This window comes from Lepidochelys kempii, chromosome 10 (genome assembly GCF_965140285.1).
Source record: "Lepidochelys kempii isolate rLepKem1 chromosome 10, rLepKem1.hap1, whole genome shotgun sequence".
NCBI lineage: Eukaryota > Metazoa > Chordata > Testudines > Cheloniidae > Lepidochelys > Lepidochelys kempii.
The window spans coordinates 51,931,093-52,187,168 of record NC_136389.1 but is presented as its reverse complement, the minus strand read 5'-3'; the positions used below and the strand labels follow the sequence as shown (position 1 = coordinate 52,187,168).

Below are 256,076 nucleotides of genomic sequence, written 5' to 3'. Positions count from 1 at the left end.
CTATTAAATGCAAAAACACTAAAACGTAAAACTTCTACTGTAACATGTTGTTGCTGCTTTATTTTTTTTCTATATCATAAATACTCTGGAAATAGTGATCTTTGCTTAATGGTTCTTAAAAGTAAGGGTTTTTTGGTTGTGGGGAGGGGGTTTATGAAAAACAAACTTACTGACCATTGCATTGGATCAGATAAAGATCTAATATAACATGCATATACCCAAGCATATTGCTAAGACTACCACAGCGCATACAGCACTAGTGATAGGAAACACCCCAATGTAAGTATTTGAAATGGGTATGAAAGCAAAATTCATGGCAAGAAATAAGTTTGAAAACACTTTTAGCAATCAAAGCGACTAGTGAGAACATTTTACCAGCGTACACATAGCAGTTGTAGACTTTCTATATCCAAAAAGAACATACTTACCTCACTGTGGAGGTAATTGCCTTTTTTTTTAAATAAAAAGCAAACACAATCATTCTTGCTTCTTGAAGGTAAATCAGAATCACTGGTTGATGTAATTTGCTGTATGGAAGCATTACAGGAGTTTACATCTCATTTAAGCTACTGCCAGCAGCCAGGATTAGACAGAATGACAAGATGGGTTATTCAGCTACTCTGGTTTGGCAATACTTAGTTATTCCAGGTTTTCTTAAAATCTCATGTGTGAAAAGGAATATCAATCACTCGTTTTAGCTTGTGCTTATATCTAGAAAGAATTGAGTGCCCTACTTGCCTCATTGGCATTTCTAACAGGCTGTGGGCAGTGTTTAGCCACCTAGAGCAATTTGAATGATACATCAAATCTGACTTGAGTTACTTTGCTCTTAAGTTTTCCTGTGTTTGTCATGAAATCTTAATATGGTTTAAAGTTGGTAGAATATGTAATAGTTATGTAGGGATCAACTAATTGACAGAAGCCACTCTGCACCTTTAAGAAAAACATACATACCAAGGATTTTTTTTAAATGAAGAGATGGACACTGAGAATTCATTTTCACTTTCTAAGAAGTGCAGTAAAACATCTCAAACTGATGCAAATACAGTATCAAGCATTATTTTTTATTGATTTGAAGCTGACATCATGCTCTTACCACAAAAGAATAGTTTAACTTGGGAAAGACAAAATTTCCAATGCCAGCCAAACGACGAGAAGATGTACTTTATGCAATTTTGAAAAAAAGTTCTGTTTACATATAAATCAAGACATTACTATAAAATTATTCTTCTTAAGATATAGATTTAAGAATGCAGTCTACATGGTTTACCATGTAAAGAAATAACTGAAATGTCAATTGTTAGTATTCCATGGTAAATTAGAAAGAGAAGCAGTCCTTTTAAAAACAAAAGCCAACCAATTTTTTTTCCTCGAGCTGGTTAATTGTTATGCATAATATCTTTTTAGAATTTACAATGCTAATTGATGGTCTTATAACAGAATAAAACCTATTTAATAGCAATTTACTAGCCTTAACAAGCATTATACCAACATACTTTATTTTCTAGATTAACCCTGTCACAGAATGGAACTAACTTTTTGAATTGAATTTTATTCATTTCCTTGTGACTTGATGCCATTCATAGCTCTCTAATAGTTTGCTGTCTAATAGGTATTTGTTCATATGCCATATCCCCTATGCAGAGAGAATGCTTTCTAGTTTTCCTATGGAAAAGTGTTTGCTTTATATATCCATCTAGCAGTTTTAACCCCATGTATCACAACAGTGGCAAAAAAAAAAAAAGCATCGGGGGTAACCATGTTAGTTTGTATCCACAAAAGCAAGGAGGAGTCTGGTGGCATCTTAAAAACTAACAGATTTATTTGGGCACAAACTTTCATGGGGAAAAAACCCCACCATGCATCTGAAGAAGTGGGTTTTTTACCCACGAAAGCTTATGCCCAAATAAATCTGTTTTTAAAAAAAAATTTTTCCCCCTATATTTAAGCATTAAGGTATTCCTGCAGCAGTTTCCATTTGCCTTTCATTTCTATAGCTGATATAGCAGTGGTGATTAGTCAGTTTATAATTAACAAAACGGTGTGCAGCAAGTCTTAAGTTCCGATTCTTGTGAGGAATGGCATCACCCATTCAAATACAGTAATAAAAAGCTCTAAAAATAGAGCTGAATTACCCATAGACTTCCAGAAAAATTGTGCACATTAAGACATTTTATTGGGGGAGAGGGGGAAAAAAAACCCCACCAGATAATTGCTGGTGTTTCTTACAAAGTAGAATAATTAACTTGTTAGATTAACCGACGTTTTTGAACAGATAAGGCTTCCAGGAGCATATAACGTGAGTCATGTTGGCAAAGGGAGCATTCAATGTTGCTTTCTTCTAAATGAGCAGCCTGTAAACAAATCACATAAAAGGATTCAAAATGGGATAGTCCTTAAATTGTTATAGGAGACAACCCTGAGAACATCCTATTGCCCTGGCTATTTCTGTAGCTGAGTTTACATAAATAATGGGTTTAATTTACTTTTCCTCTACAAGACATTCAAGTGAAAAATTAGCATTTCAGATCAGGCCTAATCTGATTATTATAATGACATAGCTACATTTTTACATCTCAATGTGCAGTGAGAGGGGCTTTATGCCTATGCCATTGAAAGCTTAACTTTGCATCTTTTTAAAGGCAGATCTCCTACTCCCTCCTCCAATGGCAAACACCCTAAATTGCAGTGATTTCTCTGGTAAAGGTGGGTTGTTCTGTAGTTTGGTCCGCCTGCAGCCTTATTCCAGGTACCCTGCGCTCCTGTAAACTCTTCTGTGAATGTACATATATGCAGCACTACTATTTTATGCCTATATAGCCATAGTTGTTGGCCTGTTTTACCACTGAAAAGTATAGCCCAGAAATCAACTTTAAATGCATACTTTTTTTCTGAAAAGAGATTAAATATAACCTCATGGGGTTTTTTATACCACCTTTCATATTTTAAGCATCTTGCTGCACTTAAATAGTAATGAGTTAAACACTGGTTCTACCCCAGTTATCTATGCAAACAGAGCAGCCATTATATACTCAACTATAGTTTGACAAAAACAAATTTTAATCACAGGGAATGTTAACCAAGGAATCTTGCTGATACTAGGGGAGAGGGCAAGCAGAGACTGTTTTAATCTGACAGCAGTACGCCATAGCATGACAGTGAACATGTGACCCAGGGACTTAAACCTGATAACCTTCAGGTTCAGAAGTAAATGAACCATACTATAAACTTTGGCCATATGCTTACTGTTAATCTGAAAGGAATTACAATTCAGAGTATAGGGAATCATTAAAGCCTATTCAGGGTATTTAACTGATGAATACTGATTTAGTTACACCGCCCTTATATAATGCAAAAAAGACCAGCTGCAGATACAGTTGCAATCCAGCTCCCAATTTACCAGAAATCAATACTTCTCAAACACACACTCACTTCTGAGGGATCTGAAGAATGTTCATTTTCAGTCTTTGTTTTTTAAGCCACAGAGAAAATGAAACCTTTAGCACTTTGCAAGTATATTAATGCACAGCCTTCAAAGGAATAAAACTGGCTTAATTATTAAACATACTCCCTTACCTTCTGTAAGCCTGGCCTTTCCTCCAGTAGGCTGGCACAACACAGTTGAGCACCCAACGCACAGAACCACTGTCTGAGCATGGCTGAACACTGTGGTGATCTTGTAGCATCCTAAAAGGGAATACTGGTAAACTTAAAGTGGTTAAATATTTAAAGAGACATAGCAAAGTCTGCATCTATTTAGTTTACAACCTTCCTCCAACAAAAAGTTGGCAACTGCAAGATACTAGACAATTACATTTAAAAGTTCGTGATATTAGCAGTTGGACATTGCCTACAACAATACAAGTTACTCTAGGATGACACACAACTGTTCTACTGAATCAAGTCTCTGAAGCCTTGTCTACACTATCTAGTTAATCTCTCACTATTATGACTCCATGTGGGCAGAATTAGATATGACTGATTAAAATATCAAGAACTAGCTTACATTTGTACTCCCATTATTGATACCACTAGTGCATTTGGAATAATGAAAGATTTACAAAAGTACAGCTAAGAGCATCTATTGTGTGTCACCTGAACAACAGGCTTAGCTTTTCTTTGCCAAAACCCCATCCATTTCACTCAAATTTTTAATATACTTTTGGGAGAAAAAATCTAAGAGCCTGAAGCATAAGAGAGCTCCTAAGTCAGTCCTCTGGCAAAAACAAAGTGAAACCCTGCTATTCTAATATAAAAAGCAAACAGAAGAGTTCTGAAAAAAAAATCAAACCCTCTTTATTGGAGCACAGAAAGTACACTCATTTTCCCTTTTATAGCAGATTTACGCAACAATTAGGAATGATATTTCATTGACCTTTCATTATCAGTCTTCACTGCACATAAGTTTCATTATTGTTATGCATAATGAAAGGGTAAAGCTCTTAAATATTTACCTGGACACTTTACATCCATAAAGTAGGAATTTGGACTCTGCACCAGACGTTTCTTTTTGTGCTTTCTTTTCTCCTCCTCTAGAGATGGATGTGCTATGTCTCTATCCAACTAGATTTAATAGCAACAAAGGGTAAGTCATGGTATTGGATGGTAAATACTGCTCAATCCAGTTATATTAGTTGGGTGGGAGATTTCCTGTTGAGTTTATGCTGCTATTTTGTTCTTAGTTAGTATATGTATATCAGTACACCAGTTCCAATGCTTTAAAACTAAAACCAACAGCATATGCAAGCATTTGTGTGTTAGAAACACCTGCAATACCACCACTACCTTTGGAGATGCTTCTTACTGTAATAGGTTTCAGAGTGGTAGCCGTGTTACTCTGTATCAGCAAAAAGAATGAGGTATATTTGTGGCACCTTAGAGACTAACAAATTTATTTGAGCATAAGCTTTTGGGGGCTAAAACCCACTTCATCAGATGCATGCAGTGGAAAATACAGTAGGAATATATATATATATATACACACACACAACATGAAAAATGGGTGTTGCCTTACACACTATAATGAGAGTGATCAATTAAGGTGAGCTATTATCAGCAGGAGAAAAAAACCTTTTGTAGTGATAATCAGGATGGCCCGTTTCCAACAGTTGACAAGAAGGTGAGAGTGACAGTAGGGGGGATAATAAACATGGGGAAATAGTTTTACTTCATGTAAAAAGAAAAGGATTACTTGTTGCACCTTAGAGACTAACCAATTTATTTGAGCATAAACTTTTGTGAGCTACAGCTCACTTCATCTGATGCATCAGACTAACATGGCTGCTACTCTGAAACCTTACTTTGTGTAACGACCCATCCACTCCCAGTCTTTATTCAAACCTAATTTAATGGTGTCCAATTTGCAAATTAATCCCAATTTAGCAGTCTCTCATTGGAGTCTGTTTTTGAAGTCTTTTTTTTTTTTTAAAGTCTTCAAAACCAGATTCCAAGGAGACTAGTCAATTGTTGGAAATGGGCCATCCTGATTATCACTACAAAAGGTTTTTTTCTCCTGCTGATAACTCACCTTAATAGATCACTCTCATTATAGTGTGTATGGCAACACCCATTTTTTTATGTCCTCTGTGTGTGTATCTATCATATCTATCGTCCTACTGTATTTTCCACTGTATGCATCCGATGAAGTGGGTTTTAGCCCATGAAAGCTTATGCTCAAATAAATTTATTAGTCTCTAAGGTGCCACAAGTACTCCTCATTCTTATGGTAATGTAATAGAACATGTACTATACTAGGACACACACTATTACATCGTTCTTTCCAATGCTATGTCTCTCACTATTGAACTAGCTGCATGAATCAATTATCACTCTTGACTAAAAAAAATCAGATGTGAGTAGTGGAATAAAGAAAACTGGCAATGATTTCTGGATAGTTTGTTTCAGAGAGGGATTTCCAGTTCTACAATCTATCTTGGTTTCAAAAATCAGCGTGAAAGCATCAGGCTGCCATCACTGGAAAGGATAAGTGGGTTGCTGGACTAGGCATTTGTACACAAATAAAACAGGAATGCCTGGAAAAAACAAAGCTGCTAAAACCATCCATAATGGAACTGATGATTAAAGAAAACTCCTAAAACCTAGGCCACTGAGCTAACTCAAGGTAGCTGGAGTGCAGCCAATAGGCCAGCGCCAGTACCATGTGATTGATTGTTCCTTGAATGTTTTTCAAAAGACAACCCCACAGCTGCCACCTGCTAATCTGATGGTTCAGAACAGATTAAACCAATTAAGCACCCAACCCTCCCAAAGTGCAAACAAGTGTCCTCCGTGTTATCCACAGCAGAAATGAAACAGGGGCCAGCGTGGTCTAGAGGGGTCTCAATCCGCCTGTCCTTGACTTGAATGACTAAACTTTGTCTTCACTAGAGCAGGATGAGATATAACACCCCTACCCCCGAACTGGACTCCTTCCTGGCAGAGATAGTCCACACACAAGATAAAGGGAGAGGAAGAGGGCAGGAAAAGGGATTTAGGAAGGTCCCACAGTGGGGCCCCTAGCACTCTCAGCCCCACTACAGGGAAGCGGGGAGGGGACGCGGCGGGCAGTCTCAGCAGCCAGGCCCCTGGCATCACAGACCCCAGGACGGGAGATTGGAGCACCTAGGCCCCAGGTGGCATCACAGACCCCAGTACAGGGCAGGACGGGAGAGCGGAGCAGCCAGGCCCGTGGCGCTCTCATTCCCCTTTGGCACAAGGCTGTTTTATTCTGAGAATCCAACGCGAGAAGCCAGTAACGGGCGTCCCGGCACGTGCGAAGGGCACTAGGCGCCCTCAGCCTCCCGTGAGCATGGGGCGCCCTGCTAAGGTCGCCGCCCCCCATGTCCTGGGTGTCAGTTACTCCGTCCCCCAGGGCCGTTAGTGTCACGTGGCTGCGCCAACTCCCCCGTGTCCCTCCCGCCCAGCGCAGTGCCAGGATAATCCCCCCCGCGTCACATCTATCCCGGTCACGAGGGGAGGGTTGCCCGCGCTGCGGGCCCCTGGAGCTGGGTCCCATCCACAGGGCTGGGGGAGGGCACATTCCCCTGGCCGCAGTCTGAGGCCCTTCACCCCACCCTTCAGGGGGCTGCTAAGGTGATTCACTCGCTGGGTCCCAACGCTGTAAACAAAACAACTCACAGGCATGTTGTCTCCCCAACCGGAAGTACCCTTCGAGTGAATGACCAGTGAACGGGGCGGGCCTGTCGGGCCAGGGCAACCAATCTGCGCTCATAGGCCGACTGCCGCTTCCGGGAGGCGGCGCGCAAGAAGCGTGGTGGTCTTTTCTCTATGGTCCTCGTGGCGCTCTCATCTTTCGTATGGTGGGGCTTGGGGAGTCTCTGCCCTGGCGAGTTACGGCTATCCGAGCGCTTTCAACTCGCTTCCCCCGCGTGAATCCTTCAGACTCCCCGGCCTTGCGCTTCGATGTGGAGACCGTTAGCCAGCCTGGATCCCGGCGGCCGGCAAGAACCTTGCTTGCAGCTTCCCACACAGACAGGACGGAGGTGGGCACAATCCGGCCGCTCTGCGGGGAGACCCCAGGGCCAGCGGCCTGATACGCAGCCCTGGTCCCTGCCGACCCACGCCAATGACGGGCTCCGAGGGTGGATGGCTAGCTACTGGGCACCCCTTCCTGACAGGGCCCCAAGGCCTGGCTGCCCCTGCGGAGACCACGGGGCCCTGCACCCAACGCTGAGGCTAGCGCTTCTGGGGTGACCAAGCGAGTCCCACAGAGACAGCAGGCGAGCCTCAGGCCTGGCTCTCTACAGTACAAAACATTGGTGATACAAAACATCTTTTCTACCAAGAAAACCTCCACCTTATTCTACAGGAAGTGCCCCAGGACCTTGTAGGGCAGTGGTTCTCAACCTTTCCAGACTGCTGTATCCCTTTCAGGAGTCCGTTTTGTTTTGCTTACCCCAAGTTTCACCGCATTTAAAAATGACTTGCTTACAAAATCAGACATAAAAATACAGAAGTGGCACAGCACACTAGTACTGAAAAATTGCTGACTTTCTCATGTTTGCCATATAATTATAAAATAAATCAATTGGAATATAAATATTCTACTTACATTTCAGTGTGATACTTGAGCCTGTGTTTCACTTGTGAGCCTTGTCTGAAGCCCATGCCGTGCCACCCAAGACTGAAGCATGGAACTTAGCTTTATGGGCCCCCCTGTGCATGGGGCCCCAGGCAGTTACCCTGCTTGCTACCCCCTAATGCTGGCCCTGCACTTGTGACCCCCTAAACCTGTCCTGTGATCCCCCTGATGGTCGCAACCCCCAGGATGAGAAACTGATCTAGAAGAATTGAGTATGCCCTGGAAGACCTCTGTGTACCCCCACGGGTATGCATACCCCTGGTTGAGAAACACTGCTGTAGTGTTTCAGGCCATTATATAGGCTTTCCACTTTTAATGGTTTCTTCTCTAGGGCACGTAAATTGAGTTACGACAGAATAACAGGTTTCAGAGTAACAGCCGTGTTAGTCTGTATTCGCAAAAAGAAAAGGAGGACTTGTGGCACCTTAGAGACTAACCAATTTATTAGAGCATAAGCTTTCGTGAGCTACAGCTCACTTCCTCAGATGCATATCGTGGAAACTGCAGCAGGCTTTATATATACACAGAGAATATGAAACAATACCTATTCCCACCCCACTGTCCTGCTGGTAATAGCTTATCTAAAGTGATTTCCAGCACGTATATATAAAGCCTGCTGCAGTTTCCACGATATGCATCTGAGGAAGTGAGCTGTAGCTCACGAAAGCTTATGCTCTAATAAATTGGTTAGTCTCTAAGGTGCCACAAGTCCTCCTTTTCTTTTTGACAGAATAACAGTAAGCTGACAGTGTCTCTCGATGATCTGATGTGTTGATGGTAGGGGCATTTTAAAAATTATATTTTTGTATAATTTTTAGATTAAAAAGAAAAGGAGTACTTTGGGCACCTCAGAGACTAACAAATTTATTTGAGCATAAGCTTTCATGAGAAGTGAGCTGTAGCTCACGAAAGCTTATGCTCAAATAAATTTGTTAGTCTCTATGGTGCCACATGTCCTCCTGCTAGAACACTCTAATGCCCTATGAAGATTTTTGAGTTAGAGTTTACATTAAAAATAGAGGTTTCTAGGGAAGGAGAGGCACAGAAGCATGATCCAAAAGCAGGATGTCAACACCACGGTTGAGTTCTGGCTCTCTATTTTGAGTTTATTTGGAGCTTCATTTTGTAGTGTTCGCTGCTTACTGTGTCAAAGTGTGAGTGCTTGCTACTGTCAGCTCGGTGCTCAGAATGTCTCCATAGATCCCCCTGTGCACCCACTTAAAAGCAAATACTACAGCTGCAATTCAAATGTTAAAATAATAAAATACAAGTTTATTTTGTTGCAGAATAAGAACAGGAAATTAAAGATGTTGAATATCAACTGTGTAAGAGGTAACTTTAAAGATTCCTGAAGATGGACTGGAAACATCAAGGCCCAGTTTAATAGTAGTTATGTTTAGAAAAAGATGACTGAAAACTTTTTGTTGTCTAACAGCTGAAGTTGAGCTTCTCTAAATGCATGCATCATAGTGTCCTTTTGCTGAACTATCCCTTTTTGCATAGAATACTTCTCCATTGCGGTTGCAAGGCAGAACTTGAGTATCCTGCTTACCCTCTGTTTCACTCGGTTCTGCTCCATTCATTGCCTTTTGGAGATGGGATATTTTTCTGGGGTTTGCTCTGTGGTGTGGTCAGAGTATATGGTGGATTTTGATTAGAAATTATCTTCTTGATGTACACAGATTACAATATTATTTTTCCTGGACTTGGTCTACACCAGTGATTCTCAACATTTTTTCATTTGTGGACCCTGGAAAAATTTCAAATGAAGGTGAGGACCCCTTTTGAAATCTATTGTCTGTATATATATATAGTTGAATTCTGTTCAGTTAGTTTTCAGTCTAATACTTTCACGAATCCCTTAGACATAGTGTTGCATGGAGCACAGGTTGAGAACCACTGGTCTACACTACAGAGTTATGTGGACGTAAGGCTTACATTGACCTAATTATGTCAGTGTCTACACTAGAATGCTACTTATGCCGAAGTAAGTGGCCTGCTACACTGATATCATAACTCCACCTCCAAGAGGCATAGTGCTTATGTCAGTGTAGTAAGGGTGACGCAGTGTCCGTGTAGACCAGGGATCTCAAACATGCTGCCCTGCCCCTGCACTGCTCTGGAAAGCGGCTGGGACTGGGTGGAGAGGGAGGCACAGGGGTCTATGTGTTGCCCTGGCCACTCCTCCAGGTACCTCCCCCGAAGCTCCCATTGGCCATGGTTCCTCGTTCCTGGCCAATGGGAGCTTTGGGGGAGGTACGTGGAGGAGCGGCCAGGGCAATACACAGACCCCTGTGCTCCCCCCGCTTTCAGGTCCCGGCCGCTTCCCGGAGCAGCGTGGGGGCAGGGCAGGCAGGCAGGCAGGGAGCCTGCCCTGACCCCGGTGTGCGGCGGGCCGGACCTGCTCCCCGAACCCCTTCTGCAGCAGAACCCCCTGCTGCACCCCACATCCCTCCTGCACCCTGACCCCCTTCCCTGAGCCCCCTGCCGCACCCCACACCCCTCTTGCACCCTGACCCCCTGCTGCACCCCATACTGTGACCCCCTTCCCTGAGCCTCCTGCCACACCCCACACACCTCCTGCACCCCAGCCCCCTGCCCAGAGCCCCCTGCCCTACCCTGCACCCCAAGCCCCTGCCCTGAGCTCCCTGCTGCACCTGCACCCTTCTGCACCCCCTGGGGGCAGGGAGGCGGCGGAGTTGGGCTGGGGATTTCAGGAAAGGGGTTGGAATGGGGGCAGGGAAGGGGTGGGAAGAGGGGGGCAGGGGCGGGGCCTCATGGAAAGGGTGGAGTGGGGGCGGGGTCAGGGCAGCAGGGGGTGGTCAGTGTCCTGGGCTCACAGCTGGATCCCCCAGCCTGGAGTGACAGCTGAGCTGTGAGCCCCCTGAGGGTCTCAAATTTGTGCAGCTGTCAGTGCCACACAAGGCCCCACTTCAGTTGGTGTAAACTCTCCTGGTGAGAACATGCACCACCAGCAGAAGGAGAGTAGTGTAGACACCAGCAGCTGATTAAATTACTGCTGTAGCTGTAGCAGGTTGGCCTAAATTAAATCAACCTAATTTTGTACTGTAGACAAACCCCTGGAAAGAGATACTTATTGACTGATCATGACTTCACAATAATAATTTAATTTCTAATGGCTTGTTTAGAAGAGGGAAATTTATACTGGTGTAAGTAGATTGATGTTACAGGCAGATTTCCACACTGTAGATCTAAGTTCAGTTAATACTTAAGTTCACTTAAATGGCATGTTTGATCTGGAGACTCTGTCGGCCTGGGGTCTTATCTGTATTACAAACTGAAGCAGTTTAAGAAAAATATATTTTTAGATTGGTTTTAAGTGGACTCTTAAATGAATTTTAACTTGTCATATTGATTTAGCTTCAATTGGCAAGGACATTTGAAGCAGTTTTAAAATTGAGTGTCCAGGCAAAGTTAGCATTTATTTAACTGAATTGATTTAATAGCACACGAAAGTTAGCACTGGTTTAACTAAATTGATTTAGTAGCACACACACATGCAACTTGTAGCATGTATAAGATTCAAAGTAATGCTTTTTCTTCTTGGGGTATGGGCAGATTGAAACGTGTGCATATTTAATTAACTTTGCATTGCATTATTAAATGAGTCCATGTAACACCTTCCTAGATAGAGTTCTCTTAATATGCATATGAAAAGAGTTCACACTGCCCATCATTTGTGTAATGAAGAGCACATCTCTGCTTAAAGACTAAAAAATTAAGAATACAGAAAAATCCACTTGCAGGTAACAGCAGGGCTTACAGAAGGCACTGTCACAAGGCCTAGAATGAATCCAGAAGCACCTAGATGCAATGCAGGACCTGCTACTACAACTGAGAAAAAGATGGCAGATTATTTTGAAGTAATAGATGTAACAGTTTCAGGTGATGGATACCAACTGGTTTTAACTCACAATAGCATCTTCCCAAACCAGTCATTCTTAAGTGGAGAATACTATTATATTTAGTTAGCAGACTCCAAAAGCTGGAGAACAAAGCTCACAATGATGTGCAGTTAGATGGTGTTCATAGATGGTTGAAGCAGTTCTGGGACCGGTGGATTCCACAAGTGCTTAAAATAACAGCATCTAGAAGGGTCTAAGAGCTACCCGTGTATTTCAAACCATTCTGCTGGTGTTTGAAATCTTATAGTCTCACAACAACGCATTAAAATCTCCCAGAACTTCTGACCCCTTTAGCAAAAGATCTTAAGTTTCTGAGTTTTGCCACTACTGAACAAGTTCTGCATTCAGTGGGCCTATCGGTTTTGTATTCAGTCAGGCTTTCCTTTGAACAAGGAGGAAAGAGATATTTGAAAATTCAGAAGTGATGGTATTTGCCAGCCAAGACAATAGAAATGGGAATGGAAGTTGAATTAGATGCTTTACTCTCATACGAATTTCAGATCATTCGAGTATGTGCAGACCAATTACAAATAATTTGTATTTTTTCCTCTGTACATAAAATCGTTTATTTAGATTTTATATTTGTGACATTTTATATGATATTAGTGAGCATAAAAGGACTATTTTGCTGTGCACGTCTTTAATGCCTTTCATCCAAGGATCCCCACCGGAGTTCTTTACAAACCATCTGTTCTTCATTAAATCTTACCATAGTTCTTTGAGGAAGGTAAGGGCTACATATGTATTACTTCACCCCCGATGAGTTGTTGCCATCTCTTGGGTGGGACTTAGCAGTTGTTTAACAGTACACAATACAAAAAGATGTGGGTTAACTTAAAACTATTATAATCAGGTGATATGACCAGGGGAATTTAGTTTAAAGTTGAAATTGACTAGGGTTAGTATATGATTTGGGGTTTAAGAAAGGCTGCATTACCATTCCTTCAACATACAAATCAACACTACAACAATCTTTTCTATTTTGTTCCTATGGAAGTGTAACCCTTTAGATAGCCCATAATATTAACTTTCTTCTACCTCCCACCCTCTTTAAAAACAAAACAAAACAAAAAAACCTGTAGTCCCTCATTAGTAGATAGAAATATATCTGTCAAACAGAAATAAAATTTTCTGTCATTGCTCACATTTGTCTAGCATATGATGCACAACTTTTTTTTTTAATGTAATGCTATAGCAAAGATTGGTTTGAAACAATGGAATTTTTATAGGGCAAACGTCACAGTAGTTGTTAAGGCCTAACAGCCTTGACACTGTCCTTTCAAACACAGTCAAAGAGCTTTGTGAGGTATACAGTTTGTACAGTAGCAGTTTTCACATACTAAACAAAGGCAGGAAAAAACGTAAATATCAGTGAGTTTTCATGTCTTGTTTTTAAGGTAATTTTTAAGTTGGTGGTTAAATAAACATCTGTCTTGCAAGTCTAGCAAACTGGCACTTTTCCCATTCAGAACTGAGTACAATATTGCAAAGCACCACTGTAATTAACGAGTGAAGTGATTTTCTTTATTTTTCTATAAAATTACTCCTGAATAGCAGATGGTGAACACAAACATGTTGCTCCAGAGACATATGAAAACCTATCTGTTCCATAAAAGCCTCTTCATTGCTGAACTAGGCTGATGTGGTAATCTTTAAAAAGGCCCGAATTAGGCTATGTAGCCACTCAGGCCTCAGAAAATAAAATAAATGGAAAATGTTTCAGTGATTAGTTTTTCATTAGTAGTTTCCCCTAATCTGATGGTTCATGCTGGTCTGAAATAATTAACCTATTCAGTTTTATTGCTTCAGTGCCAGATTAGGCTGTCATCATTTATAATCTTAAATCTTGTAATAAATAGCCCAACAGCCCATCTTAATAACACGCAAACAGCCAACTACCATTGATGTAGAAAGAAAAAAACTAAGCAACCATATTCCAGAATTTCAGTTTGAACAATGCTGAGCATTACGAGTGTGAAAAAAATCTTGTATTGCTCCATTGTCTTTGCTCTGCCGACGATATCCTGATCTCCCTGAGGTGTTCGTTAGCGGAACAGACTGAGATTTCTGCTCCATTTGTTGACATGATATCCAGTTGTGGAGGTCATATAATGTTAAATCATAATATAGTAAACCAAAGGTTAGTTCCAAGTTCTTGTTGAAACAGACTTCCAACTTGTAGAGAATTTGAAACCAGATTTGTCATTGGATTTGTGTTCATAGTTTTTAACTGTACATCTTGCTCCCATGTCAGGAATCTCACAATGCTTAGACCTTTATTTAAAAGAAAGGTTTGGAATCATGTTGATTGCATTTGTTTCTTCAAGACTTCTTCTTAATGTATTTCATTGTTTGGGGCAGCTCCTGATTACATTTTGTCCAAATGCAGCAGTCCATATTCTTCTAGCTGGCCAATTAATAGAATGCTTTGGCCCTGTTTTAAGATCTCTAGGTTGGTTCCCCCATCAAATTATGGTTTAATTTCAAAGAGTGATTACGATGTTTGATGCACGTGATGTATGTTGGCTATCTATGTATGACTGAACCCCATGCATCTCAAGTTCTTTACTTAGTTCAAAGTCAGCAGGTAACATAGCTTGTCCTAACGTACATCTGTGAGAAAGGACATTTGGCAACTATGGGCCAGGTCCTAGCCCCGCAATCCTGGTGCAGTTGGGACACTTTTCACACAGATTGGCCCTAGACTACCTGTTAGGGAGAGTTAGCCCCATCCTCTCCCCCACATTTCTGGAACCCCCCTTTTCCCCGCAAAGGGCTTGAGAATCTGTATACGATGAGGGGTCATGGTTGCACATCATCTCCACAATACCAGTCCTGCGGAAGGCCCACTCAGAGATTAGTACAGCTTAACTATTGAGCAGAATATCCTTTAAGAAAGGTACCAGGCACCACTGCTTTGTCAGCAGGGCCCCACTTGGAGCCATAGTTACAGGAAAGTGAGGGAGAGCTCATAGGGGATTGGAAACTGGGGAAGGGAAGGGAAACTGGGGTCTTTAAGGCCAGACTCTTCCCCTCCAGTTAAGGGGCAATCCTTAACTGAATAATTTGGAGCAAACCGCCCCAAGACCATTTCCTGTAGGTTTTCCTGTGGGAGAGAATAATCTGTCCCAATGATTTACAATTGTATAAAGAAGAGGAGTACTTGTGGCACCTTAGAGATTAACCAATTTATTTGAGCATAAGCTTTCGTGAGCTACAGCTCACTTCATCGGATGCATCTTATGCAAAAAGCTTATGCTCAAATAAATTGGTTAGTCTCTAGGGTGCCACAAGTACTCCTTTTCTTTTTGCGAATACAGACTAACAAGGCTGTTACTCCGAAACCTGTCATTACAGTTGTATAACTCCCTGTTTCTGTTTATAGGGCACACTTTGTTATAGCTTTTAAAACTAAATTAAAGCAGTAGTTCTTTCCTATAGCTGTCAGTTGTTTTTATAGTTTTGTTTATTTTGATACAACCCTGTGACATACTGTGAAGGATACTGTAGAAATGAATAATGATGCTGACTCACTCCAGAACATTACAGGTACCAAATGAAAGAAGAAAATACTGACATGTTAACAGTACTTAAAAGACTTTGGGGAAAAAACCTATAAGTTACAATCTTCTTATCTCACTTTACACAGATATATAACCATTTAAGGTGGCTAAGCGAAATATTTGCTGCCAAAATTAAATCAGCTTTCACCAGATCTCTTTTTGCACCTGCAAAATTTTATGTGCATATAACTGAAGTATTATGTCCTCATTTATTTGTAGGTATAGCTTCTATCACTTGAACATCTAAAATACCTGATTATCCCCACAAATTTAATTTAGATATTTAGTTTTCCAAGTAGCAGTAATTGTGGAGGCAAAATTGACCCCAGTACCTCACAGGATGAAGCCATATGATCACAGGTGGTAGACAATTATCCAAGTGTCATTAAACCCTGAGTTCATGTGTCTCCATGTACAAACCTCATATCCTGGGAAGTGTAATCAGAGCACTTACATAAAAAGAACAAAGGTTAGTATGTTGACAAGTCATCATGCTTACCAATAGTATCAGAGACATATCAGTATTGAAAGAACTGATAAACCCCATGTTTTTGGTGCGCATTTTTGATACTGCACATGTTGGCATCTCTATGGGATGCCTCAGCTCAGAAGTGAAACATCTACCCTGCATTTTCTGGGTTTCTAATTTTTTTTCTAAATTTTAATGTTTATGAAAGGTAATACACACCCAATACACTATGTGCCTGAAACCTTAGCATCACCTTAAAATTTTTTTTTGTGGAGGATTGTTATATACGGATAAAAAGAAACATCTAGTGCAGTACTTTTTAAAGTTTATATACAGGCAGTTGGTGAAACATTGCTATACACAAATATATCCACAGCTATTTAATAGAGTATTGTTATGCAGTGTAAGGTTTACAAGCAGCCAGTGTAATGTTTGTATTCATAGGAACTCTAGGTATATAGAGGATATTCAAGTGCTCAGGGATATTCTTTTTTCAGATACCAGAGTGTTATAAAAATAAAATTAGTTAATTGATGCAGAATTGTTAGGAGAGTCTGTGTGGGTGTAATTTTTCATGCCTAAACCAAATACACTTTATAAAAGGAAGCTATGGATTCTATAAATAAGCGTAGGTATCTAAATGTATTTACCCAAACCACAAGGTTTGCAGTTGGCTCACTTCTGCCACTGGATGCAAAGAAAGCCTTTCATATGATGAAATGGACACATCTGTTTGCAGTGCTCCATCACATGGTATTCAAAGATCCATTAGTTAAAAATAAGCTTGGTAGTAACTGAAAGTCACTACCACCTCACAGATGTTTTGTGTCAATGTTAAATGTATTGCTGATCTTTGTCCTGGGTCTAGTGCTACGGATTCATATCACTCGGAAAATCTTAGTAGGGAGATCAAGGGTTGAATGATCATGGAGACTGAACTCTCCATTTTTAGGTGGTTCCACGGAGACATTTGCAGCACAGGGCCACAACCACAATTATGCTACTACACCTATTCTGAAAAGAGAGGGATAGCTTCTGTCTTCACAGTTACCAAAGCACGAACGTTCACCAAGGCTAATGCCACTGACAGATAAAACAAACATTTGATGTGTTGGAAACAGTACGCTCAAGGGAAGGGCAGATGCGGCTGGAGCAGGGCATGTTCACCATTTCCCCTGATACCAGTAGAGCGGCCGGGCAGTGACAGCCTCTGAAATGAATCCTTCCGGGGGGGTGAAGAGGGAGAGAGTCCAGGTGTTTCAAGCTGATCCTTAGCCAGTGTCTTCTGGCAACTAGGTAACATTCATTAGAACTAATCAGTTAATGAGTTAGGCGATATTAAATTGCAGGACACTTTCCTCACCCCAGAGCCGCTCAGCTCAGCACACCCAGGCTCCTTGCACCACCGGGGCCTTGCCCCAGCACTCCTAACCGCAGGGCGCCTCATTGCAGCCCTGCCTCTCCTCCTCCTCCTCCTCCCCATAAATTGAGTGAGTTTTCGCACTCCACGGCCCTTTCCACCCCCAAGCTACTGCCCGGGCAGCCGCAGGCCTCCTACTCCAGCACAAGAACCACTGGCCCGCGCTCCGGAAATGAATCTTTGCTCAAGAGACTACATACCCCGTCAGCCCGCTGCGTACTTCCGGCGCGTAGTGATGAGCCTCGGGGCGTTGCCGGCGGTGATTGGATGCCGGCTTTGGCGCGTCAGTGTTGTGGGTGGGGAGTGGTGGTGGAGTTTCCCCCTCCCTCGCTCCCGGCAAGCCAGAGCCTTGGCTGCGCGAAGATGGCGAAGACCTACGACTATCTTTTCAAGCTGCTGTTGATCGGCGACTCGGGCGTGGGCAAGACCTGCCTGCTGTTCCGCTTCAGCGAGGACGCCTTCAACACCACCTTCATCTCCACCATCGGTGAGGGGCTAGGCGGGAACCGGAGCCACGGGCTGCCTCGGACCCCCCGATCACTTCCCTTGAGGGGCCGGGCCGGGGGAGCCGAGAGCGGAAAGGGGCACGGGCTGCCCAGGCATCCCTCGGTCACCTATCGCGAGGGGCTGGGCTGGGGAGAGGAGCCTTAGCGAGGAGAGCTGGGTCGGGGCTGCCTCCCCTCACCCAGCCGGGTTGGAGATGAGGCGCCTCCGTCCTCGTTGTCCTCTTCCTTCTGGTGAGGGGCTTCGCAGGGCGGCGGGGGAACCGGAGAGACCGGGGGAGGGGAGCTGGCTGCCCGAATGCCGCCTGCCCCCGGTACCGCTGTGGGGGCTGGGCAGAGAGAGTCTAGTGGGAAGGGAAGTGGCCTGGGCTTTCCCTCTTAGCGCTGGTTCCCCGCGGGGTCAGGCGGCTTCGTGGTGGCCCGGCTACACTGGTCGCCGTCGGGTTAGCTGTCATGGAGCGAGCGAGTGCCCGTGAGGTGGGTCTCCGCCTCGCTCGGAGCCAGTCAAGTGCCGGGGAAGCCGGGCCCTTCCGTGCTCAGGGGATCGGGGGAGAGATGCCAGCCTGGGGCACTTCCTCCTGCCCCGTGGAGCCTGCTGGTCAGGCCGCCCCTCTCCACGGCATCCCGCAAGCCCGCCTGGCTGCCCTCTGCCCGTCTGCGGGAGGTAAGAGGGAGTGAAACTTCTCCCCCTCCCGAGTCCCCTTTTCCTGGCTCCCAGCTGCTCAGCCGCCTCCTCGGAGCTGGCTGTAGGCTGCGGTTCGCACAATCTCTGGCGAAGTGCATTACCGCGCGCTGACTTGTTCATCTCCGGCTGCGGTTTCGAGACCGCTATATGCATTTCCCCCTTGTTTAGCAACTTGACAAGTCATTAGGGAGGTGCCCTTTGCTGAGCTCTCCGCCCAAACCTTGTAGCGGTGACTGGCAATCTGCTCAAAACATTGAACTTTGCCCGCTTTGTTGTTAAATCACTTTGTAAATAAGACCTAGGAGCCCCAGTCATTGATCAGGACTCTGTTGTGCTCGGTGCTGCACAAACACAGAACAAAAAGACCCCTTACCCCAAAGGAGTTAAATTCTGAGGACAAATTCTGGGCTCTCTAAGTGGAGTGGACAGTGGAGACCATAATGGATAAATATAAACTATCATATTTCAGTCTTGCAGGAAAACAAACAGCTACACCTTTTTTTTTTCCCCCTCAAAGCAGTTTCTCTGACACTTACATACCTAGCTCGTTCTTCAATCAGATCATCCAGATTTGAATGTAAAATGTTTTCATGTGACTTGAGAAATGGCTAACTGTTGGCAGTTGTATAAACTCCCTGGACCATCTTGCTCTCCCAGTAATGGAAATCACTTTAATAGGATAGGATGTTTTAGAAATGCTCTTTAAAATATTGACCCAAGACTGAACTGAAAACAAAATCCAGAACATGACACTCTTGGTTTGAAGGGGGGGGGTGGTTTTTCTAGGCTGTTCAGGAGCTGTCCTCCTAACTGTTTCCCTGTTGCTTGCGAAATTCTCTGTGATGTGCATATGCAAGTTATCAGGAAATGGAAGAAGACTCAAACTGCTTAAACTGGGTATTGCTCAAATTGTATTTTAAAAAAAACCTACTTGATTACAGGGAGTAAACAATTATAGTAATCTATAGGTTTCAGAGTAACAGCCGTGTTAGTCTGTATTCGCAAAAAGAAAAGGAGTACTTGTGGCACCTTAGAGACTAACCAATTTATTTGAGCATGAGCTTTTGTGAGCTACAGCATCCGATGAAGTGAGCTGTAGCTCACGAAAGCTCATGCTCAAATAAATTGGTTAGTCTCTAAGGTGCCACAAGTACTCCTTTTCTTTATAGTAATCTATAGTCACAGTTGAAGGCTAGTTGATTTTATTGATTATGGGTAATATTAATAATTGTCTTACTCTTTTTAGTTCCATAAGAGTGGAGTACATATGAATGTGTATATTGAGTGTCTGAGATTTCGAGTGGCTTTTCTTATGATTAAAGTTAGTATTTTTTATGTAATTTAAGAAAAATTCTCAAGGTAGTCTCTCTCTCTTTGCTTTTTTTAAAGCACAGATACTTTTGCAACAGTAGTGTCCCAAAAATTACTGAGATATGCATGACTTAACTGTTTAACATAATAGTCTGTTGTATTAGATATTTTCACATTGACTGTCAGTTTAAATTGAGCAAAGAGAATTTTTATAAGACCTTTGCTGTATTAGATATAAATGTGTTGTTACTGAAATATTAGGCTTATGTCCCAATCCTCCAAACGCTTAAATTCATGCTTAACTTTATTCATGTAAATAGTCTGATGCTACTTGCATTATGAAAGCAAAGATATGCATAATATCTTTACAACTGAAGACTAAATCTTTATGCACGTAGCTAGTGCTTGGCACCATGAAATCCATGCTCATCTGAAAGAATAAAACTTTTTATTTTCTGGAAACGTAAGTAAAGGTGACCTGGCATGGAGAAACAACGTTTATGCTCCTTGTATTTTGTGAGTAAAGAAGACCTGAAATGTCTTCTCTCTAATGATTCATGTTTTGTTACCCTGGAGACTTGATGGACTGCTGGTGTTATGAGATACTGGCTACAGAGGAAGTGAATTCTGACTAAGATAGGAAGTATCTAGTTTTAAGTAGCCTGAATGATATTTTTGTGTTAGGATTAATTAATCACCATTTGGGAGAAAAAATGTCTCTGTTAACTGAAAGGGTAGACTTAATCTTTTAAGGACTGAGAGCAGATAGTCCGCATCAGAGTTCCAAAAAGAAAAGGAGGACTTGTGGCACCTTAGAGACTAACCAATTTATTTGAGCAAAAGCTTTCGTGAGCTACACGTGTAGCTACAGCTCACGAAAGCTTTTGCTCAAATAAATTGGTTAGTCTCTAAGGTGCCACAAGTCCTCCTTTTCTTTTTGGAACTCTGATGCGGACTAACACGGCTGTTACTCTGAAACCTATCAGAGTTCCAAGAATTCTCCAGGGAAGACGAGACTTGATGCTATGACAGGTCTAGGGGTTGTTTTTTTTTTTTTTAAAGGTGGGGGGAAGGGAATTAAAACAAAGCACAAAGGTTAGATTTGTTTTAATTCTTTATAAGGAAGGGAAAAAATTCCTTGTTTCTTCTGCAGCCATTTTCAGAATGTAATAAGAGTTTGATTAGTGGCTTTTCTAAAGGCTTTTTTCCACTGTGTATTCAGTTGAATAAGAAGTTTGGGTCATAGAAATGTTTTTAAAAAGCAGCATACTCAGCTCCAAAAAAACAGTGCACAGGTTAGATACTGAATCTATTCCTGTGTTTATAGTTACAGAAAGAACTGGATAAAGTAAATTGAGCAGCATTCATATTCTGTCTCTCACAAGCTTTCCTGTTTATACTTCATGGTCTTCTGCTTAGTTCCTTAAAGCTTAAGTGCAATTTCATTGGTCTGCTTTGGATTTTAAAGATACTTTTTGTATATATATGACACTACTTTTCTCTATCTTGCCTAGGTCAGCTTAATGTGTTCCTTTTTTTTCCCTCACTCTTCCTTCCCTCCCTGTTTTTTATTTTGGGTTTTAAAAAGATGCTAACTTTAAGTCTCATCAATTTGACAAATTTACTGGTAGTTTTAAGATCTGCCCCGTTGATTGGGCTTTTACAATTGCATTTTCCTATTTTTGTAATTGTGTTTCCTCCCCTGTTGGTTTATGGAAGACTTCACAGATGGAAACTGAGTTACTATAGGGGAAACTGATTGTATCCGAAGTGCTGACAAATGCCCAAACAGAGACTGTACAAAATGGAGCATTCTCTAATCTCAGGTGTAGGTCATTGTTCTAAGACCTGGGTGTGTATGTGGTTTTTGCTTGCTTGCTTGCTTTAGTACACTGGTGGGCAACCTGTGGGCCGCATAGTTAGGCTGCCAAACTGTTTGTTTACGATTGCACAGCCACCCATAGCTCCCAGTGGCCACGGTTTGCCGTTCCCGGCCAATGGGAGCTGCGGGAAGCAGTGTGGGCTGGCCGCCGCTTCCCACAGCTCCCATTGTCCGGAACGGCGTACCACAGCTACTGGGAGCTGCGGGCAGCCATGCAAATGTAAACAAATGGTCTGGTGGCCCGCCAGCAGCCTACCATGAGGGGTCGCAGGTTGCCCACCACTGGTTTAGAACAACGTCTCGACCTTCTCCTTAAAGGGATGGTATCCTCTTAAAAGCTTGCTGTCTGATCTAACTAACAGAATCAGTTTTACAATGCTAAATAACACATCATACATGTAGTGCTGTCCATCCTGAAGGATCTTGATTGCTGTATATAATAAATTGAATTATTTCTCCCATGATTAAAATGCAGCTATCTCAAGGGTGGAAAAACACAATGCAGTATCCAAATGGGAGTAAATCGGGGGGGAAAAAAATCTAGCTACAGGAATTGAAGCTGTCAGAATACTGGCTTCATGTGACCTTCAGAAGAAGATATCTCCAACAACATGGTGATCCCCAGCATCATGTTGTGCATGGAATCTACCATAATTTGGAGCACCATCTAATACTACTTGGTGGCACCCTTAGGAGAAATGGGGTATGTCTACACTTTGATCTGGGGGTGTGAGTCCCAGCTCAAGGAGACATACTTAAAGGGCTGTCCTTACCCATATACAAAGCACGCAGCTGCGTAGGGCACGTGGAAATTTGAGTGTAGACATACTCTTTCTTAGTCTCTGTTCAGGTACTGACAAGCTGGAGCTGGCTTAATTTTTGAGATCTGACATGATATCTTTTCAATATGTGATGTCTTGCCTTTTTACTGTATGAATTAGCCTTATGCTAGACCCCATTTGTGTGGGAGTGGGTGGAAGAGGGGTTAGTGAGGTGTTTGTGTGTGGGTTTTTGGTTTTGACTGCATTGTGGTGGTCTTTAAATTTTCCTTTTCAGCCTCAGATCCATTCCTAGCTATGGAATTCTGCCTTTTCTGTGTCATAGCAGCTTAGGCCCATCTTGTGCTGTTGCAAGACATTTCTCTGGTTGCTTCTACTGTTTCCCAATCATGACCTCCATTGTCACTTAGCAGTTTCAGTCACCACAGCATTAGAAGTTATTCTGTCTGATTTTTTTTTTAATAGCTGAGAAGAAGGTGGGGAATGTGGTAATCTGTCAATTTCATTTCTACCAATTGCAGAATTAAATCACCACTGAAGTTATATGCTTGTGTCCTTGTGTGGGCCTTTCAAGACTGAAGGTGCTCTGTTGATGTTCTGAACCCTTGGTTTTATGGATTTCCCCTCCCCCCTGCCCACACTCTGGGCGGTGGGGGAAAGGAGAATATACCTCATGCTGAATACAGGTGTTTGCCTGGATGCTTGCAACTAGTCCCCCTGATTTCTGCCCCCCCCCCCTTTTTTCCTTCCCTCCGACTACAACTGTGTTCATGCTGTCTCTTTACTTAACTACCTTTTTGTCTTTCTCCGTCTTAGAAAGAGGTCCCTTTTCCTCAGTTACTCTAATAGTAAGCAGGGTTCCACTTTTCTGTCTTTACATCTTTCTGCAGGGGAAACTCACTGCTAACTTGGACTTGACACTACTGCTTCCTTGAGTGGAAACTCTTGCTTTCACACACAACTAAAAGGGAAGTAAAATTCAATCAAATAAATGGAGCCAGCTTGCTTAGCCCAACAACTCCTATATAAAGCAACTTAAATTCCTGTGAAAGCTGATAAGATAAATTATCCAAAATATAGAATATGTGTTTTGCTGGTCCTATCAATTACTGATTCTAAAGTCTGGGTCCTAAAGTGTACACAGTGCTATTACAGAATTTACTGTGCATAGTGTTGAATGACCGTCTAATAGTCTGCAATTATCTAGCTTGCTGTTTGAGTAGTGCTGTCTAGCAGAACTGGATCCATTTTATTTCAAAAAAGTCATCTAGAGTGTACTGTACCTGATAGTTAGAACAAATTGCCTCACTTTTTAGAGGTACCTTTTTCCTTGGCTTCATTCTTGAAAAACAGGGCCATCCAAAAAAAGTTAAGCACATGTATACTGACTTTAGCTTGTCAAATTAGTGTAATCCAAAGTATACTAAATATCCACTTCTCCCTTGAATGAAACTTCAGCCACAGTAATAGCCTTTAATAGAAACTACTTCAACACATTTTATTGTTAAATTATACCAGACTGAATATTCTGATACAAGTTAGTGAAGGAGAGTTATGTAAAGAGAGTGAATTGTCATAGGCCAAAAAGAGGGAGTGCTGAAGCTTTGATGAAGAGGAAAATTTCAGTTGGGCTATTGTTGATGTCAGGAGCTATAGATGGAAAGTTCATTGCTGATGAGATGGTGGTGGAAAGAAACAGCAGAGACAGTGATGGAAGAGTAGGGAAAGAATATTCAGAAGTGGGTTGGTGGCAAGAACTTGTAGCTCCTCTTTAAAATTAGTTTTCTTAAATGAAGGCGCCAGTGGAACTGTCTGAAGGGGGTGACAAGGTGGTGCTGCTTTGCATTAGTGGGCTATGTGTGCAGGAGTCTTGAGGAGTGAGACTTGAAGACAGGACAAGGTGTGAGGAAGTGGAGGCTTGCTTGAGAGAAATAAACAATATTACAGGGGTGGTGATAGGCAAATGTGCAGCAAGAGGAAGATTCAGGATGAAGCTGCAGACACAATTGTGAGGCCTGAGTCTGCAGGAAAGATGGCATTGTGTTGTTTAGGAGACTTCTCTTGGTCAAGAGAAGCAATCTTCTGGGTGCATTATAGGTGAATAAACATATTGAGGTACCTAGCTTTGAATGTTCCACAGTGTACATTAATCAATACAGGGGACATCTTAGGTTGCAACCCTTTTTTATTATTATTAAAATGACACTACTTACACTTTCTGTGCTCTACAATAAAAGCAAATCAATGTTGAGTGAAATTGCTTGGTTTGTATTAAAAATGATATTGCTGCTTTGTCTTTGCGTGTTACCCTGAAATAACATGACAGATGTCTAACTCTTTCATCCCCACTTTTAACTGGCAGATGGAGCTGTCATGGTTGTGTTGCCTGATTATTTGACCAACAGAGGGGCAGACTGAAGCAGTGTTGGTAGCCTGCTCTGAATAAACAATTTTTGTTTAAGACTAGATTAACACTTAATAAATTTAGGAACAAATATGAAACTTGTAGTTCGTTAGCATATGCTATCAGGAATGTATTGTAAGGCATTTAAAAAAGTGATTACTATTATCTAGGCTCCTTAATAGTCTTGCTCCTGTTTTAATAGGAGTTGAAAATAACAGTTCTGCAGTTTGTCACTTTAAGCTGTCTTTTTAGTGGTGGTATTTGTCTTGACCTGGCTTTCTTTTTTAAAAGTTGGCTGAAGTTCATAGTACGATTCACATGGCGAAGAACACATGCTGTGTTCAAAGTGAGGTATTGCTTGATTTTAATCTTTGAGATTGTAGTACAAATTAACATTGTTGATGTAAACATCTAAAATTTCCTGTTGAAGCCTCTAAGGACAAACTGTCACTTTTATCTTCAAAACGTTTCAGTGTTTGCAAAGATGAGTTCTCACTTGGGGCTAAATTGGGACTAACGCCATTATTTCTAAGAAGTTACATGAGTGTAAAGCTTCTGTGTGAATATAGAGTTGCGCATCATTCGTTTTAGTTTCTTGACTTTGAACTCAAAATCAAAAAACCAAAATCTTCACATTGGAAGAAGTTCTTTCTTGTCCTTGGAGGATGCAGTAAGGGACTTTGTGGTCCTGGTGTGTGTGTATGTGATTTTGTTTTTTCCCTAGAGCTTTCCAACGGATAACCCTGTTGCATAATGGCCTGTAGGAAGTTTTCATGAACAGCTGTCAAAGTCTATACAATCAGATCTCAATTAAAAAACACAAAACTCATAGTTATAAAGAGAGCTCCTTTGGTTCTCCCAAGTTGCAACAGCAGAATATAAAATGACTGGTATTAGTAGCTTTTTTGCTTGCTGATACATATTGAGCAAACAATGTTAGGGCCCATTAGGAAAGGGATAAATAAGACAGAAAATATCATAATACATTGTATGCCCAATCTTTAATACTTCGTGCAGCTCTGGTCACCCTATCACCAAAAAAGTATATTAGAATTGGAAAAAGTACAGAGACTGGCAACAGAAATGATTAGGGGTATGGAACAGCCATATGAGGAGAGATTTAAAAGACTGGGACTCTTTAGCTTAGAAAAGAGATCTATAAAATCGTGAATGTTATGGAGAAAATGAATAAGGAAGAGTTATTTATTCCTTCACATAACACAGCAACCAGGGGTCACCCAATGAAATTAGTAGGCAGCAGGCTTAAAACAAACGTAAGGAAGTACTCCTTCACACAGTGCAGTGTCAACGTGTCGAATTCATTGCCAGAGGATGTTGTGAAGGCTAAAAAGTATTTGGCTATTAGCCAAGAGGGTCAGGGATGCAATCCCATGCTTTGGGTGTTCGTAAATCTCTGACTGCTAAAAGATGGGACTGCATGACAGGGGACGGATGGATCTCTTCATAAATTCTCCTGTTCTGCTCATTCCTTCTGAAGCATCTGGCACTGGCCACTTCTCAGAAGATGGGGAAACTAGGCTAGATGGACCATTGCTCTGACTCAGTATGACAATTCTTATGTTCTTAACAACTGTTATTGGGAACCCATTGCTGTTGGCAACAGTGAAAATGATAAGGGTGAAGTCAATTTCCCTCTGTTGTGGCTTTCGCAAGTTCTGAGCAAGGTAAAGAGGCAGGATTCAATGTTCATTGGGGTTAGTTCCCAAAAATGAAAAGGAGTACTTGTGGCACCTTAGAGACTAACCAATTTATTTGAGCATAAGCTTTCGTGAGCTGAAATTGTGGAAAAGCAGCATCACTTGCCCCATAACCTCAGCCATGCGGAACATAATGCCATCCACAGCCTCAGAAACAACTCTGACATCATAATCAAAAAGGCTGACAAAGGAGGTGCTGTCGTCATCATGAATAGGTCGGAATATGAACAAGAGGCTGCTCGGCAGCTCTCCAACACGAGTTTCTACAAGTCATTACCCTATGATCCCACTGAGAGTTACCAAAAGCAACTACAGCATTTGCTCAAGAAACTTCCTGAAAAAGCACAAGATCAAATCCGCACAGACACACCCCTGGAACCCCGACCTGGGATATTCTATCTACTACCCAAGATCCATAAACCTGGAAATCCTGGGCGCCCCATCATCTCAGGCATTGGCACCCTGACAGCAGGATTGTCTGGCTATGTAGACTCCCTCCTCAGGCCCTATGCTACCAGCACTCCCAGCTACCTTCGAGACACCACTGACTTCCTGAGGAAACTTCAGTCCATCGGTGATCTTCCTGATAACACCATCCTGGCCACTGTGGATGTAGAAGCCCTCTACACCAACATTCCACACAAAGATGGACTACAAGCCATCAAGAACACTATCCCCGATAATGTCACGGCTAACCTGGTGGCTGAACTTTGTGACTTTGTCCTTACCCATAACTATTTCACATTTGGGGACAATGTATACCTTCAGATCAGCGGCACTGCTATGGGTACCCGCATGGCCCCACAGTATGCCAACATTTTTATGGCTGATTTAGAACAACGCTTCCTCAGCTCTCGTCCCCTAAAGCCCCTACTCTACTTGCGCTATATTGATGACATCTTCATCATCTGGACCCATGGAAAAGAAGCCCTTGAGGAATTCCACCATGATTTCAACAATTTCCATCCCACCACCAACCTCAGCCTGGTCCAGTCCACACAAGAGATCCACTTCCTGGACACTACAGTGCTAATAAACAATGGTCACATAAACACCACCCTATACCGGAAACCTACTGACCGCTATTCCTACCTGCATGCCTCCAGCTTTCACCCTGACCACACCACACGATCCATCGTCTACAGCCAAGCTCTGTGATACAACCGCATTTGCTCCAACCCCTCAGACAGAGACAAACACCTACAAGATCTCTGTCAAGCTTTCTTACAACTACAATACCCACCTGCAGAAGTAAAGAAACAGATTGATAGAGCCAGAAGTTACCTACTACAGGACAGGCCTAACAAAGAAAATAACAGAACGCCACTAGCCGTCACCTTCAGCCCCCAACTAAAACCCCTCCAACGCATTATTAAGGATCTACAACCTATCCTAAAGGATGACCCAGCACTCTCACAAATCTTGGGAGACAGGCCAGTCCTTGCCTACAGACAGCCCCGCAACCTGAAGCAAATACTCACCAACAACCACATACCACACAACAGAACCACTAACCCAGGAACTTATCCTTGCAACAAAGCCCGTTGCCAACTGTGCCCACATATCTATTCAGGGGACACCATCACAGGGCCTAATAACAGCCACGCTATCAGAGGCTCGTTCACCTGCACATCCACCAATGTGATATATGCCATCATGTGCCAGCAATGCCCCTCTGCCATGTACATTGGTCAAACTGGACAGTCTCTATGTAAAAGAATAAATGGACACAAATCAGATGTCAAGAATTATAACATTCATAAACCAGTCAGAGAACACTTCAATCTCTCTGGTCACGCAATCACAGACATGAAGGTCGCTGTCTTAAAACAAAAAAACTTCAAATCCAGATTCCAGCGAGAAACTGCTGAATTGGAATTCATTTGCAAATTGGATACTATTAATTTAGGCTTAAATAGAGACTGGGAGTGGCTAAGTCATTATGCAAGGTAGCCTGTGTCCTCTTGTTCTCCCCCCCCCCCCCCCCGATGTTCTGGTTTAACTTGGATTTAAACTTGGAGAGTGGTCAGTTTGGATGAGCTATTACCAGCAGGAGAGTGAGTTTGTGTGTGTATGGGGGTGGGGGGGATGTGAGAGAACCTGGATTTGTGCAGGAAATAGCCCAACTTGATTGTCATGCACATTGTGTAAAGAGTTGTCACTTTGGATGGGCTATCACCAGCAGGAGAGTGAATTTGTGTGGCGGGGTGGAGGGTGAGAAAACCTGGATTTGTGCTGGAAATGGCCCACCTGATGATCACTTTAGATAAGCTATTACCAGCAGGACAGTGGGGTGGGAGGAGGTATTGTTTCATATTCTCTGTGTGTATATATAAAGTCTGCTGCAGTTTCCACGGTATGCATCCGATGAAGTGAGCTGTAGCTCACGAAAGCTTATGCTCAAATAAATTGGTTAGTCTCTAAGGTGCCACAAGTACTCCTTTTCTTTTTGCGAATACAGACTAACACGGCTGTTACTCTGAAACTTCCCAAAAATGGAGGCCATGGGGGAGTGGTAAAGTAGCGGACATGCCTTGCACAAACCTCTTGCAAGAACTAAGTGTTTTGATTGGTGGTAGGGATTAGAAATGTTGTCTTCCTTTTAGCTGCCAAAAGGGGTTGGAAAGCTGTAAAATTCTCTCACTGATTACCTGAAGGCTACAAAAGGTAAGTGGTGAAGCTCTGGCTGCATAACTTAACTTCCATTGACTTCAGTAAAGCAGAATTGTACCTGTAGTCTTCAAGGTCAATCCTGATGTAATTCCCAACAGCTAGGTTGTATGGCTTTGCTTTTTTACATGAATGGTGTATCTGTACACCCTAATAGTACACTCTGATGAGCATAGGGCTAAGTTTAGATTTCCAGTGAAATGTTCAGTTCTTGGAGATGCAGTGAAAAAATGGAGGTACTCATTTAAAAGGCTTTTAGAGCTAATTAAATAGTGTATTTAATTGTAACACATTTTCAAACAGGCTTTTTCCTTTAAACTTTAAGAGATTTGGTAACATGGATATCTTTCATGCTTGCTTACGTACTTTGTCCTTGGGTTACAGCTGTCAAGTAAACTTTTAAAGTCCTACTGATGGTCATTCACATTTTGTGAAGATAAACTAGAACAATAGCTTGTTCAATGTGATACTGAAACATAAAAGGGATGTTTTCTCTGAACATCTTCACATATTAGCTGGCTCCAGATTGTGGATGTCTGTTTTATCCTTGTAATTTCATATCTGCTCCACCTTTTTTAAGTTTAATTCCTTAACATCTAGCGATTTTCTTGTGCCACCTGTGGTGTTCCAGGATCACTTTAATATCACAAGTCTAATTACAATATGTGATGAACCTTTGGCCTCTTTTCAGCATTTTGTCTTCTGAGGCTCCTAATTTTATTTGAGCCTGATTAAAAGCCCTCGTAAAGCTTTTAGTTATGTACTAATCATGGCTATGCACTGAACACTACGAGCCTCTAAATTCCTCTTTTCAGGAATCTACCAGTATGTTTTCTTATATGACAGTGTATGTTTTCATATATTTCTTAGACAAGAGGTTGACCTTTACAAATGTGGGATAAGGGAAAAATAAGATTTTCATGCCCTCAATTTGACATACTTTATAACATCAGCTAAGCCTATAGATAGTTTGGATGGTGGTTCTCTTTATATTGCCCTCATCTGCCTGCTTCAATGAGTTATTTAAAACTAAAACAAAAACCAAACCACCCAGAATCAGATATACCAGGATTGTTACCCTGAAACTAAAGTTTCCATGGAAATAGTCTCTAAACGTTCCCCTGCAGTGTTTGCAAACTCTGCAACTTAGTAGGAGAATGAGATCGAGAAGTGAAATTGTCTAGATAAAAATGAAACATTATGCTGTTTTCATCCTCCCAACTGAGTAAAAAATATAAATGTTGAAGAATTAATTTTAGATGGTAATAGTCAGAAACAGTGTGGGTAACATAGGCAAAGAAAACAGCTTTTCAAAATGTCTTTTAGCCTGTGGTTTTAAATGTCACTTTACTGCTGGGGGAAAAAGCAGAAGGGGGAATAGGAAGAGTGGACTGGGCTTCCAAGCAGTTCTGTTATCAAAAGGTGCTTCAGGGGAATTCTACTTGAGTACTTGCCAAAAAAAATAAAGGCTGCTATCTCTGCAGTGATCCTGACTTCAGCTGGCTTCGAGCTGGTGACTTTCGGGTCCAATATATGCCATTCTGATGCAGGAGGCTAGTTCTTGTTGTCATGCCCACAAGGATGTGGTTAGATCCTTGATTCAGAAAGCTTTGAAGTTCCTCTAAAGCGAAAGTTACTTTCTGCAGAACTAAACTTCAAGGCCAGAGTCCTATGTTCAACACAGAAAATTTCATATGCTGCATGCCATCCTGCTTACGCAATGGGCTTTTCTCAGAGTGGAATCTTCATACATTTTAATGAGGAGGTCACTTGCATGCATGATTCTATTTGAACAATACATTAACTGTTTGAAGGAAGCTGGCTGACTTTGGAATGTCTTATGAAAATTGCATGTTGAGTTTGTAGGGACGACTACTCTAAATGATTAAGTTATCAGTGCCATCTTAAAAGGATATTGAGCTAAAAACAATACATCCGAAACAAGCACTTATTTGTTGCTAATGCTTTCTTAAATTATTACAACATAAAAATGTCAGGCTAAGTTGACTTCACCGGTGACTGTTTGCTTACTGTGGTTTGCTCATGAAAATAGACAGCGAAAACAGACTAGCTGCTTTTCCTTTTATAATGCACTAGCATAATGTTGCAGTATCTTGGTTGCAGACAGTATGGGGAGTTGTTCAGAGGCCAGAAATCCTGTTTTTCATGTTTGTTAAACCGCCCTTACCCTAAAACATGCTTTAAAAAGTGTTACTGAAGGGGGACAGTGAACGTTGACTCATGTCGAACAAAGTTACAACCAAATGAAAGTTCCTACCGCCATTGTGTCTTGTAATTTAAAAGTTGGACTCAGCTTGCTTTCAGTGTCTTAAATTATTTAGTGCAAAGGTCAATCCAAGGTATGGTGTGTGAGCTCTGCTTTCTGCAAAAAGACCTTTTGGGGAGGTATCCCTGGCTGTGCTCCTTGCTTGGAAACTGAATTTGGTTCTGGGTGGCCCTCTCCTGTTCCTCATAGCAGAACACTTGGTACATGCATTCCTTTTGGCAGTGGTCCTGACAGGATCACTGAGGTAAATAAGCCGAACCATGAGACAGTCAACTGAACACTAGATGTGAGATCCTGGTATTCTGACCTGTTTATGCTGTAGGTCACTGATATGTAAAAGACTAACAGTTTCCAAGTATACTTTAGGGGAGAATCCTAGTTCTGTGCTGATGGTTAAAGATTTAACACAGAAAGTATGTCACTTCCCTTCACTGAAGATAGATTCTTTCCTTTTTCAAACCATAGTAGGATAGCTTCTCTTAGCCAAGGAGACAGGTGCCAGAGGAACCTACAGCTAGCTTTACTCCATTGTGAGCATTGGTCTGATCTGGTTAACAAGTCTCAAGTGCTTCGGAGTAGGAAATCTTTTCATATTCTACATACACATATTTGCATTCTTTGTCATCTTATCTAAATTGGCCTTAACTATATCTGTTTTATGTCTCCCCCTACTCCACCTTTAACCTTTTTCTCCATGAAGCTGAGGGTTTTATAGTATCTTGCAAGGTGAGATAAATGTGGCTGAATGGGAGGTAGGCTGTCCTCTGAAAAAATCTTCAACTGAGGGGATCAAGGCTCTTGAAATATCAGCTTCATTAGGCCTCTCTTGGGTTGGTTAGGTGGTAGTTGCTCCACGTACCATCACATGGGAAACCAGAATTTTTGTCCTGACTTTCTTGCTGCCCAAGCTAGAAGTTAGATGAACAGGAGGGAGTGCCTAGAGTTGCTCTTGGCTGACTAGTGCTGATTGTCATTAAAAGAGCATTTTGCTGAGACTTCCAGACTCTGGAAGTAACAACTGTTCTTTTAAAAGAAAACACAAGAGAAAACCCCACCAAAAACATGGGTCCCTAACTTTCAAAAGGCTGAATAACTGGTTGCATTTGTGTGTAAAATGTCTTGCAGATGTTTGGGAGTAAACCCAAATGTTAAAGTTCAAAATGATTAGACTTCGCTCTTTTGCATTCAGCACTGTATGACGCTAAGATGTTGCAAGTGCACTCTACCCTCACTGTTATAGTCTGACCCCGCCTCTCACGCTGTAACTTTCTTTCTTACATGCCACCTCTTTACTCAAAACCCTGTTATGAGGACCTAATATAAATGCAATTTTTGTGAGGTGCTATTTTTTTTTATTTTATAGGCTCAGTATATCTTGTGTCTGATAATGAGGCAGAGTAAGATGTTCCCTCAAACTTTCCTTTTAATACAACTTAGCTGATGTTTCTAGGAATTTATCAAAACTAGGGATAATATATATCTGCTTAAGAGAGTCTAAATTGGAGCAGGCACGTACTCTTTGCCTACAGATTTCTCCTTAAGGTGTTGGATCATATTAAAGAAGTTCTGTATTAAAATCACAAATGAGTTTGATTCCCCAGAGTTTAAATTCCAGGGTATTACTAATTAAGAGGTCTCTTGGTTTTTGGTACTCTTTCTCTCCCTCTATGTGTGAAACTTGCAAGCTGCTAATTGTGTTAGTACATTCTAAGACAGAGTCTGTTCTCAAAGCAATTCACAGAGAGAGAGACTCAAAGCAATACTCTAACAACAGAAACAGCACCCAGAGACTCCCCACCCTTTTGTTGTATTAACAATTGTGATTAAAATAGAGATAGAGGATGTATGTGGATGGATGCTTGGTGTGGATAATAACTGAATGATCAGGGAGGTGCCAGCCTAAGAATCCAGTGTCCATCGGCTGAAGAAGGCGTCAAGTGGAAATAACCAGAGGACCCCCCGGAGGGCAGACTGGAATCCACCCAACAGCCTCAAGAATGGGAGAACCAAAGAACAAGATAACATCTTGGAGCCGTCAGGAATGTGCTATCTGCTGATTGATTCAGCAACAGCATGATGAAGCAATTCCCATAGACTGGCATAGGAAGACATTCCTATAAAAATAGACTCTAAAAAGTGAGAACTTTGGGGTCTGATTCTGCAAACCAACTTCCAGGAGCATCAGATGAGCATCTGACAAGGCCCTGCTCCCTCCTCATGTCCAGGCCACCTGGACAGTGGCTTGGCATGAGCAACTCTAAGGCTGGTAACTATGATAACAACCTTGCAGAACCTGTGTGTGTGTGTGTGTTTGTATGAATGAATGTGTGACTAAATATGAGATTGAATGGAATGTTATAGCTATAACTAACTAACTGCTTACTATGATTCTTTCTGTATTCACAATAAATGTGGTATTTTGCCTTTTTCCCTTTAATAAGATCCTGCTGGTTTTTATTTTATTGGTACAACAAAGGCAATGAAGCAGACATCCTGAACTCTTTAGAAATGGTGTGAGGAATGCATGTGGCAAGTAATGAGTTCTTGACTATCTTGTTGTCCAGAGAGCAACACAGCTGGCTGACTGGTGCTTGGAATCTGATTGGAAGGTATTAAAACTTTTCAACTGTCTCCCAAAAGACTCATATATGCATATAATCATATGCAGATACATCTGCACACGATTAATACTCATGCACTTAGCGAGGCATGTAAATTAGAATCTGCTTAGGGTTCAGCATTGCTTGCTTGCAACTCTTCAAGGTATAATTAAAAGCAAATGTCACTGGCAGCAGTTTGTTGTGAGAGTCATGCTTTAGTAATATCTTGGAGTGTGCTATAGGCTTGCAGTCTTGCAGAACTCAAACCTACCCACTTAAGAATCAGCAAAAACATATTCACTGTATTGTGAACATACTTTAACTTTCAGAAGAATCTAAACTATATCGCTAGTATTACTGCCGAATAGCACTGATTTATGTGCACATCTAACAATTGCTTGCTGTCACCAAAAGGCAGAACCTGTAATGAGCATATATCCTCAGTGTTTTTCCGTCAGGAATTCTACAGCAATATTCTGTTTCCAATCCATTGGGAGCTTAAACGTGAGGGGTGGGAAGAGAGAACATAATTGATTATCTTTGAACAGCTGAGTTAGAAACCAGTTTGGATTTTGTCTTTAGTAGGCCTCTGCGGTTGATAGATCCTCAGTAGCCTTCTTCCCAGCTAATATTCATAGAGGTCTAGATTGGTAGATTTATGGTGTTCACATGCTACAGTATTGGGTGACCTTTTAAAAATAAATAAATAAATCCTAAATAAGTTAAGGTGGATATCTTTTTGCTTCTCCTTAAAGTAGGCCCAAAGCTTAGATCTGTCTTAAAAGTTGTTTAATTTTACATTGCCAGTATTGTACTACAAGTGGTGGAGTTCTTCAGCTGTAACTTGACACCATACAAAAGCTGGGTTTGAGTATGCATGAACTTTTTCTCATCCTGTGCTCTGGTTCTGAGCAGGCCCATACAACAAGCTAACGATCTTGGTCTCCTGAAGAGCTCTAAGACTTTTTTTTGTAAATTTTACTCTGCTTACAAGAGCCAAAGGAACACAAGACAGCTATGCTAGCTGCAGCATGTTTTTTTTTCCCCCAGTAAAAATATGCTGACTTTAAGTTTCAAATATTTGCACTTTAAGTGAAAATTTCCAATGTTGAATGGAAATGCAACTTACTAGAGCCCAAATTCTGTCTGAAGCCTTCATTTGTACCCTATACAAATAAAATGGAACTCCTTGGCATGGATCTAAGTGGTAAGGAAGCCTTGTATGTTCAGGAGATTGTACAGCTTCTTTTAAAAAAAAAAAAAAAATCACTCAAGGCTTGCTGCTTTCCAGTCAAATAGCAGTGGATATTTCTCCTCTTAATGGTTCTGATTTCCTGTTTCAGTAAGTCTTACGAACTTGCTAGTGTAGGTATCCCTTGTTTGCTGTTACTGCAGTTTCTCCGCCTGTCTGTGTTCCTCTGGGTGTCCCAAAAGTGACTGCTTGTCCTGTTTATTAAGAGGAGACAGCAAGCCTTATCTTCCTCTGCCATCTCAACCCTGTCCTAAAAAAACAAACAACAACAACAAAAACCACACTTGGGGGCAGGGCTATACAAAGACCAGAGTCACCTTAGAGGTGAAACTGTTAAGTTGGAGGCTGCTGTGTGGACTTGGATCATAGTCCCCAACACACCCCTTAAAGGGGAAGGCAGCTTTCTATTTTGAGACTCTGTTCCCCTCTTGTAATTTTCCTGTTTATTGCGGTCCATATTCTCTGGTAATAAGCACTAGAGTATTGCTGCCCTTCATACTGGGGAAGCTCCCACTGAAAAATCTCGGTTTTTCTGGTCTGTAGTCTTTCCATTGACATTTTCAGAAAAATGAGAGAATGGGCTGAGACCATATAACAAGAATACTAATAGAATTGTCAGACTGCCTATTTAAAAGGCCATGGTTGCATTTATATGTAAATACCATAGACAAAGATCTAATGGATTTTACTTGGGGAAGCAAAGATATGAAGTCCTTAACTAACTTCTAATGTTATCTGTGCATGGGATGTAGAAAACTATTTAATTCAGCACTAAACCTACACATTGTAAATCTGTGGCAATCCCAAAGGGAAGTTCTTAACTGAGTTTTCTAGCCTACCCATGATGTCCATCCTAAATGTTCCATGATATACCTATTATGTAACAGCAATATATTCCACCTGACTGGAACTGCTGTTTGCTGCAGCTGGAGTTCACAGGAGCATCCCATAAAAGCTGTACTCAGGGGCACTAGCAGTTCATGGCAAACAGCTAATAACTGGACTTGGTAGATATTTCACCTAACTTCACTTCCCTTTCCTTTCCACAACAGTGGCTGTGTGTGTTTATGCAGTTGAGGTCCTCATCCAAAAACAAATAAAATGCCATCCTCACATATGCTGTAGTTCAGATATGCTATTGGGTGTTACTGTCCAAGGCTTTTATTTCTCTTAAATGAAGAATGCTTTCATAGTCCTTTCTGACCAGGCAGCTAGTAGCTACCACTCTGTAAATAGCTATGTCCTATTCAGCCATTTACAATTTTGCTGTATACTAGGATTCTGAGCAAGCACTGTGCAGTAGTTGAGTCTTGAGTATTTAATTGGTAAATCAAAAACTGGTTCCTCACTGCTTCCATGCAGATGGTTGGCAGTTACATGGACACTGATTTCTGCAGCATCAACTTGCCAAGAAGTAAGTATTGGCTCTTTAAATTTCTTTAACACATTAGGTGCTAGGAGTTTATTGGGCATGTATCCCACTGCTAGAAGTGGGAAGCATTGTGACTGTACACTGTGTAGAGCAGGGGTGGGCAAACTTTTTGGCTCAAGGGCCACATCGGGGTGCAAAATAGTATGGAGGGCTGGGTAGGGAAAGCTATGCCTCTGCAAACAGCCTGGCCCCTACGCCCTGACTGCCCCCCTCAGAACCCCCGACCCATCCAACCCCCTTGCTCCTTGTCCCCTCACTTAATCCTCACTCTTCTCTGTTCCAAATCTGAAAGGCTTCTGCTTGTCCAGATGTGTTGGATTTTCTTCTAGTTAAGTTTTTGGCTGGCCTGTGAGGAAGGGAGCTTATTATTCCTGCAATAAATACCCTATTCTACAGGAAAAGTTGATATGCCTAGCTCTGATAGAGTTCTTCATCTGCCAGTCTCAAAGCTCTTTCCAAAGATCATTAACCCTATTTGACAGGAGAAAAACAGGCCTGGAGGCGAAGACTTGCCCTAGATCACCCAGCAGGCCAGTGGCATGTGTATATCCAAACATGGTTTTCCTTCAAGGCTGAGTAACATTACATACTGTATTTTAGAGCTGTGACAGTTATGTGCCCCTTTCAGTTGCAACAGTACTTTGTTTATCTCTGGTTACAGTTTAAAAAAGTGTAGGGAATCTTCCAGATTAGTGTTTTTTACTTCCAGTGGATGGAAACCTCTGCTTCTTAATGTGTGGTTAAGGAGTGTGGGGGGGCAGAAATCTGCTATGTTGCTGAAATTAAAATGGATTTTTACAAGTTGGTAGGTCAACCTATGAAATGTTAGAGTCTCAGCTATATGTTATGCCATAATCTGACTTCAGTAACCAAAGTGCTGCACATGCTTAGCCATGCAGTGTATACAGCAGGAAGTGGTAGCACATGTCACTAGATCTGTGCAAATGGGTGCAGCTCACCACTTCCTGTTACTGTAGTGAAGAACAAAGGAAATGTCCATTTCTAATTCACTTAAGCCTCTCAGAATGCTGCAGTCACTTATTTGATTTTTTTTTTGTACTTTTCATTGTAACTGTGAGGCTCATGGTTTTTCTCACTACCTGTTCCTTGTTTTTAGATTCTTAAAATTTTTCACTTTCAGCGCAGATGCATTTAACATGGTCTTTTTTTGGATTCTGTAGAGCTGTTTTGTGCCAAGAAATCCTGAGTTTTAGAGTAGGTCAGATTATGGTTGTATAAATTTTTTTTTCAGGGAAAATACTAACCAGAAGAGATTATCCAGTGTTCACCAGAGTGGATCGGGGCACACAATGTGCTTGGTTTGAGTGTGCAACATATGCCCATACCTCAGGAAACCTGGCCCTTCTGGGGCTTTATTTGAAACATCTTAAACTGCAGCTCTTGTTGGTATGGTCTTCGTTTCTTGTGCATTGTGAACTAATGATTTTAAACCACGCTAGTTTCAGAACCTTTTTTTTCTTTGCTTGACACTTGTTATAATTATCATTAAAACTTCAGGCCTAGAGATGATGAATCAGGAACTCTTAAAACCCTCTGACTTAAATTGCTATTGTCCATAATATTCTTTTTTTAGAAGAGAAGTGGATATTGCATTAGTGTTTTCAGTTTTAGTAAAAACGTTAAATTTAAATTCCAACACTTGTAAAGTGCTTTGCGATGGCAGCCAAGCTAATTCAGAAAGTTTCCAAATGTAGAAACTTGGAAATTTTTTTTAATCCATTCATATTTTTAACATGTTTTTTTCCCCTCCCCGATTGCTGTAAACACACACCTCTTCAATAAACAAGAGAATCTGATTATAGAAACTAGCAGGGTGCTGGACGCACAGTGCTATTAAATGTTATGTGAAAATATGTATTTTTTTTCTAATTTCAGTTATGGTAATCCTGGGCGTAACTTGAAAGGACATGAAAATCCGTAACAGAAGTGCCTTGCTAAATTGACATAAAAGTGAAGTTGATGAACTAATCTAATTTCTCAATAACTTTGAAACTTGTTAATGAATCATGAATAATTAAATTAATATCTGGAGTTGACTATAGCTAGAGTCATTACATTAAGTTAGAACAGTGTTATCAGTAAAAGTTCATGCAGTATCAAAATATTAATGTGGTGTTTGTAGTGACAACATACATTCTTACAAACTAGTGTTGCTTTAAATTTCATATCCTCACTTCATTGCATCTGATATTGAACAGCTGAAATTTGGTGGCATCTTCACAAAATCAAAATGTTTCCACCTCCTGAGTATGTAAGTCAAAGTTCAAGTGATTCACGCATTTGTATACTGATGTGTCATCTTCAAACTCAATTGCAATATAAAAAATCCTGGAACTTCCTATTTTTAGCTGTATATAAGCCCTTGATGCTAGAAACAGAATTTTCTTCACTAAATGTAGCTGTCCATTAAATGGCTATTGTCAAATGTATATTAGAGGAAAATCCATATGGATCATAGACCGTGATTAAATGTTGGGTAATTTATTTAGGAAAAGAAATGGGGCCATGATTTTCAAACTGGATTGGTAATCTAGGGGCTGTAGCAGACTTAAAAGGGTTCTGACTTATAAATAATGGGTGCTTGGTGTCAATGTAAGAGAGCTTGATTTTTTTCAGATACCAAGTTAGACATCCAAAAACCAAGATGCCCAAATCACTAATCCATTTGGAAATCATAGTCTTAACTCCTAGATCCGTTGTTTTTATGATCACATTCTCAGATTCTAATAGGTGATATTGAAAATTCTACCCATAATATATAAAGTTACTGCCAGTTTTAACCATAGTGTATGCAACTTACTTTATTTTCATAACTACAGAACTAACGTAGCATTTCCTTACTACATTTGTGAGGTTATGACTTAATCTAGAAAACAAGACTTGGGGTAAAATTTTGAAAAGTGAACCTTGAGTGCTTTTATATACTCCGTGTGTGTGTGTGTATTATATATCTCCATGATCTATTGCAGTAGGCATCATTTACGGACCAGCCTATACATCTGGTTTGCAGATAGAATCGTAGAATATCAGGGTTGGAAGGGGCCTCAGGAGGTCATCTAGTCCAACACCCTGCTCAAAGCAGTACCAATCCCCAATTAAATCATCCCAGCCAGGGATTTGTCACGCCTGACCTTAAAAACTTCTAAGGAAGGAGATTCTACCATCTCCCTAGGTAACGCATTCCAGTGTTTCACCACCCTCCTAGTGAAAAATTTTTTCCTAATATCCAACCTAAACCTCCCCCATTGCAACTAGAGACCATTACTCCTTGTCCTGTCATCTTCTACCACTGAGAATAGTCTAGATCCATCCTCTTTGGAACCACCTCTCAGGTAGTTGAAAGCAGCTATCCAATCCCCTCTCATTCTTCTCTTCTGCAGACTAAACAATCCCAGTTCCCTCAGCCTCTCCTCATAAGTCATTTGTTCCAGACTCCTAATAATTTTTGTTGCCCTTTGCTGGACTCTCTCCAATTTTTCCACATCCTTCTTGTAGTGTGGGGCCCAAAACTGGACACAATACTCCAGATAAGGCCTCACCAATGTCGAATAGAGGGGAACGATCACGTCCCTCCATCTGCTGGCTATGCCCCTACTTATACATCCCAAAATGCCATTGGCTTTCTTGGCAACAAGGGCACGCTGTTGATTCATATCCAGCTTCTCGTCCACTGTCAACCCTAGGTCCTTTTCCGCAGAACTGCTGCCTAGCCGTTTGGTCCCTAGTCTGTAGCGGTGCATTGGATTCTTCTGTCCTAAGTGCAGGACCCTTAGGACAGAAGACCCTGCACTTACCCTTGTTGAACCTCATCAGATTTCTTTTGGCCCAGTCCTCCAATTTGTCTAGGTCCCTCTGTATCCTATCCCTACCTGCCACCGTATCTACCACTCTTCCTAGTTTAGTATCATCCGCAAATTTGCTGAGGGTGCAATCCACACCATCCTCCAAATCATTTATGAAGATATTGAACAAAACCGGCCCCAGGACCGACCCTTGGGGCACTCCACTTGATACCGGCTGCCATCTAGACATGGAGCCATTGATCACTGCCCGTTGAGCCCAACAATCTAGCCAACTTTCTACCCACCTTCTAGTGCATTCATCCAGCCCATACTTCTTTAACTTGTTGACAAGAATACTGTGGGAGACCGTGTCAAAAGCTTTGCTAAAGTCAAGAAACAATACATCCACTGCTTTCCCTTCATCCACAGAACCAGTAATCTCATCATAGAAGGCGATTAGATTAGTCAGGCATGACCTTCCCTTGGTGAATCCATGCTGGCTGTTCCTGATCACTTTCCTCTCATGTAAGTGCTTCAGGATTGATTCCTTGAGGACCTGCTCATGATTTTTCCGGGGACTGAGGTGAGGCTGACTGGCCTGTAGTTCCCAGGATCCTCCTCCTTCCCTTTTCTAAAGATGGGCACTACATTAGCCTTTTTCCAGTCATCTGGGACTTCCCCCGGTCGCCATGAGTTTTCAAAGATAATGGCCAATGGCTCTGCAATCACAGCTGCCAACTCCTTTAGGACTCTCGGATGCAATGCATCCGGCCCCATAGACTTGTGCACGTCCAGCTTTTCTAAATAGTCCCTAATCGCTTCTTTCTCCACAGAGGGCTGGCCACCTACTCCGCATGCTGTGTTGCCCAGCGCAGCAGTCTGGGAGCTGACCTTGTTCGTGAAGACAGAGGCAAAAAAAAGCATTGAGTACATTAGCTTTTTCCACATCCTCTGTCACTAGGTTGCCTCCCTCATTCAGTAAGGGGCCCACACTTTCCTTGGCTTTCTTCTTGTTGCCAACATACCTGAAGAAACCCTTCTTGTTACTCTTAACATCTCTCGCTAGCTGCAGCTCCAGGTGCGGTTTGGCCCTCCTGATTTCATTCCTACATGCCCGAGCAACATTTTTATACTCTTCCCTGGTCATTTGTCCAAGCTTCCACTTCTTGTAAGCTTCTTTTTTATGTTTAAGATCTGCAAGGATTTCATTGTTAAGCCGAGCTGGTCGCCTGCCATATTTACTATTCTTTCGACACATCGGGATGGTTTGTCCCTGTAACCTCAATAGGGATTCTTTGAAATACAGCCAGCTCTCCTGGACTCCTTTCTCCCTCATTATTCCCCCAGGGGATCCTACCCATCAGTTCCCTGAGGGAGTCGAAGTCTGCTTTCCTGAAGTCCAGGGTCCGTATTCTGCTGCTTACCTTTCTTCCCTGTGTCAGGATCCTGAACTCGACCAACTCATGGTCACTGCCTCCCAGATTCCCATCCACTTTTGCTTCCCCTGCTAATTCTTCGCGGTTTGTGAGCAGCAGGTCAAGAAAAGCTCTCCCCCTAGTTGGCTCCTCCAGCACTTGCACCAGGAAATTGTCCCCTACGTTTTCCAAAAACTTCCTGGATTGTCTGTGCACCGCTGTAGTGCTCTCCCAGCAGATATCAGGATGTTTAAAGTCGCCCATGAGAACCAAGGCGTGCGATCTAGTAGCTTCTGCGAGTTGCCGGAAGAAAGCCTCATCCACCTCATCCCCCTGGTCCAGTGGTCTATAGCAGACTCCCGCCACTACATCACTCTTGTTGCTCACACTTCTAAACTTAATCCAGAGACACTCAGGTTTTTCTGCAGTTTCGTACCGGAGCTCTGAGCAGTCATACTGCTCCCTTACATACAGTGCTACTCCCCCACCTTTTCTGCCCTGCCTGTCCTTCCTGAACAGTTTATAACCATCCATGACAGTACTCCAGTCATGTGAGTTATCCCACCAAGTCTGTTATTCCAATCACGTCATAATTCCTTGTCTTCACCAGGACCTCCAGTTCTCCTTGCTTGTTTCCAAGGCTTTGTGCATTTGTATAACCTGCTGATCGCCCCTCATTCTCAGTATGAGGTAGGAGCCCTCCCCTCACAGACATTCCTGCCTGTGCTTCCTCCCGGTATCCTGCTTGCCCACTTACCTCAGGGCTTTGGTCTCCTTCCCCCGGTGAACCTAGTTTAAAGCCCTCCTCACTAGGTTAGCCAGCCTGCTCGCAAAGATGCTCTTCCATCTCTTCGTTAGGTGGAGCCCATCTCTGCCCAGCACTCCTCCTTCATGGAACAGCATCCCATGGTCAAAGAATCCAAAGCCTTCTCTCCGACACCACCTGCGTAGCCATTCGTTGACTTCCACGATTCGACGTTCCCTACCCCGGCCTTTTCCTTCCACGGGGAGGATGGACGAGAACACCACTTGCGCCTCAAACTCCTTTATCCTTTTTCCCAGAGCCACGTAGTCCACAGTGATCCGCTCAAGGTCATTCTTGGCAGTATCATTGGTGCCCACGTGGAGAAGCAGGAAGGGGTAGCGATCCGAGGACTTGATGCATCTCAGCAGTCTCTCCGTCACATCGTGAATCTTAGCCCCTGGCTAGCAGCAGACTTCTCTGTTTTCCCAGTCAGGGCGGCAGATAGATGACTCAGTCCCCCTGAGGAGAGAGTCCCCGACCACCACCACCCGCCTCCTTCTCTTGTGAGTGGTGGTCATGGAACCCACAACCTCAGGACATCGCATCTCATGCCTTCCAATCAGCGGAGTCTCCTTCTGCTTTCTCCCCCAGACGTATCATCTGGTCTACTCTCCGCAATGGTACCTGTGGCGAGAACATGAAAACAATTACTTACCTGTGTCTGCGTTGCTGTTACCCGGACATTCCCCCTTCTTCTGGAGGTCACATGTTGCCAAGCTTCTTCACTGGCTTCTTGGCTCCGCTGTGCAACCTGCTCTAAATCTTTAGAGCTTTGTGCCCTAAGAAGCATATCATGACTTTTGTCCAGGAAATCCTCAGATTCTCGTATGCAACACAGGGTCGATATCTGTTGCTCCAGACCTTCAATCTTCTCTTCCAATATGGATACTAGCTTGCACTTTGTACAGACAAAGTCGCTTCTGTCCTGTGGAAGAAAGACAAACATGGCATATCCAGTGCAGGTCACAATAGCTGAACACCCCCCCCCACACACACACACACACACATGACCTTCCTACTATGAGCTTCCTCAGAGAAACTGGCAAGATGTAAGCCTCACTGGGCTCACCCCAGGCAAACTCCTAGGCAAACTTCTGCTGTGTGCTGCTCTGCTGTTCCCCACTGCTCAGCTGGTTCGCGGAGCTCTGGCTATTTTTAAACAGCCAGGCTTCCCTGAAACAGACAGACACCCCCAATACCCGCCCCCTGCAGGCTACCACCCAATCAGGCACTCGCTCAGGGCTTTCAAACTGCCCTCCCAGCAAACACACACTCAGATACTCGCCAATCCCAGGCAACTCCTGCTGTGTGCTGCTCAGCTGGTCCGCCGCCGCTCAGCTAGTTCATGGAGCTCTGATAAGAGTAACGCTTTCCTTTGTTTGACTATAAAGTGCCTTACCCCTCTCCTGCAGCTTCTGATTTGAAAATTTGGGCTTATTTCATTCTAAAGTAGCCACTAATATTAGAAGGCCAGTTTAAGGTTTAAGGTAAGGCTGAATTTTTCAGACGTGTTGAGCACCCAGGACTCCCATGGACTTTGGTTAAACTTCAGGATAGTCAGAACTTTTGATAGTTGGGCCTTTCTCTCTAATTGGGCACCCAAAATTTGTGGCTACTTCTGAAAACTTTGGTCCTACAGTATAAATAAGTAGAGGGATGTTGGGGTGAGATCTTGAACTGGTATAAACTAGCATAGCGCCATTAACTTCAGTGTCTAGTTTTCTGTACAAATTCAGCAGAGTAATTTGAGAGTAACAACTTCAGAATCTTTACTGCTTTCCTACCATGACCCTTACTTTTATTTCAGAGCAATGAATAGAAAATTGAATATTTGTTTCCTTTTGTCATTAAACTTATATGTTTCTCTCTGCCAGGAATTGATTTTAAAATCAGAACAATAGAACTAGATGGAAAGAAAATTAAGCTACAAATATGGTAAGTATTACAAAGCAATGTAAATAAATTAAGTTTTCAGTCAGGCTCAATTACTCATGGGCAGTAGAGTGCAATAGCATAAACAGGGCAGACTTCGGCCTGGTCTACACTATGGTGGAGGATCGATCTAAGTTGCGCAACTTCAGCTACGTGAATAACATAGCTGAAGTCGATATACTTAAATCTACTCACCGCGGTGTCTTCACTGTGGTGAGTCAACAGCTGACGCTCCCCCATTGACTCCACCTATGCCTCTCGCTCCGGTGGAGTACAGGAGTTGATGGCAGAGTGCTCGGCGGTCGATTTATTGCGTCTAGACTAGACATGATAAATCGACCCCCGCTGGATCGATCGCTGCCCCTCGATCCTGCAGGTAATGTAGACAAGCCCTGAGTGATGGAGAAGCTGTAAAACTTGTGGTAAGCTCTCGTACAATAGCTATCTGCCACCTTGTTCTTAGAGAAAAGGTTCTCCTAACAGCACAATCCTAGACTAAGCAGTGAGAGCTGCTAGGTTTTTTTGTTTTTTATTTTTTTATTTTTTTTTGTTGTTTGTTTGTTTGTTTTTAAATCTAATTTGTGTTGGATGGATGTTTAATGTATTGGTGCCTGGAGTCAGACTGCATAATGGGAAATGGGGATTGTCAAAAGTTCTTGGGTCATGGGGGAAGGAAGGACTGGTGTCCTATCATCACAGGGATTGTCAGATGGATTCAGGCAGACCACTAAATGCTACAACGGTTTTTCCACTTAAAATATCAGGTGCTTGCTGATATATTTTAAGGGGGGGCTGGAATGAGCCCTTTCTGACACTTGGTTTAATGCAGTGATACTCAGACTGAGGCTTGTGAGTCACAAGGGGCTTTTTAATGTGTTGCCTGTGGCTCTTTGCAGCACATGATATTAAAACACTGTGATTTTAATTATTAACCAATCGGGATGCTTTTACGATGTTAACCAATTACATTATCAACTTGTATTAAATTACCTTATTTTCTGTGAGAATAATATGTATAAAAATATATAGTACTATAGAAAATTAAACAGTGAATTCATACTACTGTGTGTCTCTTGGGTAATGATGATGGCGAATTTGGCTCCTGAAACACTGATGTCTGAGTATCACTGATTTAACATTTCCATGTAATGAAAAGTCACCATCACTAGCTAAATCTTCTTTTATCTGTTGGTGTCCAAATGTTATCCATATCCATACAGTGTTGAGAAATTAGCCAGCAGACTTCCACAGACATCTGGAATTTAGCTGCCTCTGGTGCAGTTGACATTCATACACTTCCTGAGCTCACTGGTTAAAACTTGTCTTATCCTCACATGGCCAGTTTCCTTGAAGCAGCATCCAAGAAACTTTACTGACTGCTATCCTATGGTGGTTGGTCCTAATTCTTAATTATGCATGAAATTGTCCTATCCTGTATTTGTTTTTAATGACTTCTTGGGGCACACTTTTTTGTTTAATACAGGCTAAAATGTATAGAAACTGCCTCAGAAGAATTGCTTACACTTGTTCCTGTAAGCAGGGCCATGCAGTACTGAGTCTCAGTTGACTGATGCCGTGTCAGTTTCTTAACTGAAAATTTGATTTCTCTTTTTTACTATTTCCCAGGGTGGACTTGATTTTAAATCCAAATTGATTTAAATCACTACTCGTGAAGACTTGATTTAATCATGGATTTCTACATAAAAGTGCATTCTTGTTGGTTTTTATAACCTTAATACATATTCTTCACAACTCAGAGAGAGATGTAGGTTTCATTTTTAGAAGGTACACACTACACATTTTTAAAGTGATTTATTTTGAAAACATTTCAGATTAGTTTTACAGCTATATCAGAAAATGAATGATTGTTTGGTTATTGCGTTTACCAAAGGTATTTTAACAAAACAAGCATTTAAATTTGTTTTTAGTTAAAAACATTCAAGTTTTTTAAAATCAGGTTTGTTTTCGTTAAAATTGTTTAACTAAAAGAGTTTAAATGAAATATTAAAAAAAAAACCCCACAAAAATTAAATCGACTGTCAGCCAGGTCAACATGAGAAACTTAAAATATTGGCTTCTGCAGTTAACTCGGTCGTCTTCACCTTCATTTTCCTGTTTCTTCATAATCTGGAAAAGAAAAACAAGCTTTCCTGCTTTTTCAGGTCCCAAAGGATTTCTCAATTTGGAATGAATTAGTCCAAAGGAAGAAAATATTCTTTCTATACCAACGAAGAAACTACTGTGTTTAAAAGTGAGATTATCACTTCAACAGTTTCTGAATCCAAGTGCTTAAGTGACTTCCACCAGTTCACTGGTGTGACTTTCTTTAAAATATCATCAGCAAATATATATTTCTTGAATGGTTCACCCTTAGCTCTGAAGTTTGTTATAGTTGGCATTATGGAGGGATGATTGCTGGATGTCCATGTCATAGCCAACTCCTCTTCTTCAGCCATTATGGTTTGACCCTGGTACCGAGTATTGAGAATATCTGCAAGAAAATGAGCTGGAGATGGTGCTTGTCCCATTCGGTTTTTTTAAATGCTTGTAATTTAACTCTGTCATTGCATATTTTTCTTTTTAAGATCGCACTCGATTCCTTACAAATTTCTACTATGTCAGCAATAATACAGCTATTTCCCTGCATTTTGTTCAAGGCTACAGAAATAGGCTTCAGGGTACTCAGCATGTGTTCAACATTTCTCTTAAGCCCAATCTTGAGAACTTTGGCTGTGACAGTGCCATCTATTTTTTTCATGATTTTGTTCACAAACTGTCATTAGATTGGGCCCGTTCTTGATATAGTGCAGGAAACACTCCACTACCGAGTTCCATCGTACGTCATATAGGAGAGTTTGCTTGGTTCCTCCCATTTTTTTTCAGAGCAGCTGCTGCAAAGTGGTTGTTATGGAAGTATTTTGCAATTTCAACGACATTAGGCTTTATTTCTGGAACACTGAAGTCTTTGGCTAGGAGGTGCACCAAATGAGCATGGCAACTGTATGTTATTAGCTTGGGACTCTTCACTCTCTTCTAAATAATTTCTTCTCATCTTGGATTCATTTGCAGCATTGTCTGTGACCAAGCTGCATACTAAACTTTTTGAATTTTTTTTTTTCAGTTTGTTATAGCTTTTACTGCTGCTACTTGTAAGTATTCTGGTGTGTGTGCATTTCCTGACGTATCAATTGTTTCTGTAAGGTAGACATTCCCTTCTTCTGTTGTCCCACAAGCACACACAACAGGATCATTGTGGACATTGCTCCATCCATCAAGACTCAGGTTAACAATTTTACCCTCTGGAGCTTTTGCACACTGCTCAATTTCTCTTTCATACACTTTCTCCAGCAATTAGCCTGCATCATCAGCTCTGTTGGGTGGACTGTATCCTGGTCTTAATGACTGGACTGAACTAATGAAGTGTGGGGTCTCAGTCATATGGAAAGGAGAGTTTTTGTTGCATAAACAAACTGGGCAATTTTTTCATCAATTACCTCTTTTTCTAATCTGCTGGTTCTTATCACAAACTTATCTATGGCTGTTTCTGGATGATGGAGATTTTTTTTTTTTCTTTTTTCTGCAGGTGATATACTGTGGCTATGTGACATATATGATGTGACTGAAACACTATCATTGGCAGATAACTCTGAAACTATAGAAAATGATGGTGATCTTGAAGGTGGATAGTCTTCAGAATCCTGTATGTTGAGGATGGATTCTCCTAAACAAAATAAATCAATGCAGTTATTTAATTATTATTACCATACTTCTCATTTAGTATTACTCATTGCATTCCTTGACACTTAGTACTATTTTAAAATTGAAATTGTAAAAGGAAGATCAGCCTATTTCAGCTATTTTTTATCACAACTGCATCTAAAATGATAATACCATAGAGTAACAACTATATTTTTTGCTCAAACATGAGAATTTAAGAATAGACCAGAAGGAAAACAGGCAGTCCATAAGAAAGAAGTATGAAATAAAAGTTTACCAATCTGAAGATCCTGCAGGTTCAGACATGTTGCTTTCATCATCTTCAACGCAGCTTTCTCCTAAGAAGGAACACTTCTCATGATGTTGTTTCATTCGGGCAGCCAGGCCTTGCATTTCATTGTTGCACTTTTTGCATTTTGCATGCATGCCTGTCTTACCCGCAGGTAGAGGAACGTCATTAAAATATTCCTGAACTGGGTCTCTCTCACGGCCTGCTGCCATTATAGGTTTTCCTTTCTAGTGAGAGAATGGTAGGGTAGATCTCAAATCAATGAAGGCTACGCTCAGAAAGACATCAAGACTTCTGGAATGTGCTGCTCTAACAGTTTCACTTTTGTTTCTACTGCCTGTAGCTCCCTTCTCACATTATCTCCAGACTTCTTTTCCTTGTCCAGATCTATTCTGCCCCAACAATCTTCTATTCATCGAACTTTTTGAAACTTTGCACTTTTAGAGAGTGGTAAGGGACTGATTCTATGTGCACAAATTTGTAGAGGGACAATAGGGTTGAAGTCTGTTATTTCTCACCTCCGTCTGTCTGTGTTTGTAAATAAATAAATAAACATTTTTGCTGTTAACAAGCATGTTTTCTCTGGAGACACAAATCCACAGTTTGAGAACTGCAAAACTAAGCATCTCAGATGGTATCTTCTAGACCAGGGATCGGCAACCTTTGGCACATGGCCCATCAGGGAAAGCTGCTGGCGGGCCGGGACAGTTTGTTTACCTGCAGTGTCCGCAGGTTCGGCGGGCCGGGACGGTTTGTTTACCTGCAGCGTCCGCAGGTTTGGCCAATCGCCGCTCCCACTAGCGGCAGTTGGTCGTTCCAGGCAAATGGGGGCTGCGGGAAGTGGCAGCCAGCACATCCCTCGGTCCCCACGGTTTCCTGCAGCCCCCATTGGCCTGCAGTGTGCTGGCTGCCACTTCCCTCAGCCCCCATTAGCCTGGAACAGCAAACCGCGGCCAGTGGGAGCTGCGATTGGCCAAACCTGCCGACACTGCAGGTAAACAAACCGGCCCGACCCACTATGGATTTCTCTGATGGGCCCCATGCCAAAGGTTGCTGATCCCTGATCTAGACTGAGCACTGAATCCCATTGGGTAGTTAGAAAGATTAACCTAAATAATATATACAGAAGCCCCTGGACCTCCATAAAATTGAGTCCCTAATCTATGAACTATTGGAACTCATTTACAAAACTTTTCTTAAACATTACATGAATATATTGTCTCATACTATAGAATTAGAATTTATAATCCCTATTCCATGATGAGATACATTATAGCTCAGAGATAGTTTTAATTAAGATATCTTTAGATAGGTTTTTTCCTCAAAAAGCGTTTTATCAAAAAAATCCTATTTAAATTTTAAAAAATTCAATGATTTAAAATTTTTGTTTAAAAAAAATGATTTTTATCCACCCTGCTATTTCCCCTCATAAATATCAATCTCAGTATAATGGTTTGTTGCTCCTTTTTTGAGTGTAAAGGAGAAAGATATACTTATTTAACCCTTTTTAAAGGGTACTTTTCTTAATATCCAGGCGTATCAACACATTCATTACCTTTTTGGTTTTTTTGGATTCTGAAAGTAGTGAAAACAAGGTTTAAAAACAATAAACAAACAAGTGTCTGTTTTCACCAAATTCTAGGGATACGGCTGGTCAGGAGAGATTCCGCACAATCACAACAGCATACTACAGAGGAGCCATGGTGAGTGAGTGTTTGGAGTGTTATCTGTTCAGGTCTAACTAAAATCGTAATTAGTTTGCTTCCTTAGGTTTAAAGGGTTCAACCTGTCTTGCTAGAGAGAAATAATAACTCAAAGATAGGGGATAACAGATTATTTCAGGACCACTGCGGTTTTTGTGAAATCTTGTTCTCCAGTTTTCTGCCCCTCCATCTTGTATATAGTCACAATCTCTCTCTGGACACAAGGCTTAATTCACCAAGTTTTGTTTTTATGCAATCAACATTTTCCTTGTTTCAAGTGATAGCAGGATAGGTGATATGTCTGGTAATATTAAAAGTGAATTTGACTGAGTTGGTTTTCCTGCTGTGTGTCCCCTTCAGCAGCTCTAGAATGCTGCCGCTAGAATCAGACATGATCAAGTATATAAATTGTCTCTAGTGCAACTGCTACTGGTTCTAGTTAGTGAACTATTTGACTTTTAAATAGTTTCTTACATTTTGACACACCCTTATGTGACAGAGCTATTCACAACATACCATGACTGAGACATCCTAGGTCAGGCATTAATGCAGTTACAGTCTGGCTTTTTTTACTTTTACTGCCACCATGTTACAGGGAGATGCACGTGCATACACACAGCTATGGAAGAGCAGATTTGCCTTGACAACATTCAGTATCAGCCTTGCTATAAAACTCTACTCGTCTGTCAAGTAGAGCTACTTGCCCTGGGCAAGCAGCATCTTACAAAAGCTGTTCCTAGACCCTTTTAAGGGGTGGGGGTGTGGTGATGCATAGTGAACATTGAATACATGTTGTAAACATGGCTTACTTAAGACAAACAGGATATCAGATCTTGGTTAATTTATGGTGGTCACAATCTTTCTTTCTAGTAAGACCAACTGCTGGCTGCCTTTTTAGTTATAGAATTTACAAATTCTTGCTCACCATAGTTTAGCTAGTTTTAACTTAATATTTTAAGAGCATAATTATCCTATGTTTAAAAACAATAGGAGACAATTAATGGATATTTATTGGGTCAAGACCATTCAAAATTTATTCAAAGAGAGATCATATAAAGTCTTCAGAAAGGGCTGTTAATTATAAAGGTATATGTGGCTTACTGACTCTTTAGGCGTTTTAACTGCAAACAAGCAATATGTACATCAAATCTAAACTAATATTAAGATTAGATTGTTTTGTTTTTCCTCCACAGGGAATTATGCTGGTATATGACATCACAAATGAGAAGTCTTTTGACAACATTAAAAACTGGATAAGGAACATAGAAGAGGTAGGTGATTGGGGAAATAAGCTGCATCTGTTGATATTCCAAAGCTATCTCCAAAGCAATGACCAACATCTGAGCAATTTTATTTTCTTTCAGCGAAGGAGTATATATGTGTAGCCAAGTTAGAATGGATGTAAACCAAAGCAGTCGTCCTTGAGCACAGGGTGGCTTTCCGGTTTACCATGGGCTGGAAGAGGAAAGTTAGAGACTGTCATTCAAAAATGATCATGTAGAGCAAGGATTTCAAAACAGCTTGCTTCCAGTGGATGCCTTTAGCTTAACCTTTGCTTTGAAGTATGGCTAAGAGATGAGAAGGAGACCTGTTTTCAGTATCTCTTGGTGAAGTTGAGAAATGCCGAACACTATTCTGGTAGTGTTTAAGTGTAGATTTAACTGCTTGTGTACATTCAATACCCTGTTGTCCAAATTTTGCCTTTGTTCTTATGTTAAACTTCAGTTGTGTTTGTTTTCCCTCACCTTGTAAACTATTTGAATAGCAAATACATTGACCATACTTGAATCTGAAGGCAGTGCTAAAGGAATTGGGAATAGGAAGGCTTGAGCATTAGATCCAAGCAAAATAAGGCTTAATCTGGTGGTGACAGAATTTTATTCTACTTGCTCTCAGAAAAAGAAACCTGCTACCATTCTCTGGTTCATTTGACTATTGGACCTCGCAAAGAAGGGACTATCCCAAGGAGACTTCTGATACATCACATCAGACTGGTCATTGGTGACAAGGGTTAGAAAAGCCTTTTACTCAAGATCAGTGTGCTTCCATTCTTGACTAATCAGGCAATTTGTGACCACTTTGCAAGTCAGTAAACATCAGTCTTATTTTAATAACTTCATTCTGAAGTCAAGCAGGACATCTACATGCTGATGCCCTAGATGTTCAAAATTAAGAAAAATACTTTATTAAGCCTTTCAAAAAGCTTTTCTTCTCTCTTTCACCACTGATGCCCTTATTAGGGTTTTATTAATGAGTTCTTATTGTCTAATGTGTGGATCTGTTTCTGATAGGTGAAGATTTATCTTTAACTCTATGCTGCTTTAACAAGAGCTTATTTTTCCCTTCAGCATGCCTCTTCAGATGTGGAAAGAATGATTTTGGGTAATAAATGTGATATGAATGAAAAGAGACAAGTCTCAAAAGAAAAAGGAGAGAAGGTACATTTTTGGACTACTAAATTCTTTAATAAAGGCCTAATATTTTCTCTGATCTACTGTTCTTAATGATGCTTGTTACTCTACTTTTAGCACCACCAAACAAAATAATCAGTCTTTTTAATTCCTTTCTGCTTTTAGAACTGGGGCAGGCAAACTTTTTGGAGGGCCGGTTAGGGGAGGCTGTCTCCCCAAACAGCCAGGTGTGGCCTGGCCCCCACACCCTATCTGACCCCCCCCGCCCAGCTTCTCGCCCCCTGACGACCCCCCTGGGACTCCTGTTCCCTGACCGACCCTGGACCCCTGCCCCTGACTGCCCCCTGCCACCCCATCCAACCCCTGCTCTCATTCCTGACTCCCCCCCCCCCCCCCCAGGACCCCTGCCACCCCCATCCAACCCCCCCATCTCCTTCCGGACTGCCCCAGCCCCTATCCACACCCGCACCCCCGAACACCATCCTGAACTCCCCTTCCCTCTATTCAACCCCCATCCCTGCCCCCTTACTGTGCTGCCTGAAGCACCGGTGGTTGGCAGCGCTACAGCTGCACTGCCCGAGCACCAGGACAGGTAGCCATGCTGCCTGGCTGGAGCCAGCCACACCACCGGGTCAGGCCACGGCTCTGCAGCTGCGCTGCCCAGCAAGAGCTCACAGCCCCGCCACCCAGAGCATTGTGCCAGAGGTGCAGTGAGCTGAGGCTGTGGGGGAGGGGGAATGGCAGGGGAGAGGCCGGGGGCTAGCCTCCTGGGCCAGGAGCTCGGGGGCCGGGCAGGAGGGTCCCGTGGGCCGGATATGGCCCGCAGGCCATAGTTTGCCCACCTCTGCTTTAGAACCTTCTACACATCGTAGGATGTCAATCTTTTTTTAAGATGGTACTTAATATATGGAATCCAATTGAGCTTCAATACTCCTCTCCAGTGAGATGTTCTAAATGTTGGCCTTCCCTATGATAACACAATTCTTCCCTTTTGAGGGAACCTAAAAAGGGAGAATAATCAGGATGTCATTTGAGTGCATTGTGGTTGATCATACTCTGAATCACTGTTTTTTGCAATGGCGAATTACGAATATGTTAAAATAGCTGTATTAAGGGTAAAGTTAGTGGTTTTAACATTCTGGGACACTTTCTAAGGATCCTGAAGTAGGGCTGCACACATGGGTTGTATATACTATAATTTCAAGTATTAGGATACTGGCTAGCGGGTAACTGGTAGGATTATCTACACCTGCATATGAATGTCTTAGACTACTATTAAGACTTTTTTTCTTAATTAAACTTTTGGTATCCATAGGAAAAGTCCTATAGAACTTGAGTGATTTGCATACAATAATTTAAAAAAGCTACAGAATAGACAAGACTTACATCAGGATCTGCCTCTGGTAATATTCTGTGGTGGGGATACAATTCAGTGTAGCTACATCAGTTTACACCAGCAGAGGGTCTGGTCCACAGTTCAGAAAACCCTTAAGCTATTCTCTCAATTTCTGTAGGAACCATTCAAGCTTCTATAGCAATTGTTGATTTAGTCCTTCATTAAATGCTATACAACTCTTCAGGAAAAGCGTAATGTTAACATTTTTCCAGTGCAAAGAAAGTACATTTGGGATTATTATATCAACTTGGTTACACCCTTAGTGGAGCCACCGCTCCATTATTAGCTGACATAATGACTTGTCACTTTGCAAACTTAATTTATAAATACCAAAACTTTTAAAAACCTGTCTTCCAGTTAGCAATAGATTATGGAATCAAGTTTCTAGAGACAAGTGCAAAATCCAGCATAAATGTGGAAGAGGTAAGATTGGAATTACGTTTTTTGTTGTCTTAAAACTTAAATACTGTTACATAGTGTTGCTTGCAATGTGATTTCTAACTATTAACTTTTCGGACCTGATGCATAATGTGGTATTGACCACTTTGCTCTTATGTCTTCATGTGCTGTCAATTTTGCTTTATTTGAGTATGTCCTTGTAGCATCCAAAACACCAGATGTCTTCTGCTAATATTTCTACATTTGTAGATGGATGTTAATAGTGACTTTTTATTAATGTTGCAGATAGTATAGTGGTACACTTACTGGTAACTAAAAGGTGTCTAGATACTTAAATTGTGCCTGCTTTTGGAACAGACTTCTATGTTTATCCAGTGCCTAGCACAGTAGGGTTCTGGACTCGAGGTGCTACCACAGTACACTAGTATTTTCTCTTTCTAGAGATAGATTTCATATTGCTACTGGATACACGCTGTACATATTCAGTTTCTCCCTGTCATTCGCCAAGAGGACCAAATATATCTTGGCTAGCAGATGGTCTGCTCACTAAGTTGAAAGAGTAGCTCAGAGTAAGTCAGGCTGTCCATATAGCTTCACTTGCTATAATTTTTTCCTGCTTTTAAATTATGATTGCCATCTTATTGGACAACTATATATTTTGCTGCAAATAGAGTTATGAGTTGAACTCACTGAGTGGACCACATCATCACTGATTGCTCAGACCTTTACTGGAAGAGGATAAGGAAATGAAGCTTGAGACTGTCGATGCTGAATTGCCAGAGAATCCCACACAAACAGTGTTTATATATACCCACACAAAATAAGTTATCTTAAAATGACCTAAAAGAAGAAAATAGTAAGGACTCCAAGAGCAGTTACTTTGGTGCTTTCTTTAGGGAGGATTAAGCTATCAGTTCATTCAAGATGGCTTAAATGTACAGATCTTTTAATGACTAGACACCAGTCATGACCTATAGCAATCTTTTTTTTTTTTTTTTTAGAGTGTTCTTAAAAACTAATACTGGTTGAAGGTAAAAAAAATAGCATAAGAGGCAAAACAGCTGGTAAATGCTTTCTTCTGGAGGCCGCTGCGTTCTAAAAGCTTTCCAAAGAATATATAAAAAGGAGGGTACACTCTCTTGTTTTTGAGGCTTCAATAAGCATTAAGTTCACAATTATGAACTTGAAATTGTGGAAATTAACATGTGCATTTTTAAAAATAGCTCAACTGATATACGATACCACTAAAGTAATTTTGTAAATTGAGAAGTGTGTGGCACATTATATAGTTCATAGCTAGAATGGATTTCTGTTTTCATTGTCCTGCATCACGTATAGCATTTGACCTATTTAAGGTTATTTCTATACCAATGCTTTTCTGTTTGTAGTGGTCTTCAGAATTGTGAAAATGAATAATGTTAATATTAATAGTGGATAATAAGGAGTGGACTTTAGATAAAAGCATGTCCCTTATTCCAATTGTTCACTCACTCTGGTATTTTTTGCTGCTTAAGTGTCAGGAGCATCCTGCAATTTCATCATTATTCCTACCCTTCATAATTAAATGCAGGGGATACATTGGCACCAAGAGCCAGAGCTCCAAGCTAGCTGCCTGGCTAACTTGTAGAATTTTCATGTTTTCCTCTCCTCTTTATTATATAAAGACCTGTAATAGGCATGTCAGACTCAAATGTAATGTGTAAATCTTGAATCTTCTTTCCAACCACTTAACTTCTAGAGGTTAACACTTAATTCTGTTAATAAGTGAATCATGTATGGAACTCAGTTTGTGCTGTTGTCATTTTTTCTCCTTTGTAAATGCATGCTTTCCCGTCCTCAGCCCCCTGACACATACTCACTCCCATTCTTTCCCTTGAGAACTTTGTCTCCAGTTCTAAGCCTTCACCTGAAATTCCACTTTCCTTTTGGTCCCTGAGAATTGAGGATTTTAGTTGCCTTAAAAAATAAACTCTGGCCATCACTCAACTTGTATCCCTATCTGATTAGCCCAACTGTCAAACAGAGCATGGCACAAACAAGCCAAAGTGGTTTTTGGCTGTGGGAGTAGGTGGGTTGGCTGGGAACCTATGTGCAAAGCATTGGCAGGGACAAAAGGAAATGGAGCTTTTGAATTTTCTGTTACAAGCTAACTCTTGAGCTTTTCCACCTTGAATGGTGCTCCTGAAAGGCTAGATTCTAACCACAGCACACAACTTGATACACGTGCTGCATGTTTGAATTCGGACTCTGGCCCTAAGTCTTTGAAAAGCAGTCTAATGTACAGCAGTGAACTGCCTCAGTAGAAGGGCTGCTCAACAGCAGAAGATGGGGTGAAGGATGCTGACCTAAACACCAGATTATAAAGCATGACTATTGCCATATGAGAAAGTATCCATTGCACACTTAGTGCCTTTGATGTAATTTTTAATATTGCATATTTTGTAGACCATGGTTTACTAAACATGTAAGACCATTCAATTTGTCTCCATTTGTCCAAATTAGACCATTTGTCTCTAATGTTCCCTTCTCCTTGGTTTCAGGCATTCTTCACACTTGCACGGGATATAATGACAAAACTCAACAGAAAAATGGTTTGTACCTTTCGCTTCACAATACATGAACCTCTGTGCATGGTGCAGGCTGTTACAAGGACCGTGTTAAAACACTTCAGTTTTATACTTCTAGGAAAACCCACTGTTTTTACAGTAATCTAACCAGAAGCTTTGTGACTGGCAAAAGAATCAGTCTCTGCATAGACTTGCGATTTACAAGTGAAGGCAGGCAATGCTGCTCTTACTGTTCAGCACTTGTGATTAAATTCTCTACAAAACTATGTAGAGAACATCAAAGCTGCACAGAAACTTTCTGTAAATGAGAAATACCAGAGTTAAGGTTCCACTCTGCCCCCTTGTGTGCATTCATTATAGCAGTCTTTATTTTACTTTTACTTTTCACACTTTCGCTCAGACTAGGGGACTGTGCAAAATATACTGCATGTGCACAAGTTTCTACTATGGCGCTATTCTTACAAATAGTATTTCCCCTCTTCCCCCCTCCCCCTTTCAGGAAGTGTTAAATTTCCTTCTCATACTCAAAAGTAGCTGACCCTCTTTTGCTCACTTTCAAAAAAATAATAAACACCTTCAGGCAGATATCATGCCTGAAAACCTTTGTTAAAAGAAACTTTGCAAAGGTACATGCATTTCACAATGAGGTATTTAACATGGAAAATGTTTAACCTTAAAGTTTCAGCTATGGTTTGCTTTAATGACTCTTGAACACGAGAGGCTTGGGAATTGACCCTAAATTTACATATCAGTAAGATCCTCTTACTGTATGGGCCCTCTGTGCATGGGAGGGGCAGAATACATAGAACAATGATCAGTCATCATTACCTATTTCTAAAAAAGGACATTGGCACAAGCCTTCTAGGTAAACTACTTGATTTCAATTTTCAGTATTTTGTCACTTATCAGTGGACAATAATTTAGCTATGCCAGTGCTATTAATGTTATGCAAACCATTTTTGCAAACTTTGTTCCTCCAATATCTTTGCTTGTTAAACAACTTCAGAAGAACAAATAATGTTTTAGTGTGCTAAATTCTATGGATCCCAGAGCAGTCTACATCTTTCGTACAGATTATACATATGGGATCTCTTTCCCACCATTAAACAACCATTTCCTGCTAAGAGGTGCATAGTACTTGTTGAGTTTATATTTATAAATCTTAGAACACTAAGTGAACACTTAGATTTCAAAAGTCCTAAAACTGTACTGCAGGCTTCACATAAATCATAAAGATGGTCCTTGCCACACTAAACTGTCCTAGCAACTCAGCTGGCTATTCTTTCAGGCTGGGATTTTCATATGGGTGCATTATTAATGTGGTAATTTGAGTTTCCAAACTATCCAGCTCCCAAGAGATTAATTGTCAGTTACCCAATAAAACTGCCCCTCTGCTTACAAAAAACAGTTGATGCCAATATTTCACTTATGCTTTGGAGGCTGAGGAGTGAAGGAAAAGGGGGAGTGCTAAGGCTGCTTTTCTCCATTCATAACATAGTTTTGTTTTTGCAGAACGACAACAGTTCACCAGGGGCTGGTGGGCCGGTGAAAATAACTGAAAATCGATCGAAGAAGAGCAGCTTCTTTCGATGCACGCTACTTTGATGAACTTCTAATGATAGACTGCAGCACACTTAGAAAAACCTTTTCTGCTTCTTTGAAAGCACAGGGTCACAAAGCCTCAGAAATAATACCACCAAGCTGCTGCTGAGAGCTTCAATGAACGTTGACTGCGTTAAACAAAATATCAAGTGGATTTTGCTCACTAAGCCCATTGACCTGTCAGGCTCCTTTTTCTCAAATGTGGAAGCAATGAAGTGGAGACACAAATGCAGGACTTAATTTTCTTCATTACTTTCTGTTTTAATGCCTGTTGCAAAAGCTGCTACATTTCTTTTAACTTTGCACATCCATATTAGCCTTTTATTGCCTGTTACTGCACAATCTAACACTTGTATTTGCACAGTTTATTGTCCTGTAAGTAAGTTCTTTAACAGATTTGTGCATTCTTTTACAAATTTATTTTACAAATTTATTTTAAAAAGCCGGAAAGAATAGATTAAATCACATCTCCAGTAATCTTTGCTCTACACATGTGAACATGTCTGCTATATGGATGTGTTTAAGGTAATGGGGCTTATTAAAACAAATTGGCATATAAGAACTTGTATAGGTTTTTATTCAGTTTTTCTCACAAATGCACAAATCCGTTCATACAGAAGCTACTGCATCTTCTATTCTGAATGTAGGATATTTCTTTTCTATTGGTTTTTACCAAACTTAAGAGAATCTTTTTAGAGCAGAGTTGTCTTCTAAATAGACGTAGTTCTTATCTCATTTGTTGAATGCACTCTTAAAGCATGTGAATGACCCCCCAGTGGTCATTCATTTTTCACCTAGTTTTCTCCTATTAGCCCAACTCATCTTTTTTATTTTTATTCTGGTTTCTGATGACACTTGAGTTGAAATCTTCAACATAGCACAGGTGGGCATCCTAGCTATCACTTAACTGACTTGTGGTAGCTAAGCTGAATGAGGGTATTCAAAACTCCTGCATTCTGTTCTCCAATGTATGAAGAGTTAACTGCAGCTCCTACGGGTGACTTACAGCAAAGCTGAGGATATTCGTGTCACACCTCTAAACCTTGACCCTTGACGGCAAAGGCATGCACAGACTAGCTTCCTGTGTAGTCACTATAGTTAAGCCCCCCCATAAAAGAAAATGGCACACCACGGCTTATAATGCAATATTATGCAGCTGATACTGAATGTGTAAAGCCTTCAGTCTGCACAGGCAATTATAGAAGTTAATCATCAGAAACTGGAACAGTGATTTAGACTGCTAGAAGCCAAGTTGAAACTTAATTGCCTTTCTAACTCCTCTGAACACCTGCAAGCTAGTTTATGTATTTTATCACTTGCTTGTTTTTCACAGATCTTTCTCCATGAATGATTAAAACTGGTGCTTTAGTTTGTTGTGCCAAACTTTGACGATTGTTAGCTTTAACTACAAACTTAACAGAGTCCACCACTTTGGTTATAAGGTGCAAATGGATTGGCTTGTTGACAAACTGCTAACTTTTCTGACATGTCTGCTTTGTTAACTTTGTGGTAATAACCAATCCGCTGTTTATTATGTTAATGTTTCACTCTGCTTCAGTTTGGGATGTCTGATATTGAATTTGTCATCTTGGGGGTCTGTCTCAAATATTTTGAAACTAATTCAGTGGACCATCAGCAGTGAATCCAAAAAGGACTTTGATTAGTGTCCTGAACAGACTTGAGAAACTTCATCTGGTTCCTCCAAAGTTTAAGTGGCTTTCTACACATTCTCCCCACACCGCTACTTAATTGTAATTAAAGTGATCCTGGTAATTAGATTGTGAATCACAATCTCCTATTCTTACTGAACTAGAAGGCACAGCAAAAGTTTTGAGTTAGCAAAAATGTTCAAAACAAAAACAACCCTAGCTGCTCTGGCCTACACTTCAAATTTTTCTGGGACAGGCTAATGCAGTTAAGTTTTCTGTATGGTAACAACATGCTTTCTATACAGCAACTGTTATGACTTCAGTTATGAATGTTGTTAATTTTCAGTAATTTACCTCTGACTTATTTTGGTGTCGTAACACACAGATTTTTATCTCGGAGTTGTCTGCAAACCAAAACTGACATGTTCTGTGGTTGGTAACTTTTACGGAATGCTTTGCTTATGTTGCATTTCCTCTGTCTTCCTTCTGTTTGGTTCTGTGTACAAACAAGATTAGTCTCCATGAACTTCCTTTTGAAAGAGCCTGTAAGTGAGAGTCTATAAAGTGCTTCTTGACGCAGCAGCAAATTGGGGTATCTGCTCTGTTGTATTAAAAAGAAAAAATCCTTGCTATTTTCTTACATTTAGCTATGCTAAACTGTACATAAATTTGAGGTAAGACCATAGGAAATTCACTTTATGCATGATAAAATGATGCAGTAAATATTTCACTTTGCTTAATGTTCGTATAATGCTCATCTTTCTCTATTTGTAGAAGGAGTTAGTGACAGATAATTTTTTCTGTCCCCTGCTGAAACTGAAAAATTCCAGTTTCATGTGAAAACATTATGGTTTTATGGATAAGGTAAAACATTTGATTTTTTTTCAGCAGTATTAAGTGGTTGAGGGGCCGCACTTTATCAGTATATTAACTTTTGATAATGGTCAACATAGACCTCTTTACTCGTACAGTCTGTTGTCAGACATTGAAAAATGTGCTGTATTTGAGCATGTAAATCAGCTGATTATGTTTCACTGGGAACTTTTTCTAGCTATATTTTGCTTTAGGCAAGCAGACAAATAATAACTTATGTCTGAGCATCAGTTGCTGGATGCTTCAGGTTTTTCTAATACCAGTATGAATGTTTTGTGCAGTCTTTTTTGTTATAATTTACTCAAGACTATAATCTTAATTTTTGAAAGACTCTGACTATACCTCAGCTAACTAACATTCTAATATCCATTAAAACAAAGGTGATCCAACTATTATTCATTATACAAAGCAGAAAATGTGCAGCCTGCCTGGCTCTAAAGACCTCCATTAGTCTTTAAGGAAACGCAGGCATTTCTTTGGGTTTTATTAGGACTAGAACCTACTTGCTGTCAAGTGAGGGGTTTCCTCCCCACAACTCTTGCCTTCCCTCCCAGTTTGTGCAGTGTGTTCTGTTTTTTCTAAATGGTGAGAAAATAAAACCTGAAAATATATGGTCTCAATGCTTCTTTTGCTATAGCTTTCAATCCTGTGATCAGCAAACCATGCACATAAAATGCTTAGTTCTTGTTGAGTAGACATAGAATACTTGATTTAGGTTTAGTTATTAAATCTCTTGAAGTTTGTTTAATGTTAAAACTTCGAAACCACATATTAAATGTAATGCAATTTTACCTTTATTGAATGTGGGGGTTTCTACAGTACTAGTCAAGGTTTTTGAAAAGTGCAGTTTTATAAATGAGGTATTTCCTGTCACAAGTGCATTTCCTCTTTTAGTCTTTTGTTTGTCGAGTGAAATCAAGTCCATTATTTTCACAAGCCAAAAGTGGAGGGGGCGGGGTGTATTTTTGAAATACATTTTTTTTTCTGTGAACTCTTGATGGGTAACAATTTGGAAGATATACCAATAGCATGTAAAGTGCATAAATGTGTTGCTAATTTGTGGAAATGCATCGGTCATCTGATTACATAATCAAGTGAAATTTGCCAGGTAAAAGTTTAAGGACAAGCTGTTTGCACATATTGGCTCCTTCCCTCTACTGCACCCGAGCTGCTTGTGCCACATTACTCTACTCTTAATATACCTTGTACTTCAAAATGCCATGTAAAGGCAGGACTTCCCACTTTTTCTTTACCAGTGAATTTAAACATGTTAGTGCATTCCTATGGCCTTATAAACATATATTTTGCAAATGACACTTTTCCTTGGGATTACAATTATTTTAATGCAATATACAGTTACTAAATTCAGACTAAAAAGCATGGCCCTAAAGAAAATGCTTAATTTTCAAATAGAATTGTTCTACCATATGTGTGTTTAAGCACATTTTATCTCTGCTCCAAAGGCGTAATGTGAAAATCCTGCAGATAAAGTGGACTTGTCATGTTAACTTGTAAACTTAATCATTAATTGTGTACTGATACTGTGTTAAAAAAGAATGGTTTTATTATTCCATGTGAACTTTTTTTACAACAATGTGCATCTCAAATAAAATTACATAATGAAAAATATTCAGTTTCTTCTATGAAGTAACTCCGTGTAATCAATCTTATGCAAGTTGTATTTCCACTCTATTCTAACACATGATTACGTTGGGGAGGGTCCAATTTAATTCATGCCTGAGGTTTTGTTTAGCCTGCTTGCTTCTGAAATTGACTCTTTTTTGGAGTAGCTTCTTCAAGAACTTCTATCCCTATTCTAATTCCTTCTGCATCAGAACAAGGGGAAGTTTTAAGGTGATTACTAGGAGGGAACACTTGAGTAACTTAAAGATATGTGTTAGGGAGTGGGAATACTCTCCCAAAGCATATGTTGAAAGCAAGACTAGACAAACACTAGTAAATGTAAAGTGGGGTGCAATCCTGCATTACCAGAGAGACAAGTGGGGTGGGGAAGAAGTGGACAGTATTGGGCCATCTAGTCAATCTCTAACATTTGTGATTAAATAAGCTTATGTGAGGGGGAGAAAAGTCTTTCATTCTCCAGCAGACTTTGGCAATCTGAGGCACATACAATTGACTGACCCAGCAAATACTAGGACTACCCAGGCTAATTCAAATGCTGAAAGAGTATTAAGGTGTCTGACAAAAGTAATTGCTAACAATTATATTACTAGCAGTACTGAACTTGGCAATTAATACTGTTCACTTTGTCACATGTATCTAAGCAATGCACTTGTAATTTTAAACAGGGACTAGTTGGGAAAAGATTGAACAAACAAAAGACATCTTGTCTTAACACTTTTTTCTATAATATCAGTATCCTTTATTTTAAAAATATCTTCCCCAGAAGTCATCACCCTTACTTCTGGTCTCCAAACTTAAAACCTCTACTGAATTCAGATTCTGCCAATGGCATCATAACATACCTATTTATCTACCTTTTCTGCCTCCCAGTTGGATTCTCACTTGGACACAGTGCAAATACATATCACAACTACATCTTTACCATTGAATGCAACTAGTGCCTAACAGTTGCTTAAAATCTTCCTTCTACATGTCCTTTGACATAGCGTAACACAAGAAGATATCCAACTTCTTCATTCTGAGAACTACTTCGTAAGCGCTCCTGTCATGGACACCACCTTCCCATTGCTCATTCACGCTATTGCTTTTTGTGAATCACCTAAAGACCGGTTAGAGAACTGCACGCTTAGGGCCAGGTTTTTAGATGTGCTGATAACTTGCAGCTCTGGATTTGAATTGGTTTTTGATGCTCAGCACATCTGATAATTGAGCCTTTTGTCTCAAGTCTTGGAGATATAATAATTCATTTTCCCCCTACAACAGCATCTTATTTTGTATATATTCAGTTATTCTAGTCTCTTCCCTCCGTTTCCAATAGAAACTTTATCCTTTTAAAGAAAATGGTGCTTTTATTAAAATTTGTGTAATTCTCATCTTTATTTGGGTAAAATTTAGTTTCACTTTAGTGCCTCATCTGTCCCAAAAAAGATGACTTCTTCAAGTAGTGTCCCTATGGATGCTCCACTGTAGGTGTCTGCATCCCCATGCTGCTGATCAGAGACCTTTGGTAGCAGTTTGTCCTGCCTGTGCAGGCGCTGCTCCCTGCCTGCCATGAGGCTAGCCAGTGCACACAGACAATCCCTCCTTAGTTCCTTCTGAACCGCCCCAGGCTAGAGACAGAGTTCTTTTAGACTAGCTAATTTTAGCTTCCCTTGAAGCTTTTTCTTTGTTACTTCATTTGTATTTTTATTGGGCTGTGCCTGGGAAAAAGAAAGGGCTTGTCTTCCACCAACCCTGTTGTGGGTGACCCCCCACCCCGGACAAGGGTATGCTCTGCTTCAAAGTGTGTCTCAGTTGCAAGGAATCTATCCCATTGACTGATGGACACTCGCAGTGTGTTTGCTGCCTGGGGGAGTACATTCCATAAAAGTTTGGCTTGCATCAGCAACTGAAGCCCAGATCTAGGAAAGACAGAGCACTGAAACTCAAAATCCTACTCACAGAGTCAGGCCTTCAACTGCCGGAGTCCCAGCAGGAACTCTCACCACAACCCTCTACTTCAAAGGGAGGAGAGCCAGAAAGAAAAACCACTCACACAAGGCCTCTAATAAAAGATCTGTTAGTCCCTGTAGTGAGCCCTAATGGAGCCAAAATGTTGTCCGGCTCCATCAGTACCTACGGCACCTTTATTGAGCAAATGCCTGATTCTCACAAGGATCAATTCAAGGCCTTAGTCAACAAGGGACAACTGGTGGCTAAAACATCCCTTCAGTCCACACTAGATGCAGCTGACATGGTGGCATGCTTGATTTCCATGGCCGCAGAGATGAGATGGGCTTCATTTATCCAGCTTCCCTAAAGAGGTCCAAATTACAGTGGAAGACCTTCCTTTTGAAGGGACGAAGTTATTTGCTGAGAAGACTGACACATCCTTTCACACGTTGAAGGGCTGTAGGGAAACTCTTTGATCCCTCAAAGTCTATACTCCTGCCTACAAAAGAAAGTACAGCCCTCAGCCACCATTCAAGCCCCACTCATCACAATACACATCTCCCTTCTTGTCACAGAGATCTTTCGAGCCACAGAGGAAGAAGCCTAGGTTCCCCAGATGAAAGCAGTCAGGATCTCAGCCAACTTCCTCTCAGTCCTCCACCTCAAAATGGTTGTTTTTTGATGGGTTGGTCAGGTGCCTGTAGAACATTCTTCTTGCCGTCTTGTGCTGGAAAACCCCACCCATCCCTTCAGAGACAGTCTTACCCCATTCCGCAGCACCTGGAAATGGATAACCTCTGACAAGTGGGTGCTGGAGATCATCCAGGATGGATACATCATCCATTTCTCTTCCCTCCCTCCTCCCAAACACTCTTCCCTGTTCCTCTTCAGGGACCCTTCTTATGAAAGTCTGCTACGTCAGGAGGTAAACCATCTCCTCAGCGTAGGAGCCATAGAGCCTGTGCCCAGACATCTTAAGAGACAAAGGCTTCTACTCTCATTACTTTCTAATACCAAAGAAAAAAGAAGGTTGGAGACCCATACTGGACCTCGGAGTACTCAGCAGATATATCAAGGCGCACAAGTTCAGGATGGTCACCCTATCAATGATTATTCCAGCATTAGAGAAAGGAGATTGGTTTTCGGCCCTCGACCTTCAAAACCTCCAAATTTCCATCATACTGGGTCTCAGACATTGCTTCAGATTCACGCTAGACCAAGACCACTATCAGTACAGAGTACTCCCTTTTTGGCCTCTCATCAGCCACCAGGGTTCTCTCAGTAGTGGCAGCCCCCTTATGCTCTGAGGCCATCATGATTTAGCCTTACCTGGACGACTGCCTTCTTGGGGCATGTTCTTTCACCAAAGGCCATCAAGACACCCAGGCTAAACTGAATCTGGGTCAACAAATCAATGCACAAAAATTGACTAACACTGGAACAAAGACTAGAATTAATAGGAGCCAACCTCCGCTCCATCCAGGCGAAGGTGCTGTTCCCACATCACAGGTTCCTCAGCCTCTCCACGCTGTTGGAGACAACACAATCAGCCCCCAAATTTTGGCCAGACACTTGCTCCAGCTCTTGCAGCATATGGCCCCGGGCACATCAGTCACAGCTCGTGCCAGACTACACATGAGATGCCTCCAAGCCTGGTTGTTTAGTTTGCAGGCCAAACAGAGACAGCATAAACACATTATATTGCAGTCAAGCAATCCTTGGACTGGTGGAAAGATCAGTGAATCCATGTATGGGAATCCCATTTGTTCAGCCTCCCTCATTGTTACTCTTGCCACCAATGCATCCCTCATAGGATGGGGTGTGCATCTCAATGGTCTCCCAGTGAAGACAAATGTTTGCTATCCAAGACATGCCTTCACATCAACCTGCTCAAACTCAGAGCAGTCAAACGCATGTGTTCTTTTCCCACCCCACTGATCAGACATGCACACGAAAGTCATATCTGACAGTGTGGCCTGCACGTATTACATAAACCAGGGAGGCACCAGATCTCATTCCCTGTGCATGGAAGCACTAAAGTTATGGAACTGGTGCATTTCCCACACTACCTTAATATCAGCACCTACCTGCCAGGAGTATGCAACATGACAGTGGACAACCTCAACCCAAAGTTACCATTCGATCATGAATGGGATATAAATGTGATTTGTCCTACATGACATTCCAGCAATGGGGGACACTGACAGTAGACCTGTTTGCTACTTATCAGAACAAGAAATGTCCTCGGTACTGCTGCTCCAGACCAGGGATTGGACAACACTCCATGGGGGACACTCCTCCTCCTCTATGGGACAAGGGTCATCTTCACATTTCTTTCCCCCATTCCCTCTAATTCTTTAAGTCCTGTTGAAAGTGAAAAGAATGAAAAACAAACATCATCCTGATTTGCTCCTACCTGGCCCAGGCAGATGTGGTACCCTTACCTGTCACAGCTAACACTGTCCAGCGATAACTCTCCCAATCACTCAGTACCTGCTATCACAGAATGAGGGGTGCACTCTCCATTCCAACCTGCAAATTCTGCAACTCAAATATCTGGCTCCTTCATGTTTCCAACACATAAAGATATTATGCTTTGAAGTGGTACAGGAGGTGTTGTTACACAGTAGGAAAGGAGCTACTTGTACCTACCTACAAAAATGGAAGAGAGATCAAATCTGGTGTCCGCCCAAAGGCATCAACCTGAATGCAGCCACACTACCGATGCTCCTGAACTATCTGTTGACTGAGCTGCTCTATCAGCTCAGTAAAGGTTCACTTAGCAGCAATTTCAACCTTCCACCAGCAGGTAGGATACTCAATTATGTGGATTGAAGCCTTTCAAGATCCATTGTCTGTTAAGTGCTTCTTGATTGGGCACTTAACTTGCAAATTCCTTTCTAAAGAAGCTGACTAAATGCCTTACTAAGGCATTTTTAAGGCACTTTTAAATTACTAAGGCTATTTAAAATCAAACATATATACAGCAATATTCATAACTTTGAATACAATAACGACACATGCATACAAATAGGATGAATAAATTCAGTAAATCATAACCTTTACAGAGATGTTACATGGCATATGTAGCATAAAACCTATTCCAGTTATGTCATATATATATAAAAGCATATTTCCATAAAGCCTTAGGGGGTCCACCGTCACACTCACTTTTCCATAAAGACGGCATTCCTGATTGCCATTATCTCAGCAAGAAGGATACGGGAGATGATAGCTCTGAGGGCACATTCCCTTCCTTCACTGTGTTCTTCTCCAACAAGAAAGAGTACTTGTGGCACCTTAGAGACTAACCAATTTATTTGAGCATAAGCTTTCGTGAGCTACAGCTCACTTCATCGGATGCATACTGTGGAAAGTGTAGAAGATCTTTTTATACACATAAAGCATGAAGAAATACCTCCTCCCACCCCACTCTCCTGCTGGTAATAGCTTATCTAAAGTAAGGAGAGTGATCACTTTAGATAAGCTATTACCAGCAGGAGAGAAGGGTGGGAGGAGATATTTCTTCATGCTTTGTGTGTAAAAAGATCTTCTACACTTTCCACAGTATGCATCCGATGAAGTGAGCTGTAGCTCACGAAAGCTTATGCTCAAATTGGTTAGTCTCTAAGGTGCCACACGTACTCCTTTTCTTTTTGCGAATACAGACTAACACAGCTGTTACTCTGAAACTTCTCCAACAAGGTCGCTTTTTTAGACCACATCTGAAGTTCACTTCCAAGGTGACTTCCGCTTTTCATATAAATCCACTTATTCAACTTCTGACCTTTTATCCTAAACCTCATCAGGATAACAGGGAAGCCATCCTCCATACACTCAGGGGGAGGAGAGCCTTGACCTTCTATTTGTACAGAACAAGAGCTTTCAGAAAATCTCAGACTCTCTTCCTCTCCATTGCAGATAAATCAAAAGGTATAGCAGTTTCAACTCCAAGGCTCTCCAAATGGGTATCAAACTGTATCAAGCTCTGTTGCCAGATGTATAATGTAGCACCCCCATCTTCAATACATATTCACTCTACGAGATTGGTCTTCTCTTCCATCACCTTCTCCAAGGGTATCCCTATATCGGAAATCTGCAGAGTGGCTACCTGGTCATCTGCCCATACCTTTGCAGACCGTTATGCCATCCTCAGGGACTTGGCTGCAGGTGCAGATTCGGAGTTGGTGCGATCATCTATAACAGACTTGACTCTGAAGCCCCAGCCTCCAGTGGTGGGCACTGCTCAGGAGTCACCTACCGGGATGCACCCATAGGGACGCTATTAAAAGAAAAAGAAGTTACTCAGCTTGTGCAGTGACAATGGTTCTTTGAGATGTGTCCCTATAGGTGCTCCAGGACCCACCCTCCTCCCTTTACTTCAGAATTCTAGTAGTTGACTCTGGGGTAGAGAAGGAACTAAGGAGGGATTGCCTGTGGGTGCTGGCTAGCCTCATGACAGGCGGGAACAGTGCATGCACGGTCGGTACAGACTGTGACCAATCAGCAGTGCAGGGACACAGACACACCAACAGTGGAGCACCCATAGGGGGACACATCTCGAAGAAACGTCATTACTGCACAAGGTAACTGCTTATGTGAAAACTCTTCAGTTTTTATAATCAGAAACTTTTTGTAAAGCCCTTTTATTTAGTTTGCCACCGTGGTTTAAAAACTCTAAAATACTTCTTAGGGATCTTGTATACAGTGGTGACACTCAATTTTTTAAACACTATTTATACCATAATGAATAAGTATCATCAAGACACGACAAAAATAAATGGAGCTCTTTTACAAGACCAGTTTGAATAAAGGTGTTTATCTACTAGCCGGGGTAGAGGTTGGTGAAGGAACATGGAATCGCAACCACTAAAAGTTACTGCTGTATACTCTACATAGAGTTTACTTTTCAGCCGTCTACTATGATACACTACATATTAATTTTTCTTTCTAAAATTTTTTTTGCATATTCTCAATGGATGGCATATCCGTGTTAAGTTGCCAGAGATGACTGTACCCATATAATGACAGGTTTCAGAGTAGCAGCCGTGTTAGTCTGTATTTGCAAAAAGAAAAGGAGTACTAGGGGCACTTTAGAGACTAACCAATTTATTCCATCATAAGCTTTCGGTGAGCGACAGCTCACTTCATCAAGTGAGCTGTAGCTCACGAAAGCTTATGCTCAAATAAATTGGTTAGTCTCTAAAGTGCCCCTAGTACTCCTTTTCTTTGTACCCATATAGGACCTTCTCCAAGCATAATAAATGTAGAATTACAACAACATGCTTATGTAATAACTTAGTGAATCCCAGTTGCATTAAAATGTACCATTCTTTTCTAGTTCGCTCTTTATGAAACTAGTTCCATAGATTTGTTGAGCATATGGCTTTCAGTGGGATGTAATCCACTACTCGGCTCAGTTAAAATTTTCTCTTTTATTTATCTTTCTGCCAATAGAGGAAGGAGCTGACTTGTAAATTCTGCTCTTGAATCTACAGTATTATATTCTCTCCTGTAATTCTGCATGAAGGTATCATCTTCCAGCTGAATGTAAAGGAGTTCTGTGAACACTCAGTAATGGCTGTTGACTTCCTCCATTTGATTTTTAAACTCTCTTTCTTGTACTCTTTCTGAATCTGGCTATTCCGTGGCCTATGTGAAATGAATTTAGTCTTACCTATCTGCAGAGGAGTGGAGTATGCACATTACAAAATGACCACTAGGATCCCTGAAGGCTTATACAGGGGAAATAATCCCTCAAATTCAAATAATGTTGAAGTTAGGTCATCTGGAGCTCATCTGTGTAGGAAAACATGACCACTTTAGACAGGGTTTAAATTAAGTGGCCCCTCTAACTTAGTCTTGGCACTCTGTAGCAGTGTGGAAGGGCCTCTATTGCTGCCTATTCACTACCTCATCTTGGAATAAATAAGAAGGCACCTTTCATAAGTGCTACATTCATTAAACTCTTATAAATTTTCAGGGGCTTTTCTAAGAAGACTTCAGCTATGTGTTTGTCTCGACTGGAGTTCATCCATGTGACTAAATAGAGGGGAAAAATTACCTTCTGCTTCCCAAACTGAACTTCCAGTTTTTCTTATTTAATTCAGGATCTCCTTTTTTAAGCTGCATGACAGGTATATTTAGCATATTTCATTATAATCAAGAATGTTTCCAGTTCCTTAAGTTACTTTTTTTTTTTTTTCCAGGCAACATATGTCCAGCCCTTCCCTTCCTGTATAGCTGTGTTAGCATGAGTTCTTAGGTGAAGGCTAGGATTTTTGGACGAATGTAGGGGAGTTCTTTTCTTGAGCTAGTTGCTCACTATCACTTCATAACCTAGTGATCATCTTACCTAGTAAGCAAAAACACTGTCTGTCTTTAGGATGTAGTGCACGGGCCCTGTAGGCTTTATAGCCAGCAGCTTGATGGGGACCCAGGGGGTTGTGGTAGCTCCTACTGTCAAGGGACTATTGAAGGAGCTGGTGCTAAGCATACATCACCTCAAGCCAGCAGTAGTGAGGACTGTGCTGGAAAGGGCTAGCCCAGCCCTCCTCCAGCCTGACTCCTATGCCACAGCTAGAGCTTGGGTCAAGTCCTCAGGCTCACCCTGAGCCCGCCCCACGTGCACGTCTCCCACCTCCCCCTGCCAGCCCTGGTCCCACCACGAGGGCTGTGGTCCTGTGGCCTTGCGGGGGGGGGAGAATGCGCTGCTCTGAGGAGCCACACCCCAGCCAGTGAGCCGGTTCCCTGCGTGGGCGCCAGGGCTCAGCTGTTCCCTCCGCCAGAGTGTGCGCGGGGGGGGAGACGGGGTGGCGCCCGCGCGAGGCCGAAGCCCTGGGTCGGGCTCCAGCCCACCAAGGGGCCGCAGCAGCGGTGGCTTTGGCCTGGGGGCGTGTCCAGGCTCCTCAGCCATGACCGCGGCAGTGTTCATTGGGTGCAGCCTCATCGCCTTCGGGCCGGCGCTGGCTTTGTGCGTCTGCACCATCGCCGCCGAACCGCTGCGCCTTGTCTTCCTCATCGCTGGGTGAGCCGGGCCGGGCCGGGCCGGGCCGGGCCTGGCCTGGGGGGAGGGGAGCGACAGCTGCCTGGGGCCTCCTGAGGCCGCTCGGCAGTGACATAGCGCCTGGGCAGCGGCAGGTGGGGAGGCCCCTAGCTCTCCTCGCCCCCACGGGCGTCAGCCCCTTTCCCCGCCTTGACAGGAGGAACCCCTCGTCCTCCTGCCTCGGGCGTCAGCCCCTCTCTCTCCGCCACCTCGACAGGAGATACCCCGAGACTGTCCTCAGCCCGGGGGCTGCCCGCCCTCTGCTGTTGATGGTAGAAGCCCCCTGACCCCACCCTGTGGCACGAATCCCACCTCCCGGCGGGAGAAACCCCCAGACCTAGACTGTATTTGACGTTGTGACCTCAGATCGCACCTGAGTGTATCAGCCTCCTGATCCACTAAAGCCGGAGAGAGGTTGCGTCTCTGTAAAACAGCAGGACCTCTCCCCTCCCCCACAAAGGTCTGACACACACCCCGGTTAGGGGGAAGTTAGGGGTGTGGGGAACACCATCCTAGTACTAAGGTATGAGCCCCGCACTTCAGGAAGTTGGGTTTAGTGGCACATGTGGGGGACCCTAGCCCCCACTCCAGCTGTGGAGAGCACTAGAGGACTAACCCTTATTAAAGGATCACATTCTCCAGTGATAGCCCTTAGTGATGTTTATATGAAGCAGACAACAGGAGCAGGGGTATCACTGGAGAATAAGGATTGGAGGGGGGCCGTGTCCAGACAGTTGTGATTCTAAGTTGGGTGAACGCCTGGGTGCTATAGACCACATAGCAATGATGACAACCCTATGCTACCAAGAATTTGCTCCCAAAGATCAGGGTTAAAACCATGTCTAGGAGCCATTCCCAAGTGCCTTGGCTCTGGTAGGAAATAGATGTTAGCAAAAATAGTTTTTCGCAGCAGTGCCCTTATAACTCCTATGGAAAATAACATAGCCCAGTCAAAACCTTTTCACTGTTGTCTCAGGCAGCATGATTGAGAGTGGTCAGTCCACTTCCTGCAACAGTTCAGTTTTCTTGTATAGTCAAGGCTCTCAAATGGTTTTCTGAAACCATTTTAATCACAGTATGCTCTGTCTACATTGGGGGTAAAACTGTTAGTCTAAGCTGTTTTTAAAATTAGTTTTTCAAATAATTTATTAGCATGGTAAATGGGGTCTGTGGGAGGGTATGTTTACTTTGTCACCCACTTCAAGACAGGTCTCCCTTGTCAATGCATCCGCTGCAGTGAGGAGTCCCTTATTAGAGATTTAAATACACAAGCTATGGAATCTTTTTATTTATTTTTTTTGGTAATTGAATAGTATGAATGATGGATTGTCTCCTCTCTTCCCTGCTTCCCCTTCCTTTTTTTTTTTTTTTTTTAACTCTAGAGGTTTCTTCTGGCTGGTCTCGTTGCTGCTTTCTTCCCTTGTATGGTTCATTGCAGTGCAGATTGGTGGGAGCAATAGTGCATCAGTACAGAAAAATTTGCTCATCTTTGGAGTGGTGTTCTCTGTCCTGCTCCAGGAAGTCTTCCGATTTGCCTATTACAAACTGTTAAAGTAAGTTAAATGTTTCTGGTGTCTCTTAGGCCTTGTCTACACTGCCACTTATAGTGCTGCGACTGTCTCGCTTAGGGGTGTGAAAAAACACCCCCCTGAGCTCTGCAAGTTTCAGTGCTGTAAAGTGGCAGTGTAGACAGTGCACCAGCGCTGGGAGCTGCTCCCCCGTTGGGGGTGGTTATTTTACAGCTCTGGGAGAGCACTCTCCCAGCACTGGTGCCGCAACTACATAGCAATGTTAAAGTGCTGCCACAGCAGCGTTTTAACGTTGCTTGTGAAGACGTACCCTTCCTCTTTCGAGGATCGTACTGAATAGGTAGCCTGTAGTATGTCAGCACTCCTCTTACGGCCTCACCAGTTTCTGCATAGTTGGGGATTTAATAAGTTTGAAGTTCTTATGTTACAAAGAAAACTTTCTAAACGTGACTTGAAAATCAGATTTGAAAGTGTTGTACTATCTTCAGATTGAAGATTAATTTGTCTGTTGGGTTTGTTATTTTTATCAATGTATGAGTGTTATCTTTCCTATAATAAGACTATCCTTGGGTATAGAAAGAATTTAAAAATAAATAACTTGGGTCTCATCTGTCAATGATCTCCATAAAAAAATCTTGATTGTTAATTAGAACAAACTCCAGTGTTTCAGCCTTGTATCTTGACATTTTTGTGAATTATTGTCATCCCCCACCTGTGAGTTTTCCAGAATTTCTGATTCCTCACTGCTATATCAGTAATTTAGTTATTAAAAACTCAGATTAAATCTTTGATCCTATATCCCTAAGCAAAATGAAGTCTGAGAAATATAGCATCTAGGAAAAAGTTTTAAAATACAATGTTTTTATTTCTTTAAATTCCATCTAAGCCTGAATACAAAATTAGGTTGGAAAACTGGGGGAACTGAGTAATAGTGTCGTATGGTAGCATTTTAGATCATGATAATTTACATCCTGTGAATGCTGTAGAAACAGCAGTTGAGTGAACATGGCTGACTGCAAGAACAACAGCTTGTCTCACTGACCTCAATAAGAAATGCATGCACAACTCGTGATTATTACATGATGATATAAGTGGTGTCATTTCACGTGACACAAATGTTACTCTCCACTGATACCATTTTTGCAAAAGAATCAGATATCAAATCCATCTTTTACAAGTGGCTTCACAATATTTAGGTGTTGGCTAAAAATATTTGCAAAATAATCAAAGTATCTGCTTAGGCAGTTTTATTTCAAAGACCAGTGAATGAGGGTAGGTAAACCAGAAGAAAATCTTTATTTTTGTTCTTGGCATCAGAATAATTAGTGTAAAACCTGTAACAAGTTCTAACAAATCTTTCCAAATTCTTATTAGTAAACTAAATTTTGCTTGGACAAAGATTCTTAAGGTACTTGGCATTAATTTGAGGTTTTAACATTTGAGTCCCTGAAAAGAGTACAGACATGGGCACTGATCCTGCAAAGAATTAAGCATATATTTAGCTTTATGCACTGTGAACAATCCCATTTAAGTTATTTAACTTAAGCATATGAGTAAGTCTTTGCAGGATCAGGACCAAGATATACTAACTGTTAGAGCTGACCCCCTCCCCCCCATTAGAAATTCCACTGAATAGGCGGAAAAGTTTGGCTTAGGTTTTCCTGGGTCTGTTTACGCAGAACTAAAATATTATAGGTGGGGCTGGTAGCACCATCTATTATGAAGGCTGCCCAACACGTCTTATTATAATATCCTGTTTTCAGTTGTGTATAACTTTGCCCATCTTCAACCACATGGTCTGAAATTTTCCATGCTGGATGTCTACCACAGGGTGAATTTTTTTGGAAAAAATTTCAGCCAAAATATTTCAACCATTTCTGAGAATGAGACTATGAGAAAATAAGTTGTTTTGCCCATGTTGAAAAATTCTGGTGACCTTTGCTTTGAAAAGCCTCCTCCCATCCTTTGCATATAATTATTTAAGTGGCTTTCGTGTTTCATTTAGATGTTTAAAAATAAGATCTGACTAGTTTGAAGTAGCAAAGTTGAAAAATAGAATGTATGGAGATTAAAATATTACTTTTAAAAATATTGTCTTTATTTCAGAAAAGCTAATAAGGGCTTAACGACTATAAGCCAGGAGGAAACCATACCCATCTCTGTCAGACAGTTGTCCTATGGTAAGCTGAAATGCAGTCAAAACTGTTTAACATGTACCCCAAAAAGTCATGTTAGGAAAAAAAAGATCATTTGTAAAATATTATAGTCACAGAAAATGTTAACTTTTGCAAGCAGACGGTGTGTTTATTTGCTACTCGTTTTTATTTGTTTCACAAAGTCTTGTAGACTCCAACAGGCATTTAAAAACATACTTTATAGATGTTCAGTTTACGTAAGGCAAAAGGTATCAAAATAATTTTATCATTAACATCAAAAGAAAGTTGTTAATGGAAAGCACTACAATTGCTAAGAATTATTTTCTCAAATTCACAGCCATTTTACAACCATTGGCTAATTAATTCTTACAGATGCCCCAGGAGTTAGGTAATTATTTTCATCCCTACTTCATAAATGGGAAAATTGACTTTTGTAAAAAAAAAAAACTTGCCCAAGATCCTAGAGGCAGTTACTGTGAGAATGAGTATTAGAATTCAGGAATTCCATATTCCCAGTTCTCTGGTTAATCTACAAGACCACACTGTTTCTCAAGATCTTTTTTTTTTTTTTTTGAGCTCAGGTCATTTGTGTGAAGATGACCAGGGTTGTGCTGAAATATGAGATGCAGTAAAACTATGATTCTACTTTGTCATGAAGCATTATGTTAATTCTGTATATATCTTTCGATGAAGTTCAGTCTCTATAGTTTTCAAAAAAGAAATATATTATCCTTTTTTAAAAAATCATGTGGATTTAGCACTTGTGAAAGATAACACGTTAACAGCTCTGAAAAATGAAGTTATCTCTCTGTAGAAGAGATGTTCTATAGTAGATGCAATGTCAGTGCCCACGTGAGCCAGCCAGCATATCTCAACCTTGACCTTGCAACCTACCTGTTACCTTTTGGGGTGAGATGGCGCTTCAGTCTCCAAGCCCATTTTGTCCTTGTCTCTTCTAATGAAACTGCCATCAATTGAGAGGAGACAATAATACCGAAGTTCTGATTCTAGCTCTGACATGGATTCGCTCTATGGTCTTTGAAAAATCACTTAACTGCTCTCTCCCACTTCCATCTTGAGGCAATGGGGATAATTATATTTGTTCACTTCACAGCAGAATTGTGAGTGTTGCTTGATGTTTGTAAAGCACTTTGAAGATGTAAAGTCCTATGTAAATTCTTTAGGAGGAGAAGAATACTTAGAACTAATTGGTTTCCAATAAAAATGGAATGTAGGAACGAAATGGAGAGATTCCTTAGAATTCTTTGGTCTTTGAATATGACTTCACTTATAAAATCTTGCCACCTGCAGGTAATGTGAGGATTTCTAAAGACTTGTAATTAGTCTCTTCTGTGTTTGTGTGTTTTCTTTGTATAGTGTCTGGACTGGGTTTTGGGATCATGAGTGGAATATTTTCTCTTGTGAATATCCTGACTGACTCCTTGGGACCAGGCACAGTGGGTATTTATGGAGATTCTCCTCAGTACTTCGTGGCTTCTGGTAGGTAAATCTGTGCATGGGAGTGTGGCCTGATGATTGTTATGGGGGCTGAGGGGCAAGTGAAGACTGAATTTATTCAGTTATTTTTTTTCTGAAAAACGCCTAACATTTCCTTGTATAAGTGGCCCATGGAAAACTTTATTTAACCCATTATAAGGGCTTTAACTGTACTGTGAGATATTTGTGTATATCTTAGTATACATTTGAGAAAACGTAACTTTCTCTAAACAGTTATGTTAATATTTGGCTCATGAAGCACAGGATTAATTAAGAATTCAGCTTTTTAAGAAATATTTTACTAGTTTTGCCTCTAGAAATTCAGGGTCCCAACCACCAACTGGTTGGAAGTCAGTCAATCTCATATTGGTAAACATCCAATATTGTTATATAGGAGGTGTATTATTTTTCTGGAACTTAAAGCCTGTTGTAAATATTTAAATTTTGGTGTACTTTATGGCTTTTTAAAAATATGCTACTTTCTTGACTTCAAAGAAAGTTTGTTTAAAGAGAAATTCAAGTGTAATACACTAGAGGTTGCAATGACATCAAATTATAAAGAATGTAAATCACTTGTATTTATTTATGTATACTGTGTAACTGTTGGCCTTTTCCTTAAATGGTATTCCTCCCACATATGAAAGTCTGAAACTACTATAACACAAATTAGGGCTTTGGCACTGTTCTTTCTTATTTTATATTTCTTTGAAGTCAGATATGTTTGTCATTCTGATCTTGATTATTGCAAAAAGAGTATCTCTTTAGGTAATGCAAAGCTAAGGTAAATACATTTTTCTGAATGAGGCTTGCTGGACACCTTGGGTGTTTATCTCATGGTTGATATATAAGTCAGATCACCAGGATCTTGCAAAAATAATACCCCTAGTAATATGAAAACACCAACTTTGAATTACTGCAGAAAAATAGAACAAGAGCAAGATATATTTCCAAAATGTCATGTTTTGGAAAGGGTATATGCTTTGATAAGTTATCCATGGTCTCTGGTGGTGTTTTCAAAAGAGACTGATTAGGGGATTCTTTCTTTAGTGGACGACGCGAGCAGTGTACATTCATTAAAACTTGCCTTCCTGTAAGGTAGACATTTCATCTGGAATTGAAATAAAATAAAAATGAAAGGACCATGCTTTAGGCCAGACTGTTTAAACATATGCTCGCTGCTAGGCTCTGGTGGAGAAAAATAAACTCTCTCTGCTGGTGTAGTGGCTGGTAGAGAGAAATAGATTCTTTGTGCAAGTTCAACTGGATACATTAAAAATTGGTAGGAAAAATTGGGTCGTTTGACTGCAGCACTGACTGGGTTTGGCTAGGTCCTTGCCTCTGTTAGGGTCAAATATTGTTCTGTTTTGCAGAAATGCTAACTCACTCATCTATTATTTTCCCAAATGGTTTTTGATCCCTCCACCATAAAGCCGAGTCTACAATGGTTGCCAGGAAAGGAATCACTCCTAGCCCTGTTACGGAAGTGTCAGTTGTCCATAGAGGCATGAATAGTGGAGAAGCAGAGCTTCTGTTGGATTATGATAAGGTTCTTCCTTGAGTTTTTTAAGGAATGTCCACTCATTTGTAAATAATTTTGGCAGTGGAGGACCTGAGAGGGTTAAAGGTACAATAGGTATTCATCAGATTTTACAAATTTTAAGTTGCCCTGTTTGTTAATTGCCTTACTTCCTAATTATTAACAATAATTTGAGTTGCCATGGACTTGGTTTTGCTTGTTGAACATCACAAAGCAAGAAATTGTTCTTTTTGTTTGTTAAACACGAAGAAAGCAAAGAACTAAGCAGAAAATGTTAATGAAAAAGTTAAAAACAAAGTCTTCATTTCAACACATTCCCTTATTCCCTCTCCCTCTCTTTGTATAGAGACTTAGGGTATGTCTACACTATGGAATAAGGTCGAATTTATAGAAGTCGGTTTTTTAGAAATTGGTTTTATATATTCAAGTGTGTGTGTCCCCACAGAAAATTCTCTAAGTGCATTAACTCGGTGGAGTGCTTCCACAGTACCGAGGCTAGAGTCAACTTCAAGAGCGTTGCACTGTGGGTAGCTATCCCACAGTTCCTGCAGTCTCCGCTGCCCATTGGAATTCTGGGTTGAGATCCCAATGCCTGATGGGACTAAAACATTGTCTCGGGTGGTTCTGGGTACATATCGTCAGACCCCAGTTCCCTCTCTCTCTCCATGAAAGCAAGGGCAGACAATCGTTTCACGCCTTTTTTCCTGAGTTACCTGTGCAGATGCCATACCACGGCAAGCATGGAGCCTGCTCAGGTAACCGTCACCGTATGTCTCCTGGGTGCTGGCAGACTCGGTACGGCATTGCTACATAGTAGCAGCAACCCATTGCCTTCTGGCAGCAGACGGTGCAATACGACTGGTAGCCGTCATAGTCGTGTCCGAGGTGCTCCTGGCCACGTCAGCTGGGAGCGCCTGGGCAGACATGGGCGCAGGGACTAAATTTGGAGTGACTTGACCAGGTCATTCTCTTTAGTCCTGCAGTCAGTCCTATTGAACTGTCTTATGGTGAGCAGGCAGGCGATATGGATTGCTAGCAGTCCTATTGCACCATCTTCTGCCGAGCAGCCATGAGATGTGGATGGCATGCAGTCCTTCTGCACCGTCTGCTGCCAGCCAAAGATGTAAAAGATAGATGGAGTGGATCAAAACAAGAAATAGACCAGATTTGTTTTGTACTCATTTGCCTCCTCCCCTGTCTAGGGGAATCATTCCTCTAGGTCACACTGCAGTCACTCACAGAGAAGGTGCAGCAAGGTAAATCTAGCCATGTATCAATCAGAGGCCAAGCTAACCTTCTTGTTCCAATAAGAACGATAACTTAGGTGCACCATTTCTTATTGGAACCCTCCGTGAAGTCCTGCCTGAAATACTCCTTGATGTAAAGACACCCCCTTTGTTGATTTTAGCTCCCTGAAGCCAACCCTGTAAGCCGTGTCGTCAGTCGCCCCTCCCTCCGTCAGAGCAACGGCAGACAATCGTTCCGCGCCTTTTTTCTGTGCGGACGCTATACCAAGGCAAGCATGGAGGCCGCTCAGCTCACTTTGGCAATTAGGAGCACATTAAACACCACACGCATTATCCAGCAGTATATGCAGCACCAGAACCTGGCAAAGCGATACCGGGCGAGGAGGCGATGTCAGCGCGGTCACGTGAGTGATCAGGACATGGACACAGATTTCTCTGAAAGCATGGGCCCTGCCAATGCATGCATCATGGTGCTAATGGGGCAGGTTCATGCTGTGGAATGCTGATTCTGGGCTCGGGAAACAAGCACAGACTGGTGGGACCGCATAGTGTTGCAGGTCTGGGACGATTCCCAGTGGCTGCGAAACTTTCGCATGTGTAAGGGCACTTTCATGGAACTTTGTGACTTGCTTTCCCCTGCCCTGAAGCGCATGAGTACCAAGATGAGAGCAGCCCTCACAGTTGAGAAGCGAGTAGCGATAGCCCTGTGGAAGCTTGCAACGCCAGACAGCTACCGGTCAGTTGGGAATCAATTTGGAGTGGGCAAATCTACTGTGGGGGCTGCTGTGATGCAAGTAGCCCACGCAATCAAAGATCTGCTGATATCAAGGGTAGTGACCCTGGGAAATGTGCAGGTCATAGTGGATGGCTTTGCTGCAATGGGATTCCCTAACTGTGGTGGGGCCATAGACGGAACCCATATCCCTATCTTGGAACCGGAGCACCCAAGCTGCCGAGTACATAAACCGCAAGGGGTACTTTTCAATAGTGCTGCAAGCTCTGGTGGATCACAAGAGACATTTCACCAACATCAAGGTGGGATGGCCGGGAAAGGTACATGACGCTCGCATCTTCAGGAACTCTGGTCTGTTTCAAAAGCTGCAGGAAGGGACTTTATTCCCAGACCAGAAAATAACTGTTGGGGATGTTGAAATGCCTATATGTATCCTTGGGGACCCAGCCTACCCCTTAATGCCATGGCTCATGAGGTCATACACAGGCAGCCTGGTCAGTAGTCAGGAGCTGTTCAACTACAGGCTGAGCAAGTGCAGAATGGTGGTAGAATGTGCATTTGGACGTTTAAAGGCGCGCTGGTGCAGTTTACTGACTCGCTTAGACCTCAGCAAAACCAATATTCCCACTGTTATTACTGCTTGCTGTGTGCTCCACAATAGCTGTGAGAGTAAGGGGGAGACGTTTATGGCGGGGTGGGAGGTTGAGGCAAATCGCCTGGCTGCTGGTTACGCGCAGCCAGACACCAGGGCGGTTAGAAGAGCACAGGAGGGCGCGGTACGCATCAGAGAAGCTTTGAAAACCAGTTTCATGACTGGCCAGGCTATGGTGTGAAAGTTCTGTTTGTTTCTCCTTGATGAAACCCCCCGCCCCTTGGTTCACTCTACTTCCCTGTAAGCTAACCACCCTCCCCTCCTCCTTTCGATCACCGCTTGCAGAGGCAATAAAGTCATTGTTGCTTCACATTCATGCATTCTTTATTCATTCATCACACAAATAGGGGGATGACTACCAAGGTAGCCCAGGAAGGGTGGTGGAGGAGGGAAGGAAAATGCCACACAGCACTTTAAAAGTTTACAATTTTAAAATTTATTGAATGCCAGCCTTCTTTTTTTTGGGCAATCCTCTGTGGCGGAGTGGCTGGTTGGCCGGTGGCCCCCCACCACGTTCTTGGGCGTCTGGGTGTGGAGGCTATGGAACTTGGGGAGGAGGGCGGTTGGTTACACAGGGGCTGTAGTGGCAGTCTGTGCTCCAGCTGCCTTTGCTGCAGCTCAGCCATACACTGGAGCATACTGGTTTGGTCCTCCAGCAGCCTCAGCATTGAATCCTGTCTCCTCTCATCACGCTGCCGCCACATTTGAGCTTCAGCCCTGTCTTCAGCCCGCCACTTACTCTCTTCAGCCCGCCACCTCTCCTCCCGGTCATTTTGTGCTTTCCTGCACTCTGACATTATTTGCCTCCATGCATTCGTCTGTGCTCTGTCAGTGCGGGAGGACAGCATGAGCTCGCAGAACATTTCATCTCGAGTGCATTTTTTTTTCTTTCTAATCTTCACTAGCCTCTGGGAAGGAGAATATCCTGTGATCATTGAAACACATGCAGGTGGTGGAGAAAAAAAAAGGAACAGCGGTATTTAAAAAGACACATTTGATAAAACAGTGGCTACACTCTTTCAGGGTAAACCTTGCTGTTAACATTACATACATAGCACATGTGCTTTCGTTACAAGGTCGCATTTTGTCTCCCCCCACTGCGTCGCTACCCCCTCAACCCCCCCCCTCCCCGTGGCTAACAGCGGGGAACATTTCTGTTTAGCCACAGGCAAACAGCCCAGCAGGAATGGGCTTCTCTGAGTGTCCCCTGAAGAAAAGCACTCTATTTCAACCAGGTGACCATGAATTATATCTCACTCTCCTGAGGATAACACAGAGAGATAAAGAACGGATGTTGTTTGAACGCCAGCAAACATACACTGCAATGCTTTGTTGTACAATGATTCCCGAGTACGTGTTACTGGCCTGGAGTGGTAAAGTGTCCTACCATGAAGGACGCAATAAGGCTGCCCTCCCCAGAAACCTTTTGCAAAGGCTTTGAGAGTATATCGAGGAGAGCCACGAATGCCAGGGCAAAGTAATCCTTTCACATGTTTGCTTTTAAACCATGTATAGTATTTTAAAAGGTACACTCACCGGAGGTCCCTTCTCCGCCTGCCGGGTCCAGGAAGCGGCCTTGGGTGGGTTCAAGGGGTACTGGCTCCAGGTCCAGGGTGAGAAACAGTTCCTGGCTGTCGGGAAAACCGGTTTCTCCGCTTGCTTGCTGTGAGCTATCGACAACCTCATCATCATCTTCTTCTTCGTCCTCAAAACCTGCTTCCGTGTTGCCTCCATCTCCATTGAAGGAGTCAAACAACACGGCTGGGGTAGTGGTGGTTGAACCCCCTAAAATGGCATGCAGCTCATCATAGAAGCGGCATGTTCGGGGCTCTGACCCGGAGCGGCCGTTCGTCTCTCTGGTTTTCTGGTAGGCTTGCCTCAGCTCCTTAAGTTTCACGCGGCACTGCTTCGGGTCCCTGTTATGGCCTCTGTCCTTCATGCCCTGGGAGATTTTGACAAAGGTTTTGGCATTTCGAAAACTGGAACGGAGTTCTGATAGCACGGATTCCTCTCCCCATATAGCGATCAGATCCCATACTTCCCGTTCGGTCCATGCTGGAGCTCTTTTGCGGTTCTGGGACTCCATCATGGTCACCTCTGCTGATGAGCTCTGCATGGTCACCTGCAGCTTGCCACGCTGGCCAAACAGGAAATGAGATTCAAAAGTTCGCGGTTCTTTTCCTGTCTACCTGGCCAGTGCATCTGAGTTGAGAGTGCTGTCCAGAGCGGTCACAATGGAGCACTCTGGGATAGCTCCCGGAGGCCAATACCGTCGAATGGTGTCCCCAGTACCCCAAATTTGAGCCGGCAAGGCCGATTTAAGCGCTAATCCACTTGTCAGGGGTGGAGTAAGGAAATCGATTTTAAGAGCCCTTTAAGTCGAAATAAAGGGCTTCATCATGTGGACGGGTGCAGGTTTACATCAATTTAATGCTGCTAAATTCGACCTAAAGTCCTAGTGTAGGCCAGGGCTTACAGGGGGTAAAATGCTTACTTGAAATTCCCTTACACGTGGCATAGCATCTTGGTGAGAAATAAGTGGTTCAGTCACTTTATGTGACAGGTGTCTATTTCTGTTGTTCAGTCCTTTTTCTTAAACCAATAGAACACAGAGAGAAGAGAGTAGTACCAAAAAAAAAAAAAAAAGGCAGCTGGTTGTAGGTTCATTGCTGAAAGATCAAAGACAAAGTACACAACATATGACCCAATTTTATTGATTCTGAATACCCTATATCAGTGATAGAAGCCTGTGGAAGATCTTGGGAAGAACAGTAGAAATGTGAATCCATAAATGTATGAAGTCAGTCTAGATCAGTGGTGCCCAAACTGGGGTTCGCGAACCCCTGGGGGTTTGCAGAACGTTACAGGAGGTTCACCAGAAAAATTTCACGAATGGCGGCCAGAGGACCCCGGGCATTGGAGGCAGCAAGTGGGACCTGGTTGCAGGGCAGACAGCCCGAGCCCCAGGGAGAGCAGGGCCGGGCAGTTGGGGCTGGCAGCCCGAGCCCTGCCCCTATGAACGGGGGAGCCCAAACCCCAGTGCTCCGTTCGGGGCTGGCAGCCCGAGCCCCAGGGAGAGCGGGGCTGCGCAGTTGGGGCTGGCAGCCCGAGCCCTGCCCCCATCAGTGGGAGAGCCTGCCGCCCGAACCCCAGCGTTCCACGCGGGGCTGGCAGTCCGAGCCCTGCCCTCGGGAGCGGGGGAGCCAGCAGCCTGAGCCCCAGGGAGAGCAGGGACCTGCAGCCCGAGCTGAGTGGAGCTCAGTTGACCAGGGCAGTCAGTGGGGTCCAGCAGCAGGAGTCCCACAGAGTGCGGAGGACATTTAAACTTAAATGCCTGGACATATTCATTTTTAGGAGGGAGTTCACGAGATTTCACAATTTAGTGAAGGGGGTTTGCAGGCTGTTAAAGTTTGGGAACCACTGGTCTAGATCCTGACATATTTAAGAACACCATACGTGTGTTGTTGATTGTACAGAAAGATCCATCATTTTTAAACATTTACACTTGTGTTGAGGTAAGGTGTGTCCAAAATTATGCACATTTTTTACAAAAATTGACAGTTGTGTAGCTAGCTTCCTAGGCTACAGTGTTACAATTAATCTCCTGATACCTCTTTAATTAACTATTGTTGCCTCTTTAAAAAGTGTAAGTGTGTGTGTGTGGGTGTGTAGAGAGTTTTTCTTCAAAACAACCATTAGACGCTTTGTATTGTGGTTAGTATATATTTATATGGTGTTTATTGCAACCCTACAGCACTTTAAGGAACTGTAAACTATAAATACACAACTAATGTTAAGTTTCCAGCTTTTTTGTTGCATAACAGGTGTGCCCAAACTTCCTGTTGTTTAAAACTTTAAATCGAACTGTTAAGTTGTACTATGAAGAAACTGAAACGTTCTTAACCAAGCTACCCAATTTAATTTAGCAATATTTAGTCCCTAGATGGTGCTGTCTCACATAACTGTGACTTCAAATGTTTGTGATTTCATGTAATTTCAATGTCTTCCTAATTTTTCTTTTAAGAGAAAAGATAAGAATTAAACTCTCCATTTCCTTTTTGGAAGTTCCACTTTTCTCAGATTACAAAATATAAATACTTTATTCAAAGAAGAACAGTGCATTATTGAAATGTTATATTTGATTTCTTTGAGAGCACCTATTTTAATTGTACCAGATGCTGTTGACCTTAGCTTATACTTTTGAAATATGAGATCTTTTTGATTAAAAAATCCCCAGAGGAAGTTCCAAACCTAAAGTCCATACACAGTTTTTCTGAATAGCCCTATTTTAATATGAGCAATTTCCAACTGGCTGGCTGCTTAAGTGGTCAGAAAACTAAATATGAGTGTTTTTGTCAGACTGTTTTGTCACATTTTCTAAGCAGCTGTAAAACTCAGCATGGTAAATGGAATCTACCTTAGTGTTTACCTGAATGTTTGTTATTAGTAAGATGTGTTTCAAGTGACAAGTAGTAAAATACTATGGTGTTCAGCTGTTTGGTTAGCTGAAGACTTACAGGATGTGAGTCAGGAATAATGTCATCATTATACAATCACAGATGTAGAGTTGTGATATAACTTCTTTCATTTTTGCAGTCTAGCCAAGATGAAGTGAGTTAAGTGAGTATTAGGACCACTTGATGTACGTCAGAAATTAAGATACAGAGAATAAATTACTTGACAAAGGCCGCACAGTAGGTCCGGGGCAGTGCTGGGTTAGAACTCAGGTAGTCCTTGTCCAGAAACAAGATGTCTGTAGGTGGATGTTCAGGGGTGAAAGTAACTTAAAGGACTTACCGGTACGCCAGAGTCCTGGGAGATGGGGCCTCAAATGGAAGAGGTGGGGCCTCTAAATCCCTGGGCCCTTTACATCAAGATTTAAATGGCCTGGGGCTCAGGCCACAGTAGCGGCGGCAGGGAGCCCCAGGCCATTTAAATTACTGCCGGACCCCCGGGGCTCCCGGCAGCTGGCTCTGGAGGCAATTTAAAGGGCCCAGGGCTCTGCTGCAGTAGTGGCAGCCGGAGCCCCGGGCCCTTTAATTTGCTGCCAGAACCCCACTGCTGGAGCCCTGGGGCTCCGGCGGTGATTTAAAGAGCCTGGGGCTCCCTACAGCAGCCAGAGCCCTGGGCCCTTTACATTGCCGCCAGAGCCCTGGGGCTCCCACCCACCACTGCTATCCCAGGGCTCTGGCAGCAGGTCTCTGGTGGCGATTTAAAGGGTCCGGGGCTCCAGCCACCACTACCGCAGGAGAGCGCCAGGCCATATAAATTGCCGGCCTGGGGAACCTGTCCCCTGCCGGTACGGTTGGCTGTGTACCAGACCATACTGGCTTACTTTCACCTCTGTGGGTGCTACAAATAATCAGTCGTCCTTGGGAGTGCGTGTGGTCTAATGGATAGGGTGTTGGCCTTGGAGTTAAGAGTTGTGGATGCCATTCCCAGCTCTTCCAGTGACCTTGGGCAAGCCACTTCCCCCCTCTGTGCCTCTTTATCCTCTCCCATCTTTTTCCTCATTTTGATTGTAATATTTTGAGGACAGAAATTCTCTCTTACTATTTGTCTGTTTGCTCTTTGGGGCTGGGACTTTCATTTATTGTATGTTTGTACTGCTCCTAACACAATGGTGTTCAATCTGATTGACAACTCTAGGTGATACTACAGTATAAACTTAAATAATAAAATAATAATGGGACCCTAATCCCAAATGGAACCCCTGGATGCTTCTTTACGTCAAATAATAATGCTGCTGCCTCTTGTATAACTGCTCATTCTGCTGCTCATAATTTGGTTATTAAATTATGGCACTTTCAGCATGCCACTGGGAAGCTAGGTACATCCAACATGGGTCTCTAATTCTGAAAATCAGATGCCACATCAGTTAAAAAGCAAATTGAATACTTTATTCCAAAATTTAACAATTTTCCAATGCATTTTAGCACCCAGTATCTCCTGACTGCATAAGCAGAGCATAATATATGCTGTGTGCTACATAAATAGTGTCTAAATATTTCATGGTTAGTATGCTGGATGAGTGAGTGTGTGTGTGTGTGTTTGTTTGAAGCAGATGTTTACAATCCAGTGTCAGTGATCACTAGATTTTAGTAATTTTAAAATGGATCAAACACCCTTTTTTGTTTACTCCTTCCTATAACTCTCGTATTTATGGTTTAGCACAGTGCTTCTCAAACTATTGTACCGGTGATTCCTTTCACAAAGCAAGCCTCTAAGTGTGACCCCCTCCCCCATAAATGAAAAATGCTTGTTTATATATTTTACACCATTATAAATGCTGGAGGCAAAGTGGGGTTTGGGGTGGAGGCTGACAGCTTGTGACACCCCATGTAATAACTTTGCAACCCCCTGAAGGGTCCCGACTCCCAGTTTGAGAACCCCTGGATTAGCATGTCCTAAAAGCAACCCAAACTACACAACCTGGACTTTTTTTGTACCTTTCCATTTTAAGTAGTACATTCAAGAGGTAACATTTAAAAACAAAGATTTATTTTCACCTTTTTATACACAAATATGAGCAGAGTCTGTAAAAATATACTAGAGGACTTCGAAAATTAACAAATATACATGACCCACAACAGGGCCGGTGCAAGGTTGTTTCACGCCCTAGGCGAAACTTCCACCATGCACCCACCCGCCCCCCCCCCGACCCTGGAGCCCTGCTGCAGCTCCCTGGCCCCCCCCCGAGGCACCCCCACTGCAGCAGCACCCCGCCCTGAGGCGCCCCCCCCGCAGCAGCTCCCCCCAGCCCCCTTCCTTCCTCCCCTCAGTGCCCCCCCTGCGGCAGCTCCCCTTGCCTCCCTCAGCCCCCTCCCCTGGGCGCCCCCCCCGCGGCAGCTCCCCTCGCCCCCCCCCCCAGCACCCTCGCTGCGGCAGGTCCCCTCAGCACCCTCCCTCCCTCGGCCTGGGGAGCCGCGTGCGGCAACTCCCCGCCCCAGCTCACCTCTGCTCTGCCTCCTCCCGGAGCACGCCGCCGCCGCCACTTCTCCCGCCTCCCAGGCTTGCGGTGTCAATCAGCTGTTTGGCGCGCAAGCTGGGGAGGGAGAGAAGCAGAGCAGTGTGGCGTGCTCAGGGGAGGAGACGGAGCAGAGATGAGCTGGGGTGGGGAGCGGTTCCCCTGCGCGCCGTCCCCCCCCCCATTACTTGCTGCAGGCGGCCCTCCCCGTGCTCCCCTTCCCCAGCTCACCTCCGCTCCACCGCCTTCCCGGAGCACGCTTTTGGCCGCTCCCAACCACTTGGCACCCTAGGTGACCGCCTAGTTCGCCTAGTGGTTGCACCGGCCCTGACCCACAAACCTAACATTAACTATTGTGGGTTCTCTCAAAAGATTTAACAATAAATCCTCTTGGTACCTGTCAGGGTTCCCTCCCCACTCTGTGCTCTGGGGTACAGATGTGGGGACCCACATGAAAGATCCCCAAAGCTTATTTCTACCAGCTTAGGTTAAAAACTTCCTCAAGGCACAAATCCTTCCCTGTCTTTGGATGAGTACTGCTGCCACCACCAAGTGAGTTAGACAAAGATTCAGGAAAAGGACCACTTGGAGTTCCTGTTTCTTCACAATATCCCCCCAAGTCCCTTCACTGCCTTTCCTGGGGAGGCTTGAGAATAATCTACTAACCAGATAGGTAAACAAGGTGAGCACAGACTAGACCCTTGGGTTTTTAGGACACTTAAAAACCAGTCAAATTCTTTTTCTTTATAATAAAGTTCTGTTTTTTAAGAAAGTAAAAGAAACACCTCTGTAAAATCAGGATGGAAGGTAATTTTACGGGGTAATAAGGTTTAAAACGTAGGGGATTCCCCTCTAGGCAAAACTTCAAAGTTACAAAAAACAAAGGGATAAACCTCCCTCTTAGCACAGGGAAAATTCACAAGCTAAAACAAAAACTAATCAAATGCATTTCCTTCCCATTACTTACAATTTGTAATCTTAGATGCTTAGTTCAGATATGGGTTTAGGAGATGTATTTTCCCTGCCCTGGTTCCTCGCTGACCCGGAGAGAACACAAAGAAACACAAAACAAAAACCTTCCCCCACAGATTTGAAAGTATCTTCTCCCCTTATTGGTCCTTTTGGTCAGGTGCTAACCAGGTTATCTGAGCTTCTTAACCCTTTACAGGTAAAGGAGGGATTTTATGCTACCCTTAGCTGTATGTTTATGACAATACCTATATCAGTTTGCTTTCTTTGTGCATGCAGTAGCGTGGACCAAGTCAATGGACTCCTCTGGAGTAAGATCTTTCCCAGTTCTCCTCCTTTGGGCTGTAAAGGGAAGCTTTATTCTTCTCTGGTTCAAGTTCAAAACACAGCTAACTCTTTTTTTCTTCACTAGCTCATTCCCATTTGAGTTACCTTTCCTGAAAGAAAAGGAGTACTTGTGGCACCTTAGAGACTAACCAATTTATTAGAGCATAAGCTTTCGTGAGCTACAGCTCACTTCATCAGATGCATATCGTGGAAACTGCAGCAGACTTTATATATACACAGAGAATATGAAACAATACCTCCTCCCACCCCACTGTCCTGCTGGTAATAGCTTATCTAAAGTGATCATCAGGTGGGCCATTTCCAGCACAAATCCAGGTTTTCTCACCCTCCACCCCCCCGCCCCACAAATTCACTCTCCTGCTGGTGATAGCCCATCCAAAGTGACAACTCTTTACACAATGTGCATGACAATCAAGTTGGGCTATTTCCTGCACAAATCCAGGTTTTCTCACAACCCCCCCACCCCCATACACACACAAACTCACTCTCCTGCTGGTAATAGCTCATCCAAACTGACCACTCTTCAAGTTTAAATCCAAGTTAAACCAGAACATCTGGGGGGGGGGGGTAGGAAAAAACAAGAGGAAACAGGCTACCTTGCATAATGACTTAGCCACTCCCAGTCTCTATTTAAGCCTAAATTAATAGTATCCAATTTGCAAATTTGCAATGAATTCCAATTCAGCAGTTTCTCGCTGGAATCTGGATTTGAAGTTTTTTTGTTTTAAGATAGCGACCTTCATGTCTGTGATTGCGTGACCAGAGAGATTGAAGTGTTCTCTGACTGGTTTATGAATGTTATAATTCTTGACATCTGATTTGTGTCCATTTATTCTTTTACATAGAGACTGTCCAGTTTGACCAATGTACATGGCAGAGGGGCATTGCTGGCACATGATGGCATATATCACATTGGTGGATGTGCAGGTGAACGAGCCTCTGATAGTGTGGCTGATGTTATTAGGCCCTGTGATGGTGTCCCCTGAATAGATATGTGGGCACAATTGGCAACGGGCACAATTGGCAATGGTCACATAAACACCACCCTATACCGGAAACCTACTGACCGCTATTCCTACCTGCATGCCTCCAGCTTTCACCCTGACCACACCACACGATCCATCGTCTACAGCCAAGCTCTGCGATACAACCGCATTTGCTCCAACCCCTCAGACAGAGACAAACACCTACAAGATCTCTGTCAAGCTTTCTTACAACTACAGTACCCACCTGCAGAAGTAAAGAAACAGATTGATAGAGCCAGAAGAGTTCCCAGAAGTTACCTACTACAGGACAGGCCTAACAAAGAAAATAACAGAACGCCACTAGCCGTCACCTTCAGCCCCCAACTAAAACCCCTCCAACGCATTATTAAGGATCTACAACCTATCCTAAAGGATGACCCAACACTCTCACAAATCTTGGGAGACAGGCCAGTCCTTGCCTACAGACAGCCCCGCAACCTGAAGCAAATACTCACCAACAACTACATACCACACAACAGAACCACTAACCCAGGAACTTATCCTTGCAACAAAGCCCGTTGCCAATTGTGCCCACATATCTATTCTATGTTAACAAAGTGAAATTTCAGTGTGGTGTGTTGTCTGGTACCTACTGCAAGACATCCTGCACCTGCCTGCATTATTCCTGGTATTTGAACATTTTCATCTTAAAGTGGCATATGACTGTCCATCACATTACTGATATTTTTTTTGTGGGTCCTGGGGGAAAAACATGGGGAATTTTTGTGTGGTTTTTGTATTATTGTATTTATTTTTATTTGTGTTTTAGTTAAATCACAGGGTATCCAAAAATTGTCCTTGTATGTTTACTTGACTGAGTTGGGAACTAACACTGGTACCCAATGTCTTGTTTGATTTTCCTTTCCAGTACATAGCACTTTTATAAAGTCTTAAACTTGAGAATAATTAAAAATGGCTTCTTTTTAAAGGGGTGTTGCCATGTGGATTATGCCTGAAGTTTACATTTTCTAAAAATGTAGAGAAATTTATTCTATGTGGTTATTTTAAAAAAAAAAACCCCAAACCCTAAATACTATAAAGCAAAATAGTTATTTGCATTTAAATTATTCCTCTGCAGTTTGGCCATACAAACCTTGCAGCATTTGCCCCTGTATAATTATGGCCCAAGCTATGTGAAATGCAGAAATAAACAGCAATAATTTTAAGAAGTAAATTTGATTTTTAAAAATAGTAATTGGACCAGAGAGTATGGAAGTGAGTGTAGAGCCCACTGGTTAGGGCACTCACGTGGAAACAGACCCAGGTTCCAGTCCCCCTGCTCCATTGAGTATTTAATTATTTTTATGCAGTGAAACAGCTTCAACAGGAGGGAGTGAGAGAGCTCTACCCCAGAATACTCCATACCCCAATGGTTAGGACACTCTCCTAAGAGGTGAGACACCCCAGTTCAAATCCCTTCTCCACATCAGGCAGAGGGAGGAATTGAACTTAGGTTGCCCATATCCTGGGTGAGTGCTCTAACCACTGAGATAAAAGTTATAAGTCAGGGGCACTTCCTCTTCTGCCCCCACTCCCTTTTGTATGGGATTTGATGTGCTCTGAGCATGCCTACCATATCAGTCCCCTCTGACAAGATAAACGGCGGAAAGCCTATTTTGAGAATCCGCTGGGGCTGAGGTGCAAGATAGTTGCCCAAGTGCCTAGACTGAGACAGTTGTGCTCACAGGCAGAAACTTAGGCACCCAGGATTCTTTCATGGTGAAAATTTAGGTGCCTTCTGACTTTAGGCACCTGCAGAGCTAGGCAGCAGCTGAGCAGAAACTTGGGGCATCTCAGTAGCACATAAATGTTGGATTGAGGTGCCTACCTTGTCAGTTAGGTGCCTCAGTTCTTTTGTGGACCTAGCCCTTAGTCCCTTTGTCCTTTTTGCTGTACAATACTAATAAGCAGGATTGTCTTTCTTTCAACTAGTTTTGAAGTTTAAAACCCATTTATTTTTTTCTTTGTCTTTGCTTCAGGATATAAATGTGTTTCAGGTTATAAACGTAACTTTTACCCACTTCCCTACCTCTTCCAAAATATGGATTTGAAATCCTCCGCTGGAAGACAAGGAAAACAGTCCCTATTTCTTATGCATAGTGAAGGAGGAGCAGTAGTTCCGATCAGTTGTGTGAATAGTTTTGCTATAATGCTGTATAAGTCCTGGGATAAGCACATCAGAACCAATTGTTTAGGTAAAAGTGTGTGTTTTTGGCTGCCTAGCTATATTACGTTTACAGCTGTTGCTAATGTGTGTGCAAAATACATGGAGTTTTTTGTTCTCTTGTGTAGACTGTTGTACAGGTATTAATGGATACTCATACTACAAGTTTGAACCAGAGGTTGTGTGGATGAATGAAAACACTGTGTGTGTGTACATTTAATGCCTTACCAGTAATGAGGACTCATGATATACTGTTTTTCAGCATTCATGACTTTGGCCATTGTTCTGCTGCACATTTTTTGGGGCATTGTATTTTTTGATGCTTGTGAAAAGAAGAAGTGGTGGGCACTGGCACTCGTCATCCTGAGCCATTTGCTGGTATCAGGTCTGGTGAGTTCACCTGTCATTATATATTCTTAAAGCCTGCTAGATTAATATGAGGGGAGGGGAAGAATGGAATAAATTTCTGATTAGGGTTGATGATCATGGCTTTAACAATCAAACGAAAATGCTAATTATTTGTAGGGTGAAAGCCAAACAAGTATTTTCACTCAAGCAATTGTTTGTCTGATTCTTAATATGCAATAATTTTCTAGTCGGGATAAATTTGTCCTTTGCATTATTTGCCTACCCCATTGTTTTTAAGTAGTCTTTCGTAAGCATTTTCGGTACAAAATAGTCTGGGGCCACAAGATACGCAGTGGCTAACTGTTGAAATGCAGCAACATCTGGAGCTGCAGTTAGGGCGCTGCCAAATGCAGAATTTTGGCCAAGATACTTGGCAAACTCTCGACATATTAAAAATAGTCCCCCTAGCTTGTTAGTATCCATGCAGAGCAGGCAGCCTGGATTTCTAAGATCTCATCTGATTAAAAGAACTTTGGATTGTTAATTTAATTGTTGCTGTTCAACTGAACTATGATTTTTCTTTTCCTTTTGCAGACTTTCCTGAATCCTCAGTACGAAGGCAGCCTAGTGCCATCTTACATTATCATGATGCTTATGGGTACCTGGGCTTTCTTCACTGCTGGTGGCTCCCTTAGAAATCTGAAACTGTGTCTGATGTGCAGAGACAAGGACTTCCTTCTAGCCAACCAGCGCCCCAGATAACCTCTAAGCATCTCGATTTTACCCATCCATCTCTACATGTTTAGTGAAAGCACAACTGGTGCCTGCTTGACCTTCCTTGAATGCTAAGTTGAGATATTTATGTATTCCTGTGTAACTTGGCTTCTTTCAGCAGCTGTCTGAACTGCATATGTGAGTGAAATCTCCTTAAGAGTACCCAGAAATTAGACAATTTACATATTAGCTGCTGCTTTATGCACTAAGTTTGGGCTGAGTTAATAGAACAAATGAACAAATATAAAACATGGATAGACTAGATTTAAAACTAAAAGGCTGTCTGCTAACTTCAGTTGTGAACTACACATCCACTTTGCTATGGAATTAATAAAGATAACATTTTATTGTGCCACACTGAACTTCTAGATGCAATAATGAAAAAACACAGTTTTCCTATGGTGTTTTAGCCAAAGTTAAGATGTTTCCTTTTTTAAAAAGTTATAATATTTAATAGTTAGGATTTCTGAATTGTTAAAATATGTTTTAGAGCATAGTGCAATAATTTCTCTGTGTAAATATTAGAAATAAATATTCCTTCAGGACTACATTGTATGTATAGCAGAGATGAGACACAAAGGACCATAACTTTTTCTGACTCCTGAATTAATTTTGAAATGCACTCAGGGTATGTCTACACTACAAAATTAGGTCGATTTTATTTAAGTCAACACTGAGCCTCTGATTTAAGCAAGTTGATTCTGCATGCCCCACTATGCACATTGTATCAGCGGAGCGCATTCTCACTAGCAGGGCTTGTATCGACTCATGGAGCGCTGCATTGTGGGTAGCTATCCCACAGTGCATGGAGCCGAGTGGAATGTTGGGTTGGACTTGGGCAATGCTTCATGGGACCAAAACATTCACGCGGGTGGTTATGGGAACATGGTATTAGCCTCCCATGATGCACTTACCTCTCTCCCTCCCTGAAATCAACAGTAAACAAACCAAGCCTTTTTTTCCTAAACCTGGATTACCCACACAGACGCCATAGCATGGCAAGCATGGACCCCGCTCAGCTGTACACTGTTGTTGTGAGTATTACAAACACCTCACACCTTATCCTGCAGTATTTGCTAAGCAGGAGCTGCCATACAGAATAATGTGATGCCATGCAAGCAGCCCTGCTGGAAGCTATGGAGCAGAGCAATTGCAGATGCTGGCGACAGTTGTGTATCACCTTGACACAGTGGAGTGCTGCTTCTGGGCCCAGGAAACAAGCACTGACTGGTGGGACCACATAGTTATGCAGCTATGGGATGATGAGCAGTGGCTGCAGAACTTTTGAATGCGCAAGGCCACTTTCATGGAACTGTGCGAAAAGCTTTCATCAGCGCTCAAGTGCAGCGGTACTAAAATGAGAGCTGCTCTGACAGTTGAGAAGCGATTGGCGATAGCTCTGTGGAAGCTTGCAACATCAGACTGCTACTGGTCAGTGGAAAATCAATTTGGAGTGGGTAAATCTACCGTGGGGTCTGTTGTGATCCAAGTTGCCAGGGCAATCAATAGACTTCTGCTAAGAAGTGTAGTGACTCTGGGAAATGTGCAGGACATAGTGGATGGTTTTGCCACAATGGGGTTCCCTAACTGCGGTGGGGCAATAGACGGAATGCATTTCCCTATCTTGGCACCAGACCACCTTGCCAAAGAGTACATAAATCAAAAGGGGTACTTCTCAATGGTGTTGCAAGTGCTGGTGGATCACAGGGGCCATTTCACTGACATCAGTGTGGGATGGTAGGGAAAGATGCATGACACGTGCATCTTTAGGAACTCCGGCCTGTTCAGAAAGCTGCAAGCAGGGACTTTCTTTCCAGACTGCAAAATAACCGTTGGTGATGTTAAAATGCCAGTCGTGATCCTGAGAGACCCAGCCTACCCCTTGCTCCCAAGGCTCATGAAGCCGTACACAGGCAGCCTGGACAGCAGTAAGGAGTGGTTCAACCATAGGCTGAGCAAGTGCAGAATGGTGGTAGAATGTGCCTTTGGACGTTTAAAAGCCCGCTGGCATAGGTTGCTTACTAGGTTAGACCTCAGTGAAAGCAATATCCCCATTGTTGTTGCTGTGTGCTCCGTAATATCTGTGAAACAAAGGGAGAAAAGTTTCCGGCGGAATGGCGGTGGTGGAGACAGATTGCTTGGCAGCCAATTTTGAGCAGCCAGACACCAGGACAATAAGAAGAGCACATCGAGGCACACTGCATCTCCAAGAGGCTTTGAAAACTAGTTTCATCGATGACCCACAGTAATGTGACACTTATGTGTGATGTTACTTACCTAGCTGTCCCGTTCATTGCATGTACTCCCCTGTAAACTACAACCGTGCTAACCGCTGTGTGCTGAATGAGTAAAGAGCCTTTTCTCCTCAATCCATTGGTTTTATTATGCTCACAAACACTGAGAGACAGCAAAGAAAAGTAAGATAACCTGGGGCAAAAGGGCTGATAACACGGGGCTGGGGGGAAAAACAAGGACAGCTTGCTTACAATTGCACTGCAGTAACCATCAAAAGTGTGGGAATGGGCGCCTTCTGGTCCTTGTACCTTCCCCTGGAGTTGAGTGCAAGGGATACCGGACTTCCTTTCCCTCCGCCCCTCCCCTCCCCCACCCCACATCCTAGGACGTCTGGGAGAGGAGGATGTGGAACTTGGCGATGATGGCAGCAGGTTCACCATAGGCTGCAGCAGGACTCTAGTGTCCAGCTGCCTTTCTTGAACCTCAGCCAGACGCCTCAAGGTTTCTGTTTGCTCCCTCATAATCGGCACCATCTCATCGTGCCTGTCACGCTCATCTTCCCTGCCTGCTCTTCTGTCCTTGTGGTCATTGTGCAGGCTCTCCAACAGTGCAATCCTCCATGTGCTGAACTCTGTCTTGTCACTCTCAGAGGCATTAACTCATTGAACATGTCCTCCCAAGTCTTCTTTTTCTGCCTTCTAATTTGGGAAAGTCTGTGCGTGGAGGATGCGCTTATGGACAAGGTTTCAGCTACAAAGAATACAAAGCACGAGGGTAGCACTGACAGTGCATACATTGTTTCTGGTGCAAGGTTAAATCTTTTTATAAAAGAAACACCCCCTCAATGCACTTCCCTGCAAGTCACAACTTAAGGAGAATCGCTGGTTACTGCAAGAGTCGGTTTGCTGCTACAGCCATGGTGAGTAAGGCCACAAGGCATGGGTGAGAGGTCTTGTGCTGCAGCTTTTGTTAAGACATACTTGGAATCAATGGTTGGAACCTCAGCACAGCGCCCTTTCCCATAGCAACCTGGATGGTGCTTGAGGACAGGCACAAGTGTAAAGACCCACAAATAGTTTGATTGTTACAAAAGCGGCACTGGGTTGGGGTGGAAGTGAGACAAACAGGAAGGGTCGCACTCCTCCCCTTTTTAAATGCTGGCTGTAATACACGGTGATCCCTTCCAAGCACACAACAGGGCACTCATGGGAAAGTGTGGTTGTGTGACCCAGAATTCACCAAATGGGGCAGATTACTTAGCGAATTGCTTGCAGTTTAAGGGCTAGCATTTAAAACCTCCTAGGTGATCATAAGCGATATCCCTTTCCTGAGGGTAACAAAAGCGGAAAGGGAGCAGATGCTGCAAGCGCTGGGTACAGACCTGGTCCTTATGCTGCAATGCTGTGTGCCACAATGATGCCAGAAGAGTTAATACCTGAGTGACGCGGGAAAGTGTCCTACCGTGGTGGAGGTATCCACGGAGCATTTTGGGGTAGTGGTGGGGTTGCCACCTAGAATCGCACGCAGCTCATCATCAAAGCCGCATGTCTATGGCTCAGAACCAGAGCGACTGTTCATCTCCCTTGTCTTCTGGTACGCTTGCCGAAGCTCCTTTATTTTCACGTGGCACTGCTGTGTGTCCCTGGTATAGCCCTTCTTCCCCATGCCTGTGCGATTTTGGGCATAGATGTTAGCATTTCTTCTGCTGGTTCGAAGCGCCGCCTGCACAGACTCTTCTCCCCAGACAGCAATAAGATCCACTGCCTCCTGTGTGCTCCATGCTGGAGCGCGTTTGTGGCCTCGAGCATCCATTGTCAGCTGTGCTGGCTAGCTCTCCATGCTGATCAAACAGGAAATGAAAATTCAAAAGTTCCCGGGACTTTACTAGTGGGGCGGTTGTTTCCTGTGTACTGGCTGAAGTGTGGTGGAGTTGAAAGTGCTCTCCAGAGCAGTCACAGCGGAGCACTGTGGGACACCACCTGGAGGCCACAGCACAGTGTCTGCACTATCCCCATGTCGACACGTGGATGTCGACTGAAGCGCTACGCCTCTCGCAGAGGTGGAGTACAGAAGTTGACTTTACAAGCCCTTTAGGTCAGCAGAAGGGACTCGGTAGTGTAGACACATACATTATTAACTCGACCTAATGCAGCATATGTTGACCTAGCTTTGTAGTGTAGATGGGCATTAGTCTTGAAAGGTATGTTGTGCCTTTATGCTGCTAGATTTCTGAAGACAAGCTAAAAAGTTTAGCAAATCCAATACACATACTGTTTAATATAGCTGTCCTTTTGAGGCTTTTTGTTATAAAGCTACCAGTTGAAACTAAGTTACAGTACATTGCCTCTCATCTCTGTTATATAAACTCTGAGGGGATACCCTGGAATTAGTTCTCACTGAAGAAAACCACATAGCTGCTATTTTAATAAACTTCTTCCAGAGTGGTTAAAAGTTTTACGTAAACCATGAAGTAAAGCAGGAGTAAGGCACCTCAAATCGATACTCATTTTTTTTACATGAAATGAATGCTGCTGAGTCTGTTTCCCACATGTATATCTACTGTATCATTACAGTATAATATAAAATGGTTAACATAAATGGGAATGGGTTAGACTCTACATTCAGACCTGGGTCTAATAAGGTGTTTGCAGTAATGATTTTTTTAGCATAAGTATCGCAAAAGCAACATTTCAGTATATACTGGGTTCCTTTGGTTTACTTGGTTTAAAACAAACAAAATATTTAGTGAATTAAGATTTATCTGCAGTTTTGTGAGTTTAATTTATTTATCATTTATTCCTCTCTGAATTATATTTTGATAGTCTGAAATGTAAGCATGTTAAAGTGACAAACTAGTACATCCTTGTAGGGCACCAAGACACACAGTGGCAAGCAGCTTGAATAGCTGTAATAACTGGTGTGCTATATCAGCACAATACATTTGTGATACTAGGGGCACTTTGACTCAGGATCCTATAGCACAGTAGATTAGTAATATGGTAAGATTTTATCACAGTAATGAAATATTTTTGTTTTATTTGAGGGTAGGTTTTATTTTTGCTATTATATTTATATATGTGTAAACATATATTAACTTTGGACTCGAGCAGTTAAAATGTCTCTTTGTTAACTGTAAAGTGTTGTGCCATTTAACAATACTGAACTACAAAGTCATGTTGATCTTAAAATGTAATACTGTGACAGCACTCTTATTTAAGCATCGGCATTTATCAAAGAGAAATAAAAAGGAGATTTGATTTGCCTTTGGTCCTATTTTATTTCCTCACTTGCAACCTTTAATTGGCAGAACAACTGTGAAACTGTTATGTGTTAATTGTTAATGTGTCAGTAGAGAGAATGAATGATCCAGAAGAGAAATGGGGGAATAATTGGTATAGGATTGGTGCTAGTTTTGTGGGCGTTTTTTTTTGTTTGTTTTTAATTAGTGTGTCAGATTTTTTACAGTACAACAAAATTATGATAAGTATAATGCATGAGAATTGGATGGCACTGGGATCAATACAAATATTGAAAGGAGGAGAGGAGATAACTTGATAAGTTTTGAGTGTCACACCTAAACTTGGTAAAAGTATCAAACTCATTTTAGACTAAATTAAACTGGCTTTTTGGAAACCTAGTGGTGATTGTTTGGTTACTGAAAATTGTTAGCAATGGTGACTCATATTAAGGCTTTAGAAAACTTTATATATGTTAATGTAATGCTGCATTGTTACATGTTTACATTTGGTCTGCACCTCAGTTTGAGTGTTGCATATATTTTAATTGTCTGTTTTCCATTTGGGTTTTGGAGGGCTCAGATGCATGAGCAGTACAATATATCCAGAGTTTCTCTGCTCATCTAAGACTATTATCTTTGCAGAAGAATCCAGGCAACTCCTAGGAAGGCTGCTACGTGCAAACTAGAAATATTGGGTGGGATCCACAAAGGTACTTACGTGCCTAAGTCTGGGATTTAGGCACCTAAATCCTGGTTTGGCTCCACTGCCATCCACAAAATTCCTGCCAAACTCTGTAGTCACCTAAACTTGGTGCCTAAGTTTTCAGGGTGAAAGTTTCCTAGATGCCTATGTTTCCTCCTCGGGCATCTGGATGCATAGAGGGAGGAGCACTGCATATGCCCTATCTCCCTACCTGAGCTCCAAAGAGATTTACAAAGCAAGGGAAGATAGGCATTGAGCAGCCTAAGGGCTAGTCTACACTGGCAACGTTAAAGTGCTGCTGTGGCACATACTAAATCAGTGTATTCACTGTAATTCAAGTAACATGCATGGGATGCCGCTGTAGAGCTCAAGAACAAACAGTTATGGATTCCCTCTTTATCATCGTGATAGTGGATGAATGCACTTAATGTCTCCAGATGATATTGCCATGGTAGAGTGTCTACATCACTTACTCACTATCTAATTCAGAAGCCATGTGCGAGAAGAAGTGCTATGGAGTAAGTTTCCTCCTGCTCCATTTTATACTTAAAATTACCGTCCACCTTCTGCTCATTCTTAAAAGGAAAAGTTTTATTCATAATTTTAATATTCATATGCATATAACCAAATATTTAATTACATGCAATACACGTGTTAATCTTGGTGGAATATTGGCCACTATCCTTAAGGTTTCCATTCTATTTTAACCCTTACATTTGCTCCTTTTTAAGTGTCAGATAAAATGCAAAAAGAAAAGGAGGACTTGTGGCACCTTAGAGACTAACCAATTTATTAGAGCATAAGCTTTCGTGAGCTACAGCTCACTTCCTCAGATGCATATCGTGGAAACTGCAGCAGGCTTTATATATACACAGAGAATATGAAACAATACCTATTCCCACCCCACTGTCCTGCTGGTAATAGCTTATCTAAAGTGATTTCCAGCACAAATCCAGGTTTTCTCCTGTGAATCTTCAGTTCCACAGCAGCCCTAGGGCAGGGGCTTAGCACCCTCTTCACCTGCCTCCATGGGCCCTGTCTCAGGGAGTGCGGAGCTGCTCCGTCCCCTAGGCACCCTCCCCTGCCGAGCCACCTCTCTGGCTGGGTTCGCTGAAGCCCCTGCTGTCAGGTTCCCTGGGCCCTGGAGCACAATGAATATCCAACTACGCAGGATTTCTTTTTAACGGGTTAGTCAACTTGATGTTAATTTGAATGTTTGTACTGCATAGTTCTGATTGTTTGCCGTTGAGCTCGCTTGAATACGAGTAATTTTACCAGGTGTCCCGTATTCAGCATAGGGAAATATGGTCACCCTAATCATATCATCTTATGAAATGCCCATGGACCAAATATTTACTTGTCTGGATTTGTTCCACACTCCTTTCATCCAGTTTTCCCGATGGTCTGTTACACAGTTGCTTGCGGCATCAGTTGCACTGGATTCAGTTTTAATGTTTGGTGATCATCATCTAGGATGCCAATGACTTGGTCACCGCTCAGTATAATTTAGGATTTTATTGTTAAAGTGAATTAGAAGCGTCCCTTCTCAGAGTTTGGATACAAAGTCTTTTGTCTATCAGTTAACCTTTGTGGAATACAAGCCTCAATGTCGTAAAAGTGTTTTAGGCTCTCTCCATACTGCAAAATTAACCGAATTTATGCAACATGTTCTTTTCACACATTTTTTGTTGACATCCTATTTACTTGAGAATATATTTGGATTGGTTTTAGGGCCAGTAGCTCTAGTGTCTATGCACGCTTTATATTGCCCTAAAATTTCTAATAAGTAATTTTTTTCTTCATACATTATCCATCGACTATATGCTTTTCTCATTTACAGTTTGGCTTTTTCCTTGTATTTTATCCATCTTCTAAATTTCTGTTATGCGGTCAATTCATCTGAACTGAAAACTTTGGGTTTAATCTTCTTCACCAATTGCTTTGTAAGTGGAAGTATTGGACAAATAAACGTTTAGAGAGATAAATATTCATTTCAGTATTTAAAATCCTAAGCGCATATATATAGCTACTGAGGGAAACCTGTTGTTTATTTTTTAAAAACAACAGCTTCAGGAGGTGATTCATAGTAATTATTTTGCCTTTTATATTTGCTGATTTGTTAGAAGCCTGTAAATATTTTGACTCCAGAGAAATTAGATGATTAAACTTAATTGGAAAATGATGTGGTGTGGGTGAATGTTTATTGCTGAGCTGAGCCCTTCGGCATTAATTGGAGCTGAAGCTTTAGATGTAGTAACTCAAATGAGCTTCAGTCAGCTATTACTTGTTTTTACTCTCTAAGGCCATGTCTATATGTACAGCGCTGCAGCGAGGCAGCTGTACCAATACAGCGATGCCACTGCAGCGCATCTGGTGAAGACATTCTGTGCCGACGAGGGAGAGCTCTCCCATTGGCATAAAAACCCCACTTCCATGAATGGCAGAAGCTATGTTGGCAGGAGAAGCTCTCCTGCCGACGTAGCAGTGTGTATATGAGCGTCAATGCCAGCGTTTATTTACACCCTGAGCAATATAAATTATGCCAGCCTAAGCTGTAGTGTAGACATCGTCTAAGTCAGTGATACGGAGGCTTCAGTGGTTCACAAGCCAAATTAGCTATCAGCATTACCCAAAAGAGCCACAGTAGTGTGAATTCATTGTTTCATTTACTATAGTACTAGTCATTTTTAAACAGTATGGTGGGGAAATATTTATTGTGTGTGTGTGTATATAATATATATTCTCACAGCAAATAAGTTAATAACTTAGTGCAAGTTGATAACTTAATTGGTTAATAGCATAGTAAAAGTATCCTGATTGGTTGTTAATTAAATCACACAGTGTTTTAATATCATGTGCAGCAGAGAGACTCATTAATGAGCCACTTGTGGTTCGTGAGCCACAGTCTGAGTATCACTGGTCTAAGTAGTTACTCCTGGGGGAATTCTGTGCCTGGCAGGGGGCGCAGAATTCATACCTTCCGCAGATTTCTTGGCTCCCTTGCAGAAAAATGGGGGAGCAAAGAAATCTGTGGGAAACACATGCCCTTTTGCGGCAGCCCGGGCACATCTGCTGGGAGCAGGCAGCAGCAGAGAGCAGATCACCTGAGGGGGGGTGGGAGAGACTAGGCATTCATGGGTCCATGGAGAGACATTAAGGGGGTGAGGCTGGGTGCCTGCCTATTTGTGAATGAGTGAGAGAGAGAGATTCACTGTGTCCCTCTCCTCGCTGTTGCTGCATCCTGGGCTTGAGGCGTAGGGCTGTGTGAAGCAGGCTCTGTCCCTGAGGCAGAGCAGAAATGTAACAACTAAGCAGGCAAGCTGCTAATGTTCGTTAATTGTTCCCATTCTTAGTCAGTTAAAGCTCCTTTACCTTGCCAGAGTGGTGTAAAGGAGCCTTACTGTAAATGACAGTAATATAATCCTCAACTAGGAAGGCCTATGTGCTTTCTCACTTTTTTTCCTGTGCCAGAGAGGCACAATGGGTTAGATTACAGCTCAGAATCTCTTTTACTTCTCCATTTAAAAAAAATCCAGGACAATGATTAGCAAAATTATATGACTTTCTTGTCTGAAAGTCTGAGCAATTTAAAGCAATATTCTACTTTACAGAACACCAAACACCAAAATTAAAAGTAATGAAATTTAAATGCATCTGAAGAAGTGGTTTTTTACCCACAAAAGCTTATGCCCAAATAAATCTGTTAGTCTTTAAGGTGCCACTGGACTCCTTGCAATTTAAATGAAAATGCAGGATTATAACTGAAATGCGGGGTCTTGGTTACCAAGTACAGTATTTGTAACTTAACTTTCATGGAAAAACAACAAGGAGTCTTGGTGGCACTTTAGAGACTAACAAATTTATTTGGGCATAAGCTTTCGTGGGCTAAAACCCACTTCATCAGATGCATGGAGTGGAAAATATAGTAGCAGGTTTATATACACAGTCCATGAAAAGATGGGAGTTGCCTTACCAAGTGTGGGGGGGTCAGTACTAACGAGATAATTCAATTAACAGTAGAATACCAAGGGAGGAAAAATCACTTTTAAAGTGGTAATGAGGGTGGCCCATTTCAAACAGTTGACAAGAAGGTGTGAGTAACAGTAGGGGGAAATGACAAAAACTAATTTCCCCATACCAGTTAATAGGGAAAAGGGGAAGGATGATGATAATACCAGTCAGACTATTAACTGCATAACTTATATCAGTGTGCTCAATTTATAAGTTCAAACATATCATATTCTTCGTAATTATGGTATTACTAACTGTCCTCCTTCCCAGTGCTAATTCTTCAGTTCTATATGCCAACAGTAGCGTACGCTTGAGCTACTCAGAAGGGAAATGGGTCCAAGCTCCAAAGTTCAGATCAGAACTTCCCCAGTGTTCATTGGCGTTCAGATCTGGGATTGTGTTTCAGACCCATCTCCACTATGACTGAGTTCCTGTCTGGCAAGTCATGCATGAGCATTTCAAATTGCTGAGATGTTACCCTAGTGTTACACCTGAAGTTTCAGCAATACAGGTTCCAGAGGGATTCCCTATATATGGAGATTGAGATTATTAGCTTGATTTTGTTCCCACTGAAGTCAATGATAAATCTCCCATTGTCTTCAATGGAAGCAGAGTTAGTCCATGTTGAACACTTTTGAAGATGGATAATGGAAATAATGCTGGAGCCAGTGAAAACTTTGTGTACTCATTTTATGAGATCTGAGATGATAATTCTAATTAAATTCATTTTCTCTTCTAATAATTAAATTGCTAAATTCAGACAACTAATTCATCAGAGCCATTTACTATGCAATCTAATAATACACGCTGAGTATTAGTCAATACTCATTTCATACAATCAAAATAATCAGCTTCATGATTATAATGGAAAGCAGACTGATTAAAAGTAGTAATTGCATTATCTCCCCACTATTCAGGCATACATTTTAAATAAAATTAGCACAATAAAATGTGAGGAAGGGTTTAGATTATATCTATGGAAATCACACAAGGGGAGTATCATTTTCATCACCCTTTAGCAATTGACACACGTAACAGGTAAAGAGTCTTATATCGCACCTAGCTTAGGAGTCTTTAGCTCAAGTAGTAGAGAGACATATGTGTCTAGCACTGGAGGTTCTAGGTTCAAACACCACTGACTGCTCAAGAGGCTCTCGTTATAGCTATGCTAGCCTCTTCCCCCTAATATTTCCCCACTGTTGCAGCTCCACCAATGGCTGTGCTAGCACGGAAGACTGTCCACTGCAATTAGCAACTATCGTCTCAACCATGTGGTTAAAATGCCACTGGCTGACCTACACTAGCAGGTCTAGGAGACACACTGGCACCTGGTCTACGCTAAAGCGCCCACTGTTGGAGAAGCACCTAGTTTGATTTTTTTTATCAGGGAAGTGGATATAGGCAATCCCATACAGTAGTGATAACCGATTAATGAATATCTTTAGACTTCAGTGTTTTGTGGGAAATGTGGCATGAATAGCCGATAAAGCTCAAGTTTATGATTGATTAATTAATATATTAAAAAGGCCCAACATGCAGCCAACATGAATTTCTCAAGGTCCCTTCCTGCCCTGCATTTCTAAGGTTCTATGAACATAGTATAGTGAGATATTTGGCCCTCAAGTCTAGCCAGAATACTGGCTGATTACTGGCTCTTGTGCAAATAGACAAGCATTTGATTAGATTGCTTGCTCCAGGTAATTTAGGACAAACTTTAGCAGGTGTGAAGTTTTTGGTCCTTTCTTCAGGTCTGTGACATTTTGTAATATTTGACACAAAAACAAAAAAGTTCTCAGTGACTGCTTTTCATGCTTGAGAGAAAACTGGTTTGGTTCAGGTGGGCAAGGACTACCACAGAGTGTTTTGGCTGCTTTGTTTTAAAGGTGCATCCAACGCTTATAACTGGCTGGAGAGAGGAAACATGTTGCCCGAGGCAAACTTCTCTCGATGCCATGAATGAAAAGAGAGTTCTGTGGCAGAGTAGGAATTCATACTTTAGAGGTGTTGTCATCCTCTTTGTCAATGGCTGGCTTGTAGATGACTCTTCTGTTGTCTTCTCGTTCCTTTTTGCAACTATAACAAAATAATTATATTAGCAAAGTGAAATTGTAAAAGCATCCATGACTATTTAAAACACGTTATTTTTCAGGGTATGGGGTAATTCTTTCAGTACTAGTGCACTTTGCACCACACACTGGGGCCAGTACTTAAAAATATGTAGGGATAACAGTTTATGCATCGTACAAAGCTAGTGTTCATTACAAGGAAAAACTTTGAGTTGGCAAAGGGGAAATAAGCAACCTTGGTCTCTCCTCCAGAACTAACGCAGACTGATTGCTATTGTCAAGGTTCCTCCCCCACTCTGAACTCTAGGGTACAGATGTGGGGACCTGCATGAAAAACCTCCTAAGCTTATCTTTACCAGCTTAGGTCAAAACTTCCCCAAGGTACAAAATATTCCACCCGTTGTCCTTGGACTGGCCGCTACCACCACCAAACTAATACTGGTTACTGGGGAAGAGCTGTTTGGACACGTCCTTCCCCCCAAAATACTTCCCAAAACCTTGCACCCCACTTCCTGGACAAGGTTTGGTAAAAAGCCTCACCAATTTGCCTAGGTGACTACAGACCCAGACCCTTGGATCTTAAGAACAATGAACAATCCTCCCAACACTTGCACTCCCCTTTTCCTGGGAAATGTTGGATAAAAAGCCTCACCAATTTGCATAGGTGACCACAGACCCAAACCCTTGGATCTGAGAACAATGAAAAAGCATTCAGTTTTCTTACAAGAAGACTTTTAATAGAAATAGAAGTAAATAGAAATAAAGAAATCCCCCCTGTAAAATCAGGATGGTAGATATCTTACAGGGTAATTAGATTCAAAAACATAGAGAACCCCTCTAGGCAAAACCTTAAGTTACAAAAAAAATACACAGACAGAAATAGTTATTCTATTCAGCACAATTCTTTTCTCAGCCATTTAAAGAAATCATAATCTAACACATACCTAGCTAGATTACTTACTAAAAGTTCTAAGACTCCATTCCTGGTCTATCCCCAGTAAAGACCAGCATATAGACAGACACACAGACCCTTTGTTTCTCTCCCTCCTCCCAGCTTTTGAAAGTATCTTGTCTCCTCATTGGTCATTTTGGTCAGGTGCCAGCGAGGTTACCTTTAGCTTCTTAACCCTTTACAGGTGAGAGGAGCTTTCCCCTGGCCAGGAGGGATTTCAAAGGGGTTTACCCTTCCCTTTATATTTATGACAGCTATAAAAACCAAGTGCTCTCAATATATATCATATAGGACTCTGTCCCTTAATTGACATAACCCTTCCTGTGGTAGGGATTTATTCTAAAACTCCACTCTCTTCTAGTCTGACTTCCTTTCCAACTGCATATGCACAGTAGCAGATTCAGAGAGCAGCTAAAAGCAGGTAAATTTTAAGCAACAGAAATGGGATCAGGGAAAGAACAAATAGAGGGAGGTGAGAGATGGCAAATGCTGGGAGAGAGCACATCATCTAGCCAGCTGTCCACCCCAGAAAGGTAGGAGCTCATTCCCTAGCCTCTGCTCCCTGGAGCTATCCAGGACCGAAAGCATTTCAGTCCACTCTCCATAGATGCATGCTACAAGACTTTTCCTCATTTCTGAACTCCTTATCTTTGGGGCTGTCATAAATGTAAAGGGAAGAGTAAACAACTTTAAATCCCTCCTGGCCAGAGGAAAAACCCTTTCACCTGTAAAGGGTTAAGAAGCTAGGATAACCTTGCTGGCACCTGACAAAAATGACCAATGAGGAGACAAGATACTTTCAAAGCTGGGGGTGGGGGAGGGTGGAGAAGCAAAGGTTCTCTCTGTCTGTGTGATGCTTTTGCCGGGAACAGAAAAGGAATGGAGTCTTAGAACTTAGTAAGCAATCTAGCTAGATATGCGTTTAGATTCTGTTTTGTTTAAATGGCTGATAAAATAAGCTGTGCTGAATGGAATGTATATTCCTGTTTTTGTGTCTTTTTGTAACTTAAGGTTTTGCCAAGAGGGATTCTCTATGTTTTGAATCTAATTACCCTGTAAAGTATTTACCATCCTGATTTTACAGAGGTGATTCTTTTACTTTTTCTTTACTTAAATTTCTCTTTTAAGAACCTGATTGCTTTTTCATTGTTCTTAAGATCCAAGGGTTTGGGTCTGTGTTCACCTATGCAAATTGGTGAGGATTTTTATCAAGCCTTCCCCAGGAAAGGGGGTGTAGGGTTTGGGAGGATTTTGGGGGGAAAGATGTTTCCAAGCAGGCTCTTTCCCTGTTATATATTTGTTAGACGCTTGGTGGTGGCAGCAATAAAGTCCAAGGGCAAAAGGTAAAATAGTTTGTACCTTGGGGAAGTTTTAACCTAAGCTGGTAAAAATAAGCTTAGGGGGTTTTTCATGCAGGTCCCACATCTGTACCATAGAGTTCAGAGTGGGGAAGGAACCTTGACTGGGGGTTTAATGTGAGCATTGCTGAGGTATTTTGGCAAAAAACTGAGCACCTCTGTAGGGGTTAGGGTAGAGGGACAGGTACATTGGGACAAAAGTCATCTCCGGTACACCAGCTTGAGTTCATATTTATTCTCTGTTTTCTATGAAATGGGTTTCATCTGCTTAGGTCCACTAGTCATAGAGGAGAATCAACATATTTACCATGTTTAAACAAACAAAGGTGGGACAGCAAAATCTCTTACCTCTTCTTCCTAAGCAGCCAAAGGGCTACTGCAAGCATGATGATAACTCCAAGAACACTGGCTAACACAACAGAAAGTACAACACCTAGGAAAAGGAGGAAAATGCACAGGTTTGTTTTCTTTCTTTCTTTATTTCATGTACAAAGTTACTTAAGGAAGTAAAATGGCAAACTTATTCCTTTACTAGGTAGACTTCTCAAAAGATGCAAATCTGAAGACCCCATCCTGAAATCGGATCCACACAGGCATACGTCTATATTCACCCAGAGCCCCAAGGAGCACTCAATTGGCACAGGAGTCATGGAGCAGCTTACAGGATCGGGGTTCTTTATGCCTGCTGTCAGTTAACATCTCTGTTCAGTACAGGCAAAATTCAAGAATCAGACCCAAATGAGAGAGAATGCCAAACTAATTCCTGCTCTCTTTCCATGACCAAAGAACACAGCTGAATGTAGTCCTTGCTGCAGGTGGTGTGTTTTGTAATTGAGAATATTATTTTCAGGTGTTGCTACAAAGGTTAAAGGAGGTGGAGGATTAAATCATTATATTAATATAACATTTAAAAAGTATCATTAGTTCATGTCTGTAAGCACTTCGGAGATGATGTGTTGGATATCCCTCTCAAGCTTGAGATTCTGCAGATTTGATATTTGTAAATAATTGGGGTGAGTTTAATCATCATCAACAAAGGGCCAAACGCTGGCTTGACATGCATTTCTGCACTCCATGAAAACAGCACAATAATCCCACCTTGTATCCCTTATGCTCAACAAGAGATGGCTGTCTCTATTCTTGCCTCTCTGGAAGTCAGAAAGGCTTCTCTGTAGGCCTGCTGCTATTGGAGTCATGGATGTGCACAATAAGGTTTTGCTCTACTGTGGCTGCCTGATAAAAACACATCCCTATGCACTTCCCCACCATCTCTTCCACCTTCCAAAATGAAGTTTGTTCCTGCTCTTAGCAGAAGTGGTTGTAAAAAGCTCTGCATCATGCTGCTCTCAACTGGCATAAAGATGCATATGTTAACAGTGCTCTTGCAGGGTTGTTGGTTTTTTGGTTCATTGTCCTAGTAACCCCAGAGACTGTTCCTGGTGTGAGAACAGCAGGATGTACTGTGGGGTACATATTCGGAATGTCTTTAAAGGAAATGTTGCTTACAAACAGGAGCTAAATTATTTGGTTGTTTGGATGGACTGGGAGACAGGAAACCTAAACTCTATTCCTGGCTTTGACACTGACTCTGTGTGATTTTTGGGCAAGTCACTTCATGTTCCCTGTTAGATGGTAACAACAATGCTTACACCATTTTGTAAAGCACTTGGAGATTATGGGTAAAAAGTATATTATTTGATTTGTTTTAGGTTAATTAAATCATGTATTATAATTCAATATAATTTAGTGTTAACCATAGGGCAGGACTTACAGCAAAAAGGTACACTAGATATTGAAAGGTCACTTTAAGACAGAAATGGAAAATGACATAGAAAGAGAAGCTCAATCAATCTGAATCACAAAGATCACTGTTGTGTATATATGCTGTTAGCAATCCAACAACATACCCGTGCTCAGTCCACCAGGTACTGAATCTTGACAAAATGAAGGGGGCAGGGAGGGAAAAAGTGAAAGGTTAATCACTAAGGTTACACTGGAAATGAGTATTAAAGAAATATAGATCAGGTATTTTCCTCATAACTTTTTGTTTCTTGGTAAAATGGTGCTGCTTGGCTACTAGTCTTGTAGACATTTTTAATGTGTGACTTTTAAGACAGACCCTACAGATTGCCTGTCACTTAAAGCACTGCTATCTGAGAAATTTTAAAGTTAGTATTGCAATTGCTGCTTCCTAGACACCTTAAAATCTTTGCACATTGTTTGGCCAGAACAGAGGTTTGGAGTGGATCACAGACAGACATACTGGAGCGCACCAGTTATTCATTGTCTGACAGTGACTAATTCTGGAAACTTCAAGAAAAAGGCATAAACTCCTACTATATACAATTGTATGCTACCGCTAATCATCTGATCTTCTGAAGCATGAGACAGTAGGAAGTGCATTGGTCTGACTTCGAGTTCCTTTGTCCTATTATAGCACAGCATCAGAAGTAGCTAAGGAGGCAGAATGGCCTATGATGGCAAGAATTACCTGTGTTCAGCATAACATCAAAGAAATCTGACCTGTCACAGGAAGTTGAAACCTGAGCTAATCTCTCCCAACCCTCAAGTAAGAGGAGAGGGAATGCTGAGGATTAAGACTCAATATTCCCTCAATTGGTGGCTGGCAGAGTTGCATCTCATGTCTCAGTTTCCTGTATAGTAATGAGCCAGGTCCTCGAAAGACACCCACACACACCCCAAAAGAGAGGGAAGTCAGGATTCCTAACACTGAAGTAAAGGAAACATCAAAGTTTTTCCTTCTCTTTACCTCTTTATTATATAAAAATACAATAAAATGCACAAATTACTTCTCTTTAACAGTTTAGTAATTTTTTAAAAGGCACGTTTGCCCTGCAGGGCACAGATTAAAACTCTAGAACAATTACTTTGTTGCCGAATAGTGAGGGGTGGCAATATGTGCAAAACTTGGACAGTTACTTCCTGACATTTGAGTAAAACAGCTTGTATAGTAGACCTCTGTTTGCAGGCATTTGACTTGTTTTCTTCATAGTATTATATATACAGCTAGCACTGGCTTAGATCTATCTGTGAGAGGTTGGTTTTAGTATTTATGATGGTCTGGTAAACTTACTGGTCACTACTTGTCTATTTTGGGTAAAGCGGGCTTTGTAATACTGGAGTATTTGTAATCATAATTGCAGTGTATTGGGATATTGCTCTTCTGTAACATTAGCCTGTGAAAGTGCTAATGGTGACATGGTCAAGGGAATAGTATAAAATCCTCATTCTACCCCAAATTCAAAGGCAGCAGCGAAACTGAGTGTCGTTGGATAGACTGTTGCACTATATATTCCAACATAGATAGGCTTACATGTCTTGTTTAATTTCCACCTACTTAATTGAGGCTTGAACTAAAAATTTGATACATTGGTGAACCTCAGCAAATGTGGGATAAGGTTGTTTATATGACTAGGAAGCTTGGCCTTTATTCTTCCCCAGCCACTTCCCTCTCTGCCCATAGCAAGCCTCTTTAGGAAGGGATTGCTGCATGACAGGAAGGGCTTAGAATAAGCACTGATTTACCAATTTATTCAGTCCACCCGTGCCAGTAAAGGTTTCCCTTACAGCATATCTGCTAGAGTTTATTCCAGTTTTAAATATATCAATACTGGACTTCCATCTCTTCCATTAGACTGTGGACTAGTCTTCCAAGGGATCTAAGAGCAAGTATTCCCATGGCAGTGTTTGTATGTTTGATTTAAATCTATAGCACATGGGCATGAAGCATGTCTCTTTGAACAGTTCTGTATCTGTCAGGCACATTAAATCAGGCAGATGAGAGAGACTGACTACCACTTTTCTGTCCTAAGGAATCTGAAGTAGGAGCCTCTTTGACTGGATTGAAGATCCCTGTGTTCTTCAGTTGACAAAGGGAAAAATGGGTCTTTACTTTACTGTGGCTATATACCGTAGTGACTCCATGGCTTTAATCAAAGGAGACCATGTATACAGGAGGACAGAATAATATTTAATCAGATATGGGGACAGAGTCTAAGAAATAGGAAAAGTAGTTGAAAAAGGCCTTTGGAATTTAGTTTTAATGCAGCAGAAAGATCCTGCTTTTCCTGAACAAGATACTTGCTGCAGCTACTGAAAAAAATAAGGAATGATTGTGTACTTTCAGTAGTGGAAGGGATGCTTTGATCACAGCTTTTATATAGCATGCAATGAAAAAAGTCAAGGTGCAGAACTGCCAAAAAATTTAGAGATGACCAGTGTTTCTTGTCTGTGAATTGCACATAGTCACTAAAGTAATTTATTCCCAATGCACTCAGGGCTTTGCTTACATGAAATAAGAAAGTATTTCCAATTTATCAGAGGGGTAGCTGTGTTAGTCTGTATTCGCAAAAACAACGAGGAGTCCAGTGGCACCTTAAAGACTAACAGATTTATGTGGGCATAAGCTTTCATGAGTAAAACACCCACTTCTTCAGATGCATGCTGTGAAAATTACAGATACAGGCATCAATATATATTGGCACATGAAGAGAAGGGTGTTACCTTACAAGTGGAGAACCAATGTTGAAGGCCAATTTAGTCAGGGTGGATGTAGTCCTCTCCCAAAAAATTGATATTGACACCTCCTCATCGATTTTTGGGCCTTTTTCTTATATAGGTTCCTATTATCCCCCACCCCCATCCCGATTTTTCACATTTGTTGTCTGGTCACCCTACCCACTGTTGTAATTGGAGATAATGCAAGGTCTATAGTGCAATGATCTCTTGATACAATAAACTGCATTTAAAAATTAACTAAAAAAACCTGAGAAAAATGCACTTTGCACACCTGGGAGTTAAAAATCTTCGGTGAAATCCTAGCCCCATTGAAGTCAATGGCAAAGTTCCCACTGACTTCATGGAACCAGAATTTTACCCCATATATTTAAAACATCATGACAGTGAGTTAGGAAATTGTCTGCATCTTAAAGAGACACCATCAAGACTAGTGAAGCCTAGTAAGTTTATAAACATGAGTTAAAAGTTTTGCACGTGCCCTGGCAGCTCCCTACCTATTTGTGGTTTTACAATCTCAATTTCCTATTTAAAAACAAAAAAGTAGTTCTCTCCCTCTTGTCTGTGTGGAAGAACAACAAACTGGGGGGGGGGGGTGAGGGGGTATAGAGGATGAAAGAATGAAACTGACTGTACAAATGCATGACATAAAACTAAAATATTTTCCCCTTTCAGTCATAGCAATAGTATGTGTTACTTGTAAGAATTTGCAAAGCATTTTCAAACAACCGTGCATTTTTGGTTTTTACACTGACAGTGTCCTTCTAAGAAATACAGTGCTCAGTTTGCAAGGCTTCCAGCAGAACAAACTGTGGCTGGTATGAAGCTCCAAAGCAGAAGCTTAGAGTAAGAGCACAGTCCTACTCTCAATTCTGCAGAGCAGAGACGGATTCCAGTACTCTGCTCCCCTTACATGGGTAGAATCCCCTGATGGAAGCAATGAGAATTTTGACTAGGAGAAAAAAGTATGAGTAGGGGTCTTCCAGGAGAAGGATTCTACCTATAGTTGCTAATTAGTTGTTTTTCTTTGAGCCGGAGCAAATCAAATTTAATTTGAGAAGGGTTTACTTGGATGAATAAAAAAAACATGCAGAAGGGAACAAAAATATAGGTACATAAGCAGGGATGGTACAGTAAGTCAGATAATTAATACAGGATAGCTATAGAATGTTCCAGTTCTCAAGACTGCAGCTTCAAAAAATTTCCTGTGCCTGGAAGCAGTTTTTGATGTAGCCTCAGTGAATCACACCTCTGCTTTCCTGGTGGAGGTGTGAGTGAATGTTGCTCAGCTGTTTGTTTCACAGTAAAAATGGGCCTGGGCTAAAACCCTTCATTTTCGGGGTGCTAGACATTTGAACCCTGATCTGACTCTAGCAAGTACTTCCCTATCTTTATAGTTGGACAAACCGAAACCTGGGATCCCCTAGACCCCTAGAACTTTGGAGTCCTTGAAATTCCAGCTTGGGTACTTCTGACTGCAACACATTTGATGGGCTGTGGAGTAAATGATCAAACAAAATAGTGAGGTTGGTGAAGATTGGTTCACTAATGTCAATATTCATACTGCCAACTAAATGCTGAAGTTATTTTGCCCATATGTTAACATTTTGCATGTGATGTAGACTCAAGTTTCATACCTGATTTTTCCCATTATGAACAAAATATGATACACAAATTATGGTTCAAACCTTAGTGTATTTACAAATATTTTGACCTATTGCAAAAAAACAAAATACAGAAGAGAAAAGTCACCCTATTCCCCCTATTGTCTCAAAATAGCTGGAGACCCTAACGTTTTTATCTATGAAGAAGATTATGAACCTCACCTTTCAGAAAAATTAGCCATCTTAGCTTTTTGTGAATTCCAGCTATTAGAAACATTTAGGGCCAGATTTTCAGGTGGTGTTAATCAGCATAGCTCTACTGACTTAAATCGGAAACAGCCCCTTATTGGTTTGGGGAACGGTCAGGCCAATTTGGATTTAAGTGTTTTTACAATGTAAATCTAAGTCTAATGCCCAGTGACATAAGGGCATTATAGAAAAGGTCTAAATGTTTCAGGTATACTAAATACGTTTCCAGTTGTCTGGAGTCTTAAAATTCCATCTGTTATGTAGAAGAGTATGTCCCTTTCAGCAACTCTCTGTTACTCGGTAGAACTCACGCAGTAGAGTGGAATTTGAAAGCTTCAAGACTATAAAATGGACACCATTTCTAAAGCTGGGCACTTAAAACTGGGTGGACTTCAGACTCATTCTTTATAGTCAAAATCACAGAACTGTCCTTACAGTAATTTAGGTTTATTTGTGTATGGGCTTTTTTTTTTTTTTTTTTTTTTACTTGCACTTGGGTTTTAGATTGGGATTTAAGTTTGTAGTGTTTGAGATATTTTATCCCTTCTGTTAATAAAGATGGGAAAAAGCAGAAGCCAGGTTTTTTTTAGTTGTTAACTACTAACTGAGTTAGATTCAAGAGTCTTGAAAGTTTTATTTGTAGAAGTGCAGTCATCGAGCATTTTATTTTGACAGGGCAGGTGTGTTATCTAACAGTTCAAAGAAGGCTGGGAGCCAATACTCCTGGGTTCTGTCCCACTCTGGAACTGACTTCCTGTAAAACTTCGACAGGTTTCAGAGTAGCAGCCGTGTTAGTCTGTATTCGCAAAAAGAAAAGGAGTACTTGTGGCACCTTAGAGACTAACAAATTTATTTGAGCATAAGCTGAAGTGAGCTGTAGCTCACGAAAGCTTATGCTTAAATAAATTTGTTAGTCTCTGAGGTGCCACAAGTACTCCTTTTCTTTTTGTAAAACTTTGAGAAAGTCTTCCTGTTTCTCAATTTCCCCATCTGTAAATTGGAGATAATGAATATGCTGCCAGGGGGCTGTGAAATGCCTTGAGAACTTGGGGTAAAAGGTGCTAATTAAATGCAAAGTGTTATACTGACCTCTTTCATCAAGTGAAAAACTGCTTCCCCTTCACCATTAACGTCTGTTAACTCTAGATACATTTTACTCATACTTTAACCAAAAATGTAGGGAGGTGAGGCATCTGTTCTTAAACTACTGTCCCTCCTCAAGTGCTGCAAGTGAAAATAGTTGACTTTTATATGCACAGAAATGAGGCCTGAGTGAACCCGAGGTACATTAAATCCATGATTCAGTTTAAAGGCACGTTTGAAAGTTCCCTGAATTGCCATTAGTGCCAAAATGCCAATCTGACCTTTTCAAATGCATCTGCTCCATAAGGGCTTTCCCTGAGAGGCAACTATTTTGTAGTTCCCAGCAAGCGTGGTTAATTAATTAGAAATCAGGAGACACAGTAGTGTAAGTAGCAAAGTAGCCTTTGACACGGAAGCATTGGAGAAGACAAGGTGTGGGAATTTAATATATTCGTGGAAAATATCACAAAACTGGGAAGACATGCTTTGCTATTTAACTATAATACATCCAGCCTGCTCTGTATTGTAGATTTTTCCCCCTCCAATATAAGTAGAAAGGAATGTCTAGTTAAATGAATATTAGAACTGATCAGAAAAAATGTGCTTAAAGAGCAAGGAAATTGATATGTCTATTTATTTAAAATATTACTGTCTAGGCTATATGTAATCATTCAGAACAAGGCATTTACACATTTAATAGAAGTCTTTGTGATTGTGTTTTACTCCCGTATAGTGTGTATTAAAGGGATAAAGATGTTGCTCACAGAGGTTTTGTATGTACATCTTAGTAGAAGTGGGTGCAAGCCACAACACTGAAATCTGGAGCCTCCTCTGGATTTCACACACCCCAAAGTTTAGAGCTTTGCTTCAGCCCATTGTAGAGGTTAGGGCCAGTGATCAAATTTTCATGCATATCTGGGTTTGGATTCCAAACCCTTCCAAACCTCCATGGTTTTTGGAGCCAGAGTTTTGATGCAGCCCATTAGAGGAAGGGGCTAGATATGATCATATATGGAGCCAAACTACCCCCAATTTGGGGGGAGTTTTTAATCTGGGATTTGTTTGGGCCCATCTCTAAATTTCATATGTCTGTTTTGTAGTTGTATGTTTATCTAAGGGCTTGTCTACATGGGGGAAATTGACCAGAATAGTTATTGCGGACTAATTATTCTTGAATAAAGTGATTTATTCCAGAATAGAGTTCCCCTCTGAATACTATTGCACAATAGTTTATTCCAGGATAGCTAGTCTGGTCAATTTCCTGAGAGAGGCACAATTTCCTGCCTGTGTTTTGTTCATTTGACAAAAAGTGGAATAACAAGTAGATACTGTTGCCTTAAGATTTTGTAATGGATAGACTAACATGTGCCTTTATTAATCTGCAGACTGACTGTTTGGCTGGATTGGATTCTTAATTTGTTTTAAGCTTCAGTCATCAGTCTGAAGATGTGTAGTATTTGACTTAGACCCATCTGCCAAAGCAACACATTGAATGTGCCAGCACTCCAAGGGCTTTGTACAACTCAGTGATAGCCCACTTAATGGTTTTGACTGATTTCAGAGCAAAACATTGGTCATTACAGTTCATTTTGCACAAATAAGCCAAGTAAACCTTACTGAGATGCAGCAAAGCTCATCATCAAAGGTGTAGGCATTTATGCAAAAGCCCCTCACACACAATTGTCATTATGTATCACTACATAATAAATTCTTTAAACCAATTGTATCTTTAGACTTCAACCTAATAAGATGGCTAATTTTATATCCATAACAATGGATTGTGCAATCCATTGTTATGAGTTATTTTTACTTCTAGGTGTCAAACTCCTCAAGGACATCCTCTGTAATTCCCCATAAACAGTCCCCCTGCAATGCAAAATTATGATTCCTTTTAAGAGTGTGGTCAGCACAATAATTATCATGTACCAGCTGAGTTTGACATCACCGTGGCTGAACTCTCTTTCCAATGTCAAGGTGCAATTTTTGTTTTGTTTTTTTAAATTAAAAACACACAAGCTAAGTACCTGACCCTGCAAACACTTACAGTCTAATTCAGAGCCCATGGAAAGACACCTGTTGAGTTTAGTGGTCACTGGATTGGAATAATTTTATTCTCATACATGCTGGCAGGATTAGGCCTCAAGACTGGATCAAAAAATGGCCTTTCTTCAATCCAAAATGTAAAAGTATGTAGTTTTTTCCCCAAAGGTTAACATATTCTGCCTCATTCTAATCAGATACTTATAAAAACGAATACATTTCCACTATTCTCTGCATTACTAGATTTCCAATTTGTAACATGCCGTGGAAAGTTCTGCCCTTTCTTTTGTGTATTAAAATCAAATTGCATATCTCATGAAATTTCCCCAGGGCCCAATCCTGTCTCTATTGAAGTCAGCAGGCATTTTGTAATTGACTTTGATTGGAGCAGGATTGGAGCCTCAGCAGAAGTTTTTAAACAATACGTTTGGGGTCCAGAGATGTGGGACTGCAGTGCAGTTATGGAGTATGCTACAGTTAATTGATAAAAGCTTACATAGGCTAGTTAAAATGAGGAAAATTTGGCAACATGGAACTGGAGGGTGTAGGTGATCATAATGCCACTTAAAACAGTGACTGGAACTAAAAGATTTAAAATTAGAGAGAAAAACTGTCTAGTGTAAGTAATACAAAAAGTTATTTTCCCATTGAACATGACAGGAAGGGCTGAGGCTCCCAATACACTTTCCCCTGCCTGATCTTCCTCACTCTACTCTCCAAGATCAAAGGACAATGACTGAGTGGGATCTGCTCACTTGATCCTAATGGGTGACAAATAGAACTTTGTATACACCTTACTCTCATACAATTGCTCATGTAAGCAACTGTAAGAGGAGAAAAAGGGAGACAGCAATGTAAGGGGAAACAATACTGTGTGAAAACTCCTACTGATCTCTTTGTGCCTGAAGAAACGAAAGCAATGCTATAGGCACCTAGTATTCCAAATCCACATGCATAACTATTTACCATTTCTTTACACAGGCATTTATTTTACTTACCTTGATGGAAGGAGACAGAAACCAGCCTTTCATCAAACTCCTGAATGTGTCTGAAGTTATTAACCATTTCCAGGGGCGTGGGGTTATTGGGCTGTGTGCAGTACAGAGCTGTTTCCAGTGCCAGCAGCTAGGGACAAAACATACAATTCAGCATCCAGTATATAGAGAAAGCAAGGTGGGTATGTTTAGACATCTTCTTAGCTCAAATGACACTGAGAATCAGTTCCATCCAATGAGGGACTGTTTCAACACACGGAAATGCATGAAGGAGGTGGGATCAGTTATGCAGTAGCTACAAATGCAATGTGCTGTGTAAGCCCAAATGTAAGCCCAAATGTCAGGGGTGCTGGAACAATTTTCATAATGGGGGTGCTGAGAGCCATTGAACCAAACTGTAAACCCTGGATATGATGGAAATCATTTCAAGCCAGGGGATGCAACTGGCAGCACCTCTAGTTCCAGCACTTATGTCAAATATAATTTGGTGTGCAAACAGTTTGACGTCAATTGTCTAAAAAGCTGTTTCTCCATGTCCATATATGAACTTAATTTAATTATGTTAGAGTAACCCTAATAATTGATATTTAGCTGTCAGGAAAATGGGGAAGAGGAAGCCCTTGTTTCATGAGTGTTTGTAGACTTGTTCTCTGCTTGTTTTTCTTAAACCTCAAAACACAGCAAACAAATATCTGTGTATGCAGAACCCCCCAAAAAAGTCCCCAGACATTCCTGCTGTCTGACCTGGATTAGAATAGGTAACACATGAGTGGATCTGATTTTAAGTTAATAAAAGGACTAGCGTAGAAGAATTATTATTGAGGGAAAGTTTCCTTCCACGATTGGGTGGTTGAAATATTAGTGCAAACAGTCCAAGTCTGAAGCAAGTAATAGAAGTAATCTTAATAAGCTGGATATTTTGGTAACGTAAGGAATGCACATGCAATGGTGAGTGTCATAGAAATGAATGCTCACCAAAAGGAGTGCAGCTGCTAACTTGATCATAGATTTCTGTGATAAAACAGTTTGGATTTCTTATTTGTAAGTTGCTAGCTAAGCTCTTTCCACCTGATGTGGGTCAGAAGAAGCTGGTGTTTGGGGGTTATATAACTCAGTATAGAACATATTTCTGTTCTTTTCCTACTAGTTTATCAGCTGACCACCTGAGAGGAGGAAAAAACTTAATTAGTTTCTAAGAGATGCACATGAAGACAGAGGTTGGTAAAAACCAAGGTAGCTTTGGTTTTGCCAAATAACCCTTCACCAGTTAGGCTTTGGTTTTATGAAACCAAAATCAAAGCTAGAAGTTGTTCCTATCTAGATGTTACTGTTACATAGGATTGGCCTGGCAATTTGTGAAAGATACTTGCATGAAGACAGCAAGTGCTGAAGCAAAGGAAGAATACAGATTGACAACAAGTTTCAAACACAAATCTCTCTGTGCCTGTTTAACTGTGCGTGAAACTTTTCACCTATGATGGTTAGCAGACAGAATTAAGGTGTCCTGTATCTAATTTTCAGGGGCAGTCAGGTACTTGGAAGTTCAAGTGACCTTAAACTGCACCACCAGTTATTTTTTATTCACAAAATTGTGGGCAGAAAAATAAAGATTCTGTTAAGGAGGGACTGAAAATTTGGACCATAATGTGTTGTTCTGAATTAAAGAGCCATCCAGTCCCATGGCCTTTGCATGTCAATTGCAAACGAAGTATGATCGATCAAAGAGATTAAATAATTTTTTCCCCACTCCAAGAATAATGTTAGTAATCACATCTTTTAGTTTTATGAGACCTTATGGAAAACTTCCTATTTGAAATCCAGGAAATGAGAATACAAATTTAACATTCCTTAATAAACACCAAACAGATTAATTTATTAGCATTTAATTTAATATCAGACTTTAGGCTACAATGACAGGCTAAATAAGAAAATATCTGTTTTACTTAAACTTGCCTGTTCTTGTGAAACTTTTACTGGGTGTCGGAAAACTGTCCAGAGAACACTAGGGTAACAAGGAGGAGTTGTCAGGGATCCTTCATAGCGATAATACTCATCCAGTTGGTCAGGAAGCAGTTCTTGGATGTCAAAACCTGGGACTAGAGCTACCTGGTCTGAAAGAGAGAATCCATGTTAATTCCATATTCTTCATCACACTTCTCTCAGTGCTAGTCTACTTTGCATCATCATGACTTTCTACTGGACTGCATTGGTTTGCTGTATATCTCTGCACAGGTGAGTCCCAGTAGGGCAAATTTGTTTTCAGCAAGCATTTTGATCTCAATGAAAAAGGAAAAAGTGTACTTTGATAGATGCTAGACCCAATTTAATATAGAAATGTAGTTCATTAAACCACTTCTAAATTTGTTCTTATACAAGTCTGACATGTTACACCTGGATATCAAACCAGGGTTGTGATTAATGAGGAAAGTTGCTCTTTACTATTGAGTGCACCCTGCTCAGGTGCACTACTGGATGAATTTCTTTATAAGCAGTGCAGGCAACTACCCAATATTAGACCTCACACATCACAACTTCTTGTCAACTGTCTAAATGGGCCATCTTGATTATCACCACAAAAGTTTTTCTTCTCCTGCTGATAATAGCTCATCTTAATTAATTAGCCCCTTACAGTTTGTATGGCAACTTCCACCTCCTCTGTATATATGTGTGTGTGTATATATATTCTTACTATATGTTCCATTCTATACATCCGATGAAGTGGGCTGTAGCCCATGAAAGCTTTTGCTCTGATAAATTTGTTAGTCTCTAAGGGGCCACAAGTACTCCTGTTCTTTTTGTGGATATAGACTAACACGGCTGCTACTCTGAAACTAGACATTTAGGGTTTGTCTACACTGCAGTCACAGGTGTGACTGCAGCTTAGATAGGTGTATCTATGCTAGCTTTACTTTAACTAGCGCAGCTAAAAATAGCAGAGAGGACGTACTTGTGCAGGCTTCAGCACCAAGCTGTACAAGTACACCAAGGAGCCTGAGTATGTACTCAAGTTGCTAACCTGCGCTGAAGCTCATGCTGCCATATCTTCACTGCTATTTTTAGCTGTGCGAGCTTGATTAAAGCTAGCGTGGATATACCAACCCATGCTGCACTCACACCTCCAACCACAGAGGACTGGGTTTGAAATACTCTGTCTGCTGTTCATAATGGTTTGAGTGTGTTTGCCACTACGCTGAAGATTTTCTTGTCAACACCATGTTTTTATACATCTCGTCAACATTGTCTGCATTTTATTGCATTCACGAACTCCTTTTTTTTTTTAAAAGACACCTGAGGAAAAAATCCTGTGAGTTCTGGCCATTTGCTTACTGGGAGTGAGTATCATTATCATTATTTGCATAAATCAGCTATCTGTATACTAAATTGAGGAGCAAGTAACCAAAGGAACAGCACATGCAAGTCATACGACCTGGTTAGGAACATGTGATACTAATGAACAGAAGTGTACCTAAAGCTAGCTGTATGATCCCCTTAAGAGGAGTGCACTGTACTTGGAACTGTTCTGAAGCAGTTTTGACAAAAGCATGACATGCCCTGCATGAATCCCAATGATAAGGTTCTGATACACTCAGCCACTATTGATCTTTTGCATACAACAGCTACTCACCTTTGTATTTCACGTTCTGGAAATGACCAAAGATCTTTTCATAGGATGGATTGAATGGGCCTTTCTGTAACAAATAGATTAACAGCTGTCCAAGTAATCAGGGCTCTGTGTGCATAATCTTAAATTCTCCAGACAACTGGTGTTCAACATTTGGTTGACAGTGTCATCTTTTAGTGAAATTTTTCACCCAACAACACCAATACTGATGTAATAACATAGACTGATGTAGAAATTAAGGCTGTGCCCTGGGATTGTTTTGTTTAGTCTGTTCTATCCTTCTTCTCCATTTCAATACACTCTTAAATAATAAGCTGCAGCCTGGGGGTATTTGATTTCTTTATCACACTACACAATATTAAATTGTCATAATTATGACTTATCAGTTGTTTGCAATATGATGAATTGCAAAGTTAAAACCTTAAATAACTAAAATGTTCAAGGAGAAATATTTTGCATTAAATCAGTTCAATGATTATGTGTTAATTAAAATGATCTGTATAATAATGTTTACTGAATAACTAGGTGAAATTTAAAGGCCTGTGACAAACAGGAGGTCAGACTAGATGATCCAATAGTCCCTTCTGGCCTTAGACTCAATGAATAACAGTGGTCTTAAACTAAATAACCAGTAATATCTGACTGTAGGATAAATTTCCAAAGCATATAGCTGCACAACTCTCATTAGCTGAAACTCCACACAGTTCTTCATAAAATGTTACCTGATAGGGTCTCGTCTTGCAATCCTTTATATAGTTAGAATTTCCACTAGCTTCAGTGGAAGTGATTTCTTCACAGGGACTGCAGGATTGGTCCCTTACTGCACAACAGCGTTATGGAGCAGAAGACTTCAGACCAGAAAGGTTTTAGATGAAGCCTACATTCTTTATTCTGTAACACGCCTTATGGTGTGTGTTTGAAAAAACATGTAGCCTTTCAGTGGCTAGCCTGCTGTGCAAAGAAATGAAAGCCTGTTTCCTTTAAGAACTTTATACATGCTAATTCTATGCTGACAGGTTTCTCAGATCATGCATGGGTTTCTAGTCATAACCATAGGTAGCATATTTTGGGCTTTCTGTTGCCAACCAGAAACCGTTAGTCTGCTGCTTGCAATCCAAAATAAAGAATGATACTGTTAGAAGGTCAGGACCAGTGGTGAGAGTCATAACTCTAATATCCAATAAGAGACTGGCTGCTATAGCTTTGAATCAATGCCTGTTTTCTTAATAATTTGGAGCTGATTCTCAGCAACTCATCTGGCAACCAGAAAAAATTGTGTCCTAAGTTCAACTTTGAAAGCCACGATGTTTCTGAAATTCTCAGATGGAAATAAGTAAATAATGTTTAATTTGGAGATATCCTTATTTGATTTTTAATCAGCATTATATAATAAGCATTTTGTAGAAAAACCAGAAGACTTCTAAGACTTCTAAGAGAGTTGGGTTTTCAAAGAAACAAAACTTTTCTCAGAAAGTGTCTGCATTCCTTGAACACTTTCAGGTTTTCGATGGAAAGCTGAAACTTTTTGGGGTTTCAATTTTGTTGACAAAAAGTCAAAATGTTTTTTGGGGGGAAACACATTTTCCAATCTGCTCTACTGTAAAGTTCATTAGCTCAATGCTGAGTTTATAGCTAGCCTTTTTTGGTCACATTTACACAAAGTAATTGGAAATGTTTGCCTGGCAGAGTTACAGGAGGTTCCATCAGATTGCTGACTGGGTTATTTAATTGCCTCTGTGTCAGGGTTAGGTGTGGAAACCTGTCCCCCTGCTGCGTTGAAAGGTTTACTGAATTTACTTGTCTCATAATTTTTTCTTCACCACCAGCTTCATTGATACAAAGGAACTGTGTGCCTGTGAAGTACTAGTTGTGAAGGGTATGGTTACACCTTAGTCTTCTATAATTAATTACCTGTGTCAGGGTTCTGCCAGCCTGGTGACCCCTACTGTGTTAAACAGTGTTCCATGCTACATATACAACTGCCTTTACTATCTGGGAATATTCAAATGTGCAGACTTGATCTTCACTTTCTACTGTCATTTGTGAGAAACTCACCAGCTCCTTAGTCTGTGGAAAGCAAATTCAAAAGGATATGAACATGCCTGATATATTTTAAAATAAAATAACGAGTGAATACTCAAAATCTTTTCTCCTGCACTATACACCTAGTAAACAGAAATATAATGGAGGGCAGAATCTGGCCATACATGTGTGTGTAGGTGGAGTGGAAGAGAGAGACCACATATCCAGACATGCCAATATTGATGAACTCCAAGTTAATCCCAGTCATCTCATTGTACTTAAAGTTTACAGATACTTTAATTATAGCATTATTAAATATGAAAAAAGCACAAGGCATGCATCTTACCTCAATGAGAACAGCCAAAACTGCTAGCCCATCTGATTTGTCTATTGCTGCTGTTACATCGGTGTATTTGTCAGAGTTATAATGTACAATATGTAGCTACAAAGAGGGAGAAGTAACGGTATTATCACCTCTGGCTCATGGTAGCATTTCTATTGTCATAAAACAATCCAGGGCCCTAGACACCACAACATAAGGCCTCCTAACATCTTCCCCTTTAGCAGTGGCAGGAGGCCCTCTCCCCTTTCAGAGAAGCAAAGGCAGTGTTATGGTGCTGCTTTCTTTCACCCATGATTGGCGGGGATCCCCTGTCCTCCAGGGAGAGGCAGAGTCAATAGCAGGTGTTCTCCCCGCCCCCCCAGTACCTGCCACAGTAATCAAGGTGTATCTGCTTGGGTGGGTGTGATGGGCACCCTGTACTCTTCTCCTGTCACACAGAGTCCTCTGCTGGGGTGGATTTGGTGGGAACCAGAGCAGTGACTCTTGGGGTTAACTCCCATTGAGACTCATGGTACAGTTCACCCCTTTAAGAGCTATTGTTTCACACTGCCTGCAGACTCAGGCAGATGTCACTGCATCAGTTACCCTGGATTACATTTTCAAGCTTTCCTTTATGACCATGAGGACGAGAAACTTTATTTTATTTAAATTAAATCACACAGTGCAGGAAGCTACTGCCTTCAGCATGGGCCTGTGGTGTCTATGCCTCATACTGACCCTGAGACTGATCATGGAGAGGCCAAGTCATTTAAAAATAATCCCAGCCCAAACTTGAAATGGCCAAGTGAACACACTTACATGCACATCAATCATGCATAAAAATTCACTCTGAATTTCTTTATTGTACTTTAATTACATTAAAACACCTGGCCTGTGATTCTTTTTCATCAGAAATTGAACAGTTTTAGAACTGCCTTGTAAAGTTAAATATTTTGAACAAGAAATGTTAACATGATGAAACTGAAGCTGTCAGTGTGGAAATATAAATAAATAGGCTGCAAGAGAATGAGGAATGGGGTCTACCAACAGCACCGTTATTTGTGCTTATTGGAGAACTACAAAAAGGACATGGAAGAGAAGGGTATTTAAAATTAAGTCCTCTACATACCTGTGTTTAACAAATATTCTGATTTTTTTACAATAACTTTTTAAAACAGTTGCAAAAAAGGTTTTGGATCCACTTTTGTACCATCAAAGTAGATGGAAAAATTCTAATGGTTCAGGATCAGGCACTCACATAGTAATTTGCAAGAGAGAACAGCTGCATGACGGGTGACCGTACTTAGTCTCTCAGTTCACAGTGATTTGGGAACATAGAACTCTAATACTGAATTTTGATATGCTTACTGTTTTCAAAAAAGAATCAAGAATTTAGTGTAAATAGTGTGTTCAGTTTATTGTTGCTAAGATTTCCAGAGACCTCATGTATAGGTACCTGTCAATTAAAGATTATTAGTAAAAACAAAATAATTTTCTGGAAGCTGATGCTTGGTTGGGTCTTGCTTGATGGATCACTCTTTAACAATCTGCAAATTTTCCACTAAAACATCAGATGAGCACTGGGAATTCTCTGATGGAAGCCTGACTTACTAAGGTTTCCCCTGGGTTTTGCTACATACCTTACCCTACTTTCCTATCCAACATGAAACATCATCTGTTAACTGTTACTATATAACATTATGCAAACTCTTCAGCAGTTATGCAGTTAACTTGCTTAACATGAGCATTGCATGTGTTAATTGGATAATATTGTGGTTTGGCTCTCTGATGTAGTCTCGGATAGCTGAGCAAGTTACCAGCTGTGCAGTTATTTCATGTTAAAGTGTGTGAATCAAGCCAAAACCAGATTGGCTATACCCTTAGTTGCTACATGTAGGAAATAGTCAGTTATAAAACTATGCACCTAACTTGTAGGTGGCTATGAGCCAGATTTTCTTTTCTTTTGCAGCAATATAAATCCAGAGGAATTCTACTGAAGTCAATAGAGTCAATCTTGAGTCATGCTGGTGTTCGTGTGAGAGGACTCTGGCCTCATATCTCCTCCTAGGGCCAAACAGCATTGTTCTGTGCCAATCGCAAAGCTATTTATTCCAAACCAGAAAATTTCCTGGTAGAAGTTTTATGAATTACCATATGAACGAAGTGGCCTCAGATAGGCATTAACTTCCCACCCTGACAACAACCCTTCCCTGCCCCTATTCCAACCCATAACCAGCTAACATATATACATCCAACAGAATGAGCCTTCATTAATGAATTATGTTTGACTGGACTTTTCTCCAGCTTCACCGTTGCGATGACTTGGTATGTGTAGAGCAGGGATTTAAGGTAACAGACAAACTTATTCTGAAAAATATTTGAACTGCACAGAACCCCTTCCCACAGCCACTGAAGAAAGGGAAGTCTCCACTTTTGGAGTTAGCCTGTAAGAAAGAAATTGCCTTTCCAATAGCTTCAGCAAAGGGTATGGGTATTGTCCTTAGCCTAAAATTGTAACTTTAATCCTACTTCAATTTCAGATAGATTTGTAATTACTCTGGGACTATGAATTGAATAAATTAAGCATATAATTATTCATTGCTAAATCCAGTGGCCGATTACTAAAATTGATTTCCATTAATTGTGCTGTATGCATTTAGAACTGATTGTCACCATTACAGACCCCTACTGGTCTGCGCAGGTGCACCCCCACTCAGGCCTCAAGCAATCACTGCTCTTGTGGTGGGGTCATGCAATTCTCCCACTCTCAGATCAGGCCTTGGACTGCCATTCCCAGGTGCTAACTGTGATTACCTCAGCAGGCCTAATTTATAGTTCATAGCTGCAGGTCTGTTAACACCAAGAACACTGGCGGTGGTATCCAGTAATCAGACAGCCGAGCATTATTTGTTTAGAACAAAACAATTGCAGAGAAAAAGATCTTAAAACAATAACAGATTATGTGCATGTCTAGTTTACTAGGTGCCTACCCATCTGACACATCAGGATGCTGGTAGGTCTAAGTTTCCTACAGGCACCCAAAGACCGCTATAGTCTGTGATGGTTTCTTCCCATAACTCACCAGTCTTTTCTCCCCACTGCTTCAGGGAATGACTCCTTTACAAGCTGCTCAGTCTCTTCTCAGAGAACGTGTCTGTTTTAAACTGTTTTGTACCTCTTTGATCTGTTAGTGTCCAGAACTGGCAAAACAACAGTGTAACTTCGGATTGGAGGCTGGAAGTAGGCCATTTTCCTGTAATTGCCCCATAAATATTTTTGGAGTATGGCCTAGCTAGATCCATTGCATTGCTTCCCGGCTTGTTTCTCCAACAGCCCCCTATTAAGCTAGACTAATACATTCATACGGGAAATTCTGTTAAACCAATCTAACTATATAGAACCTTATGTTGCCGACCAGGACCCAGACATTATTCATATAATGATTACATAGCACCTCCATATCTTCTACACTGAACCCACGCAGAACTGCACAGAGAGTATTTGAGTTTGTGTCATGCAACAAAGAGCATAATTACACATTGTTACTTAAACAGTGGTCTGCATCATCGCTAGTCTCCAGTTAGAATTGGTGTTAAGCAGCAGAATTTAGAGTATCTGCATGGTACAAACATTTTAAGTTTACATGTATGTGAACCTCGAAGCAAAACACGTGGATCAATTTTGAAAAGCCTTATGAGTGTTATCTGCAGCAAGTATGCAAATCTGGCAACATAGATTGTAAAATTTACATTTAATCTCACAACTAAGTCCAATAGTTAAAAGAAAATATTATTAGTTGTAATTATTTATATTAAGGTAGCACTTTAAGGCCCCAGTCAGGACTGGGGACCCATGATGCTGGGTGCTGTACAAATAGAAAAGAGACTAATTCCTACCCTGAAGGGCTTACAATGTAAAGAGCTTTCAAGGTGAAGAGCTAAAGCAATAAAATCAGTAGCCAAACATTTTGATTCGGTGCTTTCTCAGGTTTCAGAGTAGCAGCCATGTTAGTCTGTATTTGCAAAAAGAAAAGGAGTACTTGGGGCACCTTAGAGATGAACAAATTTATTTGAGCATAAGCTTTCGTGAGCTACAGCTCACTTTATTGGCTGCACTCAGTGGAAAATACAGTGGCGAGATTTATATACATAGAAAACATGAAACAATGGGTGTTACCATACACACTGTAACGAGAGTGATCACTTAAGGTGAGCTATTACCAGCAGGAGAGCGGGGGGGGGGGGGGGGGGGACACACCGGGAGGGGACCTTTTGTAGTGATAATCAAGCATTTCCAGCAGTTGACAAGAATGTCTGAGGAACGTGGGGTGGGGAGGGAATAGTTTTACTTTGTGTAATGACACATTCACTCCCAGTCTCTATTCAAGCCTAAGTTAATTGTATCCAGTTTGCAAATTAATTCCAATTCAGCAGTCTCTCTTTGGAGTCTGTTTTTGAAGTTTTTTTGTTGAAGAATTGCAACTTTTAGGTCTGTAATCGAGTGACCCAAGAGATTGAAGTGTTCTCCAACTGGTTTATGAATGTTATAATTCTTGACGTCTGATTTGTGTCCATTTATTTTTTTACATAGAGACTGTCCAGTTTGACCAATGTACACGGCGGAGGAGCATTGCTGGCACATGAGGGCATATATCACATTGGTAGATGTGCAGGTGAACGAGTCTCTGATTGTGTGGCTGATGTGATTAGGCCCTATGATGATGTCCCCTGAATAGATATGTGGACACAGTTGGCAACGGGCTTTGTTGCAAGGATAGGTTCCTGGGTTAGCGGTTCTGTTGTGTGGTGTGTGGTTGCTGGTGAGTATTTGCTTCAGGTTGGGGGGCTGTCTGTAAGCAATGACTGGCCTTTCCCCCAGGGTCTGGGAGAGTGATGGGTCGTCCTTTAAGATAGGTTGTAGATCCTTGATGATGCGTTCGAGAGGTTTTAGTTGGGGACTGAAGGTGATGGCTAGTGGCGTTCTGTCATTTTCTTTGTTGGGCCTGTCCTGTAGTAGGTGACTTCTGGGTACTCTTCTGGCTCTGTCAATCTGTTTCTTCACTTCAACAGGTGGGTATTGTAGTCGTAAGAATGCTTGATAGAGATCTTGTAGGTGTTTATCTCTGTCTGAGGGGTTAGAGCAAATGCGGTTGTATTGTAGAGCTTGGCTGTAGACAATGGATCGTGTGGTGTGGTCTGGATGAAAGCTGGAGGCATGTAGGTAGGAATAGCGGTCAGTAGGTTTCCAGTATAGGGTGGTGTTTATGTGACCATCGCTTATTAGCACCGTAGTGTCCAGGAAGTGGATCTCTTGTGTTGACTGGTCCAGGCTGACGTTTACGGTGGGATGGAAATTGTTGAAATCATGGTGGAATTCCTCAAGGGTTTCTTTTCCATGGGTCCAGATGATGAAGATGTCATCAATGTAGCGCAAGTAGAGCAGGGGCATTAGGGGACGAGAGCTGAGGAAGCGTTGTTCTAAGTCAGCCTTAAAAATGCTGGCATACTGTGGGGCCATGTGGGTACCCATAGCAGTGCCACTGATTTGAAGGTATACATTGCCCCCAAATGTGAAATAATTATGGGTGAGGACAAAGTTCAGCCACCAGGTTTGCCATGACTTTATCGGCAATACTGTTCCTGACGGCTTGTAGTCCATCTTTGTGTGGAATGTTGGTGTAGAGGGCTTCTACATCCATAGTGGCCAGGATAGTGTTTTCAGGAAGATCACCGATGGATTGTAGTTTCCTCAGGAAGTAAGTGGTGTCTCGAAGATAGCTGGGAGTGCTGGTAGCATAGGGCCTGAGGAGGGAGTCTACATAGCCAGACAATCCTGCTGTCAGGGTGCCAATGCCTGAGATGATGGGGAGTCCAGGATTCCAGGTTTTTGGATCTTGGGTAGGAGATAGAATACCCCAGGTCGGGGTTCCAGGGGTGTGTCTGTGCGGATTTGTGCTTGTGCTTTTTCAGGGAGTTTCTTGAGCAAATGCTGTAGTTTCTTTTGGTAACCCTCAGTGGGATCAGAGGGTAATGGCTTGTAGAAAGTGATGTTGGAGAGCTGCCTAGCAGCATCTTGTTCATACTCTGACCTATTCATGATGACGACAGCACCTCCTTTGTCAGCCTTTTTGATTATGATGTCAGAGTTGTTTCTGAGGCTGTGGATGGCATTGTGTTCTGCACGGCTGAGGTTATGGGGCAAGTGATGCTGCTTTTCCACAATTTCAGCCTGTGCACGTTGGCGGAACCACTCTATGTAGAAGTCCAGTCTGTTGTTTCGACCTTTAGGAGGAGTCCACCCAGAATCCTTTTTGTAGTTTTGGTAGGAAGCTCTCTGTGGGTTAGTATGTTGTTCAGAGGTGTGTTGGAAATATTCCTTGAGTCGGAGACGTTGAAAATAGGATTCTAGGTCACCACAGAACTGTATAATGTTTGTGGGAGTGGAGGGGCAGAAAGAGAATAAACAACTTGCTTGAAGTTACTGAGCAAGTCAGTTTCAGTACTGAGAGTAAAACTCAGATCTCTTGATTCCCAGTGTCATGCTATAGCAAAAAAAGCCATACCATTTACTGAGTCCAGCCTCAATCCAGAGCACCTTGTAGCATCTTGATATGGGATATATTAACTATTAAGAGCATAGGTGCTTAAATTAGTGCCTGTTGGCCTTCTTTGGCAGAATGTACTTAAACACAAATGGTGAATACATCAACCATTGTCTATGCAAATTTTAGCTTTGAAATAGTGGAAACTGTCTAACTTTCCCTTCAATTTTTTGTGACTTGAGACCATCTTACCTCTGCTGCAAAATGCCTCCCACTGACTGTGTGCTCCGAGCCTTCTGGCTTGTTCCTGTTTCCCCAGTGTAGGTGAAGCTGAGTTGCAGTGTATTGGAAAGGGAGCTTTCTGATGTGCATGGTAGGAAACAGGCTCATTCTTACTGCAAGTAGACCAAAAATATGGGAGAAGATTATATTGCTGTGTTGACGCATTTGGTGCACAGAACTAGTGTGTCTGGCTTTATCAGATACAGAGAATTAGAATAGCAGAATAAACTATTCAGGTTCTTAACCCAGAATCCAGCACATGCCAACGTTATAGTATCTGGAAGATGATCATTTTTAGCAGTCTTTGGAACTTTCCAGGCAATTCAAGGGAGTCTTGAACATTTTCCCCCTATATTCTTGTAGAATGTAATACATGGAATGTGAATTGAATGGGAGAGTTGTGATCTCTCTGTCTGTACTGGAATTTTCTCCCTTCCCTGAATTCTGCTAACCCATCATAAGCTTATGAAAAGGGATCTCTGAAGCAAAACAACATTTTTTAGCCTTTTTCTGCTCTTTTGTGACATATAAAGATGGCTTAATAAACTAATATTTTCCCCAGATTTAAATAAGTATTTTGTTAACATTTGACATTAGGTTCATCTCTCCCTCTCCTTACTTGAGAGCCTTGTTATGAACCTTAAGAGTGATGTCAAGAAAAGCTACAGCCACAAACTTAAGAATCATCATTCTTCTCCCTTCAGCTTGATGGAGGGAATTCTGCAGCTCAGGTTACAGCCTGGCGTAACATTCCTAAGGTCCTCCAGCAAAGAAGGGGAAGGGAGAGGTTGTGTTCTTTCTTGTGTAGAATTAAAATTAGAAAAGAAACTGTATGTAGGCTTTAGTTTTTTTATCATTAAACTTTGACAACTTCTGAACATCATAAAGAACTGTAAAAGATGCCCCTTTCTTTGCAGTTCACTTTGAGGTGACTTCCAGAGGGGTAATGTTTTGTCCCTGGAATGCCCCAGATTTGGAACAAAACATGCATTTCACACTTTTTCCAGAGGAAGACATATCTGGAGCCTCTACAAAGGACCATCGCTCAACACATGAATTATTCAGCTGGTGTTAAAGAGCTTTTCCTTGTGCTCCAGTGTTTTAAATCTAATTTAAGTAGATAACTGTATCTAGGGGAACCAGTTACGAAGCACTCTAATTATATGTAAGAATTAATATGACACCACAGTGCTTTACAGGCCATTGAATAGGTTTGTGGACATAAGGGACTATAACAGCATGTGCTATAATGATGTTCTCCACAACAGAGACTGAATTTTTTATTACGCAAAGCAATTTAGGGTTTCTGTTTGAGTGCTGGTTCCAGACAACTAGCTCTCCTTGTCCTTTATTGTTCACCACTTTAGAGCCACTTGGTTTGGGGGAACAGGGGGAGACCAGAGGTCAGACCTTAGAAGGTTTGGTCTTACCTAAAGAATGGACTCATGATAAGAATGGCCATAGTGCATCAGACCAAAAGTCTATCTGGCTCGATATCCTGTCTTCCGACAGGTTTCAAAGGGGTAGCCGTGTTAGTCTGTATCAGCAAAAACAACGAGGAGTCCTTGTGGCACCTTAGAGACTAATAAATTTACAGTGAACAGTCCCAGATGTTTCAGAGGGAGTGAACAGAACAAGGTAATTTATCAAGTGCTCCATCCACAGTTGTCCAGTCCCAGCTTCAAGCAGTCAGAGGTTTAGAGCATGGGGTTGCATCCCTGACCATCTTGGCTAATAGCCATTGATGGACCTATCCTCCATGAACTTATTTAATTCTTTTTTTTTTTTAAACCCAGTTATACTTTAGACCTTTACAGCATTCCCTGGCAACAAGTTCCACAGGTTGACTGTCTGTTGTGTGAAGTACTTCCTTATGTTAGTTTTAATTCTGCTGCCTATTCATTTCATTGGGTGATTCTGGTTCTTGTGTAGAATTCCCTATCCTTCCTTATTCACTTTCTCCACACCATTTATGATTTTTACAGACCTCGTATCATATCCCCCCTCAGTCTCTTTTCCAAGTTGAACAGTCCCACTCTTTTAAATCTCTCCTTATATGGAAGCTGTTCAGAGGTGCTTAATGACTTCTTTGTTTCTGTTTTCACCAAGAAGGTTGGTAGCTATTGGACATCTAACATAGTGAATGCCTGTGAAAATGAGGTAGGATCAGAGTCTAAAATAAGGAAAGAACAACTCAAAAATTACTTAAACAAGTGAGATGTCTTCAAATCACCAGGACCTGATGAAATGCATCCTAGAATACTCAAGGAGCTTATTGAGGAGGTATCTAAGCCATTAGCAATTATCTTTGAAAAGTCATGGAAGATGGGAGAGATTCCAGAAGACTTGAAAAGGCCAAATATAGTGTCCATCTACAAAAAGGGAAATAAGGACAACCTGGGGAATTACAGACCAGTCAGCTTAACTTCTGTATCCGGAAAGATAATGGAGCAAATAATTAAGCAGTCAATTTGCAAACATCTAGAAGATAATAAGATGATAAATAACAGTCAGCATGGATTTGTCAAGAACAAATTGTATCAAACCAACCTGATAGCTTTCTTTGACAGGGAAACAAGCCTTGTGGATGGGGGAAGTGGTAGATGTGGTATATCTTGACTTTAGTAAGGCTTTTGATACTGTCTCGCATGACCTTCTTGTAAACAAACTAGGGAAATGCAACCTAGATGGAGCTACTATAAGGTGGGTGCATAACTGGTTGGAAAATTGTTCCCAGAGAGTAGTTATCAATGGTTCACAGTCATGCTGGATGAAATTCAATAAGGACAAATGCAAAGTACTCCACTTAGGAAGGACCAATCAGTTGCACACATACAAAATGGGAAATGACTGCCTGGGAAGGAGTACTGCAGAAAGGGATCTGGGGGTTGTAGTGGATCACAAGCTAAATATGAGTTAAAAGTGTAACACTGTTGTAAAAAAAGCAGACATCACTCTGGGATGTATTAGCAGGAGTATTGTAAGCAAGATATGAGAAGTAATTCTTCTGCTCTCACTGATTACACCTCAACTGGAGTATTGTGTCCAGTTCTGGGTGTCACATTTCAGGAAAGATGTGGAAAATTGGAGAAAGTCCAGAGAAAAGTAACAAAAATGATTAAAGGTCTAGAAAATATGATTTATGAGGGAAGATTGAAAAAAATTGGGTTTGTTTAGTCTGGAGAAGAGATGACTGAGAGGGGACATGATAACAGTTTTCAAGTACATAAAAAGTTGTTACAAGGACGAGGAAGAAAAATTGTTCTTAACCTCTGAGGATAGGACAAGAAGCAATGGGCTTAAATTGCAACAAGGGTGGTTTAGGTTGGACATTAGGTAAAACTTCCTGCTATCAGAGTGGTTAAGCACTGGAATAAATTGCCTAGGGTGGTGGTGGAATCTCCATCATTGGTGATTTTTAAGAGCAGGTTGGTCAAACACCTGTCAGGGATGGTCTAGATAATACTTAGTCCTGCCTTGAGTGCAGGGGACTGGACTAGATGACCTCTTGAGGTCCCTTCCAGTTCTATGATTCTATACCTGTAATAATTTTTGTTGCCCTTCTGTGTACTTTTTCCAATTCTAATATATCTTTTTGGAGACTGGATCAGAATTGCGCAGCGTATTCAAGGTGTGGGCAAACCATGGGATTTACATAGTGGCATTATGATATTTCCTGTCTTATCTATCCCTTTCCTCATGGTTCCTAACATTCCATTAGCTTTTTTGACTGCTGTTGCACATTGAGCGTCTGTTTTCAGAAAACTATCCCCGATACTCCAAGATATCTTTCTTGAGTGATAATCGCAAATTTAGACCCCATCATTTTGTATGTATATTTGGGATTATGTTTTGCAGTGTGCATTACTTTGCATTTAACAACACTGAATTTCATCTGCCATTTTGTTGCCCAGTCACCCAATTTTGTGAGATCCCTTTGTAACTGTTCACAGTCTGCTTTGGATTTAACTGTCCTGAGTAATTTTGTATCATGTGCAAACTTTGCCACCTCACTATTTACCCCTTTTTCAAGGTCATTTATGAATATGTTGAACAGAATTGGTCCCAGTACAGGTCCTTGGGGGACCTGGCTATTTACTGGTATGGTACAGAGCATGTTTATCCCACAGAAACAGTGAAAAAAGAGAGACTTGCCTGTCAAGCTCCTTTTAACAAAGCATGCTAGGAAGGGGGAAGTCGAGGTATTTTATAATGCAGGGTTTTTTGATGCCTTGGCAGTACTGGGGAAAGATATGCTGCAGGAGAGCCTTGCTGCTGTTCTCGTTTGTAAGTCTCTAACTTGTTTCTAGAAAAATTTGTGGGGAACTGGCTTATAAGTATTCTACTTTGTGGTGTTGAAATATTCTGGAGTTTTAAGAGACTGCTTCTGTTCTCATCCCTGTTGTTGTTGGTAGGGTATCTTGCCTTAATGCTACAGTGGAGGGCACTAGGCGTGTGTGTAAGCTGATCCTAATGGTTATATATGTCTTTCTCAAAAAGAAAAGGAGTACTTGTGGCACCTTAGAGACTAACCAATTTATTTGAGCATGAGCTTTCGTGAGCTACAGCTCACTTCATCTCACACTTAAGGAAGTTCTCTGTCTTCATTCAAGTAGTAGAGGCGTTTGCTGAAACTCCCAGGTTTGCTTGATTTTGTCTTAAATTCAGTGAATCACTTTTTATCTTTCCAGTTGATTACAATATCTATTAAGGGTGACTTCATCCAGATTTACTGACTTTTCCCTTCTTTCTAAACAAAAAGCTGCAAATTCTGTTCCTATTTCTGAGTATTTTAACCAAATTAATAAGAAAAACTTTTCACAAGCGTAAGTTAATCTAAAGTGCCACAGCTATATTTACACTGATGTGTGTTTTATAATTACAAGTTTCTTTAGATAGTTATTGAAGATGTTTGTATTCTACTGCAAGAGCTTGGTCCATCACAGCCAATAATGTAAGAAATTAAATATAAGTCCAATAACTCTTTCTTTCAAACTCTCTTGCTGCACATTTGGTTTCCTTACCTGAATGACCATTATTGGTCAACATAAAGTGGTCAGTGGAGGACACATTGTAGCCTACAAGCTCTAAAGGTAAGAGAGTGGTATCATATTGGAGAATATCATTATGAAAATCTATTGGAGACTGGAACACTCCTCCACAAAATGGATACTTCTTGGGCCAAGTTTTCTCTCCATCAGGACCTGAGAATGTTAACAGAAGAGACAGGTTTAACAATCTTTGTTGTCGTCTTCATTGGTACTTTTCCTACACACTAGTAACAACTGGTTTGGATAATATAAGAACTCCCCTGTTTTCCCTGAATATTCACCCAAAACCCAGAACAGAATCTGACTCTCCTTTTCTTGATTTAAAATGTCTTGTCATTTTGTGCTGTAGCCAGGCAATTTCACTGACACTTTTAAAAGAAATGTTAAAAATGTTGATTTGGTAGTTAATGGTGCTGCTTTGGTGAATAAAATCACTTACATACATGTTGGCAAGTTTGGGCCCTAACAGAGTATATTTTTACCAGATATGTTATGTTTTAATTTTCTCCACTTCAGTGTCCACCCACTGAATCTTGTTATACCTTTATCTGCTAAATTGAAGAGCCCTCTATTACCAAATTTCTGTTCCCCATATAGGTACTTATAGACTGTGAATAAATTACATCTGAATCCTCTCTTTGTTAAGCTAAACAGAGTGAGCTGTTTGACTGTCACTGTAAAACATGATTTTCAATACTTTAATCATTCTCGTGGCTCTTCTCTGATCCCTGACCAATTTACCAACATCCTTCTTGAACTGTGGGTGCCAGAATCTAACCTAGGTTAGAACATTGATGTCAAAACTAGTTCAAATATTTTAAAAAGGAAAACTAATGAATATGAAAATTATTGATAGATGCTGGCGTTGTTAAGGTTCAATGATCTGGGAGCTTGTCTTCCATAAATATAATCTAAACTGGATCTCACTTAGTGCTGGAGTAGCTTCTATTTTAGCTTCCATTTCACTGCAAATCACTTTGATTCTTTATCTCCCAGATTTTCATGGCATATCTTAAACAGCATTTAAATTCTCTTCAGTGGATTTGAGAACTAATAAATGGTGCACTGAAACTGTTGAAAGATGAATGCTGTCCATCTTGCATATGTTTTAGGAAAACACTGACCCATTCATCAGAACATAGAACAGAAATCTGAATGATGTACTATTTGTTTTGGCACTGGGTTATGGGATACACACATTTTGAGGACATAACCCAGCTCATCTGGAAATGAGAATAATTGGCCCCTTGAGGTTGAGACGTGATGTGCAAGTCTTTATTAAGCTTTAGTGCAAGAAGTGAAAGCTGTATTTCAACTTTTGTTAGATTTGACAGTGGCAAATATACTACAAAATCTGTTTAGTTTGTCTCCTTCCCCCAAATGTATGACATCAACTAAAGCACCTACACCAATTTTGTCCTCAAGTGCCATCCCTTTCACTTCAATACGAGTTCTTTTAGTCTAACAAAATAGAATTCAGCCCTTTCTATCTTATTCATGCATTTCAGATGGCATGGGCCTGATCCTGTAGTCACTATTCAGAAAAAACTTCCAGGGTTCTCCCTGGCCTCTACACTACAAAACTTCATACCTGTTTTCCAACACCAGTGCAGCTGTAGTTTCATGACTGACAGGGTGTACCAGGCATTTGTTGGTTTCTGCCGGAGGCCCTACCACCTTGGTGCACCCTGCCTGAAGGAGGTGTCCTTTTGGGGAAGAAGAGCACCAAGTTTAGTCCTTCGTGAGCGGCCTAGAGAGGTCACCAAGGATCAGTTACAGGTGGAACCAATGAAAATCAGTTCTCCAGCAGCTAGATGGGCTAGGACCAGGCAGCAGTCAGTTAGGGCTCAGCAGGCAGGATAAAAAGGGATGTCTGCTTCCTTGAATCAGGGGCTAGATTTCTGTGTGGAGCTGGGACAGAGGAGGAAGGGTTGCCCCAGTCTTAACCCAAGAAGCCCAGCTGAAACTCTGACTGCACCTTGTTAAGGTTTGGGTTTCCAGGAAGACATTAATATCTTGTACCAAAAAGATTATGGCAGTCGCGTGATTGCTAAATGGCTAGCCTTTAAAGATTAGTAAAACAAAAATCTGACTTCAGCCATTGGAAACCACATCATGAAGTGCAATACACTTTTTCAGACCTACTTTTTTGGAGAGATTGGGTGACTGGGGATTAGTAACAGGTCAGCAGTTGAGATTGGAGGTCATGTTTCATCTTGTAAAATATGCCAATTACTGAGGTTTTTAGGCACATCAATGACATCAGGGTGGATGTGCACATTTCTGGTAAGCAAAGAGAATGACAGCCAATGGGGATTAAACTACAGAGATTCTTGTCCATTTCCCCACACCAGCTTCAACTTGTTTCCTTGCCCATAACCAGTTTTTCCAGGCATTGCAGGAACCCTGCATATTGTCATGTAGCATTCCTTGTTTTAGTGCACCAGAACTCACTTGAAAGAGCTGGACTCTTGTCTCACTTTGTTTGCGGTTATGAAATTAAGGTTTCCTTAGCAGATAAGCAATCGCGCTCGAAGGCACTTTTTAATTAACTCAGCTGTAACAGATTCTGTGTGAAACAGAGTTTGCCTTTGGGAGCCAGATTGAACCCTGGCATATATGGGGGAAGTCACTGGAAGCTATGCCTGCATGCAGTAGGTTCAGTCCAGCTCGCTATTGCATAAGGGACATCAGGGATGGACTCAAGGAATGAGTGATAGGTTTACATGGTATTTAAATGCCAGACATTGCAGAACAGCTCTATTGTTTTAGTGCTCTTCCTTCTGGTGCAATGAGTATGAAGAGTGGGTAGCAACAGAGTGGGAATGGATTGCTATGGAAATAGGAGTCCTATGTTGCAGAACAAGGGCCAGATTCAGAGGTAAATCTAGGGAGCCTGTATTGGAACTTACCCTTTCTTCCAGATCCTCTCAACATGTATGTTGCTTAAACTTAAACTGACTTAGCGCTTGTCTACAGCAAAAAAAAATAAAAAATCTTATGTTTGAAAATGGAGAGCCCTCAAATTAGATGACATGCTGTCCAGGGCTTTGCAGTCACGGTGGACCAGCACAAGCGGTGCTTGGCAGTGTCTCCTAACACTGCCAATTGTGTTCAAATGTAAGATTCTATAACGTGGGCAAGGCCCCCAGAAGGCCTAGTGTGACTGACTTAAATCTGCTCAGGTTCAGGCCCATTTGTACACACAACCCTTACACATCACTTCCGAGTTTAGTCCACTGCTCAAGGGTGTCTGTAACTCTCAGTGAGCACTGGAGAAGACAGGAGCAGGGAAAGAAAAGCAACTAACAGCAGAGAGTAAGAAGTTGCAATATAAGGTAGATAGGGCCAGATTAAGGCATAGGCACTATTGGCTCGTGTTGAGAGCCCCAGCTCCTGGGGTCGTGCTATTACAGTAAAATTGTAGTTTTCCAAATAGAAAGTTTCTAGCCCTCATAGTTGTGAAGAAAACTTCAAAACATGACAAGTGTAATCAGTGTAGCGACAGCTGCAGCCAAACGATAGCTCAGGAGGAGTGAGCTGTCCCATGCATCTCAACGGATGACCATCCACAAGTCACTGCTCCCTACCTATGATATGATATATACTATGATAGGAGAGGAATCTGGGTGTGGAAAAAGAGTGCAGTGATCCTGGACCACTCACCCTAAAACATACCTCATCTACCAGAGGAAGGAGGGGTGCTGTTACCATGTGAGAAAGGAGGCCCCTTGCTGCTGCCTCTGCCTCTCTGGGAGGAGAAGGGACCACTGCCTCCACCATTCCAGGTGCTGGAGGATGAGGCCAGGGGTTGTCCCTGTCATGGTGTCTTTAGGACCCCAGATTACTGTAGACCATCTGCCCTGTAGATCACCTCATGTTCTAATGTGCAACTTCTAGCTCCTGATCACGCACTCCCGCACACGGTGTAAGTAGTCCTGAGTGAGTGAGTGTAAGGAAATCTGACTTTGCCCTCGTGGCTGCATTACAAGAGAAGCTTGTAAGTAAAATATTATGATTAATAAAAATTACTTGAAACTATACCAATGCACAGCTTTGTAATGAGCTGAGCAACTCACCCCAAAACCAGGACTGCATGTTGGGGTTTTTCCATCTCCCTGCCCCCACCTTGTGACCTGCATGCATACAATTGTAGCAAGCATTGCTGTCATTGGGCCACCCAGGATAGGAGCTGGAAGATGAATGCTAGTGTTCTCTGCTTTAGAGAAGTGAATGGTTTCTTCGGTATAGCAGGAGGGACTGCAGTTCATGAGACTGAAAACAGTACTAACATATATCCATGGAAATATCTCCAACAAGTGTTTGTACTAATAGCTGATTAGTATTTGGATTATTCAGTCCTTTTACTAGGGTAGTGTGGTGTAAAATGAGACCCAAGAAGCCAAGTGGCAGTCACAAATGTGGTAACATTCAGAAGCTCAGTGATCGGCATTATCTAGAGAAACCTGTTAAGTGGTCATCTTGGGGAGCTGCCAAAAACAGCATTTAACTAAAAGCCTAACAATTGTGCTGGAAACTTTAGGGATATTCTAATGTCATCAAAGTTGCACGTTTCCCACTTGAGGTGAGAGTTCTTAGCACAGGCTTCTGTGCATCTTGCTGAACTGAAGTAAACATATGGCAACAATAAAACTAAAGATTGTTCAGCTTTAATTAGAGTGTTGTTCATTTATGACACGTAAGTCATAAATTGCAGTGGTACCCACTTCCCCTCCATGTAGATGCACCGTCCCCTCACACACATCCTACACTCAGTGCCAGGTTTACAATACCGCCAGTGTCGCCATGGAGCTGTGCCCATGCTCAGAAGGAGCCCTGGCCTGTTCCGCTTGCACTGTGCCCTGAGACCTCACCAGCTCACAGGCTCCCCCCTGCTCACCACTTGCTCCTCTCGGCCTACCCGCTGGCTGGCTGAGGGCTCCTCTCCACCCCTTGACCCCACCTGCCAGCTTCTCTCTGCCTCCCAGCTGGACACCAATGCACCTCTGGCTCCTGGCAATCTCTGCTTCCCACCACCTGTGCGGCCCCACCTGTCTCCCTGGAGCTGCCTGGGACTGGTGCAGAAGCCTGGCCAGTCTTGGCCAGCTGTGGGGGCTTGGCTGGGCCCCTCCAGGCGAATGGGTCCTGAGAGAGCCTGACTAGGGCAGGCCCTGGCCTGGCTGATCGTGCCACTCCCGAGGGGCTGGAGCAAGTCCCCGTCCCGGGACCAGCGCTGGCTACACTGGTGGCTCAGCCTGGCAGACGCAGTTGCCTCCCAGAGGGCTGGTAAGTTGGGAAGCTGGGAAGGGGTTTCTGGAGGGCCAGGGGGTGGTGCTGGGCTGTGAGTGGGTAGGGAAGATCTCTGTGTGTTGGGGCACTAGGGAGTGGGGGTTCTGTGTGGGGTGCTGGGCAGTTGTGGTGGGGCTGTGGGCAGGGGGGCACTGGGCAGGGGTGGTGTGCAGGGCGTTGTGCATTTGTGGCAGGGTCTGGGAGGGTCTGGACTTAGCGGGTCCAGGGGAGCTCTGGCCATAGGGAATTTGGGGGGTGTTGGGTGTGGGGGGAGGATTTGTGGTGCAGCTCTCGCGCTGGGCTGGGCGGATCAGGGCCACCCCTGCCATGCCATGCCCCTGGCTGGCCCCTCGCTCTGGGGACCAACACTCCCCTCTCCCACACTATGTTCCATTGTCCCCATGGGGGCCCATAAATATGTTTGGCGCCGGGCCCTCAAAAGGTTAATCCGGCCCTGCCTACACTAAAGTGCATTAATAGCCTTGCTAGGATTCTTCTTTAATACTCTGGTGGAACACCAGCTAAGTTTCTGTATTCTAGCCAGCTGTCCATCTTAAAGTAGTAATTCTGTATGTTCAATTTATATCCAGTACTCCTGTATTAAGGAGGCAGAGGGCCAGCATACAAAGAGCACTGGGTCAATTGACTTTCAGCTTCTAATGAGGAGTTGCAGAAGAATTAAAACAGTCACTTAAACCGTGGCCAGACTGAACTGCTGACAAAGGGGACCTATAAAAAACACCTCTTTCTAGGGCTGGGGATGGAAACTGTCACTGATTAAATCAGCCCTGTAATTCCAGTTTTCTAGCTGAAGTTGAAATCATTTTTGTAGCTCACACTTCTAGTTCTTCTCTTATCTCTCTGACCTTTACCATGGAAAGAGAAGGGGTCAAGGAAAGGCAAACACATCAGCACTAATAGGAAATGGTTTTTGGATAGTAAGGCTTAATCTGTATAGCAGAGAGAAACACAAATTTGTTACTCAAATCAGTCTATCCCTAGCTTCAGACCTCAATGTTGTGTAAAACTGGCCATTCTTGGGACTCTTAGGGCTGGTTATGCAAAGTGTTGGGCAGTGCAGAAGCCCAGTAGGACTAGGGCCAGGAAAGTGACAGGGTATGTCTACATTGCAATTAGACACCCATGGAGGCCTGTGCCAGCTGACTTGGGCTGGCAGGGCTGCAGGGCTATTTAACTGTGGTGTAGATGTTCAGGCTCAGGCTGTAGCCTGAACTCTGGGACCCTCCCACCTCACAGGATCCTAGAGCCCAGGCTCCAACCTGAGCTTGAACATCTACATGCAATTAAACAGTCCCTGAGCCCAAGCCCAAGTCAGCTGGCATGGTCAGCTGCGGGTTTTTAATTGCATTGTAGACATCTCCTCTGTGTATGTAACAAAGGATATGTCTACACAGCTGATGTTGAAGTGCTGCCGTGGCTGTGATAAAACCACGTGGCTGTAATAAAACCACCTCCACAACGGGAACAGCTGCCAGCGGTGTAGCACTCTCTACACTGCCACTTTATAGAGCTTAAACTTGCATTGCTCAGGCGGGGTGTTTTTTCACACCCCTGAGAGAAGAAAGTTGCAGTGTAGAGAAGGCCAAAGGCACATGGTTTCTCAGCACATCTGTTCCCTTGGCCAGACCATGGCAGACATCTGTGCAGGGCCAAAAGAGGAAGGAAGGTACCAGGAATCTATCTCTGTCCTTCGGCTCCCCTGCACATGGGTGAGAACAATAGCTCCCTCTTAACATCATCTGCAGGGACCAGTCACCACAAAGAAGTGTGTCATTAAGTATTATTATGACCACTTTACTGATGGGGAGCTCTCTGAGGTGCAGTAACTTGCCAAAGGTCGCAGAGCAGACCAGAGGCAGAGCTGGGAGTGGAACATAGGTCCCAGTCCCAGTCCAGTATGTGATCCATTCAGCCGAACTGGTTCCTACACAAAGAGGCACGTTCTGCTCTCACACCGTACACCATTCTTAATGGTGTCGAACAGTACACAATTGAGCTACACTTTTATATGAGAACAGTGCAGATAGTGGAACAGTTTCGCCTTTAAGGGCACTGTGTAAAATACAGCAGGTTCCATTTGTATCCAAGACAAGTACTTAGTTCTGTCAGGTTCTCGGTTTGTTCTGGAAAGTAACGCTTTGTCAAATGCAATGGTATCCTGTGATACAGCCCTGGGCTCTAATGTCACGAGTGGTGTAGCAACGTCAGCGTTCAGTCCCATCCAGTGTTCATTTAACAAACAGTGATTTTGGTCACTAATAGCAGCCCTAGCTCTAGCATTGCTCAAGAATCTCATGGGTTTTTCCCTTGCCCCTATAACTGCGTGCTCATCTCCATCACCACGAGTGGGTATAATGCCACTGTTTTCCTTTCACTTGCTTCTGTCTTCATTTTAGTGTCTGACATCGCATAGTGAAAGGCGTGACGGGTGACGGAGGTGGAGAGAGATGACTTCCAGCACACAGAAGACATGCTTTACTGTTTTGATGCATCCGATGAAGTGAGCTGTAGCTCACGAAAGCTTATGCTCAAATAAATTGGTTAGCCTCTAAGGTGCCACAAGTACTCCTTTTCTTTTTGCGAATACAGACTAACACGGCTGCTACTCTGTTTTGATGTGGGTCACATAGATACAGTGTTGTTTTCCATACCACCCAGTAAGCAGTGTTCTAACCAGGTTTTACTGCAGTTGCATTCAAATTAAATTTCATCACAAATTAAAGTTTCTATTCCAATATTCTATTCTAATCCCAGTCTTTAAAATTGGTTTTACAATGCCGTCTTTACTCTAAAATAAAAAGTCATTAGATTAATAACATTTTAAAAATATCTTTAGCTTGGAAATTCTCCTCCAGTATGTGTTAGGGATTGGACTGGAGAATAAGAGGTGTTGTCCACAGCCCTACAGGGAGACTTGTAAACGATATGGAGACAGCACCTTCGGCGAACCTCTGCAGTTCCATGGGATAACTTCATGCTGCTGCAGTTCTTGACATTTTGCAGGTTAACACAGATCCCTCTAGCTGGCACTTGTTAGTATTGCTAAGCAATCCTTCCTGGTGCTGAACATTGACATCTAAGTAGGAGGTTTCTAGATAATGGGCCCAGGTCAATCCTGGTATAACTACACTGATTCCAGTGTGGTGTTGCCAGGTTGAATTTGGCCTGTTCTCCTTAAAAGTACAAAATACAGAATTAAATTTCAGCGTATGAATTAAAATCACTACTTACCAATGTAAGACCACTTAGATCCTGTTTAAAAAAAAACAAATACAGCTGTGAATATGTGAAATTGAGGTTATTCTATATAGTGTCAAAAAAGCAAACTGAGATTTTAAAACTCAGCTGGTGAATTTTACAGTACTTAACTGTCTTCTGATTTCAGCTGTCTAGTACAAGCAGGCCAGGTTTCACAGATTATTAAAGACTCAACTCATGTACTGTCAGTCACAATGCTCCCTGTGCTCCTGCCCACAGAGCTAGAGAATCTGTTAGTTATTTGAGTCCTTGGCAAAGGCAGTGTTTCTTAGTGGATAGACCCTTTGTCGGGTGCTCATGAGACCTGGGTTCTATTCCCAGCTCTGCCACTGGCCTCCTGGGGGACCTTGGGCAAGTCACTGTCCCCCTTCTGTGCCTCAGTTTCCCTAACTGTAAACTGGGGATAATGATGCTGCCCTCTATTGTAAAGCACTTTGAGAGCTACAGTTGAAAAGTGCTAAATAGGGGCTAGGATGGATGGATGGATTGATTTTATTAATTACCTCTCTAGAGCGAAATTTGTTTGAATGGCAAGAGACAACACATAAAAATCAGCTCTTCTCTCTGGCTGGTACAATGTGAAGCATAAATGGGCAGGCATGTGGTTGTCATTTAAGGTCACATGCATAGTTCAGATGGTTGAAGCACACCTGCAGCAAGCAAAAGGTTGATTGTCAACTGCCAAAGTGAGAGATAAAAGGAAGTCCTTTCTGCAGAATCATTCTGGGTATTCACCATGTGATGCTTGTAGGAAATGGCTGTGGTTTGTTAGGAGACAGTGTAAAGGCCTCTTCCTGTGAAGTGTGAGACCATGACTTGGTGGCTACCGTTTGCTTATTTGTTAAAATAGTCAATAGGATAAATTAATTCTTTACATTGGGGACTGAATTTGGGCCAATATCTTTGCAGGTCACTGGAAGGTCAAGAAGTGTCATCTCTGTAAGAAGCACAGCAATATTTTAAATAGTTGTTGGCTTTTGTTAGCCTGTCAACCTAAGTATCAGAATACACAAACAAAGACAAGGTTCAGAAATAAAATTGGGGAGCATAAATAACTAGCCAGGATTGATTAAAATCTTGAATGTGGTCCATAGTTTGTCAATTTACACAGCTACAGATCACACCAAATATAGTTTTGATATTACTTGCAGCACTGTACTGTAGGTATTCAGATCTGATAGGCACACTCAAAACAAACTGTCACATTTCTTGTTAATGAAATCTCTCTTGCTTCTTCTCAAAGCGGAGGTGACTGGTTAGAGTAAAATTCCATTTAGTCATTCTAGTGTGGGGTGGAAACGTTTCGCACTAAGGAACTGTTCAAATGCTTTTGTTTTTTGTATGGGGATCTATTCATATTTTTAAAACTTCAAGCTTTTCCATGGAGTTAGAGCACTTGTCCTCATGAAGGACTGACGTACCTGAAGTAGAATTGGTTCCAAGCTTATGCAAATCTTAAGTAGCCCAAACTTTGGGATATTTAGATCTGTGTTTTCATTTGGAAAAGGAACCTAACTTATGAGAGTCTGACAACTAGTGTGTATGTACATAATAAGTGATTCTTGTCTGACTTTCCAGTGTCCTGAAGTGCAGTTACCTGCATAGCCCTGCACATATACACAGTTTAAATCATCAAGATGAACTAGTAGGGCTCTGCAAAGTAGAGGTACTTAGCTCTTGTGTCCTGATTAGGGGTGGGATTTTCAAAGCAAGGTAAGGTTAGGCCTCAAATTCTGTTTCAGTGGTTGTTATGGGGCCCTGGTTCCCTTGTGCTGCAATTTTCAAAGGAGATGCAAACTTCCGCACTGCAAGTAGTAGCTGAGGTAGCAGAATTAATGCACTCTTTCGGACTTTTATTTCAGGCACCTTGTTCTCTCCTCCCCCATCTGTTAAAAATAACATATACCCTGTGAGGGGCCACATAGTAGCCAGATACAAGTCTGATAAGACTAGTAAAACTGCTAAACAGGCATTAGAAATCCCACAAGGTTTGATTGGCTTAACTCCAGCAGCTACTTTACACTAGCACGCCCATTGGCGGAGCTAGCCTGGGGTTGGGGGATTTTTCCTTAAACTGTCAGTGCAGTCACAGCTGCAATGCTTACTACGCAGAAATACCAGGTGTTAACTGTCCCATTTCCCTCTGTGGCTGCATCTATAGTGGGAAAATTGACCTCTATAGAGCTAGCTGAAAGATCTTCAGTGGGACCATTTTTCCTCAGAAAGTGCAGTGTGTCAAAATCTAAATGCTTTATGAAATTTTGCTTTGGAACAAAAAGGGATGGAGGGAGAGTTCCAATAATGTCATGAAGTTCCATTCTGGAATGAAAAGTTCTGATTTTTTAAAAACTTTTCTTTGATTTTTTTTTTGTATTTTATGTATTATAAAATTTAAAAAGTCAAAATGAAACATTTTGATTGACTGAAATTGAATTTTTTTTCTGATTTTTTTGTGAGGAGAACTTTGAAATGTTCAGGTTTAATTCCAAATCAGAATGAAAACAAATTTCAAAATCTCAAAATCCTGCTGACTTGAAGGTATAAATTGTCTCCAAATCTGAAATAGTTGTGGGTGAGGACAAAGTCTTGTGTGGACTGGTCCAGGCTGAGGTTGATGTAGAAGCTCTCTACACGAACATTCCACACAAAGATGGACTACAAGCCATCAGGAATAGCATCCCCGATACCATCACTGCAAACCTGGTGGCTGAACTTTGTGACTTTGTCCTCACCCACAACTATTTCAGAATTGGAGACAATTTATACCTTCAAGTCAGTGGGACTGCTATGGGTACCCGCATGGCCCCACAGTATGCCAACATTTTTATGGCTGACTTAGAACAACGCTTCCTCAGCTCTTGTCCCCTTACATCCCTACTCTATTTGCACTACATTGATGACATCTTCATCATCTGGACCCTGGGAAGGAGGCCCTGAGGAATTCCACCAAGATTTCAACAATTTCCACCCCACCATCAACCTCAGCCTGGACCAGTCCACACAAGAGGTCCACTTCCTAGACACTACAGTGCTAATAAGCGATGGTCACATATACACCATCCTATACCGGAAACCTACTGACCGCTATTCCTACCTACATGCCTCCAGCCTTCATCCAGATCACATCGCACGATCCATTGTCTACAGCCAAGCTCTAAGATTACAACCGCATTTGCTCCAACCCCTCAGACAGAGACAAACACCTAGAGGATCTCTATCAAGCATTCTTAAAACTACAATACACAGCTGTTGAAGTGAAGAAACAGATTGACAGAGCCAGAAGGGTACTCAGAAGTCACCTACTACAAGACAGACCCAACAAAGAAAGTAACAGAATGCCACCAACCATCACCTACAGCCCCCAACTAAAACCTCTCCAACACATCATCAAGGATCTACAACCTATCCTAAAGAACGATCCCTCACTCTCCCAGACCCTGGGGGAAAGGCCAGTTCTTGCTTACAGACGGACCCCCAGCCTGAAGCAAATACTCACCAGCAACTACACACCACACAACAAAAACACCAACCCAGGAACCTATTCTTGCAACAAACCCCGGTGCCAACTCTGTCTACATATATATTCAAGGGACACCATCATAGGACCTAACCACTTCAGCCACACCATCAGGGGCTCGTTCACCTGCACATCTGCCAATGTGATACATGCCATCATGTGCCAGAAATGCCCCTCTGCCATGCACATTGGCCAAACCGGACAGTCTCTATGCAAAAGAATAAATGGACACAAATCTGACATCAGGAATCATAACATTCAAAAATCAGTAGGAGAACACTTCAATCTCCCTGGTCACTTATTAACAGACCTAAAAGTGGCAATTTTTCAACAAAAAAACTTCAAAAACAGACTCCAATGTGAAACAGCAGAGGTGGAATTAATTTACAAACTGAACACCATCACATTAGGCCTGAATAAAGACTGGGAGAGGTTGGGTCATTACAAAACCTAAACCTAATTTTCCCCTACTGTTACTCACACCTTCTTGTCAACTGTCTGAAATGGGCCACTCTCGTTATCACTTCAAAAGTTATTTTTCCTCCCTTGGTATCCTGCTGTTAATTGAATTGTCTTGTTAGACTGACCTCACACTTGGTAAGGCAGCTCACATCTTTTCATGTATTTATACCTGCTCCTGTATTTTCCACTCCATGCATCTGATGAAGTGGGTTCTAGCCCATGAAAGCTTATGCCCAAATAAATTTGTTAGTCTCTAAGGTGCCACAAGGACTCCTGGTTGTTTTTGTTGATACAGACTAACACGGCTACCACTCTGAAACCTGTCTAAATCTCAAAGACTCCATGAACACAGAGGTCCTGAGGAGTCCTCTCTCCCCCAGATCCCTGCTGCAGTTCTCCCTTATTTCCTATATAACTGCACTGGATTTTTTTCTTAATAGATGAGAATTAACTGTGGCCAAAAGCCAAGAGGGGAGGGCTGATCACCATCTTTTTAAAAACAAAAAAATCAAGTCTAGTATGTAAGAAAGGTGGCATTTCACAGTGACTTGAACCATGTTTTTCCTCCTTAAAACTAAAGGGATGAGTATACGGTGCTCCGACTAACTTAGGGTGGGTCCCTTTTCTGCCTCTCTCCCTGAGGAGCAGAGAGATCACAGACTGAGCAGTACTGAGTGTGGAATGAGTCCATAACACAAACTCACACGCTCTTCCCCAGGAACGTACCTGCCCTGAGAAATTTCCTAACGCTTAGTCCAAGTAATCTGCCAGAACAACACTAATTAACATACTAGGGAAACCAATAATCTCTCCATTTTACTGCCCATGTTAGACATGCCAGATTAGGAATGCCAATAAAATAAAAACCTGAAAGCCTTTACCATTTAACGGTGCTTGCACTGAGAGCTGTGTCTTTTGGAAGAGAATAAGCACTGCAGCAGCTGTGACTATTCTGAAGCTCTTGGCTGGCATCTCAATGAAAGATTTGTATTCTCCCAACAGGCTTTTTTTCACTCCCTGAAGAAACTCCCTTGCAGATAGCTGGCTAACAGTAACTTGCACACAGAGCTGCTGCCAATGAGTTATTACCACTCTCTCTCTTTTGGTCTGGTTTTTACAGAGCTCCTCCTCAGACTCAGCCCAAAACAAACAATGTCATCAGAGACCTGCCTTCCAGGTCACTGCATCTTCATGAAACTGATCATTTCCTTGATAACCCCTACTCAGCTGTGCTGCAGAAGTGTTAGACCTTGGCACTTAGCTGGAGAATTGAGACGTGGAGCTTCAGAAGCCTTCAGAAGAGATGTAAATGCCTAACAAATGGAGATTGCTTCATGGGGTATTTATCCTTTGCTTTGCCAGTTCTAGCCCAGGGGCCCTCCCTCAGTTCCCACATCCAAACCACCATGATTTGGTTGAGGGGATGTGGATCCAGGTATAAAAGACCCCAGAGGCTGAGCTGAGGGAAAGGACTGTGGGTCAGACTCTTAATAATTCAGGGGAAATTTGGAAAATTCCTGTCACAAACTGTCCAGGCTGTGAGAAGGGGATTTTCCCATTGAAGCCACTGGGAACTGACAGCAGAGATGAGATAGGACAGATTGAAAGTCATCAGGATACAGCCCGAAGGCTACATCCAATATATGTATGAATGAGGGGGGTAGCGTGTGTGGGAGGGAGGAGAGGTAAGAGGGCATGTCCCTGAGGAAGGGGGTGAAGAATATTGCCCTGAGGAAGACAGGCTGCATGTGGGGAGTGCACATCATTCTCTCACAGGGGTCCCAGGCTATAGTTGTGGAAGAGCTGTTTTAGCTCTAAGGTTGTGGGTGTTTATAACAAGTATTAACTACTGATTGCAAGTAGTTATTGACTATTAAGCATAAATGGGTATTTATTTTCCAAACTATTCATCATTGTTAGCATTCTTATTGATTATTAGCATTTGATAGTACTACTTAGCATAATTAATCACTCTGTTAAAGGGATAGTGACTGTGGGGCTGTGGAGAGACTGGCTCACTTCAAAACCTTCCGGCCCCTAACTAGGGCCCTGAGAAGAGCTGGCCCAGTTTTTGCACTGTTGGAGATGTTGATCAGGGTCTCTCAAGGTGTGCTGGTCTGGCGGCTCTTCTCCCTGTGTACACACATTGCCAGCCAGCCGGCTGGCCTCCCCACTTTCAGCAGTGTGTAGGAGACAGCCTCATGGCCCAGCTCTTCCCATGGCCTCCAGTAGAGTTGGGCAGGGCTTGACATGAGCCCATCTCCAAACATTCCACTGCCCCCTCTCATGGTTCTTTGCAGTATCTTGTAAGCCTCTATTATGATCATTGATTATATTTTTGTAGGCTGGGCTGGAGGTAGTCAGAAGGGGATGGGGCTTGAGCTATAGTGATCATGTTTTTAATGCTCTGTTTGTTTTGCTGGTTGGCTGCTGATTATTATTAGTAATCTTATTTATTATGGCCAAAGGCCAACCAAGAACAGGGCCCCGGTTGTGCTAGGTGCTGTACCAACATAGAGTTTACACAGTCTGTGCCCTGAAGAGCTTACAATCTAAATGGACAAGTGAGACACAGGGTGGGGAAGGGGTCTCACGCACAAATAGAGTGAACAGTCTGATGGAGACACATGACACGTTAGTGCCATGATTTTGGGTGGAGGGTCATTTAAGAGGGGATCAGCTAAATTCAAAGGGAAGGGAAGGGCAGTAATGGGGACAGGGCAGAGGAAAAAAGGATGAGAGAGGAAGGTATGCAGTGAACCTGAGGTGAAGTGACTGTGTGGGAGGATGACAGAGTGGGATGGAGCAAATTGGCACCAGGCACAGAAAGTCCGGTCGAGTCTGTAGGAATTTCTGACCATGGGTGTGAAGGTCCCTGCTTTGGTTGCATCTGCTCTTACTGGCTGGAATTTCAGCTGGTTCCTCTCTGATGTTTTTACCCTGGGGCACATGGCAGGGTTGGTGTCACCTTTGAACCCATGTATTTCGAATGAGGATACAGTTTAGGATTTTGTTGTGAGTGTAGGTTTGTTGGGGGTTGCACGAATGGACTAAATGAGAGTGGACTGAAATGGCACAAAGGGGAAGCTGGGAGACAAGAGCATTTCAGGTGCTTTTTTTTATTCTTGAGCATCAGATGAGAGAAACAGGCAGGTAGCTGAGAGAGAGCAATCTCCCCTGACTAAAATTCAGCAGAATTTCCTTGAAAGGTTTATTGCAAAGCACACATTAGGTATCTACATCCGACTGGCATGCACCATTTTTCCCACCTGAACTTGGATATCTGTCCCCAAAATCAAATATCTTCTAAACCAAGATTTTCATTCATCAATTTCTCTGACTGCCTGAAATGTTCTGACAAGTATCTAAAGTGGAACACTGAGCGGCTCTGGGTTTTTTGTTTTTTTTTAATGTCAGGTCATTGGAGAGGCCAATGGCTAAAATCCATGTATGTAGAATAGGATATCTGTTAAGTGACTGCATCTTCTGTGTACTATTATCCCAATATCTGCTGAAAGAGAGAGCATATTTATGTGTAACAAACTTATAGAAGCAAAAAAGTAGTAAATTTTATAGGTAACTGAGTAACTAGCACATACTTAGCTACTTAGCAAGATGCAACATATCCATACTGGAGCATGTGATAACCATTTAGCTCTTGTGTAGTTGTAGTAGAGTTTAGCATTTGTTAAGTGCATTCATAGCATGATATAATCACAAAAGGAAACGTGCATTAACTGCAGGTTGTGTTCCCCTTTAATTTTCTTTATGTATAATCTCATGGCCACTTATCCTACCAGTCTTCTTACTATAGCAGTGCAAATGTTTTAGATAATGATGTGTCCAACTTTTTTTTATCGTTCCCGTTTATACATACAAATATTAAAGGATTATGACTTTCTAGGCACAAATGGTCTCAGAAGGATCTAGCTACAAATAACTGTACTCATGGCAGTACATCTTTTACCCTTTGAAATATGTTTTAATACTGAAGTTTACTTAAATTTTTTAAATGTCATTTCTGCAAAGTGAAGTGTTTAATTTGTTTCAGGGCTCTTCAGGTTCAAGGTGTTTTACCAGTGTAAATTCCAGTGTAACTTGGAGAAGTCATGGCTGCCCTGCACACTGGAATCTTTTTTTCTGGTTTAAGCATTACAGAGGTAATGAGCAGATGCCTGCCAATGACAGGAGACGCAGCCTTGCTGTCATTCCTTTGAAGAGCCTTGGGAAAGCATGAGCCAGGCTCTTTGGAAGAGAACTAAAGTGCTGGGATGGAGTGTTGTCTCTGAACTGCTACGGGGAGAAACAAGGCATAAAGAAATGGTAATAGATATGACACAGCAGAGCCTGAGTTTTCTACCTGCTAAACAGAACTACCTTAGTGCAATGGTAAAACCGAGATTATAATCCCATAATAAGGATATTTAAAGTTGAGGTTCCCATAGAAATTCTAAACTCCGTCTTTTTGCACACATGCCTTGCCTTGCAATAGGTTATTTCATTTCATGCCCCATTTCATTAGGGAAGGGAGTGTTGTCTAGCAGTTGGAGCAAGGGACTCTTGGTCAGGAGTTGTAGGATCTGTTCTTATCTCTGTCACTGTTAATTTAGGCAAGACATCTTACATCTTTTTACCTCTCTTTCCACAGCTATAAAGTGGGGATAATGTTTGCTTGTAGAGAGTAAGGTGTTGAGGCTTAATATAACATAACTTCATATCTGCAGCGCTTTTCATCTGAAGATATCGTAGCATTACTGAGCCACATTCTGAGGCCCTTACTCCTGTTGAGTAGCTTCAAAGGGGCTAATTAAGAACTAAGAATCTGGCAATAGGTTTGTAACTTTCGGAGTAGCACCTGATACCCTTGCATGTGTTAACATACATTATGTGGAAAAATACAAAAATATCATTCTGCCCAGATCTCCATGCTGCCTACCCCTCTACCCAAGCATCTTTTATGGCTATGGCTTTTTTTGTCCTTTACTCACACCAGTTATGTGCTACTTTTCATATGACCCCGTATTGTTTATCCAGGCTTCCTATTTAATATGCTGAAAAACGTCCTCCTGTACTTAAAAAAAAAAAAAGAAAAAAAAGCCATCTTTTGTGTAAAGGTTTCCACTTCTAAAGGTGGTATTCAGTGTTGTGTCTTGTACTGCATTGTACATTGTATTTTAATATTGTTAAGTCTTCAAGGCAAGATCCCCACGTATTTATTATATAGCAGGGTGTTACGAGTGCTATATAAATTTAAATGTGAACATGAGATGGCATAGCTTGAACTTTCCAGACTCTCACATTAGACCATAAATTGCTGTTGGTTCACTGAAGACAAGGGGAGACTTAAGTACAACTCAGTGGCAGGATCTGGTCCCATTATAATGATATGCCCATAAAATTCAGATCAGATGTTGGAGGTTCGGATCCAAATTCATCCATGGCCCCTCCCTGCCAACTCCCAGCTGAAATCTGAGAAAGTTCTACTTTGGTTCTGGCTTGGGTAGAAGTTAAGCTGAAAATTGACAGTTGCCCAATGGCAAAGTGCATTCTAGAGAGAACAAAAATGGTAAGACCTGCTAGGTATTGTGTAGCATACAGAAAAGTAACTGTGGGGGAAGTATTTTTCTCTAGTTGTATGTGCAGACGGAAGAGCAGAGCAGCTTTCTATCACATACAGCCTTGAAAGCCCAAGTGCTTCTCAAAATTCCTCCTTGGATGGATGCCACACAATTACAACTGAAAAATGGCACTGGGGAGGTGTGGTTTGTGGAAATGCAGGAGGAGTTGTGGGAGAGCCTGGAAACAACGTTCTTTTTCTGCAGAAAAGACTGCACATCACTGCAGTAACTTGCCATTACCTTACCAGCCATACACACCTTCGTGTATGATATCAAGCGCTTGATGGACTTGGGTGGAAATAAGTGGGAGAAGAGTGTATGATTTGAGGCCCAGACGCTCACAGCAATTTCAGATTGCAGGGCTCAGAAATATTCTCTGCATCTTTATGCCCATCTTGACCCATAGGCCCCTGTTATGGAGCATGGTGTTAGAGTGTCCCCAAACAAGTCATCTGTGGATTATGTCGCTCCCATAGCCACAACCCCTGTAGTTTGCCACATCTTGGTTTTCTCATGGAACAGATGTTATGCTGCTATTTACTATGAATGACTTACTGTATCTTGTGGATTTTCTTCATATTTAGCTCCTTAAATGCTTTTCTTGGAAAGTTGTCACATGGTCCCAAGTAAGTAATAATCAGATGAAAGGTTATCTCTATGTGTGAGGAATCCATTCTAGCAAGGAATTAAATTGGGGATCTGGATATTAAAATGGTCTCCAAAATGCCTGATCATTGGTCAATGAGGTAATTTCATTAGTTTATAAGAACATTAGGCTTTGGATAGTGTTATTCATATGACCCCTTGACAGCAACTGACCCACTTTGGAGCTCTCTTTTTGGCCCGGTCTGCAGTTCCATGGTAGCCAGCCCACTCGAAAGCCTGAAGAAATAAGGCTGTTTATTGAGAACCTGCTTTTATTAATGTGGTTTCTTATTGACCTCCTAGCCAAACTGGATTTCTAGGAGTGAAGCTTAAGTGCCTTATACAGCAGTCACTGGGAGTCTTTTTCATTTATCTTAATGGGAGATGGGTGGCTTGGACCTTCATTTTTCCTTTAATCATCCTGCAAGCACAGTGCCCATGGTGAATGTATGGCACACCTCACCCATGAAAAGCACAAGAAGATGCATCACGATGGAATTGTGGGGAGGAGTCATTCTGATTTTAAGGACAAGCGTTGGGCGACTTGTCTAAGACAGTAAGAGTTTGCATATTGCAAACTTTGAAATGGCTTGACTGAAAAATGCGTCTTTAACTTTAAAAATTAAGTGGGATTGAAATGGAGGCGAAAATCCTTTGACATGAGCAATATCAAAGTTCCATGGATATGTACCCATAAAAGAATTGTACTGATCGTATGGCTAAGTGGCAAAAGCAAACAGCTGAACAGATTTTCTATTAGGTACGGTGCATACTGGAAACAGAAGAGAAACAAAAAGATCAGCAAGAACCAAAAGAAGGAATTAATTCAGCTTCTGAAATATCAAAACCACTCTGGTTCATAGTGACACCTAGTGGTATCCTATGGGATGTTTGCTTCATAAAATGTTGAGACTAGTGCACATTAAAATGAAACTAATAGCAATGAGGCATAGTGCAGGTGGGTGCTGTGCCAGTCTTGGTCCCAGCTTTGTCCAAGTTTCTCAGTTCTGAGCTACTTTTTTATGTGGCTCTTGAGTCTCTCTTGAGAAGACACTAGATGTCACTCCGCTATCCCAGTTGGCTGGTAAGTTCTGTTGGGTGCATAAACAGAGGGATTAGGCTGAGTCTACACTTGATCTATATTGGAACATAAACTCTGGTGTAAGGCTAGTGCCAATGCCTATTGCCCCCACCTCTGCAGCATGTTTAGTTTTAAAGATTAAATAGTTTGTGTAAACCTTCCATTTTTGTTCTCTTCATCTTTGAATGAACTCCTAGAGGGGGCAGTCCATTGTTAAACTAGAACAGAGGTGGGCAAGTACGGCCCACGGGCCACATCCGGCCCGCGGGACCCTCCTGCTCGGCCCCTGAGCTCCTGGCCTGGGAGGCTAGCCCCCGGCCCCTCCCCCGCTGTTCTCCCTCCCCGCAGCCTCAGCTCACTGCGCTGCCGGCGCAATGCTCTGGGCGGCAGGGCAGCAAGCTCCTGGGGCAGCGCAGCTGCAGAGCCCGGCCTCACCCGGTGCTCTGTGCTGCGTGGCCAGCCACCAGTGCTTCAGGCAGTGCGGTGAGAGGGGGGGTTGGATAGAGGGCAGGGGAGTTCAGGGTGGTGGTCAGGGGGTGGGGGTGTGGATAGGGGTCGGGGCGGTCAGAGGGCGGGGAACAGGGGGGTTGAATGGGGGCAGGGATCCCAGTGGGGGCAGTCAGGAAGGAGTGGGGGGGTTAGATGGGGTGGCAGGGGGCAGGCAGGGGTGAGGGTCCCAGGGGGGGGGCAGTTAGGGGACAGGGAGAAGGGGTGGTGGATGGGGCAGGGGTTCCGGGGGGGCAGTCAGGAAGGAGAGGAGGGGTTGGATGGGGCAATGGGAGGCAATCAGGAGTGGGGGTTCCAGGGACAGTCAGGGGACAGGGAGCGGGGGTGTGTGGATGGGGCAGGGGTCTCACGGGGGCCATCAGGGAACAGGAGGTGTTTGGATGGGGCAGGAGTCTGGGGGCGGCCATCAGGGGCCAGAAGTGGGGGGGGGGATGGAGGGGGAAACACGCCCCCCTCCCCTAACTGGCCCTGCATACAATTTCCAAAACCTGATGCGGCCCTCAGGCCAAAAAGTTTGCCTGCCCCTGAACTAGACTGTTCCAGTTGACAGGATTTTATGTGGGGTATTTTTGTGTTGAGTGGGTTCCTTGTTGCCTTGACACTGATTTCCTTAATGTCTCTCATCCTGTTCAGAATTGCATTTATGAATTAATAGGCAATAAAGGAAGTTGTTGTCTAACATCCTTGGAAGAATCATATCCAGCCTAGTGCAGGATGATAACAATTTTTGTTGCCTGACAAGTGAAGCAGATGTATCCTTCAGGAACTAACCCTAGTAGCTGCAGCCTTCAGCGTGCACCCTTTGCCTTTAGTGCTAGAAATGCTCTCTTCTTGGAACAATGTGCACTGGCAGGTGAAAACCTGTTTACTGGTCATCATACCAACCAAGCTCTCGTTGGGTCTGGCTGCAGTGCTGGTTACAGGCGCTTCTCACAAGTGACCCAGGATCTGGCAGGAACAAGATCTGATATCTGTTTCATGTAAACATACAAGCTCTTCCTTTAATCACTGATGTAGGAGGAATAGCTCTCCCACTGAATTGCTACTGCTGCTTTTCAGCCTGCAGCTTTATTGTGGAAAGCAACAAATTGGCATTCAAGGGGGTGAGAGCAATAGAGCTCATAGCTACAGTAATACCTAGGACTCCTACTGCACTTTTCAGCCAGGTATCAGAAAGCATCAGTTCCTTTTGTTATGTGCCAAATGTAGGCTTGGGGCCTAGTTAAATCTTGCAGTATTCTGGATGGGAGATGAGCTTGCTTGAGAGAGCAGCCCAAATATATGGGGCTATAGCTCTAGTAAATAGAGGTAGGACTAAACCAAAGCCCTGAATCCAAATATCTCAAAACTTCAGGGGCTGAATTTTGCCCTCAGTTACATCTGAGTATACACCATTGAGTTCAATGGGCACAGCCAATTAGGGAAGGGAGAAGCTGGGAGGCACATGCTTTTGTGAGACAATAGGTTCCCCTGGTCAAAGCATTCCACAGTCTTTTGTCTTCAAACCCTCTCTGTCTCAGTTTCAGCTGCTGCCACTCTTATCCTGTTGCTTCGCATCTCGCAGCCACACAAGAGAAGCCCAGAAACATAATTCCAGAGGGGGTGAAGAGCAATTACAAATGGAACTGACTTTTAATAGGAATTCCAGTAGATTCAATTTGAATCTTGCATTTGGTTTCTAGTGGAGGACCAGTAGCTTGAGGAATCAATAGACCTATAGTATTGCTCTCTTCCAAAACCCAGTTCTCAACTGGGTGAGTTTTCAGCAGTAACTTCTGTTATTCCTATCAGCCAGCGCATGATGGGCAGCTATAACTTCAGTCTCTGGAAAAGTGATTGTTCAGTCCTCCAGGGTGCAAGGTATATTTGGTCACTATGACTCTTGCCACCTTAGGAGAATGAATGACGAGATCGGGAATAAGGTTCTCCCAGAAAACTCTTTGTGAATGAGGCTCTGTGTATCTGGGCAGAAGAGTCTACTGTGAAGCAAACAAGCTGGGAGGAGAGAGGGGGGCCAATTTTATTTATCAGAAAGAATGCATCAAGAAATTTAAGAGTTCTTTACAGTAGCTAGCCAGCTATTAATAATTAGTGCATGTTGCATTATGAATGATTGGCAAAAAGATTGATCTTTGAAGTGAACTTTGCACTTTCAGATAAGCAGTGTGGACAGTAGATAGTGTGTTTTCCAAGGCAAGGGGGGGATGAGTGCGAGTCCAGAAGCACAATGAACAGCTGTAGAATTGCGCTCACTGTGGTTTTATTTTGTACTTGCCTTGTTTTCTTTACATCAGCAAGATTGGAAGGTAAGAGAGCTACTTTCTTTAACATACCTTTGTATTTTGTATGATGTATAACACCAAGGCGCTGACCATTGGTCATTATAGACTACATGGTTATGGAGCTTTTTGGAAGGAATTGAAAAATCCAATGCCCTGGCCAAATCCCCACCTGTAAATTACATGCTGCCTCCTTCAAATTACCTTTGCAGAAGTTACTTTTCATCTGTCCTCTGACATTTTTTATGCAGTATCCATAGCATAATATACTTTCCATCTTCCCCCTCACAAGTATAAGCATGCTGTGATCACCTCTTTAACTGGTGTTACATAAATACAAGGAATATTATTCTCTCCAGTAAACATGATTTCATGGCTGTCTAGCAGACTATTTCAAGTGAGATTAGGGATGGGTGCTAAGTGGTTTTGGATTTGTTTCTTTTGACATGAGTTGTTATCAGTTTTAGGAAAAGATGGCTTGAAAAATATACCTAATGTTACAATCCAGTATTGTATTGTCATGGATGCAATATATTGCCACTTGTGTGACTACAAAATAACAGATCTGCATCAAATACTTTGAGCCTTGTCAAGTTTTAACTAAAAGTGCATTGTTGCTGATACTGTCTAACATTTATCTTGTAAGAAATACACTCAAATTAAGATTTTCAGTAGGTTTCTTTTTGACAATAGCTTGGTAAAGTTTCATTTACAGTTTTGGAGATGTAAGTGTTATATATATAAAATATTCATCCAAACCAGCAAATGATGGAAATCACAAACTGAATTGTATGTACAATTGCAATACTTTCATGTAGAATTTTATGCTAATGATGCCCAATTTTTAAAAAAAAATACTCCTCTAGATTTAATCTGAGGCCACCTTTTACTTTGCTGTAGGATTGTTCTGCATGTGATGTTTGACTTGATTGTTTTAAATATGCCCATTGCTCATCAGCTGCAATATGTATAATTAACCATTTGTCTACACTTTTTCCCATCCCATGCGACTCTATATAAAGATACAGAGTGCAGTGCTTGTTTTTGTACCGGTCTGCTATTAGTCTTGGTTTCCAGACAATATGGATTTTCCACACTCCTGAGTGATGCAGTTATGCTGACCTAAATCCTGGCGTAGAGAGCACTGTGTTGATGGGAGAGTGACATAGCTACTACCTCTTGGGGAGGTGGATTACCTATGACAACAGGAAAAGCCCTCCCGTTGGCATAGGTAACATCTTTCTTGAAGTGCTATAGTGGCACAGAGACGCATTGGCGCAGCTGAACCACTGCAGCATTTTAAGCATAGACAAGCCCTTGTGCAGAATGTCACAGCTAAACACAAGATGGAATAGATTGTTTAGCATAAATAGTTAAGACATATTTCAAGGTGAAGTGGCCTGTTAATACCTCTCCAGTCATAGAGAGGGAGCAGTTCGGGCGGGAGGGGTTGTTAGTGGGTTATAGATTGTTGTAATAAGCCATAAATCCAGTGTAAGTATTCAGTCGATGATATTTAATGTCTAGCAAAGTTATGAATTTCAGCTCCCATGCTTATCTCTTGAAAGTGTTGTGCAGGTTTCCTTTTGAGGATGGGGACTGATAGGTCAGATATAGAGTGATCACTTTGTGAAAAGTGTTCACCCACAGGTGATGTGATGTTTTTGTCTTTTATCGTTTTCCTGTGTGAGTATATTTGAGAGCATTGTGATTGTCTGGCTTCTCCCACATAGTTTCTTTTGGGACATTTAGTGCACTGGAGGTGGTTCACCACATGTTGTGATAGGCATGTGTAGGACCCATAGATCTTGAAAGGTGTGCTGCGGCGGGTGTTGATCATTGTAGTGCTAGAGAGATGGCTGCAGGTTTTGCGTCTGTTGTTCTGGCAGTGTCCGGTGCCGCTTTGATTTGGTGTGTCCTGGTCTGTGGGGAGCTTGAGCATGGAGAGTTTACGGGCCAGAAGAGGGGATTCAGAAAAGATTTCTTTCAGGGTGGGTGTAATGTTCCATTCTGGTGTTATCTGGACCGGTGATCTGCTAGGTCACTCCAATCCTTGACTCTGGGAGCCAGCCTTACCTTGCACTACTGTGAGAACCCCCACTCCTGGGCTGTTCATGCACAGCCTCTGGCATGTAAGCTGCTCCTTGGATTGTGCAACCGAATGACACTAGCCAATATCTCCGGTCCCAGACACAACCCTGGGAACCTCCTTGTTGCAGTGTCCAGTTATGCCCACTGGATGCTGCAAGCTTATATAAGTTTGTCAATTTAACAAAGAAATTGATATGTACCAGGCTTGTTATCCCAATGGGAGCCTCTGACACACTTCAAACCAAACACACTGCTTCAGGTAGAATAAACAAACAAATGTATTAACTATAAAGATAGATTTTAAGTGATTATAAGTCAAAACATAACAAGTCAGCTTTGGTCAAATGAAATAAAAGTAAAATGCATTCTAAGCTGATCTTAACACTTTCAATGCCCCTACAAACTTAGATGCTTCTCACCACAGGCTGGCTGGTTGCTCTTCAGCCAGGCTCTCCCCTTTGATCAGCGCTTCAGTTGCTTGGTGTGGTGTCTGTCGATGTAGGTGGAAGAGAGAGGACGAGCATGGCAAATGTGTTTTCCTTTTATCATGTCCTCTCCTTCCTCTTGGCTTTGCCCTCCCGCCCTACCAGAGTCAGGTGAGCATTACTGAGTCTCTCAAAGCAAGGTTGAGCAATTCCCCTGGTGTAGTCTCATGCAGGTGCGTCATTGCATTGTAGCTCCCTTGCTGAACAATGGCTGTTGATGAGTTGTTTGACACCCCGCCCAGCATTGGTTACTTTCCTTGCTGTTGCCTCTGGGGAGCAAATATCTGGTTGATTTCCCCCAATTTACAGCATGTTTTAGTGACAACCATACTACACAATTCTCATAACTTCATATGCATTAATGATATACATATATGGATAGAGAAATGACTTTCAGCAGGTCATAACCTTTCCCCGTTACAAGGCATGCTTTATACATAAGATCATGATTATATGAAAATGAGAAATATGGGGGTTACAGCACGCTCCCCCAAGGTAAAGAATGTCACACCTCCCCCCTTAGTTTACTGCAAGAGGGTTAGTCACTGACTAGCTTGAAGGCAGTTTGTATTATAGTTCTCTTGGCACCTACTGGGAAGCCTTGGAGTGTTCAGCACTGGCCTAGGGCATCTTGGCCATGGGATCCCATTTCCAGAGGAGGTACTGGCCAGGAATTGTGCCAGAAACTGTACAAGAGCCTAGCCAGACCAAGGGAAGCTTAAAAGCACATGAGCCCAGCGTGTATATCCAAACATAGCAGTCTGGTGAGCGTCTGGCATAGGGAGCTTGGCCAGGGCTGTCACAAGACCATTGGACTGTATCCTCTTGCTGTGTCTAGTGCTGGCCATGTGCCAGCAACAGGATGCTTCCCTGTTCATCTTTTGGTCCCCGATCTCTAGTTCTCTGCTGTGGAGGCTTCCTTTGGCAGCCAGCTCCCAGGTTCTGCCTCTATCCCACTGCCCCTGCTCACAATGGTAGGATTATTATCCAGGGGGCTGCAGTGGTAAGTGCAGCTCTTACCTGCACCTGAGTAGCCATTGTGGGCAATTAAAGTGAGAGAAGGAGCAGCAATGAGGGCTGGCCACTGACTCAGAAATGTGTGTGAGGGTAACAACAAACCAATATCAGTAATCAGTGCCTCATGACCTACGCTGATCATAGGGTCCTTGTCAAATGGCAGGGCCTGTTCCCATCAGCTTGCTTCATGTTAGTGGCTCATGGGTAGCTAAGAGTCATGTTCAGACTGAGCTTTATCCAGGAGGAGCTGAGTCTTTAACGCAATTATGGTTTGACCCGGGCCTGCACGACGAAGAATGATGGCTCAGGGCTGCACTCTCACAATCTTCATCTTGCAGGATTCTGAATTTCAGTTCCTAACATTGCCGCTGACTCTTGACGTCTGCCTCAATTCCCTGTCTGTACATTAGAGATAATGCCCACTGGTGCAGTGTGCTTCCCTCTCTGCAGCTGGCCAGAACCATTAGCCAGTGCAAAAGGAAGGAGGTGGGACAATGATTTCACTGCCCCATTCCATCCTTCCTCTGGTCAGCTTGTGCTGATAGAATCAGAGCACAGAGATTGACTATGCCTGGCCCTTTCAGGTCTACACTACAACCAAGACTGACGCTTTGAGATTGATGCACCGGTGGTCGACTTAGTGGGTCTAGTAAAGACCCGCCAAATTGACTGCAGATCGCTCTGCAGTCAACCCCTGTACTCTACTCCCGACAAGAAGAGTAAGGTAAGTCGATGGGAGATTTTCTCCCATCGACCCCCTGCGGTGTAGACCCCATGGTAACTTGACCTAAGGTACATCGACTCCAGCTACGTTATTCACGTATCTGGAGTTGCATAGAGTAGGTCAATTTACCGCAGTAGTGTAGACATAGCCTTAGAGGGAGCAGATATAGTCTCCTTGTGTCCTCCCCTCTAGCATTACCAGGCAATGGATGGGTACAATCTGGCCCCAAATAACCTTGGCTCCTCCTGGAGGGTCTACATTGCTGTGCAAAGTCTTGTGCTCTATAGTTGTCCTATAATCATATGCTCAAATAAAAAAGCCAAAAGAACAGGGAAATATTGCTCGTTATTTCTATGCATCTCTTCCTCTAATGCAAAGCAAAAGCAAAAAACTAAACAGTCTGCTTGTGATTGCAAACAAACTACTCTGCAGCTGTTTCCAAAATATCTTTAAGTTGTCTGATGTGACTCACTGGTGTCAGCTGCCAATCATCTGAGCTAACGGTATATTTTAAAATGGAACCAGACAGATAACTATTAACGCTTATCCAACTCCAAGTTTACTCACAGCTCAGTCTTTTGGGTTCAGATTGATAACAAAGAAACCTGTGCTTTAAGTCAATACGGGATGGTTAAAATAGGTTACCCCAACTGCAGACTTGTAGAACAGTTTCCACTGGTGCAGAAATTCAAAGCAAGCTGTGGTCCAGCCAGAACAGTGAATTGGTATTTTGTTAGCTTTGGAGTGAGATATAAAAAGCTTGTTTGGTTTTTGGCTGTTTGTTAACAGGGTTGGCTCTAAAAACTAACATGAAAGAAGCTACTGGCATAGCTTTTCGTCTCTAAAGGTGACCACCAAAAGGGGGGAGAGGAGAAATTTAGTTAGTGCCTTTTTTCCTGTCTGAAGGCTTGAATGATGTCTGGTTTTTAAAAAACTTTTTTACCAAATGCATTTACAAAAGTTATTCTGCTTATTTTTTATCATTAGAAATGTCAAAGCAAAATGATTTAGACAGTCTAAATATTCTAGCCTTCACTCCTTCAGGGAAGGGAATGTGTTGGCAGTGCAGCTGTGGGGTCGAAGCAGCCTTTGGAATGGCGTTGCAGCCTCTCCACAGCAGATTCTTCCTCGTGCCACCCCCTACACCCTTTGGGGCAATGGCTACACATTGGTAAGAGCTCTACCATGAGGTCGCTCTCAGCAAGAACACCGGGCCAGCAGTCTTAAAATGGCACTTCAGTGTAGCAATAAGAACATTATCAGGCCAAATGGGGAAATTATACCAGAATAAACTAGCACCTCTTGCCATTGTAAATATTGCCAGGTAGACTTTATCTGTGAGTAACATGCTTTCCATTTTGGTGTTTCCTGGTGCAGTATGTAATGAGCCAATGGATGAAGGTCTACATGGAGACAAGATTGGGATCCGACTCTACTATGATAAAACCACAGATCGCTGTAAACCATTTGCATACAGAGGTGCTGGTGGGAATGGAAATCGCTTCTTCACTGACAGGCAGTGTATGAAGACATGCTCTACGTTAGCTGAAGTAATCTATCCAGATGATGGTAAGTCAGACTGGCTTTTATTTTGACTTTTCCATTCTCTGCATAGCTTCTTCTAATTGTAGAAGAGGCAAAGTCCATCTGTTGCTATGGAAAGTGGTGGCTGCTTAGGATCATATAGAAGCTGCAGGTTGACCATCAACACCCACTCCTCTAGCTTTACTCCATCCACATTGTCATCAGCGTATCCCCAGTGGGAACGGCGTAAGTTAAAATTGCCGCAGTAGACTGAAGGTCTCGAGAAGGTGGGGAGAAGAGGAGTTGGCCAGTTGGTTGATGGAGGTTTCTAGACATTGATAAGGGTCAGGTCCTTCACTTTTATAGCCTGACATTTGATTATATCATTTGGACCTGATGATGAGACTGAAGTTGCTGGAATGCCTTCCCTGATGTAGGATGCCATCCTAGGCACAGGCAATATGCCTGTAATAGAGGTGAGACACAACAGCAAAGACAGGGATTGATTATTGAGTGTTAATGGTAGTGTGTATTTCCTGAAACAAGATGACGTGTGCTTTATATACTACTGCCAGCTGGAGGAGGAGGTCCCTGATGGCCACTGAAATTCCCACAGTATTGACCCTGAGTCTAACTGTGTAGGACTCAGAAAGAGAGAAATTATAGTCAGTACATATTTAAAAATCTGTTAAAACTTCCTAAAGATGGTTTCCCTGGACATGATTTGAAGTCTGGTACCTCAGAGCTGGCTAGAAGCAAGTGCTCTATGTTCTATTGGACAGTTTGGGGATCTCCCCTTTACAGTTGTAGAAAAACTCCTCTATTTAGCTCTGCAGGATTATGAGATATTGGATCTTAGATATGTAACTGATGCCAAACTGAATATTGCCAACCCTGAAATAGGAAACACTTCTCTGGCTCTTCTACCTTATTATATAAACTGTCAAATGTTTGATGGAGATAACTCTGGGTTTTTTTTTTAAACTAGTCGTTTAGTTTAGTTTAGTTCCATCCTATGAGATAACACTACATTCCTCAAGGTGCTAGTAGCAAAATTCCAGCCTTTAAAGTATTTCATAACATTAAAAATTCAGTTCATATTAAATACTATAACTTCCTGATTCTCTCCTCCTGGCAAGATTTCACCACCTTAAGTACTAGAATTATATCTGGGTGTCTTGAACATTATTTTTAGTGTCTAAAGCAAGTCCAGATCCAAACTATGACTTGGGTCCTTCTCTGCATCTCAAAGTTAAGGGCTGTGGATATGAGGTGTTGGCTCATTCACCAGCACTCCACAGAAGGTCTCTATTTGAGGCCCTGTAAATTGGTGGCTGATTTATTCTCATTTGGATATTGTCAGTCAGTTCAGAGTTTGGGTTTGCTGTGTATATAAGCAACCAAAAGTGCTGGTGCTTATCTGAACTGCTTTGGGAAACTAATGAAGAACATAGTTTCTCAGGAGACTCCCATGGTTTCCCACTTCAGAGCAGGTGAAAAATCCTAATAACCGCCCCTTCCTCCGGCTGTCTTTTGCCATTTCTTCTTCCAGTTCCATCTGGAACCTGGAAACAAACCTTCAAAAGGCCTACTTTAGTCCTAGAAACAGGCAGAGGCCTGGGGGAAAGGGAGTTTGAGCCAGTTCTGCCTTTTGTATTCAGATTGCAGCTGAACACTGGGAACAACTGAGCTTGAAAAATTACTTTGCATGCGGTAAAAGAGAAGGAACTAGGAATGTTGCAAGACTAAGTCCCAGGAAAACTCCCATTTGCCTGTCCCATGGACAAGTCCATGAGCGTATGAATTAGGATTCCCCCTCAACTATCCCAGGGGGGAGGGATAGCTCAGTGGTTTGAGCACTGGCCTGCTAAACCCAGGGTTGTGAGCTCAATCCTTGAGGGGGCCGTTTGGGATCTGGGCCAAAAATTGGGGATTGGTCCTGCTTTGAGCAGGGGGTTGGACTAGATGATCTCCTGAGGTCCCTTCCAACCCTGATATTCTATGATTCAATTATGAGGCAGCACAAGTGTCATTTCAGCCCATCCTAAGTTAAGGAAGGCCTTGTGCTAGCCCTGCAAACAGTTAGGCATTTTGCCCAGAGATTCTTGCTCAGAGCTTTAGAATAGAAACTGACCAGGACAAAAGTGTTCTGAGCCATCAAACCTGTTTGTTCAGATACATCCACTAGAGCGAAGTGGCACTAGGATCAGATATATGCAGGGAACAGTGGAGAGTTATTTAAATTAGAATTGAGTATGTGCAGCACAGAGGCAGATGTCTTGGGGCTTACAACAAACAATGCAGGAGAAATATCATGCAGAATATTTTGGCTACAAACATACTTGTTTAATGTAGGGGGGCAAATTATACAGTCTGTCTACAGTTACAATTTACAGACACTGAAACAGCTGCCATGCTTCTACTGCTGTGTACTGTACAAACAGAAATTAGAGCTGGAAAAGACCCATTAGTCCATCTCACTACCAGTGCAGGATGGTTCCTGTCAGGATTTTTTCTGTGTTTGGCTTGGGACTTATATAAATAGATTGGACAAGGTTTCATCCACCACTTCCTCTGGAAGTCTCTTCCATAGCATACGAGATCTTTGCTATTAGGACACTTGTTTTTTTCCCCCCTGAGACTCAGCCTAAATTTCCCTTCTGTTGTTTTCATTCCATTCTTTCTAGTTCTACCCCTCTAAATGCTTTGGGGTAAACTAGCAACAAGCAAATAATTGTAACACATCATTTATTAGTTGAATTTTGCAGATAGATTATGAAGTGCTCAAATCTATTTCACTTAAAGTTGTTCATAAGCTATTCATGGAGGGAGGAAAATCTAAAACTTGAAAACAGTTTGAGTATTCAGTATTTTCAACGCAAAAGTCTGTGCTTTGTGTTTTGCCCCATGTGGCTTAGTTAGCTAACCAAGTTAATGGGACTTGGGCTCCTAAATTAGTTAAGAGCTCCTTTAAATTTTCTCTGTGGTTTTGTTCTCTGATTGACTGACTTGGTTAACTCCAACACAGCATGAGTGCCAAATGTTTCAGTCTAATGGACAGTGTTGGGTTACATTTCATCAGAAGATCTGTGAGAACTTGGAGTCCTTCTCTGTATCCCCAGTGCACTTCATGTAAAATGAGTCAGGCTTTTTTTATTTGTTTGTTTAATACACCCAAGCTAACTTAACTAGCCGTCTCCAAAATCTTTAGGCCAAACATGTTCATAATGCTGTAGTCATAGTGGAATGAAATTAATTGCGCTAGATAGACAATGTTCTGTTTTGACCAATGAAAGGATGTAATAAATACTCCTGAGCACTTAATAGTGTTAGAAGCATGAGTACACAACTATGATTATATTTGCAAGATTAAAGGAGTACTTGTGGCACCTTAGAGACTAACCAATTTATTTGAGCATAAGCTTTTGTGAGCTACAGCTCACTTCATCGGATGCATCTGATGAAGTGAGCTGTAGCTCACGAAAGCTTATGCTCAGATAAATTGGTTAGTCTCTAAGGTGGCACAAATACTCCTTTTCTTTTTGCGAATACAGACGAACATGGCTGCTACTCTGAAATTTGTAAGATTGCGTTTGAAGAGACTGTCACATTAAATTTACATAAGCAGTTACTGTAAGTGTTAGCAAGCCCTAAAGCTAGTTAAAGGAAATAACATTGTTGGATCTCACCCCGATGTCACTCACATTGTTGCATAGACGAAAATGGGCAGTTTAACAATTGATTAGACTGGTATGTAAAACTGCAAAACGTAGGAGAACTTTCAGTTTAAAAGAATTCCTTACCTGTTATGAATAACATCTTAGGTAATTAAAACTGGAGACTTTTTAAAAATGGAAAGTTTCAGAGTAGCAGGCGTGTTAATCTGTATTCGCAAAAAGAAAAGGAGTACTTGTGGCACCTTAGAGACTAACCAATTTATTTGAGCATAAGCTTTCGTGAGCTACAGCTCACTTCATTGGATGCATTCAGAGATTGCTTATTTCATGTACTCTTTTCTATTTTCTTTATGAAAACTGAGTGAAATGTATAGTCACTTTCACTTTTGTTTATACTCTGCAGCATTGTGCTAAAGCATAACAGAACATAAAGCAAGGTTTGGGTTACAAAGACTGCAAAGGGAAATGCTTTAGTTGTTCAAAAAATCTTCCACTGGAATCCTTGAGATCATTTTACTGTAAAATCTAGAATACAGGCCCAGATAGGCAAGGCCTTTGGGAGATCTTGTAACGGTCTGTCTAGCATTTAATTTCTTCCCCCAATGCTATTTTTCTGCAGCTGGAAAAGAGATTGCAGTTCCTTCTCTGTCTGCTGTATATAGTGCTCCACTGCTGCTAATTTCTACTACAGCTGTAAGCACTGCTGCTACCAGAATGTGCTCTATATGGGATCAGTGCCTTTGAATTCAGCTGCCTTCCTTCAGGGCTCAAGTTTGGGACAAATTTCTACTGCTCATCTTCATAACTATAATTCTTGACACTGTCCTGCCAATTAAATGGTTGATCTGAAGAGTTTCTTATCTGAAGGTACTAGAGTAAAGATTATTATTTCCTTATCCAGGTTGTTGTTGTTGTTTTGTTTTTTCCCCCAGGGTTGGAAGGGACCTCAGGAGGTCATCTAGTCCAACCCCCTGCTCAAAGCAGGACCAATCACCAATTTTTGCCCCAGATCCCTAAATGGCCCCCTCAAGGATTGAACTCACAACCCTGGGTTTAGCAGGCCAATGCTCAAACCACTGTTCTGTGGAAGTGTGAAAATGAATGTGTTTGCCTCCAATTCTCTGAGCTCACATCACCAGTTACCCAAGATCTCAAAGTAGCCTTTAAAAATGTCCATTCTAGGGATTGTATTTTGCAGATATGCTCAGAAATGACAGAATCAGGTATGTTTTGACAGTTGTCTCAAAGTTTTGAGGTGTTGTCAAGGGCAGGAAAGAGCTGTCACTCTGGGCAAAACACAAATCATGGGAAAGGTCAAGTTTCTTCTAAGAGTGGCACATCATCACATTGTGCCTTTAGTCACCCTGAGTCCCCAGTATGAAGGAGTGGAAAACAATCTTTCAATGTGGTTTAAAATAAACAAATAAAACAAGATTCTCGGCTGGTGTAAATTAGTGTATAGCTCTATTGAAGTAAGTAGAACTATACCAGTTATACCAGTTGAGGATCTGGTCTATAATTCCAACTCTGCCATAGACCATGTCAGCAGAATAAACAATTTTGATCAGGTTACCTTAATTCCAATCTGTTTCTTGTATCACATTTACAGGAACACAATTGCTCTGTAGATCTCAAAACATATTTGCATTTGAGTTGAGAGTAAATACAGCCTTTTTCACTGTAGGACTATGCACATATTCTACAACTGTGGGAATCCTTATTAGGCTATTACAATTGTAATGCTGCAAAAAATTTCATCACCACTGAGAATAAGTCACTTGGAATGGAAGGGACCACCTCAGAGTGTTATAGGAAAACCATTAAAGCCATGGATTGGAAATTCAGATGGTTTCATTCAGAGCTACAGTATAAAGAGGGAGAATGAAGAGAATCAATTCTGGGCTTTGAAATTACCTTACTTTGTGTCAGGGTGCCCCCTGGAAATACACATAGGGAACTGGGGTAGAAATAATCTATCCAAGAGAGCATCAATTGTCTCTCTACTTTGTGTGTTCTTAAATCTGAATACTGCAACAACTGCAGTCAGCTGGATCCCCCTTTTAATAAAAGAGGGGGTAGTTGGCAGGGCATGCTCTATGAGGGTCCCAGGGTTCTGAAGCTTACTCCCTCATTGTTCCAAAATGGCCTGAATTTGGTGACCCTCTGGGTGCTCTGCATTTGTTTGATGGGGTTTCTGGAGAGGGCTCTGAGTGTGTACTTCTACAACAATACGGGGGGAGGGTAGAGAGGGAGCTCCTGTAGGTGACTGGCTGGCTGAGTTGCTGAATGATTACTGTAAAGCTGATGGGATTTCATTGTATTAGTGATGTATTAGGTGGCCAAAAGCCTTGGATTGGTAGCTTTAAAATTAGCATTTACATTTACAAAAATAAGAACATGATCATACAAGCAGTTTTTTACTGAAAGCATTTCCTCTTCTTGAATAGGGGTTGTGACTTATAACGTTATAATTAAAAAGAGATGTTATAAAGAATTTGTTGGTGATATCACCAAGAAATCACATGTAATACTCTTTAAGTGACTTAGGCTTAGATTCTTAACCAGGGATAGACATCCTGAACTCGATGTGTCACTCAACATTCTCAGCCTTTCTTTCCTAAAATATATAACACTGCTGGCTTGATCCAAAGGAAAATATCTTCCCCCGGCCATCATATGCAGTGTAATATATTATAATTTCACCTAGAAGTCTCAGCTGAGATCAGGGACCTGCTATATAAACACATGAGACAGTCCATACCCCAGAGAACTTAAAATCTTAAAACAAGAATACTCCCCAGTGAAGTGATTTGCCCACGGTCACACCTGATCAGTGGCAGAGTCAGGAAACAGAACCCAGATCTCTTGGGTCCTAGGTTATTGTCCTAGTTACTACTCTACACTGCTGTGTAAGTGTAAGAGGTCTGGACCAGTAAATGAGACTTTCAAGTCCCACACCACATGTCATAGAGGAATTGATTCCTACTAACACACAGGACTAAGTTAGGCCCTTGGTTACCTGTGCAACCTCATTGAACTAATGGGTGTAACTGAGTAGACTTTGGCCCATTATACACCTGCCATTAAGCTAATCAAATCTGTTGTATATCTATCCTTTTAGTATATCTATGATAGGTAACCCTGGCTATCTTATTGATAACAAACCAGTCCGCCAGAGCCTAGACTTGATAATCTTCCAGAGAAACACTGCAGAGCCCCTCTATGCAGTTTGGGGATGAGATTGGCTGAGGAATGCATTGTAGTTGAGGGGCTTTATTACTGTATACGCTGGTCAGTAGTTAGTAGAAACTGATCATATCACTTTGAATTCAGCGGTTTTGTGGATGAAATCCTGTATTTTAAATTACTATATGGTGCTAAGCAGATCAGAACAAAAGAAAACAGATTAGGCTGATTCAACGAGTTGCTTCATCTCCAATGTTCTGATTTTAACCTTTTGTTCTTCATACAGACCGTGTTTGCCTCTTGGAGAAGGATCTTGGACATTGTAAAGGAACCTACTTGTTGTGGTATTTTGATCATGCGCTGAAGAAGTGTAGGACTTTCATTTATGGAGGTTGTGCAGGAAATGGAAATAGATTTGTTAATGAGACAACATGTTGCCAGAAGTGTGCTCAGGGTATGTATAGTGCACTCTATGGTACTTTCACATAGAGATGTGGGCATTGAAAGGTCCATTACCCACTGTCCTGATTAGATGTGACTTGCTGTAGGCAGAGCTGGTAGCACTGCCAATAGCTAAGGTTGCCTAATATGTTCCATTATAAAACCCCATTTCCAGGTACTGATAACTTGGACAAACTTTAAGTGTTTAGTTGAAATTGTCCAAGCCAGGTGTTGAGTCAGTGCAGCATGGGATGGTGACCTGAGGCAAAGAATTAATTTCATCATGTTTTTTTAATTATACTATTCTCTGTCATATCTGAATGCTTCACAAATATCAATAAACTTACCTTAACACACACAGACCCTGTGAGGTAGAAAGGTATTCTCCCCATTGTACAGATGGGAAACTGAGGCACAGAGAGATGAAGGCCAAAATTGTCAAGTATCTTCTAATTTTGGATGCTGCTTGAGATGCCTAGAGCCTGATTTTTTCAGAATATTTATCACTATATGTTCAGAGAACAGCTGCTATTGACTTCAGCTGCAACTGTGGATGCTTGGCACTTCTGCAAATCAGACCCAGGTATCTCAAGTTGGGCATCTTTAAAAAAGAACACACTTAGTGGCCATCTATAAAAACTTGGTTTACATGACTTGCCCAGTATCACATAGAAATCTGTGCCAGAGGCAGGAGTAGAATCCACTTCTCTAGGGCAGCATTCAACTGCCTTAACCAGGAGACCCTCCTTTTTCTTGCTGCAGTCCCCTGCCTTCCAAATTCTATAGCAACGAGGCCAATAGTCTTAACAGACAACAGCACAATTCCGTACACAATCTTGATTCATTGAGTAACTTTCATCCTGTGCACTGAATGAGGCAGGACTCCTGTGGAATATGGCATGAGATCATTTAATTAAAACTGTATTATAATGCTTGGGCACGGGGGCCTGAATTAACTTTTTTTGAGTGCCTGACTTTACAACCTTAAGGCCTGGTCTACAGTACACGGTTATTTCGGAATTAGCTGAGTTACCGCCAAATAAAACTGGTTCCGTCTACACGACCAAACCAGTTTTTTCGATTTAAAGGGCTCTTCACTCCGATTTCTGTACTCCACCTCGGCAAGTGGAGTAGCGCTAAAATCGAGATCGCAGTTCCGGGTTACAGGTACTGTGGACGCAATTCGACGATATTGGCCTCTGGGAGCTATCCCAGAATGCTCCCTTGTGACCGCTCTAGACAACACTCTGAACTCCGATGCACTAGCCAGGTAGGCAGTAAAAGCCCCGGGAACTTTTGAATTTCCTGTTTGGTCACCATCAGCACAGGTGACCATCTGCAGAGTCCACCATCATAGGCAACTATGCAGAGCCTACCATCTCAAGAGACCACACAGTCCTGGATTCGCAGATGAGCTCCAGCGTGGTCCAAACAGGAGGTACTGGATCTCATTGCATGTTGGAAAGACAAATCTGTTATGGCAGAACTACGTTCCAAAAAAAGGAATGCAAATATGTATGTTAAAGTCTCCAGGGTCACAGAACAGTGTCATACAAAAATCAAGGAGCTCAGGCAAGCGTACCAAAAAGCCAGGAAGGTGAATGGGCACTCTGGGTCACAGCCCCATATATGCCGCTTTTACCATGAGCTGCATGCAATTATGTGGGGTGACGACACCACTACCCCACCACTGTCCATGGACACCTGCAAGGGAGGAGTAGCACGGAGTGAGGAGGATGAGTTTTTGAAGGACGAAGAGGAGGAGGAGGAGGAGGAGGACAGTGCACAGGTGGCAAGTGGGGAATCTGTTTTCCTCCGTAGCCAGGAACTATTCTTAATGCTGGAGCCAATAGCCTCCCCCTACTCCCAAAGCATGCTCCTGGACCATGACCCTGGAGAAGGCACTTCTGGTGAGTGAAAGCTTGATCGGAGCCACGTGGTGGGGAGGAAACCCAGCCATGCTGGGCTATTCACATTTAGTTTAAAGGGCTCATCCTTGCTCAGAGCCTCATCGGAGCCACGCTGGGCTGTTCGCGTTTAGTTTAAAGGGCTCATCCCTGCTCAGAGCCTCATCGGTGTGTGTGTGTGTGGGGGGGGGGGCGTGTTGTGTGAAGCAATCATCCCAGAGAGCCCGCAGGCTGCCTGCAAGCTGAATTCTGTTGCCTGGCCGCATGTGATGGCTTACTCACACCAAAGTGGCAGGCACTTCAGTATAAGAGGCAAAATGAGACCTTGTACAGAAAGAACATGTGCTATGTACTATGAATTGCCTGTTTTACTGAGAAACAGGGTCCCCTTTGTTCTCTAAAATACTTGTTCTCTAAAATATCTTTTAAAATACTACCCTCCTTTTTCTCCTCCTGCAGTAGGCGCAAATGTTTCAATGCGGCCCCTATCTACTCTGTCCCAGAGGCTGGTCCAGGTTTGAAGGAGGAAAAAACGAACTCGGGACAACATGTTTGCCGAGCTCATGCAGTCCTTCCGCACTGATAGGGCCCAGCTGAATGCGTGGAGGCAAACAATTGTGGAGTCGCGTAAAGCGTTACATGAATAAGAAGAGAGGAGGGACGTGCGCAATGAGAGCAGGCAGGATGGTATGGTCAAGCTCATGGGGGAGCAAACTGACATGCTCCGCTGTATGGTGGATCTAATGTGGGAAAGGCAGCAAGACCACAGACTGCTGCTGCAGCCCCTGAATAACCACCCTCCCTCCCCCCCAAGTTCCATAGCCTCCTCACCCAGACGCCCAAGAACACGGGGTGGGGGGGTAGGGGAGGCTACGGGGAGCCGCACAGTCAACCCCAGAGGATTGCACAAGCAGCAGAAAGCTGGCATATCCTAAATTTTGATTTGGTTTCTGGACTTGTTCTTCCCTTCTCCTCCACCCCCCTAACCCAATACCCGCCCCTCCCCAGTCTAGCTTCTGATTTCTCTCAATGTTTTGTGCAACAAATAATAAAGAACGGTTTTTAAACAATTGTGACTTTATTTCCTTTCATATATATATAGGAGGCGGGTAACTTTAAGAGAAACAAACACAACTCTCACACCGTACCCTGGCCAGTCATGAAACTGGCTTTCAAAGCTTCTCTGATGTGCAGCACGCCCTGCTGCGCTCTCTAATTGCCCTGTTGTCTGGCTGTGAGAAAATGGCTACCAGGCGAGTTGCCTCAACCTCCCACCCCGCCATAAATGTCTCCCCCTTACTCTCACAGATATTGTGGAGCACACAACAAGCAGCAATTACAATTGGAATATTGGTTGTGCTGAGATCTGAGTCAGTAAACTGCGCCGGCGCGCTTTCAAACGTCCAAACGCTCATTCTACCACCGTTCTGCACTTGCTTAGCCTATAGCTGAACTGCTCCTTACTACTGTCCAGGCTGCCTGTGTACGCTTCATGAGCCATGGCATTAAGGGGTAGGCTGGGTCCTCGAGGATAACTATAGGCATTTCAACATCCCTAACAGTAATTTTCTGGTCTGGGAAGTAAGTTCCTTCCTGCAGCTGTTCAAACAGACCAGAGTTCCTGAAGTTGCAAGCATCATGCACCTTTCCCGGCCATCCCACGTTGATGTTGGTGAAACGTCCACCAGTGCTTGCAGCACCATGGAAAAGTACCCCTTGCGGTTTATGTACTGGCCGCCCCAGTGTTCCGGGGCCAAGATAGGGATATGCATTCTGTCTATCGCCTCACCGCAGTTAGGGAACCCCAGCGCATTAAAGCCATCCACAATGGTCTGCACATTTCCCAAAGTCACTACCCTGGACAGCAGCTGGTCAATGATTGCATTGGCTACTTGCAGCACAGCAGCCCCCACAGTAGATTTCCCCACTCCAAACTGATTCCCGACTGACCGGTAGCTGTCGGGCTTTGCAAGGTTCCACAGGGCTATGGCCACTCGCTTCTCAACTGTGAGGGCTACTCTCATTTTGGTGTCTTTGCGCTTCAGGGCAGGGGACAGAAGTCACAAAGTTCCATGAAAGTGGCCTTACGCATACGAAAGTTTCTCAGCCACTGGGAATCATCCCATACCTGCAACACTATGTGGTCCCACCAGTCTGTGCTTGTTTCCCGGGCCCAGAATCGGCGTTCCACGGCATGAACCTGGCCCAACAGCACCATGATCTCCCAATCGCCACATGCCGTGCTCTCTGTGTCCATGTCCTCATCAGTATAGTAATTGCACTGTTGTCGCTTCCTCGCCCAGTTTTGCAGGTACTGCACATACTGTTGGATAATGCGCGAGGTATTTACAATGGTCAAAACTGCAGTGGAGATCTGATCGGGCTCCTTGGCTATGGCGGCTGAATGGGTAATCCTGGAAAAAGGGTGCGAAACATAGGAGAGCCGAGTGGCAGCGGAAGCTGTACTTTGTTTGTTGTAGCCGAACAAAGGCTGAAAATGGTGTCTTCTGTGGCTTTCATGGAGGTGGGAGCCCAGGACAGACAACATGGAGAAGCTCGGAAGCGTGGCAATAGCGGGAGAGCAGAGTTGGCGGCGGAAGCTGTGCTGTTCGGTTCACTGTAGCCGAACAACAGCTGAAAATGGTTGTCTTCAGTGGCTTTCACGGAGGTGGGAGCCCAGGACAGACAACATGGAGAAGCTCGGAAGCATGGCAATAGTGGGAGAGCAGAGTTGGCGGCAGAAGCTGTGCTGCTCGGTTCACGATGGCTGGGAAGAGCTGAGTTGGAGAGGTGGATTCATAGTAGCAGAGCAGCGGTGCACCGTCTGCTGAAAGCAGCATGGCGTCTGCATGCCAAAAAGGTGCGAAACGATTGTCTGCCGTAGCTTTCTGACGACACACACCGAGAAACACCCAAGAGAATGTTTTTGCCCCATCATGCACTGGGAGCTTAACCCAGAATTCCAATGGGCGGCGGGGACTGCGGGAAAGCTACCCACAGTGCACTGCTCTGACATTCGATGCTAGCCTTGGTACTGTGGATGCAATCCACCAAATTCCGCGCTTTAGTGGGGACACAGAAGACTGAATGTATAAAATAGTTTCCGAAAATTCGAATAGAATAATTTCAAAATAATTTCGTACTGTAGACGTACCCTAAGGTCTTTCTAATATTTGTTCTGTATGTAAGTATTAGAGAGCCAACACTTTGACTGACCTCAGGTGGCCATTCTCAGAACTGCCTAAGCAATAAATAATACTAGTGACAAAAGGTGACTTATCGGTGTGGCTGCTGCTTATCCCCCATATCCTTTTTATTGCCAAAGTTGCCTGTGCTTTTCACAGACTTAGTGTCTGTCTGTCTCTCTCTCTCTCTCTTATTTCTGAAAAACACAACTGACATAAACAATCATGAAGCTGACCTTTGTGTATTTTACTTCTTTTAGTATAAATACTCTGAGTATGCAGAGTGCTACCAAGTTATGGCCAAATTCTGGCCTCAAATATTCATGGATGGCTCCTGTTGAAGTCCATGGTAGCTGTCTGCACATATTCTGTAGCAGAACATTATGCATAGGTCTTTAACTATGATACGAGTTGTGTTCTGCTATGCTCAGCAGATGGTTTTTATGCTATAGCACTGATTCTTAGGGCCACATTCTAAAGAGACATGCAGCCTGTGCATAGCTCCCATAGGATTTCTTTAGCCATAATTTTAATTAGACTGTTGCTTTCAAATTGTTACCTTACAGTCTGAATTAGGATGGTAGGATCCAGCTCTCAATCAGATGATATATATACAGAAGTTTCATGTATATTATTTGTATAAAACATAAAGGATGATTTTAATCTGAATTCCTTGTCATCAGCATTCCAGAGATCCTGTACAGCTAACCTTCCTAGTCAGATTCTCCCCAGAAATCCACATTTTATTCCTCCATTGGCAAGTGACTTGTAACACTTCCCTCTTCCAAACACTCAAAGTGGATATTTTTCAATAGAAAAAGAGATTGCATTACAAGCATACCCATTGTGTGACATTAAAATTGCCCTTTTGCAATTTCATGTATTTGATAACTTGTGTGTGCACCACTGCTCTCTGCTGGATGGAATCAAACTTGCTCAAGCATTTGTAACTTGACCGCTAGAGGCTGCTCTACAAGCTATCAGTCTGGCTGCATTCGAGCTAATGAAGAAACTTCTTTAGCTTTTCTGTTTTATTCATAAACACCACAATTCAGGAAAGTACATAAGCAAATGAGTAAAGTTAAGCATGTGTAGTTAAGTGCTTTACTGAATTGGGTATGCAATGAAACAGGAAGCTAAAAATAACACTGAATTCATTATCATAATACCGAAGACCAATGTGTGGTAATGTATGTGCTTTTAGCTCCTGCGTGTGAACAAACAGGACAGGAAGATGAAGGGCCTGATGTAGGTAAGATGACACCTTTTTATTTAATAGTAATTCACCAGTCAATGCTCTCTGAAGCAGTTATTACTTGGATTACTTTATTCTAAAAGTAATGAATTGCAATGGTGCCCAATCATTTTAGTAAGCTCTAATGGTCACCTATTACTTTCCCACTGTGCCAGAGGAGCAACTTAATTGAAAGTACATTACATTGAAGGGACAGATGCAGGTTAAAATTTATAAATATTAATCATAAATATCATCCCACTAAATTAACAAAGGCCATTTAAAAACAATTGACCCATTTGCCTGGTTGGTTTGGCTCAGATCCAGGAAGGGACGTAGGCATTGGAACGCTGAGTATCAGGGCACCTAGAAAATCAGAGAAACAACATTGCAATCCACAAAGCCTAAGTTAGGCGCCTCAGTGAATGGAAAGAGCTAGGCACCTGAGAGTGATCCACAAAGCCAGCATGCTAGAGTGGGAGCCGCCTAAGGTACCCAATGGGAGATGCTGACCAGAAGGGTGTGTGTTAAGCCCCGTTCTTCTCAGAGATAGGTGCCAAGACCAGACTGTAGGCTAGCTCTGGTGGTGGTCAACTAACTGGGGGAAGTTAGACAGTCAACCTCTTAAGTGGCTTGCAGAGCTAAAACAAAATGGCCTGTGGGCAGGGGGTGGGGAAGGAGGAGCTCCCTTATAAACTTTAGCCTAGTTAGGGTACTCATCCAGGGTGTGGGAGACCGTCAGTTTAAGTCCGCCTCTGCCTGAATGGGAAACTGGATTTGAATGGGGATCTGCCACCTTCAGGTGAGTGTCCTGACCACTGGGCTTTGGGATATGCTAATGCAGATCTTTTGTTTAGTCTGTTCTGATCCTTCCAACTTTCTGCTTCGTATACTGTTTGATGCTGAACTGCTGTATGCGCTCATGGGAATATGCAGAACCAAGAGAATCATGCTGGGATCCAGAGCTGAGGTCTTGGGGAGCTGAGATAGGGGCACCATTCTCAAGGGAGTTGAGGGGTTGCAGAGAAATCCAAAGAGAAGCACTATTTCAGGGGTGCAGGATATTTAATCTGATATGCTTAGGGGTAAGCCCTCTGCTCAGCCCCCAAAAGGGAGGAATCCTCTCACCCAGGCTGCTGTGTCCCCCACAGACAACCTGCTCCCTGGTTGATCCTCACCCTTGCTGACTGGTCCACTACCAGGCAGGGCCCCTTTGCAGAACTGCTGTGCTCTGCAGGGTGATCATACTCCCCACGCATCCCTCTGGTATCCCACCCCATTGCTTCCAGTGCTATGGGCATCTTCACAGCTGTGGAGTCAGGGGGAGGATTTGCCTCTTGTTGGATAATACTCGATGCTCTGATGTTCCCATCTTAAAGTCAAACCTTGGTGGGGGAAAAGGCAGAACCACATTCTCCTTCTGAGTGGAGGGATTCGCAGCCTCATGGAGTGGGGAGAGGGAAGTCTGCAAATCTCATGGAATCTGAGGATCTGTGGGAAAAGTGGAGCATCCCTCCTATATGCCCCCTGTACATTCCAGGGGATGTTCTTTCTTTCTGGCCTACTTTCTAAGGTCCGGTCTACACCAGGGCCACATGGCTTCCATAAGATCTTTGCTGCCATGGGCCATTCTCTCCCTTTTCCCCGCTACAAGCTGCATGCTAGACCCATCTCCAGCAGTAGTAACTCCCTTTCTCATCTGCCACCCTATTCAATCTATTACTCTATCAGAAACACACCAGGTCCTGAGGAGAACATGCTGCAGTCCATGGCTGCTCCCTGGCTATGCTCTGTCATAAATATAAAGGGAAGGGTAACCACCTTTCCGTATACAGTGCTATAAAATCCTTCCTGGCCAGAGGCAAATCTTGTTACCTGTAAAGGGTTAAGAAGCTCAACTAACCTGGCTGGCGCCTGACTCAAAGGACCAATAAGGAGACCAGATACTTTCAAATATTGGGGGGGGGAGGAAGGCTTTTGTTTTGTGCTCTTCGTTTACGTGTTTGTTCTCTCTTGGGACTGAGAGAGGCCAGACAGAAATCCATCTTCTCCAACCCATCCTAATCCAAATCTCCAATATTGCAACCAGTATATGTAAGCCAGGCAAGGCAGATTAGTTTCTTTTGTTTTATGTAAATTTTCCCTGTGTCAAGAGGGAGGTTTATTCCTGTTTTCTGTAACTTTAAGGTTTTGCCCAGAGGGGGATCCTCTGTGTTTTGAATCTGAATATTGGGGATATTTTGGGGGAAGACGTCTCCAAGTGGGCTCTTTCCCTGTTCTTTGCTTAAAACGCTTGGTGGTGGCAGCATACTGTTCAAGGACAAGGCAAAGTTTGTACCTTGGGGAAGTTTTTAACCTAAGCTGGTAAGAATAAGCTTAGGGGGTCTTTCATGCGGGTCCCCACATCTGTACCCTAGAGTTCAGAGTGGGGAAGGAACCCTGACACGCTCCCTCTCACTGAGCCCCAGCTCCATGTTCTGTCCTGGCTGATGGGCTCTCAGAGGGAGGGAAGCATGCTGTGGTGGTAGTGTTCCCCTTTACCAGGGCAATGGAGGGGACCAATCCCATCCTTAGGTTCGAGAACATGAATATCTTCCTTGTTGCTGCTGCCTGTTAATACCATGGCTGCCCATTCTAGCACAAGTCAAAATTTCTGGGCCTACGGCTCAGCACTGACGGCCTTTCCATGGGGTATATTGATAGGTGACCGTTCTTGTACTGTTCAGCTACTGCGAGACAGGGCACCTGATGTGCAATAGGGTACCAAAGAAGGTGTATCCAATATCCTGGAGGAATCAGATATAGAAGGGCCACGTCTGTCATCAGCAGAAGTAAGACAAGACAAAGTCATTTGTGGAGCAGTGGCACTGGTGCCAGCTGTGCCCTGAAGCTACTGGTGCACAAGCGGCAGTGGGAACCAACACAGTCCGGTTGCTTTCTCAGACATTCAGTCTTCTGTTCTGTCTCTGTCATCGGTGAAATGAAATGTAAAGACACAAGACACCTATTCTCTCCAGTTAACCATCCACTGATTTTCCTGCAGGCTTGGTGCTTGGAATCACTGTGGGATGTACTACAGCAGTTATCTTGGTATCTGCACTCGCCATTTTCCTCCGGAAAATGTAAGACTATGCATTCCATTCAATACAGGTGTTTGGGACTCTGGCTATTGTATGAGATATTGTAAATCCAGTGATTTTTCTCCAATGGGATAAAAGCTAACCAAAAACTCACCTTCACTTTGGAGGTGGGTCGTGGCTCAAGCTCAATCTCTGTTTCCACACTCAGGGAGACTTGCACATGTATTATAAAATGAATTTCAGTGGAAGTTAGCAGGCTAAGTGTCATTGAGGATCTGTCTTTAATTCATTAGGCTACACAGTCTATGGGAATGGGTAGACCTGAGGTGGTATTTCTTGCTCCTATATGTTTCTACTTGTGAAGCAAACCAGTTGAAACAAGGAAAATTGGAACTAATAAATTGCTAGAGTTCAAGCAAAGCTGCTTTGATTCGTACGAAGATCCACATTCATGCTTGCTTTTTTAAAATAAATCAGACTTAATTTACTTTGTTTTGGTGCTTCGAAATAAAATACAGAAGAAGCTGGAAAAACAAGAGTTTTGCAGCAGCTTTATATCTTTAGCCCACATTCATCCCCAGTGTATTTATTTTACCTGTAAACATCTCCATTAACTGACTCCTGAGTGTGCTACTGGCATAACATTCTTAGCCTCACATACTTGTTATAGGAGGTGGAGCAGGCCAAAGTTAATGACAACCCATCTTGATTTCAAGGGGAGCTGGATAGGCCCAGTAAAGGTTTCTGTTGGCTTGTATAAAACAATGTGACAAATAGGGGACAGTGTTAAACATATGCATTTTTTGGAAAAGAGAATGCACCTACAATGGAACTGTTGTGCTAATTTAATCTCTCTCTCTCTTAATTGTCCAGAGTGAAGAAATATTCAACCAAAGAAAAGAAGCAAAATAACCCCCCGGCTAATGCAGAAATGTACTAACCAGAAAGAAAAGCCTTCTTATTTCCTTGGATTAATGCAGTGAATTCCTTGATTTGTATCATATGGTTTTGTAATATGAAATATTGTTTATACTTTCTAAAGAACCTATAAAATGCATACTGGGATTTGTACATCCTATTCATCCGGTCCAGTGTATGGGAGAGTTCTTATCCCATTTGAGGGACATGTGTATGAAACTCCATAGCTTAGTGTCAGGATGCACTAGTGGTAACTTAACTCAAAATACTGTATCTCTGAACTAAATCCTGCTTTTAGCTACACAGCTGGAAATGAAGAATAACTCCACTAAGCTTAGTCTAAATTGTTTATGATGTTGTGGGCAACTGGACCATATGTGCATTTAGTGAGTCTGTTCTCCCCCCTTCATGCACATGCAGAATTTCCATTAATGTTAATTAGAGTTACTTGTGTGGGACAGCAAGACAATGTTCTCCCAAGACTTCTTGTGGCTCAGTAGTGCATTGTATTAGATGCTTTTCAAACTCCTCCTCAGAGAATCTTTACTGAGATGTTAGTTCCAAAATCATCTGCATTATTAAATGGTGCTGTAACACTTAAATCACCTGCTGTACCTGTGCCAATTGTCCATGTGCAATGCAGAATGCAGCCAAAAAATGAGAGAGAGAGCAAAGGAATGCAAGGCTCAGAAGTACTGGAATGCAACAGGCAATCTTCTGCTCTTTACTGCCCCCATTATTACCATGCTCAGCGTTGCATGTTACTGTAGAACAGTGGTTCCCAAACTTGTTCCGCCACTTATGCAGGGAAAGCCCCTGGCGGGCCAGGCTGGTTTGTTCACCTGCCACGTCCGCGGGTTGGGCCGATCGCAGCTCCCAGTGGCCGCGGTTTGCTGCTCCAGGCCAACGGGAGCTGCTGGAAGGGGCGGCCAGTATGTCCCTCAGCCCGTGCAGCTTCCAGGAGCTCCCATTGGCCTGGAGCAGCGAACTGCGGCCACTGGGAGCTGCGATCGGCCGAACCTGCGGATGCGGCAGGTAAACAAACCGGCCCGGGCTGCCAGGGGCTTTCACAAGCGGCGGAACAAGTTTGGGAACCACTGCTGTAGAAAGTCTACTGGGTTTTTTTCTGTAGTACACTTGTATTGATATAATATAAGCTGTCAGATTGCTGAATCATTAAAACATGGGCTTCTATGTTGTCTGCCTACCTGCACTATTTCTTATCACTTAATTGTGACCTTTATGTTACAGAAGCAGGAAGTTTATTTAAAGAAGCCAAATTCTAAGTCAAGTAACTGTTTTTCTTCAAAGTGTAAGGTAAATATATTTGCAGCAAGAGAACAGGCCCCAGAAGGTACAGACGAAGCATCACCTTCTTATCTCTAATGTAAATTAACACACTGCACTTTTTCTAAAATAGAAAACTATTCACAAGACATACTCCTGTGAATAGTTCTTAGAGTAAGCAAGCACCATGGGCTGTACCATCATAAATAAGAGATGGTTTGAATAACTTCTGTCTCACCGCATACAAATTTCATTTAGTCTGCTTCACGCTTCCTTTTAAATGTCCAGAGCTATAGTAAATGCATGGGGGCTGAGTGCACGTGGACCTTAGAGACCAAGATGATACCACCTAATACTGGACGGGGCCTACTACTTCAGGTTAATTTGGTAGTTAAGGTTACCCAATACTGTCCCTTATAAGACCCTGTTTTTAGTGGCTTATAACTTTGCCAAACTCTAACCATTTGGGCTGAACATTTTCAGGCTGAATTTTTTGGAAAGCTTCAACAAAAAGAGTTCAGCCATTTCAGAGAATGAGATCAAGTTAAAAAATACAATTTTGATTAAAAAAAATTGTATTCTTATTTACTTCTTTCTTTTCACACTCTGATGTGCCTCATCCCTTCCCTTAAAGCTTCCCTGGTCCCATCAGCAGTCACACCTTCCACCATTGTATTGTATCCAGCTGAAATCTGTTAGGGCTGGATACTGTACAACAACCTATTTCACCATGAGGTCTCCTCAGCTTGATACTGGCTGAACTCCATCTCCTAGGCTCCTGTATATCAGTCATTTGACAGCTACGTCCCTCTGCATGCAAGGAGACAGTGACAGCTCCCTACCATATAACCAAGTGAAGGTCTTTATGCCAAGGCATCTACTTCCTTTCTCCCATTGATCTAAAAAAGTGACCTATGTTGTTAATATATAGCACTAATTACACCTGCAAAACAAGAGCTGTGTTCTATATTCAGGACTGTCAATACTACAATTTACCTATGTTGGAAGAAACAGAGAGCTAGACAAATTTCTGAGTCCAGTTGTATGACGGGTTGCTTGTGATGGTAGAGGAAAAAGCTCAACAGTCCTTGGACTCGCTTCTGGTTTGTCTCATGTTTCTAAAGCTCATGCTTCATCATTTTGGATGGCCACTACAGAGGTGGGTGGGGTGAGCCAGGGCTCAGGTGGTACAGAGCATGCTCTCTTTCAGGTGCTTGGCTGGCTGGTTCTTGCTCACATGATTAGGGTCTAACTGATTGCCATATGTTGTTACAAGGAGGAGGGAGACATTTTTTTTTTTCTTAACCTCTGAGGATAGGACAATGGAGTTAAATTGCAGCAAGGGAATTTTAGATTGGACATTAGGAAAAACTTCCTGTCAGGATTGTTAAGCATTGAAATAAATTGCCTAGGGAGGTTGTGGAATCTCCATTATTGGAGACTTTTAAGAGCAGGTTAGACAAACACCTGTCAGGAATGGTCTAGATCAGTGGTGGGCAACATGCGGCCCATCAGGGTAATCTGACTGTGGGCTGCAAGACATTTTGGTGATGTTGACCCTCCGCAGGCATAGCCCCCCACAGCTCCCAGTGGCTGCGTTTTGCCGTTCCCGGCCAATGGGCACTGTGGAAAGCGGTGGCCAGCATGTCCCTGTGGCCTGCCACTCTCATTGGCCGGGAACAGCGAACCGCAGCCACAGGGAGCTGAGGGGAGCCAGGCCTGTGGATGGTCAGTGTCAGCAAAATGTCTTGCAGCCTGCAATCAGATTACCCTGGTGGGCCGCATGCAGCCTTGCCCACCACTGGTCCAGATAATACTTAGTCTTGCCATGAGTGCAGGGAACTGGACTAGATGACCTCTCAAGGTCCCTTCTAGTCCTATGATTCTATGTTGGGTTGAGAAGGAATTTCCCCCCAGCGCAGATTGGCAGAGTCCTTGAGGATTTTTCATCTTCCTCTGCAGCATGGGCATGCAGTACACTTGCTGAGAATATCTAGGTCTCCCTCTTTTACTTGTTTCCCTGCCATTGTACTGTCCTTGGGCATGGGGGTACCTCGGTCCCACCTACTCTCTGCCTGTGGCACATAATAGTGGGCTGTAATATTTTGGACTAATTTTGGTTGTTGGGTTTAATGTGCAGGTGCTCCTGGGCTTAGTGGCTTGTGATATAGAGGTCAGACTAGATGATCTGATGGGCCCTTCTGGCCCTAAACCATGATGATGACTCTATGACAAGCCAGGCCGGGGAACAGCTGATACACACCAGAGCCTGTACCAGCACCTCTGAAACCATGGCTTGGCTCACACCTCCCACAGCGGTGAGCCAGGTGTGCCTGAGAGGGTGGCCGGGGAAGTGCTGGCAGGGCAGGGCAGGGCAGCTCGTGATTCTTCCCTCCTGGGACACAGTCCACGCCCGCTGAGAGCCCCTTGCGCTGCTTGCCGGGGCTCCTGCACTCTGTCCTCTTCTGCAGGCTTGTGAACCCAGCTCCTCAAAGGGGCTGCCCGTGGCCCCTGCTGCTGCCGGAGCCGCCGCTTCAGGGCCGGGCAACGGGCTGCCACTTCCCTCCGCCCACAGCACCCAGGCTTTTAGTGTCCGGTCATTAGAGCTGACCGGATGCTGCCAGGTTCCCTTTTCGACTGGACTTTCTAGTGGAGAACGGACACCTTGCAACCCTACTCCCCCCCCGCCCGGGCAGCTGTCCCCCACTGTTAAAAGAATCTGGGCGGAGCTTGGAAGAAGCCCCTCCCCAAAGCCTGTCCGGACGGGAGAGCGGCGCGGAAGGCCCGGCGGGCGGATCGCGGCAGAGCGGACGGGAGGGCGGCGCGGAAGGCCCGGCGGGCGGATCGCGGGAGGGCGGTCGGGTGGGGCGCAGGGCCCAGGGGGGCGGACCGCGGACGGGAGGGAGGGGCGCAAGGCCCGGCGGACGGATCGCGGCAGGGCGGTCGGGTGGGGCGCAGGGCCCAGGGGGGCGGACCGCGGACGGGAGGGAGGGGCGCAAGGCCCGGCGGACGGATCGCGGCAGGGCGGACGGGAGGGCGGCGCGGGAGGCCCGGCGGGCGGATCGCGGCGCGCGGACGGGAGGGCGGCGCGGAAGGCCCGGCGGGCGGATCGCGGCGCGCGGACGGGAGGGCGGCGCGGAAGGCCTGGCGGGCGGATCGCGGCGCTGGCTCTAAGATGGCTGTTGTGAGTGGGGCGCAGTTGCTGTGAGGAGCCGCCCGCCTGTGCTATGGAGTGCCCGCACCTCGGCTCCAGCGTCTGCATCGCGCCCGCCTCGGCCCGGTTCCCGCAGGGCTCGCCCTCCTCCTGGTGCTGCAGCGGTGAGTGTCCCCGGCGCGGCCCGCACGGCAGGCCCCAGGACCCGCGGCCTAGGCGGCGCCCGCCGGCCCGACCTCCCCTCGGGAGGGAGCCCGGGAGTCACCTCCCCAGCGCAGGCCGGGCTGGCTCCGGGAGGGGGCGCCGGGGGCCCCATTGTTCCCTGCTGCCGCCTGGGCTGTGGGGGTGGGGGCGCTCGCCCGGGGCGGGGCGGGGCGGGGGGGGGGGCGCGGACAACCGGAGAGCCGGTGCCCGGCTCAAGCTCCCCTCCCCCAGCGGGGCAGCCTCCCGCGGGGCTTTAAGCTGCTCCGCCGCCACACGCGCCCCTCAGGCCTTGGGTGGGTGGGTGGGTGGCTGGCGGAGTGTCTCGCTGTCCCTCCCTGCAGAGCTTTGTCTGGGCTCTGGGACGGGCAGGGTGTAGCAGACTGAGCTCCTGTGCCGGGCGGGGAGACTGTCTCCCCCCCCCCCCCTCCCCCGGCTCATGGCTGCTTCTCCTGCCAAGGAATTCCAGGTTTTCTGTTCCTAGCCCCCTTTGTTTGCGCGAGGAGCAAGCAGCACGCTCGTCTCTACCCAGGGGAAGCCGAGCGCAGGGTATGGGAAGAAAGGGGCCTGTGAATCTCGCAGGATCAGTATAAAAGTAGCTGCTTAGCCTGAGAGGCGCTGTCTTATTTTAGAACATTTGTATTTGTCCAGGGTTTTGCACGATGTGGTTTGGATGGGAGTACTGGGGGGTGCGTAAAAAAATACCACTTTGTTATGTAGATTGAAGGAGCCAGTAGATCGAGTGGTGAAATCATAAAGTGGAGTGTGATCCTTGTGGAAAAATCTGTACAGTATAAATGAACATTTACATATTCTAAATGGATGGTGCCGGAGCAATATAGGAGTCAACACTGCTCTGCATATTGACTTAATAACACAAATATGTATCTGTGATATTTGTATTATTTCTTCAGTACCATCTGTGTCCGGATATTGTTTGTTCAAAGCTTTCCTCTTGAAGGGTTGCTCTGCCCAAGCTGCTCTAAATTCAACTTGTTTATGGCACCATAATTACTGCTAGTTTTTCAAAAAGATGATCTCTGATGGTAGCTGTCATTTTAGTTTAGGTTCTTCTCTGTATTCATTGTCAACATGTTTAGTCTGTTGTGTTTAGCCTTAAAACAAACAGAAAAAACTCCCCAAACCCTTCCGCATTTAGTATATATAGCAATAGGCGCCCGTTTGTAACAAAAACTATGTCTGTGGGCAATGGTGTGGGGAAGTGTCATTTGAGATATTAATTTGTGGAACAATGAAATGTTAATTAAGTCGTCAGTTGTTTCCTTTAATGTGCGAGTGCTGTTTACTTTTTGTCCTATTGCATGGATGCTTTAGTGTGGGACAATTCTGCAGCTTGCTTGAGTTCTATGATTGGCATTTCCTGGAGTCAAAGTGGGGTAGTTCTGCTGCTTTCTTTGGTAAAACCAGTTATTTTACTCTTTAAAGCTTTTGCTTTTACACTAGAGTTTGTTTTTCCGTGGAATAATGAAGAGTAATGGTTAGCGAGGGAGACTGCATAAAGGGAAACTTGTTCATTTGTGTATATTTCTTTACCTGGAAATCTAGCCATTATGGTTGGATGTGTCACCTCATGGTATTGACAAAAGGCACTAAGGTTTACCCTTCAAAGAAAGATAACATTACCAAAGCTGAAAATATACTAAGCTGTTAATGCAACTGTTTAACTAAAAAAAGAGCCAGTCTCCGAGACAACATGAAAATGTCAGTGTTGTGGAAGGCCTCATTTCGTACAGAAAGGTGAAGTTTGATCGATAGACGTGCTGTTTTCTGAAAAAAGAAGTTCAGTGATTAGAACAAATTTTCCTTTGTTAGGCAAGTGCATGTCCGCCAAGCTAGCGCTTATGGGAAGATACTGTGCTGGATGCTGAACTGATTTATTACAGTTGGGGGGAGGTGGGAGGGAGTTAAACTCTTTGAGAAACTGACTAGATTTATAATGGTGCTATATTCAGGAGTGCACACCCACTAGTTCACATTTTTTAATAAAACCTAGAAACAATAACAAAATCCCATATAAATTATTTGGACAGGTAAATCAGAAGTACAGTATTAATTGCTAACAAGTGGATAAAGAAACATTTATAGTTAGTACACTAAATTTAAAGCATTCAGTAAAAACATAAGCCAGTTATCAATTACGTTGAATTCTTCAGTCCCTTCACAGGATTGCTAGATGAAACTATTCTAGTCCATATTTAGTAGTCTGAGTGACATTTCCCATGCAAGCTGCCTATCTTGATAGGCTATTATTTGTTAGTGTTACATGATCTCTGCAGTGGTGCACAGGATACTCTTTCTTATCTACAGGACAGGCCCAACAAAGAAAATAACAGAACGCCACTAGCCATCACCTTCATCCCCCAACTAAAAACTCTCCAATGCATCATCAAGGATCTACAACCTATCCTGAAGGACGACCTATCACTCTCACAGATCTTTGGAGCCAGGCCAGTCGTTGCTTACAGACAGCCCCCCAACCTGAAGCAAATACTCACCAGCAACCACGCAACAGAACCACTAACCCAGGAATCTATTCTTACAACAAAGCCCGTTGCCAACTGTGTCCACATATCTATTCAGGGGACACCATCATAATCACATCAGCCACGCTACCAGAGGCTCGTTCACCTGCACATCTACTAATGTGATATATGCCCTCATGTGCCAGCAATGCCCCTCTGCCATGTACATTGGTCAAACTGGACAGTCTCTATGTAAAAGAATCAATGGACACAAATCAGACATCAAGAATTATGACATTCATAAACCAGTTGGAGAACACTTCCATCTCTCTGGTCACTCGATTACAGACCTAAAAGTGGCAATACTTCAACAAAAAAACTTCAAAAACAGACTCCAAGGAGAGACTGCTGAATTGGAATTAATTTGCAAACTGGGTACAATTAACTTAGGCTTGAATAGAGACTGGGAGTGGAGGGTCATTACACAAAGTAAAACTATTTCCCCATGTTTATCCATCCCCGCCCCCCCGGTAGTAGCTCACCTTAAGTGATCACTCTGGTTACAGTGTGTATGGTAACACCCATTGTTTCATGTTCTCTATGTATATAAATCTCCTCACTGTATTTTCCACTGAATGCATCCGATGAAGTGAGCTGTAGCTCACGAAAGCTTCTGCTCAAATAAATTGGTTAGTCTCTAAGGTGCCACAAGTACTCCTTCTCTTTTTGCGAATACAGACAAACATGGCTGCTACTCTGAAATCTTTCTTATCTGGTTTCAGAGTAGCAGCAGCCGTGTTAGTCTGTATTCGCAGAAAGAGAAGGAGTACTTGTGGCACCCTAGAGACCCATTTCAGTGACAGTAGCATTTTGAATGATGTGCACAGAAGTCAACTTGTGGTGGGTGGTAATGGATCCCAATTTTCCTTAAGAGCTGTGATGACTCTTTTATATGAAGATTTGCCTATGGCAGAATTTCTGTGCCATGTACCATTGTTCTCAGCTGTTTTAAATAGGAATGTGATCAATGCTTTTCTTCCTTCAAAAATGAGAGAATAAAACTTCAGTTACTCCTCATTGTCACCTCTGTTTTTTCTCTTTGTCGCATAAAAAGTGAACCCCGTTAGCAGGAATCTTATTCTTTGCTTGTTCTGCTAAATGGTAATATACCATTCAAAAAGAAAATGGCTTATGTATAATTTCATACGTTGTCAAGACTTAGTGGGACTGGATAAGGCCGGATGAATGGGAGATTTCTTTATTTGTCTTTCGTTGTCCTAAATTGGAGAAAAATATTTAGCCAGGTAATTGTCTTCCCTCCTTTTATCCTGGAATTCGAGTTTCTACGATCTTTAACATGGCCCAAAAGTATCTCCAAAGGATGTGTGATCTGTCCCATTCTGAGTTAGCTGACCTTCCTCTGAAAAGGAGAATGAAGATACTGATATATAGAGAAAAGGAGTACTTGTGGCACCTTAAAGACTAACCAATTTATTTGAGCATGAGCTTTCGTGAGCTACAGCTCACTTCATTGGATGCATACCGTGGAAACTGCAGCAGATATTATATACACACAGATATCATGAAACAATACCTCCTCCCACCCCACTGTCCTGCTGGTAATAGCTTATCTAAAGTGATCATCCAGTTGGGCCATTTCCAGCACAAATCCAGGTTTTCTCACCCTCCACCCCCCTACACACAAACTCACTCTCCTGCTGGTAATAGCCCATCCAAAGTGACAACTCTCTTCACAATTTTCAGAGTAACAGCCGTGTTAGTCTGTATTCGCAAAAAGAAAAGGAGTACTTGTGGCACCTTAGAGACTAACCAATTTATTAGAGCATAAGCTTTCGTGAGCTACAGCTCACTTCATCAGATGCATATCGTGGAAACTGCAGCAGACTTTATATATACACAGCGAATATGAACCAATACCTCCTCCCACCCCACTGTCCTGCTGGTGGGAGGAGGTATTGGTTCATATTCTCTGTGTATATATAAAGTCTGCTGCAGTTTCCACGATATGCATCTGATGAAGTGAGCTGTAGCTCTCTTCACAATGTGCATGATAATCAAGGTGGGCCATTTCCTGCACAAATCCAGGTTCTCTCACCCCCTCACCCCCCTCCAAAAACCACACACACAAACTCAGTACTCCTTTTCTTTTTGCGAATACAGACTAACACGGCTGTTACTCTGAAACCTGATATATAGAGAATATTTTGGCTGCCATATGACCCACCAGTGACAACAAAACATTCTGGAATACCTTGGAGAGTGGGTCCTTAATATAAGAAGTGACTTAGAGGTTGGATTGGTTCAGGTACCCTGGATTTGAAGGCCCTCTAAATGTTAGATTGACTGATGCACACATATTTAATACTTTTTTTATCCCCGAAAAGAGTCTTGATGGCAATGACACTTCATTGTATAATGTGGAGGCATCTCAAAACATTTTCATGAAAAGTGCAATAATATAACAATGCTATCTGCACTACATAGCTGACGTTTGAAAAATAACGTTATCAGAGGCAGGGTGGTTAGGTGGAAGGTGTGCACCAGGCTGAAGAGGTGTATTGGCCTTGAAGCTAACAGTCTGTTTGCTAACAGCTCCCTTTGAAGTTAACAATCAAGATTCCTTTGGAGGTCTCTTGATTGATGATGGTGAACTGTGAGAATAATAAAAGGCAGTATTTGTGAATACACTCAGCTAAATCTGGAGTCTTCTGCTCCAAATCAAAGAATAAGGGCCTGTGCCCATTCCTAGACAGCACCTAGAACTTTAATCACAAATAACATGGCAGTATAGTTCAGAAACTGGAGAGTTTAAGTTCCACTTTTTAAAACATAGAAAGCCATTCCCCCAGATTATTATTTGAAGCCTGGTAGTGTGTTCTGTGGAGGAAGAAATACAAAAGGCAGCATGTTCCTTGCTTTGTGGAGTTTGCAATCTAAATAAATGGACAACACACAGTGCATTGTGAGACACCCACAGGGAAGTTCTATCTTAAGATTTTTTTTGATTGCTTAGAGCAATGGGTCAGTGGGTCTTGTGAAAGAACATGAAAGGAAGAAATGAGATAAATCATTAGGAAAGGCAGAAATTGTGGAGAAACATGTTGAAAATCCCTTCTAATCAGTACTGTCACATGAAATATTGTTTGCAGATTTCTGTTACTTCCAATTAGAGCTAAATGTTTCCATGCATTTTATTTTCTGTAATTTCTGCTGGGTTTAGGATATTGGTGATAGTCCCAGGCAAAACCAGTTAAATTTATGACATGCCACACTCTCAGGACTCTTGTGCAAACCATGTAATTAAAAAAAGAATTCTCAACAGCTCAGATGTGGTATTTTCCTTTCACTTTTTCACAGACTCACTCTTGTAGCCGCAGCCAACCGTATCTCACCTATCACAGCACACTTCTAAGCAGACCTGTGCAAGCTCGAAGGGTCTTGCCAACTTTTTTGGAATGGAGAAGACAAATTGATGCTTTGTGCAGTGTGAAATTGTAAAATGTTCCTCTAGAAAAACTCATGACAGCTAGGATTGTCTCTGCTTAAATATTCAGTACTTGTAAGAGGAAATGGTTGCACTTCAAATATGCTTAAAACCTCCACTACTTCAGATCACTGTCAGCTGAATACCTGGTTTTAAAAATAACACACATGGTTGTTTTTATTAAGTATTGAAGGATTCCTTTGGCTGTAGAACTGTATTTCTTGCAGAAGTTCCTTGCATAATGACAGGTTTCAGAGTAACAGCCGTGTTAGTCTGTATTCGCAAAAAGAAAAGGAGGACTTGTGGCACCTTAGAGACTAACCAATTTATTTGAGCATGAGCTTTCGTGAGCTACAGCTCACTTCATCGGATGCATACCGTGGAAACTGCAGCAGACTTTATATACACACAGAGATCATAAAACAATACCTCCTCCCACCCCACTCCTGCTGGTAATAGCTTATCTTATAAGCTTCCACGGTATGCATCCGATGAAGTGAGCTGTAGCTCACGAAAGCTCATGCTTAAATAAATTGGTTAGTCTCTAAGGTGCCACAAGTACTCCTTTTCTTTTTGCAGAAGTTCAATATATTTACTTGGAACTTGTGTTATCTTTGCATGGTAGCTTGCGATGCAGTAAAAGCTGCAACCAGCATTTGCTCAGAGCCTCTTATTGTGATGTCCACAGATGTCTGTTGGATTTTAAAAAGTAGAAGAGAGAGAGCTAGCGCTTGGGTAAATAATTTTGGCCTACTGAAATATGATTAGAGTGGAAATCCAAATGCTGAAATAGGAGACTCTTTTTCTACCCAGTTAAAACAACTTTACAAAATGGCATTGCTAATCCGCTGTCTTCCAAACTTTTATTTATATATGAGTCCAAATGAGTTCAATGCAAGTGGGAGAATGTTCAGGGATAGGAGTTTATTGGGTCTGACTGACTGCTGGTTATGTTTTTCCTTACATAAACCAGTTACACTGTTCTCTATTCATTTGGGTAGGTAGCAGCATCCTGCCACACTATTTTTTTTGGCATTGCAATCTTGGACTGTAGTAAGCAGTGCCAAGACAAATATGCTGTAAAAGTACATGTACACAGACTTTAACCTTCTCAGGTCAGCTCCATCTCCTTTCTTCTCCATCCCCATCAGTATTAGACTCTGTCATAGTTCATAATAAGGAGAGAGCAAAGTTCTAATTTTCTTTCATTCTTCCTATAATAGGGGAAAAAAACCCAGTGACTCATGTATAGAGAAAGAACCCACTCCATAGTAAGACCCTGATTCTTTAGTCAGTTTGAGATGGCCCCAGCCCTTTACGTCCCCATAGAGTCTCATTGAATTCAGTGACATTGTGAGGATATGAGTCTGTGTGCATGAGGTTTTGTTTGTAGGATTAGGGTTGCAACCAAGTTCCATTCTGTTATTTTGTCCTTTAACTTTGGCTTGGAAAATTGGTTTGGCCTAAAAATTACTAGCCTTACTCTGAAATCAAAGGAGAGAGCTTCTTTGCAAAAACATTTTTAGACTTGTTTGAGTTAAAGGTCACTTAAATAAAATTTCAAAGCCCAGTAGTGTTTTTTTAAATAATCTAATGTTTTTTTGGGTCCTTCAGCTCAAGAATGGCTTGTAAATAACCCTTCAAACTTTGTATATTGATAAATCTCCTTAAAAGCTCATGTACCAGCTGTCTCTGAAGAAAATTGGTTCTAATTAAGCAAAGCTCATTAATGTTTTGTGCTATTTAGTTTTGGACCCAATCTTGCTTCCATTAAACCAAATGGAAGTGTTTAGATGTTTAATGGATGGACAGTCCCTTCATATCTGTCAGCAGGTTGCCCTTTATTGGTTAGGTTTCAGAGTAACAGCCGTGTTAGTCTGTATTCGCAAAAAGAAAAGGAGTACTTGTGGCACCTTAGAGACTAACCAATTTATTTGAGCATAAGCTTATGCTCAAATAAATTGGTTAGTCTCTAAGGTGCCACAAGTACTCCTTTTCTTTATTGGTTAGTTCAGCCTAGAAAGAAAGTAAGGAATTTTTAGAGGTATTGGTTAGCAGAGATCTTCCTTCGGCACTAATAGTAGAGACCTGTGTTTTTCAGAGCTGAAGGATCAGAGTTCCAATCTCGGCACAGCAGGCATGTGCTTTATGGAGGGGAGAGAATTCTTTTATATTTAATGTGGCAACCCCACACTCCCAATATAATGTTGATTTTGATTCCTTTTCCAATTTCAAAAAAAGAACTTAATGTTTTCAAATATTTAGAGCTATGTCTTGTTGGATTACATTGAGTAAATACTATTTGAAATTAATATATCTTGAAATGACTTCTCTATGAAATGTTTGTGTTTTTACTACCTCAGTCTGCCCCAAAAAATCATATTGCACCACAAAATATGAAACAGCTTTTTAACCTGGGCTATTGCATGATACTGGGCTATTGCATTATACAGTCTTCAAGGACGGGAATAGATGTTAAAGGTGCTGCTATTATTTGGACACTAGATGTGTTTCTATGTCAGGGAAGTTGTCTGGGAAGAGAACATGGCAGTGAAGAATACTGGTATATATCTGAATTCACCAGGGAAACTTCTGAAAAGTGAAAAAAATTCCAGGATCTAGTTAAATCTCTTTCTGCTGGATGTTTCCAAAAGGCCCCTTTGGCGTAGGAAGAAATGTGGACAAGGAGGTTTAGCAGAGGCATATAAACTGAGGCAGTATAAACAAGTCATTGTATGAAATTTTAGTTTTTACTGACTTTACTAGTGCTTGTTATATAGCTTTTCGTAAAACTAGGCAAATATCTAGATGACTTGATGTACCCCCTGGAAAAGTTCTGCGTACCCCTGGTTGAGAACCACTGATACAGAAGTATAGATGACTTGCAAAGCAAAGATACATAGCCCACCACTATAGCACAGTGAATCATGCAGATTGGAATCAATCTAATTACAATTTGTCTAATTATAATTAGGCTAATAAAGCTCACACACCTTTCCTGCACCCTTCAAGATGGTGGAAAAGCACAAGATAATTGCAAAGTATTATTAGTCTGTTTTTTTAGATGGGGTAGTTAGGGTTTAGCTAGGTTCAGTAACTCAGTTGAAAGGTGTTGTGGTTTAGGCAGGAGCTGTGGAACTTTCCACTGTGAGTCCGAGTCTTGGGTCTGAAACTTAAGTTCAAGCAGTTCTATCCTTCTTTACCAGTATTTGGAATGAAGGTAGGTTAGGCCTTGGGGAGCCGTGGTTAACTTGACTGACACAAATAATTTAATTTTAGTAATCTGGTGCCATTTCACTTCACATTTATTTATCTTCATTCATCTGTGCAAAAAATGTTTAGAAAAACAAAACAAATAAATGACTTCCCTCTCCCCACTAAAGCAAATGCCAAGTGGTTTCCAAAACCAACTCCCTCAGTTTTGGAAACCAGCTAAGGGTTTTGTGTTTTGTTTATGTTCTGAGATTATTAGGGGAAACTGTTTTCATTTAGGTCAGAGTAGAGGCTTTTGTGTTGTGATGGAATACGCATTACTTTATACTTGATATTGATAATTTGCTTACTATGGGGGCAGCGTAAGCCTTGGTATCCTTAATGAGTAATTTCCTTGCTTGTAAGTGGGGATTTTATTTTGTTTTTGTTTTGTAAATGATATGATAGATGAGTACGCTTATCGCTCAGCAGTCTTAAATAGTTTGTAAAACAAATTCTCTTTTCTAAAACTTTTCTCTTTTGAGACCATCTATTAAATCTGGATTTCTACAAATATGGCTGTGAAATTTCTCTTAAAAATTTTTTGTTACCCATTTGGATCTAGTCAAAATAGTGACAGGTAACGTATCTAAATAAGGCAGTTTCACAGAAGGTGGATAATCTTTCTAGAATATTGCAAATTGATACTGATTTACCTTTCCTGTAAAATATCTCAATACTCTCTGAGGCCCTGCAGCTACACTAGATCTGCACAGACAGGCCCTTGTGCCTCCGCTGAGCCACATTTACACTTTGTGTAGATGCAAGTGTTTGCTCAGGCAGATCAGATTGCAGGATCTGGGTCTTAGATGGCTAATGACAACTGCTTTGTCTACACTAGCACTTTTGTCAGTAAAATTTTGGCAGTCAGGGGTGTGAAAAAAAAACACATCTCCTGCTGACATAGTTACCGCTGCTTGTTGGGAGTGGGCATAGAGTGGCTGCACATGAGACATTTCAGCGGTGTAGCTGCAGTGGTTCAGCTGTGCTGCTGTAAGGTCTGTAGTGTAGATGTAGCCTTACTTTTCTGCTTTCATTTGGTAAGTAACAGGTGGACTCTTGAAACTCACTTCCTGTATCTTGTTCACTCGGAATGTTTTGATGACTTCCTTTTTGTCGGGCAGGCAGAATAGAAGGGCATGGTCTGCAATAAATAGGCTAAAAGAAAAGGAGTACTTGTGGCACCTTAGAGACTAACCAATTTATTTGAGCATGAGCTTTCGTGAGCTACAGCTCACTTCATCGGATGCATGCTCACTTCATCGGATGCATATGCATCTGATGAAGTGAGCTGTAGCTCACGAAAGCTCATGCTCAAATAAATTGGTTAGTCTCTAAGGTGCCACAAGTACTCCTTTTCTTTTTGCGAATACAGACTAACACGGCTGTTACTCTGAAACCTGTCATTATGCAAGGCACTGCATTTAGCCATATGGAGTGGAAATCGATCAACTGCATGAAAAAACTTGTACAGATACAGACAGACATCATCTTCCTTTCCAAATGCAAACAGATGGACATCGTACCAAAAGGACTGAAGGTAAAAAATCCATTACAATCTAGGCAGTTTCCACGGTATGCATCCAATGAAGTGAGCTGTAGCTCACGAAAGCTCATGCTCAAATAAATTGGTTAGTCTCTAAGGTGCCACAAGTACTCCTTTTCTTTTTGCGAATACAGGCTAACACGGCTGTTACTCTGAAACCAATAAATAGGCTGTTAGAATCTCCCCCCAAATACGTTGTGACCTCAGACTACTCGGGGATTCAGAGGATTCCTCTCTTTAAGAGATAGGTAGGATCTTGAGAATTGCAATGCAATCTGTTCTGGTTTTCCTTGGCCTCCCTCTGAAATTGTCTGTGTCTGATTTGTTTGTCTTGTTTTTATTATTTTTATATTGGTGTAAAGTCTTTTTTTAGGTGTATGCTACTGTATTCTGTATTCTATAATATTTGTTTCCCTTACAAGGCTTGATTTTTAAACAAAAATTTTTTTTTGCAAATGTACGTACTCTTTATTTTCAAGAATGGTTAACGTGTCATTTAAGTAAATGTTTGCACTAGTAAGAATTAAACAGCAACAAAACCCTCAGATATTGATTTATTCAAAATGTGACAAACTGAGATTAAATAACAGTTTTTGAAGTAAAATCATATATGATATAGTTTGCTAGATTAAACTAATGGTGGGGAAAAATGCACTAATTATTTTCTGATGGAATTGCCTAAAAATATGGCATCTCTGTAAACTGAAAACTAAACTTTTCGCTCTTATTAAAGAAGCATCCTTGTGTAATGTTAGTTATGTTTCAGTAACCTTTTTTTCTCCACAGCCCCTGACAAAAAAGCCAGAATTGACTGACTGCCCTACTTTTAGCAGTGTCTAATTTTTGTTTGGCCTGGTTCTCTATTCTTTGTTTAACCACTTCCTCAGGAACTAGTACCTCTGTTTAGCCTGAGTTAGAAGTTAGAGCGTAATTACAGTTTTTTTCCTACCTGAGTGTCTGCTCGTCCAGTATCTGTTTAAAGAATACAAACAAATATGGAACTTGCTGCATGTTTCCATTACCAGGTTTTTCAATTGCTTACATAATCAAAAGGTATCAGGGCTGCAGCCATTACAGTTGAGTGCAATTTAGGAAGTGAATTGTAAACAGTAGAAAGTTATCTGTTGTTCTCTGATGAGCACGCTTCAATGCTAGCATGTTTCTAGCACTTTAATTACCTTATATTATTTATTCTTGGGGAATGAGTGTTTACTTCCCATCATGTTACTTTTGAATTCTTATTCAGCAGTTGTTTGGCAGTTCTATGCTCAGTTTGATGTTTCCAAAATAAGTTGACTTAGGCCAGCCAGGAAAGTTCTTGCATTAGACTAAGCATTGCTTTTACTTGCAATGACAAGTAGCAAATATCAGGACATACTGCAAATCTACTGTCGTGTATTAGTGTCTGCAGGAGTATAGTGAGAGCAGAAAAACAAAATGTGGCCCCAGCTCTTTTTCTGACTTCATCATTGCTTTTCTTTGTTTTTGATGCTTAAGGCAGATGGCAGAAGAAATGAGACTGGCTTTTTCACTGGTTTATGGTGAGGGTGGGAGGGTTACTGTAATTCTGAAAACCCCATTCGCAATCTGTAATTTTAAGTGAAGTTTCGACCAGCCAGGGACTTGATATAAACTACAATATATTGTTATGCATCTCTTTGTCATGTGAGAGCATGTGCCATTAAAAGAACAGTTAACTTATTTTTGTACAGAGTGATAAACTCTGAGAAACTAGATTCCTTGGAAGAATATTCCTTTGACAGTTGAGACATTAATTTGCCTTCTTTCCTTCTCTTCTCCTTTCCCTGGTAAATCGGTGTTAACAAAACATTTTAAACAGTCTAATTAAAAATCACTTCCTATCTGTGAGATTTCACTTTGGCCCTAGATCCTGCAGGGAGCTCAGGGGAGGCTCAACTTGTGCCCATGCAGAGCCCCGTTGGGGCATTGGTAAGATGACGACATAGTTTAGGTTCACATGGAAAAGTTCTGCAAAGGTTCAGGGATCCATCGGCAATGATGCTTACTGACGGACTGACTCTGTAAATATTATCTGAGATATCCTCTTACTAGATCTTTGGTTGTCCAGAGGGTCTTACAGGAACAACAGGTAGATGAGACTTGAATTTCTGATTGCAGTAATAAGCAGGATAATTAAAAGGAAAATACCAAACGAAAACCCCAACCTCGTATGGCTTTCTTGATGCATCAAAAATAAGCAAAGCCATCTCCTGCCCCCTCCCCCTTTTTTTTCTTTTCTTTTTTACTTTTACAGATGATTTAGTTCAGAGGTCTGTGGACCACCAGTGGTCCGCAAGCTCCATTCAGGTGGTCCTAAGATAGTTCCTTCTAAGGTGCGTGCCTGGGCGGCCGCATATGAGAGAGTGAAGGACCACCCACCTAATTAGTGGAGCCGCGCAGGCATGACTACACAAATTAGGTGCCTGGACTCAGGAGAAGACGCACATGTAAGGTGAGGTAGTTGCCTTGGGAGGAATAGGGGGTAGATGGGAGGGGGCAGTGGGGTAAGAAGAGGGGGTGGGGAGAATATGGGATGTGGAGGGCTCTGACGGCCAGAGAAAGAGGCAACTTTCCCCAGCTCCAGGGCTGCAGCTGTTGAGGAAAGATGGCCTTCCTTCCCAGCCGCAGCTCTGTGGCTGCCGCGGCGGGGAAGAGGGGGCACATCCATCACATTAGAAAGTTGTGTGCTTTTATTTGTAGAACAAAAGAAGTTGTTTAAGTTTTTTTTTATATAGCGCTTTTATCCAAAGTGCTTTACAATAGTTAGTTAACGATACAAACAACATTTGGAAAGATCATTAAGTGATCCGCCGAGACCATCAGCAATTTTCAAGTGGTCCGTGGAAAATTTTTTTGAGAACCACTGTTTTAATTTCAGCCAGGGATGACCAAGTTATCATTTTTAAATTGCAACATTTTCCCACTACACTTCCTCTTTGAGTTTTGCATAAATATTGATGCTGGATTACTTTTGCAGATTAGAAACTCTCCACAAACAACATGCACTCATACTTACTCTGCTTTAGGCCTGCTTCTTGCAGCTGGGTCTGGGCAGGCAGTCATCTATGAACATCCCCATAGTGATTATAACTCAAATATTGCGACATCAAGCCATTGCATGAGACCTAGAAAATGACGTTTACAGCTACATTTTAAAGCAGCATATAATGTTTAACTTGCCAACTCCTAGTGAAGTTGTTTAGGGTGGGGTTTGTGGCTAAATTCCTACCCAGTACTTTGAAAATTTCCTCATAACACTTTTTCCCTTTCTCTTCCTCATGCAAAACAGCTTTCATTACAATTGCTCAACCAGAGTTGATAGCATCCACTTTGTTAAATTCAAAACAGATGCTCATTTTAAGATGTGTATAGTCAAAAATAAGTGATTTGGGTGGGTATCTTGGCTTTTTAAATCCTGGAAGTCTTCACTAGATTTAGAAGATTAATTCTGTAAAATTGTAGCATTCTGCTTAGAGGTGTTTTTGGGACGCTTCTGTCGGTCTGACTTTATCATGAGTGTAAATATTAGCACTTATTTCAGCATTAACAGACCCCATGCTAAGTGTAAAATTATTTGTATGTGCTTCAGCTGCCAACATTGCTTCCATGTATGCTTGTAGCTACTCCAGTTGCATGAGGTAGTCTCCCTTCTTGTAGGTGGATACTCCTTTCAAGAGTGCCAGTCAAAGGAAACTATGGCAACATATGAATTAATAAAATACTAATTGGCATCATTAAAATCCAGAACAAGTAGTAATATTTATATATAAATCCATCAGGGTGCTGGAAATAGATTGGAAAATAATCATGAACCCAGTTAAGTATAGAAACATTCAAATGAAGGTTAAAAGGAAAGAGATTAGAAGAAAAGATAATCAATATGGAGTGAACAGCCGTTGTTCTAAAATCCATTTGGGGAGGGGAGATCTGTAAGGCACTGAAGTTGGAGGGAAGGAAGGAAATGAGATGGGTTTCAGAGGGTAATGAATGCCACACTGTTTAGCCCACCATAGCAAAAGTGCAATCAGCTCTGACTTCAGTAGTAGAAGTGGGATCCTTTCAACAGCATGTGTGAGCAGAGGTGTCTGCTAGTACAAGGTTCAAGAAGCAGGACTCAAGGGTTGCCAGAGCCAACTCCATTAAGGACTTTAACAACCAGTAATTCAAATAGTCTGTCACTGTACAGACAGGCAAAGTAAAGAAGGTAAGAGTCTAGCAGACCTGGATTCTAATCTCAGCTCTGCCAGCTACCTGTAGTGTGACGTTGGCCAAGTCACTTGACCTCTGTTTCTGAGAAATGAGGCTAGTACTTTATACAATGCTCTGAGCTCCTCAGATGGAAGGCCCTGCGCAAGTGCAGAGTTCTGTTTGATGGGAAATTTCCATCAAAATGAAACTGATTAAAGACTTAATGTATAAATTTAACATTTTTAGTGAAGTTTTGTTTTCCCACCACTATTAATCATTTCCCAGCCTTTTGGTTTGCAGCTCTCTTCTACCTACTTACCTCCTCAAGTCTTTGTAGAACTGATAGTAGAGGAGAATCTTGGCCTGGTTTCATAGGCTTGATTAGTTTATCCTGTGACACGGCATGCATCATGCAATACAGCTGCTATTTCACATTTTTCCCTGTGAGCTGCTACTCCGTTTCCGCTCAAGGGCTGCTGCTGGAGTCTGCCCAACTTGTCTTGCTGTGTTGCCAGTCTCATGTGCCAGACAGTCAAGTTTCTGAGAAAGATGAATTAGGGACATTTTTCTCAGCAAAACAGAGCAGTGGGTCGGTATTAGACAGTATGGGGTAAAAAATGGGGGATGTGAAAGCAATTCTGATGGCGCTTCCAAATATTTTTAACATTATTCTCTACATGCAACTTTCCCTGGAAGCCCAGTACTGTAGTCCCCCCTCCCAGAGTCTTGTCAACACCAGGTATATAGGTATAATTATACTGTTAATATACACTGGTCTTTCTCCATGTATGGATGCTCTTATCTTATACAGTACCAGTGGCTTTTTTTGTTACTTAGCTTGTACTGACCTAAGCGAGACTGAAAACAGGCCACTGTTTTTCCAAATAAACAGTATTTTTACACTAATTGTACAAAAAGTGTCCATATGGGGAGTCACATTAGTGTAACTACTGCTGTATACCTGTGTATACCAGTATATTTACCAGTAACTCTGGTAAATTTACCTGTGTAGTCAAGCCCTCAACTATTTTATAAAGCATGAAAGAGTGGATATTGGAAACGGTTCAGCGATCTTAATATCAGTCTCTACTCAACCAGCTTCTAGACTTCATTAATTACTGGCTGAACTTCATACTCATCCCAGAGTGTTGCTCTTGTTATGCCAATGTTTTATGGCTTTTTCTTTACCTCTATTCCATTGTTAAGGAGCTGTTTCCTCATATTCAGGTTGTGAAGTAAAGTCTGTGGTAGCCATGGCCTTAGGTTATTTCTACTCCCTGTGATTTGCAAGGCAGACCATTCGAGTTCATTACGTACCCATAACACCATATGTCAAATGCTTCCATGGGTACTGCATCACACAGGGGTTCTTTTCTTGGCACTTTAAAAGGGCTGTTTCCTGTTTGTCTCCTGTTCTTCCTGATCCTTTTTTCTTTGTGTATGTGTGTCTGAGTTAATGCGGTAGATTCTTTAAACAAAACTATTCGTAGTGTATGCGTAACGTGCCTCAGGTGGCACGTGGCCAGGATTCATCGCTGGATTTGGTCCACTGGTTGAATCATTAGCTTCCCCGGCCTGGGCTGGGTACTGATGGAGAGCGCGACATAAACGCTGATCCATGCCCCCCACAAAACTGTTAATTTGAGGCTTTGTTTGTATGCAACACATACACTGAAATTTTCTATGGTCAAAGCCCACAACTCTATGCTGTAAGGCAGTAGGGTCTTTTGTCTCTGATGTTCTTGCTTCATTGGAATACACTGGAGAGCTGTGTGAAGTAAGATGTCTTACAAGATCCATAAGTGCTCCCAGAAGAAAGAACATGAGGGTGAGGCGGGGTGGGGGCGGGGGGCCCTTGATGAGCATGCACCCATCAGCCTGCATAGAACAGAATGATTAAGGTTTGGTAAGTGTTACTCATCAGGATGGGACACAGAAACTGTGGTTGTAGCTCACGAAAGCTTATGCTCAAATAAATTTGTTAGTCTCTAAGGTGCCACAAGTACTCCTTTTCTTTTTGAGAAACTGGAAGGAACTTTTACAATCTGAACCTTTCTTCTGAATGGTCTTAACTACACAGGATTTCAGTGTGAAACTCACTGGAATAAGTCTATACATTGGGTGTTAGATTGCTTCTTGGGGAAGGGTCCATTGCTCTTTTTTTGTTTGCAAAGTGCTTTGATTGCTTTGGGTGCTATATAAATAATTAACTAGTATTCAGGTTTCACTTGTAGTGATTACACTGTAGAAGATAGCATTTTCCCTCCGTTATGTAATCGAATGTATAGTTTCAACATTTCCAAGCAAGCTGATGGTGATGTACAATGGCAGATTACTCACTATTTGAGCCAGCATTGTGGCAGCACAGATTTATTTTCCCCTCTTTCAGATACTAACATCATCTTTTTCTGAAGGCCATTCTAAAAATACAGCAAAACGGCACAGTTGGTAACTGCTGTAGCGGACACTTTAGTTCAAGAGCAGCCAAGGTTCCTGAGCTTGTCTAATGACTAAGGGAGGTGAATACTACTAATTAAGCTTTTTGCTCAGTTACAAGTCTTAAGTTATCTTACATAACTCTCTTCTAGATGCACTTTTGCAAAATGCTTTTGTTCCCTGTATTTTTAAAGTAGCATTTAAAAAAGTCAATGGCAACAGTGAATACAGGCATAAGAAAAATAGCCCAAATAATTGTTTCTCTTCTCCCTCCTCCCCCCTTCTGTTGAATATATGGTACTTTCTGTGACTTAAGAATCCCAGTGAATAAAGTCTTCTTTGACATCCAGCTAGATCTGTAGCTTTTTGCTTTGGAAGTTGGATGATAGCCTAAAAACCCTTCTAACAAGTGTGTTGTAGGAATTGTCAAGCAGCAGAGAATCTGTTTCTCCACCCTCAGTACTATGTTTTGTCAACTGCAGACAGCAGTCCCCCTCTGGTACAACTGGCCTCTACCATCCTTCTATTTGAGGGGCAATTGTTGAGGTTTTATAATTTACATGGACTGAGGAGGGATTTGTCATGAGCCTGTGCTTTTATAAGGACCAGTCTTGTTTTTTTGCACTTGAAAAACACTTTTTCCTTCCTATTTATTTTTTAATTTGAAATACAAACCAACACAGTCCTGCTCCATTCTGTCCTATCTGTTGTGTACCAGTATCATCTATGGGATCAGAACATCTTTAGAAATGGGATGTGAAATCTTCTGCTGTAGAGCCACAAAAATATCAGAAGGTCCCATGTAAACAGTTGTTCTTTAAAACAAAACAAAAAAGTGAAAATGTAGGTTACGTATTACTCTACAAGTTCTATAGCAGCACAGCATCTGCATCTACATTGGGAGGGTAGGTAAGAGGTTAGGTTGATCTAACCCAGCACTCACAGTGCAAAATGTTCATAGCCTGGAGAGACATAGCTAGGTCCATCTAAGTTTTAAGTGTAGACTGGGTCTTAGTAACAATAGTATATTTTAAAAATGAATCTTGAGGGCTTTCCTCCACCATACCCACTCAAACGACTTTTGCCTTCCTCTGCAGCATGGGGCATGGGTCACTTGCAGGCTTAAACTAGTGTAAATGGTGGAGTCTTTGTAATCTGAAGTCTTTAAACCATGATTTGACTTCGGTATCTCAGCCAGATGTTAGGGGTCTATTACACGAGCAGGTGGTGAGGTTCTGTGGCCTGCAATGTGCAGGAGGTCAGCTAGATGATCAGGATGGTCCCTTCTGACCTTAAGTCTGAGTCAGTGGTCCCCAAACTTTTTCAGTTCTGCCCCTCCCCTCCTTCCCCCCCTTTACCCAGTCCACACACCCCCAGGAGCCAGGCCGGGGTATAGAGGGGTGAGTGGGGCAGGACAGGGGAGAGGGAGCCATGCTTTTAGTGTCTGGGCTGCTGGAACCGGGGCTGGGACCGGAGCAGAACTGGGGCCAGGAGCGGAGTGGTTTTCCCCCTCCGCCCCCCCGGGGGCCTGGTCCGGGCCTGCCATGGCCCCCTGCACATTCCACTGTGCTCCCCTAGAGTGGCGCACCCCACAGTTTGGGGACCACTGGTCTGAGTCTATGAGAGAACAATTTGAAATAGTCACTGTCAAATACTGCAGATTTAAAATAAGTTTTACAACATATGAATAGGAGTGCTTTTTTCCATAGTGATTGTATTCGAGATTTTACATTTAAATATTCCTGTGAGGGGTTGTGAATTTACCACACAACAGCATTGTGCTTATGAATCTGAAAATGAACATTCTCTTAAGAAGTGAAACTGCCCTGTCTACTTTTATCTTCCTACCTGGGTGAAATTATAAAAGGAATCACACTATTAATGGTGAAAAGTCAGTTATTTAAATTTTTGGAGTTCTAAATTTAGGATGGAGTTAGGAGTTTTATTGTAAAATATGGCTGTTTTGGCCCTTTAAAGGTTGGTAAAATTTTTGGGCTTAAACTTTTCTCCCCATAAGCAAAACTGCATTTCAATATTAGACATTATATTCGCAGATATAATGAAGAGTACATTTACTAACTGTTGTGAGTCTGAGACTTGACACTAATATAGTACAAGAGCTGAATGTGCAGAAGTTCCTATTCTAACGTGTGAGAGCACAGATTTGCAACTTGCATTCAAAGATGACCTGTATTCTTTGTGTTCAAATGCACATTCTTTGGAGTTCCTGTGGGAGTTCTGTACTCTTGGTGTCAGTGGAGACCATTCCATTATAAGTTTTGCAACAGAGTTGATGTCTATTTTAAGAAACAGCCTGGAAAAATACATGTGGCTATGAGCAATGAAACATCTATCTGTTACCCTGTGAAGACATTAGTATTCAGATTCTTCAAGAGATCACAGCCAGGTCTTTCTGTATGGTCCTTTAAACATTTGGAGCATGGACAAAGGCGGATCGATATCTTCAGTTAATTTACCCTATTACCTAAATTGAGGCATTTCCCCCTAGACCTCCTACGCTTCTCATTGCTCTCTTCAGGGGTGGCATACTTTGAAGGCTGGTTAATATTGTGGCTGGTTGAGGAGAGCTATAAATGTGTGCTCAATGGTTGTGGGTCCTAGTGGATAGTAAGAAGGGGCACTCGCTAGGATCTATGGCAGGGTGTATGTGTAAAGGTCTTATGCAAGTATTGAGACACCCTAAGAACTGTAGCTTTTTTTAACCAGAACACTGAACTTTCCCTTCTGTGCTCTAGATTGGACTATAAAACAGAGTCCTTTCACGTGTCCACCATTTTGATCCAGCACATGACTGACAGGTTAAAATGTTATAGTTAAGACCTGCAGCAGCACTTGCATACAGAAATGAGCATTCAGAAAGGCATATGTTAACACACTGTACAGCTTAATGCAGTCTACTTACTACTGATGGAATTGGCAGGCCCTCTTGGAGTAATTTCTCTGAAGTAGTCTTCCTTGGTAATGGTCAAGTGCAGTGACTTAGGTGTGTTTTTTTCAGTCTTATAGGCTACAGTGATAAAAGGCAAAATAAATGCTTTAAAACATTCACCGCTGGTTTTGGAATTGTAATTTGTGATGTTTATATATTGTATTTGAAAATCAAATAGTGATCTAATGAAAGCAAAAATGTGATCCTTTGCAATATGAACAGTAGGTAAATGCCTGTGCCTGAAATTAAAAATGAAGAAAGATTAATATGCGTTGGTATCAGCCACCTCTCCTGCAGTCCCTACTATAGCTTAACATGACTATTTTGATATTTTATATAACCACACAGTCAATGTGGAACCAGAGGAGAGCTAGTTCCAGCTCACTGGATTCTATAACTGTAATATCACAGCCAATTCACCTGATTTTCTTTTTTGTTTAATAGTGTGCCGATCCAATAAAAGTCCCTGGGTGTGTCTGACTTGTTCAAGTGTCCATTGTGGAAGGTAGGTACAGCACATATTGATTTGGAAATTACTTAACCCGTCTTTTTAATAATCTCTTTTTCATCACCTTCCCTCTGCTTCTTGTTCTGTTTAAAACAATCTCCCTCCAAAGGATCTCTGAATGTCCCTGTTCCATTGTTCCTCTACACCGGAATATAGTGTCAAAGGAGCTATTGCAGTTCAGCGATTTATACACTCATGCTGAACACTCCTCTCTACTTTCCATAGGTGCGTGATAAGGTATTTTTCTTTTGAATTAAAAGCACAAGTAGTTTATTAATGTTGCAGTAGCAGTTAATATGGTTTGTCAGTGGAACTGTTTAAAGCAGAAGACACAGCTGAAGACACAGTGGCAGTGGAACTACATTTTTTTCTTGTAAAGACCTTCATAGTATTTGAAACACTTATATTTACAAAAGGAGTTTACTGCATTGACTGATAAGTAGATTGATGCAAAATAAAGCTGCTTCTGCTGTAGCAGATTAAAAACAAATAGGTATTTCTTGGTATTCTCTAAATCAAAATCTTGCCCAACTTGTTTTGTGAGATAGCAAGTATCCAGTTTAAACTGAAAAGATCTTAAATGTGTTTTCAGGGTATCTTAGAATAAAAGTTTCCCTTAGCTATATTGACAGCATCTGGTGCAGGTGGGTCTTTATCTGATTTTGATGTACATTGAAATACACAGAAATATGTGCATACAACAAAGTAGTGGTTGAGATGATAATTCACACTTCAAAAGACCTAGTAGAAATTTGCTGGTAAATGTGTTTGGAGATGTGCATGTCTAAGGTTAGTCTAGCTGGTTGTCACATTCAGACAAAGACTGTGGGAAATAAAAACACTTAAACTGAGGTCTACCACATGCACTGCCAGGTTTTTATCCTTGAAAACCACCATTAAGCTTAGTGAGTTTCTCTCTTAGATAGATCCCAGTAAATTCTATTTTCAGTTTACTTTAACTGCCTGTTCCTGTAGAGGTAAGAATATGCTAACTACTTGAATAATTTCTTTCATATCAAAAGCTTCAGCACAAAAAAAAAAATCTTTTGATTTTCCTGTATTTCAAAAGTTAATAGCTTGGAGGGAGGTAGATGGGAAATATCACCATATTATGTGAATGATCAAAGGCTGAAATCCATAGCTTGGAATATTTTACTCATTCTGTGTGTGTGTGTTTTTTTTTTTTTTTAAACTGTTGTTACCAAACCTTTGTTATATACAGTTAATAGGATTTGAATTACATTTTTACTCAGTGTGTGTTAGATCTTAAAACTGCTGTCAACCCAGGAATTAAATATACTTGAATGAGAAAGCACCATCATTGTGGTCTGGAAATCTCTAGGATGTAGGGAACCAGCAAGATCTTTTGTTCAGGTAACATTTAAAATACAAAAAGAGAAGATAGAGCCACCCATATCTTCACTGGAAGTACCACATTGTTCTCTCACCTAGATTTGGGGAGGAGAGAAGAATTACAATACAACAAAAGTATCTCTTGCATTTCCAAATTAAGAACTTTTTTCCCTATTGTTGGAGAGCCTTAGATTTATAGGAGCAGCTCAAATTTTGGGGGTGAAAATGTTCACCTTTTCACCTGGTATGCTTTTTATATACAAAGGACTTTACAGACTTAAACTGCTCTTCATTACATGACCTCAGGTCCAGTGTCTCCCAAATTCATGGACTTTACAATATAATGCAAGTGCTTCAGTTTTAAATCACTGGCTGCAGAGCAGTGGAGCTTAAAACGGATATGCTTGTATGTAGAAGTTAGTGTTCAGTTAAAGCAATTGCAGACATGGTGAACACTGGAAGGAAAGAAAGTGAGGCTGTAGAAAAAGCATACTGGGGTGGAGAAGGATAAACTAAATGCTGATGTCTTAATTTGGACAAGGAGAGCTAACATTCTTTTCCTTTATAAATATGTGGCAGGCCATAAGAGGCTTATATGCAGGGGGTTGGCTTAAAGAGACCAGTGTAGTGTGTGTGCGCATGCCTGAGGAGGAGAGATTTAAAAAGAAGCTTAGGCAGTGTTTATAATTGCAAAGTCTTTCATATTTTTTTTTATAGAGATGACTTGCATATTTAACACACGAACAGCTACATTTGGGATTACTTTTTTTTTTTTTTGAATACTATATCTTTTCCCTTAGGCTTTGGTTAAATAACCATTTAAAATACAAAGAGTTTTTTGTGGTCTCTTCTTTCTTTAAGATATGTGAATGGCCATGCAAAGAAACATTATGAAGATGCACAGATTCCTTTAACCAATCATAAGAAAACAGAAAAGCAAGAGAAAGTTCAGCATACTGTGTGTATGGATTGCAGTAGTTACAGTACATATTGGTAAGTAAATATTTGCAGCATGTCAGTTCATGACATTGTTATATATTCAGATGTGCAGATATTAGTAACCCATTTGGAACTTAGAGAAATATTATATACTTTTTAAAGTCATTGTATACATATTCCCAGCCTTGGCTGTTTCGAAATAGAAACAGTATGTGAAAGCTCTCTCTGCTTTGAGATGTATTTTAGATCTGTGATTAAAGCTAGATTCCTATGTTACAAGTGACATACAAGAGGTTTTTCCAATGTGTATAATGTGGATTTGTTTAGTTGTGGCAATTTTTGTATAGCCTTTCATGTTTACAGGTATGTAAGAGCGTACCTTTGGAATGCAAATAAGAGTACCAGTCCATTCCAGTTCCTCGTTTCATAGAGCTAGCCAGTCTTGCACAACATAAACATTTACAAATGGTTCAGGTATGATTATGGTCAGAAGAGTGAGTGATTAAGTAAAAATGGCGAATTCTTGCCCAACTGATCTGCTTGCAACTGATCTGCTCGTGTGTGCCTTTGTGTCATCTTCTCTGCTGACTTTCTGGTGGAAAGACTAGTTTTTCCTGATGGAAGCTTTGCAGAGCAATATGGCTATGAGCGAGGGAGCTAGAACGTACTTGGGTGCGAAATTAAACGGTCAACCAAATTCTTATATCTCCATTTATAAAGATTCTGCTATTTGAGGCAGAACACAACCCTGGCTGGCTTTGCTCTGCTAGCAATAGTTCTGTAAACTGAGCAAACAGATGGCAAAGGCTGGGAGTGGTGTTGTGGAAGTGATGCTCACCATCTTTCTCCCTCCTCCACCCCAAGCAGAATTGTTGACAGCATCTGTCGTTTTTTTCCTCTCGCATTCGCATTGTTGCTACATATGTGATTGCTCAAGGGGAAAGGAAGAATGGGATTTAAATAGCTGCGTAGTTCTGAATGTGATGTTCTCATAACTCTACAGGACAGATCTCCTCTGAATAAGACACAATTTTGAGTAGGTGACTTAATATCTTGGTGTACTGGATCAGCGAGAGTCCATGCTCTGGTGCCTCCACAGGTGTCCTGCTGTAAGAAGGAATGGTTCCATATTACATGTCCTCAGGGAACCCTGGAGTAAGTGGTCTGAGCCAAGAGAAATTGTTTAGTGCAAGTCAGAAAATTAAGAGTTAAGGCTTATGTAATACATGCAGCAATACCAAATGCTTTATATGAATTGATAGGCATAGGAGAATCCAGTTTTAACAGTCTTTGTAATCATACAAAAATTAAGATTTGGATCAGCAGTTCAGGAACATTTCTGTCCCTCAGACTGACCTGCATACCTAGGGTTTCACCCTACACACTATTGTAATCTTTGTATAAAATATACTTTTTGACATATCAAAAAACTAACTTCTCACTGGTCAGTAGTATAATGAAATGTGTGTAGTAAAATTTTATAAACATAAGCTGAAATTAGGTCTGAAATGTGTTTCCCAGACAAGTCTGGGTAAACCAGTTTTTCAAAGACAAAGGACAAGCTGATGCCTCTAGCCAGGTGTCAGGAAAGTTGATGGGCAATCGCCTATCAAGTGGCCATTCTTTGGCAAGGGAGGGGAGCAGGAACAAACATCTGTATCTTAGCAAACAGCTTGAAACCTCTTTCCCCCTGAGATTTTGTCTTTGTCCTCACAACATGAATAAAAGAAAAGGAGTACTTGTGGCACCTTAGAGACTAACCAATTTATTTGAGCATAAGCTTTCGTGAGCTACAGCTCACTTAATCGGATGCAAAGCTTATGCTCAAATAAATTGGTTAGTCTCTAAGGTGCCACAAGTACTCCTTTTCTTTTTGCGAATACAGACTAACACGGCTGTTACTCTGAAACCTAACATGAATAAACTTTATCTAGGGGTAATCCTCAGGAAAAAGGGGACTATAAAAGCAAGGGGCAAAAACACCCCAAGGTGGTCCTCCCTATCCATCTTTCTCTCTCTCACCTAAAGACAAAAGAAACAGGCTTTGGACTTTGGGAGCAGATCCTGGCCTGAGACTTTGTTCAGCAGTGTTACTAGAAACATGGGGTAAGGGATTTCACCTTGAACCAAGTCTAGTTTAAGTTTTAGTACTAAGGAAGCATATTTTTCTTGGAACCATTTCTGACTTTAATGGCTTATATTTGTACTCACTAAAAACCTTTGGAGTTAGATAAACTTGTTTTCTTCTTTATTCAAAAGTAACCCAGTGTTTTAAACTGAATTGTGTGGATAACTCCATTTAAAGTTGCAAACTATTGGATGTTGATCCCCTTAGAGGGGCAATGGACCTGAAATAGCTGAGCTGTTCAGGAGAGGGCTGGACAGTGCAGAATACCCATTCTGGGGGGAAAATTTGGACTGGGAGTGTGTTAGGGTCACTCTGCAAGTGGTAACCAAAGCTGGTGGAAACCAGAGTGTGACTGGAGGGTGGCTAGCAGGCTGCAGCTATACACAAACACTTTAGGGGGGTGACCAGCATGATGTTTGTGAGGGGCCCAGGTTGGAAGCCACAGCAGCAAAACATTGTGAGATTCCCCAGGTTGCAGGGTAAGGATGACACAGCCCCTTGCTGGTCTGGACTGTGCCCTGGAATGTCATACCCTAGTATTGACATGCATAGCTAAGGTATTTTAATTTGTATTTGTAGTTTGCATGTAACCTCGATATAAATCAAAACTAGATCAAATAGCTTCCTGCAATTAGTCTCAGACTCTTGGCTGTTTACACACTGGTAGGACTGTGATAGCTGCAAAAATAGCAGTGCCATAACTGAGGCTACCTTTGCAGCCTGAGAGATTAGACATTTCATAAATATTCCACATTTTGCAGAACACAGAAAAATACTTAGAAGGAACATTACATGTAAATATTTGGGTGTAAAGGATTTTGTTTTTCAGCAGATTCTGTGTTTTGCCCCCCAAGACATCAGTTTCCACACACTGAAAAATAAAATGGGATATAAATCTCCTCTTATTTCTAGAATGTGTTCTGGCTGCAGTTTAGGGCACTAGAAAGCCATGACTTCCTGCTGTAATGTTCACTCCTCTTTTTCTGGTAAGAGTAGCCTGTCAAAGGGGAATTTCCCAAGCTAGTAGAGGTGCCTTCCTTCTCTCACCGTATGTATAGAGAGGGGTCTGTGTGTAAGAAATACACTCTTGAATACATTCACGAAGATACTTGAAAATCAAACCTTCCTTTCCTTGTATGTTTAGGGTTCTGTATTTTGACTCTCTGCTAACTCTTGAAGCAGTAGATAGAGTGCAGCTTCCTATATTGGGGATGAGAGCATGAGTTTCAGGAGATGTGTAGACTCCTGAATTTCAGTTCTTAACTTGTAAACTGAAAAGCCATTTACTCTAACCAGCCACTATATGCTTACAAGGAGTAGAGGTTTTGCTTCTCGGGCTAGCACAAAATGCTTTCCCCTGCTGGGCTCTTCTCTTTTCCTGTGCACTAGCAGTAAAATGATATTCATAAGAAGCCTGCTTCCTGAAGTATAAGATTTCCTGAAGGAGGATTCTTGTAAATCTGTTTGCTCTGTTCTAACATGCAAACAGATGACTAGCACAGCAGGGGAAAGAGTCCTATTCATATATTTGCATAATATGCTTCTGGTGTGTGTGTTATCCCAGATTCAACTGGTCGGTCAAATTTCTGACTTCTCAGTCTTGTTGTTCTCTCTTAAAGCAGGTTTCAGAGTGGTAGCCCTTGTTAGTCTGTATCAGCAAAAAGAACAAGGAGTACTTGTGGCACCTTAGAGACGAACAAGTTTATTTGAGCATAAGCTTTCTTTGTTCGTCTCCAAGGTGCCACAAGTACTCCTCCTTTTTCCTCTTAAAGCAGTGGTTCTCAAACTTTTGTACTGGTGACACTTTTCACACAGCAAGCCTCTGAGTATGACCCCCCCTTATAAATTAAAAACACTTGTTTTTTATATTTAACACTATTATAAATGCTGGAGGTGAAGTGGGGTTTAGGGTGGAGGCTGACAGCTCACGACTCCCCACGTAATAGCCTCGTGACCCCCTGAGGAGTCCCAACCTCCCCAGTTTGAGAACCCCTGTCTTAAAGGGATATGGTTGTGTTGATTAAGGCTCAAAACATAGGTTTTGTAAAAAGAAGCTTTTTAATTTGAAGGTTGAATGAATGAATACAAATAAAAATTACACATTACTTTGTGATGGCTGCTATCTAAACATTTGTTCATGCTAGTGCTTGAAAACCAGTAGTGAAACTTGACGTATAAACTGTCATAGTCCACTGTGAGTGGAATTTAAAAAGCAGGTGGCATTAGTGATGAAAAGTAAGTTAAGGTTTTTTGTTTTTGTTTTTATTCTTAAATTCCTAAATTGAAGGTGTTAATATGATTAAGGAAATTTGATTATTTTAGGTTTCAGAGTAGCAGCCGTGTTAGTCTGTATTCGCAAAAAGAAAAGGAGTACTTGTGGCACCTCAGCTGTAGCTTACGAAACTTATGCTCAGATAAATTTGTTAGTCTCTAAGGTGCCACAAGTACTCCTTTTCTTTTTGATTGTTTTAATTATTCTTAACCTTAACCGTATGTCTCGCTAAACTTCATTAGGGATTTATAAAGCATCTTGAGGATCTGTCACCTAGTGGTATTGTCCAGCATTAAATTTAACAATTCCCCGGAGCAGTACATTTATGGCTTAAGGCCATTTTTAGCAGTTATGGGGGGTAGGAGGGACTAGACTGGGATTTAGAGCTGAGATGCAAAAAATAGAAAGTATATAAGAGGGGAAAATACCATGCTATACCACATAAGGAAGTATTCTTTATAGCCCCCTCCCTGAACTACACACTTTATCCCATACAACCTTTGTTAAAAGCATACTGGAGATCTGCAATATGCCAAGTAGCACACAGTTCAGTCTGTGGTAATCCTAATGATCACAAATTAAAAGAACATGTCAGTATTCACCTGGCATTTAGGTAGAAATCTCCTTATTTTAAAACTCCTTAAACTAAAAACTGGATTGGATTTTAAACATGATTTCTATTTTGATGTTTCCATTGTGCTATTGTTCCAATGCTGCTGTTGCGCTTTTTTAAAATTTTTTTTTTACTGGTTTGTTTCTAGACTTATCAGTTTCACTTTTGTTTCTAGTCAGTTTTATTTTCCACTCTTTCTGTAGTACAGTAGTGCTTGAGTTCACAATGGCTTAAAAGAACTGTCCATTTAATTCTGAAGTATCATGAAAACATCTGTATTGAAAACAGGCTTTGTAAGTCTCTTTATCAGGACTTAAAAGGACCTGAGAACTAAAGGAACAGTTAATTGTCTGTTTAGCAGCTGGCAGCCTGTTATATCCATGTTAGTGGCTTTGTAGATAAAATGTTCTGTTGCTGTTTCATTTAGGTTGGCTTTCATTACCTGTTTACAGACGGAGGCTGTTACACAATCAAGGTAACTAATGTGCCCATTCAGGCAGGAGCATGGGCATGTTGGTGCTAGGGACAACACAAGCCACCCCAGCATCGATCTGCTCCATCCTTTCCAGTGATTCAGAGTTGGGCTGTGTGTAGCTTGCCCTAAAGTAGTGGGCTTTGTTGGAAAGAAACACAAACAGCAGCACCCTGTTAGTGTGAGCAGGGAAGTGAAACTGACCAATGTAAGCAAAGTACTTTTACTTTGGATGAAAGGTAAAGCAAACTTAACAGGTCCCTTCTTTTTTCCTAATAGGGTGTCACTGGTAACGTAGATGGAGAAAACCTGTTTCTTCATTTGTTTCCTGATATTGACAATGGCCATTCTGTGGCTGTATATTTCATACTTGGAAGTACTTGTGGCACCTTAGAGACTAACCAATTTATTTGAGCATAAGCTTTCACGAAAGCTTATGCTCAAATAAATCGGTTAGTCTCTAAGGTGCCACAAGTACTCCTTTCTTTTTGCAAATACAGACTAACACGGCTGTTACTCTGATACTTGGAAGTGATAATTGGGTCAGTTTCAGTGTATAGAAAACTTAGTTGTTTTAAGAAATTTGAGTGAATTTCTTCTCTTGCATACAGCATTTGCAGAAATCCTGTGCAAGCTGATCTTGTGGATATAATTTTCTGCAAAAAGGTGCTCTGGTCCCTTCATTTTTCAACTCCAAATGTTTTTAAGCTACAACATGGCAAGTTATTTATATTTAAAGTAAGGCTAGTAATATTGCTGACTTTGTGAACTATCTCAAAGATTCCTGCAATGAAAAAATTGTGAATTGTTGAAGTGTCTCATGTAGACACTTTCATTAACTGATAAAGCACTGATTGAGACAAGCAGGGGAGTAGATACTATTATTATGGATTCACACTTTTTAAAAAATACTAAGCAAGTCTTATATTAGAGGGAAAAGGAGATAAATGGCTACAGTTCAGAAAGTAAATATTTTCAAGGAAATAAACTTAAAATATAGAAGGTGCTCTTCCTTTAGCTCTGTATATGAGATAAAATGAGGAGTGCATTTTTATTCAGTAAGTAAGGGCTAGTGTACAGGAGTGGCAGTGCATACCAGAGGGTTGTAAACTGTAGAGTGCTCTAAATGCTCTGTGTAGACCCTGCTAACACACTCTAAAAGCTAGCATGAGTCCATGTAGTATTGTCTGATTCAGTACTGTACTAATGTGCATTAGGAACTTCTAGCATGTGTCAATAGGGTCTACATAGGGCAGTTAGAATGCACTTTGCCCCTTTCTTCTCCCAGTCCCTGTACTGTACTGGTTCTCGTATGGGAAGCATCAGTGTGCAATCCTTGCATTCTGGTGGCTCAAAGTAGCATTGCATCTGCACTGACTCTGCCTCCATTGCTGAGAGGTGTTGGGAGCCTCCATATGACTGGGGCTTTTTCAGGACTGAAGTCTGGGTTTCTCTCAGATCCCTGGCTGCTGCATCTTTTTGAAGCGACACCCCCTGCCTACTTGCATCATCTCTGACCCAACAGACAGCAAAGGGGATGCAGCTGAGCGGCTCCGCATCAAACCCATGGAGGGGAAGGTTTTTCTCCTTTGTTCTGTGTGCATATGTGGGAGGGGAATATGAGAGGCTTGGCTGAGAGCAGTCGGGGATGTTCTCTTGAAGCAGTCTTCTCCGTGGGACATAAATCTTTTTTTCCCATCCTCCTCTCCATCCCCAAATGCGCGCACACACTGTGGATTTACTTGTACCTCAAGACAAAAGACAGAGTGGAGCATGTTTTTTCAGACACAGTTTTTGCAAGCATTCCCTGAAGGCCTAGTCTCCTGTTAAAAAGAGACTGCTAGCTGTGCATGTACGTTTAAAGCATTTGCTGCAAAATTCTTGATGTGACCATCGCTATATGTTTATACGGTGTCTAAACAGTGCGCTGTAATCTGAGTGAGGCCTCAGCAATAAGAAATGTTAAACAGTGACGTTTCTCCTCCCCTTTACATGTGTGCAGGATTCCTCTCTGCTTCTGGTTCATCCTTTCTAGATCTCTTCTAAGGCAGCTCCATTTCCTGCCATTGTCAACTTCACTATTGTAGACCTAGTAACTGTGATCATGAATATTGCATGCTGTAGAATTGTTCTCACTAGTTATAGCTTATGTATTTTCGTAGAGTAGACTCTTGCAATGAAGAGTTCTTTGGTGGGGGACCTTTGGAAAGCGTGAGCTGCCTGAAGAGTGGATCTTGGAATTGTTTTGATGCACTGTATTGGGAAGCTGGTAGTCTTAAGTGTATGTCAAATTACAGGATTAAAGTATAGCTAGCTGTTCGTGGGAGTGGAATATAGCTTCTCCAGAAGTGTAGATTTTGAGAGTGGACTCTGCTCAATCAGGAAAGCAGCATGAACTATCTGCCCTCATTAAGAGCTTAATCTCAGGGGAAGAATATGTAGACTGCTGTGAAACATGCATTGAAGTTGTTATATGTTTTAAGGATTCTCTGTTATCATTTGTTCATTGGCTGTGTTACAAATGTCTTGGGGCCTAATTCTCTACTTCCACGCAACTTGTGTAATCTCGCTTCTGCAGAGGGGGTGAAAATGCTGCCAGTTTGATTTGATAGAATTTTATGCTGACTTTGCATGAGGTATGAAGGCAGTTGGGGAATCAGGCTCTTTCTTTATACAAGACAGTTAATAGTTTCTGTTAATAACAACCACCTTGCTGCTGCTACTTCTCCTGACAGCTTCCAAATGCTTACTTGATTTATAGACATTTCTATGCTGCTCGCCCCCATTGTACAGCACATACATAAAACCTTCTTAGACAAATAACTTGTAGCGGAAATACATCTTACAAAAACCTATGGGATGAGCTTGTGGTTAAGGCACTGGACTGGGACTTGAAAATTTAACCAAGATCTCCCAGCTCTTCCACAGACTTCATGTGCAATTTAGGTCAAATCACATAATCTGTCTGTGCCTTGGTTCCCCACCCTTTTGTGTCTCTTCTGTTTGGAGTGTAAGCTGTTCAGGGCAGGAATGTTCCCTCTTCAAGTGCGTACAGCACCCAGCACAATGGGGCTCATGGCATGACAATGCAATTATTTGTATTGAGAAAACATACAATCGCAGCTTTCATTTGCCTGTTCTGCGTGCACTAAGTTTCTGTCCGAGTGCTATGGCTTTTCTTTGAACCAGAGCCTCTAATGCCAGTATCAGTTCCACAGGTATGTTTGCATTTTGGAGCCTTGGAGTTCTGAAGTAGGACTAATGACACTTGCTGCTTTTAGTTTTACTTTTTGGTGGGAAGATGATAGTTGGAGTCATGAATTTAATTTTACAAGCTGTTGTTTGATTGGCTGCAGTAGAGAAAAGAGAGTACAGGAGTAAGAAGCTGCCGGCACCTCTTGTAAATGGAAAAACAGTTTTGAGAAGTGGGTTAAATTCAGTGTTTTGCCTCCTTGTTTGAGATCCCTCCATCTCTTACGCTAAATACCTATTACCTCCAGTACTTGCTCCCATAGTCATGTGAACTCATCTGCTGTATCCAGGCTTTGAAGTGCTATGCGTCACTGACACCCTTTACACTTGCTGTTTGTTTTTCTTGCAGTTATCGCTGTGATGATTTTGTAGTCAATGATACCAAGCTGGGCCTGGTACAGAAAGTCAGGGAACACCTACAGAACTTGGAAAAGTAAGTAACCTGCTTACCACTCCCCACCCCGCTCTGGGTGGACTTGGATATTGTTTCATTTGAATGGATTTTCTTTTTGTACATTGTCCTTCTACAAGCCTTTTCATTACCTAAAAGAGATACCAGGATTATGGGGTTGGGATGACTTCTACATTGAATCTCATGGAAACGCGATTAACAAGCAGCTTTGTCTACGTGCTGTCTGAGGCATTCAGACTTGTCCTTGTCAAGAATGTCTTGGGAAATGTCTTGCCAAGAAGCAGGCTTGGGTTCCCAAAAGTAAGATTTGGTTGCTGGAGCAGAGAATTTAAAGTGGAAATGGAAGCGGGAAATAGCCTGTTAAATGTTAACTGGGTGGCCTGGTTTCTGAACATCTGAAGATGAGGAAAGTTCATGAACTTATAATAATTGTATACTTAGTTATAGAAGAGCAGTGTTTTATTGTGACTTATCTAGCTCTCTTCTACTGAGAAATATTATAATCTTTATCATGCAGACGCTCCAGCCAGTTCAGGAGAGCAAAATATTAGGGCTTTCATAGTTTGCTTGGAAACTTTGCAAAATACCTTGTAGAAGTCTAGGCACACACAAGTCCTTCCAAATATTGTTTGACTGCCCCAGAGTTCAGCCACCAACACCACTAACAAGTGGCTGTGATGTGGGAAAATCTTCTGATACTGGTACGCTAAATGTGTCACTTTGGCATCAGAATCTCCCGTTTGGCATTGTCCTAATCTGAGGCCATCTCCACTTCCAGTTGCTGTCTCATGTGAATGGGGCTAGGAAATCCTAACACACTGTTTTTCATTCGGTTTTTTGCTGGGTTAATAAAAGTGTACAACATGTGGATGAGGGATGTATTTAATATTTAGGGAAGCCTAGGAGAAAATCTGCAACTTAGTTTTTCAGAGGTGAAGGTTGCCACTGTCAAGGCCACTGGATGGCTAGTACTCATGTCCCAAGGTGAAAGCCCATTACAGTGACTTCATGGTCGAAAGAATTTAAACTATAGACTTGAAACGGCAAAGGAAGTATTGAAGAACGTTGCTCTAGCATCCTATGTGTCTTTAGGTTTTTTATATTTTATATTTTGCCTCTTGGCTGGTGCCAGAGCGCTCTTGGAGGAACACGGTTATCCTATGATGCACATTTCTATCAAGGAACTTGTTGTTTGGGAGTCTCCCTCACCCTGACCTGACAAATACTGATCTATTTTGCACACAGCAGTGGAGGACCTAGACATGTTGGATCACACTGCAATGGTGCACTGCATAATTTCTCATGAACCAGTAGCACCTCAACAGTTTATCTTGTGCTTCTTACAGGTTTCCAGCTGTTTTGAATAACTGTAAGATAGTTCACTTCTTACTTGGGCACTTTGTCTTCTAAAAGCTTATCGTAAAGGCTATAAAAGTACGTTTAGTGTAAGTGACTGTCATTGATTAGCAACATATGAAGCCTTTAGTCCATTACACCCAATAATTTTCTAAGAATGGACTTTTTTGATATAATGTTGTTAGTGTTTGTCTGAGAGAAACTGCAAAGCTTGTCGTTCAAGTTGTTTTCTGCTTTAAATTGGTTGACTCTGCACTTATTTTAAAGTGTCTTTCTAAAGCTCTGGAGAGACACTTCTGAAGACAAGACGTGCCACTGGAGAAATTCTATATGAAGTGTCCCTTTGATTAAAAAAATATTAAGTTTATTTCAGATCAGCAGTTGCATGCTAATTAGGACATGCTTCAGGGTACTCACTTACATTAATTCAGATACTAGACACTATTAAAATAAGAGTTTGTTTTGAGTCAGTGCTCTGGAAAAGAGAGTCTATTTTAAGACAAATATTAAGTGTTTGTTGTACCTCTATAAAAGCATACGTTGAAACCCGGGGAAGGCTTTTCCGCTGTTGAATATTAAAGATCTGTTGCAGTTATAACTGTTAGACATTAAGATGAATGGACACTCACTTTGTCCATTTTATATTGTTTTTTAATAGTAAATAACATGTTTTAACTAATTTATTCCTTTACTATAGTTCAGCTTTTACAGCAGACAGACATAGGAAAAGAAAACTATTGGAAAATTCATCTCTAAACAGCAAGTTATTAAAAGTAAATGTAAGTAAAACACTATCCGTGCTTGAAGGGGCTTCGTTAATTTACCGAGTCTCAAAATGGGCCTAATGTTGTCGTAGCTCCCTCTGCACTCCCAGAGTTCCAAGCTGCCAGCAGTGAGTTGCTGTCTTGGAATGTCTGTGGTTTTAGTTACTTTCAAAACTGTCAGGCCTGCTTAGTGTCCCTCTTCAATTGATAAGAAAATTTCTCAGGACGACTGAGGAAGCGTTCGCAATACAGGCTTTTTTTGGGCTACAGAATCACATGAATTCTCAGTGTCTGGAAAATCAGAAGTAAAACTACAGCTGATGTATAGCAATTGAGAAGACAGAATTAGAAAATACTGAGTGAAGTTTATATCCATTTTAGAGTCTGAGCTATCTTTGTTTTCTCTGTTTTATTAATACATGAACGTTGCCCAAGGCAACTGATGGTCTTTTCTGTGCTGGCACATTGGATCAGTGTCTAGAAAAAGCAGGGCACAGGGTGTTTGCAATAATGCCATGCTGTCTAACCAGAGATGGGGTGAGAAGGGTACTAAAAGGCATTGTGTGTGTTGGGGGGGTTGTTGTATGTTTGAAACAACACCTTCTTTAAAAATAGGCTCTTGCAATTACTCAACTGCTAAAATGCTGCATCTGATTAATGCTGAGTTTTCTATCTAAATATTATAAAATATTCTTATGCTGTTTGCTCTTTAGGCTTTACTTGAGACTTAAGTTTTGTATATTGTTTGTGGTAGTGTTAATTTCTCTAATGATATCAAGACACAAGCAAGGGGACGGTATCTGAATTACAGAAGCTTTCTTCCATTATCCCTACTTGAAAGCGCACTGCTTTTGTTGTCAGGACTAGAGTTGATTTTGAACTCCTGTTGTTAGAAGATTGGTTAACATACCATTCTGGAGACTGTAAGGATAAAAGTTCATCATGCTGTTCTTATGTAATGTATAAATTTTGAATAGCAACTAAAACGCAAGTGCAAAGGATTTAGAAATAAAAATAGCTACAAAACCAAATTAACCTGTGTGTAGCATTCCTCTGAACTGTCAATAGTTGGTAGGCCAACAATGTCACATGCCTGCTCTCTCCAGCCCTCCTTCCCCCAACCCCTTCAGCTTGTACAGTCTGTTTAATTTCAGTAGTTTTCCCCAAAATGTCATTTGTTTTTCTTCAAAACAAAAAAGGCAGCAACCCAGTGCTGATGTCTCATAAGGAGTACTAAAAGAGCAAACCCATACCACATGATGGTGGGAGAGTCAAGGGGTAATTGGCAAGGAATTGGATCTCATTTTCAGGGTGAGATGATTTTCAATAGTGCCTTAGGGAGATGGGCACGCAGCTCCCATTGAAAAGCTTTGGGAATTGGTACCTAACTCAGATGCTCTTGAAAATCTACCCAACAGCCTAGAGTGGATTGTTATAAAGAGTAAGTAAAACATTCTCTCAAAACAACGAAGATCCCCAAATGTCCTCAGAGGGTTTATTTAGATGGTAAAAAGGGGATTTTTCAGTCAAATTAAAGTACCCCTTTAATACCTGTGTAGATAGTTAATACCTTTGAGTATTTGAGTGAATAACTAGATCCTTTGAGCTAGTCATGTTGTAGGCTTGGCTCCCAGCTGGCTCAAACAGTCTGTCTGTCGTTAGTTCTATTTGAATGTGCACTGCTGCACAGTGGCTGTTGTGTGCTTTGGGGGTAGCTGTCTTTCTCTTTTGACATATCTATTTCTTCTGGTTCCCAGGGGAGCACTACTGCCCTTTGTGCTACAGGCCTTCGGAATCTGGGGAACACATGTTTCATGAATGCGATCCTTCAGTCTCTCAGGTATCAATCATGTTTTATATGCAATCATCAAATCAAATTCCCACCCTGGGCTTGAGGTTGATTTGGTGGTATCTGTTCTGCAGTGCTAGGCAAGAGAGGCCAGCTACTTCTCTTCCTCACTCTTGCCCTACAGACCTGTCAGAATGGGGGGTGCTGACCCGGCAACATACTCTGCCCTCCAGGAGGAGGGAGGATCTCTCCAAAGTGATCCCTGTGATTGATTCAGGAGTGGCAATGATGTTCAGGGGAAACCCCAGCTTGAAGGGTAGTGGGTCTGACATGACGCCCCTTGTGGGTGAGGGATCAGTTAGGGCACCTGCAGGGGAAGGGATTGTCTGTGCTCTGAGGGATGCAGTGTCTCCAGAGAGAGAGAGGCAGACCATTATCGCTGGGAAACGGTAACATAATTTGAGTGGCTGGTCACTGGGCCTGGTTTCTCACTAACAGATCTGTAGGTGCTCTAGTAGCATGGTACCACTGGAACTCTGACCAGAGAGGCAAACCTGATTCTTGACACTTATTGTCCAGGCCTTTGGAGACTGGGCTTTTGTGGAGTTGTGCTTGGTCTCCATTATGTCATCTTCTTGCTCCCCTCCCCCTTTAATGTACCAGTGACTCTATTTAATATGCAAGTTAGAAAATGTCACGCAGCCTGGCTGAGAGCTGCACTAAAATTTTTGTGACCTCAGTGACCCTTCCTCCACCCTATAAGTGCACGCTCTTCTCCTCATCCCAAAGTTAACACGTGTAATTGAATGATCATTGTATTGCTCACAAAAAGTAACTTCAAAATGTAACTTTGTAGAGTATTTTGTGCATATTCACAGTAAAAATGTATCAGATGGTGCATCCCCAGGGCCAAATTGTCACTGAGTAGAGACACAGTTGTGTACCTATATCTGAGCATGCAATTATATGGGCACTGGCAGGAGATTGCTGGCCTCTTAATGAAAACCAGGGCCAAATTCTCAGCGAGTGTAAATTGGCATAGCTCTGTTGATTATATTGGAAATACTCCAATTTAAACCAGCTGAGGATCAGGCCCTAGTCTTTTTCGTCTTGTCAGACCTGCTGTTTCACCCTTCTAATGATCTAGGTACAGTACTTGCCATCCATCTACCTTCCCTATCCCTCTGTAGTTCCAGCTCGATAGTGTATTACTGTATGCAATTCCTGCTCTTAACTGTTGAGTATTATGAATGTACTGCGTAATTACAGTGTTTGTGTTTCACTGAGATATGTGGCATAACAGTGTTGGGGAAATGATTTTTATATGTAGTCTGTAAATCAATTTCTAATGCTTTAAGTTCCATATATATATATATATATATATATATATATATATATATATATATATATATATATATATGAAAGTCTACTGATACATTAATATTAATGCCACTTATAGACATGGATTTGTTTACAGTGAGCATGATGTAAGAACTCAACACTCAGTAATTGTGGAACCTTGGTATTGCCTAATCAAAAGAGAAAAAAGATATAATTGTTGCAGGTAACTGGGCCGGTGAATGCTGTTTAGTGTACCTGTGCTGAGTAGATAATTATATTGTAACACTAGATGCAACTTGACTAGTTCTCTTGATGGGAAACTTGAGCTTTTCAGTGTTATAAGAACTAGTTCAAGAAGCCAAGTGAGCATCTCCAAAGAATACTGTGCAAAGCACACGTATCCTTCCTATTATCTATTCTATATGTTTCTCACTCTCATTTTTTTTCCCTACAGTAACATTCAGCAGTTTTGCTGTTACTTCAAAGAGTTGCCAGCTGTGGAATTGCGGAATGGGAAAACAGCTGGCAGGCGAACTTACCATACCAGGAGCCAAGGGGATAACAATGTGTAAGTTAACAAATGTCTTGCTAATACTGAACTTCAAGAAGCAGCACTAGAAACTGAAAGAGGTAGTGCCAGGTGCTATTTGGGTGTATTGTACAAGTGGAGATGTTTACATAATTTTCACTGTTTTCTTGTAGCTGTCACAGGAGAGGAGAAGGCTAGCATCCATCAAACAGTGCTGGAGTGAAGTTAAATATATTTAGAGCTGGAATTATTAACTTAACGGGGCTAGGTGTCACTTAGTGCTACTTAATTTTACTCAAAAAATTCTTTCCAATGTGCTCAAAATTAGCACAGAAGCTTGGATTAAAAAAAATTGGCTGAAGGACCTTAAACAAGGATAATAAACACCGTATTGAGTTGTGGGAGAGCAGGAAAAATGTCTACTAGAGTACCAGAGGGGGGTAGTTTTGGGCTTGGTTTATTAAACATCTTAGCACTAAATAATAGTATAGGTAACAACCTTGAGAGAATTTCAAGGTGAACAAGAGGACTGAATCTTCACCAACATGCAAATAATTGCGCGCACAAGATTTACAGGTACAATTTTAGAGGTGCTCAGATACTACAGTGATGAAAACTTCGATAGAAAATCGGTCCCACTTCCATCCTTAACATCTGTGATTCCACAATGTTGCTAGTCTGTCTTCTCTACCCTGTCAGTTTTGTGGATTAGATTTAGATTGTAAGATTTTTAGGGACTTGGAATATGTCTTTGTGTAAGAAGTTGAAATGATTTACCAAGTGAACCATTTTCATCAAAGAAAATTCTTTGATATTTGTACCACTGAAGTCCTGAAGATCAGCAAAATGTAGATCAGAGTATGAATCCACACTCATTCATTTTTACTTTCTCTCCCCAGTTCATTGGTTGAAGAGTTTAGAAAGACACTTTGTGCTTTATGGCAAGGGAGCCAAACTGCATTTAGCCCAGAGTCTTTATTTTACGTCGTTTGGAAAATCATGCCAAATTTTAGGTAAGTTCTGTAAGGCAAAGAGTAGTGTTCTTGAATGTAACCTTATGCCACCTGTGCCCTAATCTGGCTCCTGGAAAATACTCCATGCAGCCTCCCCCTATGCCCACACATGTAGCTTTCAAATGTGACTTCACTTTAATCTAGAGACTTTCATTCATCGAGATAATTGCTTGTTGCCAATATGCACGCTGCATATAATAGTCAGAGAAGACAAATCCCTTATATACAGGGACTAGAGTACATAATTTTGATGAGTTTGCTTGCTTTTAGGGGCAGGAGAGCCAAGATAAGGTCCTACAGTTCACCAAGAATAAGGAATTTACAGAACCCAAACTTTTGGCTATGATAGGAATGATATTTAAAAAAGAAAAAAAAAAGAGTTGCCATAGCCCTAAGTAAAGCATACTGGGCAAAACTTCCTTGATTCTCAAAACAGTCTAGCCACTGCCAATGTAACTCTAAGTAAGGGCTATAAGAGTCTATGGGTGTTACGCACACTGTCAAAAAAAAGTTACCCAAGTAAATCAACAAAGTATCATTCCTCTCCAAGGTCTCCCTGTCCTGGCCCCTGAACCTCTTTCAAAGGAGCACTGAAACCTGTTAGGATTTGGGAAGGTAAGTTGCTCCATGTTCTCAGGTAGTAAAGATGTTCTGTTATCTGTTACATTTCCAGCAGTGCTGAAAAGATGCTGTGAACACACATGCTTAGCTGAATAACCCAGATAATAAAACTTGTATTCTTCACACTGCCTAATATATATTTTACTGGCTTATGAGAATCAAGGAAGTTTAATACCAGTGGCTTCAAGCAATGGCCAAAACGTTCTAGGCATAAGAACATTATCTCTAATATCCTTGATGAGTTACCCTGTTATCAGTAATAAACCTACCCTACAGATCTTGTGTGACTGAGCAGGGAAATCTGTTCTCTAGCAAATTTTCAGCACTGTGGGTTCTATCATGGCTTTTAACATAAAGTGCTGCCCTCTTCTGGGAACTTGGCACTCTCCGGGGAGAGGGACAATTTGTGACCCATGGGTAACACCAGCTGTCTAGGAACACTTCATTAGTGAAAGGTACTAGTTGTGCACTCTGCCTTCCTTCAGCCATATCTGCCCCTCTATTGAGTGAAGCAAAATAATGCGGTAAGCTACATGGAAAGGAAAGTCAGCCACTCGCTATGTTTTCCCTTGAATTTGGAGGAGGGAGGGGCAGCGGCCTTGGCTGGAGGAGGAAAATAGATGTTCTGTGTTGAATTTCATCATGCTGTGTAAGTAACTGGTGTTCCATTTAGAGTCCCCAGTCTCCCTCTGCAATGTTAGCCAGTTCAGAGGGGCTACATGCAGGGTGGGCTTTGGATAAATGGACAGGATTAGAGCTGGTGGCATGATGGCAACAACCCAGCTACGCTGCTTGTGTTTGCGCAAGGTGGAGTGATGGAGAGGCCTTGGAGCTGAGATTTGGTTGGTTAGTTTTCCCATGAATCTCGGCCTTTAAGAGGTTTTAGCCAACTGTGGCATCTTCTGCCCACCCTCGCCACCATAGACTGGGTCTCCCTAATAGAAAAGTGTAGCATAGTGGAAAGCAACTGGAAATTGCTGTATTGCAGTATAGATCTCTCCAAATCCGTGTGGGAATAGGGAATATAGCTCATGGCTAGGAATTGTATATTATACGTTCAGTACAGTTGTGGTAAAATGATGGGAAACTGTAGTGTGCCTCTGCAGGCTGTATCTTTGCTATGAAAGCTTGGTCTCTGAGCTGTCTAATATGACAGGTCTGCTGCACACGGAGAGAAAGCTCCATAGCCTCATGGTGGGTTGAAGTATGTTTAGTATTCTTCGTGAATTCTGAGGGTTTTTTCCCCTCTGGTGACTGTTCCTTTTGTATCACTTTTTGCTGCCCATGGGAAAGAGAATGTGGATGGGCTGGATTGAATTGTTTAGGTGCACTGGGATCTGCTGTTTAGGTGCTGCTGGGATCTGTGGTCTATGTGAGAAGCTGTATTCCTCACCACAGGAACTTTGGTCATTTTATTTTAGATTGTTCAGTTCATATTACAAATATATTTGTACTTCAGTGAACGCAATACAAACCTTACAAAGTGCTATATTATAAATGTAAATACAATAAAACATTTACAAACTGAATTACATCACATTTCAGATCAAATATATGTCCCATTTCATTTAAAATATCTGTCCTTTGGCTTAAGTAATGTTGTCTGTAACACATTCTTGCTGATAATGCTATTTCCATAAATTTTCTTTCTTCTGTTGTAACTCTAAGCTATATAAAATGTGGATATATCTATTAAACTAAGCAATTCCTTTATTACTTCAGTAACTTCTAATGACTGCATTTAAACCCCAGTCTGTCTTGGAAAAGAATTCGGCCTCATTCATTTGTTCTGGAGTGATAGTACAGTTTGTATAAACATTAAACATCTATGTTTAGTATCTATTCAAAGTTAACGTGCAGATATCACATCCTTTACTCGATTATCTTTTTAATTCTGAATTCCATCTCTAGTGACCTGATAAAGATAAATACCAATCAGGAAAACTACACATTAGAAATTTTTAGATTTTGGAGTATTAATAATTTACTTCCAAAATATTTACTTGATGTTGTTGGTTTTAATAAATCTAACTCTCTATTGGGTAACAATTTGGAACCACTATTCTAACATAGTAATGGATTGAAGGTTCCTTACCTCTGCTTACATCTTGCATGCATAGTTGTTGCACAATAATTATTGTACTGTAACAAAAATTATTCTGAACATTTAGATAAAGCACTTAATTGTACCACTGATGATGTAAAAGGAATTAGAGGGGGAACCAAGCTGATCTTCTTAAGAGTTCAGGCTTCAGTTTGACGCAGCACAGCAGTAGTATGCTCTAAATGTTCTGAGTCACAACTGCCTGCTTTTTCCTGGGTTTGATTTCACAGCTCTGCCTTTCACTGCTGTTGTGGCAAAGCTAGGCAGTTTCTCTGAGTAATGCTTGCTTGCTGTGACTGCTGGTTTGGAGGAAATAGCTCTTGTTATGCTTGTTTGGGGACAAAGGAGGGAAGCCTATTTAAGGTTTTAGTGTTTGTTCACTTTAACCTTGGCTGAGATTTTGTAGGACGCTTGGTGTGCAGTGACTGCATTCTGCATTAGGCATGTCACCTTTCCTATGGGCATGTGCCAGCTTACGCATTCTGTGCTCACTCAACTAAAGAGGAAGTTACTCACCTTGTGCAGTAACGATGGTTCTTGGAGATGTGTGTCCCTATGGGTGCTCCCACTTTAGGTGTCTGTGTGCCCCTGCACCTCTAATCGGAGATTTTTGGTAGCAGTGTCCCTCTCTTGTGGTCTGCCTCAAGGCTATTTAGCACTGCATGGGCGACCCCCCCCCCACTTCCTTCTCTACCACAGAGCCATATAGAGAACTCCGAAGTAGAGGGGAGGAGGGCGGGTTGTGGAGCACCCAAAGGGGGACACATCTCCAAGAACCATCGTTACTGCACAAGGTGAGTAACTTCCTCCTCTTCTTCTTTGAGTAGTGTCCCTATGGGTGCTCCACTTTAGGTGACTCCGGAGCAGTACCCACCACTGGAGGCTGGGACTTTGGAGCGGAGTCTTTTACTACAGAGAATATTGTGGAGTCGAAGATGGTGTCAGCGGCCAAATCTTCAGCGATTGCATAATGTTCTGCAAAAGTGTGGACAGAGGCCCCAATCATTGCTCTATAGATTGGGGAGATAGGGGTATCCCTTTGGAATATGATTGAGGTAGGAACTGATCTCATGGAGTGTGTATGGACGGCAGCAAGTTGCGCCTTTGCTAAGTGATTAATGCAACTAGAGACCCAGTTGGATAGTCTTTGAGGAGATATCACAGAGCTTTTGGATCTTTCTGTGGACGAAAGGAAGAGTTTAGGGCATTTCCTGAAGTCCTTAAAACTGTCCAAGTAGAATGATAATATCCTTCTAATATCTAGCATATGCACAATTGTCTCCCAGTTGTCACAGTGTGGTTTTGGGAAAAAAAAGGGAGATGGCTCTGATTCATATGGAAAGTGCAGAAAAAGTAGGGAGAAACGTGGGAACTTTTTTTTAAAAGACAAAGGCCGTGAATGACGGGTGTGCCATCAGGGCCGCTGTTTCTCCTATGTGCCTAGATGAGGCGATGGCAATTAGAAGTGCTGTCGTCATGGACAGGTGTAAGAGAGAACAGCTCGGAGGGAGGTCTAGTCCAAGCCCTGAGAACTAGATTAAAGTCCCAGGCTGGAGCGGGTGGTGTCACATGGGGGAAGAGAGGCCCAATGCCCTTAAAGAGTCTACGCATTAGTGGTTGAGCAAACTCCCCAAGTGGGAAGCCATTTTTGCCATGAGATGTACCTTAAGGGAGCTGAGGGAGAGTTTAAAATGTAGAGCAAAATCAGAGGGAGGAAAGATGAGGTTGGGTCTGTCCATCTGGAATGGTACAAACTTGGAGTTGTTTCCATTCTGTAGATAGGTATGTGGAGTGGTCAACTTGTGGCTGTGTTGCAACATGTGTTTCAGCTTGTCAGAGCATTCTGCTTCTAAGCCTTGGAACAAAGAAAGATCCAAGCCTGGAGGCGGAGGACCCATGGGTTGGGGTGAAGGGTCAGCCCATTGTTTTGAGAGAGAGAGGGTGAGGAATGGGCTGATGTCAGAGGAACAGGAGGGCATATTGCCATCTGCGTCAGGTAAGGGTGCCAGACTTGTCATAGTCAAGAGGGGCAATCACAATAACTCTCGCTTTGTTTTGTTGAATTTTCAACGGAATCTTGGGATAGGGTAGGAAACTGGGAAAAGACATACAAGTGGGCCCTGTCCACTGGGAAAATGAGGGCAACAGCCAATGAATGTTTCCCCAAAGGGTGGCTATATCTTGAAGCACCTCTGAATTCAGTATACACTCATTGTTGTGAGAAAATTCCACCTGAGACTGTTGGTTATCCCATTCTGTATTCCTTGTAGACAGACAGCTGAGATGAGCACATTGTGATAGGTGCATCAATTCCAAAGTTTGAATGCTGTCTTGCAGAGGGAAGGAGATCTGGCAGCTCCTTGGCAGTTTATATAAAACATACAGGTCACATTAAGTCCATCATAACCTTTGTATGTTGTTGTGTAGGTGAGCTCCCCAGCATATTAGGGAGACGTGTCCCAGGGTGGTGAATGTGGGAAGTGAGAGGAACGCTGATGCTGTAAGGTGTCATTGTTCAGGCCCTGGACCAGCTCATCAGAGTGCTTATAAGAGGCAGTTTGAGAGTTCATGGACTGGGGTGCAGACTGTTCTCACTTTTGAGCCCTGGGCCTCTTACACTGTGGCTCATAACAGCACAGAGATGCTGAGTATTGAGAAGATTGTGATCTGTGGTGTGGTTGAGAGGTATATCTTCTCTTCTGTTCCACAGTGTAGATTCCTAAGGCGGTCCGAGAATACTTCAGGATATGGAGAGAAAATCTGTCCTCTCCACAGAGAGTTTGGTCCTTCAAATTGGAAGTCTGTAGCTCTTTGGGCAATCTAGAGAGGTGTAGCGAACAAAAAAAAACAAAAAAAAACCCCACAACCCACCTCAGTATCACTGTCATGGAGACTGGGTGGGCAGCTGTAACAGCTACATCCAGTGGTGTCTCTCGGACCGGTCTGGCTATTAACTGACCTTCTCTAAGAATGGTCTGAATTTGTTCTTTTTGTGTTTCCAATAATGTTTCAGAAACATCCTTGATTTCCCAAGATTAACAAAATTGTTTTGGCCATGACGGTTTGATAATTTGACTCTAAACAGTAATGTTGTTGATGAATACGCCGTCTTGCAAAGCCTGATCAGATGGAGTTGACTTGGCATTATGTTGCTTGCTTCATGCATTAACCACATCCACTATGATGGAGTTGGGTTGCGGATGATGAAAACGAAGTCTGCCTCTTTGGGTAGAGATGTAGGGTTGTTTTTGTGTACACTCTGTTGCTGGTTGGTGCAATGGAGGCTGGCTCTGCCAGATAATTTTGGTAGGATCTAGAATCAGCTAATTAATTGGGAGGGCCGCTCTAGATGAGAAGCTAGTGTGCAGAATTTCCACCAACTTGTGATGTGTATCTGCCACCTCCTGTAAGGGAATCTGCAGCTTGTCTGCCACCCTCTTGGTAAGATCCAGAAAGTTCTTAAATCTTCTCTTCATCTCTCCCAGATGAGACTGTGCTGCCCACCCCTCATCACTAGGTGAAGTGTGCTGAAGAGGTAGCTTCCTCTTCAGGTTTTTTTTCTTTCTTTCTTCTTTCTCCCCTTCCCCCTTCTTTCCTGTTCTGAAAAAGCTTTCTTCTGCCCTGGCTCAGGTGCCAGGCTGTAGCAAACCATCTGGTGGACTCTCCCTGAGAGACACCGGAGACGGTCGCGCCATGTGTGTTACAATATGGCCTTGGGAGGAAGAGGCAGGAAGGCAGGCACGGGCAGTTGGCATGATGGAATTGAGGATGACCCTTGTAGTGTGTGGGCCACCTTGAGGGGCCAGGGAATGATCTCATCCTGGCCAGTGTCAGATTCGTCAGTGGGAAAGGGTGCTGCTGAGTGGGGTATTGGCAGTATACAGCCCAGTGCTAAGAGCGATTCTGGGTGCCGGGATGTGCTCGATACTGGGGTCCTGGTACCAAGTAATGGGGATTGTGGTTCTTCCCCAATCATCAGGTTTCCAGGGTACCAGAGTTCACGCAGGACCATGGGTTCATTTGGTACCACAGAGGAGGGTCCATGGTACATTGTCAGTACCGATAGTTGGGCAGAGCACTCCTGAAATGAGAGTTTTGCCCAGTACAAAAAGTTTTTGTGCAACTTTTTTAGAGACGGTATGGTAATTGTCTCTCCCTGGGTACTGAGGTCACAGGTCTCCAGAGTATCAGAGCACCATGGGCTCCTCCAGATCCCCAGAGGAGTGTCTGTAGTCGGTATCAATGGCTGGGAAGGTGCAGAACACTTCCTAGATAGAGTTTTATTGCATCTGCTACCAAAGGGTTTCTCTATGCCACTCTTTTAGAGATGGTACGATAATTGTCCCCTCTCCTTAGGGGACGTCAAGACGGTGGAAGGAAGCAGAGCTGACAGCAGGGCTTCTCTGTGTCGCTCTTTTAGAGATGGTACTTTTAGAGATGGTATGGTAACTGCCCTCTCCGGTGCAGTAGTTGCCCACAGTAGAACTCAGAGCAGCACAGAGCTTACAGGAGCCCCTTGCTGTGCGGAGGAGCTCAGAGCAGGAAGCCCCTTCTCAGGTTTCAGCTTCCAGAGCTTCCAACGACCAGGAGCAGCAGCTGAGCTCACAGCAGGAGGTTCCTCTGCTGGTATTGTCCTACCGAGGTGGCCGCTCTGGGGAGTCCCACTGGTTGGCCAGCTACTGGGGGATTGGTGCTGAGATGGCCACACTGGGGAACACCACTCTGGCTGGCCAGTTGCTCGGAGGAACCTTTCCAGGTGGCTGATGCTTCTCTCCTCCTCTTCACCACTCGACCCCTTTTGAATTGAAGGCTCTGGGGATGATCCAGGGTCAACACTGCAGACTGAAGTGTTTTCTCTACAGGAAACTCCTGTGAGGCTGCAGTTTTAGGTGTGGCAGGTAAAGCACGTCTGTGAGAGAGCCTGGCAAGCCCCTGGGCAGGGGGTGTCCTCCTCTAGCAGGGAGGAATATGCAGAAGAACATTGTCTTTATTTTTATTTTTTTAAACAACTGAAAAAGAAAATAATTATGAGTCTACTAGATGCCTGGGGAGGGGAGGGGGAATGCTCCCAGACAGGGAAGGAAAGTGAACTTCTTTTCCTTTTTCTCTTTTCTTTTTAAACCAAAGGAATAAAATAAAATAAAACATTAGCCTGAGTACTTTTAGGGAGAACAAAGGTAACAAAACAAACACTACTTATGCTAATGACACAGATAAGGAAGGGACAACTGCTCGCAAAGGCGGTAAGGGGGGGTTGGTCCGGTGCCCTGAGGCAGACCAGGAGGGAGAGAGCACATGCTCAACGGGGACACTGCTACCAAAAATCTCTGATTAGACACCTAAAGTGGAGCACCCATAGGGACACTACTCGAAGAAGAACCGCAGGTTCTCCAAGTCTAAGATGCGTTTCATACTGTTGAGAGTTTGCATAGACACTGCCCTTTCTGTTCATGACTTTAGAAACCAGCACCCATCCCACTCAGCCACATAATATCCTGGTGGTAACTGCATCAGTTGCTTACATGGAATAGGAGAATAATATGTAATGGATTTTTAGCTTATTAGTGAAATTTAAAGGACCAGAACTGCAGAGACTGCAGCTCTCTGCAGACCATGGTTTGGGAACTTCTGTACTAATCCTATAAAGGATTGTGTAGCTATCTGTAACTCTGATGTGTCCCCCCCGCTTCATTTGGGGATGGGTGCTTTGAGTCTTAAGATGTATTCATACAGATTCCTCCTGACTTTCTTTGAATTATTACATCCTTGAGCTTACTGGTAATTTATTGGTAATACTGTTCCCCTCTACGTTGCTACAAGTTAGGCAGCCAATCCAAGTGCTTGAAGGAAGTGCTTGGGCTTAACCAGTAGCCGCCTCATAACCACATGGGTTCACAATTGGTCAGCAGTTGCAGTGGCTTGGCACAAGTGTGACTCTGCGCCACGCTGCAATATGGGCTAGCCATGAAGGTCCAGCCCTCAAGGCTGCACAGTAGTGAGAGTTACTGCCCGTCCTTTGTCAGAACTGTTCAAGAGGCAAGAATCAAGTACATGTACAATTATTGCTCGGTTTCAAGCACTCCTTTGTATTGTTTTAAAAAAAACAAGGAATTTTGCTTTTAAATCTAAAGTCTTAAAAACAAATTGGACAAGAGGAGTGGGAAGTTTAGAATTCTGCCAGTTGTACACTTGTGCATAGACAAGCCGTGTCTTTGAGATCATATTGCACTCTGATCTGAACTAATTGCTTAGCTTGTCTAGACTAGTTCACTCCAGGCTTCCAGAGATATGTGTGGAAATTGTTTCCTAGTACAGCCAAAGTATTAGAAATTGCACAAACAAGTGTATCCTGTAAGAAACAGGGTTTGGTTTGGTTTGAATGTTGGAACTACTTTGAGCCACTATGTCAGAAATAAAGATGCAGTCTCTTTAAATTCTCTGAATATTTTTGTGTTAAGGGGATACCAGCAACAAGATGCCCATGAATTCATGCGTTACCTGTTGGACCATCTACATTTGGAACTCCAAGGTGGCTTTAATGGTGTTTCCCGCTCGGTAATTTTGCAAGAAAATTCAGGTCTCTCTGGAAGCAACAAATGTTGCATGTAAGATATTGTTCTAATTCCTTCAACAGCTTACCATCCTGGTGGGGCTCCATGCATGAATCAAAGTATCCTGTGGGAGTGATCTGCCCTATGGCATCATTTTGTATATTTAAACAAATAAACTAAAGTAGCATCACACTCTGGAGCCTATTAGTCAAAGCACCCAAGCCTTATTGTGTCTTGGATCAATTGTTTTTTTCATAGTAGTTATGCGAATTGGTCAAAATAAATAAAATAGTTTATCTGGTGGCTGTGAATGTGAGGCTTTGATTCAGTATCTCTCAAAATAAAACCAATCCTATTTTTTTCTGTATACAACTGTCTTGAGTTCAGACTAAACAAAATTACACACTGATCAATGGCATGTTAATTATAAATGGGCAACAGGTTTTTTACATGAGTGGAACAGAAAGTGGCAGTACATTCAAGATTTGCCATAACTGGATTTTTTCCCGGCAATACAACATTTTGTATTTGTATCTCACCTAAGAGATACCCTTGAAGCAGCTGCTGCTTTAATTTGCCTTTGATAATGTTGTAGCATTTCCCTTCAGTTTTCCTACCGTTCCCTGTTTTGAAAGTGAAGCACTTTTGGGTGCCTTTCAAATCTTTTGGTCTGGAAATGCTGACACTTCCTGAATTATTTTTCCTAAGTGTGCTCTGCTAGATTGAAAACAGCGCTGAGACCAAAACATTTATTTTGCTTTAAGAAGGAATATTAAGTCAGTTCAGCCTGGATTTTGGTCACTGGGCAGACTCCCTATGTTAGGATTATCTGAGAGTTATGTCAGTCCTGATCTATGCAGGAAAAGGGATTACAAGTTAAACAGGCCTGAGCAGGGCAGGTGAGTACTGCATAGGCTTGATTACAGTAAGTTACTAAAAAGAAAAGGAGTACTTGTGGCACCTTAGAGACTAACCAATTTATTTGAGCATGAGCTTAAATAAATTGGTTAGTCTCTAAGGTGCCACAAGTACTCCTTTTCTTTTTGCGAATACAGACTAACACGGCTGTTACTCTGAAACCAGTAAGTTACTAGTGTTCTACAACCCACTTTTAGTTAACTCTGTAAATAGCTATTTTCCCTGAAGTCACTGGTCTTACAGGGCTAGGAGTGTGCTCTTCAGTATAAAATAAAATGAGTCAGTACATTTCTTGGTTCATGCAAAACACATGCACCACAATCAACTGAATCTAAAAACCCTATTAGATTCGGATACAGATTGTTGCAGGGTTGGTTTTAGAGTATCTGGCCCAAAATCTTGCAATCCTCAGCTGATCTGAGCCTGGAAAAACTCTGAGGCTTGAAAGGCAGCTTTGCCTGAAAAAAAGATTTGCCCCAATGAGATCAGTGTACAGATAGTGCTGTAAACTTGCCTTAAACAAAATATTGACAGTTTATTAATCAGGTCCGAAGGAGGTGGCTTGTAATCTCACAGCGCAGGTTTTCTGCAGCCCAGCAGGTGGTTGGAAACCTGACCATATAAATGAGCAAATTATTCTGGTTTCTTGTAATGTTAATTACTTTGAAATATTTGTTTTCATTAAGCATTAACAACATGGCAGTGTTAGGAATTTACACTTGAATGTTTTAAAAGGTCAGTGTCCCCAGTTGTTACTTATTTCTGTTGTCCTTCATCTTTCTCACCACCTCCACCATTGTAATGGCTTCCCGGGGTAAGATCAGGAGAAAGCAGTGCTCCTGGCAGTTAGCCTGAGGTTTTGTATCAGACAAACACAAGTTGATAGGGTGGATTTTTTCCTTTCCTCAGCAGAAAAACGGTTGCTTCTTTCTTCATATAGTACTACATTATGGAAACACATCTCATGGTGCATATAGCAGTACTGCTTTGGCCTGGTTGAATTAGCAGTCTAGCTAAGAATCTCCTTCTATTTTGGAGCTTTAAAACAAAAAGATTACTGTAAGTGCCTTATGAATGTACAAAAGAATGATGACACAACGTTTAGCATGTTCTTGCAATGTAAATGTCTTTTTGGAGGTGACTAAATGGGAGGAAACCTGCTTTAAAAAGCCCTAAAGATGTGCAGTAAAAAATAGGGAGCAGGTTCAAAGAGAAAATACACCCTAGTTCACCTAGACTAGGGTGACCAGATGACAAGAACAAAATATTGGGACACATGAGGGGGCAGCCACAGGCTCACCCCCCCTCCAACAGGGGCTGGCTCTAGGTCTTTTGCTGCCCCAAGCAGCAAAAAAAAAAAAGTGCTGCTGAAGTAAAATATCAGGACAAATGGCGTCCTGACCGTACAGCGGTCAGGACACAGGACAAACAACTAAATATTGGGACAGTCCCAATTTTATCAGGAGGTCGTGTCACCCTATGAGAGACAGCTGTTGCATAGAAAATTGCTCTTAAAAATAACACCCTTATAATAATATTAAATCATATGCGTTCTGGAGAGAATGGACTGTATATAAACACAACCTTTAAAAAGATTTGGGATGCTTATCTACTTTTTCCATTGAAGATCTGTTTCTTATGAACACCTGCATAGAATATAGGATACCTGTTTCTTCTAGGTTTCCAGTATCTTTGCTGTATTAACATTTGCTTTCTGGAATCTAGTGATGGGTGAAAGGGCCACGTAAATTAACCCAATCCTTGTTTGTTACACCCAGACCAAACTGCCTGATGGTTTTTGACGTTGTAAGCAATAAAATATTTCACATGCTAAAATGCAGCCTAAAACAGAAATTCTGATGAGTTTCTTCTCTTCATGTTGGTTTGTTTAGAAATGGAGCCTCTACCGTTGTCACAGCTATATTTGGAGGCATTCTTCAAAATGAAGTAAACTGCTTAATATGTGGGACTGAATCTAGAAAGTTTGATCCATTCCTAGGTAAGGTATCTTTTTCTTGCAAAATATTGGCTATCATGCTTAAAGCTCTGAATCTTCATGTATCTGACAAATGATATGTGATTTTACAATGAAAGACTTCAGTGAGAACTAAGTTTTTATTTTGATCTAAAAAATTCAGTTGTATTTTTTCTTTCCTAGACCTTTCACTAGATATTCCAAGTCAGTTCAGAAATAAACGTACTAAGAATCAAGAAAATGGACCAATGTGCACACTACGAGGTAAGAGTTCGTGGTGAGTGAAATCTTGGCCACCCTGAAATCAATAGGAGATTTTTCAGCTGACTTCAGTGAAGCCAGGATTTCACCCAGAATGTTTGTAAACGTGATTACTGCAACCATATCCCACTCAGTTCTTTATCTGGAACATGATAGTGCCTTTAGGGGAGGGGGAGATTTTATTTCTTGAGTTAGAGTCCAAAATTAACTATTTTCAGAATTACATGGATCCAGTTTAAGATTGCACTTTCACTGAAACAGAGATATAAGGTTGAGAGAGAAGAAATCAAAATATTAGTGGACTATTAAAATGGCTGGATTACAAGCCCTGGCTCCTGAATTCCTCTGTATAGCACCAGCAGTCAGTGTGCTTCAGAAATGAGCTGTATGGGTTAGTGGGTACTTTAGCCTCCATGTCTGTTCAATCCTTGGCCTTTATGAAGAGAGTGCCTACAAAGGGTAACTGCCCACTAGAAACCAGCCAGAACTCATCTCTTGTATACGCACGGCTTTTGTTCAAGTTCTGTGCTTGAAAAGGCAGTATTGGCACTATGCTTCTTGCATGCAGGAGGGATGGATGTTGCCTGTTCTGCCCATTTAAAAATTGTGTATAAATACTGATGAACCAATAATCCCATACTTGGACCTTCATTTAAGGAGTACAAACCTGTGTAGCTTGTAAAATGTTTAACGGGGGAGGGGATTCTTCTTTCTCTACCCACCCAGTCCCCAAAGACAAAGTATCTGTGATATGGATCAACTTTTTCCTAACTTAATAGTTTGCTGGGAAGGCTATTCAGTTTCTGCTGACAACAGGGGCACTGGAACGTTTTTAATAGGGGGGTGAAGGGGTGCTGAAAGCCATTTCCCTTACGCCTGTCCGCCTCCCTCCTTCCCCAGACAGGAGTAAGGAGTCTGAGGCTGGGGTTACAGTTGGGGGTGGGTGTGGGGCTGGCAGCCAGGACCCATGGCCAGGACCCCCTGAGTGCAGGGCCAAAAGCGGAGGCGCGGGGCTGGTGGTTGGGAACCCCAAGTACGGGGCCAGGAGCCTGCGTGCGGGGCCAGTAGCAGAGGCATGGGGCTGGCGGCTGGGACCCAGTGTGCAGGGCTAGGAGCAGAGCCTTACATAAAATCTGGGAGTGCTGCAGCACCCCCTGGACCTCTAGTTCCTGTGCCCATGTCTGATGGTCTACTAGCAATTCCTACTGTAGGTGAGAAGGAAGTTTGCTTGATACCCAGATTTCTTTATTCTTGAATTACCATTAAATCCATGCTCTCAAAGTCAAGGAATTTAGCATGATGCAATAAATGTTAGCATAACGTTGCCACAGCTGCATGAACCCGTACAGAGCTAATCAAAAGTGCAGTTGGTCTTATCTTCAGTCAGAGGTTAGATCTGAAACCTTTTGAATTCTCTAGTTGGTGAGCATAGGAGCAGTGCTGGCTCGACATCACTCTATTTTCTGTTGATCCAAATGCTAACTTTGGCATGTTTACAATAAATATTTTACACTTTTCGTACCCTTTGGCCTCTTGTCAGTGCTTCTGAATTTTCTTCCTTTTAGATTGTCTTCGCAGTTTTACAGACTTGGAAGAACTTGATGAGACAGAGCTCTATATGTGCCACAAATGTAAAAAGAAACAGAAATCCACCAAAAAATTCTGGATTCAGAAACTACCAAAGGTTAGTGCAAATATCAGTGTGTGGTGAAACTTTAAAGGAAATTAATAACTTGACCAATAAACATGTAACCATAATCAAAGACTTAACCTAATGAACTCTGTCTTTCATGTTTAATACCATAGGTGCTATGCTTACACTTGAAACGATTTCACTGGACAGAATATCTGAGAAACAAGGTTGATACATATGTAGAATTTCCTCTCCGGGACCTAGACATGAAATGCTACTTGTTAGAGGTACAGAGACTCTTACTGATATATACACTGGAAATGTATTCTGTTTTATTGTATGTTATGGAACATAGAAGGTGCCGGTTGACTTCTTAAAAGCTGTTTTCTCTACTTTGAACTGCAGCCGGAGAACAGTGGCCCAGAAAGCTGTCTATATGATCTTGCAGCTGTTGTTGTACATCATGGTTCAGGGTAAGTATGCTGAGTGAGTACCTGAGGTGCCGTACTGGCCTTACTGAAGGCAGTGGCCAAACTCCTTTTGACTTCATTTGGGGTCAGGACTTCACCCCTAATGTGCATGTCGGTTCTGGTAGCCGCTATGCTAATATGGAGATAAAAAGCAGCTTTATATTCCGATGGGGACTTTTACCAAAAATGTTAATTGTTCAAAATATCGGAGGTCACCTGCTGGGAATCTCCACTCTTGTCCCCTGATTTAATAGGTGGAAATCTGACACTTATTGAAAATGAGGCCAGTCCCTTTGCGACTTTCAAATTGGAAAGTAAAGTCATTCTGGAAAGTATTTAAACTGAGTGAAAGGTCCTATGGCCATAAAAACTGACATTTCATGTAGCCACTTACAATTAAATGTCAGTGTTTCTTCTTTGTTTGTTCAGCTTAAAAGCACATGCAGATTTATGTGAAGGGAAAGTGCTCATCTAGAACAATGTAGACTTTAGACTGGCAGACTGACAGCAGTGGTCCTCTCCCCCAGGAGTGAAGCTTTCAAACTGAGAGCCAACTGGGATGCTGTGAAGTTGGACAGTAGTTGTATTTTGAATAAAAGATATTTTGCAGCCCTTGATGGATCCTTTGAGAGTCAGGAGTAGTGACATGAGGACTTTCTTCCTCCAAGATATTGTGTAATCAAGTCCCAAGATTGAGGGATGGTGGGACAATTCTTTAGAAGAAACTACACCGTTTTCTAATAGTGGGAGTTCTTGCTGTTGTCCCTGGAACTCACTTTTCTATCTCAGTTGATTTGAGGGTGTTTTCAGCAAACATGTATTTGAAAACGTTCACTCTAGCAGGTTGCCCTTGTTGCTTTCTGCCGAAGATGAGTGGTCTGAATCTGAAGTAGTACTAAATCAAACGGTATGACTTTCAAACGGAGTCTTCATTAGGACTACCACAGAACGCCCCTGGCAGCTGCTTCAGAGCTCAGAGAAAACAAAATGTAGTTGTAATGGACATCCAGTGTAAACTGGACATGACTGGAATGGAATTAGACAGGTGTGAACTATGATGATATATAAGATACAGCTGTTAGTCATGCAAGCGTGAGATGGCCTTGTCTTGAGGCAGCATGGGTAATGAAACTTGGCTGTTTTCTGGTTCTTAATTATATGTACAAGGATTCGAGACATGGGATCTGTATAAAAACTTCAGTTAGTTTCCAGCCTATGTTCATTGTGATGACACTTTCCCTGTGCGCTTGCTTTGAAATCATGTACCTCAAACAGGATTCTGCTAGAACTAGTTGTAAGGAATTCTGAATATAAAATTAAATGACAGAACATGGTAAAACTCAAATTTTATTTCTGTTTGTAGGCTGATGATTACTTTTATCTTAATACTGAACCTGATCTTACAGAGGCAAAACTTGCATTGAAGTTCACTGGGAGTTTTGCTTGCCTGACGGGGTTGGATTATGCTAACACTTTGATAGATACCTTTTTTGAAGTCCCAAAAAGGAACCAATTGTCTGCATGTGGTTGGTATCAAATCTTGATGCTACTAAAGATGCTATTGCATGGAATATCTTTCTTAAACACCTTTGGGCTTAAGCTAACAATTATGGAGGCTGTCCAGTTTCCCCCTCTCTAACCTGGGTGAAGCCTTGTGATAGAAGATAGTCAATTAGCGCTTGCCCTGTTATCCTGTTCAGTGGAGAATGAGGTGGTAAATTTCCTTTTGTTGATCCCACTTGGTGTGTCTCTTTGCTTTCAGTGTTGGCTCTGGACATTACACAGCCTATGCAACTCATGAAGGTCGCTGGTTCCATTTCAATGACAGTACTGTAACTCTGACCGACGAGGAGACCGTGGTAAAGGCAAAGGCCTACATCCTCTTCTATGTGGACCGGCAGGCCAAATATGGATCTGATAAACTTTAATACCTCCTTTTAATCCTCACTTATCAAGTCCATCGGACAAAACATTTCCAATTCTCCATAAATACTTGATCCAAGACTATTATTTTCATTGTGCACTTTCCAACTTCCTCGTGTGGGTTTTAGTTTTGTTGCGTCAAAGGTAGCAGTTGACTTATTGAACTTCGACACAAACTAACTTTTTTTTTTTTAGTTCTACCAGAAAACCTCAGCAGATATTTTGATTTGTTGCTTTAGCTGTGATAACTCAATTTTTATATATATAGTTTCATGAACTACTTAGCTATTTGATATTATTGTTTTCAGTTCTCACTTTCTAAAGGCACATTTACATCAGAGAAGTTTTTATATCCTCTTTATAAGCAAGAGAAATGTGTTCCTGATTATGAAGAGCAATAGAATTTCATGCTGCTCTCACAGCTGTTTTGTAGATAAGATTGAATCACTTGTAAATCAAGGAATTGCTTGCACATACTGTTTGCCCCAGTGCAAGAAACTTAACAGTGACCTCTGAATAATCACTCTTTGCCTGCAGAAGAGATGAGATATCATTAAGTAGACTGGGTAATTGCTGCTATCAGTGTGTATCAAGGCTGCTGTCTTTCAGGACTCCTTGTAAATAAATAGTTGATTCAGTTGTATTTGTACTGCAAATTCAAGTGTTTCTCATTTGTACTTTTTCCCCTACAAAAGAGACATTTAAATTATTACCCTAATCATATATGTGTCTTGGGATTTTAATTTACTTTTTTTAAACTGAAATGGAATTGCTAGGGTGATGTCTCAATTTTTAGCATTTATCCCAAAGTTTGATAGCAAGCACTTGCTTTTGAAGCTAGCAGGCTCCGTGGGATTGGGCCACTGTCCCTTTTTATATCCTAAAATGAGAGTTCAATGTGGGGGCTTCAGAGAGGAGAGGTTTTGTCTCAATATAACCCCCATTTGCCCACATCCCCTTCCAACTCCATTTAGGAGTGAAAGACAGGTTTGTTATGGGTTTGGAGATAGAACTACTTGCCATGCAAAGTCTACCTAATCCAGACTCAGGCTCAAAGTGGTAGGGAAGATGTATTCAAATCTATATGCAGCGATATTACAGCTCATGCAAATTGTGGAGCTAACACTGCACCTTGAGGTGAGCATATACCCTCACTAACTGCAGTATTTAATTAGTAGTTCAACATTTCTCATGGTCTCTTTCCCAAAAGAAGAGGCAAGATATTATTTCTGATGTTGAAATGTAAGCCATCTGTTTATATTAAGCCTCTTATCAGCGTAATGGAAGACGAATTCATTGTTAGCAGCTGGAATTTCAGCTGTTCTGGTACTGCTGAGAGAGAGGAGCCCAGTATAAATTGAATGACACTTAACTCAGCTTTCCCTCCTCCTCTGTTTGCCTACTGCCTTTCACCACACTCCCATCATCTCAAAAGCCTGTGGGAAGGCTGGAGCTCCCTGCCTGCCAAGTCAGCTATCCCACCAGACCTGTCTTACTAGTGATATAGGCCCATGAGTTTACAAACGGGTGTGTTTATATTTAACTGAGTAAAAACATCTGCCTTCCCCGGTTGCATCTCCTTGAAGGGCCACATTAGTCAGCAGGTAGATGTAGTATGCATTTCAGTATTAGTTGACTAAGCACTGTGCTCCTGACAATTGCAAAAAAGTTTTAATTACCTGTTTGGTCCTTCTCAGATGGCTTTTACCACTGTCATTTAAAAAGAAATTGGCTTTGTATAAAACTGCAGAAATGTTCAATATTGCTAAACTGTGTATGAAAATATGTAAACTATACACTTACCTAAACCTAGTAGTGACTATCACTTGATATGTTAAGTGGCAGATATACCAGGATGTCTTTATTTTGTTGTTGAACAATAAATAATTATTCAATGCTTCAAACTGTAGCCATCAGCTTGTTAACTACTGTTTTTAGACCTTATCTTCTGATCAGAACCAGCAGCTGTTACCACATTTAAACAAAATAAAAAGGTAATTGGCAGAATTCATTAACTGATGGCAATTCTGGGGCTTAAACCTTGGACCACTGGCACCTGAGCCAGTGCTGTATGTTACTTAGATTGCTCTAGAATTTGTTTGTTTAATATATGTGTTGAGAATAACAATCATGTAATGATCTGGACAATTTGTTTAACTCTCAGTGAATTTAGTGCATATTGTTCAGCCACTCAGTGATGTAAATGTGCCTTTCTGTATTTTTAGGAACTTAAGTTCGTAAACTTCATCAACATTATTCCCTTCATTTTAAAGGCATTTGTTTCTCATAAGTCATCAACTTTGTCTCTTACACTTTTTTCCTCTCAATACAATTTCTCATGCATCGTAAGTGAATTGTCTTAGCCAATGGCATATGTCTTATTCTGTTTAGGACATGGCCCTCAGAACACCATGTAGTTGTCATAGTTCTTGAAGCAGTTTCTGGTACAACTTAGCCATGTGTCTATGGGACAAGTACACTGTAAATCCTTTCCTAATGTAGCTTACTCCCACTGCAAACACAGATGGACAGTATAAACAATTTGTTGTGGCAACACAAGTATTTCTCTTCCTGGTGGAGAATTTTCCTTATCCACTGTATTCTAGTCAGTGTCAAAAAAAACAAAAAAAACAAAAAAAAACCCAAGCAACTGAACCAGTAACCTATACTGTACCTGGCTTAGATAAATATAGGATATACATGTAAGGTTAAAAATTTAATACTACTTTCTTTGAGCAGATTGGGGGAAAATGTCATTTTGAGCCCAATCTGTTTCTTTTCTATTAGTCACTGCTGATCTGATTTGCCTTCTGCAAGCCAATGTTTTTTGCAGTTCAAAAACTTGGCCAGTATTCTACACCAAAAGAAAACGGTTGTCCTTGGGGGGTGTTCATTGTTTAAAGTTGCATCTACAACTGGAAATGCAGTTTATGTAAAACTAGTGGAATTCACAGTTGGTCATGCCTGCTTCAGCAGATTGCATAGTCCCATATAGTAGGGTGCTTTTCCTAGTGATGTCATGTGAAGTGGGTTTAAAGCAGAAAGCCATTTGTAAGACTTGCTGAATGGAGAGAAAGCGTGACACTTGTGGTGTTCAAAAGTCTGCCTAATGCTGTGTCTGTCTTATGAATGAGGTAATCAGCACCTTGAAAACTCCATTGTGCTTTAGAATATCCTCTAGTACTGTAGTGCCATAGATGTAATTGTTTACCATTAAGTAAGTTTCAGTGAGGACCACTGACTGTGCTAAATCTTGTGTTAGAGCATTAATGGGGTGAATGCAAGTTACAACTCAAAATCATAAAATGTTTTTATAGAATGTACTATTAAAAGCTCTCTTTAGAATGTGAAAAACTTCCTATCCTGCCTCAGGTTCTCAGTGTGTGAGTAAAACTGCTTTTTAGAAGCCTGTGCAGGGGCAATAGAATCAGCATATTTTTCTTTACCTTCTGAAAAATAGACATATCTAAAGCAGTTTTAGAAAAATGCTTTTGTGATCAGCTATTTGGCCTCTGAATGACTTTGGATCTGGGCACATACATTTATACTGAAAGTAATGCACCACCCCTCCCCGCTATGAAACAGGAATTATATACAAATCTTTACAATAGAAGTTAGCAATTCTTTGTGAAGAGGTCGTTGACACACTCACGTTGCCCCTTCCTCGTCTTTAATGTACACACAACAAAAAGCCACTGCATGAGGCACAATAACTGTTTGAGGCCTGGCCTACGGTAAAAGTTAAATCACTCATGGATGTGAAAAATCCACACACCTCCATGCCAACTTAACCTGGGGTGGACTACTACAGCAGTTCACAGGTAGACAAGGCATAAGAACAGATTGAAATCCATAGTCTTGAAAGATCCTGTTTCTCATGATAGAGACAATTTCAAGGTGCCACTAGGGAAAGGAGTTTATGCATCTTCAGTATCATCACTCATGCTGGTAAACTAAGCTCAATTCAAGGTGTAACCTTATCCATGTCACTTAAATTCCATCTGTTTGCACAGGGTGGTTTAATAGGCACTAATATTTACTGATTGTACTCAAATCCCAGAAGTTAAGTTTAGCACAGCTGCCTTAGAGGAGTAAGTAATTTACAAAAGCTTAAGATTCAACTACCTAGCCAAAATTGCCATCTTTAGTATCTAACGCCACAATATATTTATTGTAGCGTTTAACTTAGTCCTTTTCTCTGGCTATGCCACTGAAAACAGTCTTACCAGCTACCTCAGGGGTGTCCAACCTGCCTTTCAGAGCCACATAGGCTCTCAAAAGTTAATAGGCGGCTCATTGTAAAGGCACCAACTCCAGGGCACTGGCTGCTCAACCCCAGACACAGCTGATCAGGAGGGGCAGGGCAGGAGAACTGATGTGGCTCTTTTTAGCAATGTACATTGATAACTTCTGGCTTTTTCTCAGGCTAGCCACCCCTGAACTACCTGTTTTTCAAATGTCACTTCTCTCCTGTGAGCACTGCAATAATTCAGGAGGACACTTGTGGAGACCAGTCTAACACTGGTCTGTAAAGAGGCTCAAAGTGCCTTCATTAACAAATCATTGCTGGAAAAAGAGGTAGCACTACAGAGCCTCCCCTTTACTGATTGTTCAGCATCTTCCTTTTCAAATCCAACCACAGATACTGTTTTCCTATAATCCTTGTGCGCAAGCCAACATGGGCTTGGAGCTGATGCCTGCTTAATTACCATCACTTTTAGCAATGGTGCACTAACAAGCTGACCATTTTTGTTGCTTTGCCCCCTTGCTGCAGCCCCCTCCACAAGCGGAGATGTGCAGACCTAAGCCTCTTCTGAGGGTAGAGCTGTTATTTTAATGCACCACTTTCTACCTTGCATCGACCCTTCCATGGGCTAATGCATGAACAATGTTACCATGCTTAGGCCTTTTCTCCATGGTTTCAGTAGCTAAGCATTCACTTAGTGCTTTTGGAACAAAAAGGCTTGATAACTAACATAATGGCCTCCAATTAGTTGTGGGCAAACTCCAAGGAGGCAGAAACCTTAATTAGGAGAAGTAATGCAAGGAAATCTCTGCTGCTGAGCAGGAAAACCTTTCCTGGTGCAAAATGAATGACACTGTATAAAGTCTCCTAAATGAAGTGGGAAGCAGCTCCAGTGCTGGATATCTTCAAAAGCCAACTAGCCCATGTACTTATAAATACACTGAAAGGAACAATCAGGCATTCAGAGAGACATGATATTCTAATGGATGAAAAAATCCTAAATTGTGTGTAATCACACTGAAAAGAGGTCAGGGTGGAGGAACAGAGGGAATCAAAGACATTTTGTGCTGTACAAGTGAAAAAGATTTGTTTAAAAACCAAAGACAAAAAGCATAAAAATAGCAAGGAGGTATTATTCCATTAATGAGATGGAAAAAAATCAAGACACTAGGTTCAGTAACTCAAGCAAAAATTGCTACAGTGTCTTTGGCAAGGGCTTAGTAAAGCTTTCACGGTTACATAGAAGGTAAGACTATTTTTAATTTACTTAACATGGCTAAACCACAAATTCTGTATCATAAAATGCAATGACTCAGCAGGAAAGTGGCTAACTCACCATCTTGAGAATGGCCAGCAGGACAGGAACGAACCTGAGAGAGAACTTCATACAGGGCCACAGGGAACAGCAGACGTTTTCTCTTAGATTAGGGATACTTCATGTGGACTCCCTCTCTAAAAGCCCAATTTTGAGAACTGCTGTTCTAACCTTCTTGCTGTGATACGAGATACTAAATGCCATTGCTTGTTATAATTGAAGTGGCAGCAAGCAGGGAATTACACTGATGCTAAGTTCAGGTAAATGGAAACCTTAAAACCCTTTGATGTATTTAAAGCTATCAGTGTGCCCGTTTGGCTCACAGATTCACACTAAATACACATTTCCAATCACTTAAGCTTTGCTGAAGTGTTTTACTGAGGGTATGTCTTCACTAGCCACCGGATCCCCAGGCAGCAATCAATCCAGCAGGGACTGATTTATAGCGTCTAGTCTAGACACAATAAATCGATCCCCAAGCGCTCTCCCCTCCACTCCTGTACTCTAGTGCCACGAGAGGCACAGGCAGAGAGAGTCGACGGGGGAGCGGCAGCAGTCGACTCACAGTAGCGAAGTCACCACGGTAAGTCCATCTAAGTATGTAGACTTCAGCTATGTTATTCACATAGCTGAAGTTGTGTAACTTAAATCGACACCCCTCTCCCCCAATGTAGACCAGGGCTATATGCTTATTGGATAACATCTATTTCAATGTATTTTTTAATACACGACTTGATCCTTGGGCCTGTTAGGATACAAGCATGGCACCTAGAATAACAAGGCTAAAACAATAGCATTGAGAATATCATAGTTTTCACCCAAAGCAGAGGCCTGTACAGCTTTTCCTTTGCAGCTGTGGCTACTAAGCGTTCATCTCAACTGCCTCAAGCCCTTTGCTAAACATCAGGATGGACTAAAAGGAAAATAATTCCTTTTAAGGAAACATTTGATTTTACTCAATTGCTTCTTTTCTGCTTGGCCATTCCATTCCCCTGGACAAGAAATGGAACAACAGCCTGCTGCACGTGGGACTCTGAGCTGCTGCTTCTTTTTTTTTTTAAACTCCTGCACCAGTTGTTGGCCAAAAATAAACACCATTCCACAACCATATATGTTCAACAGCCCAGTGGTGATTCTGAGGCCGGTCAGGTCCCTTCAGTATTGCTGTTAGTCCACTCTGCCAGAATATACTGTCCTCTTTCCTAAGAGCACGACTCTGCACAGGCTATGCATATAACCCAGCTTAACCGGGAGTGCCTTTTGCACCTATTTTCTTTCCTGGACAAAAACAGTAGAAAGAGTTTAGCTCAGACATGTCAGAAATTACTAGAAGTGTTTCAGGATCCTTTTCTGTGGCCTGTGCTGAATTTCTATTCTCCTGTGGAACTAAAGAAGGATAATTTTCTCTTGGGACCGACTTTAAGGTACCTGTCCATCTGCTGGCATTCAAGCAGAGTCAAGGTGTGTAACATTGAGGACTGGATGAAAAATACATTCCAGAAAGACATCTGTCGCAAGCATGAAAATACGGTCAATGATTTTTTAATACAAGTTTGCAACAGGTATGTTCTTGGAGTGTGAAATTTTACATCTAATGTAAAGCTTAAGCTCATTAAATTGAAAGCATTGAAGCTTTTAACTGTTTACACATCCTTTCTGGAACAGGACACTAAATACCCAAACATTTTGGCTTTGGAGCACCATTTATTTAGTTTTAGCACCACATAAGAAATTGGTTTTAGTGAAAATGTAGTGCATTTTTCTGTTGAATTTTATTGGGCTTCCCTCAGCCCTTACTCGCTTGACAAATGCATGTGATATTCCCAGGGTATTAGTGACAATGCATGCTAAAAAAAATGTGGCTAACAAACTATTTAATAGCACCATTCTGTGCAAGACAAAAATATCCTCAGAAATGGAGCAAGAGATTTAATCCCTAAGAGAGGGAGATGCTTTTTTATGCATAAAACTGGCATCTCCCTAAACATGTTGGTAAACTCAAATTCCACTTTTCCTCACAAGTGCCAGGCAGACTCATGTGAAGGTAGAATGGATCTAAGGTTTACATCATTTTATTCTGTGTTAGAACAGCCTAACTCTCTTTCTCTGTAAATTGTTAATGCTCTTGTTATCTATGCTGAGGTTTAATGATTATAAATATATTTCTGAGCTTTATGTAAACTACTTTGGGGTCATACAGCCAAGGGGATAGCACAGTGAGGAAAAGCAGATCTCAGTGCAAGCCAGCTGTGCTAGCTAAAGTAAATGACAAAGACAAAAGCTGACACCAGTCCAAATAGCAAGGATGCAGAGGCACAGCCATTTCTTCACACAATTTAGCAACAGAAAATTGCTGCTCTTAGATTAGATCTGGAATTAAAAACTGAGATTTCCACCACCTGCACCCTGAACTGTGGGTTTATGATGCAGAGCCTGCAGTTCTAGGCGTCCGATGGGACAAGAAAGAATGCGAGAGCTAGAAATACTTTTATATTTGTGGCCTTTTAGCTTGCACTAGCTCTGAATTTGTATGGTATGTAAACACCTGTAGGCCAGCTGCAAAAGATGATCAGAGCCATAGGGAATCAAATGGATGAAGGTACAGGCTCAGATTACGGAGAGAAAAAAAAAAAAGGTAGAGGCAGGCAGAGTTGGAAAAGGCGGCTCTCTTCAAGCCATGTGTATCTAAGGCTGCACTGGTTTCACAAAAGTGACTGTGACAGAACCAGTTTTAAAGAAAAGTTTCCAGTTAATTTAGTTTTATTTAACAAAATGATTGTTGAGAATGGGAGCGGGAAACGGTGCGGGTGTGAATTCTTCATTTCCAGAGATTCCAACAGCATCCACGCTGGCTGCAGAATTGCATATCACATTCTAAGCTTTTATTTTGTTGTATATATAAAATGTTTCTAGCCAAAGCCATGCTATCCCTAAAACAATAGCTTTCAACCACCAGATTAATCTCAACGAGTTAACTCTGAAACCTAACAATGACAGCATGTACAACCATTAACTATTTCAATGCTGATTATTTTAGATTCCCTAGCTGCCAAAACTACAAACTTGTTCCCTCTTCCTGCTGCTCATAACTTCTATAATGCAGTTATGTTAATACAAAGATCTCAGGCACACGGAACATGGAAAATGGGGACAGTGTAAAATACATTAAATTGACATGTTCAGTCTTAACTCTGCATTTCCTGTCTCTCAGGTATTTTACCTCCAATGACAAGTAATCTGTATTCAAACCAATCAGAGGTGTCTGCATCCTTGACTTCCTCAGTAAAGTTTTTTGGGGCAGGAACTGAACTGCATGCAGCCCTCATGCTTTCCTCCAGAGCACCTCTCCTGCTTCATTCTCATGGGCAGAAAACGAAGCAAAGTGAAATTCCCAAGAAACCTTCTCTTTGCTAACATGACCACACTTTGTTATCTCTCCACAACAGTGGAGCAGACAGGCATGGTGGGGGATACCTGGCATTAGCAAACATGCTCAAGATTAAAAACACAACAAGCTAAATTGATTTTGCCCTACAGTTAATGACCAGTTCCCCTTTTACTGAGCAATTGTTTGTGGCCTCTGAAATCCCTTCATAGTCTGAAGACATGAAGCTTTGTTTTGAAAGGCTCACTCAGCCTATTCTAGCTCTGGCAGACAAACTCCTGAATAAAGGTCTCACCAGTCACTAGACTATAAAGCAGCATTAAACATTTCTGTAGTCAGATTGCAGGCAAACAATCCTACAGCAGCTCTATCTCAAAGCCGATTTAGTTGAATAAATTAGATAGTAAAACCAGTGCTTTTAAAATTGCTTCCCCGAGGAAGCTGTCAGAAAGACAGTCACTTTGGATGGAAGGGTTGTATTCTGCAAAGAGGCCAGATATCCCACCAACTTCTGATCCTGAAGCTGCCAGTCCTGCCAGTTTTTACATACATTTAGCACAAGTCAGTCTCGAGCTAGTAGAAGGGAAACAGGAAAAAAGTGACACTGATTCTTTTGGTTAGCATTTGGCACAAGTGTCCTCATAAGATTCTGCATTTGCCTCTGGGCAGGGTTTAAATGAAGCTTAGGAGGAGAGTGGATTCCACACATCTATTTATTAGACCTTGATTTTTATCTGTTATGCAGTAGTTTAAAAGCAAAACTACTCTGTGCTTCCTTCCTCCCTTTGCAGGGTGTGTGTGTGTGTTAATATTTGCAGGTGGTTCAGTATTGTGGCAGGAGGGAAGAACCGATGTGTACATATTAAGTAAAAGCAAGCAGTTTTGATCAAATCCAATCAATAACTCAGTTAAGTTGGCCCCAATATCCTTATTTATCCCTGCTCCTTAATTCTGGGGGACGACCATTTCTCTCTCTGAGTTGCAGTCACAATACTTATCCCCCAGCACGCAGGATGGGCCAAGCAGGCTCCTTCACTCATGCTATATCAGACAACCAAAGTCCTTTCAGTGCAGGTATCCATTAAAATCTCTGGCCAGGACCTGATGCTGGAATTCCCTAATGTGCCAGGGCACTAGAAGCAGGGTTCAGATGTTGCTGTTGACCTGAATAGATGGGCTGAGGCAGAGAGAAGTCAAGTGACTTCTGTGAGGTCGCATAGCAAGTCAGTGGTAGAATCAGGATTTATAACCCAAATGTCTTGATTCCCAGACCATTGCTGGAAGAGCTTGCTTTGCATTTCTTTTCAGAACTTGATTTTGGGAATCGCTAAGTGGGAATTGCTTTTACAGATTATACACATTATTCTTCTGTCTCACGTACAATGACCATGTTTTCAGATGCCCAAACTTGCTGTCCCTGACCCTTTCTGGATGTGGCCACGTCACAGACGATTACCTGTTGTTGCTTCTCAAAAGCTGCCCAAACCTCAAGATACTCAAACTGGAAAACTGTGTGCGGATCACTGACCAGACTCTGGAAGCTGTGATCCTCTATGGGGGCTCTTTACAAACCCTCCATGTGGATTTCTGCCGGAACATAACTCAGGCTGGTCTGAAGACTGTCCAGGAAAAATGTCCTTCAATAATGCTGAAAGCAGAGAGAAGTGCAGACATGATTCCGGACAACAAACCCCGGGAAAAACTGATGCTTGAAAGAGCAATGAGAAAACTGGTACTGCACTAAGAAGGACCAATTGCAGAAATTCAATATATGTGAAGAGAGATTGACATTTTGAGGTTCCACCCAGTTTGCAATTAATTAAGCCCATCTATATGCATATTGGCTTTGTTTATAAAAAGAATATTTTATACATTTCACAAGTACTCCCATTTCACCCAGGCAAGGAGTTTACCTTGATCGTGATAGTCTGGCACCACTGGTCCTTCATACTGGAAAATTCCCTGTGCTGGCACAAAGGAGATGGTAAATCCTGACTAGCTGATAATGACCCTGCTGACAGTCTTCCTCATTGTGGTATATTTTGCTTGGCTAACATGTATGATGATGTATCCAAATCTCAGGGCCCAAGGGGATGGATAAACTTTTTATTCACAAGGAAATATGCCTATTCTGTCATAGAAGAATCATGAATTCTGAGTAGAATCTAGCCCCTCTCTGTCATATCTTCACCTTTTCTGCTAAGGCACATCTCACTCCTGACAAACGTCACTTACTATACTTAACATGTGATCTGTTAGTGTACTTTATTTAAACCCTAAGTTCTATGAAAGTGAGCGCAAACCAAGCTTTTAACATTTACATAATGTACACTGACAATTTATGCTTCAGTTTACGTTACTGTAAACAGTAATGTAAGTTTAAGGGTAACACAAGCTTGTTTACACAACTGTCCAAGCTGAGAAGGCACTGATTTACAAAAGTGCCCTTAAACTCTCTTTTCAAAAGCCTTCTACAGCAATGATATATTTGTCTAACTCGGAGGAGGATTTTATACACCCATGTGCAGTAATAGAACACGTGGAGGGCAGTGTGCACCAATCAGACTGGTACAATAACACATGCAGAGCACAGTACCACTGTATGTGGTTTTGCTACAACATATTGTAATATACTGAAAGATTACACTGAAATGGCCAGCACTATCTTTATCTCTTGTCCAAAACTGGCCTTAGACCAGAGGTTCTCCAAGTGTGGTCCACGAGCTCCATTCAGGTGGTCCGTGGATATTTCCCTCTAAGGTGTGTATCTGAGTGGCCGTACACAAGAGAATGAAGGGCCACCCACTGAATTAGTGGAGCCGCGCAGGCATGGCTCCACTAATTCGGTGCCTGGACCCTGGAGAAGATGCACACATAAGGTGGTGGTGGTCTCAGGGGGAATAAGGGGTAGGTGGGAGGGGGAAGTGGGGTGAGAAGAGGAGATGGGTGGAATTTGGGACGTGCAGGGCTGCAGTGGCCAGAGAAAGAGACAACTTTCCCCAGCTCCAGGGCTGTGGCTGCTGGGAAGAGACGGCCCTCCTTCCCAGCCTCAGCAGCTGCTGTGGCAGGGGAGAGACCCCCTCCTTTCCAGCCCCAGCAAGGGAGAGAGGGCACATCCATCTCATTAGAACGGTAAGACTACTGATATTAAAATACAAGTTGTGTGCTTTTATTTGTAGAACAAAAAAAACCTTAATTATTATTAAGGTTTTTTTTATATAGCACTTTTATCCAAAGTGCTTTACAATAGTTTAGCTAATGGTACAAACAACATTTGGAAAGATCATTAAGTGATCTGCCGAGACCCTCAGCAATTTTCAAGTGGTCCTTGAAAAAAAAGTTTGAGAACCACTGCCTTCGACAAAATACACTGTAATATAGGTCAGATTCTTAAACATCCGGGGCTTGTATCTTGCAAGGTTTCAAGACTTATGTCCACCTCTCTGTACATTTGGGTAAAGATAAGCTAACCTTAATCTTCCTGATGCTCAGTTTATTGCACAAGTCCAGCGTACAGCAGTTGCCATTAAAAGCCTTCAACTTTTGCCTTGGGTAACATTCCCTCAGAACTTGTAATTATAATTATACTTCATACTAAACATAACAAGGAACACGGCAATACTGGAGATAACTTATCTAAGGCTTTTGAAACTTCAAATTTGTCAAGAAATGTTATATTCCGAAAGAATTATATCAACACCACACACCAGTCGCAAATAATCCC

The 256,076-nt window shown here is 42.0% G+C and overlaps 6 protein-coding genes and 1 long non-coding RNA gene across 18 annotated transcripts; 5 read left to right on the top strand and 2 right to left on the bottom strand.

Annotated features, from left to right (window-relative positions):
• Positions 1-1,731: 1,731 nt before the first annotated feature.
• RPS27L (ribosomal protein S27 like) lies at positions 1,732-7,244 on the bottom strand. Its single transcript, XM_073303588.1, has 4 exons — positions 7,138-7,244; positions 4,455-4,563; positions 3,577-3,687; positions 1,732-2,354 (listed from the first exon to the last, which is right to left on the bottom strand). Exons 1-4 carry the CDS (start codon positions 7,141-7,143, stop codon positions 2,326-2,328), a joined length of 255 nt encoding a protein of 84 aa, XP_073159689.1. The 5' UTR covers positions 7,144-7,244; the 3' UTR covers positions 1,732-2,325.
• A 10,541-nt stretch (positions 7,245-17,785) lies between these two features.
• RAB8B (RAB8B, member RAS oncogene family) lies at positions 17,786-59,703 on the top strand. 3 transcript variants are annotated; one of them, XM_073303583.2, is made up of 8 exons: positions 17,786-17,966; positions 44,900-44,960; positions 50,606-50,666; positions 51,860-51,937; positions 53,015-53,104; positions 54,831-54,896; positions 57,413-57,463; positions 58,952-59,703. In XM_073303583.2, exons 1-8 carry the CDS (start codon positions 17,843-17,845, stop codon positions 59,042-59,044), a joined length of 624 nt encoding a protein of 207 aa, XP_073159684.1. In that variant the 5' UTR covers positions 17,786-17,842; the 3' UTR covers positions 59,045-59,703. The 3 variants fall into 3 exon arrangements, with proteins under 3 accessions (XP_073159684.1, XP_073159685.1, XP_073159686.1); XM_073303585.1 differs by lacking the exon at positions 17,786-17,966 and adding an exon at positions 36,933-36,984; XM_073303584.2 differs by lacking the exon at positions 54,831-54,896.
• Positions 59,704-71,882: 12,179 nt separating this feature from the next.
• Positions 71,883-184,189, top strand: APH1B (aph-1B gamma-secretase subunit). Of its 6 annotated transcripts, XM_073303577.2 has the most exons (9): positions 71,884-72,166; positions 73,567-73,737; positions 75,820-75,893; positions 77,247-77,369; positions 165,412-165,603; positions 172,708-172,875; positions 179,159-179,206; positions 182,232-182,310; positions 183,142-184,189. In XM_073303577.2, exons 1-9 carry the CDS (start codon positions 72,054-72,056, stop codon positions 183,206-183,208), a joined length of 1,035 nt encoding a protein of 344 aa, XP_073159678.2. In that variant the 5' UTR covers positions 71,884-72,053; the 3' UTR covers positions 183,209-184,189. The 6 variants fall into 6 exon arrangements, 5 of the variants coding, with proteins under 5 accessions (XP_073159682.1, XP_073159678.2, XP_073159679.1 ...); XM_073303578.2 differs by lacking the exon at positions 182,232-182,310 and having other exon boundaries at positions 183,142-183,223; XR_012153960.2 differs by lacking the exons at positions 179,159-179,206; positions 182,232-182,310; positions 183,142-184,189 and adding an exon at positions 169,855-170,102 and having other exon boundaries at positions 71,883-72,166; positions 172,708-172,781.
• Positions 106,175-150,559, bottom strand: CA12 (carbonic anhydrase 12). Its single transcript, XM_073303582.2, has 10 exons — positions 150,469-150,559; positions 145,582-145,602; positions 137,014-137,193; positions 131,960-132,102; positions 125,191-125,286; positions 122,826-122,889; positions 121,154-121,311; positions 119,204-119,330; positions 109,042-109,126; positions 106,175-106,390 (listed from the first exon to the last, which is right to left on the bottom strand). The coding sequence occupies exons 1-10, from the start codon at positions 150,557-150,559 to the stop codon at positions 106,306-106,308; spliced, it is 1,050 nt and encodes a 349-aa protein (XP_073159683.1). The 3' UTR covers positions 106,175-106,305.
• Positions 184,190-187,535: 3,346 nt separating the features above from the next.
• USP3 (ubiquitin specific peptidase 3) lies at positions 187,536-245,704 on the top strand. 5 transcript variants are annotated; one of them, XM_073303571.2, is made up of 16 exons: positions 187,537-187,791; positions 208,654-208,714; positions 210,932-211,063; positions 216,450-216,497; positions 220,096-220,179; positions 222,212-222,293; positions 224,036-224,118; positions 225,863-225,976; positions 226,837-226,950; positions 236,134-236,280; positions 239,037-239,143; positions 239,303-239,383; positions 240,946-241,064; positions 241,187-241,300; positions 241,419-241,486; positions 243,246-245,704. In XM_073303571.2, exons 1-16 carry the CDS (start codon positions 187,701-187,703, stop codon positions 243,409-243,411), a joined length of 1,611 nt encoding a protein of 536 aa, XP_073159672.1. In that variant the 5' UTR covers positions 187,537-187,700; the 3' UTR covers positions 243,412-245,704. The 5 variants fall into 5 exon arrangements, with proteins under 5 accessions (XP_073159674.1, XP_073159676.1, XP_073159672.1 ...); XM_073303573.1 differs by lacking the exon at positions 226,837-226,950 and having other exon boundaries at positions 187,536-187,791; XM_073303574.1 differs by lacking the exon at positions 236,134-236,280.
• Positions 188,137-191,386, top strand: LOC140894849 (uncharacterized). Its single transcript, XR_012153959.1, has 2 exons — positions 188,137-189,586; positions 190,157-191,386. It is a non-coding gene; the product is annotated as an uncharacterized LOC140894849 (long non-coding RNA).
• Positions 245,705-245,787: 83 nt separating the features above from the next.
• FBXL22 (F-box and leucine rich repeat protein 22) lies at positions 245,788-255,220 on the top strand. The gene is made up of 2 exons (XM_073303576.1): positions 245,788-250,529; positions 253,751-255,220. The coding sequence occupies exons 1-2, from the start codon at positions 250,195-250,197 to the stop codon at positions 254,094-254,096; spliced, it is 681 nt and encodes a 226-aa protein (XP_073159677.1). The 5' UTR covers positions 245,788-250,194; the 3' UTR covers positions 254,097-255,220.
• Positions 255,221-256,076: the final 856 nt, after the last annotated feature.

Bases quoted from the DNA above. Each gene is read 5' to 3' on its own strand.
- RPS27L (XM_073303588.1), bottom strand. The intron at 3,688-4,454 runs GTAAATATTTAA...ATTCCCTTTTAG, and splicing joins TATGGATGTAAAGTGTCCAG to GATGCTACAAGATCACCACA. The intron at 2,355-3,576 runs GTAAGGGAGTAT...ATTTGTTTACAG, and splicing joins AAAGGCCAGGCTTACAGAAG to GCTGCTCATTTAGAAGAAAG.
- RAB8B (XM_073303583.2), top strand. From the start codon at position 17,843: ATGGCGAAGACCTACGACTATCTTTTCAAGCTGCTGTTGATCGGCGAC. The intron at 51,938-53,014 runs GTAGGTGATTGG...TTTTCCCTTCAG, and splicing joins GGATAAGGAACATAGAAGAG to CATGCCTCTTCAGATGTGGA. The intron at 53,105-54,830 runs GTACATTTTTGG...CCTGTCTTCCAG, and splicing joins CAAAAGAAAAAGGAGAGAAG to TTAGCAATAGATTATGGAAT.
- APH1B (XM_073303581.2), top strand. From the start codon at position 72,054: ATGACCGCGGCAGTGTTCATTGGGTGCAGCCTCATCGCCTTCGGGCCG. The intron at 93,399-93,950 runs GTGAGTTCACCT...TTCCTTTTGCAG, and splicing joins ATTTGCTGGTATCAGGTCTG to ACTTTCCTGAATCCTCAGTA. The intron at 94,078-96,788 runs GAGACAAGGACT...CTTGGCGATGAT, and splicing joins GAAACTGTGTCTGATGTGCA to GGCAGCAGGTTCACCATAGG.
- CA12 (XM_073303582.2), bottom strand. From the start codon at position 150,559: ATGCCAGCCAAGAGCTTCAGAATAGTCACAGCTGCTGCAGTGCTTATT. The intron at 137,194-145,581 runs GTAAGTAGTGAT...TAACATTCTCAG, and splicing joins ATCTAAGTGGTCTTACATTG to GTCCTGATGGAGAGAAAACT. The intron at 125,287-131,959 runs GTAAGATGGTCT...CCCTCTTTGTAG, and splicing joins GGAGGCATTTTGCAGCAGAG to CTACATATTGTACATTATAA.
- USP3 (XM_073303571.2), top strand. From the start codon at position 187,701: ATGGAGTGCCCGCACCTCGGCTCCAGCGTCTGCATCGCGCCCGCCTCG. The intron at 239,384-240,945 runs GTAAGAGTTCGT...TCTTCCTTTTAG, and splicing joins ACCAATGTGCACACTACGAG to ATTGTCTTCGCAGTTTTACA. The intron at 241,487-243,245 runs GTAAGTATGCTG...CTTTGCTTTCAG, and splicing joins GTTGTACATCATGGTTCAGG to TGTTGGCTCTGGACATTACA.
- FBXL22 (XM_073303576.1), top strand. From the start codon at position 250,195: ATGCATATAACCCAGCTTAACCGGGAGTGCCTTTTGCACCTATTTTCT. The intron at 250,530-253,750 runs GTATGTTCTTGG...CCATGTTTTCAG, and splicing joins TTAATACAAGTTTGCAACAG to ATGCCCAAACTTGCTGTCCC.